Here is a 288,358-nt window from a genome sequence, read left to right as displayed (position 1 = left end):
GTGTTTGCTAGTCCCCAAAAGCCATGACAGGGAAACTGACTTTCAGTACCTAAAGACACCTCTAAAAGATAAGGCTGAAGATCTGAATGTGCAAAATTACTTTTCATTCATTCTGTATTTCTGGACTTTCTCTTTAGAATGTGAATACTAGCATATGTGTGAATGTGAATGTACACAGCTAGTATGACTTACTTTGCAGTGACTTGTGCAAAGTAAAGCAGATGTTGGATTAGATTATTCTGTTATTATTACTGTTATTATTTCAGTTCTCTAATTAAAAAAAAAATCATCTGTGCAATGACTTTTGTTTGACATGCTGGAAGATCCAGCCCACTGTCTTCCATAGAACTGGATATACAAATAAATGTAGGCCTTTCCTTGGTATTATTACTAGATAACATTATTGTATCTGTCTTAAAAAGATTTTGTGTTTTTGTTCTGTACATCAAGAACTACTGGTTTTCAGGGATTTACCTGCTCAAGTAAATTTCCTGGTCCTTGAACTCATTCCTTGAAGTGAATGGCCAGTTTTGTTTGTTTACTTGATTGGGTTTATATTCATCTGTATATAATTATTTGTGTGCTAAATAGAATGCTAATAATCTTTTATACTAAGAAGAGTACTTCAAGTGGATGTCTAAGCAGAAAAGGTACAGGGGAAAAGTGCCTAGAAAGATGGTTAAAGTCTTTGTGTTGCCAACAGATGGGAGCAGGTATGGTGTTTTTGGAACGACTTACACAGCCTAGTTAGTTGATGTTTGCCATTAGGATGCATTTCTTTGGACAGTAGTTATTTGTATTTGACAGTCTGTCACCAAGCACCATCTGCCTGCATGGCTTCACCTTGCTGGATGGCCAGAGTGCTTTTCTAGCAGCTAGGTGCAGGTTTAAGCATGCCAGAGAAACACTAAATGCTACCATGGTTAAGTAGTTCCAATAGGATCTTTATTTCTTTACTGCTCTTTAATACCTTACTAATTTTGGAGATGTCATCATAGATTATGCAAACCTGTAGGAAAGATTTTGAAATCTTTGATCAGGACTAATCTGCAAGGGGAAAGATAGTTAAAACAGTTGCCAGTAGGTTCTGATTTCCTAAGACAGGTACTTGCTGGTTTCTGCCAAATGTGTGTGGCTTCTCTGAGGCCTGGAGGTGTAGAGAACTTGTGCATTCTGAGTCCACATTCTTAGTTCCAAATGTGGAAATTTATATTCCTCAGGACACAGGTATGTGCAGCTGTGTTCTGCGATTATACCCTAAGAGATGAAGTGTTAAATTCTGTAATAAAACTAAAGAGTAAATCTGCTGTATTCTGTGTGTTTTCAAAGCTGACTTCTTATTCCAGGGCCTAGTCATAGATGACAATGGCAAAACTAAGACTTAATCTAAAAGAGGACCTGAATACCACTGACAGGTTTTAGTCATGGCTTTTGTGAAGGCTTTCTTCATCTAGTAATAAGGATCATATGTTCTGTATCCTAAAAAAATAATCCTATGTGTGGTGTGTATTCACTAGATAAGATTCTACCACACAATCACATCAAAGGTAGACAGAGGAGCTTAAGAACATGTACTTCTAGAAACAGCTTTCATATAAGCCGTGACATTTTCTACAGATTCTAGAAACTGTCAAGTATTTCTTTGAATCTGGAGTGGTTCAAAGGACTGAAATAAGAGTGAAGCATTTTCAAATGGTACCAGTTAATCACAGGGTGATGACTTTTATTTTTTTTTTCAGTAGTTTTCAACAGAATTTAAAGACAGACACACAGAATCCCAAATGACTGCTTTACTAAAAGTGTGTTCCTCAGTGCATGACAAAATTTAGAGTTTTCTGCTTGTGAGCAATGAATATAACATGAGAGTGTAATGAGTATCTGCACAGGGAAGCTCAGGGGTTCTGTCTAGCCCAGTGTGCCAACTGACAGCAGTCAAAAACGTGTTTATGGAGAAGTAGCCCACCATGGCAAATGTTTCAATATTTGTTCAAAGCAGTCTCACAGTGCTCCAACTACCTGAGCCTGAAGTGGTTGAAAGGAAGGAAGAACTTTTCTGAGAAGCATTCTTAACATTCAGTGATCTTAAACATGATTCTCTTCATGAGTTTCCCCAGTGCAACCCTGAAACTTTTTCGATGCTTTACCTTCTGCAACATCTTTTGTCATGGATTTCCACAGTTTTAGCAATACATTGAACAGAAAAACTTAGCTCCTTTGCTTATTTAGAAGCTCCTTTCTAAGGTCTTAATATGATGTAAGATGATCATGCTATTTGAAGAAACAACAAACAAATCAATTTCCAAATGCCGTCAGTGATACAGATGTTTGTAAACCTTTATGACATCCTTTCTAAGTCCGGACTGGGGACTTGTGCTTACCTGTTGCCTGCATAGAAATGATTCTTAAGTCTTCTTTTGACAGGTTATCTTTTTCTGAGATGTTTCTGATTCTGCAGCACATTTTCTGAAGTACTGTGAGCATGGATTTAAAAGTGGCAGACAGGAGCTTTCTCTGTGCTGTCAGTTGATTTCCCCTAGTAACAGTATCAGGAATAACTACTATATTTCAAACATGGAAGCAGGGGCAGTTTCAAAGGAGTGCAATGATTTTGCACTGAGTCAGAGGTCATTGCTGAGGGCAACAACCATGTAATGTATTGTTGTATGCTTACTGCAAACATAGTTCCCCATGACCTGCTTTGCTCTTATGTACTGAGTCAAGTAGGTTTGATTCCAGGTTGCGTGTTGCTTGGAGAACAGAATTTGGTTCCCTTTATGCACCTGGACAGTCTATGTGATTTCTTTATTAAAATGCTTTGGAGGTGTAGGATGGAAGATGAAACCTAGAATTAAATGTCTTTGCTTTAATAAATACTCTGTTGTTGTCCAGTTGCAGTGGGAATGCAGACTAGTGCTATATCTGTATTTCTTGGTCTTATTTCAGTGGATTTATATCAATAACAAAATTTCATTCATACAATATTCCACTCAAAGTACAGTCCAGCTGAAAGTCAAATGTAAATGGATTCCAGACTTCTGATGTTTCAATAAGAATGTCTTTTGGAGTCCTTATTCACACCAACTTTAGAATGGAAAGCATTACAAAGAATTTCTGGGAGAAAAAACAAGCTGGTGAGTAATTACCTCATTTGAACTGGATTTAAATTGCAGTTTAAATAGTAATATGATAAATAGGGATGTAGGATTGAGGGGTTTTTGTTAGTTTGTTTTGGTTTTTTTTAATCAAGTCTTCTTTTGTCCTTATTCTACAGATGGGGAAAAAGAGAGTCATATTACCATTGTTTTGAGAAGTTCTAAATGCATTTTTAGCTGTACAGCCATCTACTGAAGACAGTAGGCAATTGTCTTTGTGTACCTGCAGGGATATGATTGTCTGTCACAGACCTGGTTTTCTTTTCGAATTTAATCACACAGGTGGCTAAGTCAAGCCTTGTTAAACCACTGTAAACCCTTATTAAACCACCATCATCAATGATTAATGCATCCTTGCTTAAGAGACCCCACAGTTCACCTCTCAAGTTTCTTTGATGTGAAACCTCATGCCAGTAGCTAAGATTGAGACCAAAAGCTTAGATATCATGCCAAGTATTTATCTTTTGAATAATAGCTGTTGTTCTTAAAATTGTGTTTGTTTGGGTTGGGTTTGTTGTTTTGTTATTTTGTATTGCTGGAAACAATATCAGTAGCCTGAGTATGTTGTCACAGAAAGTGCTGGTACTTTGTTACTGACTCATTTTTTGCTTCATTTCCCACCATTTATTGTGTTTGTCAGCTTTTCTGTTCAGACAATTTACTTCGGCCTTGTGAGATTGACATCGCTGGAACGCACAGCCTAATAGTGTTTGCAGGTGGTCAGAGATGTGCTAACAATGTTCCAGTGTCATGATTACTGGTCTTATTATTTGAGAACAAAAAGAACTGAGAGTTACTCAGTAAAATTCTGCATAACAAACATTTGTTCGTAAAACTAACCATGGTTCAGATGAGTGATGAGCGTTTCCCTTTGCACTGCTGCTTCACTAGAGAATTAGGGAAGCAGATTGCTATCCTGGAAAGAGCTTTGCATGAATTGAAGATTTTCTGGCCCTGGGGCTTGAAAGATGTCAAGTGTCATGTCCAATTCTCCCTCCAGTTAACAGTTAACATAATTGGTAGGGAAAACTGACTCTGTTTGGAATGAAAGGAAAAGAAAATGTATTGTATGCTGTTACACAGTTTTTGTGGGTTATTTTCTTCTTACATGCAAAACCAAACCAACCAATCAAAAAAGAATGTAGGGGGAAAGAGTGTCTCCTTTTTAATTTTGTTCCACTGAACAAATAGAAAAAAACACAGTAAGAAAAAAATTAGGAAAATATTGGGAAATAGGAAATGAGTAATGTATGAAAAGGCACATTTTTATTTTCAAGAAAGATGTGCATCAAAAGGAGTTTACTTGGGTGGTGTTTTTTTTTTTTGTTGGTTTTTTTTGGGGTTTTTTTTTTTTTTTGATAAGAAGAACAAAAGTATAAAAATACTTTTTGGTCAACTCCATCCATTTCTACCAAAGAGCCTACATGGAAGAAAGCTGTAATTCCCTAAAGGGAAATTCCTGAAATGACATTGAGCCTTTCTTGAAATATAGCAAAGGGGTTTGAGAGAAAAACATACTGTAGCTGTCTGTAGAGTGGTAGTTGTTCTGCAGTATTAAAAGATGTTTTGAAACATCGAGAGGAATGTCGTGTATTGGATTGTATGACAGCAGTGTACCAGTACAGTGTGTTCCTGATTCTTTATTTTGAATAACTCTATAAATATAATAATAAATCACCATTCTTCCCTGAGTTGTTAGTCATGCAATAGAAGTACGGTACTTTATTATTCTCTTTAATTTCCTTGGAAACTGTAGGAATATTGATAATTATCACCTTATTGAGTGACTGCTGTTGGGATGATGTAGAAAATATACTTGCCTAAATATTTTGTAGTGTTTCATACAAGTGGGAGGATATGTTGTACTGCCTCAAATCCATTTCCCTGTCAGAATTGAGAGCTGCAACCACTGCATTTCTGACAAGCAACCCGTTTGAATTTCTAGATGTCATTCACATCTTTAATTCCAGGATTCCAGGTTATTAGTGATATTCTGGAATGGTGAATCATACAAAATGGTTTCACCCAGCATTTAATAAAATATTTAATTTTAAACTTAAATATTATGGTAATTGAGATATGTATTTGTGAGATAGGGTCATTGGTGATATTAGGCACAAGATCCCTCTGTCTTTCTCCTTAACTGCGGGCAATCTATTGAAGCACCAACTTTCCTAAAGATTCCTTCACATTAACAGAACAAAAGATGTGAGTTTTGTGGCAGTTGAATTTTTCAAATATTTTTCTCTCTATTCAAAGAGTAAGAGGAGATTTAGAATCTCTTTAAATTAAGCACATGAGCCTGGTGAATGTTAAGGGCTGTTCAGTGTGAGGAAGAGACGGCTCCAGGGATACCTTAAAGCAGCCTCCCAGTACTTAATGGGGGCCTACAAGAGCTGGAGAGGGACTTTTTACAAGTGCATGGAATAAAAGGACAAGGGGTGGTGGCTATAAGCTGAAAGAGGGTAGGTTTGGATCAGGTATTGGGAGGAAATTCTTTACTGTGAGGGTGTTGAGGTGCTAGAACAGATTGCATGGCAAAGATGTGGATTTCCCATCACTGGGAGTGTTTGAGACCAGGCTGGATGAGATTTTGAGCAACCTGGTCTAGTGGATGATGTGCCTGCCCATGGCAGGGGTTTGGGACTGGATGCTCTTCAAGGTCTCTTTCAAGCCAAACCACGTTTCTATGATGTTTCTGGACTCAGCACTTGATTTACCTTCCTCAGTCCATAGGCTGCGTTTGTGCTTTCCATTTCCAAGTATATTATATTATCATATGGAAGAGAATATTTTTCCTTAAAATTATTTGTGAGTTTGATCTATGACATTATTAAAAAAAAAAAAAAAAACGAACGGCGACGACAAAACCTTCTCTTGTAGCACAATGCTGCCTCAGCATCTGCTTTTAGTGATGCGATTTAAATCCACTGACTTACTATTTCTCAATGGCAGCGAAAGAGCGGGAGGAAATCCTTGTCCTTGAGAGATGCTCTTCAGCAGTCTCAGCTCTGTTGCGGCGGTAGCGGCCGTGCCAGCGGCAGGCGGCGCTCCAGGATTTCCAGAGCCGCCGAGGAGCGCCGGACCCGCGGGGATGTGCGGCGGCTGCCCGACGGCAGGAATCGCCTGACGCCGTGTTTTCCAAAGCCAGCACCGTCACACTGTGTTTCCCTCTTCTGTCGAAGCCCGGAGTAAATGTCACCCCTTCCTCCGCATTGAATTCTAAGGAGGGCGACAGTAATTTGGGGACATTTAATATTGCATGTTCACTCTGGTCTGTGTAACCTTCTCTGGGAGAAATGTGGTTCAACAGTCCTGAAGAACTGGGATGTGTAAATAAATAGCATATCTCCCCTGCTATACATCTGTGTAAGTTATTGTGGTGGTTTTTGAAGTATATATATGACAGGATTTCAACATAACAGGTTTATACAGGTAGAAGATTTTCAGTCAAGTTCTATAAGTATTAAACTAACACACAAATGTCCAGAATATTTTTGTCTGTTAGGGTTAGCATAGCTATTCTCTGCAGCAGACTTTGTTCATAGCTCAGAGATCCTCAGGAAACATCACATTTTGTCATTGATGCAAACAACAATGCAAGGTTTATAAAAATCTGTAGATACATACTTTAATATCTGTGAAATATGTAAGTTATGTGAAAAGTTATTATTCCTATAATGGTAAGATTTTTATTTGATATATATATAGCAGCCACAGTGAATGGGAATTAAAATGGGGAAAAGGAAAATTCCAGAAAAGATTCCTGCAGATTTTATGGTGGTATTGCAATAACAAATTACAATAACCTAAGAAACATGGAAAAAAATTCATTAGTATGTGCATGTATTAGGGAAATACTTATGTCTTCAGTGTTAATATACAGGGTTTGATTAATCAAAAGAAAAAAAATAATGGTTTTTTTAATTTGTTTTTTTTTTAAGCATTGATAATTTAAAATACTCTTGGTGTAAAATAATGGAAAAAGTTCTCTAAAAATTGCTATTTCCATTTTATTACTGATGTGACTGGTAACAAACATATTTTGAACTAATCATTTAGCTGTGTAATGCTAAGTATGGTGTTTTCAGTAGTGAATCATTCACTCTGTTGCTTGAACACACATTGGTAATGTGTTTTCTTTTTGATTCTCATATTTTCTCAATGCCAAACTTACTTCATGGTAAAATATGCTCAAATTTGAACAGTAATAGGTTCACTCTAAACACCTGGCCCCAGGAACTGTTGCAGAGCATGGGATCAGAATCGGGAAATGTCACATCTTCAGCTCTTGAAATTGAACTATATTAAAACCTATCAGTCTTTCTCTGTAGAAAGCAAAATGAAACCAAAACAAATTGAGCTGAAAATCAATGAAATTGTTCCTGTATTAAACAAATCTTGAGAGTATACAATTTTTTTTCTCTTAAATCCTCATCTCACACTCCTTTTTCCAACAAACACCAAAAGATGGGCCAAAAGATACCTTTCTGTAAGGTTACAGAGAGATGGAGAAAGAAAACCCATCTGAGTTTAACAGGAGTTCTTTTACAAAGGTGTTTAAGTACTGGAGATTAAACCTGCTTTAATTTTTTTTTTTCTGGGACTACTTAAATTACTTTTAAGAAGTCTGGTGTTTGAAATGTTAGGCTACCAGTGTTTTCTTAAACTAAAGGCCATTAAAATTCCTCATAGAGTAACAAGATATGCTTTCACTCAAGCAGGAGATGTTACAAGGGAAGCAAAATGTCTTAATATTACTTCATCTGTAATCTTCCAGTGATTCATACTCTAAATTTGTTAAAGGGATCCTGAATTTAAATTCCGCTTTTAAAGAAGTGAATAGAAAGCAATAATAAAATTATGACACTTTTGTCTAATGACAGAGGAATTGAATCAACCTAGCAATTCTCTACTTGTGTATTAATAAATGATATTAATAATTTCCTGATTGATGTAGGGAAAAAATCAAGTCCTAGTCCTGATGTTGTCAGGTTGCCTGATATTTTAATTTTTTTTCCTTAAAGGTTGGCAAAAATTCTAAAATTTTAGCTGAAAGAGCAAACACAGCTGTAAGTGTATTTGAACAAAGTTTGAATCTACCCTTAGGGTTGAATGGGAATCCTGCTTTGCTTGCAAAACCTATCCTCTCCAGTGCCATCCAGCAAAGCAAAACATTGCCAGCAAAACATCGTGGCCCTTGCAGAGAAGTGTCCGTGTTAGCAGGAGCTCTTGCCGCCGGCAGTGCTGCAGAAAGTGATGCCAGTGACACACAAGCTGCTGACAGGCTGACACTGTGCATTAGTCTGTGGGCAAATGGTTCATGGTCAGACCACTGCACAAGTCACTCCAGCCACGTCCCATCCTTCAATGTGTGGGCTTGTACATGGAAGTGAAGGTATTTAATTAAGGATTATGTACCTGCCCACTGTTTTCTTAGGGTTGTTGAAAATTCAGATGCCTTCCTAAGTATAACTGATTAGGTTAAATGGAACTACTCTCTTGGAACTAGCAAAATGATGCCTTTCACTAATTTTTGCTGTTAGGTATTTGCTGCCAAGGTTGTCATCTTTGACCGTAATCTCAGACTCCCAAAATGATTCTAAATTTTAGTTCTTCCCTTTTTCTGTAAAGTCTTGATTCTTGACATCTATTCCAAAGCTATGGTCTCAGGATGAAAACTTGTCTTTACAAGTCTTCCCTCTCAAACTATTCTTGTACCTTAACTTTGCTTTCTCTCCTGGGAGCAAAAATTTACCAACTTACTAAGGACTTTTCTTCTCCCTTCCTTGAGCCTGTCTGGCATCAGAGTCCTTTATATGGTCCTTGGAAAACATTCTAAAGCCTCTCTTCCCTACTTATTATGGCTTTTGGACAAAACATGATGAAGATGAATAAAATATGTTGAAGTTTTGGCCTTAAACTGTTTACTTATAATGGAGTAATTATGTAGTTGAGCTCATGCTTTTGTAGAGATTGCTGTAGTGACCAATGCCTCTCTGTCTTGAGGGTGAACTGTAGAACATGTGAGACCCTCACTGATCTTCTTTTGTGAAAAATGGGTCAGCTTTCTCTAATACTTGAATGTGTATTTTGTGTGTGTTTTGAGAGACAGATAGACAGGAAGTGAATAAGTCAGGCATCTGTGTCCAAGAGAATGAGGGAGAAAATGATTATTTTTCAAAAAAATTTGTGGCTAGTTTCCCCAAATTAAAAAATGCCAAAAACATAAAGAAACCTCAGAAACTCAGTGAAAGCTGCTGGATTTCTTTGGTTGCTTGTTTTATCTCCATTGAATTGCTTTTAAGCAACATTTGCTCTTGAGATCTCTGGAGAGAGCCTTTAGGTTTTAACTACCTAGGCACATCAAGCAGCACCAACAGATGCAGTGGACTAAGATTAGTATTAATTCACAGGTGTAAATATTGTAAATGTTGGGACTAATAAGAAGCTATTACTATTTTAATTTCTTTAATACTCATTGTGTTTTACATGTGGCTGCTACAGTGCTTTTTTTATTTGTTATTTTCCAATCAACTTTTTCTAATTTTCTTTTAGAAATCCACAGTAAGTCAACTTATAGGCAAGCTGCAATACTTAATGCTGTGTCCAACCACCTTTTTTTTTATTGTATTCACCTTATTTACTTTCACTGTTCTTCAGAATAAAATACTTTAATTCAAATACAACATGTTTTTGTACTTGAATTACTCATTCACTAAATCCCTAGCTTAAGTTCAAATCATCAGGAAGTCTGTGTTAGTATGATTTCTGTATCCTTAAAGAAAAGACAAATGTGATCCTTATATATCCTTGTAATTTTAAATGAGAAACAAAGCTATATTTTTCTGTACTTACATCATTACTTTAAAGACTGAAGAAAAATAGGTTTACTGATCATATAGATAGGTAGGCTTGATGTGTGCCTAAGAGGTGAAAAAATCTTTAAAGTAAATAGAGAAGTTTTACTACTTCAAATATACAAAGATATTGAGGGTTCATGTTCTAGTTACTCAAATTTCGTAAATATGGAATTTTAGAACAAAAATTAGCAACATAGAGAAATCAGTAATTTTCAGCCTGGTTAAGAGAAATTATGACACTCTTTTGCTGTTTTACTACAATTCTACTGAGTTTCACTAACACTCAGTTCCCTCATATTCCCCTGCAATCTGTTTTATTCTTTGTGCCAGGTATGTGTGCTTTAATTGCTCTGGGAGGGGGTTTTAGTTTAAATAGCCTGCCCTCAGCCAAAAAGGAAATATGGTAATGTCTTTCACATGGGAAGAGTCACAGTCATAAATATAAATAACACTCAGGTGAGAAGATGAAAACAAGAAAAAGGTTTTCTCTCCCCACAGCCCCTTGTTTCTTCTCAATTAGGTGCTTGGGATCTTATTCAGCTGATGTTGCTCTTATCTCCTTGTTCATGGAGGGGAAAATGTGGAGAATTCCCCATCTTTGTGGTATGGCAGAACTAGGCTTCTGCTTTCCCTTGGTCTGATGATTTTGCCTTTTTGTGGTGGAATTCCAGCTAATGCTGCAATGCTTTCATGTTAGATGGAATGAAAAGAGGTATGTGATGGTCTTTTTGTTAATTCTTGTGGGTTTTATGTGTTTTTTTGTTCTTGTTCAAGCTGCAGTTCTAGAGGTAAATGGAAGTTTTACATCTGACTTTTTTTTCTTTTAAATAAAAGCATTTCAAATTCTTATAGCTGTAAAGGAAAACTTGAAAGGATTACTGCAATAAGCTGTACGGATTCTGTATTGTAGAGCTATTTTCCTAAGACTAATTAATAATGATGTTTTTATAAAATATGCTGGGAAATGCATCAAATTCACACAAAGGATCACAGAATATTCTGAATTGGAAGGGTCCCAGTCATGCAAACAACCCTTGAAACTGGGACATAGGCCTGAAACTTCAGGTTCAAGGATACATATTTCCTTGTTTCTGCTTTCTCACTGGCACCCAAGGAGTTGCCTTAACGAATGTCAAAACAGACTTCATCAAAGTTTATTTCTGTTCATTCTCCTAAGCAGTTTTGTTTGTTTACTGTCAATGTTTCTGAAACTCTCAGCTGCCTATTCTCTGCAACCTCGCACCATAAGTGGCACTACAAAACGCTGCCATCTGGATTTCAGAGAGCCTTTGTAACTGCTGAGTTACAAATCCTCTGCACTTCAGTGCTGCCCGGGTCAAGAATTTGGTTTCGCCTCCAGCAATGCTGGTTATAAACTGATTTTAAACTATAGGAAGCTAAATAATTTAAGGGAGTTGTCAAAAATATGAGAGCAGGGCTAATCCTTAAGTCTAGCTAAGACCAAATGCATGATAGAAGTGGTGCAAATGCTGTCTATGTCTTGACTGTTGCAAAGCCAGACAGTGCTGCTGTCCTTGGTGGTGTCCTAGATGAGGAGTTCAGCTGCACAGAACGAGGACAGTTTATGATTTTCAGTGTGATCCTGGGAGACAGAGGATGCCCAACAACTCATTCTTTAGTGCCTCTGAGCTCAGTGTCTGGTCCCCATATGTTTAGGAGATTTGGGCACTGGTTATTCAGTTTAAGAGAAGGGACTATAATTCTTTAACTGAATGGCTGCCCTGGCTTTTTATAAACTGCTGAAAACATTCATATCAGGAAAACAGTGAATCTGTTATGAATAAATGTAAAATGAACAGAAGGTGCTCAGACTATTTTAGCTAGTAATGATGAGAAATCAGTAAACACATGAATAAAGTGATTGCAGATCATCCTGTAGATGAGGTCGCAGAAATCCAGCTGACATGTTCCTGAAATGTTCCTTAATTATTATAGTTTCTTTCTGTTACACCAACTTTTTCTAACCAAGGGTAAATGTTTTTGTTAATGTCACTAATGGCCTTAGGTTTTAAATCCACATTTATGTAATATTTTCCCCTCTTTCTATCTAAAGGAAAAAAAAGTATGAATATTTGCCTTCTGTAGATAAAACTACAGAGGCGTTATTTTTTTGTGCCTTCATCCTCTAAAGGAGGGGGGTGGAAAGAATGAAATTGATTCCAAATACTCTGAAATGCTGCACCTGTTCTTACAAAAAGCTTCCTAAAATGAACTATTGTAGCTATAGCTTCTGTATATAGTTTTTCTCTCAGAAGAAAAAGATTAGGAGTCCTTTCATGTAATTTTGTTTTGTTTAGTTCTGTTCTCAAGGTTTTTGCTATTACTATGGGTGTTTTGATGCTTCAGAGGGAAAGTGATGTCATGCTGCTGTAATAAAATGTGTGATTTGACATTTCTTCCTTTGTGCCCCATGAGGCAGAAGAGAACAGAAAGAAAGTGCTTATTCCCATTTCATTGCACATAGGTGCACAGGAAAGGCAGGCAGCCATTGCTTCCTGCAAAGCAATCTGCTGCACCTTGCCCATCCAGGAATTCTCTCTGTATCCTCCTTGCAGGTTCTACTGATGGTACTTCTGCACAATGGCTCATAAACCTCCTGATTGTCTTTGCACACAATTCAATGCCTAGGGGCTGACCCTTATGTTCCAAAAATATTTCCTGCATGAATGATAATGTGAAGAGAACACCGTGACTACTTAATGTTTCCCTAGCACTTACATATACTTAAGTCTCTTAGAAAATTAACTCTGAGAAAGCTAACCAAAGCTTACTCAATAAAAAGATAACAAAAGGCATTACTCTTCTAAAATGGAGGAGATTGTATGGGTGGGAAGCAGTGTTGATTAATTCACTGCTTAAATAAGACTGAGAGCTGTGTTCCTTTTTTTTCTTTGTTGTTTTTTTCCACTAGGTTGATTATGGATATTTCTGAACTGATATTTAGTGAACTTTTAACATTTCTTGAGGTATTTAACCTGTCTTATAGCCTGGAGTCAGAGGTGCAGGTATCTGTTGCCTACATCTCTCTAGACCTTTATTGCCTTAGTGATTTGTAATGGGTCTCACTGAATAATGGGTGGTAGCTTGGGGATTTCATTCTGAAACTGATCTTGTGAACTACAGCTCAGAGTCCAGCTTGCTGAACTATTCATCTTTCTGAAGTAAGAGGGGAATACTGAGAATACAAGTACTGAAACAGTACTAAAACTAAAGGTCAATGTTTTAAAATTTCTACTCGAAAAAGAATATCTACCTGAGATTTCAGAGGTGGAAATGGTTGGTGTGTAGGGTGTGCATGGCCAAGCTTTTGTAGCTGGAAGGGCTACAAGGATGGCTTCTGTGGAAAGCTGCCAGAAGCTTCCTTCATGGAACAGCTCTGCAGACAAAGGTCAGTGGAGGAGAAGGTGCAGAAGGTGCTCCAGGCACTGAAGCTGAGATTCCTCTGCAGGCTGTGGTGCAGCTGTGCCCCTGCAACGTGTGGAGGTCAGTGGGAGTGCAGAGATCATCTGCAGCCCAGGGAGGAGCCCGTGCTAAAGCAGGTGGATGCCTGAGAGGAGGCTGTGACCCCAAGGGAAGGAAGCCCATGCTGGTCCAGGGTCCTGGCAGGGATCTGCAGACCAGTGGAGAGACAAGCCTGTACCTGAACAGGTTTTCTGGAGGGACTGGTGACCCCATGGGGGCCCCATGCTGAAGCAGCCTGTGCCTAAAGAAAGGTCTGCACCCCATGGAAAAGGGATCCATGTTGGAGCAGTTTGTGGGGAGCTGTTGCTGATGAGATGAACTCACATTGGAGCAGTTCATGGAGAACTGTCTCCCATGGGAGGGACCCTGTGCTGAAGCAGGGGAAAGACTCCTCTCCCTGAGCAGTGGGAAAAATGACATGGAATGGATTGACCATAGCCCCCATTCCCCATCTCCCTGCTCTGCTGGAGGTAGGAGGTAGAACTGGGAAGGAGCAGGGGGTGGGGCAGAAGGTGTTTTTAAGGGTTTATTTTACTTCTCATTATCCTGCTCTGATGTTGTCAGTACTAAATTCAGTTAATATCCCAAACTCAAGTCTGTGTTGCCTGTGATGGTTTTTGGTGGGTGATCATTCTTGGTCTTTAAGTCATGAATCTTTTGTTTTATTTTCTCTTCCATTCTGCTATGAAGAAGAGTGATAGACAGGCTTTGGTGGGTCTGGCAACCAGCCAGGGTCAGCTCCCTGTACTTGGGAAAGACCTTTAAGATCAGCAAATCCAGCTGGAAGACTAACTGCTTATCCAAGAGAATAAAGATGCTAGAAGTCACAAAATATTAGTGAGACTGGGATTGTCTGCCTATAGTTTATATTAAATTTTTCTCCTTCTTTCATCTAGTGTTATTTGTCACTGAGAAATAACTTGTAAAAACAGAAACAAATGTAATTTTTGCCAGGGTTTTCAGCAGGCTGCCACAAATTTTGTACAAAAGGAAAAAAAAAATAGCAGCTGTAACTAAAGCATGTGCAAGCAATTTGAGGCACTTTTTCAAGGCAAAGGAATGGTGTTTGGGTTCTTGAACACAAAATTCTCCTTTAGTATTAATGAAATTATTTAAGTTCCCTGAAGAGTTTGGCATTTAACTTGCCTGTTTTAATTCCTCAGGCCAATATGGGATATAGAAAAAAACTTTAAAATTCCCTGACTCTTTAGTGGAGCATCAAAGTATTATTACAAAAGTCAAAACTCAGACTTTTAATTTTATAATAGAAAAATAAGTGTTTCACTGAAAGCATTTGCAATAAGACAAACCAAAGTGAACAAAATATCCAAATCTAAAGAGGTAACAACTTGCAGAACCACTTTCAGGGAGCAAAAGGGAACAAAAAAATCTATTTGGCCACATGTAGCAGCTAGTGGTTTCAAAACACCATTTCTCTATTAGGCCACTTGCAAAAGTCTCACAAAGTAAGCACCTCTAAGAGTTGTGCTCCTCCAGCAACTCCCATGCCCTCTGCAGTGTAAGAGGAGAAACTTGTGTAGTTGTAACTCCAGTGTTGCACTCAGTGTAAATGGATGTTAACTGCCTAAGACAATGTGCTGGGGACTGTGACAGCTGGGCTCTGGGTGCTGCTTCTGTTTTTTTGAGGTTTTCTTAACTCATGTTTTGAGGGCTGCAACTGCAAGGAGCAAAATACAGATTGAGGAGCTGCAGAGAGTAACACAAAAAACTGCCACAACCATATTTACCAGCTTGTTGCATCTGTAATATTCATACTTCTACTATTCAGGAGTAAGGGTAGATGCATGTTAATGTATATCAAACTGAGATATTCACAGGGCTGTGAGAACTTTTCATTTACTATTATTAAAACTTTTCTGAATGTTCACAGAGAAATTTTACTAAGAACTGCTGCAAAAATTAATATTGGTTGCGATTTTCTTTTATATAAAAGTCTTGCAAGTCTGGAGAATTTCCAGGAAATGGGAAGATCTCATCAGCACTTAAACAAAATAGACAAAATAACCTCGGTAACTGGGCTGGTTGCCTGGACACCGCCACTAGACCAGATGATTGAGACTGATATGGGAGGCAATCAGACAGTAATGTTAGCACAGCTAATGCCAATCAGCATGGTGCTATGGAAAGCAGGCTGCCTGTTGTATTTTCTGTTGAGTTGGATTGGAGGTGCTAAGTGAGACAGTCTTTGCTTACATTCACGTGTGAAATGGAGCTTGTATGCTATGTGAATTTCTTCAAGCAACATATGTGCTGACAGCAGATATGAAACAGAATTATGCCAGTGTATATAAAAATAAGATGTGGAAGCATCCAGTGATGTGGATATTTTTTCAAATTAGAGTTTTCAAGTGGTACTTGTTCCTTTAATATTAATGGGTATTTTGTTGTGGAAGCATAAAGTCGTTGCTGGCTTAAAGGGGGCACGGAGAAAATGACAAAAGCTGGCCCTGTGTGCTCCTGAAATGGACTTGAAAGCAGTGAGGTTTTGGGATGCAGTGTATTAGCAATAATAATTACTTAAGAGTCTATTTTTGGAGACTCTAGACTTCTATTTTGTGCTACACTGAAATAGAAGTTTCCAGGTATACCTATAAGCACATTTATAAAAGCACCAGTGGCAGATATTTGATCAAAGTTTCTCCTTATAAAGACATCAATGTATTATTACTGCATGCAATGTGATTTTCATTTTCCCATTTGTACGGGCATGCAAGTCAGGGAACACCAGCATCAGTAAGAATATTTATGTTCATTAGACAGTAATTAGTAGGCAACTCTTAACTCACTCGCACCTTCTCTCTAGTACCCTTTGTGGGCTAACCCAAGCTGGATGCCCAGATTCCAGAGACCTTGTTTCCAGCAGGCACACAAATATCCCTGGGGCTTTATTTGCTTTGCACAGCTCCTTGCTGATGCTGGTGTGCGCTGGTCGCTGGTCCCCTTGTGCAGGTTGGGCTGAGCCTTGTGGCCTGATTTCTTCAGTCCTTGTAGATTCAATGGGACCATCAATCTCCAGAGCTTATCAGTCTTTGGGAGATGGTCCCACACTACCTTCCTGCAGAAGCCATGGAAACATGAGTTATTTGTTTTCCAGAGCCTTCAGCTGCACCATGTGTTTTGCCTCTTTCTGGAAACATAACACTATTTTTCAAGACATTTTTTATTGTGTTTAGAAAGACTCAAAACCAAGCACCTCTGCTGCCCAAAGCTTGACTGATGCTTTTCAGAAAAAAACCCTAAAAAAACTACAGTTTTGTTTTGATTTTTGCAAAACAACAACAAAAAATAATGTATGCTGCTGACAAATTGGAGATCTAATTTATATAGTTACAGGTAGGTACAAAAGCTTTCAGATATATTGAAGCCATAGTAGAGGCATTTTTCCATTTCAGAGAATGAACAAAAATAACTTTGGAGAAAGAAAAGCTGTGTGCTTACTGAAACTGTTGACTCATTCTTTAAAGGAAAGCATCTCTGTTATAAGTTACCTGTCAGTCTTTCCACTCTGTGGTTTGTTGGTGTGGGGATTTTTTTAATGTTTAAGTTTTGCTTCAGCTTCTCAGTCTCATCTCAAAATTGGGTTTTGAGTGGTTACTAGTTGTAGACTGCCAAATCATGATAATCTATCAAAAGCCATGTGGAAAAGGTTGGTAGTATCCTAAATGGGACTGCCTGAAACAAATCTCTTCAAATTCTATAGCAGCTGCTTCAAGCAGGAGCAGCTTCCTCAGTTCCTTGTGGACTGAATAAACCCACCCCAAAGGTGGTGTCATGACTGTTCATGAGGAGGTTAAACCCTTTTTTAGCAGTTTGAGTTACTTTGTTCTAAATGTATTGTCAAACACAGGGCACTGAAACCCTGGCCAGAAAGAGACCTGTAAGGAGATATCTATATATCTATATAGATAGATAATAGCACAGAGAAGCTACAGAAAACAAAATGTAAGGTCAAAACAAGAGCTGTAGAAATGCCCCTAGGGGAAAAAATTCAGAATGTCATTGGGGTAAGTGCTCTCTGGAAAGGTCCTTGGAGTAAGGAAAACTAAATCATACTATGCCTCTCTTCCTTGAATGTGGAAGAATTTGGACTAGGGTACTTTTTTTTTTTTTCTTTTTTTTTTTTTTTTTATGAATGCAGGAAATGACTACATAAATATCTTTTTGAGAGTGCTTGGAGGGAGGTAGGAATTATTTTCTGAAAACAATAGAAAGAAACTTCTGTACGGCTCTTAAATGGGTCAGATATGCCTGAGTTTTTTCAAAAATTGTGGAGAAAGGGTGAATGAGATTGTGTTACATATCTGAATTTATTCATTATATACTGTCCATAAACATCTTCAACTAAGCATTGATGTTTTAAGCTTTCATAGGGATCAGGGAAGTTTAATGATATATTTCTGAGATGTGGAACCATGCTATAAAAGCCATAAGAGTCAGCTTAAAATATAGACAGCTTGCAAAAATAAAGTGAACATCACAAGGCATGATTTAACCTAGCTTGAAAATCCTTGCTTTGTTATAGCTTAAAGAAGATGGCAAACTTTAAAGGTTAAAAACTGGATTTTACAGAAAATAATCTTTCCCTTGTAAAGCTGATGTGGAAAATTCTGGTATTAATTGTGGTTGGTTTAATGCATCTTTGGTTATTTATGATTACTGGTATTATTAGCATCTCCAGAAGTATTTGCACATGATATGGTATATAACAATAAGTTGCAGACACCAGTCTTCAGAGCAACGTGAAACCACTTGAACGCTTGTAAAGGTTACTGCAGCCTGGAGAAGTCGTGGTTGGAGAAAATGATCCCAGGGCCCTTTGTTGCCTTGAGAAAGGCTGTGCTTCATTTGCTGGGTCTGTCGCCTCTAAAGGAACTGTGGCCTTCAGATGGTAGCAAGAGCTGCTGCAGCATCAGTCACTGTCTCTTTCCACAGCCCTTCTGGCCTAGTCCTGCAGCCAGAGAGAGCACAAGCCATCCCAGAGCCAGCTACTGCTGTGACAGAATGACAGCTGCCAGTCACAACCAGGGGACAAATGGGAGCTGCTCCTTGAGAGCAGCGGTTCTCTGAGCACGAGAGACAAATTGGCAGGCAGGGTACAGAGCTGCCCTAATATGAAACTTCCTAGAAAATGGACTTATGTCACTTTTCTGAAATCAATCTCTAAAACAAATCAAAAAAATCCCAAATCACACAGCAAACACTCACTTACAGGCAAACCTCTGCCTTTATCAAATACAGTTACAAGATTGATTGTATTTTTTCTTCTGTTCCTTGTACAAAGTGCTCAACTTTAAGCCTCTGTTCTTTTTCCTGAACTTAACTGTAAACCTAAATGATGTTTTACTTCAGAAATGTGATACTAAGCTGAATAGGATCTTTCATAGAAACTGGTGAACAGGACCATATGTCTTCCTGCAGACAACTAAGTATTAGATGTTTAATTGAGAAAAATCCCCAGAATATCAACTGCATTTCCAAAAGCAATCTCTAAAACCCCTCAACATTTAGTATGAATGTTTTGTTTCCTTTTTGTGATTTTATTCTGATTTTTTTTTAAATAAAAATTTAAAAAGTGGCATAAAGAGTGGGACATTTTGAGGAAGTGATTCCTACCTAAATGACAGCGAGGCAAATTAAATACCTACAGGAGTTCTTGCAGCTCAGGTTTTACACAAATAGCAGAGGTCAAACTTGTTAGAAGGATAAATGTGAGAGCTCCATGGCAATCACTTGGTTATCACACAGTTATCACTTGTAGTGTCCAGGATGGATTTAACTGTTAAGTGTATGAAGGTAAGGCTCTGTTACCCGCTGTTATCCCACACTGGGGGGCATTAGTCATTCTGGGAAAAGTGAATGGCTTTAGATTTTGGATGAAATGAGGTGGGTGAAGGGACAGCTGTGGTTTGACCACAGCACGGAAGTGTTCGTGCACAGCATCAGGCAGGACCGATGAGTAGGGGTGAGGGAAAGGGCCAGATCTATATTCCTCAGTAAATCCATGTCTGCATAAAAGAAATTCTCTGAAATCCTGTGGACTGGAACTGCTGCCAACAGGCAAGAGCTGGTGATTAAAGAAAATAATCCTTGCCTTTTGATGGCTTGTTCAGAATTTGTGCGGAGGATGAAGCAGAGCATCAAGTGCACCTAAAAGGCAAAATAGATATTTTCTGTTGGCTGACATTTGTTCTTATTTTCTTTCATTAGAATGGCTTTCAACATCCATTTGCTCAGGATTTTATGTGACATTATGTGTGTGCTTCACATGTCTCTAAAAAGAGAGGTAACCTTTAAATCCATCACTTCTGCACAATATTAACTCAGCAATGTCCTCATGGGGGTAAAGGCTCTGGAACTTGTAAACGAAAGGGTTGTTGTTGAAATTCCATATGCTCTGACATAATTCCTTCTGTGTTGGAATGACATATGTTCCTAGCTTAAACCATGCTTTTCCAGTGGCTTAGAATGGCCTAGCTGATTTTAATAACTCATTGAACTGGGATCTGGATGTATAGCTAAAAAATTAGCAGTACAGTAGACTTTTCCAATTTTTCTTTCCTTTGGGAATGTGGCTATTTTCTACCATATTAGATGTTGCTGCTACCTTACCTGAGGTGACACATTCTGTGTTTAAAAAATGGTCATTAGGTATTGAAAGAATTATTAATTGTCATTGCTTTTGTGATATTTATAACCAGGGTGATTTTTGTCTGCTTTTTGCTCTTTGTAATTTGAAGGTAGTAGTGTGGGGTTATGGTTCTCAGGCTACTGCTCCCTATAGATGGTGAGAAATCACCACTGGTGGTACCCAATTCTACTAAAGAATGCTGCTTCTATTGCATTGTGCTGTGGTTCAGATCACTGAACCTCTGTTGAGATCCAGGCCAGCCAGAAAAGAAGCAGTCTCCATGATATTATGCTACAAGGCTTGGGAGGGACATGAGAGCATCTTTATTACCTGTCAACTGGCTTGGTAGGGAATCCACTCAAATTAGCAGATTGATTTTATGCAGAGGAAGATGGAAAAAAAAATCTGTGCTGACATCCTGTACCCCTCATGTGGGCTGAGTTGGCCCTACTGCACGTTTTGTTTTTCTGTATGGCTTTGGGAGTGTTTGTTGTTGTTGTTGTTTTGTTGTTTTGGTTTTTTTTATCATTTCCAGACAACAGTTTTGAATAGGATTTGGCTGTCTCCCAGCCCACACTGTGTGAGAACAGTGTGAAGAACACCCTACTTGCCATTTGAAAGATTTTTACTCTGTTCAGGAAATTTTTCAAGCGAAAAAGTTTCTCTGCAGTGACAATGCGTGAAACCCAAGGAAATGGTTGGCACAAACTGTCCAGGACTGTTCCTGCATCCTGTTGCTGGTGATCTGAGTCCTGCTGCATATCTCAGTACAAATTGCATTTCAATCTTTTTTCAGGCACTGCAGCATAAGCCTCAGCTGTCTCAGTAGGGGCTGATCCCTGAAAGGACTCTGCGTCCTAAGATCAGGGTCCTGGGGAGCCTATTTGTAGTCAGAGGCTTTCTGCAACAAAGGCAGCTGATCTTTGCAAATGTGCAGTAGGATTTCCCTCCCCCTGTCCCTCCTTTTGAGAATGATGATTCCCTACCATTAAAGGTGTTGCTTTCTGGTGTGCTTCAGAGGGCTAATGTTGATTTGCTTGGTTTTTGTGTTAGGTTTGTTTTGTTTGTTTTTTTTTTTTTCTTGGCTTTGTTTTTTAATTCCACCTCCCCAACCCCCAGCTGTTTTCTCAGTTTGGAAAATAAAGGAGTAGATGAATCATCATTTCAGCATTCCAATCTGTATTTTATCTGCAATTTTTACATCTCCCAATAAGCTGTAGGACTAAACTGTTGAGATTCCTAATAGGAAGACAAGACATTGGTATGACAAAGCAAATCAGTGGTGCTGTCTCTCATGGGGAAGGTTTCACTGACTCTAACTCCCAGAATAAGCATCAGTAATTTTATTGATACTGGCCATCAATAACTTAATTGGATTTAACTGCATACCAGTTAAATCCACTGCTATGTGCTTGCTGTTTTTCATAGGATGTCTTGTTCAAAACAGCATCATTAGCTGTACAAATTTAATTTATGTTAAAAGATATTTCAGCCTTGTGGGTTGTTGCCTACAGGAAATATCTGAGCAATTTTTTCCTTCTTTCTGTAAGAATGGAGTGGCAGTGTGTGTGCTAATAAATATTTAGAGTGTTTTTATTAAAAAAAGAACAAAAGAAACAGCATCCACAACCAAACACACTTTCCAACAGCATTCATTAGAATTTAATTGGAATTTTGTCAAGATGGATGTGGTTAAGCACTACATTGCACTAAAGGCAAGGGGGAGCTTGCAATGGACTGTGGAACTATACCAAGAATGGATTTGGCATGTTTTCCATGTATTTACTTGAGGCTGTTTGGGGCAAGGATATTCAAGAGTTAAAGGTGGGAGTTTAGACAGCATAATGGAGAGAAAAGTACATCTGTGGTCCTTGTGGTGCTTTACAGATTTCTTAGGTTCCATTTTGCATTTGTTTTCTGAATACACATGTAAATAGGGGAGTTCTTTTCTGGAAGCCTTTTATAGACAAGGAAAACCTTAGGACAGCTGTGAAGGGACTGCACATCACCCTGGAGCAGTCATTCTGTACCAAGAAGTGCACTGTAGAGGAAGTGGTCTCCTAAGACCATGAATCCATGGCAAAATTCTTTTGTCTTTAACCTTTGAAAGAAATAATGGTTCCCCACATAGCAACAATATGCTCAACATAGCAACAATATCAAAATTTTGATTTACATTCACAACTTTTATTCTAATCTGTAAAGCTGTGGGTGAAAGTGACCTAATGAAAGGCTGGAAGTGCTTAAACAAAACAGGTCTTGTTCTTGTCAAGCAGTATGGTTTCATAGTAGGGCACTTGGCTGCAATGCAGAAAAGTTTGGTTCCTTGCCATACTGCAATTCTGTGATTGGGAAATCTCTCCTTCCTGTATGCTTAGTTTATCTTTCTGAAAATTTGTAATGATCTCTCTTGTATGACCGTGAGCTTCACACCTTAAAATCTAGATAAAACAGGATATAATCTTCAGAAAACCTGCTTACAGGATTTCATGGAACAAGGGACTTTATGCATGACAGCCTGTTGCTTTGGAGACAGACAGATATGTTCTGTATCCTGCTCAGCTTCTTGATCTAGAAGAGTAAAATATTCTTATGGTTAAGAATCAATATTGTACATGTTTGAGAAAAACACCCTGATCTAAGGCTTGTGGGCTGTATGATTTGTCTAAAAATTTATTTTGAATGGTTTTAGACAGTTTCTTTTTTCCTTTTCTGGGACTCTACTTCTGATAGATGCCTTTTCTGATACCTCTTGAAGTTTGATTCCAAATAAGAAGTTAACCTTTCATTCCAGAGCATCATAAATCCTAATGTTTAGCAAGGCCACCTTCCCTCCTGTCTACGTAACCCTTAAAAGCCCTTGTTGTGCAAGTCCTTTTAACATTGCCTTTTAACATCTACTTATCTGAGGAGGTCTCAGGGACACCATTTGTTCCCCTTCTCCAGCTAAGCCACCTGCCATTCTCTTTTGAGACTCTCTTCTCTTACCTCATTATCTGGAGCCTTCCTGAACAAATGTTTAGCTAATGAGGCTCTGGCACTGCATAACAAAAAGGGGCTACTTAAGTATTTTTGAACAAATGTTCAGGTTTTAGTAACTCCACAAAAAAGCTAGTTTTCAGTGGAAACAAATTCATACCTTTTTGAGGAGGAGAGCAATAAAATTTGACACTAAAACAAGTAAAAGTCCTTTATGGCATTGCAGATAGCCTACAGAGCAGAATCCTACAACCATCTACTGTATGATTATTGATCATTTACTTTTGTGCTAGATGCTACTTGTGCCAGTAAACTTGTAAGCTTTTTAATCACATAAACATTGTCTGGATTAAATCTTGAAGAAGGGTAGCAGGAAGTTGATTCTTAGAGCTTGCCTTATTTCCTTAAAAGTAACAACTCATAAGGAAAAACTTGCAAAATTCAGGTTGTTCTCAGCTGAATTGCTCAGCTACCCTTTAGTAGAATAAAGTCTCTGAGTCATGGTTGTCCTTGGGATTGCACTCAGCAGCTGTGTGCATATGTAAGAGGTTGAGGAATTCCTCCTTCTTGAAAAGTCAAATCACTCAATTTTCTCATGAAACAAAATCAGTTCTGATAGTTTTAAATAAAATGCAATGAATGCACTCATACTGCAGTGGCAGCAGTGGTGTTGTACCCTCCCTTGTAGCCAGAATTGGAGGACACTCAAGATTAAGAGCAGATCAGCTTGGTTCACACATTTTTGTTGTCTAAGTCAGAACACAGGCCAAAATGCCAGTTTACTCAGATAAATGGGGATTAAACCCCCATATTCTCTTCCTGAATTTGACAAATATTCTATTCAAAATGAACTAGAGGGAGCTCAACACAGAAATACCATGTGTTTCAGGGCAGGAATATGTGCTGAACTAGAGAGAGCTTAGTCAATTTATCAGTTTAATTCTGTGAATTTTTTAAATGTTACATGAAAGGATATCAGAAGGCATCTCCACAGCACTGAATTTCTCTTCAACCAAATTATTCCTGAACTGGACTTGACAATTATTCTTGCAAACGCTCTGAATCAGCCATGTGCAGTTTTTGATGGATAAACTGTTTTCTAAAACAGGATGTCTATTCATAAGTATCCTAATTTTCAATCTAAACAGTTCTTTGCCAAGTACTAATGATTGTATAATGTTTTATCACAGCTGATTTTTTGTACTGATGTGACCATGACATTGAGATTGATCAAGTTGGTGATATTATAATTTTTTAAGCTTTTGTGAAGTTTGTGCTTTTCTTTCAAATGAATCAATTTTTCTCATTTTTCTGAGCTGTCAAAAACACTTGCAACCACAATTGGATCCTTTTTACGATACTAATTTTGTATTGCAGAAAACTACTGCTCTTTAATAAGGTCTAAGATTTACTGAAATGTAATCCTATTGTAGAATCACACAGAATCAAATATTAATCCTTCCTTGTTACATATTGCTTCCAAAAATATGCCACTGGAGTAAAGAGAAAGCCCCACTTTCTGAAAATGAACGGATTTGTGGAAGTTTAATACAGGCCAGAAATTCGATTTCAAATAAGCCACATCTCTTTACCCTGCTCCTTCTGGTAATAGTGGGACAAAGGTGTAGAGACTACTGGTTGAGATAGCAATTTACTGAAAGTAAAACAGCAATGGAGTAAAACCCACACACTCTGCCCCCTCTCTGCAACCAGGACAAGCTTGTAATACAGTTTCAGTCTTGCAGAGTGGCACAAAATCCCCTGAGGATGAACCAACATCCCTTTATGTGGTCAGAGTCACCTAAGCAAGTTTACTGTTATCTCAGTTTTGCATATTCTCTCATCTCCCCTGGTTTAATAATGATTAAAACTGTGTGTAAAGCTCTTCACACATCCTGTTATACATGGACAGACCCCTGTGAGGCAAAGCTACTTGGCATAGAAGATGAAAAAAAAAAAAAAAAGAAAAAAAATAGGAAATAGTAAATCAAGGCTCTGGGAAATGCATGTTCAATGGTGATGTAAAAATAACTATAAAGGGAATTATCAGAGTAAAGTCTATTTATAGGAAGTATGTGTCAGGAGCACAATGCACTGAATAGAAGAAGAAATCTTTGAGTTAGCAATGTGCACAGTGGCAGATATATATATAGCAGTCTTCTGTGCTCTACAGAGGTTTTGTGACTTTTTAAAAAGTGAATTTATTTTTTGAGAAAGTTAGTATAATAACACAATTAGAAATAAAATTCCTGTGGCTACCTGCAAACAGGGGAAAGTATGAAGAAATGTCATGTTCAGGTTTTCTCTGTTAGTACTTGTTAATCGTTTTTAAAAACACAGTGTGATGGATGAAATCTTGTGAGTTTTACACAATCATTTTACAATTCTAGCATTTCAGGGTGTCCATGGAGAATGCATTTGACCCAATGCCCTTCTATTTCCTTGGCTAATGCCCATGGCTTTGGAGGAGGAGCATCTTAGAGCATTTATATTGGTGACTGAAGAGAATTTTAAATTTGAAATTTGTGTGTAATGATAACAGTGTTGTGAAGCAAGCATCTAAACAAGCAAAAAGCTGTTAGAGGAATTGTGATGTCTCCAGTTTACCAGGTGTATTTTTGCTTTTGGAGGTATTGGAAACCTTAAAAAAAGCGAATATGATAGTAAGTGTCTCTCCTCTTCCTTCAAAGGCCCTAAAAATGAAAAGAGACAGAAGGGCAGAGTCACTACGTCCTGGAGGTATCCCATCCTGAAATGTTGTTACAAAAGACCAGGACTCAAAATATTTTGGCCCCTTGACAAAATGACTAGGAGTGATCAAATTGAGGTCTTGGAGTAGTGTATGGTCTGAATATTTCTGCTGGTTTGCTAAACTTCTTCAGACCCAAACCTGATGGCTGTCACCTGCTAGGAACTGGATTATTTCTGAGGCATTGTACTATGAAAGCAATTGGGTGAGAAAACCAAAGCTTTTCAATTTAAAAGAAGCCACAGAGCATTTTTCTTTCACAGTTCTCTCCTCTTACATGGACTGTATCTTTGGTCATATTTGAAATGAATTATTTTTTGGTTACAAAATAGAATCCATATTTTTTCCTTTCTTTCAGCCAGGTTATTTCTCATGTTTGTCTTTTTGCTGTGTTTGCTTTTAATTACTGTGGTTGCACGAATTAGTCTTAACATTATATTTTATTATTTCTATTGTGATAAACTAGTACAGAACATTGTAGATCAGTGTTCTGCTCTGCAATCAGTTTTTCAGTGAGTGGGTTTCAGCATCAGTGGTACATCTGTGCTCTAGAAGATGGTAGTGGAGTTGTTTTACAACAGTAATTGCCAGTGAAGTATGAGATTTACCTGTGAGAGCATCTGATAATACCTGGATCCAGATGCTCCTTTTCTGATTTATGCATCCTTCCCTTCAAAGATGAAGTTTCAGTGTCTGTAGTGCATGAACTGACACAGTGTGGGAAGCTCTTGATCCAAACAACCACCTTTGCTCAAATTATTAAGGAAACCGGTCTTTACCCTATGAGTGTGGCAGAGTAGAGGACCTTTTCTCTCTCTTAATTAGTCCAAATGTAGTATTAACCCAATATGTTCTTAAATTTTATGTTCAGGATATTCATCAGCTATTAAAGGAATAAAAAGGCTGGTTCTTTGTAACAAGTTCATCTGGAATGTTTACATTTCCATTGAGGAAAGTGGCTCCTGCACAAGCATTTCCAGACAATCAGGAAAGATTAGTAAGTAGGAGCATTAAGACAGCTGAAGAAAGAACAGCCTCTGAAAACCAGAGTAATAATTGAGAGCAGCTGAGCAAAGCTCAATTTCAAGTGTATTGGTGCCCAAGTCTTTTGAGATACCATTTGAAAGGGAGAAAATGCAGCTGAAGAGCTTTAAGTCAAGAGCTTGGGATTGTTAAGAGTCTAGGTTACTTGGGGGGCTGACAGTGGAGCCCAGAACAAGCCACTCAAACAGACTTTCCACAAATGCAAGGAAGGATTGGTCTCCTTGGTTCCTCTTCTATGAACCACAAATATCTAGAATTGAGAGGACAGTAGAGACGGGTACCTTAAAGTTGGATAATGTAATATGTATATTCTATGAATATGTAATACGTATATGTCACTGACATGTTTTATGAAAAATCCTTTCCTTAGGATTTTTCTCCTCCTGAGAAGTTGAGAGGCCTCAGGAACAAACTGTAAACAATTCTTATCTGCTGCTGTGGAATGCAACAGGGGAATCTGTGATTGGCCTCGTCAGGCTGTTTCCAATTATGGGCCAATCACAGATCACCTGTCCGGCCGGTCTCGGTCTGGGAGAAGACCTTTGTTATTCATTCCTTTCTATTCTTAGCTTAGCCTTGTAGTGAGATCCTTTCTTCTACTCTTTTAGTATAGTTTTAATATATTATCTATCATATAATAATAAATCAAGCCTTCTGATACATGGAGTCAACTTTCTCGTCTCTTCCCTCATTCTGGGACCCTTGTGGAAAATACCACACGTATATTCTATGAATAATGTAAAGTGTACATTCTATGCTGTAGCTATAAAATATGTAACATAAACTAGACATCTGGTAGAAATGGAACTGTGTGTCTGGCCTGAGACTGAAGTTGAATGTATGAAGTAAAGAAAATCTAGGGTTTCACATTAAGCAAACAACAAGAGAACAAAATATTGCAATGAAGAGGTGTCCATCTGTTGCACAGAATAATGTGTGGAGGCTGTAGGGAGAAAAGAGAACAATGTGGTTTTGCTAGACACTGGAATTCAGGATTCCTTTCATTCTGGTGCTTCCTCAGTTCCCTTTCACCTTCAGACTGCTTCCAAACATAAGTGATTCAATTAATTTTTCTGGAATTGGCACTGATCAGTTTTCTGCTTTCGAGGGAGGTCATTATATGAGTATAGAGGCTACACTTCAGTTGTCATAAGGGATACACAGGTTCCCAGGATTCCTTGTGTTTGCACAGTTGAGTGACTTGTGCAGGTATTGTGGAAACATGTTTTGAAGGGAATTTGCAGCTCAATGTCATGAGAGTTGACCAGGTAGTAAAACCTGACAAATGGAGCCTGAACAGGATAAGAGGATTTTCTATGAGTGAGAATAAAACCCAAACTGCCTGGAAATTGGAGACAAATATAAAGGAGTTTTTGAGAAACTGATGAAGATGAACTAAAGGAGAGAAGTATAGGAGGAGCAAGCTTCAGGTTAAGCTTATCACATAAAGTGCAGGTAAAGGGGTCACTACGAAGTAAGCAGGCATAAAGCTTGTCTGACACAATCAGAAGTAACACAAAAGCAACACAGAAAAAGGTATGAAAGGGAAAACAGGTCAATTTAATCATCAGGTACTTTTTACCACTGTCCAAATAGCAGGGAAATACCACTGCAGAATCCTTCCAAAGACATAATGTGGTATAGCTTATAGCAATGCTAAAATTTATTATTTGAGTACCATTGGTCGTATTTGAATTGTGAAGTCAAAAACTTTAAAAATGGTTAAGCATCAGTACTGCTATAGTGTTTATATAGTGTTTATATTGTCCTCCCACCCACAATGTCAGGTCAGATGTCAAGCAGGGCATTTGAAGTCACAAAAGGAAAAGCTTACATTTTTACCTTCTCTCAACCCTCTGTTTTCCTAAATGTTAAATGGTATTACAAAAGGAGTTTTTTGGTATCCATGTGGCAGAAAATTTAAGTCTTGGTCTTGGCAACATCCTTGATGAACTGAGTCTCCTGGAACAAAGAGCTCCATTTCTTGCTCATGTTAACTTTCCTTGTGTATCATTTCTATGAGCAATGCATCTATCTCATTAACTGGCCTCTTTCTGACTGGTGAATTTAGAGGAAATGCTGGATTGGCAGGATAGGGAACAAGTGAGACAGAGTGGTGGGTTGGAGCCTTGTGCCCTGCTGGTAACAAATGTTTTCTACTATGTGTTTTTGGCTGTTGTCTGTCCTATCCTTTGTTCTTCCTTTCAGGCCAATGAAGCAGAAATGAGAGAAAGAAATACATGTGCAGCTCAGAAAGTGACATTAAAAATAAAGAGGTTGAAATGAAATAATGTTGAAGTTATTTCCTTTTTTATTTGCTGAACTAATAACTTTTCTTGAGCAAAGTTACTTGAATAACCAATATAAAGGATAGACATGAACACTAAATTCAAACTCCCATAAAAAGCTGAAATGTTTAGTAACTGGAAAATATCTTTTGATTTACCTAGGATATTTTACTTCTATAAAATTCCTTGCCTTCTCTAGTTTCCATGGGTGCTGGATTGTTTCTCTCTTTTGTTTTTGTAGCAAACCTGACTTTTAAACTTCCATAAAGAGGAAATCAAAATTAATTCAAGCTTCCAGGCCTGATACTGTCCACTTGTTCTCATACAAGCACTATAATTTATACATATCAAAGCAGTTCAGCTCATAGGTGAAAAAAATCAGATTACAGTTGCAGAGTGTTTTATCACAATATAGCAAACTCATTTGATTGCCATACCTTTTGGTTTTGTTTTTTTTCTTAACACTTTTTGAAATTTAATTTTGGGTACCCTTTTTTTCCTTTCCCTTGAAGAGAATGTAATAGGTATTTGTCACCTTTTGATGCTGGCATTACAAAAACACAGACAATTGCATGTCTATCTCAGACCTCCAACTTCATCTGAATAAGACACATTGATTACACTAAAATATTTATCTGTTCCATGTAAAGCATGATAAACTCTCTGGGAAGCTGAACTGTAGGATATGGTATGAGACATCAGGAGCTCTCTGCTTCTTTGCTCTTAAACAGCTTTTCTCTTCCAGTACATTGCTAGTTGTGTATGGGAAATCTGCTTTAGGTGTTGGATGATGAAATCGCAGGTTCTCAGGCCAGTGAGGATTCATTTGTTGGCCACTTCACAAGGAAATGTGGATGTGTACATATAGATGAGTCAAATTAGGCTCCTAAACAACTCTTGATGTAAGGTGTGTACAATCAAAGCACAATGAATTTGCTGATCCAGCTTAAAGTGTTTCACATTTTTCTTTAATTTATAATGACTTTCAGGCAGACAGGAAACATGGTCATTTTGACTGGCAAAATTAACTGGGATTTTTCCTAACTGAGTAAGAAAAATTTCTAGTTGTGAATTTCAGTAGATTTTCTGTTTGGATCATATTAGATAGCATGTAGTGATAGCAAGGTAAAAGAATGTCTTAAATGGTTTATTAGTTTGGGGGTTAATTTTGGTTATTTAAAAGTGCACTTCAATCACCCTATTCTCTTTCCTGGTCCCTCAGAAACTGCACCTACTGTGGCCTTCAAACTCTGATGTAGACTGTGACAAAAAACAGATGAAGTTTGTTGGTATTTGTTTGGTTTTATTTTTTTTTTAAGTAGCCAGCTAAAAAGTACTGAGTTCTGACTAGAGTTGAGATCACAGCTTTCCCCATGGTGGGCCACACATACGTGGCCTTTATGGGATGGTTGCTGTCAGAGATGGGATGTTCCTGTAGTAGGAGCTGGATTCCAGCAGAGAACTGTAAAGGTTCCTCTGGAGGAAAATGTAAAGACACTGATGGTTCCCTGTGGGTGTTACACCATCCCACCAGTCAGTCAGTACCAGATCTCTCTTTCTGTGACTCTTGTAGGCTTTGCAGTGAGTGGGGAAAAATGAGATGGATGGGATAGGCACAGGCAGGAAAACTGTCTCCAGTGCCATCACACAGCATGCCTAGGTCTGCTGCTGACACACCAGACCTTGGGTCTCCAGAGTAAGGCTGCTTTGCTTTGCATTCTTGTTAGAGCCATACTTGAGCCTGAATATGGCTCAAATGCTTCTGATCTGACTTGGATAGAAGGGGATTAAATGGCATCCAGGCAAATGGGTTTGGTTTTAGGGCCACATGTCTGTGCACTTCAGTGTTTAAGCAGGTATTAGCTATGTATTCTTGCAAAGCCCTGAGATGGTGATGTACAATTTCCTAAATGTATCCAGTTTTGGAATGTCACAATATTCTGTGTGGTCTGTTCAACTCTATGTGTGCTGTGTGGGAGTGGTACAGATGGAGCTAGATAAAGATCTTGCTTTTTATTTTATGGGTTCTTCCATCTGAAACACACAACTTTATTTTTTTCTTCCTGTTTGTGTGAATTATTAAACTACTCTTAGAAAAATTTGTTGATTTTTGACTTATGACACGACAGAGTCGGTGTGTATGTGCATTTTTTGTTTCTTTTTTCCTTTCCTGAAATAAAAACCTGCTGTCAGAATTTTATATTCAGAAAAATAATTTAATATTTCCTAATAACATAAACATTTAGCCTCTTATTTTGTGAATTGTTATGCTGAATGTATCAAATTCTTTTTGGGGTAAATCTTATATTTCAATGTGCAATCAGACTTCAACACAGAGTAAATGTGTTCTGTTCTGATCTGTACTATGTGAGATTTTTGCCACTAAAGAAATCTTGTTCTGTGTATCTTTGGAGGGAATTAATATATTTTTGTTTTGTGAGAGTACACTGTCTTTAAAGTCTTTGCAGTTTTATTGCTAAAGTGTTTGCATAAAACTAATGTAAATAGCTCAACAGAATTTATATTTTGAAGCTGCTTCTAAGGTAGACATTGTATCCTTATTATTAATATTTTGCCTTGTTTTAAAAGGTTTCCTTTGCATTTTTTCCCTAAGAAGCATAAAATATTATTCTCATACTCTCAAAATACAAAAAAATCCCACCCCCTTCAGACCCTATCAATCTTCAGAGTTTTTTATTTTATTTTTAATGTATTTCTTTGAATGCTTCAGAGGATCAAGAATTAAGAATAGAAGTTTTCATTGCAAGGATTGTGAAGCTATCCAGCATTTTAACAAAGCAATTGTTAGTGCTTTGGAAAGGCTTTTCTTTAATCAGATATTTAATGCTGCAGCAATCAGAAATCAGGATAATAGTGAATCTTTAGCAGCTTGGAAAATTGGGATAATGGCTATTGTAGTGTGTAGCAGTGGTCCTTAACTGTCTGTCTAATGCAGCTAAACACCTATTGAGAGCAAAGGAAGATGTGTTTTTCCCCCATTTTGAAGAGTTTCCATCCTCTATTACTTTTTGATGTAATACATGACAAGAATTTACTTGTTATTGCAATGATTAATATCTTATCTCACTGTGATTGCTGAAATCTTTTCTATTTAATGGGGTAAAACCTAGAAGGGCTGTGAAAATCACCTTTTATGAATTAGGACCGTATACCCTTTTTCTTTTAATAACTACATATTGAATGTCCTCTTCAAACTGCTTAGCTATTTGAATTACAGGTTGCAGTCTGACCCTAGAATTTTTCCAGGGAAATTTGATAAAAGTGATTTCTACATTCTCTGATTTATGTAATATCTTTGTTTGTAACTTAAGAAGAAACAGAGTACAGCCAAACTTTTTTGCCTTCAGCAAGCACATTACAGAAGATCTTCATTGAAATTGTGTACTTTTGTCTGAAGTTTTGACTTTCTCTGGCTCTATGAATAGCCACAGAATTAAGATGCCTGTCGCCACGAGGGACAGAGTGAATACAGGTCTCTAAGTATTATTAACTGTACAGAAAGGAACAAATTAAAAACATGTTGTTGAAGGAGATATACCACAGAATATCTTATAACTAAATCAGGACAAGAATTTCTTCTGAGAGCAGAAAATTAATTTTCAAATGCTTAGTCTAAATAAAACATGAACTTTGGGGACCTAATTTAGATTTTTAACTAGTAGTAAGTAATGGAAAGATTACATTTAATGGAAAGACACATTTAATCGATTTCTGTTTCCAAATTTCCTTCAGTATTTTTAGTGCCTCATTTAAAAATGCTGTAAGTAAAAGTGGTGTTAGATTCACTTTTTATTTAGGCTAACAAAAATAACCAATGAAAAATCCCAGTTCTTTTTGGAACTGAAAATGAATGAGGGAATACACTACTTACAGACAAGACATTCCACTCTCTGCTACTGGGTTAAAGATCAACATAGACAAATCTTCCAGCAGTGAAAGTTGCTTATGGATCTCCTGCAAAAATTACAAATTACATGGCACTAGTTTGTTAAAAGGAAAAAGATCTAACTTATGCACTTAAATGACAGAAGAAAATTCAGTTTAATCTCTGCTACACTTTAAAGACCTGGGCATGATCTACACGTATCATATCATGTCTCCCTTTTCAACACTGGAGCAAGGAAAAAATCAGTGGAGAACTTCAGACCAATAACTAAGGAGGGATCTTTTTGCAAGTTTTTTACTTGCTTGTTACCCTTATTAGCACTAGAATAAGTGAAAAAGATCAGATGCCTTGTAAATGGGAGACAAATATTATCCCTACTGTGATCCTCCCCTATGGGAAAAATTGAGCTTCCTCTGTATGATGGCTTTTGGCTTTCAGCTGTCATGTGGGATATTGGTCTGCCAGAGCAACACTCTGGTAAAACTAACTGGATCCTGTTGGAACAAGAGCTGTAAAGATAACAACAGCAGAATTTTCATATGCTGAATTGATTAGATTCCCTGGCTGACAGTGGAAACTTGATTCAGTATTTAAGAAGACATCCATGTTTTAAATAAAAAGAGGGCTGGCTGATGATGAACCCTTTAAGTTTTGTGTAAAAGTTTTCTTTTTTCAAATGGAATATCACCTTTTCCTCAAATGAGACATTTGAGACATACTTTGCATGTTCAACAGAGGATTCAAGTAGCTAGGGAAGTACCTATCAAATCACTAATAATGTTATAGGGAAGGTCAAAACCAGTGATTCACATGCTGAACTTAAAAGAAAGCACCAAGATAGTAGGAATCTGTCTATTAATGCTGTCTGCATGAGCTTTTCAGTAATGGAAGCAGTAACTTCATCCTAAAACTTTGGCTGCAGGAACAAGAAGCCTGGTGCTTCTCCTTTGCCCAACCTTCTAGAATCTCAGACTGAACAGCTCTCCTGCCATAAAGTATGCACTAGATTGGGTGACTCTGTTAGGAAGAAGTGTGGAAAATGTCTTTATTACCTCTGGGGTGGGTTAGTAACTGTTACTCATGAGAACAAATACTTATATGCAGGGTGTATATTATTAGTGCATGTGTGCTGTAAACCACACACAGACAGTGGTGCAAAGGATCCTGTGAGTGGGCAGAATGGGTGTCTAAAGTGAGATTATCAGGTGCTCCCTCCTCAGTAAAGTACTGAGACACCTTCACAGCCAGAACATGCTGTCAAACCTCTGTAACTCCCTTTCCTGAGCCAGTTGCATGGCGTCTTGAGCAAGCCTATATGATGCTTCTCAAAGCATTGCAATCCTAAAAATCCACAGAAGGAAGGATATTTAGACTAATGCTTTTTAAAGGAATGTCAAGTAAAGAAAATAGTTGTTTCAGTCTGGATGGACTAAAGAAGAGATTACTGCTCTTTAATGTAAGGTCTCTGAATGTCAAGCTAGTAAACACGTTGTAAGATAACACCAGGACAGTTGGACAGCTGGGTTAGAGCCTGAATAAAAAAGACTTAACCTCTAGATTTGTGCTTAGCTGAATCTAAAAAAAGCCTTAAAAGAAGGAAAAAAAAAAAAAAAAAAAAGTCTTGCATTACTGTGCACATCAATTCTGTCCTTCTTTTGTGCAGATTTGATGGGCTGTAATTGTCTTCCTGGCATTCACAGTGAATCACATTAATTTTGCTTTTAACTCTTTTGAAATTCAATAGAAAAATATGCAAATGGTTCAGAAAGAAGCATGTAATTCAAAAGAGGTGTTATATGCTGGGGTGTTTTTTTTTTTTTTTTCCTAACTGAAAGAACAGAAGCTTCATTGTCTTTTCAGGACTCCTTTATTTATCTTGATAAATCAGGAGTCTGTTTCCTCCACAAAATCTGAAATTGATTTTTCCAGCTCCTGATTCTATTCTAGTGTTTCTAGCGTAGGAAGGAATAAGGGGTTCTTGTTGCTGTTATTATGTAATTGCATACATTCCTCCAAGACAAAATGGGTTGTTCCCTTATGGATTTTCTTAAAAATGAAACCACCACAGTGATATTAACTGATTTAGTCAGCAATGTAGAGATGAGAGCAACTCTGCCCTTAGAGTCTCTTTGTGAATAAACTTGCTACAGTAACTTTGAGATGTCATGGCTCCAGTGTGAGATCAAGTGCATCTTATGGAAGTGGGGTTTATGGAGAGTCACAGGCATAACATGAAGATTACAACCCCTGAGCAGTGGGATGGTTTAACAGTGCCCCCATAACTAACCACCAGGTACACCCTCAGATAATTTCTGACAATTTTTCTCACATATTGTCCCCCAGCAGTCCAGTACTCTCTGCTCAAATACTGATTCCAAACCCAAATGAAGAATTTCCCCCCTCTCCATTTTGAGCAGATTGGAATATGAATGAGAAAAGGAAGAGAAAAATACCATACCAAACAAACCAACTCACAAAACCTTGCCCTGTCTGTGGATATTAGCTTTGGAGGGATGGTGTGCATCTAGTCAAACTCTTATGTTTAGCTTGATGGCAATGCAAATATATATTTAAATCTCTTGCTTGCTGCTGACCTGCTGTGAGCAGGAGATCAGGCCGTGCAGAAAGGCATTGGCTTCTCACCCCATGTCTGCTTCTAGAAGTTACTCTGTACAGTAGCTGTATGGACACATTTGCTTTGATTTTCCAGCTTAATTCCAACGGCTGCCTTTGCCAGAATATCTTGTGAGCTGGAAAGAGAGAGCAGTCTTACTGCTCCCCACTTCCTGCCAGAGAGTGTCCCCCTGGAACACTTGTGAGTTTTTCTCTTATGAAATGAAGCGAGGAAGGACGGTAAAGATGCAGAAGAGCTGTAAATGGCTCTTGATGGTCATTTTAATATCTCAGCTTTGACCTAGGAGCAAGCTATTACCCATCAGCTGTACTGCACTGAGGACAAAATAGAAACAAGAGGTTACTGTGAAGAAAACACCTTGTGCCAACTCTCCGTCCTGTGGGAACTTCTGTTCCTAAAGCTTTGAGAAGAATGAAGCAATTAATGTCTGAGAGGCTAAAGTGGATATTGCTCATTAAGGTGTACTTCATGTGTATTTCTCCCGTTGTATTTGTGACTAACATTGGCCCCAGGGGCTACCTGAGGGGTAGTGCTGCTGCTTTAAGCACACTGCAGGGTAATGGCTGCTGTGGATGCCACAGGAAGCTCGTAATGAAGGGCAAGGTGGGCGCTGAGTGGGGGAAAGGAAGGAGATGTGGGACAAATTGGCAGTGTGCCTGCTAAATAGGGAGGGAAGCAACAGACATTTCTGCTCAGCAGGTGAACACAAATCCCCCAGACTGCATCACCTAGAGCCTTTTGTTTTAGCCCTGTTCCCACATTTTGAGTTGCTCTTACTTACGAGAAAGGTGTGTCTGGTGTGTTTGTGCTCTCGGGGATAGGTGGACCCTTCCGATAAAGTCTGCAAGCGAGGGGCGTGTGGGAAATACTGAAAAATTACTGATGCCTCTAAAAGGTTTTTAGCCTTAATGCTCTTTCAGGCTGCTTCTGCTCACACCTGAGGCTCTGGGTTTGGTTGTAGAAAAGGCCTAAGTGTTGGCTTTCTCACCCATTCTCTGAAGATATACAGGAATAATAGGAGGGGTGCAGTTCAGTTTACAGTTCATATGTAAACTGAACTGTCTCAAATTTAGAAACTATTTAAAAGTATTTCATGCTGTGAAGGGAATAGAGGCAATATATTACTCCACTGACAAAATTATTTCTGTTTTATTTGGGGAGTGGACAGTGAGGAGCAATACAAGGTTGACATCTCTCCAACTTAGCATTCAAAACGAAACACTCCTGCTTAAATTTGTTTTTTTGTGTGAGAAACCTTTGCTGTTTGTGCTGGAGTTTTAAATTTACAGTGTATCACTACCTTCAGCCTTTCATGCTAACTACAAATATGTTAGTTTAAGCTTACTGTTGTGTCTTCACCCGTTTGCATAAATACTTTGAAAAAATAGATTCATTGGCTTGCATCATATGGTGGCTTGTTGCTTCCTGCTTTCTGCATGCTGCACCTATGCACAGGTGTATTTTCAAGTACATTAGTCTGAAAACTTAGATCCTGCAATTTTTCCATAGCTGAGATTGAAATTTAATGTTTGATACTTCAAGGGATTTTGGTTTTGTTTTGTTATATTTTTTAAAAAGAACACTGATAAAACCCAGGTGTATACAACAGCTACAGTGCATAAAACTCTTTGTAATGGGCAGTTATGTTCAGACTCTTGCAGATGGTATTTCTCAATGGAAAGGTTTCTGAATGCATTTCTAATTGTGACCAAGAAGAACAACAGCTTGAACTTTGATGTTGTAATTCAATGCATGCAAGAGTGCCAGGACAGCAAAACCAATTCTCAGGAATCCTCACAGCCATTTTCACACACATTTTTCTATCACAGCTATTAAAATGGAACAATAACAGCAAGGATGAATGAAAATTGCAAAATTTTATTAAAAATGTCAGTCAACTTCTACATTTGGCAACCTGGTTTGTTGCTGTCAGTGGCAAGTTTTTACACACCTGAACAGTTTGTGAAGCTGTACCATGGTTGCCTTTTCATGTAAGCAGTTGTAAAAACTGCAGATTAAGGTCACAGTTATTGTTTTGGTGAAGGCAAAGAAACCTTGAACGAGAGAAAGGAGGTGTTAGCTTTTACAAGGAAGTGAGGAGATGGGAAAGGATAGGAAAACTTCACAATCTGGGTTATTGTTTTCCAGAAGAGAAACATGTTTGTGGATGGGATTTAAAAGCAGGAAGTTCACACCTGATTTAAGTGAAAGAGTGGAGTCTTAACCATTAGGTTCCATCCTTTCTTGATGCATCCTTTTTTTCACTGGCTTTCCCTCTTTGCTCATTCTCATACAACCCTGTTTTCAATAGCCCATCTCAGGAAGGGATTTCCTTTAGCATTCTCCTTTATTAAAATAGAAATCTGAGTTTCTGGGTTTACATAAATTTATTGTCAGCCTCCAGGCTTGTCTTGCTGCACCTGTAGATCAAAATGATTTGCCATACACTACTAGCAGAGTGAGAATACTCTTGTGTTTCATTTTTCTTTCATTATCTGCTGCAATAAAATCTGATAAAGAAACTTTATCCTTTCCATGCGTAGTCATGGAAGTGAAGCAGGATTTATCCATTCTCCTGACATGGAGGAAAGTCAGAGAGAGAAGAATGAAAATGGAAAAATTGCTTTGGCCCCTTGCAGAAACAGAAATTTTATGTCACTCATGATTACATTCAAGCCTCTAGAAAAGGTACACTTGCTGAAGCTTGGGCATTCTGCAGTATAGCAACATCCAATGCAGATTTTTCTTCACTTTTGTTCCTTCCAAGTATATCACTCATATTTGGTCTCTGCTTTGTAAGCAGCATGAGTCAAGGCCACTGCCTATCTGTTGGAATTCTTCCAGTTTTACTGAAAATCTCTTTATCTGATGGTGTCTTCCCTGGGAGGAACATTAACTAAAAATAGCAAGAAAAATATATTCTAAACCTAAAACAATAAATAGGATTTATGTCTCTAAACAGAATGCAAATACATTTAACAGTGCATTGCACAGCAAAGCAAATACCCCACAAGAGCTAAAAGAAAAAACCTCTCTACAGTGTCAGTCTCATTTTTGCTGTGTTTCATCTGTGCTTGCTGGTTTTACTGGGTGTGTTGAACACAGGGTGCTGTTCCTTCTACTTTGAGTGCAGTGTTGGTTACCAGGAGGACTTGGAAAGCTCCTTTCCATTTTTCCTTCAAGGGCTCAAGGTTCCAAGTCTTCACACATACAAAATCCCCAGGTTGGTATAACTTAAGCCTAATTTTTACTACCTCCCTAGTTTTATTCGTATGACAGGGAAAGGCCTCTGCCCATCCAGAAAAAGTACTTACCAATGCCACAAGACACCTGTACCGTTTTTGTCCAGGTAATTCAGAGAAAGCTATTTGCCAGAAACTTCCAGGTGAATTTCCCTGTTTACAGTTGCAGGAGGTGACCTTTTCTCATTTATAGGATGTTTTTTTAAACAAATTGGACATTTCACTGTTATTGATTTTGCTATTTCAGTCATTCACACACAAAGTACAGAATTTTGGAGACTAGAGGTCATGGGCTCAGTGTCCCAGTGAGTTTTGTTGTGTTCTTTTTCCATTATTCTCCCCGTTATAGTAGGTGGAATTATAATCTGTAGGCTGTCCACCATCCCTATTGATTCTTAGTGAGTTTTAATATATTCTGAGTTAAGTTCTCCTCTGTAGGTGCTCTATACTGAATAAGTTGTTTCTGTACAAATTTAAAAAAAACCCCAAAAACAGCAAAACCTTTTCATTCTCCAGCAGTAATGTAACCAGAGGGTCAGCTGAGGAAGATTCCCTTGGACCCCCTCAGGGTGATTTTTCATCTTCATTAAAGGTCATGGGTTTGATTGCTTGAAGAACTGGGCTTAGGTTTCCTGCCTGACTTTCCCCCACCACTTTCCCTTTTCCAATGTTCTTTATTTGGCTGGATGCAGGAGGGAATATCTCTGAAATATCATGCCTGCTAAGTACAGAAGAAGGTCCTGTTTGGATATTTTACATGCATATTCATAGGTGTTTCTGAATGCATTAACATATGTTCCCTGCCCTCTGTGCATGTGTTCTTCTGTCCTGGGGCTCTCTTTGGTGGTCCCTGGTGGTTGGTGACCCCAAAGTCATACCTGATTGCCTGGTGAAGTGGTAAAAGCTGGCATAACTGGGCTGGTTGATTTCCAGTTCTTCCTACAGAAGGAATGTTGTGTGGCTCTGTGGGCCAGTGCTTTTTGAAGAAAAAGCATTGTATTAAACCACCAGGAGCCAGCAATTTTTCATCTGGCAACAGCTGAGGAGTGGAAAAAATATGTTCATAGAGGGAAGCTTAAAAAGATGGGCTGGATGTCCTTCATGTATTATCAGTCTGGAAGCCAATTGCTCCCCCTCAAACCCTATAACATCCCATGAGTGTGTTTCCTAAACCAGCCAAGTGAATTTAGGTGAATAAATCTCAGTTCTTGAGCAGCTGGATTTATAATGTGATCTTTCAGAGGAATATCTAGTCTAGTTTAAGAACACAGAGTTGTCTAAATGGATGACATGGCTCTTACACAATTCTGTTTTTCAGGGCAAGGAATGCAGAGTCAGATGCTGTGTTCAGGAGCACAGCATGGGTATAACAGACCTGTACACCTACACAGATCTGCACCACAGGTGTGACAGCCTTCTCCTAAAATGGCTGTAAGTCTTCCTGTTGTTCATCCAGCTCTAAATGCTCTTTGTCCCTGAAGAGGAAAGAGTTGTTTGTACTGTGAGATTTGATGTATCTAGCTGAGCCTTGGCATATAATTTACACACTGACATAATCCCTGCAGAGAAGGTGCTCTGAATTGTTTTCCTGGGATGCTTATCTTTCTGTAGTGACTGAGAGATGAGATGTGAAAAGAAAGGCAATCTTCCCTTATATTTTGTGGCAAAGACATTAATATATGCCCTTCTCTCTCCCACTAGCCATGCTGATGAATCTTTTATTCAAGCAAACTAATTTCCAGACCTGGAAAAAATATATGAGAAATCATGTGGTGATTTAAAAATGAAAAGAAAAATGTCATGGAGAACAGGCAAAATGCCATATGTGTTGGTTGCAGCAGTAAAGCCCATGGAGAGAGCAGTGGGGACTAGAATTAAACAGCTTTGAAAGCCATTTCACTACTGGTGTGTAAGCTGCAAGGTGGAGTGAGAGCCAATTCTCTTATCTCAACAGCATGAGCCTTGCAATCAAAGCTGTCTGGGTTTTTAGCTGTCACCTGGACTGGTTTAGTGTTCTCTCACAAAAACGTGTTTGGATTTGCCTCCATGGTTGCATCTGGAGATAAAGGTGCTTATGCACATCTCTGATAGCAGGCTTCTCTGCAGTGCTCAGATGTGCTTCCAAAGAAATCATCAGGAATGCTTTGCACTCAGGAAAGTACTTAATTTTTGTTTAGATCCCCACCTCCCACTTACTCGCCTCTACCAAGGCCACTGTTGATCTTTGAATCAAGAGGGATTTTTTAGCAGGACTTTTTGCCGGTATGATTGGAAAAAAATCCTGTTTGGTTCTAGAAATGGAAATCCAGGACCTGTAGATTTTTTTGAATATTTAAATATTTCAGTTACATTAGAAGAATTAAGTCTTTAATTGCTTTATTGATTGATATATGTGTGCTTTAGGAGAGGACATAGTATTTACCTCAACTTTTCCAGTGTTACTCTGGAATTTTGTGAAAAACAAAGAAAGAGCTGACTATCTCAGGAAAAAAAAAGTCTTCTCTCACTCTTTAATATAAGCCAACAATGGCTTCAGTAAAACTTTCTGATGCAGTTAATATAAAAATCACTGCTAAGTAATCCAGAGGACAGTCAAGCCCATTATAACACCAAGCTACAAATCCCCATGAGAACACTGATGTCAATGAACCTGTTGTTGATTTAAAATTTGGATAAGTTTAGTGACTTTGGGTAGCAGAGGCAGTGCCTGTCAGGATAAAAGCTAGGGTCCACTGTGGTGAAGTGGCAGCATTCAGATTTCAAATAGCTTCTTTCTGTTTGAGAAGAACCTATTTATTTTTTCCTCTGCTCAAGAAAGAGTTGCATGCCCTAAAATCTGGGCATTTTTGTTAAGATCACTGTTGTTTATAGGTACTATTTAAATTCTAAAAATCCTTGAGCTTAGTTCTATTAATCTGTCTTCCCACAGACTTTTTTCTTTCATGAGGTTGTTTGGGGCCATTTGAAAAACTATTTAAAATGCAACATGAGTAAGGTACTACCTCTATAATACCAAGGAAATGTCTTTAATTGCCTTTTAGATAAAAGCTAGAGGTCTTGATGTCATTTTTTCACAGGCATCTTATTAGCCTGTGTGACATGTGTGGGAAACTTCTGGCTTGTAACAGTCAATTTGTATTTGTTGAAAACAGTCATGTCAAACCAATCTAAGAAAAAAGAAACAGATGTTGAATATCTTTAGTAAAGCTTTCTTCTTGATATACACTATATTCCCACAAGCAAACTAGATTAGTACATTTAATTGTAACTAGTAAAAAAGAATTTCAGTAGTCATGGGACAAAAAGACAAACTGGATGAGTAAACAAAGTAGGATGCTTAAGGGATCCATCCTGTCAGAAATACAATTCAATGTTTTATCAGTATGATGACAAAACTGAGGATATTCCCTGGATTTTAACCTGAAGAATAACTGTGCAGTTAGGAGTTCACCAAAGATCTGGGAGGTAGTGGGGATCAGAACCTGAACAGAAGCTGATAGTGTCACACAACTATCAGAAGGAAAAAGGTAAAGAAAAGGGAAGAGTTGGAAAAAGTGTGAGATTCTGAACATTGGAATGTGGTGGCACGTTTTGGTTTAGAAGAGAATCATGGTGTATGATGATAATAAGAACTACTACGCTGAGTTTCATCCAGCACAATGCAATATAGGGATAGTCCAGAGCAGGAATCCTAGGAATGCACTGATTTCTTATCCTGTTTTTACAAAACTGAGGTTACTCAGTTAGAACTGACATTTTTCACTCACTCTTCACAGCTGTAAAACCAGAAAGATTACTTGAGATCACAGCAGCCTACAAAATAGTACAGTTAGGCTAAATAACACAGTAATTCAAAATAAATAGAACAATAATTCAAAATACTACAATCAAGAGGGTTCACTAATACCCACTTAGGCTTCAGCAGCTCCAGAGTTCTGGATTCTGTTGTTTTACTGAACTGAATGTTTAGGATAGAGAGTGTAAGTGACTCCACAACATTTACCCTCTGTTCACTATAGGCAGGTTTTAACTCCAATACCTGTTAACTAACGAGCACTGAAGGACTTTTTTCCCCTTTACCTGCTGTTCCTCCTTCCCTTAGGGGCTACTGCTTGTCATGAAAACATCCACACTTTTAACTGTGTCACCAAAAAAACAGTGACTTGCCTTAAAAACTCTGACTTTGAACATCAGGCATTTAGCACAGAGGAGCACTTGGGATATGGCAAAATAACTCATGCCAGTGAAAAATAGTAAAAGTTATTTGTGGCAACAGCCACTGGGGAATTCAGTGTTTGGGTCAAGAGAAGCCCAGCAGATGGGTCTGCCTGTCATGTGATGAGGGAAGTAAATGAAGTTAAACTTCCCAGTGCTCTGTGCTTGTGCCTCATCATTCCAATAGCCTGGATGAACCTCAGAGCTGCTTCTGATGTGAAACTGGAGGATTGGGCAGTCTACCAGCTGGATCAGGGAATCACTTTCACCAGGAACTATGACTTTCATTTGTTGCCAAAGAGCAATGAAATTCTTCTTTCCTAATGAGTGCCAGCAGCACTTGAACCTGCAGTGGGTAGCAAGTCCACAGGAGAGGATGTGCCAGGATTTTGCTGCTGCTCAGAAAGATGTGAATGATTAAAAAAATTTTTGTTGAGCAGCTTGCTTTCTTGTTTAGTAAACACCGAGCTAGCCAGGCTGAGCAGTACCACAGTTTACAGTTTAATTGGAGAGGAAACACCATGGGTGTGCTGTACCTGCACTAGGGGAAAGCAGCAGCTAGCAAAGAAGAACAGTTGAGGCAGAGAAAAAAATGCTGGAAAATCAAAATAAGGAAAAGAGATAGCAGGAGACTGGAAGATATTAAACTCAGAAATGAGCAGGATGTACTCCATGTTTTTCACCAGAGATTCTATGCCCAAGCTTTGTCTTGGCAACTTAAGTCTAGGTGGCACTGCATGAGATTCTTGCTTGATGCAGATAAATTAAAGCTGCTTTGCAATTTGGAGTATGTGAACTCTCTCAGCACCTTTGGATACTTCTGAGAGTGGAGATGATGAAAAGTGACAAACAGTCTTGAGCTCTCACCCCACCCCCTGAAGAAGGGAGCTTGGGCAGCCTTTTTCATGCTGATCTTACATGACTGCCCATCAATGCCCTCAGTTGTCAGGCATACAGAGCAGTTTAACCTGTCTCCCCAGCTGTAAAAAATGCAGGAAGCTGCACTCAGCTGTCCAGGGTCCAGGCACAGGCAATCTTATGGTGGCAGTGCCACATGAGCTAAAAATCTTGCTTTCTTTTGAAGCAGCAGTGACCACTGGAGAGAGACACCTGTTTTAATACTATCTGAAAACATGTTGTGAGGGTGACTTTGCTGGCTCTTTCAGCTCTCATTGCTGGAATTTCGTTATGAAGGAAGGGCATTATCTCCTTCATGTTAATGCAATCCATTCTGTCATTGTGTTTACATTCTGTCAGGGCTCCAAGTCTGAATTCTAAGATGGATGTTTTTCAAGGTGTCAGATGCATCTGGATCAAAAATTAGTTCCTTGCCTCTGTGTCTTAGCAAATTAAGAGAGAAGGTAAACATGCAAAGGCAAAATATTTTACTTTTAGATACTTTATGGTATGAATCTGAGTTGTTATGGGATTTGAGCACAATTTCATGTGCTTCCTTTCCAGACACACTCCCTCCTTCATTTGAGTATTTGAAGAATTGTGTGTCTGTATGTTTAAACCAGTTTTCAGCACCTGGGATCCCATATGGTTAAATTCTGTGCTATGTTGCTGTTAAAGCTGTCACAGTGTTTTGTGAACCAAGTATAAGTTCAGTCTGTAACTTTTACAATGGTGTCTGCCTTCTAGGATTTGCAAATTTTAATAATACTTCTTAAATTTTTCCTTTGCTCTTGGTGATGAGGAAAGTTTTATGAAGACAATTATTCTTCCATCTGTAGTTATATCATTCAACTTTGTTTTCTCTGTCCTGTGTTATTCCACCTATTACATTCAGCATCCCTGCTCCTGCTGGTACAAGCTGTTGTTCCGGTCTGTTCCAGACATTTAATCTGTGAATCTTGGTGTTTATTCTAAGTCTTCCTTTGCTACAGTGTCCCTTTCTGCCCTCCCAATCCTCCAGAATAATTCCTTTCACTTCCATATTTCTATCTTTCTGCTGCTGCAAAATAGATTGTGTTCCTGATACTATGATTTTTGTGAGTAACTTTATGCTTTTTATCAGGAACCCCAGCATGGTTCCTGCTGCTTGATTGGATGCCTGTGCTGACCTAGCACAACTTATTTCTCCCTCCTGCATTGCTATTTTTGTTTCTTGCCCTCTTGATCTTACAAAGTTTTGGGTTTGTTTTTTTTTTTTTGAATCAGCTAATGCTCATTCATATAATTTTCTTTACCTCATCCCTGTCTAATAAACCTGCTCCATTTGATTTGTTCTGCCATTTATTTGCCTCCTTTGGCTGTAAGAGAGTATATACAACTGTTTTACGTGGCCTTGTTTTCACTTTTTCTCAAATGGCTTTTGCAAATATGGCCAAGTGCAGCCATACTTTGGAGAAATAAAGCTATCCAGGAAAATTAGCTTCTACCCTTTCTGTGAAAACTGGAGCACTGCAATGGGCTCCTCAGGGAAGTGGTCACAACACCAGCCTGTCAAAGTTCAAGAAGCATTTGGACAACACTCTCTGGCACATGGTGTGATTCTTGGGAATGGTCCTGTGCAGGGAGAGGAGCTGGATTCAATGATCCTCATGGATCCCTTCCAGCTTAGCAAATTCTGTGATTCGTTGTGATTCTGCTACTGTAGCAGAAGGCACATTTTAAAGAAGTTTTGCTAATGTATGTCTTTCTCACTTGCCAGTATATTTGGAATTTGTGTACAATTCCTGTGAAAAATTATTCAAGTTTAATTATACACAGCTGTTTACAAAAAAAAAAAAAAAGGTGTTCTTTACCATATAAACAATTTTTTTTCCTCTAAAGGCATGCTTAATTGGCAGACCGGTGTTTCTGTCTTTTTTGCATGTACCTGACAGCTGCTTTTGACACCCTTCTTGCTTTCTCCTTAATGGGCTTCACAGGCTGCTGAACAATTTCCCATACTTAAGTATTCTGTATGACGTTTTTTTAAACTGCGTTTATCATATGAATTTATTTTTTACCCTTTTAATTTTTTCTCCTGTAAGAAATTGCTGGTTGAATGGAATCTCTCTTCTTTGGCTCCATCTTGCCAGAGGTTATTCTACTGAGACTGTCAATGGATATGCATGAAGCTGAATAGTCTGCAACAGCAAAGTGTGGCTGTAATCCTTTAGTGTCATTCTAGAGGCAATGAGGTCTTTCAGGGGTAAAAGAAGTTCACAGTTCAGGCTGTGGCTATATAATGTCTCATCCCTAGGATACGTTAAAAAATGACTTCTGTTTGAGTACAGATTTCGTGGCATGGAGAATAGTGTTGGCATGGGTGACAGCATCTCTTTGGATGACTGTATTTCCAATTTCCAGAGCTCTTCAGAAAAGCTCTGTTACTCTGAGTTTCTGCTACAGCAATTCTTGTTTTGCTTTGCTCCATCCAAAGGTAATTTTCTTTATTATCCAATAATTTCAGTAGTGATTTTCTACAGGGAAACTGTAAGATCAGCAGTGAGGTTGTTTTAATTGAATACAGGTCTATGAAACAAAACAAGGGTAAAGGCTGTGCAAGGAAAGGACTGTATGATGTAGCCTCTTGCAAATGGAGATGAGCATGGTTGGCACAGGCTACAATGTTTATGACGGGCAAACCTTATGTTTGCTATTAGATTTTTCTATTTTCAAGTGGTCTGTCGCATACATCTTCCATCTCGTTGTCTGTGTTAACCTGAAATGTAGATACCTTTGAGCCAAAATTTCCCACCAGATATTTCAGGCAAGAGTGTACAACATACTACCTGTGGGGACATGCCTGATTGTCATTCCCTGCCCAAGTTCTGTCAGGGATTTTCCTCAGCACTGCCTATTTGGTGGAAGATTATCCTTCATCGCTGAAGGTGGGACTGTTCCAGATATGGTGAAATAGCAATTAGGTATTTCCTGTTGTCTGTATTGTCATAAAAATCACAATGATCCTTTCCATCTGATGTTACAATGCTTTCTGAAACTAGAGTTTTACAAAATATGTTCTTCAAAATTATCATAACCTTGCCTAACTCATCTTTGCTATCTTTTGTCAGTGACGGACAGGCTCAAAACCAAATATAACTGAAGTTAAGCTCTCTTTCTTTAGAAGAATGAATGAATAAATAAAAGAATGGAAATTTATAGTATCTGGCAGTTTGACTTTAGAATCTCTGAGAGGGGTGTTTAAACACTTCCTTGCATAGTTATTTTATCACTGCTGACTACTATGTTTCTTAAATTACCTCTAAATATGTCTACAGCAGTGCAAAACCAGGCACATGCTTACAAAGCATTCCTTACACAACCCAAAGGAGAATGGGGAAGAGATCCAGGTCTGGGTTATCTAAAGAAGAAGGAAGAAGATTTTTTTATTGCAATACCCCAGAAAAGGACTACTAGAAGAATAAAATATTATATGAGAAAGTTTTAAAGATTTACATTGAACCTGGCTGCAATTTTAATATCCTGTTTTATCCAGATGAGCAGTCATATTGGCAGAGTACTATAGAGAGGAAAGATGTAAAAAAAAAAAAAAAGACTTAATAGCATGGGAGAGACTCATGTTTATGACAGCTTATGAAAGTTCTGTTCCTGTACCCAGTCAAAATAAGATTTCCGTGCTAAGTTGCCTGAGATACACTCACGTACAATATAAATCTGAGATGAAGAGTGCCATAAACATAGTACAAGTTTGGCTTCTGCAGGAGAGAAATTCTTCAATCTGTAATGCAAATCTCAAAAGCTGTATAATGAACATAAAGAGCAATACAAGAAAATCATATAACTTAAAATTGCTTTGGAGGAAATTATTTTTAGAATGGTGCAAGTAGGAACAATTTAAAATTACTGCAGAGTGCAAAAGATGCTTTTTCATAAGAGTTAAAATTGTGGAATGCTTACATCACAGTTTCTGAGAGGACACTAGAAAGAAAATCTGTCTAGTGATTCTCTGGAACAGAGATCTTGCCTTTCAGCAATCTTCTTGACCTCCATGGCAGAGATCTGAAGGGACTGATTACTTTAGGGTCACCCTATAACACCTAACTCAGTCTCAGACAACTGAGAAGAAACATACAATTTCCCATTAACAGAGTGTTAATGAATCAGTCTGTTTTATAGCATGCCCTCTAGTAGTTAGCCTGTGAGAGCTTTCCTAAGATAGTACATGTAAAAGTAGCCCTTTTTTTTTACAATGATCAGCTATAGTGTGCTTTGTTTTTCTATAAAGAATAGAAAAAATATTTATAGCAACTTATCACAATAATAATAATAATAATATTTCATTCAGTATTCCACATTCTTGCTACCAAGTTATAGGGTAGGATCTAACAGATACCTTGATCACAGTATGTCCTTTTCACCTAAAACCATGATATGGCTGCATCTTAGTTTTTGCTGTCACAACAGACAGCTTCCACTGCTGATGCATTGTCATCCCCAGCAACTGATTTTGGACATGAAGCTCCACTGGCAGAAGTGCTGGAAAGGGCAGTAACTCTGAGCCAAGCCAGCAGGCTCATAAGCCACTTCCATGAGACCGACCACAGGCATGTGTTCCACCAGAGCCCCCATCTAGCTGTACCAAAAGGATGACCTCATTTATGTTGGGAATCACAGAGGGAAGAGTGCTTGGAGTATTAAGCAGCAATAAAGACTGTTGATATTTCAACAGAGGAGCTGTTGAAGGAGACCAACAGTATGTGACAAGTACCCATAACAAATTCCTGGTTTTGAGGGAATAATTTTTGTCCTATGTTTTAGTAAGTAAGCTTTTGGCTTAGGTCCTGATGCAAGTTTTGCAGAGAGTAAAATCAGCAGCATTGACCCAGCTGCATAGAATTTTTTCTGGCTCAGTGAAGAAAGGGAGGATGCTGAGATATGGCAAATAGTCTCATGCCCTCCCATCGAGTGTACTAGAAGTGCTGTGAAGTGCTCAGGTATTACCACTAGGTGTTACTCTCTCAAAAAGGAGCAGACTGACTGTGTCTTTGGGTAAACCAAAAGAACATGTGGGAACCAAAGTTGACAAATTACTGCTGGAAACTTTCAGATTAAAAAAAGTAAATTCTAGCTTAACATATATAACTTGAAAATTAGTCATTTTCAGGATTTTCACTGCACTGTGATTTGGGAGACAACCAGACTGATAATTAAGGGAGAGATGCTATGTAGCTGTAGATGGGGATAGGAAGTAGACTTGACTGAAGTGAAGCAGCTCATGGGGCATGGAAATACCCTTACAGCATGCAGCTCTCAACCCTTTTGATCTAGGATGGACAGTTTTTGTGGCTGATACAAAAGGAAGTTTAATGATCTAATGGAGTTTTTAAGTGGTAAATAATAAAACTCAAGTGAAATCTAAAGACTGATACCTGAACAAAATATGTATTGGTGGCTCAAGAAAAAATTCTGAATACAGAACAACTCTTTTGGCAAATGCAAGGTTGTCTAAAGTTGCACTTTTTTTCTCTTTTCTCTGATGCGTACATGGGGAAGAACAGATTCATGGATAACTGGTTTGATGTGGCTGATATACTCCAGCTAGTTTTTATTGTGTTGTCTAAGCTCTACCAGTCTAGCTCAAATATTATAGTTCAAATATTTCACTTGTATGTGTGACCTAAAAGAAGCTCACACATTTTAAGCAAGTGCATTAAATTATTTTAGGGTGTTGACATTAGTAGTTTGTAATGTCTTTCCAACAATTTTCCTTTGGGCAAATTAATATTTTCTAACACTTTGCCCTCATCTGTACCAAAAATAAAAAGAACCAAGACCTAGAATATTTTGTCAAGAAGATCATGACCAAACCTATTTGACACCATTTGTGTTTGGGAACTGATATGTATAAACAAACATTGATTCCATGTCCGTGATCTGTTTGAAAGCTGGCTCAACATCTGTGACTGTTTGGCAGAGGGGAACAGAATGTACAGATTTTTAAAGCCTTGTAAACTGCTTTCATATTTATTTAATGATTGCTATTTCATTGCAATTAATAACCTGATAAAATTCTTTACCAGAGGTATGAGAGAAGTTAACAGACAAACACATCTGCTAGTCTTTTGGAGATCCAAAAAACTTTGTAAATGAGAATCAGACTTGGAACTCCTTTCAAGTTTATTTTCATCCAGAAATCTAGAGAGGATAGTAATGGGCTGAAAGGAAGCATGCTGTATTGCCATGAAATGTGCCCCAGAGGAGCCTTTACAATTGGTCTATCACCAGTTTCATTAGTCAAATGTTTTCACTGGAGAAATAATGGGAAGCTGGCTGTTTTCCTGGCAAGTGAATACCACCATCAATGATACTTCTATGCTTTAAAATATTCCATCTCACAAATGATAGTAATCATGTAGTCATAATCAGAATGGTGAAAGGCTCCTGAAAATACTGGTTAGAAATTCTTTGAGCAAGAAAGACATCAAATACATATATATATATATATATATACACATATATATTTTTCATTAAATAGCAGAAAAGTGAAATTTTGAAATGAAGAAAGATAATAATTGCCATTTTAAATGTTCAAGTGCTCTATTCAAGACATTTTTGTTCATGTTTGAGGTACATTACATTGCCTTTAAATCAGATATTCAAACTTTAATGTAATTAGAGGTTATCCTCAATAAATTCCATGGTATTAAAATGTTCTGCAAATGATAAGTAGATATCCCCACGCTGATATTAGAAGAACTTGAAACAGAGTGGTACAGTCACTCCACTGCTCTCATCCAGTTTGCAGATTCGGCTGGCAGCAGCTGGTGGAGCTGAGACTGCAGCTGGAATCATTAGCAGCATTTTGCAGTGTTCCATGGGTGGCTGCCTGCTCTGCCTGGGGGCAGGCTGAGATTCCCAGCAAGAAACACACAGCCCAGAGCTCCTACACTTCCCCGTGGAGCCTGCAGCAAGGTTGCTTTGTCTTTTCCAAGGCTAAACAGGCTGAACATGGCTGGATATTGGCTGAACATCAGATTCATGTCTTGGAATGGGGCACTTCCCAGGTGTACACAGCTGTGTTCTTGGGCAACTGAATTTACAAAAGTAGGGATTTAAACTTAGTTTCTCATTTAGCTTAGCTAGAACTATAGCAGCTGAAAAAAAAAAAAAAAACCCAAAACCTGAGAGGATAAAGACAGTTGGCAAATATTGAAAAGTACATAAAAAGGTAAAAAGAAGTTTTTGTGATTACATTTTATAAAAAGCCTTAACTTTGCTATAATATAATGGTATGCAACTTAGGTAGGTTGACAAATTAAGTAATGAAAATTGGAAAAGGACAAGATTTAGGTTGCATGTGAAGTCTCATGAGTATGCATCATGGCACAATACTTGCTCTCCATAACTTCTCTCTGTCTCTATAATTTCCAGAATATTCTGTAGTGGTTTTGAGCTTGAATCATTGAGCAAGCAGCAAAGAGTGAGTTCTTCTGGGTTTAATTTCTTTCACAGAACAAATTCAGGGAAAACTGAAAGTCTGCACTAGAACAAGTCCAGTATAAAAAGAACCTATTGAGAACACATACATAACAGCCTCTGTTGATCATATGTGAAGTTATTTTTCTAGAAAGCTTATAGTTGTAACTGCTTGAATCTGTTTAACTATTATGTGCATTGCCTCTGCTTTAAGTAATAAAAGTTTCACTCAGTTATGATAAAAAGCTTTCCAATCTGAGAAAGCCATAGAAACATGGCTTCCCAATCTTGTTCTGGAAAAGCACAGAGCTTGTTTTATGGTATTATCTTTAGTTAACAAATACATTTTATTTGAAACACAAACAAGGCTTTGAAAATTTTGGCACTGACACAAATTCTTATTAGATCAGTGAAGGAAAATGGGGGTGGATCCTATTACCAAATGATTGAATGGAACTTTTTCAGTAATGATAGCCTCACTATTTCAACCCTTGAGTAAATTTGCTAGTAGAAAATCTATTTAATCTGTCATTCCCTTCCACAATAAAATTTTTTAGTAGAAGACAAATGAATGTTTACTAGATATTTGCAGTCTATAATGAAGAAAAAAAATTAAAATTAAATTGGAATATTTTTATTTCAAAAGCACAAACAGTTGATGCTAGAAAGTAAAAGTCATCTTCCATGGCACACATCAATTTAGGTTTAATTAAAAGTAACAGCATCAATACCATCTTGATGCTTGTCAGAATATTGAAGAGTTGTAGGCAGATGCTGGCAATACAGCAGTAAGTATGAATCTTTCCCTGTTGTATCATTTAATTTTTTAATGAAGTCACACTGCTCATAGACTCTTCAGGTACGTTCAGGCCCACAGGGTATTGTTTACACACTGCACAGCATAAGCCAACCTGTTTTCCTAGGTGAAATCTATGCAAGTCTAAAAATAACTCTATGAACATATGTGCTACAGCATTTTGAGGTAACCTTTGTTTTCTCACAACTTAATGTAATAAATCAAAACCGTGCAGCCAAGCACATGCTGTTTCATCTCCCCTTGCACTGGCATACATCACCTCTCAGTGCAGGAAGGAAACTTCTGATTTTTATATCATATAAAATCTGTAGAAAGTACCTATGGTAGGGTTTAAAAAAGGAGTAGTATTTGCAAAGTACTGTAAATAGGAAATAGTATTTGTAAAATTTGTAAATACCTCTTATAATACCCACATGCTAACAAAAGGGATGGCTGACAGGAGACTAACTTTCTATCGAACTTTTTACAACTTTAAGGGCTCTATACTTAAAGATCACCTGCTGGGTGGTTGCTAACTGTTCATTATCTTGTGGTTTGTATTAAATGAGACCAAGGTCTGTTCACCACAAGTCTGTCTCAGAGAAACTTGAATAATACATGGGCCTTTCACATTCTTGTGGGTTTTCTTCATGGTCCAGTACTTAGCGACTGGAACCACTCTTATCATCCGAGGAATAAAGCAAATTGGCATTGAAGATGAAGAAACATTGCTCTATTTTGGTAAGTCTAACATGTTCTCTCTTCAGTGGGAAAAAGCTTGTCAGGTTATCACTCATGGTTATTAAATTGGCTCAAGCGTTTAAAATGTGAAAATAAATTGCTTGTGGAAAACAAGCTAAGCTTGTGACTCTGGAAAAACAAACAGCTGTTGTGCTTGACAATGAAGGGCTGTGGGTGCCAAAGGGAGGCTGCTGCTGATCAGCCTGACAGAAGGACTGAAGGGAAGCAGGGAAGGAAGCTGATAATAATGTCAGCAGTACTGAGAAACATTAAGGAGGCAAAAGGAAAGGCTGTGTAGGGAAGTGTAATGCATATGCAAAGACGAAGGCATCAGCCATGCCCTCAAAGGCCTGCATCTACCTAATTAATGAGTATTAACAGCTCTTAGAACAATAACAAGTAGTGCAGGAGGGGTCCTTTGGTTTTCTGGTTTGTGTGGCTTGTATTTTGACATGGTAGAATTAAGTAGCAAGATGGAGTTCTGGTGTTTAGTTGTTTCAGCAGGGTTTTGCCTTTTTTTTTGGAACTGCAGTAGGCTCATGCAATGTCCTTTCTGATGACACCACGCCTTTGTAATTTAAAAAATCTAAATCTGCAATCTAATATTTGTCTGCAGGTGAGTGACAGGGCAGCCAAGTAATTCAGATTTATACCTTTTAGCTGGTTTTCCTCAAACCAGCTGAATGAGATACTAAAAATGCTCTTAAATTTCTTGAAGACAGTTCCCAGTGTGGGTTTTTTTTCAAAAAAGATATTTTTATATTACCGTTACACATTTGAACTGGTGTTAGAAGCTTGCTTTATAGAAATGAAATACATGCAGCTAAAAATACATCAAATTCAGTTTCAGATAAAATAATTGCTGCCAGTCTATAATAAATTTAAATTAAGGCATGACTTAGATTCTTTGTAAAATCATCTGCTGGTAAATTAAAAGTTTGGATTATGATGTGTAGATCGAAATAATGATATAGAGTCTTTGGTAGAAGGCTGATTCAGCAGCTCATTGTGTAGGACTGACATTGTGCAGATATTTTTGGCTTGTCTTCTAGTTAAGTTCTTTATTCTTTTCCATTTTTCTCCACATTTGGTCTTCAAATATTCCTAATGTTTGTGGAATGTAGTCTTTCATAAGGTAGCAGCCTCAACCAGCATTGTGTGCTGGTTTTCTCTTCTTTAGGGTGGATTCTGAACTTGATGTATTCCCAGAAGTTGGAGTTCATTGCTAGTCTGAGTGATGAGGACAGTGCCATGAGTGCCAGCCAGAACAAAACATACCCATTTACTTCTGGTTTAATGGGTGCACAGAAAGCAGAAATATCATTGTGTGAGGCTGACTTTTAGCTTTAACTGAAGGGTGTCAGGAGATCAGTCTTTTGCCTCACCAAGAACTCTGGTTGAAGGCTTCAGCTTCTTCAAGAAAAGTAAAACACTCCACTGATCCTGGGACAATTTTTTTAGTAAGTCCTGGTCAGCGAGTAAATATTGAAGTTCATGATATAAAAAGGAAGGGAAGAAGGGGGGGAATCTTAGTTTTATTGCTCAGCTGTTGGGAAAAGAAGAGTTACTTGAAGGGAGATGAGAGCTAAGAACCCTTGTGTGACCTCCTGGACAGCACTGGTGCTGGTCACAGGTGAGGAAGACAGGCCATCACTGTGGGGAGTGCCAAAGCTGGCAGATTTTTTTGTCTCCCATCAGAAGGTCACAACGTAGTGGGGTGATGTATTACATACAAATGCCATATGGCACCTCCTGACAATACTGCTGTAGTTAAAAATAACACCTGAACACCACAAGACTACTGTGGATTTCAAGAATGTGGTTTTTTTTTCAATCTATCCTGTTAGCAAATTTTCCATTGCATTTGATCTGACTACATTCATTGAAAGGACAAGCTATACTTTTTAAAACATGTTTTGTAAAGTCACTAGACATTCTTGAATACAGTTGGTAAGTAAACAAACACATCTGTTTTGGACAGTCAGTACTCTCTTTACTGCAAATGATGTCAAGTGTAGAAAGAGACAAGGTATTCCACTCAGAGTATTTAATCCCTTTCAAGATAACTTTCTTAGGTTAGGCTTAAATGCAGCATGTAAATGCTAATGAAAGTAATTCTGCTGTTGTTGGCCATGAATAATTCAGATCTGAGTATCTGCTATGTGTAGTCTGCAAGTTCACAGAAGAATCTTATCTAAGTACTCTGACAGTCAATCTTTAGAAGCTTTAAGAAAGTGCTCAAGAACTGTAACTCAGCTGATTGCACTAACACATCTCAAAGAGATACATTTGTACTATAAAGATTATTAAGAAAAAGATAGTTATGTCTTATGAAGGTAGGTGTTTTCAAACCACAATTACATCCTGTAAAAAATTGTCATGCAAAAGTAGAGTCTTCTCTAAGTTTTGGTTGTCTTTGCCTCTGCTGAAACATATGCCTCTTTTGGATGTTTGGCATGTCTTGCAGCTATAAAAACAACTCGGCAATAAGTGGTCCTTTAACAATTATGTAAAAATATTTAGATGCAGCACAAATTGATTAAATATGTGTAATGATCCAAGACTTGGCTTGGCACACGAAGAATTGGTTGAGTGGAAACAGCAGTGAGGTGGTAGGGGCTGGACCTCTACTACTCTCCTAGGCAATGCTTTTCACCTTTCCTTTGTCCTCCTTTTGTCTGCTTGTCATTTTCTTCATGGCAGAGATGACCTAGATCACCTGCATGTGTGCTGTGGTACATGGCACTGCACACTGGGCCTTGGGACAGGGGACGTTTGAAATCATGTCCCTGCAATATGAAAGCATAGAGTGTGATGGTGATAATAAGGGTGCTAAGAGGAAATGGGTGTCATCGTGGTTCTCTGGCTTTTTTCTTACCTCTTGTAACAGTCATTTGTGTAATGTGATGACAAATAATTTGGCATGTGGCGTGAACATGGGTGGATGTGTTTCTAAGAGAAAGATGTAAAAGGGAAAGAAAACATATACAGAGGGTAGAGTAGGAAGTTATAAAAAAGAGAACGGATTCAAGTCTGTATTTCCCATGGAAGGAAAAATGACCATGAAGTTTTTAAGGAAATTGACTTCAAAAATTTTTAATATCTTGACTCCTTGTTAAAGATGGGAGAGTTGTCAGGGAAAGCAGTAGCAAGTTTGGCACAGAATTCGAAAAGCAACCAATGTTTTGTTTCACTTTTGTGACTAGCATCCTAAGCTTTATTTTGAAAGCAGCATTGCACGTGGCACACTTAAGAATGAGTGTTGTCATAATGACTTTTCTCAGAATGGGGAAGATGATTTTTGGGCAATTTCCAGACATTTAGAGGCCCTGTTCTCAAGGTGCCCCAGCAGTCTGGTTGGATGCTCCCTCAATCCCACTCTGCATTTCAGTCTTCTGCAGTTAACTCCACTATAGCAGAGTTCATCTTAAATGAAAGCCAAATGCATTTACTTTTCAAACAAATGAAAATCCTCAGTCTTTTTAAAAGGTATCAGACAATGCAAGTAGCTTCATGCAAGCCTGCATCTGGTTCTTGGAAGGATTTTCATGTTTGCTGTGTCTAAATACTGGGTTCACCTAGCTAATTTCAATGTCTCATTTTTTTATGTCACCCTAAAAAAAAATCTCTTTATGTATGAGGCCCAGGCTGTTTACTGGGTTCTGGTTTCTCTGTATCTGAATTTCTCTGAATAATTTCATAAGGTAGCAAAAGGGTAAGCAGAAGAGGAAAATCACAACTCAGTTTTTCAGCTTTTTTTCCTTTTTTTTTTTTTTTTTTTTTTAATTCACATGGTAGCCTGGATATGTTTCCTGAATGTTCCTCGTTATCACAGAATCAGCTAGGTTGGAAAAGATCTTTGAGATTAAAAAGTCCAACCTATGACCAAACACCATCCTGTAAATTAAATTTATGTAAATTATAACTAAGTGCTACATCCAGTCTTTTCCTAAACACTTTCAAACACAGTGACTTTACCACCTCCCTGGGCAGCCTATTGCAAACCCAGTTGTTCTTTCTGTGAAAAAAACCACACTCCTTCTACTGTGCCTTTATTGTTCATGTAATGATTTTATGTTTCTCTTGATAACTGGAATAGATTTTTCAGGAGCAGATTAAAGATAAGTAAAATTGTCAGAGGCAATATGCTTTGTTGTTCAGAGAGCTTAAGAGAAGTGGTAGACACTCAAATGAGAATTTCCTTATTCAGGAATTTCTGTGGAAGTGAGAGATGATAAATAGACTTGTTCCTTTTGAAAACCTCTCAAAAATGCTTCTGTACACAGTATTATTACAAACCACTGTTACAAGTCAATTTGCTAGTGATGCAAAAGTGGCTTTGGACATGACTTATTCCTCTGGGTAACATCTGCTATTCAAATAAATATTAGCATTTGGACATTAAAAATGTGGAGAAAGAAAAATGGAAACATGTGAAAGACATATAGAAATATAACAATATAATAAAACTGTGGTAAGGCTGTGGCAAGAGGGAGGGTACTAAAGAGAGGAAAAGTCATAGAAAAGATGGTTGTTATTTTTGTTCATTTGTTGAAGTTTATGTGCCTCTCAAGGGACATGACAGAAATGTGCAACTTCTTTGAACCTCAGCATTATCCCTCTAGAACAAAAGAAGCAAGGGTTTCTTGTGAAAATGAAAGTTGTTGTGTAAATAAAAGTCATGTGGATGTTGTTCAGATTGCAAATGACTCCAGTAATGCAGCATGGCCTTCAGGGACTGGCAGTCTGGAGGCTGTGAAGAGAGCACAGTGCTCACAACATCAGCCAGGAGAGGAGCAGAGGCTGGGAACTTGTGTTAGGAAGAGTAAAGGCTCATCCTAGAGCTATGATATGTGTGCAAGCCCTCTTCTGCAGTGTCAAAGAGAGGCTGTAAAGTGCTACCTGAATTTAACACTGTGCTTATGTCAGGCTGAAAAAGATTTTTCAGTGGTGGCTTTATAACTTTAATTAACTTGGTCTTCCTTTACAAACCCCCAAAAAGTTTGAAGTTACACTACAAATGTGATATCACCTGGTTTTGCACTGCATGTACTTATGCAAGTTTCTGCATATGCTTTCAGAACCATATACCTTGTGAAACAGGGTGCTGTCATATTATGAATTATTTGGTATTAAAAAAAATCCAAGTATCTAGATATCTATGACCCTGTTATGTACCCTTATTTTATTTCAGGGTTTCTTATCACTCTGTAGGTCTCTAACATTTCTTCCTGTTATCCATATATTGACAGAGACACTCATACATTTTTGTCCTAGGCACATACTTGGTGCATTTTGACTTTGTTTGCCTTTTTTAATTTTACCTGCTGCTTTCTGTGTGGCAGGGATTGGGTTACTAGCATTCAAAATTACATTCAGGAAATTGCCTGGAGAGCAGTAGAAAGATGTTGCATCCATTTTTTCTGTAATTGTGTAAGATAATAAGGCCACAGTTCTCACCTTGAGTGTCACCAGGAACTTGGGGATGGGCACTGGTGCAATTTTCATATGGAACATGTAATTCTTGAGCATTTGAATAGCTTGTGCAAGCTGTCAGGGGACTGTCTGTTGGTGTTGGTGCCAGCCTGTTGCTAAACAAATGCAGCATGTGCACTGGTACCAAGGTGGGCTGTGTGTAAGCTGGCGTGTGAAGTGTTGAGCAATGTTTGGGAGATGGTATGGGCTGTTTGGAGGGGATCTGTCCCGTGGATCCAGAGAGCTCCTGCCTGCTTCTGCTTTCCTTGCCAGACTGCTGGGTATCTCTCCCTGGCAAGTTGCTTTTCTTGTCTGTGCTGTTGCTGCTTTGGCAGTTTATGTATCTTCTTTACTAAAAAGGCAGATTTGGTGGTATGCATTGTCACAGACTATGCATTGTCATGGGATATGCACTATGCATTTGTGCCTTGCCATCACAAGGCACTGCTGCGACCTGTCAAAAATCCTAGAGAATTTTCAGCTGTCAAAGCCTTTTATAATTTCCTCAGAAGAATATTTTGCTGTGGCCGTTCTGTCCGTTCCTGTTTTGGGATTTTTGCCTGCTTCTTGAGATTCCCAGAAATTACCTGCTCTACTGCTATTATTTTTTAACTCACACATACAGACATACACACACCCACAGACCCATCCACCCACACACACAAACACATGCTTCTCCCAATTTTTTACTTATTGCTTCTCTTTGTTTTCTTTGTTCCTCTTCTCCTTGCAGAAATGTGCCTCGCTCCCTGCAGGTTCATTGCTGGTGCTTCTTACCTACTGCTGTGACTTTGCTTTTGAAGGATTATCACAAATCACTAAAAATCTTTTGGGTAGGAAGCAAATTAAAATGGCAGCCAAAGAACACTCAGGTTGTAAAAGTTATAAAGGTTATAAAGTCCTTTACATCCTGGACATTGGAGTACTCAGATCTGAATTGCAAGACTTGCTCTGTGGGCAAAGAAGCCATTGAGTCTGAGTCAACCTGATGGAAATTGATCCAGTTGTTAAGCTTCCTTAAGGAACCACAATTTGGGGGCTGTTTGTTTCCTTCTTGTGAAATGGGATGTGGAGTGAAATGAAGCTGAGGGAAGATAGGTAGGAAGAATAAGAAAGTAGAATGAAATTTCAGTTCCAGCTGGGCTGTCTGTTTTGATTTTGCTTTGAATTTTTTCTTCTTTTTTTCTTAGGTTGGCTTGACTTTTCAGACAGATTTTTTATCTAATCCAGGATTAGATAATTTAAATGTATTTGTAATTTAAATGTATTTTAGTTCTCATCAGCTGCAGAATTACATAGAAGACAAAAAAAAAGCCAAAACCAAAACATGCTTGAAATATGCCCTGAAAATGTAAATGCCGGGTTGGGGACTATCTCACTTTCAACAAGAAGAAATTAACTTTGAAATTTTTGCTGAACTGGAAGTTTGAAAATAGTTGCCTTCTAAGTAGATGTTCAGTGTTCTGCTTTCAGGCTTTCTACACCTGGCTTTAAAATGAATGGAAAGAAAAGGTTGAAACAGCAAGAAACTTGTCTTAACAGCACAGCTGTATGTTTGATACAGCACTGGAGTCTTAGAAGTCCTGCTTCCCTTGCTGGAAGCTGTTACTTAGTGATTTTACCTGAAGTGAAGCCTACCTCAGACAATTTTAGTTCAGTTATAATGACATTCACCAGCTATTCAAGTAACTGCTTTCTCCATGTGATGCTCGCTGGTTCCTTAGGGAGTTCAGGGACAGAGGTGAGAGAGGTGATTTTTTTATTGTTGTTGTGTGGGTCTGGCCAGGGTGGGATCTGATTCTTTCCTCAGCTGGTCATATACTCTGCTGTGACAGCTCAGGCTTCTCAGGGAACTGCACCTGATGACAAAAGTATTGTATAAATAGACGAGCAGAAAACTACCTGCAGGTTGGAAATTTGTGTTCCCATCCCTACAGCACATCACTTTGGAAATGAAAGAAGCAAAAGGCAAGGAGTTGTCAAAAGAAAGGGGATTGTTAATAACACACAAATATTAGAAATTAGAGAATCATGTGAAAAAGCTTTTTCTGGCAGCATGCTGATTGTGTATGTAGAGGAGAGAGAGATTGATTACATATTATGAGTCCTTAATTGGCAGACATCAGAGTGAAATATTGTCTTTGGTTCTGTAAAAAATGTCCCTCCCTAAACAATGGGTTAATAGAATTTCTCAGGTGTCCTCAAAAAGTTGCTGCTGAGAGAGTGAGCTGCTTCTCATCCTATAATAGATTAGAAATGCATGCTTCTGCTTGGACCAGAAGACAATAGGAAAGTGGTATCTGTGGTTTGCAGACTGGCTCTGCCTGCGGAGAGAGCGTGCCCGTCCTTGACCTTCACACACCCAGCCAGCTGAAAGCACTGGCAGAAAGAAAATGGTCTCTTCACAACAGATCAAGCAAGGAAGGGGGTAGGGGCTTTTCAGCATTCTATAGCAGTTACTAATGGAAAAAGAACAGCTTAAAATAATTTTCTGAAATGTTCAGATAGAATGAGCATAGCAAAGGAGGATACTTATTTGGAGAGGCAACATCAGTAAAGTACACCTTAGCAAGATACTTGAGATGTGGTGCTCCAAAGCTGGAGTTTCTGTTCAATGAGAAATATCAACAAGCTGGTGTTCTAGCTAAATCTGAAGCAAACAGGAGAGTTTTTAAAAGCTTTTCAAAATCATTTTTTATGAAATTATTTGAAATGGAATTATTTACTAGTGTGCATATGACATAGTTTCTAAAACTTCTAAACTGAGTTCTCAAAGTTGCTGAGATTAGAAATTAGGGTTTAGGGTTCCATAGTATACATGATCTAAATTTCCAGTGCACCCACAGTTAGGTATCACACAGGTGCACACCTCTGGTGTTGTGTGTAGCAGGGGCTACTCTAGAAAAGCAGACTTGGAAAGCCCAAGGACTATCAAGCTAATTCTTTGGGACCTGTCTTGGTTTTGTTAAATACCAGTGGCAACTTAGATATTTTTAGAAAAAATTTCAGGCTCAGTGATTCTAAATTTTCCAGTTAAATTTGTTTCACCTGAAAATTCCCAGTGGAGCAAGTGTGTTTGACAGACCTTCATCATTTATAAGCACATAAAATACATTGCTGTATGTGTATTTAAGTTATTACTCTACAGTTTTTGGCCCACTAGATTGAGTGGACACCTAATTCTGGTGGTTTTGAGAGTTGCATATGGTTGCTGTTGAGTCACATCAATGCCAATGCTAGTTCAGCCTTGCACCCTAAAGAAGAATAAGTAGAAAGCAGAAGAAAGATATCAGTTTTTCTCATTATGTGAAGCAGAAGCTCTGCTAGCTTTAATATGGTAGATAGGGATGTTCCATCTTTGATTAGCTGGAGAATGTACAGTAATTTTTTTTTATTTCTTATGGGCAACAACCAGCATGAAAGGGAAATATGCCCTGAAGGTACAAAAATGGAGTAACCAAACATCTAGAGAAGAAATAGAAAACCCACAGAAATGCTTTTATGAAAACACAGGCTAACAAACTGGAATGTAAATTAAGAACCTGTGTGGAAAAACAAAACAAGAACCTAAGATAAGAATACAATGTCTAGTGGGAAAAAGTCTTTCTGAGTAGTTGCAGTCTGATGTACTCTGAACAACCAGACACCTTTAGGCAGGTTCTAGGTTTCTGTTATTGCCTTCCTTGGGTCAGTAGCTGAAAACGAGGGCATCAGAATTTTGGTCTGATTTTTGTAATTGACATTAACAAGAGAAGACTTCAGCACTGAAAACTTAAGTCCTGAGGTTCCTCATTTACTTCAGACAGCTCTTGTATCCATTCCAGCTTCAGGATAATGCCACAGATTTCTGATAAACATCACATTTAAAAGCTTTTGCAATCCTCTTCCTGTATGTTGGTGATTCTTTCCCCTCCCTAGCAGTTGGTCTGTCTTTCATTCTTGTTTTGCCACTTTTTCTTATTAACTGTTTTCCAGCTGGCAGTGAATCATTATGTGCTGTGTTATCTACTTTCCACTGCTCTGAGGGTTTCTTTATTTATTAATAAGAACAATAGAAAACTGAAATGCATGTCCTTTACATAGTCATTATTTGCAAAGTACATTGTTCCAGGCCACCTCGCACCTCTGTCGTAAATAAAGCCTGTAACAGCCACTTAACCCACATACAATGAATATTAAAACCAGTGTTCATTTGGCACTGATTTAAAAATAATAGATTTAGACTCTGTGTGGATCAGCAGTTTTAATATTTGGCTGAATCTGAATAGGACAATGAATTCCTTTTATCTTGCAATTAAGCCATTTATTTTATACCAATGTTATTCACATGACAGAGTTTACACAAGATAAAACAAAACAAGCTCAGGAGCTCTCCCTGTGGAGACGGAAAAGGTTATTTCTAAGTCATCACATTCTGGTTTAAACCAAACAATAGTGGGAAAGTAGGAAATGAGAATGGATTCACATTAATATTAAGAATTAAGAGTTTGCTCTGGAAAGCTCAGGCTGTATGAGAGTCATAACCTGGCTGAGGAAATACAATAAAGCTGTAGTTAAGGAAAAAAAAAAAGATTAATTTCTTCCACTGGCATTTATGACTGAAAAAAACCCTTAAATGTTCTTCCACCCTGCAGAACTCAGCTTAGAGCTGGCAAGGGACCCTAGAAACATTAGGATCTTGTCATAAACTCTCTAGGCTAGACTTGGATGTGTCTGGAAAGTTCAGTGCTGTTATTTGTGAGAGAGAAAGAAAACTGGGAACTGTTTCACTGTTGGAAACTTTCACTTCTCAAATATAGTTTGGAGAACAAATGCCGCTAACAGTGGTAGGCAAAAAACCCATTGGAGAGACAACAGCTTGCAGATTTAACCACCAAATGGTCACTGAAAAAAACAAGAGGAAGGTCCTGTACCTAGGTCTATTTTGGACTTCTAACCGGGGCATTGCAGAAGGTAACCTTGGACCAACTGCCCACATGTAGAGAGTTTAAATTAAATGGAAAATAAAAGCCTGAAACAATATGCATATGATAATCTGAAAGTAGTTGAACCTAATTGCTTAAGGATATGAATGCTGAGGAAGCCCTGCTTTTCTTCAGATTAAAGATACAACAAAATACCTAAACTCCCTATTCCTAGAAAAAAAACCCCGTTGTTTTTTAGTGGCAGGTTCCAGTTTTAACATCTTCATCCACACAAGAATTTGTGTCTACATCGGCCTATTTGGCATCACCTGGCAAATCAGTCAAACATTGAATTATCCAACTGTCTTAACAATATGGAATTTGCCCAAATGTTAAAGTTGAAGTTTGGCTGTAAATAACTGTAAAAAACCTAATTGTTGCTGATGTGAAGAGAGCCTGTTCCCACTCCCAAAGCTGCCACCTTTTTCCTTACCTTGTTGAGTGTCTCAGTGGATATTAAGTCGTAGAAAGACTATGCTGCGAGGCATCATTGAAAAGAATTATTTCCTTTTTTCCCCCAAGTTTGTTTAATTTTTATTACAATGTTTCCCAAGTTATAGTTGATTTCTGGTATCAGATAGGGCCTGGGGTCTTCTGACTACTGCTTGCACAATGACTGGGGGAGAAGGCATTGAAGAAGTGAAAGCACAGGATGTAAAATGCCTCTCAAGGACTTGATTGCCTGTGGTTGCAAGGTTGACTGTAGCAGCAGTGTGGCTTGCACAGCTGTGCCTGCAGAGTCAGCAGATGTGTTGCATATTGCAGGAGCACACTGTCTGCCTTCTTGCCCCTGAAAATACTTGACTGAGGCAAACTTTATCCTCATGGCTCGGTGTTTTTCAGATGTGATTTTTATGTCTGATGGCAGGCTAAGGAAAGGGCTGCTGTGCTGCTCTTGCTAACCTGGGATTGCAGGTGCAATATGGACCTTATGCAAGGCCTTCAGAGACTTCCTTTTATTCTACCTTGCAGACACAAAGAGGCTAATTAATTATCAAACTGGCTGACATAATTCAAGCACCTGCTCTCAGAAACTTAATAAGTTCAGTTACAGAAACTGCTGCTGCTATACAGCCCTCACTGCAGACAACTCTCCCATATGTCTTGTTTGTAGGTACTCTATTTTTTACAGAGCATAGTCTTGGGAATCCTTTAGCATTTATACTTGGAAACATATTTTGCTCTCCTAGGGCTCTCTTTCCTGGTGCAGCTCACGCTGCTCCTCCACTGCTGGGCAGCCTGGCAGGCAGGGAGTGCCCCCCTGCCTGCTGCCTCCAGGCTGGGCAGAAGGACCCATGGAGGCAGCCAGCTGTTCTGCTCCTGCCTCCCTGCAAGCCATTGTGGGGCCTTGGATAAATTTTTCATGCTCCTTTTTCTCTTTGTGTAACTCCATTTTTATTTTTTGTTAGGTTGAAAGCTCTCTGAACTTTGTATTATCTCCATATACTGCGGCGAATGCAACGTCTAGACCCCTGAACTCTTTTAGGTGCTCCAGTTTCTACTGCACTGTGAATAATTGCTAAACTAAGCTCCATATGATGCCATTTATTTTCAAATACAATTTTCTTATTGAAGCAAAGGGTGACCAATGCTTCAAAAGGCTCTGTGCTGTGTTATGCCTCTGGTAAGGATATTGTCAAATGTCCCTGAGAGTTTTTACAATTTGCCCCTTTCATTTTTCTGCTAGTAAGTAGCTATATAGACACCAGCTTTTGATAACAGCTGGTTGCTCAAAGACTCTGCTCTCACCAACATTTGAAAGAGCACAACATTTACATATTGGTATGCACCAGGAATGGGCAGTTTATCACCTTGGATGCCCTATGCTTGTTACTGCTGAGAATTCAGTCCTGAAGGAGAATATTAAGGATTGCATTGGGTCTGGCTGAGGCAGAGGTCCTTTTTGCCTGTCCCAATTACCATCCTTTTCTCAAAACTCTAATGTTCCTGGGTTTCAGCCTCAAAAAGTCTAGTGAGGTGACCCTCTATGCCAAACATCCTCCAATGCTTCCCTATTTCTCCCCTCTGCATCTGGGCAGAGGAGGGAAAACATAATGAAGGGCTCATGGATTGAAATAAGGTCTGAGATCACTCAGCAAATACTGTAGGGGCAAAAGAGACTCAATTTTGGGATATTATTTGAATTTCTTACTATGAAAATCAGAGCAGTGTAATGACAAGTAAAAACAGACCTTAAAACATGTTTCTAAGTCTACCTCCTCCCCCTCAGCAGTGCAGGGAAGCAGGGTTATGGTCAGTTCTCCACACATTGTTCCTGCTGCTGCTCAGGGAAAGGAATCTTTCCTTTGCTCCAGCATTCCCTACTGGTGACAGCTCTCCTTGAACTTCTCCAAAGTGAGTCCATCTCACAAGCAATTCTCCATGGGTCATTTTTCCACAGGGTGCAGTACTTCAGGCACAGCTGGGCACAACCTGGGTCCCCCACAGGGTCACAAGTCCTACCAGGAAACCTGCTCCGGTGTGGGCTCCTCTGTCCTTGGGTCTGCAGGTCCCTGTCAAGAGCCTATTCCAGTGTGGGTGCTGCAGGTGGATCTCTGCATCCTGATGACGTCCATGGGCTGCAGGGATACAGCTGCTTCACCATGGTCTTCACCACAGGCTTCAGGGGAACCTCAGCTACGGTGCCTGGAGCACCACCATGACCTCGGTGTCTGCAGAGTTGTTCCTCTCACGTATCCTCACCCTGCTTTTCTTTGGCCACAATTACACCTATGCAAGAAATTTTTTTGTTCCTGCTTTTTAAATCTGTTATCACAGAGGTATTCCCACCATTTCTGGTTGGCCCAGCCTTGGCCAGTGGCAGGTCCATTCTGGAGCTGGCTGGCATTGGCTCAGCTGGACATGGAGGAAGCTTCTGGCAACTTCTCACAGGAGCCACACCTGCAGCCACTGCTACCAAAACCTGGCCATGCAAACCTAATACATGTGTAATGTTTTACAAAAGACCAAGCAGCAATTTTCATTTTTTAAAGAAAGCTTTTCATGTTGTTGGAGAAGTGGGAAATAAGGAATTTTTGCCTTCTCTGTGATAGTGGTACAAGTGCCAGTAACTGTTTTTATTATCTATATACACATTTATCAGAGATTCTGTGGCACAGTCTATAACACAAACTGGTAATTCTGTATGGGAAAAAATAAGCAGGTGATTGCATGTCTTTGAACACATTTAAGCTGCTTGACAATCATGACTCAGTAACATTTTAAAATGATGTTATCAGATAGTGCAACATTCAGAGAATGTGTGTGTAGCTGGCGTGGTTCCTGCCCATCCTGTGTCATGTCCTTGCCTCCCACAATTTCATTGCAAGCGAAGGCACAGAAGAGACTTTTGCTATTTACTCTTGCAAAATTTCAGACAACTGAGGGTGAGATGAAAAATATTTTCTATTAAGCGGATAATTTCCCTTTTCTATAAACAAGTAAAATGCAGGAAACCTGTTCATTCATTAGCATACTACAGGCTTTAAAATTCTGCTTAGAAGCTATTTGCATGGTTACTTAAATAATGTTGGCATTTTTCTAGTAAGAATACCAGCTGTAGTTCTGTGGATCAGTACTGTGTAGGGGTGGGGAAATGAAATCCGGCAGCGCTAGATATATGTGTTAAGCTAAAAAAAATCATGTAAGGAAAGTCAGGAAGTAAATGATTGACAATGCTGGCCTTTAAAAAGGTATAATTAGTCTGTAATATTGCTGCCTATTGAGGCTTGTGCTTCCAATTTGTCTCAGGGTGCTGCTGTTTTTGTCCTGTGCCTGACTGCAGAGTCAAGAGGGAACTGGCGCGTGGGATTTGATTGTTTGTGCATAGGGAGGTTAACACTGTGTGGGTTTTTTTTAATCTCCTCCTTCTTGGAGGAAGCCTTGATTTTTCTGAACAGGAAGCAAACTCTTTAAAGTGCCTCATGAAGGCAAAACACCTCCAAATATGTGGATTTTTAGTCACTACAGTTATTTTGTTTTGTATTAGGGTGAGCAGAAGAACAACATACTCTATTTGATTCCATGAAGAAGTCAGAGGTAGACTACACTAAAAGAAAAGGATCAGAATAGTTACTATGTAGGCTAGGACAGGGTGAATACATCCATATAACATTAACCACTATGTATGAGATGTGAAATTTAAGTGCAGATAAAGTGCACTTAAACATTTGTAAATTTGCATTGACTGTCCTAAAAATCCCGAGGATTTGTGGATGTTAAATGTGAAGGCCTATGAAATTTCAATTTTAAAAAAATTTCCCCAATATATTTGCACATTTTCCTGAGAAGTTGCTCTTTGATTTACTTAAAACTTCCACCATTGTTTTTTATGACCCTAGGGTTCCTCTGCACAAAGGACCCTGAGCCATCACAAGAGTTACAAAAATTGTTTGGCAACAGGCAAAACTGGAAAACTGCAGGTTTATGCAGATGTTCCTACAGCTGTCATTTATGAGAGTGTTAACTCTTGCAATTTGCATTTTGAGAGAAATCGATGTAACAGATCAAAGGCATTTGAAAAAGAGAACTAATTCAAATAGTTGCCTGAAGTTGTAGCTCTTTTAGGGACCCTCTCAGAGAACTTTACGTGTGTGAGGTTGATAACATAGCATCCAGGATAATAAAATTGGAAAACTGAGGAAATATTTCTCAGAAGCCTGTTGGTGGAAGCATTTATTGTATGTCATATTAATTCTGTTGATATTTTATTCTATAGTTAAATACATACTAGCCATTTACAATTGTAATGCATAATTTGTAAAATTCAGCATCATTGAAGAGAAAGATCTTCACTATTTTTTTTCCTACTTTTCCATTTCTTGGTCATGTATAAGACCTTTGGATTTACCACAGCAAAAATAAATCAGTGGGTTCCAGGAGATCTGTGGAGAACAAATTCAAGTGTTAATCTCCTGGAAATAAATGCACAGACTTAAAACACACCATCAAGACACAAATGTAAGGATCCATATAAAATCTTAAAATTTAAAGCAATTTGAAAGAGGAAGGAAACTGCTTTTCCTCTTGCACAGCTTTTGTGGTACCAAGTTGTGCCTGACATGAGTCTTTCAATTCTTAAACATTATTGACTTGCTTCTTTGAGAGATTTCCAAAGAAATTCTAGTAACAAGGTACATAGATAAAATTTTCTTTTCATGGTCCTGTTTCTCTAAATGAAAGGATCGGATTTGTGGCATTTCTTTGTGGTTTTGAAACCAGAAATTGTTGTTTCTTGTCATTGTTGTTGCCACTGTCAATGTATGATAACAGAAATGAAGAGACCCTGGGAAGAGAATTTTATAAAATACACAGGAGATCAGTGGTTGGTCTGGGAATGATGATGTGATTTTTATGCTCATCTTGAAAAGGGTGAAACCAATTTTGCATGTGGCATTATCTAACAAACCTGCAGCTGTGAATTATTTTTTACTAGTCTCTAATTATTTTGACAATTTTCAGATAATAAATGAGATGAGGTCAGATTTCTTGAGATAAGCTACTTGATTTTCTGAGTGAAGCAAGGACTCAGTACCATGTAGGCTGCTGGAACTGATGACAGATGGGTAAATTCCTGTTGCTGAGACAGGAGAGTGATCCAGAAAATCAAGCACCACCCTTTTCCTTATTTCTTACTCTACTGCTAAATTACCTGCTATGACCTCATTCTCTTAAGGCTGAAGTAAATTGTTAGAAGGTTTTTTCTAGAACATGGGAATGTGACTGTGCACTTTTTGTGGTAGTCCCAGCAGAAGAAAATATCTAAAGTGTGTCCCACTGAGAGGCATGTGAGAACCATGTGCTTTTAAGTAAAGGAAAGAAGATGCAGAAAACGTTGAGATGAGTTTGTTTCAACCCAAGGCTTCATTTGTGGAACACAGGATTTTTTACAAGCTACCAGGTAGGTTTTTGACACAGCGTGCTACAAAATTGCCTCACAAAGGGAAATGTATTGAAATCTCATGTGCAGATAACAGATGGACTAATTAGAGTAAGGTATTTGTGGTAGATGACTAGCCAGTGGTCAAAGCAAGGTTATCACAAGAGCTGGTTATGATTTGTGAAAAAATGATGAGTATTTGCAGAATTCATGATAAGCTGAGTTTCTTAAATTGTATCTAGTAGGTACCATGGGCACAAGACAAATAAATATCTGTAATGATCTATCTGAAACAGAAGACACATTTACTTCTTTGGTATTTCTATTTATTTGTTCTCCAGTGCACCTTTTTCAGGTTTTCCATTATTTTTCCCATTCCCAGTGAAAGCAACAACAGCATTGTGAGAATATAACAGTGTAGGAGATTTTGGTTAAAGTCCAGTGGTTTACTGCCTGAGTCCTGACAGAGACCAAATATGGTGTCCTGTTGCATGGCAGAGTTCAGTAACCATTTAAATTATTAGTGACAGAATTGGCAGATTCTTAATAGAAAAATTACCAAAAATGAAAGACATGGTTGATTTTGATGAAGTTAAAAGGAGAATATAAAACTGAATAAGGGAGAAAAAAAGATGGGAAAATAAATAGAGAGGGGAATAAAATACAGTTACTCCACAAAAGAAGAAACAGACAGTGATGGTAAATTCAAGAAAGGAAGGAAAAATAACACATTTAGGAAGTAAACTGATGCAGACTTAGAAGAACAGTCCATTAAAAAAAAAAGGTCTCATTTTTTAATTTTTGTAAAGCTTAGTGTAAAAAGGAATAAATTCAATTGTCTGAACTGGATGGTTGGATGTTAGGCTGTGGGATGCTTGCATTGATTTTCATACTGAAAGTCTTTTGAAGATGACATGTAAATATTACAGTGGTTGTTGCTTTAATCCAATATATCCTCAATAGCCACTTTGTGTGTAGAATTATTCTGTCCATGGTGTCTTGCTTGGATATTGGTCCATTTCAAAAGTCTAAGCTTTCACATTTGTCCCTAGGAATTTTCATTTCACCTTCAAAACTGAAATTTTTTGCACTGGTTGCAGATACTTTCTAACAAAAGCTGCTCAAGGAATGGTTTTCCTGGGAATTTCGTATTATGATGGTGTCAGGGAGTTTATAATAGTACAACCCTTCAAGACCTTCCTCTTTCTTTACTTGATTTTGGCCAGGTGTGCTGGTCTTGCCTGGGATTTTTAATTTGCTTCACACAGCTCTTCACAGCAGCTGGTATGGGGCTATGAATTGAATTTGTGCTGAAACAGAGTGACGAAAGGGTTTTGGTCCTGCTGAGCAAGGCTTACACAGAGCCAAGGCCTTTTCTGTTCCTCCCCTCACCCACCAGTGCAGGGTGCTCAGGAAGTTGGAGGGGATACAGCCAAGCCAGCTGACCCCAACTTACCCAAGGGACATTCCATACCATATGGTGCCACGCTGAGCATCCTAAAGCTGGGGCAAGAGGAGGGCAGGGAGGGACATTTGGAGTGATGGCATCGGTCTTCCCAAGTCACAGTTACGCACGACTGAGTCCGGCTCTCCTGGAGATGGGACCAGTGAATTCATTCCTTGTTTTGCTTTATTTGCAAGCACAGCTTTTGCTTTCCCTGTAAAACTGTCTTTATCTCAACCCATGAGTTTTATGGCTTTTACTTTTCCAATTTTGTTGCTTATTCTGACAGGAAGGAAATGAGTGAGTGGTAGCATGGGGCTGGGTGCTGGCTGGGGTTAAACCACAGCACCTGGAATGAAGGTGTTGTTCTTGCCTTGTCTGAAGTTCCTAGAGCTTTTCCTCGGAAGGCAGCACACTCACCTGTGTGATGCCCATCTTAAAGAATTTCTGAATTCTGGTATGTTCCTTGAAACTATACTAATACAAAGATTAGAGTGTTTGCCAGCTTTGTTTGGGATGTGCTCGACTGTTGCATAAACAAGGAACAACTTAGAACAGTGCTAATTCTACATAATTGCTGCACATGCCTTTTTCATTTTATTAAAGAATAAAATGTACAACACTAAAGCTAAGGATGTGTATGCAAAGAGGATTTTTGTGTTTTCACTGACCTTTTTAAACTTTCATACAAAACTGACACAAAAACTCCAGGACAAAACATCTGGTTTTAATCTCATTACACCAGTGTTTATACTGGAAAATAAAAAAAAAAACCCAAGCAATGCCAAAATCTTAATGCATATACATAATGGTTTATATGTCATAAAATGAGAAAGCAAATGCTTTCCCAATTTTTATGAGCAATGGAAATTGTTAAATGATATTGTGAAGTAGGCATGGTGTGTTTGTGCATTCTCAGGCAGTGACTGGAATACAGTAGGCAAAGGAATCAGGATTTGTGGACAGCTGTGCAGCATGTATCCATGCATCCTAAGGAACTGCACCTTGTGGTGAGGACAGGAGAGGACTGTGGCTCTAGGGTGCTGAGGTTAGGTGGAGCAGGCAGCCTCCCTCAGCCTTCTGCCCAGTGCTGAAGTGGGGTGGGTGAGAGCAGATGGCTAAAGGTGAACCAGGACTGTTTGCAGAAATATAATAGAACTGTACTTGCTACTGTATTTGCTACTATCCATTATTATTTTACTATTTTTTAAAATTTCTGGGATATTCTTCATTTAATCTGCACTTCTGTATTTAACCTTAAACTAAGTTAAATCTAGAATAGAGGGAAAGTAAGAAACCTTGGATACAAACACTGACACTGAGATGTAGACACACTGGCAAAATTCAGATAGCCCAAAATGAGGGATGATACTTCATCCCTAATTTGTACCAGTAGGAAAATGGCTGTGAGAGGATGTAGGTTGGGCACAGAGTATCAAATGGGGTTTGCATTCCCACACACAGCAAAATGTTAAAATATATTCCATCTTTGAAGTTTCTATTAAAAATCTCACCAACACAACCTCTTAAGGAAGTTAAACCTAAATCTGTGCTCTGTAAAAATTTTAATTTGATAACTACCAGTTTGCATGAATTATTAAATATAACTTAGTTTGCTTATCCATTTTAGGACATTTATTTTGGCTTCTAAGCATGTTTTTTTTTTTTTTTTTAGAAAGCTTGTTAAGGATATGTAAATTTGATACTTACTGCACATCTTTATATATAAAAATCAAAATTCCAATGCAAATGTGTAGCCTTGGTTGCACTGTAGCAATATGTTTCTAGTACGTTAAATATCAGAAAAAAAAATGTTGGGTGTGCATTAAGTCATATTCTAGATTAAATAATTCACCAAACCCATAGTATTTCTTTTTAAAAAAATTCTGACTAAAAATCAAAGCTAGTTTTTAGAGATGAAATGAAAAGATCAATTAATAAATAACTACTCTTAATTCTGTGATTCAGACTTACTTACAAAATTGTAATTTTCTCCTTTAATATTACTCAGTTTGCTCATTGGTTTTCATCCCTTTTAATATTCTTAACCAGATATAAAGCCCCTAAACAGGAATGTATTTTAAATGTTGACTTGGTCTTACAAATGACAATGCAATAGTAAGACACAAACCAAGAGTACTTAATGTTATCAGTATAACAACTCACTTTTTAAGTAGTGATAGCTTATTATAGGATTCAGCATTCCAGCTCTTTTATTTTTTTAAATAAAATAATACCTTAATTTATTTTTATTCCACCAGAATGAGTACATTCATTGCAAATTGCATGCACATAAAAGGGAAGCCATTTGTAAAGTACATGATACCTTAACAATAAATAGTATTTGATCTAATACACGATGGTAGTGCATTTCTTGTTAAAACTGCAAGCTTTTACCAAAATGAAACCAAACTCTTATTCTCTTTATAAATATTTTAAATAATTTTTAGGTACATGTTTCATACCAAGTATATAAAAATAGTATTTTTAGATAAATTAAGAGGTTTCATTTACATGACAAATAACGTGCAACATCTAAGCACTCTCTAGCAGCTCTATTTTGTTGATTGTCTAGATGACATGCAGCGAATGTCCTTTGCCTTCACAGAACTGACGAAAAGACCAGCAGGACCACGATCACCTGAAGCAAACAGTGCCATAGATATTGTTTGGGAACAACAGTCAGACACTCAGGGAAAACCTTTGCTTCGATGAACAAAAGCCACCAACGACAGTTCTTTGTGCTAGACTTCCAGCTGCTCTGACCCTCAGGGTCTTTGGACTATCACAAAAGTCTGTCAAACAGACAAGTTATATCTGTATTCAAAATGTTTTTTCAACATGCTTCTAGAATCTAGAAATTTATTGGTTTTCCTATAGTATGAACCATTGCCTTTTCTTACTCTCTATAAGTCTATGAGTTTCATGTTTGTAATTCTCCATGATCACCAAAATGGGGATCAAATAAAGCAGTCATGCAGTACTCTCTAAATTTAAAACTGGCAGCTGTGGAACATGCTTTGAGTACCACTTCACTGTTCCTCATACATCTATGGCTTGGCAGTCTTTATCTTTAACATCCCTTGTGCTTGTCACAATGTCTATTGGGAAATCTGGGGTCTGTGCAGAAGTTACTCTGGCTGTTCCTTCCAGGTCCCATGATCCTGGCAGGTTCTCAAGGCTCAGTGAACTGATTGCTCCTTGGCTAAAGCTCCCTTCCTCTGATCTGCTGGGCAGCACTAGGTGCAGTGATGTCTCTGATGAAGAGCATACTGAAGGAGAAAGGGTTGCTGAAATAGACTGAAGAGGAGTCAGGGTAGTGTCTGAATGGGGAGAGGTGCATCTTAAAAATTGCAGATTGTCTTTCTGAATTACCTGATACTGGGAAGGGGAATTTTGAAGGCCTGTTGTATAATAAAGTTCACCATCCATAGAATTTTGCAAGTTGGATTCAGTCCTTTGGGGACTGCTGCCTACAGAAGACAGGTCTGTATTCCAAATGTCACATAGTGTATTTCCACGACAAAGTTGTGCTTTGGTGCAAGTGAAGTTTCCAGCTTGCATGTGTGAGCAAGGTTGATGTGTAGTCCAAGCCACTCGAGGCTGCAGACTGTCCAGGGTGGGACTTCGAGATAGGCTGTGCACAGCACAGAATCCTGGAGGCTTCTGGGATGTGAGCAGGTTTTCCAGAAGGTGCATCACATTCTTCATATCCTTGCGTAACTGTGAGACTTCTTGACTTAAAGATGTCATCTGTTGTGAAAGGGAAAAATATCACAGTATTTATTCATGCACCATGCCTAAAATTTGTACGCACATCCCTCTTTTCTTTCTAGCAACAGCAGCTCTCATCTTTGGCACAGTGTCTCTACACTACAGAGATGCATTTTGCCAGTGTATAGGTGGGGAATAGTCCTTTCAGCTACTTTAATTCATCTGATTTCAAATTATTCTCTGTATATAAAAAACAGTTATAGGGTCAGAACTGAGATGATTTCCAGATGCAGTATGACATCAATATTTTCTTGATCAATTGTTAAATATATGAAACCATAAAACTTTCTTATTAAACAATTTCATGCTGATGAATTACATAAAAATTAGATCTTGCAAAGTCTTGCTTAGAAATACGTGTGAAGTATACTGCTGTCTTCATAGCAAAATAAAAGAAATCCATACTCTAAGTTGTTGGATGCAAATAGTAGTTAAATTAAAATCTTGTGGACTACTCCTAAAAAAAAGGAGGAAAAACCTGAAAACTCTAAAACCCACTTGCTACCTCCAATTATTTAAAAAATGTAAGACTGTGGAACAGTTTGTTTCCATGCACTTTTGTGTATGCTTGAGAGGTACTATGTATAACAGACATGAATCCATTGCGTAGATTTCTCTGGTGCATGTGCAAAAGAACGGATGAGATTTTTTTATTATATTTTTTAGTTTTATTTCTCTTAAATGCTGAAACTGCTGATATCATCTATTTGGTTCCATAAAGTACATGAAGTCTTTCCTCAACACTGCTGTTTTAGGTGGGGATCAGACTGGTAAGTTCTGAACTTGTGTTTTAAAGTCGACTGGCATCTGAACATTAATGGGAACATTTTTTGGGCATTTATAAGGATGTTCTGAGCAAATAAAAGTCTAGCTCAAACATAAAAGTAACCCACTCATCATTTCCAAGGGTGGAAAGCAAATTTGTCTCCATGATAGTTATCAACTAGTTACTTATTTAGGTCAAAGCACCATCATTATCATTAAAATAGAGTTTCTCATATTGATGTTGCTCTGTTGAAAAAAAGACATGACTGCACATTCATCTTCAAGCCACACGTCAAAAAGAAAATAGCTAATTCAGGGAGCCCTTCTTTGACCTCAGGTAGAAACACCACTGATTGGATGACCTACACAGACTAATTTTCATTGTTCTGTCTGGATAGTTCTGAAGAAATCTGCTGGAAATACATTTCAGGCTGAGTTTGATTGTGTTATTACAGACACAATAATTATAAAGAAATTCGGAGAAGAAAGTAGGAAGCTCCAATGCAGCTCCTATAGATCTATTTATTTTTCTCTGAGCTTAGAGGTCAAACCCAATATATTGTTTAATAACATTGTAATGATCACATTGCCTTTGGAGAGAGTCCTTAAAGGGAGGAGACTCTTGAGAGGCAGGTGACAGGATCTCTGTCTCTGCACTTCTCTTTCTTTCTGCCTTGTCTAATTGAATCATGGTAGATAGAAAATACCATGAGATCCTCTTCTGCCAGCAGAGATGAAGCTTTGAATGCCTGGTAACTTCAGTTAAGGTGAGAAATTAAAATATGCTGCCGAAGTGCTAGGTGAGCAGATTTGCCTTAGGGTCAGAGCAGCCAGTGAAGGTTCTTGGTACTGTCAGACTGTGAGAAAACAGTGAGATTTCTGGACAAATCAACTTCACGAGAACTCCTAGGTTCTCTTGGACCCTAGGAGATGATATTGTAAAATCTCCAGAAGCTTTTTTTGGGTAGGATGGGGCAAGACAAACTCACAGCTGTCTAGATTCACTGGTCATCAGTTATTTTTAGGTTCATCACTGGCCCCTACACCTCATGGATACAGCAATGATTTTCTGTGCATAGTTTGCCAAATTGAATCATCTTCTCAGGGCTTTCTACAGGTGTGCAAATAAAAATATTGACACTACCTCATGAGTATGTACCTTACCTAAACTATGCTGTGTGAAAATATCTGCAATTTTAAAATGTCTTGTTTGGTTTGATTCTCATTTTTGTTTTGTATTTCTCATCACTTATGAGCTTTTTAGAAGTTGAATCATCATTTAGCATGTTTCTTTTGCCAAATCATTAAGAAAATATAGCAAAAACAAATCCCAGCATCAGCACTTGTGGCAGCCCTGAATTTCTGTTCATTATAACTTGCTCTAGTACTCAGATACTCTATTTTTGACATATCAGCTAGCTCACAGGGTGTTTTTTTCTCACAAACTTACTCTTGCACCAACATAGGAATTTATCTAATAAACCCCTATACAGTAGGCTTTAATGGTTTCCAGTAGTATGATTGATAGTCAGAATAGTTATGCCAAACTTAATTCACCACTGTCAGTTAGTAAGATCTGTTTGGACCTATTCTGGATGTCAAAAAAATATAGCTTTCAGGATTTTACTATGACAAGATTACAAGATTAAACCTCCAGTATCTATATTGCTATTAATTATTATATGTCTCTATATTAATGTAGTTCTACACATGCATAGTATACCATTAGTGTTCCTACCAATGTTACACTGTTTATGCTATTATTTTTATACCCTAAAGAGAACCCTGAGCAGATGCAAATAAAAAGGTGTAACAGGGGAAAAAATGTTATCAGTACTATCAACAATTTCACAGTGCTTGAGAAAGTGCAGAAGAACAGGGATTAAAAGCCAAGGAATTTTAAGTCTATGAAAGAGAAATTGAAAGCAGTATGGTTTCTTCCTGAGGAAAAAGGGCTTATTCCTAGCATGCCAGTAAGGCTGCACTCTTTTCAGAAGCTCACTGATTATTGCTAGGCAAAACAGCTATGGTACAAATGGTTCCTGCTGTGCTAGGCAGACAGCTTTAAAATTATCTCTGAGATCCCAAATATACTTGAAATGCTGCCTTAACACTTCCTAGGACTTGAAAAAGGTACTGCGATGTTTCTGGATGTAGAAACTGGGTTTTATACAGATTTAGCTTCAAGTATCAAGAGAGACTGCTCAAACTGGTTGGAAGTGCCTTTTTAGTAGACTATGTATCAGGAAAGAATATATTCAAAATAAAGGTTAAAATAAAAATTTTAGTAGATGTATTTTGAAATTACTTTGACAGTTTCAGAAGAAAGAGTATTTTTCTTTACTACCAGTATTAAACTGTTCAGAAGTTTGAGTATTTTTTCCATGTAGTTAAGTAGGAATGGTGTGATGCTTGTTGCTCGTTTAAATGGCTAAGCAGATTTCTTTTTCTTCCTGTTATGTATTCCAATATCTATTTTTAAAAGACAAATTTTAAACTGGACTGCCTAGCTCTCCTCACTGTTCCTGGATAATTCTAAATGTCCTAGGGTGACTTTAATAATGAACCCTTTATTTAAATGGATAAAGTAAGACTTTTCTTCTGATTAGAAGCTGATTAGATTCTTATTTGTACATATTTTTCTCTCCCTGTGTTTATTCCCATTTGAAATTCAAACTTCAGACCCAGATATCTTCCTGCTTGGACTCTTTCTGTGCACCCAAAGAAGTGAAGATGAATATTGGCTTCTTGAGAAACGGAAGCTGTATTTTAGCAACGTGGAGGAGTTGCTTGGCTTGCACTGCATGTGGCAGCTTCTCTATTCCCTTGCTTGGTCTTTCATTGCTGCTTCTATTCTGGTTTTTCATTAAGTCAGGGAGATTTTCAGCTAGAATGAGTTGTCTTTGAAGCTCAGATTGACTATCTTCTGGTATTCTGTTTCTTACTGACTGCACTGTTGAATGAATGAAACAAGAATTGAGGAGAGACAGAGTCTTCATTGATCATCTATCAGCAGCTCTGTGGCCATTGGTGTTCTGGTGACAGATGTTTCTGATTTAATGGCTTTATAAACAAAGCTAGTTGCAGAAAGAAAAAAAAAAATCCAGTGCAGCTAATATGAGTTCGGATTAAATCTATAGGATTTGTGCAATGATATGATGATTCAGTTTCAGTGACATAAATCCAGGAATCAGGAAAGTTGTGAAATTGGCTTTACCATGTAAGAGTAGGAAATTTGGTCATTTGTCTGCTGACTCTCTAGCCAGCTCTTTGGTAGTTCCAGTGACCAGTGTGTCTGGGTAAATTAGGACACCAAGATACTCTAGTCCTTTATATTTCTCTCATTTATCCTTACGTGTTTAATAGCAATAGCTATTAAACACATAAGGATGAACGAGAGAAGTATAAAGGACTAGAGTATTTAAATATATTCAAGTTAAAGAGGATCCCATGAATCTCAGTATAGAAAAGGGGTTCCCAAACTGCAGTTTTAATAATAATTTGTGACTCTTCACTGGGAGTGAATCAGGTGGAAAGGAGAGGGGAGGTAGAGGGGTATGAGAGGAAAGTTGGTTAGAAGTATGGAGCACCTGTCCTACAAGGAAAGGCTAAGAGTATTGGGATTTTTCAGCCTGGAAAAGAGAAGGCTTTGAAATAACCTTCCAGTACCTAAAGGGAAGCTACAAGAAAGATGGAGAGGGATCATTTACAAGAAGATGTAGTGACAGGACAAGGGGTAATGGCTTCAAACTGAAAGGCAGTAGGTTCAGTTTGAATATTAGGAAGAAATTCTTTACAGTGAGTGTGGTGAGGCACTGGAACAGATTGCACAGGGAAGCTGTGGGTGCCCCATCCCTCAAGGTGTTCAAGGCCAGGCTGGATGGGTCTCTGAGCAACCTGGTCTAGGTGAAAAGTGTCCCTGCCCCTGGTAGAGGGGTGGGAACTGGATGCTCTTTATGGACCCTTCCAACCTGAACCATTTCATGATTCTATGATTGTTGGATGTGGACTCTGCCTTCAGATTGGCAAAGAATCAGGACAGTGTCAACATAATGGTGGCAATAAGAAAATCAAGTTTGGAAATTACTGCTTCAAGGAATTAAAAATTACCAGGGACAAACTGGCTGACTAGCCATTGATTGAGAGGAAATGGAGGATTGTGGAAATCCCAGGTGGCTGGGAGAGGAGAAGCTGGCAATACATACTGATGAAAGGAAACCTGAGGTAGTATATATGATATTGGGCAAAAATATTAAGCAGACAATTTCTATATCATCTAAATGAATAGTTAAAAGAGGACAGGCAGCATTATGGTTCTTAAGAATAAACCATGACAAAAGTATAATTCTCTTCTTTAACTGAAGAGCTGTTTTAAAATACAAGAAGAAACTTTAGACATAATATACATCTTGTCAGAAGACTTCTAAGATATCACTGTCCATCTGACATTCTTCTAGAACTACAAGAAAATGTGAAGGGGACATAATCACCATAAGCTGGATTCTTACGTGATTGGAATGGTTTATGACCAATAGCTACCTGTCATCCATGGACATTTTAAGATATTCTTTTCAGCACCTTATCCAGATCCATTTTTATTTAATGTTTATTTTGAATGTCTAAATGAAATTCATATTTACTTTTAAATATCAGTAATATGAAATTCAAGAAAGATAAATGTTAAACATTACATCTGTAAAGAAAATGTCAGAGGCATGAATATAATATTCTGCCTATGCAGAGTATTATAGAAAAATGACTATGGAGGTCTGCTGAATGACACTTTGTGGGCATTAATCATACTCCCAGGATGCACAAACAGCATATCTTCTTTAATTGAACTCTATAACGGGGTTTTCTTCACAAGGAATTATTAAGGCTGCTTGAAATTGTGTACTTTGTCAGTGACTTCCAAGATATAACAAAAGACATTTCAAAAGAAAATGACACCAGTGAAGAGCTTTTAGCAAATGTAATGGGCAAAGAAAGTCAAAAGAAATTTGGTCTTCTGAGATCTGCTGGAATAGCATGTTTCCAGAATAAATTGACTTTAGAAGGAGAACACCAATCAAATTTTTCTTATAATCTTCTAGGCAAAAAAGAAAAAGCTGTGAACTTATGAACATGCATACCCACAGGCATTCACATTTAGATGTTGGGAAAATAGGTGTTATGAGTACAGAAACATTTTGAAATGCCTGTTAGATATTAACTGGACAATTGTCATCATCCATCATGGTAATAATATTTTTTATTCAAATTCGAAGTCAGCTTTTGGTGTCCAGTTGATTTGTATAGTGCATGGCTATACTGCATACTCTTGGTTGATTCCTTTGTCTCAGGTACCTTTCCACCAAGGAAAAGTGCCAGGGACACCCTACAGCATATGGGACTTATGTCATGTATGTGCAGTGTGTTCTGGTTAAAAAAAATATAATCTAAGTTTCAGAGCATCAACTATTTTGTAACCTTCATCAGCCAATACCTATTAAACTAACATTAAAAGAAGAAAAAAGTTAGCTGGAAAGGCTTCTCTACAGCTATCAAAGTATGACAGTAGAGAGACAAAACAACATGTTTTCTTTTTTGGAAACATGAATGTCAGTGCTAAAAGAGAAGATGCATTTTTAAAAATCTCAGTAGGCAAAGTGAATTTAGTCTGCATCTATTGTTTAGAAAGCTTTTATTTTTTTATACAAATGATACTTGGTTTTATGTTTTTGCTTTAATGTGAAATTTACATGGCTAAAATCCAAAATGGGTAGATTATTTTTAATAGTTTTTATCATCTATAAATGTCATTAATTCACTTTTTGCCACATTTTTCTTGATTAAAAGATGTTTTACAAACCAAATAACTGGGATAGCCTTGCTGCAAAGTAATTTCTCTTGTGTGATGATAGAGTTATGAACTTGTTCAGAAGAACATGTATTTAATTACTCTAAGTCAAGCGAGTTCATTATATGAACTCTCAAGTTGCAAATTGAACTTTAACAATATATCCCCTATGTAAAACTAGAAGCCTGACTGGCTTCACCAAATTTCCTTTAGCAGCCTTGATTATCATTTGCATATATTTTTAACATTAAAAATGCATTTTTCTGTACTGAGAGGAGAATGGAATTGATTTTTGGCATCTGGAGTTGAAATATATTTTTAAAAAATATATGCTTAAAATTTATGATTTGGAAAAGAAACATATTAGTTTAGGATTGTTCCTTTTGTTAGATGAAAGTTAAATATCCCTGTGAATATATTTTCTCTGTTCTGCATAAGTGCCAGATGCTTATTTTAAGTACTTGCATTTAAAAAACCTAAAATTAAAAATAACTAAATTTCCACTAAGTGCTCCAATATGGAGCTAAATAGAAGGCAATTATCTAGCTCAAAACCTGACCCTATTCATATTTCCTCATGTTTGTTTGTTTTTCAGTTGAATGGGAGAAATGTGAGTGCTGTGTTCATTATACTGTTTTAGTACTGTAATTGTGGGATCTACTAATGTGGTAAAACATGAAATCAGCCCCCAGACTTCTGAAGCTGAAGGGAGGCTGCACTGAAGCTGGGTTGCATATGAGGAAACCAGGGGATATGACAAAGCAATCTGAGTTTGTCTTCATGCACTGTATGAGATGGCCTTTTTAGCTGAGCTCAAAATCAGGTAACCCTGTTTTTGAATGGAGAATGTGTACATGTAATTAGGGGGAGAAATGACAAAATATTGGGTATTTTTCTTATTTTAACTGATCTGATTTAAATAATTCAGGTTTGGGTTTTTCAAATTGAATCAAAGTAAATGTATTTTTCTGCTCTTTTCATACAGGGGCATTCAAATGATAGAGAGTTAAAAGCCTTATTGGATACAGGCAATGGAACAGTGCTAGGCAGGTGCTTTAATCTAAATGTCTTGTCCGTCTGTTTACCTCAGAAAATCTGCTTAGTGAGTTCCTATTTTTACTTTGTGGGCTCCTTAGTAGTTATCTATGAGTGCATCAGGTAAATGGTGCCTCTGAAAATATGATTGATGTTCAGATACACTCATTTGATCAGCCTTTACAGAAAAATGCATTGAAAAGACCAGGTCACAGGTAGAGATCTCTGCAAAGGAAGGACACAGTCTTGTAAGACAGAATACTCTTCCTGAATTCTTGCTCTGCTTGGTTTTGAGCAGGTCTTTGAATAAAGCTTTTCCCAGCTGAGCAAATGTACAATGCTGGTAAATATTCAGTAACCTAATCTTGAAACTATTGCTTAAATAACTGTGTTTTTACCAGAACAAGAACCTGAAGCACAGCTCTCACCTGCCATATACCGAAATTCGTGAACTATAATGAATATCATGCCAGCCTCAGTCAGTAATTTTTTTATTCTAAGAGGAAGGGACAAACATGGTAGGAGATAAAGCCATCCTATTCCATTTGACCTTACAATACTGAACTGGGAGGAAATTCCTGTACCAGTGTGAATGCTCAGTGAGCAGTGAAGCTAGGTGAGGAAGAGAAGAAGGTTGGCTGAGCAGCCAAACCACAGAGCTGTACAACAGCAATTAGGGGTGTGTTCAAGTTTGTCTCTCATCCACTGTGCTGACTCTGGAGATTACTCTCCTCAGAGGAAGTCTGTGCATCCATTACTACTAATGTTAACCAATCTGAGAAGTGAAACCAAGGCACTGACTTCTGTTACTCACTTAGGTAAATGGAATGGCCTTTGGATTATGTAGTGAATGCCATACACCTAAAATACTGCCAAGAAAGAACTCCGCTGTATTTCTAAACTAGGAATAGCTAATTTTGTAGATTTTTCTCTGGGGTAACATTTTGCTTTGCTTTGCTAACAAGAGACTGCATTGAAAGTCTGAATGGAAAGACACATGCCTTTTACCCCCATGAACAGCCAAAATGTTTCTAAGCTAACTAGTGAACTGTTGTAATACAATTGCCTTTCATGAAAGCAGTTATTTTTGCATTCATTCAGTATTTCTGTTCTCCACTGGAAAACGTATTAATGACAGTGTTTACTGCTGCTGGCTACTTGTGACCTATTTTGTAATATTTTCTTTACCAGGAGGAGACTGCATGTCTTTAATAGAGAGCTTTGTTTCTGACTCTGCTGGCATTTCAACTACTGCTAGTAGTCTGCTGCAGCATCAGTGCTAAGTTCCCATTACTGATCATCATCAAGTGATGGAGTGATGAAAGCATTTGGTCTAAAAATATTCTACACTTTATACAACAACAACAAAAAACTTCAAGCAGCAGCTACTGTGGATCAGCAAGGCTGCCCAGAAGCTCATTTGGGTAAGCACCAACTCCACACTATTACTTCAGAAACTCCAGCTGGGGCATGTTTGAGTACATGTAGAATATGCAATTAAGAAGCCTTTCAGTCAAGCAGTTTTTCCAATGTAAATTTTGATCCATGGGAGGACTTGGAGGATACCCATCCATCTCTGGGATCTGAGCCCAGAATATTACCTGTGAAATCTAAATCTAGTCCTACTGCCTGTGTTATGTTAATATGAACGAACAAGTGGCATAACATTTTGTTCAGATAGTATCACTAGGGCAAAATTAAAATTGCATGTGGAGAGAAATGACCTTGAACATGTGGAGGTTTTTCTTCTTTTTTTGATTAACATATTGCCCTGCTCCAAGATTTATTTATTTATCATTTTTCACCAGAAAAGCAATGAGAAGCCCAGAACTGTTCCAGTTGAACTGTTTGTTTAATCCACAAGATGCCTGCCTTGGAACATCTGTCACCATGATATATTTTCCAACTGCCTCTTGTGGATAGCCACATAATACATCCTCCTATTTTAAAAATGACTGTCCTCAAAAGGGATGAATCAATATTTGATATTTGATTTCAATATTTGAAACTTGTGTGTTTCAAAAGCATTACATAAGAAATATAATTTTCTATCATGATGGTGGTGCCAATGAACATCTCAAAGGTTTTTTTTGAATTCTTTGACCAAATCCTATAAAAACCCACAGTTTTTTACATGACCTGTAGTCAATGGGTCATGAGACTTTTGTCTGAACTCTACAGTTTGACATACAAATGAGACGATGCATCCATAGTAACTAACTAACCATGCATGCAGTCGTAGCTTAGGATATTTAAGGTATCTAATCAACTTAAGCTGGCTCAGGATGAAGGAAGTTTATAAGCCCAATACTTTGCAAGTGGGAAATAACACCTAGATTAAATGTACACAATAAAGAAGGAAAAATATAAAAAACCCTGGACATTTCTGGAAACCAAAGAGCTCAGGGAAGACGTGAAACTATGTGGTGGGACTTATTTAAATGTTTCCTCATGTGGAAGTATAAGGAATTGTCTCTAATCTTTTCACAGTGAAAGATGCAGTAGGGTGGGAACAGATTTTAGTCTTGCAGTACAACTGTGAACTTAGTCTGATGCTCTAATATTGTTAGCTAAAGTACTGCCAGGGCTGTGTCAATGAAACTATTTAGCCACAGAACATCTCCTAAGTGTTGGATTGGTAATTGATTACAGGGTTGAAGTTATTAAAAGGGAGGAAAGTGCCACTGAACACTATTGGCCCTGCATTCCTCAGGTCATACTGCTTGAGCAGGAAAGCATGAACTTCTCTTTCATATTAAGTAGAACACAGGTAAAGTGATTTGAATCATTTTATGTAAATTTGAACATGAATGGATTTGCATTTCTTTCAAGGAAATTCTGTAAAAGCACAACATGTATCAAGACAAGAAAATCTGGGAGAAGGAACTTGGGGAAATAATAAGAGGAATGAGCCAAATAGAGGCATACCCAGAAGAGACTAAATCCTAGGAAAATCAGATACACTTACCTCACTCTGGTTTTAGCCCTAGCATGTGACACAAACTTTAATGTAGGTTTCATGTAGAGAATTAACCTGAGAATGAGTTAAAAGCCCCAAACTGCCCTACATGTAGGAGCCTCATCCAGTTTTGTAAACTCATTTATGACACATTTGTCATATTCCTGAGTTTTCTCCAGCATTCCTTGAATAATTTTTAATATCCTTCAAACCCTACAAAATCTTGTTACCTCATTATTAAGCCTGCTGATCTGCTGTTTCGTCTCTTCTGCTTTGATAATGAGCACAGCAGCACCAATTTCAGCCTCTGAAAAGAATTCAAATTCATGTAAATGACAAGAATATAATCACTTAGAAATGATCATACTGTTCTTGCACTCAACCAATCCTTTAAATTTAAACCTGTTTTGCAGTTGTCTAGGATGAAAATTAAACCATGGGTTTAATGTTCATTTTATTAATTCCACTTCTTTCAGACAGTATAAAGTCCATACCACTTTCTTCCCTCTGGACTTGAAAGGAATGAAGAGGACAACCTGGTGCCATCCACAGCTCGACACTTCTTTAAAATCATAAATATGACTAAACTTCAATTATTATGTCCCTGCTTGGCTTTCAGAGAAACAAGACATGTCCTAGTTGCTCCCATAATAAAGCTACTTAGCTATGAGGAGCTGTTTACTTCTAAAAGAGTGTTGGAAACAGTCCCTCTGTCTCTTTATTTAAAATCCTTTTTTGCCCCCATCTTGACAAGTTCCATTGCTTTGTGATGATACTTCACCAACCTTTTCAGGCTGTAGACCTGAAACTCCTTGTAATTAAAGGTTTTCACTCTTTAAAAAATCTACATAGTTCCATACCCCTCTACTTCTCTAACTTTTTAAAAAAAATGTTAAGAGCCAGGTTTACATATGGCTCTTAATTAATTGGGTAGGTTTTTTGTTTGGTTGTTTTGTTTTTTTTTTCTTTTGCTTTCTTCTTATTTATGGCTTCTTTTTTTTTTTTTCAGTTTGGTGTTAGAATGTTTTTATATTCAGTTTTGTCCTTGTGTTTAGCACCTTCCATGACCAAGGGTTAGGGAGCGTGAGGCAGATTGTACAATTCTTCTGGTAAAGCATAATGCATGAAAAACTAGTTCCCTCCACAAACTGTTTTATCATGACTGTCTGTTAGCAGGAAAACAACAAATGACCTTTGGGACCTTGAATTTTTTTTTACAATTGTGGCACTGAAATGGTACTGAGAGTACAAATATATGTTTAATCCGTTTATGCCACTAGTGAGGATGAAAGAAATAAAGGGAAACAAAAGGAGTTATGAAAACTGTTTTCTCTAAAAAGTGATTTTCCCAGGCAATGCCCACCTCCAGTTGTAGGAGATAACCTGGATTCCTGCCTGTGCTGGTCAGAACTGAAGTCAAAGGTCTGGCTTTCTTCGTTATGGTTTCCATCCTCAATCCCATCGACAATTCTGTTGAGAAAAATTGGAGTAATGGAGCAGTTTAATAAATATCATGTCCATAATTATGTTGTAAAAATTACTCCCGAAGGGCACATTTTTAAACAATGGTAAATTTTTCACAATATTAAGTTTAGAGAAAAGCAGAACCTATTATACTGGCATAACTTCTTGTGAGACACTAAACATGAAAATTACTGATAATGAAAGGAATGTGAGGCCAAGAGTAATTAACTGTGGTTTCAAAATTTTCATGACTTTTACAGCATATTCTGAGTCCAATCCAAAACTTCATGGACTATATTTTGCTTTTCATATCTACAGTAATCTGTTGCTATTCTTTCTTTTGCATAATCTCAAAATGCTTCACTACACTCTTGTGAAGCTAAAATCTCCCTGCAGATAATCAGGCTCTTATATTAGGTTTACTTAGGCAGGGTGTAAGCCTGAACATAATATATTTATGAAAACCTCTCTGTAAACATCAGTCAAAAGTATCATTTTCATGCAAATAGTTATTCTAAATTTCTTTAAAATGAACTAGTTCAGGCAGGGATATCTTGTTTGCAGATTTCATATAGGAAGATGTGCAGACCAGTCTCCAGTGCCCCAGTTACATTAACAATGGTATTGAATCTGACTCTTAGAAAAGGTATTTTTGTCGGCTATTTCTACCCATGTATAGCAGTTATCTCTAATTTGTCGTGTCAAGAAAGGGAAAAAAAAAAGGAATTTTATACAGTAATCGATTTCTACATTCAAAGAATAAAAACCAGGTATTGGAGGAATCAATACATAGTATTAAAAAACTTATATATTATGAATATTTTCTGTTCTCAGCTAAAAATGATCTGTTCCCAGCTCAAATAAATTATGCTATAAAGAGAACTATATTAAAGTCAGGGAAAGAGAATCATACAATTGCCAGTTGACTGATATGAACCATCAATTACTTGTTTTGTCTTACAGCAGACAGATGAGTTAAATACTACTCTGGAAGGGCTGAGATAGAAAATTCTTAGCCTCTCAGTCACTGGGGATAAATTTGTGATGATGAACTTTTCATCTAATAAAGATATTTTCAGGAAAGCTTCTTGACTGGAAATGCCTGGAGAAAAAGAACAAACAACACAGAGATATCTGTGGTGTGTTGGGCTTGAAAGACCCATGTAACTCAGACCTCTCTATGCCTACCACGTGTTCTTGTCCTTTTTGGCTCTTCCTATGGATTCAGGTCTCCATGTCATGTCTGAGTGTTCATGATGCCAGTTGGATGTTACAAGACTTGACTCTAATCTTAATCAACCTCTGGTAGAAGAGGAGACTCAAATGTAGTGCCTGAGCAGCCCTGGCCTATAATGCTATCTGCAGCTGAAAACCAGAATGATTACTTTGTCTGAAATTTGCTATAAAACCTCTTTAATGTCATTTGGCCTCACTGCTTCAAAAGGCAAATTTTAAATACCAATATCACTTTTGTAGAGGTTTCTAATTATATAAAATGCTAACATTTTAACTGCCTTTAAAGCACACAGAAGAAAGCTTACTCAGATGTGACTTAGAATTTATAGATGCTACATTCTTTATAGTGTTTAAAGATTCAGACTAAAAGGAAATTATACTAGCACAAAAAACCTAGTTAGAAGTGCCAGGTTTCTATGTGGAAAATATATAATGTGCAATATGCTTATTCATATACAATTATCCAGCTGGGGAACTACATAACCTTGTAAATTGAAAACATGAGGGGACAAAGGTAACTGGTAACCCTCACCCCTCTCTGAATCAGCTATTGTACAGCCCTGAATTCTCTCCTAAAGACAGAAAACTGCACTCTTAGAAGCCAAAAAGTCAGAAAAGATTAATATGTGACCTCTTCTATCTAGCTTAGGGCTAGAGTGCACTCCTCCGTGTGGGTCTAAGGAGATTCAATTACATAAAACCTCCTCCTAGGGCTGCCTTTATTATCACTTACATTTCTTCCTTTTTGGTGCTTTTCCACTTCATAGGCAGAACCCCAAAAGCAATTGGGAAGACTGGGCTCTATTCTAGAAACTACAATTCTAGCTTCTGCTCCTTGCACAAAGAGCTCTTTAAAAATTTGACCCAGTCTCTGGGCTTTATTGCTTTCACTGTGGGGCACAAAGAAAGACACTGAAGCACCTGTAAAGAATTCTAAGTAGTTTCCCCTAGGAAATATCCACAGCAAAAGTTTCTTAAGAAATTTCTTATACACCTCAGAACAGCACAGACTGGATATTTCAACCAGAGTCTTGTCTTTCCCTTTGCCAACACCAAATGTAAATGAGAATTTTAATTAAGGTTTTATTTTCTCCTTAATGTTTACAAGGAAACACCTAAAGTTATTTTTTAAAGTGATATTATGTCAGTTTAAATATTTTAATAATATAAACTCCTTCTAGGAGATAACATGAAAATGTTTTGTCTGGAAAAAAAAAAAGGCAAAAAAACATACATCTTGTGCCAGTTTTCCAGCCTATTAACAGAATTAGTCTACAGTTATAAAATTATGAATGGAAGCAGGAAATAATATATGTAAACATACATTTTCATATTTCCTCTTGCAGCCTTGGCTGCCAATGTCTGGATGCATAAGTTCAGAGCAATAATGAGCAAGACTACATTTCAGCAGAAAATATAAGAAAGTAGTTTTTCCCTGAATTACCACTTATTTTGTGAATGATAATCACCTTTACTCATAGCTGACTGAACCAAATTCATATGAGATATAGAAAAACAAATGAGAAAGTATCACATAGTGCTATGGTTTTGTTGGCATAGTGGTGTTTTGTCAAAGGTTGGACTTGATCTTGGAGGTATTTTCAAACCTAAATGATTCTGTGATTTCTATGATTTTATGAAAAACTAAAATTGTTTTGTACCCTGGTACTACTTATAAAATATATGATTAGGGGGAAAGGGTTCTATATAATCTTCCATGTCATTTTTTTTATTTGCATGGCTAGGAACTTGTGCTTTGACAGAGTTAAACAAATATTGTTCAAGCTGTGGCTATCTCACATTTGCAATGGCAAGTTCCTGAAACTTCCACTCTGCCTCTAATGAATAAAGGAAGTGCATGAACGTGAAAACCACTTCAATTTATAGAAGACAAAGCTTGAACTGGAAGATGAACTAATGCATCTCCTTGTATGTATGCTTGTGATTTCTCTAAAGAACTAAAACTAGGATTGCACTGCAGCAATTTAGCAACCGGTTACATAAATCACTTGTAAGTAGTGTATAAATTAAAAAATGGAAATATTTTAAATAAACCGTCATGTGATGCATCTTTGTTTTAAAAGACACAGCAAAACAGATTTGCTAAACTCTGTATTTAATGTCTGTATAACTTCCATTATCAGATTTCTTGTCTCTAATGAAAAAAACCTCTAAATATTTTCCAAGATTGCTTGACAATTGTTTTCCATTATAGTTCTGCACTCCAGTAATTTTTTGTATTTTCTTGGCTATGCTATCATTTCATTCACTTGCTTTCTAAATTTTTCTACCTCTGATGGACTCAGAATGTTTCATAGTGCTATTGGGGAAATGAATATTATAGACAAAATGACACCATAAGGCCTGACTATTTAAATAGTAATTTTTGCAGTTGCTCACGGTTTTTACTGGCCTTTTTGTGGGTAAAAATACTTTAGTTTGCAATAAACTTCTAAAGCCATAACATTCTGCATAGTGTGCAATGGTTCCTGCAATAATGTGGGATGAACAGAAGTATAAACTATTAAAGAATAACTCTTAGAGTGACAAAATCATGGTATTTTTAATAGGAGTCACATGATGGATAGGAAATGACCATTCATAGCTATTTCCTTACCTTGGGCTCAGATCTGGTGGGCCGCTGGCAGTCAGTGCTGACAGGTACAATTTAAGGTTCTTTTCCTTCCTTCTGGAGTAGTAATGGATCTCTGTTTCATGTTTGGCTCGTGAGGGGTTTGAACTGCAAGCACGGATAGGGGAATGAAAGGGTACAGTTCCTGAGGCCAGCTGCTTCAAGTTTCTCCCTAGGTGGCTTTTGCTGCTTGCAGTCTTCTTCTGCTGAGAGCTATTTGTGCTTCGTGTATCAATAGGTGAAAGGGTGCTGCTTTCTTCTTCTCCCTCCTCTTCCTCATCTTCATCTTCCACAATTGAAGGGAGTCTCTTCTTTATATTTCCATTTCCCTTGAGCTCTGTCTAAAATAACAAATAACACATACTAGCGTAAAATTGAGAGCCTGATGTTGCAGAAACCTATTTTTTTGCTGTTCATTCTGGAATAAACCCAGACCTAACACAGCTTTCATTTCTCATTAGAAAGAGGTCTTTAGGAACTTATCTATAGCTTCAGCTATAGCTATATGTGCAGACACAAGAAAAATACAAACACATTAAGAAAGGTCACTTGTGACATGGTCAGCAAACCCACTGCAATATGTTTTGTTACCAAGAAAAGGTACATGACTAGCTCTTACAAGCCATTTTTCATACATACACTTGAGAATATTAATTTTGTTTAGCTGAGGCATTTTTTCTTGAATGTTATGCTACTAGAATCTTGGTGGTCCACAGAAGAGATAGAGGCTGGTAATTCAAATAATGCCACTTTTTCACACGGAACGTTTCATCACATATAAATGGGATTTACACCAGTTCAGCTCAAGCCCAATGATCTCTGTAGCCTTCTAAATTTTTGTAACTGAAGAAATTGCTGGGATGGTAGATAGACTTTTCAGTTCACTCCAAGTCCTGTTAATGCACCAATAGTGTGATGGTTTTGGCTTCAGAACTGAGTCATCAGAATGCAGAGCTATGGCTGGTTTTGAAAAAAAATGCAATTTAGATGCTTGATGTTGGAACCATAGAAATTTAGAGCCAACACAGACCTGTGTTCTGTATTTTATGTACTAATTAAAGTGCAACGTAGGAGATCAATGGTTTTTTTTGGTAGTAACAAAGTATGCTGATCATGAGTGCAGACATGTGCCAACATAGACAAGATCAGACCTTAACTCAGACATAGGTCCATTTACTCCAATGGTACAACTTTCTGTATTTGTGGTAGGTGAATGGCCCAAGGCAGACTCAGATTCCAGGTCAAATTAACAAACCAAATGCAACTTCATGGTTTCAAAGGGAGTTGTTGTTTGTAATTTTATTTTTTTTCCTACTGGCTAGTCCTCTTAATCAAGCTTGATTAAGGCACTGTTAGCTTTAGATAGAAAACCTCAGATGACCCTGCATAGTCAGATATCCCACATTCAGGCCAAGTCAGATTGGCTGGGCGGAAATACAGATTTGGGGAATTTATCCAAATATTCTAAGCCTGTATTAACATCTGTCTAAATGTTCTGCAGCAGGGTTTTAATTTTGTTACAACACACTTTCGTTGAATGTATGCTTTTCTCTTCATATGTGTTGACAGATTTAGTGAACCGGTATCTTTTAATTTGAGACATATAGAAAGAGGTGAGAATTCCAAGTTGTGACAGAAGACATGATGTTTTTATAAAATAGAAAAGCCTTGTTGTCAAGTGTAGTAGTCATTCAAAGGCTGTCATGATGATTAAATTGTACAGGACCTGGCACTGATACTGCCTATACTCTACAGAGAAGGAGTGTTACCCATATTCAGAACTTTGGCTTGGGTAGCCATGTATCTAAAATGTAGACCTATAGGAGGATATTCAAATTTAACACCTGGGGAAAAAAGATCATAAAATGGGCAGCAGCAGAACTATCTGCAGGATGCTATTTGAATTCTCATTCTGAAAAAACTGAAGTCTGTTTTCAAGAAGGAAAGGAAATAGTTTGTTCTGGTTATAGTTATGTGCATGTTCAAAGTGAAGCTTGGCATAATTAAAATGTGATCAACATACCTGGGATAGTGTAGGCTTGTTGGATAATTTTGATATTACCTGCAAAAAACAAACCAAAAAGGTAGGAAGTATGTACATCTGTAAAGTTTGGATTCCAACGGGATACAAACATCTAAACCAAAACATTTATGTCAATACAAGAAAAGACACTCATGATAGTAAATTAAATGGTGTATTAAATTAAATGGTGGTATAACACTGAACTAAGGATAATCCTTGCAAACAGGTGCTCTGAGAGTAAAAAAAAGTTGTTTCATCTCAAATAAAAAGCTAGCTAATGAAAAAAAAAATTACTTTAATAAAAAAGTAGATCAATACTCCAAACTTGCAAATAAATGTAGATGTATGAAAGCATGGCTGGTAGATTTCAGTGCTGGGTTGGTGGAAATGCAGGAACAAATGCTCTACTTTGGCCCTGATTAACTCTAGCTCCTGTGCCAGCCTAGCCTGTATATGAAGATGCACTAAGTATCTCCAACACCTCTGAGAAATTTCCAAAAGCAGTGGTGGGACTGAAGCAAGTAGGAGCAAGGTAGTCCTGAGGAAGAGGTGTCTAGCTTATTCAAGGCCATAAATATTTTCTTTTCTTGAATTACACAGAAAGTAAAACAAAAGAAAAGGAAAAATCAAAAATTATACAGCTTTAAGAGTAACTACTTCTAATAAAATCCACTGGAACTGATGAGTAATATCTGTTGTGAAAATTCTTCTGTTTATTTGAATGGCCACATCTTGACTGTGAGAAAGTCTCTGGCAGCCTATATGCTGTATTTATATGAATATTTCAGTCTGCCAGGTAAAATTTTGAGATTTTTTTTTTCAGCTTTCCCAAACCCACACATCAAGGCAAAAAGTGCTTAACCCATCAGTTAATTTATTTTTCCCCAAACATATGTAGAATTTAGGCATTTCTGAAGGTCATTTGAATGTCTCAGTTTGTTTGACAAATGTCTGCAGAACTCCTAAATATTCAAATTTTGGGCACAGATTTGAAAAAAAAAATTGTATGCAGTTTTATAATTTTTTATTTTGTTCCAGGTCTTTCAGGTTAACCTAAAAACTGTTTTGTAGTGAGGGTATTAGTAGTGGTATAACATACAGAAATAAAATACTGAATATTTAAATTTTTGTAAGCAGAAATCCTACTCCACAACAGCCAAGCCAGTAGCAGGTGTATCATTAAATGTAGAAATACTAATAACTGCCAAACAGAACAACTGCAATAACGAGGCTATGTAAACAAAATAACTGCCGTGTTCTTACTGAGTTAGAGTACTCGATGATATTAGCAGGGAATGAGATGTCAGATTCTGAAATCTCATAAGTGGCATTTTAATCTATGCCAACTGAAAAATCAGTATCTTCAAGATCCAGGATGAGAGAAAACTAGAAATGTGCTATAATATTAAAGTCAGAATTGGGGAGTACTACTGGCTTGCTTTGTACATATGTTTAAAATATTAGTTTAAAATTGTGCCCAGAATCTTGGGACATCAGTTTGCTTGGCTTCTAGGCACAGCAGGAATGTTAAATAGCAGCCTTAATTAAAATTCCAGGCAAATCCAAAATATCAGCAGCTTCACAAAAAACATCTCAGAAAGCATGCATTTTCCTGCTGAAGGCTTTAGAAGTGACTTGTCACTTGTAATTGGTAACGTGGGTGAAGATTTCTCTCACTTATTGTTTTAATGTTGCTGTTTTCCCTCCTGAATATTGTTAATCCTGACTGTACATCTTGAAAGCACAGACAAAGAAATCATTATGTGGGTTTTAAGCTGCATGACCAGTTGCCAGCACTGTGCCCTTGCTTCTGGACCTCCCTGCTGCTCCTCAGCACAGGAGCCAGAGCCACCCATCGATCCCTCTCTGCTCTGTATCGCCCTGCCTTGGTCACTGCAGCAGGGGGAAGCTGGCTGCACAGCAAATGGGGTTAGTGGCAGCACTTTTTTGCCTTGTGACCTTCCCAAGAGAAGGGTAAAGGAATTTTTGAAGGCAGGCTGCTTTTTGCAAGGAGGGGAGGGAGTGTTCTCAGGAGGCCGTGTAGCAGAAAAGAAGAGTTAAGTACAAACACAGAGCCCATGCTGTGAGAAGCTGCTGATCAGACTTCTCCTGCTCCCCCAAACTAGCTCCTTTAACCCACTGGGGACAATTTCAGTCTGAAAATATTGATATTTAAAAATAAACTACAGAATAATAAACTATGGACCTATAAGCTATCTTTCCTATAGCACAAAATCCACATTACAGAGCCTTGTAATTGCTTCTATATAAATACACAGCCACCATACTCATTGCCTGCCTTACACAAACAACTGGGGCCTGGGCTTCATGGCTTAGTAGCTCAAAGTTGGCAAAAGGAACTAATCTGTGCCCAGTGAGAATTCTCAAGGATTTTGCTTCTAAACTTGTTCCAGCACCTCCTCTCTGTCTCTCCCTCCAGTCTCAGAGAGAAAAGATGAAAAAGAACTCGGACAAAGCCAGTCAAAGTGCAGTAAATTAGAAGTCCTCATTATGCACATAGCTTTATCTTTGTAAAAATGTAGCATCAGAGTAAATAATTAGGAGGTGTTGCCCTAGATTCTAGGATGCTAAAACCTTTTATTTAGGGCAACATATTAGTGCTGTCTTCTATAAAATGGTCAATTTTTTCCTTACGCCAAGAGTTTGCCAAATACCTCATATGCCTTTTAAAAGAAGTACAGCTCTTAAAGGATAAGGGCTGCTGAAAGAAAAAAACACAGATATTCAACTTACTATGCATTGAGAAAAAACCAGAAAGATTGATTTTAGCATGAGTTATGTGAAATACAGTCAGAGAGTCTAACTAAAGCATGATTTCAGCCCTGGTTTCTTTTTATGTCTTGTGAAACCAGCTACTAAATTTAATTTTACAAGACAAAACAATAATGGATCATGTACCAAAAGCAGGCTCATATAAAATTCTTCCATGTATGGAATCACAAATCTAGAATCTTCCATTTTTTTAATATCTTATCACAGATTTTAAAAATTCAGTAATCCTCAACACTGTTTATTAGAAGCACAAAAAGAATATTTCTCCATCTGAAAACAATAGTGCTTTGCTCTTGGAAGCCGGTGATGTGAAAATTTTTTCAGTGTCAAGAGGCAGCAGTCATTTATAAAGAATCTCTACCAGGAACTGGGACCAACTCAGGTAATTAGCTGTACAGTGATTCAAGATGAATTTCAATGATAAAACCCCATAGAGAAAAATATAGAGACACAGCTAAAATGGAGGCTAATATATGATATGTCCAGTCAGTAAGTTTGCATGCTGGGGCTCAATAGAATGTGCCCAGTGTTTGCTGGTCTGATTCTTGTTGCCTTCACAAAAAGTAGGAATAAAAATAGAAGCATAATTTCACTTATTTTCTTGTAATCCTTGGTACTAAAACACATGAATAACTCTTTATATTGAGGAGTCAAAAGGATAAAATACATTTTCAGGAAAGGATTTGAAATCAAACTGGAGTATTAATGTTCTTAGTCAGCATTCAGACATGGGAAAAGCCCATTTAGGAGCACTGGCAGGGTGGGATAAAACCCCAAGAATGCATGCCAGATGTTCTATTCTCTGCAAATTTACTGTATGGTAATGGAAGAGTCACAAGTACACGACAAGTGATTATTGTACTGCTGCAAAACGTAATGCCTCACATGCACTCAGGCCTCAGCTTTCTGTAATTAGGAAATTTTTAATGAAACATCACAAGTCCTCTAAATCACAAAAGACTCAATCATTCACAAAGAGCTTGTTAGATATAATTGTTTTATACTGAGCAATTTGCCAACCCCACCCCCTTTGTGTTTTTTTCTTGTTTTGTTTTTCTTTTTAAGACTTTCTATTGTTCATTGTCTTGTTCCTGTATTTTCTCAGGGTTACTCTTATCCGTCTCCCTCACTTAATAGCCAGATAAAGAAAGAGTATTTTGTGGAAGCAGATGTTTTCAGCATTCTCTGATACTTCTGACAATACAGAGTACATTGAAATAGCAGCAGCAAAAGTTGAACAGCAGATCTGTCACAGGTGTTTTTTCCTAGGGAGACAGTAATTGTGAATTACCATGAGCTCTGCAATCTCCTGTTAAGTTGCTGTCTTGAGTGTTTTGTTTCTTTGTAATTAACTTGTGAAATTGGTACAAATGTTTCATAACTGGCTACTTGTGGTTAGCTTTGGATAGTTTTTAGTTTGTTTGGTTTTTTTTTTTTTTCCAATTTAATACTGTCTTGGTTGCAAAATTCTCACATGAGCTTTTATATTTGGTGTTAAAAGTTTACTTTTCATATATTTCTTTAAAACCTGAATGTTAACCTCATTGCATTCATTAACTTTTTTAAAATTATACTTAAATTGTTTCATTAGCAATACAGGATGTATTTCATTTCTTGTTAAAAAGATTATACAGAAAACAAAAACTAATATCTCTTTCACTTGTGCCAAATTAAGAATAAATAAATGGAAAACGTGGATGGTATAATTAGTAATTTTTACTTCTATATGCTTACGTCCCTTTTCCCCACCCCAAAACAGGAGAAGAAATTAGGGTCTCAACTGCTCTGAAAATTCATCTTTCACAGTAAAACTGTAGCACTGTAGCAGTAAGAATTAAAAAAAAGGGAAAAAAAAAAAAGAAAAAGAACAGTCTGTCAATAAGATGAAAAGAAAACAAAAGGAGGAATTGTTAAAACAGACAATAGACCTGGCACTGACTGTACTGTCTGGCAGGTTGTATTTTTGGAGAAGCTTTCAGATTACTGCAGAAAAAAAGATATAGTAGAGAAAGCTTGGTAATACTGCTACAGTTTGATTACAGTCAAGTGAAGACTTACATAATAGAAACTACAATAGAGGCTAATACATTCCAAAGCAATAAAACTTATATGCTTAACTTCAAGCAGCTCTAAGGTTTGAAACAGGCTCATAAATATTTGCATGATTGGCCCTGGACTGATATTCTGTTAGACTCCTCAATTTGAGGCTGTAGATACAGTGAAGAAGTTGTGTTTCTTGTGTTAGCTTTATCTTTAAATGAAACTTCATACTAGTATTTATGTAAATATGTATATATTCCTTCAGAGAGTCTCTTGAAAAGAATAGAGGGGGACAATGAAGTGGATATTGAAGAATAATCTCCAGTTTATTATTGCCAATTGCCTCTTTATACATATTCCCAACACTGGCCAGGTGTTTTGTTAGCACTCACAGCACAAATGAGTGGGATGAGTGCTAGCAAGTGCCTCCCTGAGGATTGCAGCATATCTCTGGAGAATTTTTAAGAAAATTGCTTGAATTCTTTGAATTAGCATGACATAAAAAGACAGACAGTAATAGAAATCCATTATCAGTTTTGGACAGTGGTGGAATGCACACGGAACATAGTGTGATTAGCAATGGAATCTATCTCTGAACACTTACTATCTATGCAGTGCTGTACTGTACATACAGTGTATAAAATATATGTATATATTTATTATTACAATCATGTTATTATTTACCACATCACTGAAAGTCTTCAGTAATGTGGTAAATAATAGCATAATTATAATAATAAAATGTAATACATGTATTGAGTATTAAATCTATTTTCGGGATAACTGTATTTGCACTTATTGGCAGGTTTTGTAGCTCTGGTTTTACTGGGTGAAAGTATATATAATTAAAAAGAAAAATATGCAGATATATTATTTTTGATATCAGCAAAGACTTTGCATTTTTACATAAATAATTTTTTCCTTTTACATGCTTTCATATCTTTGAGCAGAGGGGTGGGTCTAGATGACTTTCAGAGGTCCTTTCCAAGCTCTGCTATTTTACTGCTCTGTTAGGTTTCAAGAAAAGTTGCACTAAAAACATTACCAGCTCAAAATTGGGAACACACGCTTGTATCAATGTAAAATGCCAGTTTGATACACAACTTGCACAGATTATAGACAGTTTTCTCAAAGACTACAGTACATTTAGTTTTACACATTTCAGCGTGTATCCTGAGGCTATAAGGACTCAAAGTCATGTAGAAACTCCACCACATAAGCCACTGTGACATGAACATTAGATATCAAGGTAATCTATGCCCTCAGAACTAATGTTTTTATAGAAGACATTGTGATACTATAATTTCCCTAATTAATTAGTCCTATATTAGCCAGAATAATAAAAGGACAAGTTACTGTACAAGAGCTTCTAAATGTAAGGTCCCCAACGGATCAGTGCTTTATCAACACAAAATAAAAGGAATAATAATATAAAAAAAAATTAAAATGAATCCACTTTCCAAATTTATATCATTTAAAGTTTAGCTATTTTAGGATTAATTCTATTTTCCATTTTTTACAGTATAGAGACAAAGATATTAATATTGTAAAAGTAATATTATCATGTTCCCTAAGGCACACTGAGACATATTGGAAAAAAGTTATCCCCTAGCATTCCTGTCTAATTAAAATAGAAATATGGTTAGATTCCAAGGCAATACTCTGAAAGCCAGGAGCTTTTCCTGTCTAAAATTATGTTTGACACAGTGTTTTATACCCCCCCTCATACAACAGTCTAGAAACATCAATAAGCTGCTTTGCTAGCCTGGATTTTTTTTTCAATGTGTTAACCTCGGGTTAAGCTTTATAATCTGATGGAGAATGTAATAATCCCAGGAAGTGAAATGAACGGGAATGGAGAGTGCTCAAAAAGAATCAAAAGCTAAAATTAGAAGTAAAATTTCATCACTTATTAAAACATGTTAATTCTAGTTGCAATGAAATTTTTTTTGTATTTGTCAAAAAAGTGCTAAGGTCTACATGTGAAAATCTTTTAATAAATAATGTAAAGCTCATAATTCCTGTCTCTTAATCCATTCACAAAAGTAAAAGGGTTGGAATTTGGGGATGAGTCACATCTACCTGACATAGTCCCAGACTAATGTAAATAGGTTAATTTCCTCCCCTCCTCTTTGTCCTTTTCCATATCTTCTATGATTCACCCTTACAGTGAATTGGCACTTGTTTTAGGTGTAAAATGGGAAAGATTTATAAAAATACAGAAACAAATGAAAAAACTATTAATGGGAAAGATTTCATAATTGCTCAAATAAGTTGTGGTGGGATGAGTCTTCTAATTGGAAAATGACCAGAAATCAGAAGAATAAATTATTAGAGACAAAACCAGACAGTGTAGGTGTCTGTGTCATTATTTTCAAAAATATCAGAATAACTGAAGGTTACAGAAATTAAACAGGAGTTTATTAATGAAAAAATTTCTTCAGGTAAGGTAGTAGGAAAGGAGAAAAAAAAAGGCCAACCAGTCTGTCTTTTTTGAATTACATGTTTCCTTGTTGCCTTATTTCTCAGCAGCATATCATATTGAAGGATATATTAGAAACACAACAGTGAGGTGATTGTCTTGAGGGGTACCGGAGGGGAAGAGATGACTCAGAGGCACCACACATCAGGCTCACCAGTAACTGTTAGTAAAAAAGCTTTATGAGCTACCAGACTAGAAAAAAAGGCATCAGACCTGGCCTACACTATAGCTTCAGGTCAGCCTTGCTCCCACACTAAGTGAAGTTGTCAGGCTGAGGGTCTGGGGGAAGAACTGACTGCAACCTTGCACAGGGAGGAGGCTATTGCAGCAGATTTCCTTGTTTGAAACTAGCATCCAACTTAATAGCCAAAGATCCACCAAAACATACTTACTGTCATGAATACAAATAGGAGACCTGTGAAATTTCTTGCAAAGTGCTATTGGAAAGAGCTCATTCCCAAAATACATCTCATCCATTTAATATCAAAAATGAAGAGTAAAATGGGTGAATTAACTGCTCTGATTTTGTTTGTTTTTGCCAGTGCTCATGCCCCTGTACAGCTGCATGACTTGTTCCATGGGAATAAAGAAATTGAGCTGTGTAAATGACATTGTGCCAGTGCAGCTTTGTTCACCAATAGAGTAACTTTTTTTGTGAAGAGGAAGAAAGAGAGAGAGAAAGAGGGAAGACAGAAACAAAAATCCAGATCATCCCAGAAGTATAAATGAAAAATCTGAGTAGCTTGTAAGATGTGAGAGCCCTGAGTTATATTTGACAGCAACCCTAATTGGAGAGTAGTCCATGCACAGAGGCAGGCAAGAGACCTACTCCAATGAACATAACAGGAATCAAAGTTAATTATATGTTACCAGTTTTTAAAGTAGTTTAGTTTGTGACAGTATTAGGAGCACCTTCATTCCTACACTATAATCACTGAGAAGTTTATAGACTCCACTTCATATCAAGAGGTATAAAGGAAGAATTAATATATGGTGTCTTTGGGGCAGAAGCAGTGGCTGCTCAGCCATCAGTCACTTAGGACTTCTACCAGAACCACTGGAGCAAAGGGAACCATGTGCATTTGGAGTAAAAGGAAGACCATAAACAGTCGGGAGTTCACAGTTTAAAAATTATTTTAGTTGTTTGTTGGGTTTTGCTTTTTGAATAATCATACACATAAAGTACTAGACTTCAGTTGCTTTGGGTGATTTATTCAATTCTATATTCGACCTGTTGTAGTAATTGTATAGAAACACAAAACCTGACATTGATTGGTCTCTTATTCTGCAAGCTTTATACTTACTGACAATAAACACCAGTGAGTTACAAATACAATATTAATGATTCTCCACCAGACAAGCTACTAAAAAAGGTGGGTGCTTAATATGCTCTAAGCATATTTAAAAATTACAAGTTTTCCTCAAATTTATCTGGCCCTACTGTTTAAAAAGGACTGATTGACTTTTTTAAGGTAAACCACTTCATTTTACATAGCTGCTAGGTGGTGTGAAAAAAAATCTCCTCTATTAAAAAGTTGTTAGGAATAAATTGGTAAATGTTCTATGAAAATTACCTATTATTAAAAATATTTTGCAACCTGTGATTGTTGCGGTGTGCAGGATGAGCTGTGATCTAAGCTGGAGTAGAGGAATAGTGACTAAACATGGCAGTGCAGTAAGAACTAATTTGGAAATTCATTTTTTCAATGCATGACTTTTATTATAAACACACAGGTAATAGCCATGAAATAAGAATTTATTTTTAATTTTTTTTTTACTAGTGTGGCATTCACATTCTCTGAACAGAGACGTAATTCTCTCTCCTGGGTTTTTTTCCTGGAGAAGCACAGAGAGAAGAAGAGAAAAACAATTCTTAGCTTTACTTGCTGCTCCTGTTGTTTTGCACATGTGGAATGTGTTAGGAATATTCTTTACCTGAAGTGATTTGTCAATTGGTTTCTGCTAAGGATTGTTTTGTTTCCTTGGCCAGTTGGAAAAAGATGTGTCCTGACTGTCAGGAGACAGTCACCAGTTTTCTTTAGTATTCTTTGTAGTATAGTTATAGTATAGTATAATTCAATATAATATAGTTTAACAAAGCAAATATTCAGCCTTCTGAATCAATGGAGTCAGATGCCAATTATTCCCTGTGTTGGGGACACCCTGCTTCTTGATAAATAAGTAATTACATGACTGTTTCCATCAGGTTTTCTGATCTTATAAAACTTGCCAGAGTTAAAAACAACTTTTTAAAAAACCCACTTTTTTTTAATGTTTATAGAGTAACAAATATTTAAGTTTTTTGCTTCTTTAAAGTGAAATAATAATTTATATGCAGACAAGGCATTAAAACAATCAGAAATTTCACACTGCTTTCAATGCTGATTCATAATAGATAATCAAATATGTAATAGAAAGTGTTATTGCTATATTGGAAAGAAGCATTCATCAATTCAGATGACCTGTAGTAGAAATCTAGATCTAGAAAAAGCATAACTAAAATGCAAGAATGAATTCATGTCAAATATGTAACCTACTAGCTGTAAACCAAACAGTGGCAAGGAAGGATTTAATCTCAATTTTGTGCTTGCATTCAAAATATTTTTTGCTATTCATTTTCTGACTACAAGGGCAATGCCAACAGTTAAAACAAAGAAAGACAAAAGTCTTCAAATAAGCAGTTAAAATGACATGAATAGGAATTACTCATATGCTTTTAAAATACTTAAGGCTTAGCTGGGATGAACCAAAAAGCTCAGTATATTTTAGATTAGAATTTGTAGACATTTTTCTTCCCAAGCTGTGCGCTCTATTGTGTGCTCCAGAGCTTAGAGCTGTTTTCACCTTTACAAACACTTGATTTGGTCAGTTGTCAGATTTTTCCAATAGAAAATGAGGAGCATCCCTTGGAATTTCTTAGATATTGCTAATAACACCCTGAGCTTTATTATATTAAAAATTCCTCACAACTCAGTCATTAAAATTTAATAAATTCTTAACACCAGCCTCTTCAAAGAACAAGAATTAATCCCTCTTTGTCAGATAATGCCTTCCAGAGGGAAGATGTAAGCAGATTCTTTGGTTTTATTGCTTCTTGGTTGCTAGATTGCCTTTTAAAATGTATTTGTCTATTTATTTATTTTATTATCAAGGAGCCTGGCTAAGGTGCAGTAAGATTCCATGCAGGTAGATTCCTTCTACCACATTTTCATAAAACCTTGTCCTTCTGTTTCATTTACACTGTGATGCACTGACAGAATCAACCCTTCCTTGTGTTTCACAAACGGAGTGTTTTCATTTCAGAGAACAGCTGCTTCTTTGGGGAGAGGGGAAGGAAAGCTTTTGTAGGAGCCAGAACATTACTTTTAAGTCTACAAAAGGAAGAGTGGATTCTTTTTAGTTGCAAGTCCTATCTACAAACAGAGATTTTTGGCTCTTCAGGAATATAACCTCTTCCTTTTGAAAATGACTCACACAGATACTGCTTTTGTGAGACAAAGATTGTGCCTGCATGTGCCTTGTCTTCCTTTGGGACTTAATTATGGCTTGATGGTATAGGTGCCAGGGAGGCTTCTTGTTCTTTTTGTCAGTGTGACTCTAACCAGCCCTTTTTTTTTAATCTGAAAAATGTTTCTACACCGTAAATTCTTTTGCCTGTGCATAAGAAACAATCAGAAATGATAAACCCTCCCAAAGCCTACAAAGATATTGTCCAAACACTTATTCTGAGTTCTTCATAGGATATTCATAGGATAATTCAGAGTTATGAACAGCTGCTGATACTCTCTAAATGCATCAAATAACACATTTTCCAGGGCTGGTGGATAACAAAACAATTTCCAGTTTTTTTCATATTAATGTATGGGTATAAATGTAGCCACATATCTTTCAAGAACCTTCTTCTGAGTGCTCAGTTTTACCAAATGAGGTATGGGACATTCTCACTGCCTAATACATATGAAATCTGTAATTCATAGTGAAAAATTATACAGATAGGGTGAGGCACACATCAAGATCTGTGTCGCTCAGCAAACTATTTCCTTACTATGACAACATAGTCATAGACCTAGATAAATTGGTTGAAATGGCTGAATTGTTTTAATGTCAATTCCAGCTACCAGAAAAATTAGTATTTTCTAACTGTCCCTAATATTTGAATACATGTACAAACACAGTTACTGGTTTATTGATCAAAAGGGAGCAAAGAAGGCAAGGGCCAGAATATGCAAAAACAACAAAAAGTCTCTTCTCCTAGTTCATATCTTGCTATGATGAAAATGTAAAAAAAGATGGCAGAGCAGCACTGCCAGTGTGGCTGAACAAACATTAATGGTTTTAATAGTAAAACAATTAGTAATTTCTGGCTTAAGAGTTATCATGAGGAGTTATTAAAACTCTCTCTGATTTTGTGTCTGTTTTTCTACCTTTTACTCATTTAGAGACTGAAATAGTTGTCTGCTCCTATACTTGGAATCTGGGCTTTTCTCCCAAGATTGCTAAACAGCCCTTTCAATCAGTCTATAACCAGACAGCTACAGTTTCTACTCGTTACTGGGAGAGCTGGTTACAACTTCTTATTTTACTGGAAAGGGACACAACTGTGGAAGTCCTCGAGCCTTTTCCACAGTTGTACCTTACTTGGAGTTTAGTGCAGGTGAACCACATCATTAGATATCCTCTTAGACTTGCATATGAACAAGAAAACAAATTTAAAATATTTATTTTTTGTTTTTTGTGTAGTTAGGGAAAATATGTAATCTTCCAAGTATCCAATTTAGATGCTTCAGGAGAAGAACACTACAGATGACTTCTGACCCCTTTTTTGTCCACGTTCTTCTAATTCAGTTCAAATCTCTGATTCAATTTTAATCAGAACAATGAAGGTGGAAAGGGAATAGTGAATAACCAGGAATAAATTCTTGTTCATTCTCAGGTTTTTAATGCTGGCTTAAAGTTTTAATAAATCTTCAACCTACAGTAGATGTTGTGGACTTTGACTGAAAATGCAATAACATTTTAGGTCAAGGCTGAAAGACAGCTCACAAGTCATAGTGGGGAAATTCATGTTATTTCACCCTGCAGTTCACCTGACCCTAAATACTGCTGGTGATTAATTTTAAGTATTAATTTCACATTCAGCTACAGATTTACAGTCATTTAAAGCATCCAAGAAAAAGAGAGTCAGAAACAGACTTATTCAAATGAGTAGATCTACTGCTTAACTATGGAAAAGTTCTCCAAACCCAAAATCCCATAAAGCTGCGGAAATCACAGATACTCTCCAAAGTAAAATCTCCCTATATTAAGGAGAGGGAATTCAGATACAGTGGCCCAGCTGACAAGCTCTCCCATAACACCATTCCCAAGTCCTGTATTTAAAAAAAAACCCCAAAACTACAAAAAGAAGCAAGAAGTCATATTAACATAACCACAAACTGAAAACTTTTTTCTTACTTTTCTCAGAGTAACCATCAGATAATTCAAATTATTTCTGTTTGCAAGTATATTCCAGCTGAAGCAAAGACAGGGTATTTTCCTGCTGAAGCAAAGTGAGTGGTTGACCAGGCACACTTGCTACTGACATAGATATCTGTCCTCATTTTTTTTTTTATCTGTCCTCTTTTTTTTTGTGGTAGTACAATTTTTGGGTGCCTTATTTATACTCTTTATCTTTATTGGTAAGTAAAATGGTTGGAAAAAAAGTGAGATGTTCTATTGCAAGAGAAATAGTAGCTAAGGGGATAGTTAAGGAGAAGATTTAGGGAAAAGTGACACTCATCAGCTGTTTTGGATTCTGTTTATCTGCCTGTGAGACTGGATGCTATTCCATGTCAGGATATATTTTCCTTTAATTTTAAGGTAAGAGATAATACCATTAAAATATAGCATAGATTCAAAAATGTTCTAAATATTTTCTACTTTAAGGCAGAAAGGTTACTTGGGTATGTCCAACATTACTTTAAATCTCATCCTCCTCAGAGAGCCTGAGACACTCACCTTCAAGGCTGCTGTAGGCTTGCTCTCAGCAGTCTGCACATCACCCAGCTGACTTTAATTGGGAAGGGTTGTCCCTGAATTTATAAAACCTGAATGCAGCTGAGAGGGTGACCAACAGATTTGTCACCACTCAGAAAAGCACGAAGCAACACATTGAGGGGATCCACCAAGTTCCATGACAGAACTGTAGTGGGGAATGAAATAATCTTCAAACCCTACCTTTGCATGGAGTTTTACTCCTTTTCAGATCAAACATTCCTCCCTGAGGGAAAAGTGTTAAACAAACTGATCACCAGGCTCTCAGAACAGCTGTGTAGTCCCAGCTGCTGTTTTCAGCAGCAGGAAGCTTGGAGACATTTCAAGAGACAAACAAATGAGACACCCTGGTTATTTTAATCTCCAGGAGCACACACTTATATACGGGCTCCTTTCTGCTGCAATGGTTTAGTAGAGTGTTGCTGTGGAAACACTGGCACCTAATAGGAAGCTATGTAGAAAAACCAGCTCATATATCAAACTCATTGGGGTTTTGCACTGAAAACTACTGTGATGCACTCTTCCTTGGCATTATATTTGTCCCCTGTTTTGGGAGTATCCTAGTGAAAATTCATGTTTTTCCAATGTTACTTCTCTCTGTGTTAGCAGAAGAACAAAACAAATACCTGAACTGTTAAACATCAAATTGAAAGTTTGGCTATAACTGTCTTTGAGCATTCATGTGATAAAGTCAGAAAAAGAGAGATGTCATGAAAGTTTTTCACTATTAAAATCTGAGTATACATATTTTCTATATAATAATGAAATTAATCATATAATCAGTGAAAGTACTTTGGTGAACCCTTTCAGGAGTGCTTTATCTGGAATTTCCTCATTTTGTTTTTGCTTGGGGTTTTTGTTTGTTTTGCTTTATTTTTTTTACAAAAATAAAGTACTTGTTTAAGTGGAAAAACCCATTTTAATTGCAGTGTATGAGAAACAACTGTTTTTTATTTTCAGTGTGTGTGATGACATTCTTTACTAAAAGTGATAACCAATGGTGTACGAAATGAATGTTCATTAGGCTGGCACATGAGCTTCTATAAAGGGTATGGCTAAAACCCTTTATTTGGACACATAGCTTACATAACTATGAATTATTTTTAGACATAAACAAAAAATATTAAAAAACAAAGAATTTTGTCTCATGGATGATGTCATGGAAAATGAGAAGCAGAGAGGTTGTTCAATATTTATGATCTGAACAACTGATAAAAAGTTAATGTAGGTAATATCTGAATTATCAAACAAATGGAATCAGCAGTTCCTTTAACATAATTTGTGTATTAGGTCTTTACTGTGACAAAATTATGAGAAATTACTGAGGTGTGTGAAACACCTGAAGGATTACAACAACTGCAGAGACCTTTAAAGATACTTACATCACTTTCATGCCCTTCTCTTAGATTGTAAGTGAGATCATGCTGGATGTCTTCAACAAACTTGTGAGCATACTCTGGGTACAGGTCAAGCACTTCAAAGAGACCTTTGAGGATGATACATTGGAGGTCACAATACGTTAGAGCTTTAACATCTGCGTTTGTTTTAATAACTTGATCCCTAATGGATAGGTTTGCTCCAATTAAATCTCCTTTACCTGAAAGAGAATAAAAAAATAATTATCTTCAAAGTGTAAATTCTTTACTTTTTTGAATCATAAAGCTGCTTAATATAATTGCTATACCTGAACCTGAAATCCCATTGTTAATAACACCTTGTTTAATTAATAACGTGCAAAAGGATCATAGACTAATTTTTTTCCCCCCTTTTTGCAGGTGCAAACTTATACTCAATTAATTGGAGGTACAAAACCTAATTTCCAGACAGGCTGATTTAAGGGAGCAATAAATTAAATATGTATAAAATGAAGATTTACACCAGCGACTAATAACAGGTGCAATTCTTTTTCAAAAAAGATGTTGTCAGGTGTTTTTGTGCATGTCTTAGAATGTGCAGGTGTTAAGGTAGCATTATAACGTTTCTGTCAAGAAGAAAAAATTGCTTAAGAAAGAATTCTTGTGCTGATTGTTTTTTTCATTTATGGGCAAGACTGCCTTAGAAGACTGCCTGTATTAAAAACCTCAACTGACCATATGTTGAGAAGCACAAATATTTTATAGTTAAAAGCTTCCATAAATATCTGATCTGAGGTATAAATTCCAAAGTGCAGTCATTGAACCAGAGGTTTTTCCCCAAAAGTTAAAGCAGATGGTCTTTGTTAAAGACGTGGACAGTGTGGTGGAGTGCATTCTCAGCCAGCCATGGGCGATACCAGACTGGGGGAATTGGTTGATGATACTGAAGGACAAAGTTGCCATTTAGGAAGACACCAATGGAAGATAAAATGGCTGCTAGGATTATCATGAAGTTCAACAGAACCAATTGCCAAGTCCCATACCTGGAATGAAAACCCTCCCTAGAGCAGTATGGACTGGGAACTGACCAGCTGGGCAGCAGCTCTGCAGGAAAGGCCCTGAGGATCCCTGAGGACAAGCTCAGCCTGAGCCAACAATGTGTCCTTGTAGCAAAGGAGTTCAAGGACCTCCTGTGCAGCACGAGCCAGAGCGGAGCCAGCAAGTCCCAGGAAATGACTCTTTCCCTCTATATTTGTCATGCCTTATCTGGACCACTGTGTCCACTTTTGGGCTTCCCAACAGAAGACATAATATTGACATCCTAGAGTGAGTCAAAAAGAGGCTGTAAAGAATCAGGGACTAAGGAATATAATTTATGAGAAAAGGCTGAAAAAACAGGCTATTGCTCCATCTTACAAAGAAAAGGCAAAGGAAGGATATTATTACTGTCTTCAACAGCCCAGTAAAAAACTGTAGAGAAAACAGAGTTAAACTTCTCTTCAGAGTGCATGGGGCAATAGGATGTACAGGGCACAGTGTGTAATAAATTCTCACTGTAAACCCAGAAATGAAAGTCAAGGAATGGTGGAACAGCCTGCCCAAAGAGGCTGTGGAATTGTCAGCATACTTGGAGATGTTCAGAACTTGCCTGGACAAAGTCGATACGACTGAGATAAATTTGCCCTGTTTAAAGCAGGTTTAAGTTGGGTAGCTTCTGAAGGTCTGAAGATCCCTTCAATCTTACATTATTCTGTGATAAATAAATAATAATTTAAGATTGTCACATAGGAAAATCCATCCAGCATGTGATTCCACCTGTGTAATACGCCGGAAATGGTCAGCTTGCAGAGTAAGTTAAACTAACCAGTCAATCATCCCTGAACCTTAAATAAGATAGTTTCACATAATAATATATGATTTTTAGTACCTTAAAATAATTTTTTTCTTATTTATGTGGAGCTTGAACAACTTTCTCAAAAGTACATATCATAAACTCAAGGTCCCTACCTTGAGGGATTTTCTCTTATGCTAGGAATATACATACATTAATGTACTTTGGTGTCTCTCAAAAATCTCAGTTAGTATACATGAGAACTAGAATAATATTAGGTCAGTCTGGGAAAGAGAAATTTGATAGGTAAACATAGCATCTGTCTTTGCTCAAAACACCATGTACTGCTACATGAAAAAATACAGCATAAAGCTAAGCAGTTATACACTTTTACATTTTACTGTAAATATCAACAATTCCTTAGATTTCTTCCATTCTATTAAGCAAAGGGCTGTCAGTGTTAATTTATTGCTGGTTGTTTGGACATTTTGTATTGCTGGACAAGGGAAAGAATTTTTCAAATATACCAAAACTGATCCTTAAATATCTTAATTAGAAACTTTTTAGATATATGAACTGTATTAGTATCCATACCGCATAGACATTTTGGAAAAAATGTTAGATTGTTATTGGATTGAAGTTAAAATTTTGAAGTAATTTCAGGCTTAAAGATACTAAAATTGGTCTGCTAGTGCTAATATATGTTTATTTTTACCAATGAAAGTCATGGAGCAAAGGCTTTAGGTAGTAACCTGAAGTTTCATGTAGTATTAATGAAGTGATTAACTGATTCTACCTTGAATGTCAACATTTGTTACATAACAGAATAATTTCAGCTATTCTTAGTAGCTCTTTTCTTTTTTCTTTAATTGGATAACAAGCTTACATATACGTGTTTCTCACAGACACATCTGTTTTTCAATAAATCAGGGATATGTAGTCAAAGTTATAAATGTTCTCATTATGGATATTTTTCAAATAAATTATGTCTAATATTTTTAAGATATCAATGATATATGTTCAAACAGCACATAACTCTTATTAAAACATATTTTACCATACAATATATCCTAATCATCATTATTAGAGATAAAGTAATAGTCTCTAGAGGAAGCAAAGATGTATTTAATGAGAGCATTTCACTGAGTTGTTGCTGCATTGCTTGTTAGTGAGAATGGTTCAGTAAACAAAAACTAATCCACTAGAATTAGAATCAGGACAGAATTATAAAATATTCTGGGAACTGCAAGTAACTCAACATTGTCAGGGGAAAAAACTGCTGTCCTCAATTTACATGACATCAGCAACACAAATTCTCATAGGGACCTACATGTTTGATGCATTCACCTTCTGCTGGTGTTAATTAGGTTTAAATGATGAAGCTCCCATTCTCTGTAACAAAACATTATTTTTCTGTTATGTTTATGTTTTTTGCATTATGATTTCATTTACTTCTCTCAGAAATCCACTAATCTCTTTCTTGTTGTTTTGTCACCATTACGCAATGACGCTTTAATTAACACTTTCAGAAGAGCCTGAAGATGGAATCATTAATGAAAAATCATAGTTCCAATGGAGCTACCACTTGAACTTTTGCTGACTTTTAGCTCATGTCTTAAGTCATATTTTATACCTCTGATCTATGTGATCCAATGAAATCAAGAGATTGTTAAACTTCCTAAAAACAAACAAGAGATGGAGTGACGTGGACTGTCAATCTAATAGAATTAAAGAGTTCTGATTCAAATAGGACCTGTATATTCTAAAAAAGACCAATCACATGCATTCTAGTAAAATAAAGAAAATTCAATTACAGAAGACCAGAAGCTTCCATTATCAACAGTCTAGTGTAATCCCATGAAACAGGAAGGAAAGCAAAAAAGGAAATGTTCTTTTAAACTCTGTTTTATAAGAATATTAATAGTTATAAGAAAGAAAAATACATTTAAGTCTAAACAGATATTAAAATCATAATAAAATAATTCTATACTTTTAGAGTAAAATTTTATATTTTATTTTGCCAAAGAACTTCATAAACATTAACTGAGAGAGGTCTAATCATCCTTCAGCTGAAGATAAAGCGAATTTCTTCAGTAGAGCTTAAATTGAGACAAATCACTGAAATTTATAGGTAGAGATGCTTAAACCTCAATGAGTAAAAACAGCTATCTTACAAACAACAACTAAAAATTTATTAGAACAGACTTTCTGGCCTTTCTCAGTTCTAATATACTCAGATAACTGCAGACAGCATCAGTTAGCATGAAGCAGCTTGAGGGAGCAGAGCCAACAATGCTTGTTTTTCACCACATGGCTTTTCTGCAAGGGGTGTTCATAGGCAAGTGCCAAAGAATGGAAAAGTAGGCTCTTATTGCTTTCTTTGACTTGGGAGCATTAGTGGGAGCACTGCCTGGGCACTAATTTTCATGAAAGATTTAGGCACTGATGATCAATGTTCTCTGAGCTGTCAGTACCATCACCAAATACACCAGAAAGCAGCAAGCTGTGTCAAAAGCTTGCAGGTACCTGTTTACAGGACAAGAAGAGAGAATAGGTATAAGGAAACCAGAAGTGAAATATTGCATTCTTTCTCATCAGACAATTAGGACACACTAAGCCACCAGTTAATAGTGAAGGCTCTCCTGCACTGGGGGACAATTCTTCCTCTTGGAGTCTATGATTGTGAACGTACCAAGGATTGCCAGCACAGTGCTGTCCTTCAGGACTTCCATGGAACCTGAGCACACAAAGTAGATCGCTTGCAGGGCATCTCCCTGCCGCAGCAGGTACTCCCCAGGAGCACAGAAGGAGGTTTTGATGTGCAGAGACAGAGACCTGAGGCAACCACGACTGGCACACTCAAAAAGGGAAAGCTGCAAAATCTCCTTGTTCAAGTGCATGGTGATGTCTGAACGCAGCTCATCTGGGAAGTCTTTTAAAAGCTGTCCAAAAGAAGGAAAAAAAATGATGAAAAAGAGAAAATTTGTAGAATTATTTGTTTCCACTTTTGCAGAAGTGGCCTGATTTAGTGGTGCTGCATGTGTCATACTGTTGCAAATACTTCCCTTTGATTTTTTTCTTATCCCCTTGATGAGATGTGCTATTTTAAGAAATTTTAGCACGATAAATTCCAGGAAAAACATGAATAAATATATAACTTTTTACTATTAAAAAAATCCCCAAAAGCCTCACAAAAAAACCCCAAACAAACAAACAAACAAACAAACAAACAAAAACCACAAAACCCCCCCCAAAAAAAATCAGGAAAAATGGTCAACAATACTGTTTGCCCGAATTCCCTCTAATGCACAATTTAAGTTCATCCAAGTTGTTCTCTCTGATAGAACACAGTAGGCTGCTCAGGTATTCCATTGTATACAGTGACAGATGCAATGAAAACAGAGAATTCTATAAAATTCATCAATATGCAATATTACTTCTTCTATAATAAAACCACTGCAAGAGGAATTACTAAAAAACCCCTCTGCCTTGAATGTGTTTTTCTTGTAGTTATTTCCATTTTTTAATAATGTAACTGGACACGGGAGGAGGGGTGGGAAAGGAATGGAGACAAGTTGCACATTCAATGGAAGAACCTATAGCAACTAAAAGACCATGAGGTCTCACTTTTTCCTTCCAAGCTGCAGGCCCATAAATATAGGGGTTTTTGTAGTTTGAGGGGATGTGGCATCTAAACAGTGCAATCAGCCACTGCTTGACCAGGTGGGCTCAGACAAGGTGCTTTATCCATAGGGGGGAAATAATGAAAGACTGATGGTCTCTCCAGGAGCTGTGGTTGTAGTACAGCAGTCACTCACTTCCAGTGTGACTAAAGGTACAGAAAGTACAAAAGCTGAAGGAGATCATTAACCACATCTAGGAAAGCTTTGACATCTAAGTCATTTTTGTACCTTTGTAAATCTTACTAAGCTCCTTCTGTTGCTAAGATGCTGTTGAAAATCCCATTCTTTGTGCTGTGTACAACACAAAAAGAATTTATCAGGAAAAGAACCTTCCAAACCCCAAATCTTTCTGCTTATTTCCACATTATCTTTAGAGACCACTGAGTTTTATAACACAGATAACAAGAAAGCTAAAGGGAGTGCTCCATTCAAATAACACTCCAGCAGAGAGAAGCCATTATTTCTCCTGCAGTACAGTAACACATAACCTGGATAAGAAATTTAAAACAAGCAAGCACAGACACCACCAGAAATCTGTCTTTTGATTTCACTCTCAAGTTACACTGTGCAGTATTTAAAAAAAACAGTGATATAAATAATACAAAAATTCAACCTAAATAATTTGTTTACAGTATTGGAATAAATAAGATGAAGGAGGAAGGAAAGGGCATCAAAGTCCTTCATTTAAAAAGTCTCCATGTAGATATTTTGTTTACTGAAAGATAGAAATGCTCATTATAGCATTTCTGCTGGCATCATCTAAAAGGTTTCTGATGAATGCCTCTTCAGCATTTAAGAATCATAGAGGACTGAATTTTTCTACATTATTTGATGTTTTAAACCTGCTTTTTCAATTGTGTACCCTCTTCCTGGGATAACCCAGGTTTATTTTTAGGCATGGTTTTCTTTGCTATGTAACTTCACACAAAACACAGCATGACAAAAGAAAAATTACCCCCCTCCTTGCCTCAGAGTCATAGTTCATAGTCAAAACACTCAAACACAAATCCCCTCTCATTTGGTTACCTCATTGGAATCAATTCCATTATTGACAGACCACGTGGTTTGGAAATATTCAAGCATCCTTTGCTTTAGCTGCTGTGGCAGGTGATGGACCCGTATAAAGTCCTTCAAATCCTTGGTTCTGGTGTGATAAAGGGACCACCTGGAGTACATCCTCTGAATTATGGCAGTCACATTGCCAAACACCAAGGCATGCATCAGAGCTAGGAAGCATAGAAATCACATGCAATGAGGAGTGATTTGTTGATCAATACAACTTAACACAGAACATAAATAGCATCTTCACAGAGTGAAAATTTCCTGATTAAGAGATATAAGAAAGCTTTTGAATATAAAACTCCTTGAATAATGGTACATTAATACTGTGGTATTAATATGATTATTCATTTCTGGTGTTTGAGACACTAGGAGTCACCGTCATGGGACAGGGTAGAACAACAACTTATTCTATATAGCCAGGGTACCTAACAAAAGAATTAAGTCAAATTAAGTCCACAGTCTAAGATAAAAGAAAACCAGAACATAGAATTGTAGAACCATAAAATGGTTTGGGTTGGAAGGAACTTTAAAGATCATCTAGTTCCAATCACCCTGCCACGGGCAGGGATGCCTTTCACTAGACCAGGTTGCTCAAAGCTTCATCCAACCCAGCCTTGGACACAGCCATGGATGAGGCATCCACAGCTTCCCTGAGCAGCATCTTCCTCAGCCTCACCACCCTCATAGTAAAGAATTTCTCCCAATATCTAATCTAAACTTACTCTCAGTTTGAACCATTCCCACTTATGCCGTCACTACAGGTCTTTGCAAAAAGCACAGGAAGGAACACAAGTAGGCTCAGAAAATAATGAGATACTAATAATCAGTATGGAAACAAGACTCAAATGGTCAGTTGGAAACTACAGAGAATGTAATAGATTCCAGAGAACTCATATAAATAAGAGCAATCCCTAATGCAGACCATGTCTAGAGGATGAAGGTTGTAAATAACATTTAAAAGTGTATCATTTTCTGGGTGTGATATTTTAAAAAGTCAGAAAACAACCCCATTGTAAAGCAGAAATTCAGGCTAAAAGAAGCATTCAAAGAGACAACCTGATTTCTTATGTTGCTGACAGGATCAAACATGGTTAAAATTGTTCTGACATCCTGGAGTTTGTCTGCAGTTAGTGATTGGCTTGGGAATTAAAAGACCAGAAGCAAAACTGAAGAAATATTTACAAATAGATGTCATCAGGGTTTGTTTGTGCAGAAATGTGTTTGATTATTTGAGTTGGAAAAATCACAGCAAAATTGTCTGTCGTGTGATATTAATCTGATGTATAGAACATACACATCTACAAATTGTTGATTTAAAAAAAATTACTAAAAATCTTGATTATTTCTCTAAAGATACATCTGTGTTTATGGTGCTTGAAAGAAAGCAGACAAGCTGCTCAGAGTGACAAAGGAATTGGTTTATAAATGAGACAAACAAGTTGTTGACCTTGTATGTCACTTTACAGAAGTTCAGAGTGAGTGAGAAGAGACAAGGGAGAACAGGAGGAGGAAAGGATTCACTTTTAAATAGTAGAAATAGAAAATTCTGTAGTTTGGAGTGTTAGAAAACTTTTACAGGCTGAGAAAAATGCAAAGAAGCTAGTAACAATATCTATGTCCTTATTGTGAAGGGGGTGCAGAAAAATAGCTATTTTTCTGCTATTTCTACACTGCAGTGTAGAAATAACAGGGAAAAAAAAGTATTGTGGATGTAGTAAGAATACTAAGCCCAACTGGAAATTTATTTCTAAAAATAATCAGCTATTTCAGCTAGGTGTTGCTCATGATGGTGCAGTGAGTTTCTAAGTCATTAATGTCAGAAGCTAGAGCAACAGAATGTGAGGGACTAGTATAATACTAGATACAGGATATTTTATTAGAAATATGACAGCTAGGTCTGAAAAAATTCAGCCAGACACAGATAAATAGGTTAAAGAAATAGTGTAACCTCTTTAAGGATGCAATAATCAGTTTAAAAAGGGGGTGGGGATAAAGAGTTAGGTGGTGTATGAATGCAAATATAAGACTCACATGTGATCAAAGTCCCTCATCAGACTCCCAGGTTAGGAGCTGGACAGCATAGAGATCTCAGTGATGTTATTATAGGCACAAATATCATCTGGAATTTTAATATTATGGTAGAATCTGTCTTTGCCTATATATATTGGAAGGCAACTGCTTCTCATAATGACAAGCTATTCTTGGCTGTGACAGGCATTAAAATTCTTTATCAAATAATCATACACTTACCCTACTTTCTGTAAGAAACCTATTCCACCTCTGCCTAAACTCAAGTAGGACAAGTTCAAAACTTCTATGAACTGTATTTCACACAGTGGCCTTTATTTTAATAGATACTTTAAATTACATTTTGCTTAGGGAACAAAGGAACACCTCTGATCCCATATGGGACTGGAGTTACTAGAGTGGGCCTCCAATCTTTAAATACAAAAATACACATTATTTGCTGAAAGAACATGGAGAGTATGAGAGAGAATATGGTATGATCACCTACTGGAGGGCAGATCTGATCAATATTTTAGAGATGCTGGGTGTCCTAGGAATTCTGGTTACATTTTAATAGGTAAATTTTCTTTCCAACTTTAAGAAGACTTACTGTATTGCACAAGATCCTTTATCTTCAGGATATAACTTATTAAAAATTTAAATTTCAAATCTATGCAAAATAAAAATTTATGTGAAGAGGACAGTAATATGCAAAAAGTATTTTATATGCAATTTATTTGTTAAGTTTATGTTTTTTTTTCTGTCTTCAATTATTTGAAGGTTTAAGTAAATTTACTTCATTTTTTCAGTTTGTAGTGTCATACATTAAAGTGATACAGAAAAAACTACTGATAAACTAACTCACCTTATCCATTACACCTGAATTTCATTAACTAATGGCTTGGTCAAAAAGACTGAGAAACTGACACTAATTTTTCTCAGAACCTCACTTTCCATTAGGGAATTTTGAAATTAAATATCAGTCAAAAAGATACACTAAAGTAGGTTTTAAGAAATGATGAGGCATAATGTCCCTAAGCATACAGATTAATGCCTTATTCCTAACAGAGTTTTCTAAGGCATGCCCACCAATCTTCACAGTATCATTCTACCTCTTTCATCTTTCCTTGAGTTGCCTCAATAGTATCTAAAATATAATTCCTCAAGAAAATAGCTGCAGATTGGCCTGCTCTGCTTTTTTTACCAGGACATATCTTCTTCACTGGACCCCTGCAGTTATAAATCCATTCTCCTACCTGCTTGCCTTTAAGCAACTTCACCTTTTAGTTATCAGTTCCCTCTTACTCCACTCACCTGACTAGTTCTTCACAAGTTATTCAATGTACAAGCATATTACAAAAAATAAATGTGAAATTGTTATTATTGGGCTAAATAAATGTATAGGATACTTCTATATTCTACTCTATGAAAGCTCTGCCATATTAAGGTGGATTAAATATTCATCATTGCCTTATACAGACCTCTTGATTCTTTGATAGAAATGAAAACTCCTTCCTTCATTACAACACATTTTATGTAGTGAAAGCCCCAAAGAATAGACACCACAGTGTGTTTTAAAATTACAATTTTATGCAACCACCAAAAGAAATTAATGAACTGCTTGTGGTTTTGTGACATAGTGAAAACCAAAATTATTTCATTCTTGGATGATTCATTATATTATTGCCTCTCATTTTCAGGAATGAGGAAAATGAAAATAATTCATTGAAAAGTTCTTTTACCACTTAATGCTGCAAATATATAGCTTACTGGTAAATCGTAGTGCTCTCTTACTTTCAGGAGTCAAATTTCCAATTTCTTGGTGCCAGGAGAATTTATCATGCAAAGCGGCTTACTCCAACAATACAAGCAGGTAATCAACATAAATAAAAATGTTACTAAGAGCTCCAAATATGACCAAAAATTGCATTCTGATTCAATTCTGAATCAAATTTTTATCAATGATAATCGATTGGCTTTTTTAATAATTTTTTATGCCAGGGCTCACCTAACAGTCTCCTGGCTCTGTCCTGTCTCTCCTTCTGGTCTCGTCCTTCAGATAAGATACACACCAGCTCACAGACACTTTTCCTGTGGGCTGCCCACCTCCCGTCATTGCCATTCCCAGGGCTGCTCTGGGGATGGAGCTGCAGCTGGTGTGCACATCATACCTGGATGTCTGGAAAAGTGTCTGCCACAAATGACTGGAATCCCCAACACATGGCTGGGCCACTTCCAGTGTTAACACTTCCAGTGTTAATAATGTGAACTTTCATTTCAGTGGGCAACACCATCTTTCTTCACCATAAATGAACAAAGGTTAGAAATATATCTACCTGAGAGAGTTGATCTAGTGGAAACCAAACAAAGTTTTTTCCTTCTTTTACCATTTAAAATTAAATTTATTAAGCTTTCTGTTGTATTTTTTGGAGTTTCTTTTAAGAAACTTAGCAACATTTCAGCTTTTATTTGACTTTTTCCTTGTCCTTGAAAAGGTTTCAAATGACACTTAATTGTACCTACCCCCAATCAGCATTGTGCAAATGGAGAAGATCTTCTCAGCATCAGTATTGGCTGAAACATTTCCAAAGCCAACACTGGTGAGGCTGCTGAGTGTGAAATACAGGGCAGCTATATAGGCACTTCTGATTGATGGGCCTCCAAGTGTATTATTCTCATAATAAGGAGATTCAATTCGTTTTCCTAGCTCATGAAGCCAACCTGCAAAACAAAGCATAAGAAGAGTTACTTTTCAGTAATGCTGACACCACTGTGAAAACTTTACATTATATTAAAAAAAAAGTTTTAAAAGCCCCCCAAATCTACTTAAAAAACATTATACTCTTCACATAATTCCAAGAAAAAGAAGAACATCAAACTGCGGGAATTTATGCAGCACATTAAGTATTGTGTCTCTGGGATATTTATTTTTATGTGCAATTTTTTATGATAAGAATTGTATTTCTGCATTGAAATCAAGTGGTTTTGAATTGCATATTACAGGTCTAATTAAATAATTTATAAAAGCCATTAAGTCACTAAAAAGAAAAAAATCTTCACCTAATAGCACTGCAGCAACAATGCAACATCATTTGGTTCTTTCCATTAATTAATGCTTGGAAAGCTTTTTGACATTCTAAGACTAAATCATTATAATAGTAATTACATATTCAGAGCTTTTCACATGTTTCTTTTTACAGTAGAAAAGATTCAAAGAACTAAACATAACTTACAAACCAGAATTAATTTTCAAAACATGCTTCAGTAAGTATTTTCTAAATTGTTCATTAAATGCTTCCTTTCATTTTGATAATGGGTCTATGTGTGCCAAAGAAAGCAGAATTAGCTACTGCCTCAGATATTTGAAAAAAAACAACAAAACAACCCCAAAGCAACAATGCAGGAAAAAATATCCAGCTGGAAAACACAACCTGAATGAATTACATGAACACGATGCTTCACAAAAATCAAGACTGGGGAAAAAAGAAGGATAAAAATCTATTTGTGTGCCCAGTTTTGCCTGTTAAACAGCTTGCTTGGGAGACTGGGAATCTTCCTTGGGTATACAGGGAGAACTGCCAAAAGAAAATAATCCTGACAGAGAGAGTTTTATTTTTAGAAAAGTTCTTTAGTTCTTTGGGGGGGGGGGTCCCCCTTTTTTAAGCTGGGACCTGACAGACTGAATCACCTCCTGAAGATTATTCTCTCTCCACTTCAGTCAGCATCCATGAATTCAGTCAGAATCCATGGATTCATCCATTCGAAGAATCCAAATATGAACTGGGGGAAATCTCATTGCACAGAATGTCTGCAAATGACAGCTGTTCTGTCTAGGGGGTGGATGCAGAGTATCTGTCCCAGCACTTCCTATCAAGTTGGGAAGGAAGTCTGCAGGAATTTAGCACCTAGAGAAGATCTGCTGAACCATGGTTGCTCCCATGCTCGGCTCCAGGCTTTCTGGCATGCTGTCCTCCAGAGAAAGCTCATCCAGAAGAGCTGGGTAATGGCACAGCAAGGTCTGGCCATGACCCTGCTGATCCAGTCTGTGCAGGACAGGGAATTTGATCAAAAGCATAAATGAAAGCAATCTTCATTGCCATACAATGGCAGTACTGAGTAGGATGTTTTACCTCATCAACAGACAGGAAAGCCTAAGAAAATCTCCTTGATTTTGCCTTGGTAGACAGTATTGATCAAGTGGGGATATTTTATATTTGTGGCTCCCAATTATTTACAATGAAAGTAGAGCAAAATGGGAAAAAGAAAAAAAGAAGTCTAGCTGAGTCAATACAAGTACTCTGTGCACTACTTTTTTTCTGAGATTACACCACATTTCCCCAACAGTAGCATGGTCCTTTGTATGGCAGATTTATTTCCTATATTTCTATAGTAGGGAATGTAACCACACACATTAAAGAGTAAAGAATAAAAACCTAAGAAAATCTCTGGCAGAGAGGGGACAAAGTTAAAAAAGCTCTATCTAAACCTAGTATAAAGCAATACAATCATAAAGTTCAAGATCAACTCAAGATTGTTTCAACTGCAAAACTGAAATAAGTTATTTTAAAGAACTGTAACAGATATGCCTTTTAAGAGACAATCTCCTGCCTCAGAGTGTTCTAAAATCCACCAATTCTCAGCCTGTGTATTTCCATTTTTCTCACTTTTTGTGCATTTCCAGAGCTACCCAGGAAAAGTGGATGACTGCATTCTTTAACTGAGAGATTTATGTGAGTTGGTTTCTGCTTCACAACTCACTTTATGTTCAAGGTTTTCATCCAACCCTACTGAAACATCATTGCTCCTGAAGGATTCATACTGCTAGTAAAAGTAAGGTACAAAGATATGTGTCTATATTGTAAAATGTCAATCAATCAATCAGTAGAAGTCTCTATCATATTTCTACAATAATTCTACTACCAAAATGCCAATATAATAATTTTACAATTTCCAGCAAACACTTCTGGCCAATATGCCAGTATTTGAGATGAGTTTAGTATCCAGTGTCTAGTAATGTGGTAAATCCCCTCAGTAGGATATATGGCTTATCACTGGGCTAAAACAGCAGCAGTCAGCAATGATTAGCATTTCTCAATGATTGCTAAAGTAATGCCCACAATGTAAAGAAAACTATGAAGTAAATTTATGTAGATATTTAGACTTGGAATAGAAAATGTATGTCTGAAAGGGAAAACCCCAAAAATATATTTTTCTGGCTTGTAGATAAGACCATGTTTACAGCTTCTCATTTGTTTTGGCTGGCAGAGATTATCCTAATCAGGAACTTCTGAAAAACTTATATAAAGTGGTGTTCCAGCCAGAGTACATAAAATGCTGCAATACATTCCAGATCAATTGTACTTCTCATATTTGTTGATAGCACTACATTTTTTTTTTCCAGTTTCAGGGTAGAGGCAAGATCCAGTTGGGTGTAAAATACTTTCATCAGCCAATGGAAATAGTCATGAGGTAGCATCACTGACTAATGCCTTTTTCTCTTCAGTTCCTGTAGGCAACAGCTCTCAGCAGATTCTCTGGCAAGCTTGAGTAATTAATTTCTGCCCTCGGGGAAGAAGAGAAAAATAAATATACCTTGCAGTCCGAGGGAGCTTCCTAGAATCTAGCATTATGAATCTTGTCTGGTTCAGAATTAGCATTGTCTAGGCACAGCTCTCTGACTTTGAAAACATTTTAAAGCACCAATTAGCATAATTAAGAGGAAGGCCTTTCAAAGGGAAAAAGAGCACTTAAGTAATCAAGTCCCATTGGAAAAGTCAATAGGAATTGGATATCTAGCTCCATTAGGCTACTTTGAAAATTGCTGTAAGAATCTGTATTGAGTTTCATTTACTTATATCTGGGAAGTGCTCAAGTATCAGCAGAAGCCTAAAAAAAGCTTTTAAACCTTCATAGATGACATAGTTTTTAACTGGATGTAAATCACATTATTTCATTTGCTAGACATCCAGAAAATCAGTCCTTCCCCTGGCCGGGTGCTTTCTCTGCCTTGGGTATGTACAATTCTCCCTGTAATTTGCAGCTTCATTCTATACTACCACTTAGATTCTTCTTTTATGCCAGACACTTAACATACCAAAATACTGTCTGGTACTTCAAAAACTTAGAAATTAGTTGCATTTTCTAATGCATTAATTAACAATAGCACTTATTTTAAAAACTAGAACAGTATTTTCTTTTCCAGTTAGAAGAAGGCCCAAAGTCTCTGGTTTATTCTGCACTACAGTGTCAAGAAGAGTAAAAAGGTGTGGATAAGGAGTGCCTCTGAGACCATCCCTCAATGTCTGGAAGCAATAGCAGTGATGATGCTGAAAGAGAAAAGCATGAGACAAAGGCCAAGCTTCTCTCAGCTCTGATTCCACATCAAATTTAGAGATTTCAAGTATTCCTGTGGGAAATATGAAGGTAGAAAAGCCTATCTGCTCTCACATAACCACATATTTTTGATGTTTAAACAGTATTTCAACCTTATTCAGGGCCAGACAATACTTGGCCCTTTCATGCTAGTGAGGAGAGAGAGCAAGCAATACTAGGCTGATAGCAGAAAAAGAGAATATGTAGTGAGAAATGCTGGAATTAACTAAAGGACACTGTGGATTGTATTTAGTGAGGATTATATTTAAGGAGTATGTCTGAGACTGAGTTTTGTTTTTCTGATTCAACTGAAAAGAAATAACAATAGAAAAATGTCCTGAACTGGAGCACATGCAGCCTCCTGATATAAATAGATTTTAAGTCTCAATACAGAAGTCACTATCCTGTGACTACTAATGTGTGTTGCAGTGAGGAGTTTAGTGCCATTAAGGAGAAGATAAAAACTGTACAAGAGAAATTAGATCCTTCATCACTGGAATGCATTTTTAAATTAAAATCACCATGTAGCCTGAGAGCTGTGCTGGTTCCTACTGCAGTAGTCCCTGATCACTGCTGATAGCTCCTAATTTCAGATCTAGAGCTGTAGGCTTGCACAGCAAAGCACACCACCCTTTCATCACTTAGCAGCACCCTCTGATCTGCAAATAAACATCTGTTATTTCCATTTTAAATGGGGGTAAATGGTTCATGTTTCCATTGATCTCAATGAATCAAGATTCTCAGTTGTATCCATCTCTATATTTCTTTGTATTAACCTCCACACAATAAACCTTAAGGCAGAACAGTTGTGAAGAGAGACCAAGTAGGTGAATTTCCTTCTTTTTAGGTAAAAGCACCTGGGATTAGAGTTTCTTTGATATTAGAGGTCCAAATCACTTCCCTCAACTGTCTGTGTGGTTTCTTCAGAATGTGTCATAGCTGAAGTTCATTTGAAGAGGGGAGGCCAGAGCTAATATTGTATTTGAGATGAGATTTTTCAGAACAGCATAATGAATACATTTTACCATATCAAACCCTAATTATCATTCATTAGACATTAAAACAGCAGCTCCATTTTTAAGACTGCTTCCAAAGAATTTTGCACAATTACTCCCTAGATGTTGCTGACTGATATAATACATTCAGAATCTAAAGGTGTATAAGAGGATGAAATCACTTTACTTCTTCTTGTGTGTATGACAGTATTATTGAATAATCATTGCCTCTGTTCTCATGGTGATTACTCAGGCTCTTCACAAGAGCTTCAAAGATTTTTTTATCCCTGTCTAGCCAAAATGTTTTTGACATGTGCCACTTTTCTCTGCTAAAACATTTGTAGTTTTTCCCCAGACTCTTAGCAGACCAAACAGCACCATTCCTACTATTTCACCCTGTGGAATATTGCTGTTACTCTTTCATTGTCACAAAACCTGACCATTTGTTTACAGGTTTGATTTATAGTGGAGCTTGGCCTGTCATGTTAGGGGAGGCTCCCAGGTACCAGAGCAGATGGTTTTAGGATTAAAGAACCCCAGAGATGACAAGAGCAATCATACCACTGCTTCTGGAGGACAGTAAATGTGCCAGATCTTACTGGACTGGGTCAATAAGAAGAACAGGAATCAGGCTTTTTTTCCACACAAATTAGGAAAAAACAAAAAAATATTTCATAAACCTTTCCCCTTCCCTCCCCCCACCTGCCCCCCCCCCAAAAAAAAAAAAAAACCCCACCAAACAAGACACACTCCTGAACATGTGACACAGCTGCAGGCTCTGAGAGTGTGAAAACACAGCTCCAGCTGTGCTTAAATGCGCAGAATTGCACACTAGTAAAATACAGGACATGAATTTAAAAATAAGACAATAAATAAGTGTTGTCTGTGTAAGAGGAAACCAGAAGTGTGTCAATATGATAGGTCAACAAGTACAGAGTACAAAGGAACAGCTCTGGCCAAGAGGATTATATTTGAAGAACATTAGCTGAGATAAAAATAACTTAAGATAAGTTAAAACTAATTAGCAATGTATGAAATTTAAACTAGAGTGATTTCGATATTATTATAACAGACATAATCATAATAGCTGAAGGACAATCAGAAACAATTAGCATTATTCTAGTTCCCTTGATCTTTATTTTGCTAACACACTTTCCTGCAAAGAGTGGACACCTAAAATGAGAAAGAAAACAAATATGATAAAGACATTAACATATTTCTCAAGTGAGACTGCTTAAAAATGTTAGTCTCAAAATAATTTATTATAAATCCCTCTTATTTTAGCTTTGAAAAATATGGTCCTTATCAGAGTATATTCTTTATTGTGATGAATTTAATGATATTTTCCTTAAACTAGAAAGACATAACATGGCTATGAATGACACTGGTAGTGTTACAGGAATAAAAGAACACCTACTGCAGTATTCAAATTTTGTGGAAGGAAATTTTTGACATGATATGGCAAAGACACAGGTTTAACTGGGCCTATATGAAATATAATTTTATCTCAACTGCCTGTGAATGAAGTCCTTGTGGTAGAGGTGCTCTCAAGACTGCCCTGTGTGACCCTGGGAGCAGAGCCCAGGTACCAGCTGTGCTGACTTGGAACTGCCAGGTGTGCAGGAAGGATGGGAATTAGTGCTTTGGATCAATGCAAGGCAGGACTATCTGCCCTCCACACATCAGAGCATTGCCTTTCTTTACCTTTGAAACCCATTATCTGTCTACTTTTAAATCTAGTTTATGTCTATTTTAGTATTTCCCCCCATTTTTCTATGTTAAGGTCATAATCCCTGGAAAATTTCTGGTGCATTGGTTGCATCAGCTAACCCAGGTAGTGAAGGGCTATGCTAAATTTGTACAAGCAGAGTATACTTAACCTCTGGTTGAGTAGATTTTCAAGTGCCAAAATGTGAGGCATGTGGATATTACTTTGATGGAAACTACACAAGATTTTCTACAGACATATACAGAAGTTTATATAAATTTACTTGATGAATGTGGACGTTACAGACAATAAGAAAGAAAAGCAAACACCTCAAAACCCCCTTTAATATGTAATCAAGAAGAAGAAAAACAACCCTTTTTCATTAAGTTCTCTATGCCTCTTTCTATTCAGCAGATAAAATCTTCAGAGGGGAGAGGACATTTTCTAAGAAGATTTCATGCTTCAGATCTCAGATGTTCACCTCTTTAAAGTCTAATCCATAAAAAAAAAATAGAGTCTTCTTTCATGTAAGTGCTATATATATATACATCATTTAAACATCCCTGTGAAAATATTAACAGAATATTTTTGGGGAGCTTGCAAACAATGAAAATGACAAAAATGGAATATTTTTAAATTACAAGTAAAATAGCTGAGAATTTCAAAGCCACATCATTCTCAGAAACAAACCATGATGAGACATCTCTCCAAAATTTTAGATCCACCAGTAGCAACTTTGAGGATCCTTGTCATATAGGAATTCAGGTGAACACTAGGAATGGATAGATTCAATAAATATGCCATTTGATTTCCATTGCAGAGGAACTGGATAGAATTTTTATTATATCTCTTCCCAAATTACCACATGAAGAGAGAGATGGTCATGAGCCAAAATCCAAGGAACGAACACACTCCTAATAAAGCTGACAATTCAGACCCTTGCATCTACATTTTTTTTAAATTTTTTTCTTTTTAATGGATGAAATTAAAAAATCAGGGTTTGAGCAGATGAAATTTTAATCTTCTGCCAGACTTTGGGAATTTTACCACTGATTTTTGAGCATCTGCAGCATCATCCAGAGAAAGTTTTAACTTGGACATAAGGCAGTCAGAAGAGAAAAACAATGATAAATATTAAAGGTCCCTGTATTGCTCATGAGGCTTGGACATTCAAGATTCACAAACCTCTGCAGTCAAAGGCAGGTAGGTGACATGAATGCCCTCATATCTGGTTCCTTTTGAATGCCTGCCTTATCCTTTGCAGGTGCAATAATCTGGAGGACACTGTATCATCCCCAAGATCCTTATGGAATTTTTCTACCATCTAGAGGTGTACATTGAGAAGGATGTTTTTTAAATACTTTCAAAACCCATAGAGCTTTCCAAACTTCCCCTGAACTCCTTGTTGTGTTCGAGCATTTTTAGATACAAGCTTAACCTCTGGCAGGTCTACCAAAAGTTAATTTGAGTTGAAAGGTGAATTCTTCTATAAGGCTAATGAATGCTCTTTGTAAATAAATTGGTTGTTGCATTCCTACTTGAATGTGCACTTAGAAGATAGCATGAAAAAAAGTTGCATTTTGCTGAGCTTTAACTCATCTAACTTGACAAAGTCATAACAAGATATTGACCCATTGTTTTCCTCGAAAATGAAACTTTCATGGTGAAATAAATACTCAATGAATTAATCAGTTTCAGTGGGAAGAGGAGCTCAATCAAGGAATTAAAACAGGAAAAAAAAAATCTAAGATCTAATTGCAATGTTCCTTATAACAAGAAAAACACAGCTGAGCCCACAGAAGTGCTGAAAAACCTGAAAATTAGGCTTTAATTATCTGATAAAATTCAACTCTAAATTGCAAATATCACTACTTTGAATTAAAATATAACATTTCTCTTTTCTCTTGGTAAAATTGCTGCCACCTTCAAGATATGCACAAAACTTCCTTGTAGGAAGTCATTTCTTGTCATTACCAAGGTGTGGTCTGTTAAATAATTTACATTTTCGTTCTGGGAAGCCATAAGGGCAAGGAGAGGTACCTCCTATGGGAAGCTTGCAATCCACCCAAGTGGAGGCACCATAAGAATTATAATGCAAAAGGCCTCTGGTTAATCACTCCTGGGCATGTTCATGTCTTAAAAATAGTAGAGCAAAAGTCCCAATATTAAATATTTGCAATGATAGCATTTTATTAGAAAGCAATATTGGAAAACTATGTTTTAAAATATTTAGTTAGCAACAAGTTAAAAGAGTTTGGCATATCTTCCACCTGATGCAAAATGCTACATAAACACTCTACAAAGCGCAGTCCACATGAATTATCAACAGCTTGACACATTTCAAGCCCTGCACATTTCTAGCCAGAATCTAACTATAGTTGATGCATTAAATCTTAAAATTTCTAAATTGTTGTCCTATCTTCTTTCGTCTGCAAAATAAAGTTTTGCACTTTTACTTTTTCTCCTACTGTGAGAAATCCTTGAGGAAGAGCCCAGATAAAGTTTCCCAGATCAGAGCCCTAGATGCTTCTTTGGCAGATAATTCATGTGAATTAGATGTTTACATTTCTTCTCCACCATGTGGCAAAATATTATCTTTCTGGAGAAGTTACTTCATGCCTACAAGTAGAGTTTATTCTGGTGAAAGAAGAAAGAAAAGAGAGGTACTGGGGGCAGAGCTTCAAGACAGTCTCCAAAAGGCAGCCAGTGCTCTGCAGGAACACAGAGGTTATCACCTCCATGAGGCTCTGGGTGAGTTGTCCCTCACCCCTACACTGCATTGCTGCAGATTGCATCTCTGGGACATGCAGCTGGTATTCTGTGGAGGGCTAAACAAATCAGACAGATCTGTTCCTCACATTTATGAGGAAGACTCCAACATATCTCCGTGCCAGTCTCACAGCATAATGTAATAGAGATTCTCCTTACAGCAGAGATACATTTATTCCAAGGCAGAGACCTGTCTCTATTACCTACAAGAGCTATGTATAAGGATTTTAAGAGCTGACTCAGCAGACCTGAAAGGAACACATTCCTCATTTTATGACAGCTCTCTAAACATTTAGATTTGCTGTTGCAAAGAAGCTCCAGCGTGCATGGTCAGTGCACCTGCATTCCTGCAGAACTAGGTCATGACTTCCTTCAGCCTCATTTATCAAAGAGTCATTTAGAAAAGGAATGTTCTTGAAACTCTTCTCTGTGATAAGCTGGTACAGCTCTTCTCAACAGTAATTTGTTAGATGACTGTGTTTAAAAACGTGGGAGATTTAAATCCCTCTTACTTTTGCAAGTCAGCTGTTTACTCTCTCTTCCCCACACCACTGAATCACAGAATCAACTAGATTGGAAAAGACCTTTGGACCATCAGGTCCAAAAAAAAGACAAGATGGGGAAATTTTTAATATCAACTTTCTGCAATAGTAGAAGACAATACATGCAAAGCACTTAATATAGCTAACTATTTCTATTAAAAGCTTTATATTTTTTTACTAGGAATAGTTTTACAAACAGCTCCAATGCTATTAACATCTTTGGAGTGAAGAAAAACACCTTTTCATTTTTTGAAAATTATCTTGCTTTCTTCTCCCCAGTATATTTTCCTAGGGTTCTTATGCTAAAAAAAATTAGTAGCATAAGTAAATTAATTACTTTTTTTGTTAAATAGATTAATGTTAATTTAATTTTTAGATTACAGGTAAACCATACAAGTCTAAATGCATAGGTAATTTGAGAAATAAAATTGTAAGGCCATATTCAGAAGTATGTAAATTATGTGATAACATCTTCTTTAAGGAAATACTCACAGTGTCACTGCAGAAAGAGTTTCAGTATTTAACATTACTGCTCCTTAGGCAATCTGGCTGTTACTGTCCTTTCCCAGGCTATTAAATGCCTTGCAGCTAAGTTTGGAATTAGACACGTTTGTGCTGGTGGTCCATTCAGTGCAAAGAGCACGTCCATCTATGCCCTCTTTGCTTCCCTGTGCTCCATCAGTCTGTACCCATCTGTTAGTGCTTTTCTGATCTTATATTTAGACTGCAATATCCTCTTGGGCAAGAGCAGCCTTTTTATCCTGTGTTAATTCAGCAATGGAGACAAGAGGGCCTTGACCCATAAGTAGCACCCCAGGTGTTCCTGCAATAATATTGATGCTAATGAGGGGTTTTTTTATGGTGTCAGCTAAAGAGTTAGAAACCTGTTTTGCAGCTTTATGTGTTTAGAGTCCAAATCATGCCCAAAAGGTTTTGAGCTACTACAGGCAGGCTATTAATATCTTTTTAAAGAAATAAGCACTCTCCTCCATAGGCAACAGAGATGGCTTTAAAATGAAATACTTATTATCAAAATATGCCAAAGTCTCCCACACAACACAGCCCTGCAGAATGTAAGTTTTAAAGTTGCTAGCAAAGCTTTCTAAGTGTGTGAAGCATGGCATAGTGCATAAACTAATCTCACCTCTACCCAGCTGTTCTCACCTGCTCAGATCTCACCATTAGAGAAATACAAAATAAAGTCTTTCCATTCTTAAGACTATTTCTTAGTCATAAGAGTTAATATATTAAAGTTCTGACTCAGAATCTGCAAATAAATTCTCATGGAGGCAATGACAGTGGTAATCTATATCTTAAAATCTTTGTTAAAAAAAATATTGTTTATTTGCAAGAGCAAGATATCAAGAGGGCTATATTTTTTTAGAAAAGCAGTGTCACTTGCTACATATATTTTATATTATCATTCTGTCTAACTGTCAGCAGTCTGCAAGAGTAGAGCTGTTTACTTCCAGACTCTGCTTTTTAAATCTGAGTAATGCCAGAAGTGGACACTGGCAGTGGTACTTCCCCTCTCCTGCCATCTTTCCCACTCCAGAAATCAAGCACCTACTACCTGCTCATATGCAGTCTCCCAGTTTGGCAAAACAGGAGCAGAAGCCTCAGCACAGAAACTGTTTCCTTCTGTAGGTCTAACTGCAAATGAAAAGTTAATTGCAGAATTGCAACACAACCATGCTAATTTCCATCTGAATGGCCTGCGTGATCACACAGGAGATGGTAATGACAGTATGGAGTTCAGTTTGGGTCAGCACAGACTGCTGCAGCCTACATGGCATCCATTTCTCCTTGTCTTCTTTATTGCTGACATCCATGCTGGTTAGATAACCTAACCCTTGCTACAATCCTCTCCTTGCTTGCTCCATAGATTTTACAGCATTGTCTAAACATTTTCCTTTGTGTTCTTATCTAAGGAGCCACTGTGTTGTACAGGGACCTGCCTCTGACAGGCAGCCCTATTATAAATGGCATTAGCACTTTATTTGCTCTTGTTTTGTCTTAGTTTTTTTATTCCTTGATTCTAGAGCATAAGTAACATTTTTCAATGATTTTTTTATTATGCGCCACTTGAATCAAGGAAGTTTAGATCCAAACATATTTGGCTTTTGTGAGGGGAATAACAACAGGGGATCTGTTACTCTGGATTCTATCTAAAGATAATAAAAAAACCCTTAAGAATTTGCAGTGTAATATGGGCTTGATGTAAAGAAAGAGTAAAAAAGTAAAGAAGAAAGGTGGTGTCTTAATGGAAAAGTACGCTGCATTTTTAAAGCTGATGCAGTTCTGAAATAATACATTTGTTTCTGCAGACATGACAGGTCTTTTTGAAGAGTGTGACATAAGGGAATCCTAAGCATTAGCATTTTTATCTCCAGCTCTCTTAAACCTGACAGTGAAAAACAATTTAAAATAATTAGGTATAATTACTTTTACAGAATGTGTCTTGTGAAAAACTTTACGTGCTGCAGAATTCATTGACGTACTCTCACAGCTTATCATTGGCTTCTTTGACTGAAAGTAAGTACTAGGTAACTTTAAGCACTGTCACCTTAAAGGACAAAAGGAACTGAAATATTTTTCAGAGTATAGGAAAATGGAAGAGAGTCTGGAAAGGAAAGACTCTTGAATAATTTCTTCATTTCTGTTCAGAAATGATTTTCTATTCTGGCAGCAGAAACCCCTTCTTTTATCAAGCACCTGCTCTGGTAAGGGGCAGGGAAAAAGGATAAATAAATAGAAAATAGGAATATATGCAAAGGACATCTCTACATTAAAAATTTAAGGCATTCTTGTGCCACAAAAGAAAAGAAGTCTTTATGGGATGTCTTTGGAATGCAACATGGAATTCTAGCACCCTAGGATCTCTACCTATGTGATGGGAATGAGCCAGTCCCATCACCTATTGAAGCAGCTGCTGGGAAGATTTCAAAATACATAGCAAAGGCTTTGTGGGTTTTAACAGGATTGAAAAGCCAAGCCACGACCTTTACAACAGAAGTAGAAATTTCCAAGTCCTAATAGAACTTCTTTTAACACCAATGTGTAAGAGACACTAATGTTTTAGCAAATTGCACAAAGTTCTCAGAGGAGGGTTGTGTACCCCTAGTACACCTACCTAGCTGAGGTTTTCAGGACTTGGATGGAGTAAACCTGGTTTGACCTGATTTACTGCATGTGATAGTCCTGGTTCAACTATCTAACTGGTTTAAATAAACCCTAGAGGTTCTCTGCAGCCAAGAGAGCTACAGTTCCAAGTATAGCTAAGGGTTAAAGACTCTGATGTAACTTCAAATTGATTGAACAGAGCTTCTATGCTCAATATTTTCAACTTGCAATTAATTATACTCTCTGGTGTTCCCATTACAGGAGCCATGCGGAAAGATCGTGGCGTTATTTTACCTCTTGGGACTATCCCCTCTTCTGGGCTGTTTACTTGGCAGATTTTTCCCCTACATGTGGCACTGAGAATTTCTGTCCTGGTTGCAGAAATTGGTCCAGATACAGCTTTTCCACTGAGATAGAAACTGCTTTGTAGAATTAATAAATGATACCCAGGTAATCTGTGGTTCAATGCAGCAGGACACTTTGTCAAATCTCAGGGGCTTCGTCTGCATGCAAGATTTTTACCTTTGACTTAAAAACTGTCCAAAAATTTTCTTACTAGCTAAAAAATCTTGGAAATGTATTAATAATGATGTCAAAAATTCATACTCCATTTAATAATCATGCCTGCTTTTTTCTGGGCTACAAATCCAATAGGGTATCTCAGTCCTGGGCTATTTGGTGATTGCTTAAAATGGTTCAATCAGAAGGCAAAGTACGGTGTGTAAAGGAAAACACAGTTTAATCAAGGGACTGAGCCTATAGGAAAGAACAGCAGGGAAGACTTACTAAGGCCAAGAGCAGCTAAAATACAAATTGATGTTAATCTAAATGCAAAGGGAATGCTTCAGTTCAGCTCAATAAGTGATATTTTAGCTTCACACACCTGCACCTCAAAAACACTGGTTTGGGTTTACAAATAGAAAGTGAATAATTTCCACAAACTTAATTTCTATGAATATTTTAAAATATAAATTTGTAAGCCATTCCAAAAGCTTAATTTGTAAGTGTAGGTCTTTACCATGTGCAGACAGGTTTCCACACATACTTCTCACATAGGTTCTGGTGATTACAGTTTTGAATGTGAAATTGCCTTGCAGCATGTAAATTTCTCTCTGTCCAATCTAACCGACTGACAGAAACAGAAAATACTATCTGCCTCTGTTTTTATTGTACTAAAAATAATGAATAGCCATGTTTATCTGCAAATAGGATTTCTTCAAAAGCCAGATGAACTTTCTCTCATTTCTACCATATTCAAAAGTCTAAATCAATTAGAGAAAAAAAAAAGTTTTCCTTCATTAATATTTCACACCAGAAGCTTTTCCAAATATATATATATATATATATATATATATATGGCCTCACATATAGCACTTTACTTAAAGAAATATTTTCACCATTCAGGTAAGAAATCCAGCAGATTATTTTAAATAAAGATTTTTTGGTCGTTTTGAAATACATAGTACATTAATTCTAATTTCTTCATGATTGTAATGATTTTATCTGTATTTGTTCTAACAAGGCTAGATATTGTGAACCTCAAAGAATTCATGGAAAATTTATGCATTGGTTGTACAATAAAAGCGTTACTTTCCCAGAGGACTAAAACTTTTAAGGATTAAAACCGGCAATAAAATTATTTAAAAGCATTCCAATGTCAGATATTCTCCTGGGATTAAAATTTTCTGTTTGAACTGCTTTAGAGTGTTTCATCACTATGTAATGCTTCAGAATTTTGGTATATCCTTGCCTTTTTCAAAGTCTGTGCAATGTAATAAGTACTGTTTGTAGTCATTCTTAAGATGAGTACTCTGAAAAGTTTCATAGCTTCAAAGTGATCATCTTGTTTTGGTTGTCTACTTTATTCCTATTTATTATTTCTGTGTGACACTCCAGGGGCTAATTATTTTCTATAATGCTGCAAGCAACCACCCAAACTAGCTGGCTGAGTCTCACAGATATTGATACCCCAAATACTTCACAAGAGTAGTAACCATCAACCATTTCCTTCAAACATTAATTAGCAGTGAATTTTCAACCCTGTTTCCTACAAAAAAACAAAAAAAAACAAAAAAAAACCCCAAACCAACAACAACAACAACAAAAAACCCAACAAAAAAGCTAGGCAGGTGAGTATACAGATATTTCTATTCCACACAATAATGGAGCTTCAATACAGGTACCCCAGGTCAAGGGAGCATTAAAATTGATTTTACTAAATTGAAGATACTAGCACTCATGCATGACATAAGTGTATTTTAAAAACTCTTTTTCTTAAAGATGCATGTTCAAAACCAGAAAGGACCATAGTTCTGGAGGAATAGGTTCTGTTGTTACTAATGACTAAAAATGAAGAAAACCCATAATTGAGAACATAATGAAGCAGACTGGAAAAGAAATTTAAAGTCAAACATTCAGGTAGAGAGATGACAGACTGAAGTGAACAATTGATCACTGGGAGTGAATGAGCTAGCACTATAATATTTTATGCACTATAATATCTGTGCAGTGCTGAGCAGAGTAGTCAGCATGATGTTCTTTCTTGTTCTGCACAAGGATTCATAAATCTACACCTGTCACTTCTAACCTGATGGATGTGTGTTTGGAGCAGTGAAACCAGACCAATATTTTACAGTAGAACACAGCTCTCTTGGCTGAGATCCTTGGAAATTTACAAGTACTCTTTCTGGCAGTGGGGAGAATTCACTTAGTTCTTACAGTGCCACAAAACAAACTGAACTGATGTTCCCACTAAAGCAGACCAGAGAATGCTGGGCACCTGTGCTGAGCCTTGCCATCTGCCAGACAGCAGGAGAGCAGGGGCCAGCTGCAGCCTTTCCCAAGACTCCAGTTGGAGCTCATTAGAACTAGCTCTTCACAAGCTGAACATTTGTTGAAATTACTGGAAGCTGTTTTGATGTAGGTCCAGGCTCAAACCCCAGAAGGCAGGTCTGGAATACAGAAGTAGGTACCTGCATGCACCAAACATTCCCATCATCTGGGTCCAAACCCTCTTCATTCCTTACTGCTACACTTTTAACATGTGGCTTCTGTTAGCTGATTTTTCTGACAGCCCCACTACCTGGAGATTTGTGATCACACAAAATCTCAGTTTTCATTCTTTTTTTTCGGAACTAAGTTCCTGGTGGCCAATGTTGCTAAGAATGTCTTGCAAACATGAGTCTCAGAGGGTTCAAAAGCAGACTGATAATCACACATTTTTAAAAATATCAGTATTTTTCGTATTTTTAAAATGTTTTTTGAATGCTTAGATTTAGTAAAAAGTGCTCATGTCACATTCAAGTTTTTAATCCTTTAGAAGAAGGAAATGTTGTACAGGGACAAGTCTGGAATGATCTAAGATTGTTAATAGTGAAGATAATTCATATACAAAAAAGAAAAATAAACACTAACTCTATCTCAACTTTCATACCAAGTCTTCTGTCATGTCTATCCATTTAAGTAATTTTGCTTTGCAAAAATACATTCATATTTACCTGCTTCTGCAGTACATTCCGAGACTTACTATAATATGAAAACACGAGGAGCTAATCGTTAATTATTGCTTTGACAAATTACATGTTGTATTGATCAATGGAAAAAATGGCACTGATTTTTCCCATATGATTTCTACTGTTATTTCCCTAATGGTTATGCTGGGTCTAAGAACACCAAAAACATGTTAGTTCACTAATATACAATATTTGTGGAAGAACTAGCAGATGCACACATACCTAAAAATAGTCTTTATTCTGAAAAGAGGATAGCCTGAGTTTTAACCTGAATAAATATACCAATGCCACAAGTATCTATTGTCAAGGATAAACTTAAGCCTGTACCTTCAGAATTCCTGGTAAAATTGCTCAGAACCTTGTGAAAACTAAAACCAGCTGCCTCTGGTTTCTTAGCATAAACTAGGTAAAACCTTCCTGGCACTAAAACTTCCCAGGCTGTTGAAACTCAAGAGAATTACAGGTAAATGTCTCTCTTAGTGGATATTCCAGCTTGATGCTGACTTACAAAATTCTGACAAGAGTGAAGCTACCTGGGGACCACAAAGGATTTGGGCAGAATTTAGGAACCTGAACTCAAGGTTTTAACCTAAAGTTTGCATCTAGGATGTAGGACACCTGCATTTTGGAAAATCCATTTCAGCCAACTTCTGCATTGGGCCAGAAGCACGACAATCTTTACATGATTTAGATACTTGGAGATTCTCTCCTCTCTGCATCAGGTGGAGATCTTTCAGTCACCTTGTCCCTGCACCTAAATTTACTGAAGAACTCAGTGGGAAAGGTAGTTTTTTGAATTCAGGCCGTTCACTTCAGTCCAACATGGGACATATAACACCTGAGTGAAAGGCGCAGTCTTACTTTCAAAATTTCCCAATGGCACCACTCGGGTGCTGAGCACCTTTTTCTGTACCTTCCCACTGACAGCTAATTGTGGGTATTCACTGGGAGTCAGCATCTAAGTCCTTTTAAAGGCTCTGACTGCAAGAGTGTGATAAACAAAGTGTGTGGGGGAAGTTTTATATTGCAGAGTATGTGGTCCAAGCACAATCGAGTTCTTATTTTTAAAAGTGCTGTACATTAAAAAACGAATAGAAAATGAGTAAAAACCTGAGATGAAAATTGAGTTATTCAACTGAAATAAAGATAAATTAAATAGCTGAAGAACAATGCTCTTTAAAGGACTGATTTTAAAGCTTATTAAAAAAATTATTAACTATAAAAAACACAGGTTATTTTTTTGCTGTATTTCTCATTGATAACAACCCCATCCATTGCCAGAATGTTGTGTTACTGTAGGAATAATAAAAAGTTGCAGTTAAATTTCTGGTGGACAGGAAGGAATGTTTTCTTGAGACAGTGGCACAAATTATACTTGACAGTTTTGATTATCTAAGGGAGCCAGCATCCTGACTCTTGGCCCTCTCCTAATCTCCTTGCTACACTCAAGACAGCTGGATTTCAACAGCTCACATGGTTCTCACAGAATGAATGGCTTCAGCCACAGGAAATATTTTCAAAATTATCTCTTTCCTCTTGAGTCAGGTAGAAAAATCATTCTCTCATGTTTAATAATACCTTTAAAGGGTATAGTATACAGCTCAGTATATACTAATACAAAACAGCAATCAGCAAATAAAGAGTCCATGCCAATTAAACTACAGAAATGGGAACCAATGGAACCGGAGTGTTAGGATCAGCCAGGAACCTAAGCACAGTCTAGCCTCTACTCTGTGTCAGCTAACAGAAAATTTACCTTTTTATAGGTTGGTGGGGATGGTGCCATGTCCCCTGAGACATCTGTTTCACCAATGAAAATAAATGACGGGAACAAGGTGAAATGTAGCAGAGAGGGACCTAAAAATGCTAAAAAGGGAAAGCAGGACAAGAACTGTACCACTGTCTCCAGTGGGTAGGAATGATGTGTCTAAGAGTGGTGGTTTTATCAGGTATTAGAGTCAAAGTGGTGCACATGGAACAACGCTTTCCTAAGATGGGACAACTTGCTGAGGTAGAGGTTTCCAACATCTATAAGCAGTGCCCATGGTGTGTATCTTTCAAATAATGTAATCAGTTAAATCTAGCAGTACTAGAGCTAAGCAAGAGATCCAGTTTTTACCGTTCTGTCCCAATGCCCTCACATCAGGACAGTTCATCAGTAATAAACCCAGACACTTTGTCTTTTTCACTGTACAACCACGTGGCTAAATTTGTGAATACAACCATGTTTTTAAATTGTTTGCCATGGGAATGTTGCCTGAATAAGGACAAAAAGTGAAATAAAGGCTTACAATTAGGTCCAGGAAGAACAAAGCAAATGCCATTTTCTGTTCTGGGTGTTTTCATAGGAGCAATGTTATCACTCCCATTGCCCCAATTCAAATGCAAATTAAGCACCACAGTTGTTTAAATTAGCTAGAGAAATGGATACACAGAAGGAAATGCTGCTAGATCTGGGCCATGGTGCATATCTGATGGCACAGCAAGGTTCAAAGTGTTGTGTTAACAGTACTGCAGCTTTAAAATGTTTGCTTTAAGTGTTAGCAAACTTCAGTCTTGAAATCTGTGCTACAGGTTGTCTGAGGAAGCACTAAACGGACTAAGTAAAAGCTGATAGCTTTTTTCTCCCTCTGCCTCTACCCCCTCAAAATAGCAGCAAACATAAAAAGCAAATGAATCTTCTTTTCGTTCCAGGCACAATTTTCCTTTCTTAGAATAAACCCATCCCCATATTTCAGCTATTCCATACATTGCAGCATCCTTACTCATGGTGCCATACTGTTTTCAAGTGATGTGAAACATTCCTGAGACATTCCAGTGAAGAATGTAAAATAGAATTTCCAAGGAAGAGACACATTTCCTTTAATTAAAAAAAAAAAAAAAGTATAGGAATTATAATATTTGTATAGCATTTTTAAATGTTTGACATTAGAAAGCCTCTCAGAAGCTGAAATAAACTCTGTGTATGATGCATTGATGTAAACTCGAGTCTCCAGTTCTAGTATTGATATATAGAAATTAAAAGTTAAAAAATTAAAACCTGCAAGTATAAGATATGATCTTATTCTACTGCATTGCCTGAAGTAAGAAACCTCTTTGACATGCTCTTCAAAACAGCACAAATTTTTCAGCTGAGGTCTTGCTTTAGGAGAACAGAATATCCTCAGTGCTTTACAGTAATACTACCTTAATTATACTCCTAGCAAGATTTCTCCTGTGTGCATTATTTGCTTATGATTTATTATAATTTCCAGACCTCATTTTACTTTGCTTAATCACTCATACTCTAAATTACAACTACTATTCTCCCCTCAAAATATCCCCAGTGTGGATGCTATGAGGTGTAGTGAACTTGTCATTTGAAGTTTTCTTAAATGACAAAGAAAGGCTGGCTACATATAATCACCAGAACAGCAAAAGATACTCAGAGGACCAAGACTTAATTTCATTGTGTTTCATCAGCAAGTGATTTGCATGTGGAGAGCAGCAGAATTTGTACTGATTGAAAAAATTAAATAATCTAAATTTTTGTGCTCATATATGTGACACATAAGCTTAACCAGAAATTCTGTCAATGCTGGAGTGGTCCTTGCAAAACAACAGTTTCATGACAGATATCTGGAATTTTCTGAGCTCTTTTCTTTCAACCAGTATCTAATATTTTAACATTTTAAAACCTTAACATTTTAAAACCATTTCATTTTAAAAAAACCCACCAAACAAACAAAAAACCATCCAAACAAATCCCCAAAGCTATAAATTATTTAACTTAGCTCTAGAACTAATATCTGTAAGAGCATTACAGGAGTCATTGCAGTATAATTTTTATTATAAATTTATAGCCTCTAAATATTTTAGAGACCATCCATGAAGGTGGTGGAACAGCCTTCCAGGCAAAAATGCAAACTCATACCTTTAGGAAAGAAAAACCCTAAAAGAATGCCCGACAGAAAAGCCCGACAGAAAAGCCCTTTTTCCATGTAGAAGGTGAAAGCCTGGAAGCACAAACCACTAAGTGCTTTAGCCCATCCAGTGTGGAAAGGCACTACCTACAGATGTCCAGGGAATGTCCCTGACTGTGGCAGGCTGGGGTAAGTGGATGGTGAGGGGCTGTTAAGGAGCAGTTCCAGCCTGGGAAGCCCATGGGAAGATTGTGATAACCCGGATAGAACCCCCTGCACCGAGACACAAATGGGACTTCTGGGAAATGTCTCTGTTTCAGTTAAACTGGGATTGGTTCTAGGGAGGTTGTTGGGACATTTGGTTTTTACTGCTGTCACCCAAGAAAGGACAAAACTAATGGGTGAAGGTTAATGCTTTCATAGTAATAAATGCCAAGAGCCCCAGGGTATATGAGGAGAGTTTTCTGAAGGTGGCCTTGCCTCAGGGAAAAAGGAGCATGGGGAGCATGGCCAACAGCCCTACCCAGGGAGCAAGGCTGCAGCCCACCATCATCATTTGGACTGCAATGAATGCTTTGAAAGCAGCTATTGTTTGTGGCCTACATAAGCTGACAAAGTGCCTTCAGAGCTGCTTCCCACCAGAGACATTATTATCATTATTATTATTATCTGGATTTGTTTCTCTGTTTGTGGTATTTGACCAATTTTTGCACAGTGGGCTTTCTTTGTATATTCTCCCCTAGAGCTGCAGTCTTTTTTGTCAGAAGTTTGCTCTCTATAAAGAGTTCAGCAGCAGGGCACAGACCTGGTTTATAAATGAAAAGACAAATCAACAATCAACTTAGAAGAATAAGAAGACTCCACAAATCTTAAAGTAACCTATTGAAAAACTAGAAACACATATTTCCTGAACTTTCTCCTTTCTTCTTTTTTTCCTCCTGACCCAGCATCCTCGCTTCTCTGAGGTTAAACATTTTATATGATTGTTATTTTTCCCTCAGAGTTATCCTAATTAAGTGATGTTTAGACAGATTATAATGGGACTAAGAAAAACCAAACAAATTAAAGGAGATAAAAATAGGGCAATCTGCAGTTTGAATGCATATCACTGAGCCTTTGGTCACCGGTGTTTGCATTATTTTCCCCACCCCAAATGTTTTTTGTCTTGGGAAACTGTCTCACCTTTACATAAATTTTGTTTATGGAAGATGATTCATTACAAAAAATGAAAATCTTGACTTCTGAAGAGTTAACGTGGAACACTCAGGTCAGAATGAAGGCTGGGGTAGAAACTAAAGATTGGATGAAGATTGAGCATTCCATTAACAAACACCTCATCTGCTCTACAAAAATCTAGGCCTGCAGATCCTCTAGGCAGTAATTTCAGAGAGAGTTTTTAACTTAAAGACATTTCAGGGCCTATCTGTTTCAATGCATAAGAAGAAATAATCTGCACACTTGAGGGAATGTTTTGGTTGATGAATTTTCCTAATTTGCGAAACCAGGATGAGTTGTCTAATCTATTCTTCTAGGCAGTCTGTCTCGTAGTTTCCTACACAGTTCCTGAATTTTCCGAACTTTGAATCACTCTTAAAAATCTAAAATAATTTTGTATTTTTTCCAACTGATTTTTTTTAACCCTCTTCTTCAGATTGATCAGAAATTTAGAGAGTGACAGTCTCTTCCTTTTCTCTGCAAACAGCACTAAATAATGGTATAAGATTGAATAAAACCTGAAATTCTGAGTGATTTATACACGTATTTTTATATATTTACCCTCATTTATGGATATATACACGTGCGTGCGTATATCCATGCGGGAAGGAAGAACTTACCGATGTCCCAAGTAAGGGGGTTGTTCTGCTCCATCTCCCTTTTCCCTATGACATACCAGATGCAGGCCATCCAGTGAGCAAGCAAGGCAAACATGGACATGAGGAGCGTGAGGACGATTGTGCTGTGCTGGGAGTAGCGATCCAGCTTCTGCAGGAGGCGCAGCAGGCGCAGGAGCCGCACGGTTTTCAGAAGGTGGACGAGGGAAACCTGGGAGAAGGGGGAGAGAAAACCACTTGTCAGCACCCAAACAGCTTGGCAGCAGCTTACTTCTATCACACAGTCCTCTTGTTTCAAGGCAGGAAATTCTAAAGCTCTATGAAATGTTGCCCACTCTTCATTCAGCTGCACAGCTGACTAGGCTAAATCTTAAGACACCCGAGAACAACAAAGATGCTTTAAAAAAAAAAAAGTGTGAAATTTTCATGTGTAAATACACAATTACTATTTCTGATATAAACCAAACAAACTTGAAATACTAGATTTTTCATGTTATCTTTTTTTCATGCAGTCTTCTTTCAGATTTAGCTTAAAAATCTGTGTCTGTGAAAAATTGATTCTTCCCAGCTCTAGAAGAGAAAGACAATTGCCAAACTGACCAAAGATCATTTGATTGCAATATGAAACCACAAAAGAAGTATCTTCAAGCACACAATGATTTTCAGCTTTAGCTAACAGCAGACCTAATTTAACTGTGTACGAGATGAAACCAGCCTATAATTTAGCATGGAAGAAGCAATACCAAGTAGCAGATATTTTGCAGAACAATAAAGCAGAGAAGTTAGAGAAGGCTCAGATTTCTTCTTGAGATTTAACCCTGTGTTCAGGGACCTGGGCAGTAGTCCAAAAAAGCTTTCATTAAAACTTCTAATACTGCTTCCCAAATTCCTTAACTAAAATATTATTACCTTTCAAGTGTATGTGGCAAAAGCAGCGCCTAATCTGCTCAGCACCCTAAGTATACATCAGTTTATAAAGTATATGGCTTTGGCTTTAGAGGAGTTCCAGCATAAAGCAGTCTCTGGATGACCCAAACCCTTCCAAAGCATCCTGCAACCTACATCCATACCATATTGTGCACAGCCCACAGCTTTTCAGGGAATGTACTTGGCTTATGCTTCAGCTGCTGGGCAAAGTTAGCAAAAAAATATACAGGTTAGGATACAAGCAGTTTTAATGTATTTGTCTAAGATTAAATAGCCATAATTTTTGTTAACTGTAATCTTTTTTTTTTCTTCATTAATGAAACAGTAGGATTAAGGCCTCCTTGATACAGGATGCCCACATCAGTTGGAAAAGTAATATCAGACTTGACGTGTCTTGCCACAGCACTCCCAGAGCACAGTAAAGAGCTCTCCCAAAAGCAAGCCTAAAAAACACAGCTCAATAAATATCCTTTTGCTTTTGCTAATCCAGAATACCCTGATGCTCAGCCTTTCTGTTACCAAAGCTAATAATCTGAAATCTAAATTTTATTGGCATGGATTCACCAACAGCTAGATCTAGGTGACTGACATATTTTGTAACATCAGGTGCTTTTGATTTTTTCAAAGATTTAACAACTCATTGATTATATTCCACTCTCAGGAATTAAGCATTTGAGAAACCTGTAAAGAAGAAAATAAAGAATCTACAAGCACTATGTTTTTCTGTCACTACAGTTTTGGTAGTGCATAAGTACTTCTCCCATGAACCACTTCAAAGGGCAATATTTGCAGCCTATTATTTAATGTGTTTTTTTTTTTTGTCCTCAGGAACCTTTACATTTTTTTCATGTACATAGAAAGGAAAAAAGAAAATCAACAAAAAATATGGCATTTTTCAAAAAACATTGTTAAAATAAGGTCTGACATTTGAGCGCACAAATATTTACAAGGTTGTTTCTTGCATTTCATTTCTATGTCATTCTCCATCTACAGTGTCAGAGAATTAGTTATGTCTGTGACCTTAAGCCCAAGAATATCTGCAAATCTAGGGCAGAAGGCTGCAAAATATTTAAAGTAATTGCCAGGTTTATAGTATTACAATCATATAGGTTTAATTTATAGTTATTCTTTAACTGCCATGAAACTGTACCAACCGCCACTGTTTCAGTGGTAATTCATTCCACAAAGTTTCCTTTTCTTATCTCTCATCAGCTTGTTTGAACCAAACATGGTTCTGTTGCACTTATAACATAAATGGGTCCCTATTCATGACTGACTCTTCAAGGTGTAGCAGTAACATACAAATATTTGTATAATGTCTTTTTATATAATGATTGTGTATGTGCTATGGCCTACACGTTGGAGCCTTCATCTTCCCATGGGAGCCTACATTGTAAAACACCACAATTAAATAATGATAGCTTTGGAGAAATTATTTCATTATTTTTTTAAGATTCCTACAAACAAGAAATTGCAAAAGGACTGTTATAATTCTATATGTGCCCTGCCAGTTATCAGTCTTCCCTAAATTCTGACCATTTTCGTTAAGCTACAGATATAAAGACATGAATCATATATCATAATATGCTTTTTAATGTGGAAGCAGGTTTCATTTTAAGGCCTAAGAACTGCCCTATTTCAAAATCATTTCTTCATAAAATTGAACACAGATGTAATTAATCATGTATTATTACTCCGAATTTTCTCATTAGTCATGCCAAATGCTCCTCTGGTATTGTGCCCAATATGTCATTGGAAGATCTAAAATGCCATCAGGCAGCTTCTTTTTCTATGCCACAAATTTAGGAAGACAAAATAAGGAGTCAGCTCTCATACTTGTGCCTGCATAGATTTTTCTTTGTCCACAGATATAAAATCATCAAAATTTTCCGTTTTCTTAATCATTTTAGACTAGCTGGGTTAACCTTTTTCTGTCAAAAGGACAAGGACAGAATTTTATCTGAGACTAACACGAACTCAATCAGCATAGTCCTGAGAAGTACTGACAAAAAATAAAGTTGCTACAAACCAATGATGAATTAAAAAATAAAGTTGTAATAAAAAATAAAGCTGAAATAAAGCTGCAACAAACCAAGTTCTCTGCTTGGAAGAGTCATCTCCTACACAAAAAATGAATTAATGAAGAAACAGGATACATTTTAAGAAATGACTGGTGGGAGAGATTTTTAATCATTTTTTGTCCACCTGGTTACTTGCTATTCCTCAAAAATGACACTCTTGCCCTACAACCCTCAATAGCTACTCAAAAAAGAGCAATTCAATCATTATAACTAGGGCTTAATGGCCTGGTTTTTATGGCAATATTTGAAACCATATTTTCCAAATTAAGGGAACCTTTATGTTAGATGAACACAAGGGTGGAAGGAGCTGGGGTCTCGGCACACACTGAGGATAGGCAGGATTGTGCCAGTGGTCTCACATCCCCAAAGAGTCCCTGATTTTAACTCTAGGGCAGAATCCAGGTAAGGTGTAAAGGCAGTAGAGCCAACTCATACAGCTTAACTTACAAAATATATACAAAACCAGCTAACGACTCCACAGCATTTACATGCACTCTGGCTCCATCAATCTCCAGCTGGGGGGGTGACATATCTGTGCCATACATACACAGGTATGTATGGCACTATACCTATGGCTGGCAGAATTTAGGGCCTCCCTAAAGGTTTGGCCCTTGTGCCGGGGCCTGAGCAGCAAAGGGGTGAGATGCTCCCTGATGCCCCTTCTCACCGTTCTGCTGAGGCAACATCTGAAAGTCGATGAAGTGAAAATCTGAGAACAGACACGAGGAAATGGCTTATTAAATCGTGAAGTCTGAAAACAGCGTAGCGTGATTAACACCTCCCCCCCCATTCTGAGACAGTTGATAAGTCATTGTTATCTTGAGGTTTATATTAACAGTTGCCAAGTCTTGTCACAACAGGAGATATGATACAGTAAGGCTCTGTGTTCCCATCAAGGAATCATACAGAGGTCTCATTAAGGGAAAAAGCTTAAAAGTACGACAGGAGATGTGTACTAATCATATTATGGCAGCATTTTTAATAATGTGACACTTTAATTGTAAAAAATAATCATTGGATAGTTCTTTCTTTTCCAGAATTAAGTACAGAAATCTTATCAGTCTTTCCATTGGGAACAAAAATTTGTTTTCAGGTTTTTTAATTTTTTCTTTGACTTAAAAAGTAAACATGGTTAACTTAATGAAAATTAATAATAGAAATTAAGCCAACATTATTATGCTGGCTGTTTGGTTGGAGTGTAAGGGTTAAACTGAGATAGTAATGTATTGAAATGAGAGATTACCCATTTCTTATAAGGAAACTGTCAACAATGTGAAACTATCAGGTTCTAAAAAACATCTGCACTAGCATCAGATTGATGGTTCTTTATGTAATAAATGACATGAAAAGGGAGTTCATTGAAGGAAATGAAATTAAATTATAAAATCAAGCATGACACCTTTTATGGGACCCTTCCTGACTAGTGTTTTTCTATGTTTGTTGGGTTTTTTTGGTATGTGTTTATCCTATCATCTCCTGTACTAGTCTGCAACTCACTTTTAATAAAATTGAGATTAAGTGCATCTGTTTATGAAAGATCAAAATAATGGGAATTAGAAAGTGGTCAGCTGATAACCTTAGTCTTTTAGGACAAAAATCCACAAAATTAAGAAACGTCTGTTGATATTTTTTTCAAAATCTAAACCTTTTGATTCAGAGGGGCAGGAGGTGTTTGCATTTTTGGGGGGGGGATTGTTTGCTTGTTTGTTTATTGCAATTTATCTTTGTAGATCCCTACTCTACAAAATCCAGTAGGGCTAGCAGAATAAAAACCTTTGTTTTAGCATAAGTAAGCCAATGCAAATGTAATCCATCATGATTGTGACATCACCTAATTTTAGAACAAATATTTTTGAAGCAGATTAAGCTTTTTGTCATTACATTCCTAAAAAAAAAAAAAAGGATGAATTGAAACCAAAGTGACAATTGTAAGCAATACGTGTTAGAACATACAAAAAATTAGTAGTCATGCTGTAATTTTTTGCATGAAAATTCTCACAAATAAAGAGAAAGAGGATTCCTGGCTAAATAAACATGTTGACCCTGACAGTGACTTATTTTACCACAGTAAAAATGTGTGAGTCTTGAAAAATTAAGGACTGAATTTTTACACCATAAGAGAGCAAAAGTCATAGCAAACTGTATTTGAGTAATTAGACATGAAGTTAACAAAGATGCAACCGTTTACAAAGCAAAGATAATTGAAATAAAAAGTTGGTACATCCAGGGTGAAAATACACCACAAAGCTGTAAAAGACACCTAAGTATTTTAGTTAATTCAGTTGCAGCCTCCAGATCTGTTGAAAAAAACCCCACATCAACAAACCCCTTCTTGAAAAAAGAGAGCAGTTAAGAAGACAGGTTAGTACTTACCACAGTGACGTTGAAAGCATAAAGAAGATCAAAAGGAAGTGCAGCAATTAAGTCAATGATAAACCACGTAGTCACATAGTGGATACAAATAGATCTTGCTTCAAATATCACTTGGCCAGACTTGCTGACATACGTTGTTCGGAAATTTAAAATAATATCTGCTTGACAAAGAATGAACAGAATCAGAGACAGTGATTTCTTAATTCCTGGGCACAACACCAGGAATACAGAATATTGCTGATTGGTTTTCTTCTACATTATAAATGCCAGGTGAATAATCTAATACAAAACCAAAAAAAAACCCCATGGTAGTAAGAGATGTACCTACACAGCGTTAAACCAATGAATGCATTATTCTTCTCAAGGATTAAACAAAATGTCTAAAACATTTATCACTCACTTTTTAAAAGGGGGGTTGAATTAAAAAAACAACATCTACACGTTGCTCTTTAAACTGTACAAATATTGGTATTTTTCTAAATGAAAAAAATAAGGGTATTATTTTGTTAATAAAATTTTCTTACATTTTTTGAAAAAAAATCATCAATTATTTTATTTAAAAGATGTGTTTTAAGCTCTTTTAATGATAACTACTTAGCACAGATGACAAATGTCATCCTCAAGGATAACCATTTTTTTATCAGCTGAAAAATGCTGAACACACTCGAACAAAAGGTTTTTTGGGCTATGGTGAAGATCACAAAAGTGATATGAATTGCCTGGTGACTTGTGTATTTTGCATGTTCCCATCTAACATTCCAGGATGAGTGTCTTTCAGTATGAGATGTACTTTTGACGGGTCTTGCCAAAACACATTAGCACTTAAAAAATCCCTCCAGGTCTTGACAACAAAGTCTCAATTATTTTCATGTCCTACAAGACAAAGACTATAATCTGTCCTCAAGCTATGCACCCTGTTTCTACTAACATTAGTGAGAACCACTCACAAAACTTTTACACAGTCAGAAGAGAATGCAGCCAACCATTAAGGCTGGTGTTTTACAGCAAGATAGCTTTAGGGGGAAAAAAGAGATTGATCTGCATTTCTCCCTAGAAGTTCTTTAGGTAGGCTACACTAGAACTGCATAAAGTATGACCTTTTCTTCAAGCCTGTTACCCACAATATTCAAGGAAACAGGAAACTATCTTTTTCCTCCCTTCTGGGGACAAAAGACAAGAGAGGTTCAGCACACAGAGAAAATCATGTTGGATCACTCCTTGGGGGTATCAGAAAAGATTCATTCAAGATAAACTTTGATCAAATCCCAAGTTCTAATGTTCTGGGTCTGAAGAATAATAATTTGCCAGGTTTCACTAGCAGAAAATTTTTATGCTGTCTTCTGCAGCTGGAAGCTAGACAGCCTGCTATGAACACTTGTCATAGTGGTTAATCTGTACTTTGCTAGTAATAAACCTATTCTATTTCTAACAATTTGACCTTGGCTTCTACCTCCCTTTGAACCAGTAGAGTCAATTAATGAAATTTCTAAATTAATGAAATCTTCTAGGAATTTCCCAGTTTTTTGGCACAGAATCATTTGATTCTGCATTTTTTTTATTTTAGGATTTAATGCAAAACCCAAAGTAACACAAAGTGACCTAAACACACATTGGCAGGTGTCTGGTTCATGGACTGAGGTGTTGCAGATTATAATTGGTTCATGGTTTAAGAATGTTTTCCTTCAAGCAGGTCCTCAGGCTGAAGAGAACATATAAGTGAAATCAGAGATATAATAATTTTAGATTACCTCATTAAGTAGTCTCAGCTGTCCCTGCACTCTTAATGCTGCAAAAATGTTATGAAATTTTCAATAATACAACCAAGATGGGAATATAGCATAATTTCACATGGTTCATAATGAGCAAGGCAGTGAGTTTAACTCCACAGATGCTTTTTATAGACAGTTTGGTTACTAGCCACATTTCCAGATCAGTATGGCAACACCAGGCACATGCAGAACACCTTCATGAAGATTTGTTTCATAGCAATAAGAAAGATAAAGATATTTGCATCACTAGTATTTTGAAACTGCTCATTCTCATTTGTGTCACAAACTCCAAAGTGTAGTTTTTAAAGTCAGAAAAAGTATTTGCTTATTTATTGCCCATTAGTGTCTGTGAAACCACTAAAGCTTTAACAGAAAAGGAGATAAATTCTTGCTTTAAATTTAATACATCCAGTACACCAAAGGCTTATCAATGTGCATATGCAATTCACTGTTCAAAATTGAGGAGATTAGAGGTTTTCTGCACTGCACCCTTTTCTGCCATCCTATCAAAGCATTTTAGGGCAACAGCCCCAGAAAATAGCTATATTAAAAAAAAAAAAAAAAAAAGAAAAGAAAAGAAAAAAAAAGAAAATAGGAAATGTTAAGTGCTTCTTTCTGCATCCAGCTTATTAGATAAAAGTCCAGAGTGTGGGAAGTAAGAGTGGCCCATCTTGTATTTCTTAACAACTTTCTGAGCTATACTTGGGTGTAAACAGTTTCTTCATCTGAGCAATTTTATTTACAGCTTAACTGCTGTGCTAAAGTACTTACTGAGAAATCTGTAAGGGAAAACACAAGAAAAGAACTCCTGAGGCAAGAAACTTTTAAGAGTACAACAAAATCTTTAAAACAAGGTTAGAAATGACCATTTCTTCTGAGAGATTGTATTATTTCTAGGAATTACATATTCCACAATTTTGGGGGGGATTTCTGTTAAGAAAGTGAATATTTTTTTAATTAATATTTTCTTATCATTAATAATTTCTTTACTAATGTAAAAATAGAAAACTGTAATGCATTATTTAATATTTTAGAGATTGTTTGTTAATCATATTGTGCAGCAGCTTCTACAAACTGTTGACAATTGAAAGAACAATCTGAAATTCAATCTAAGCATCAATAATGTAAAGCTTTGGAGATTCCAGATAACTCAAGGGATTCAAAACTAATGGTTTTCTGTAGTGCTGAGTTTGTTCCAAATGCTCTCAGATGAGGTGAGTTTTAATCATTTCCTACAACGTGAAGGGCAACAATTTTAAGTTTACACCTGTAAACAAGGCAGGAGAGACATTTAATCTCTTAGCTGATTCTTAAATCTTATATGAAGTGACCGTAATATATTTGGATAATTGGGTTAAAATTTTTCTACAAGAGATACATCTGAATATCTTTAAGTATGCTTAAAGATATTCACATAGGTATTCAAGGGTATTCACACTATCTTTAAGTATGTTCCAACAAAAACTTCAGCCTGTGCAAACTTCATATTTAAAGCTGTGTTTGATTGTTTCAAGCTGGGACAAAGACTGCAATCTCTCTTCTGCTTTAGTACCTCTCACCAAACATTAATAACAAAGATTTTTACTAAAGGAAAAAAACCTGAATTTATTTTATTTCAATATTTTTTTTACTGTGAGATAGGAAAGGATCACTTTAACTGGTCTTGTGAGCCACACATGTCATGTGCTCAGGATAGCAAAACAGAGCATTTAAATAATGTCTCTGACATGAAAAATATCATTACAAAGTTGCCTAAAACTAAAGCAGGAGGAACAGTGGAAAATATCAAACTGCTTCTCTCATTTCACCTATCTTCAAGCACAGGCATATCTAAAATATCATATTTTTCTTGATGTAGAGAGGGAAAAAAGAGTTAAATATCTTCATTAGGAAAAAAATGAGTTCTTATTTTGTTATAGAATTCAATTTCAGTTCAAATTTGACAGAAAAAAAGTCAGGATTCAAGCAAATTAAAACTCAATATAAAGTCTAGACAATCCTATTAACTTTAAGAAAGGTCCTCAAATAATGTTTAACCACATGGCCTTTTCCACAAGCCTTATACTGTGGTTAACACAGACACATGTTGTGTTAACAAACACCAATGTGACTTAAGCCAGCCATGATCTCCTCCTTCCCCACTCATTTCTGCACACACTGCTGTGTGTGAACCTTGAGCAAAGAGTGTCAGCCTTCCAAGCAGAGAGGGGCTTTTTTGTCTGTTGAACACTAAGGTAAACTTGGCCTGAAAGCACCCAACAGGGAGGACCCAAGATCTCCAATTTCAAGAGGCTTGGAACTAGGAATCACATCACCCTTGCACACTGTGTAGGAAAATGGGCTTCTGTTCCACACACCCTCTGATCACAGATCCCTGCTGATGCAATTACTTCCTACTTTTTGAGTCCTGCTCCTCTCAGCCCCCTTTCTCTCTACCCTGCAGACTGCTCACATTTCCCTACTAACCCAACACAACACAACACCTGAAGCCCCTTTAGGCACTAAGTCCTTAAGATGCATGCAGAGATAATAAACAGTGAATTTGTGAAACCATGACTGTGATTTTTCTCCTGGCTGGATCCCATGGCTAATTAGCTCCATCTACATGGATTCTCTCAGCCTGTTATTTCCACTACTGGTGGACACACATCCTTTAAAAAAAAAAAAATCTTGTAATAACTATGATATGTCTAAAACTCATGCAAAGGTACACTGAAAGATTATAGAAAATACATTTTTATAAAAAACCCCCCAGCTTTTACAGCCATGAAATGAATTTAAAATTGTAATCTATATACAGTTGCAGTTCCTAATTTATTTATATATTTTGCTCCCATTAAGCTCTTACACATTACACACACCAGAACACAGGGACCATTATCCCCCAAATGTCTTCCAAGTTTGTAATTATCACGTCTACATGAGTCTGTGAGATTTTCATTCCAAATCATGATAAATTCCCATAACATTCCAATAACATGTTATAACTGGAAAGCTCTAAACAATTACTTTGCTTATTTGAGTGTTCTAATGGCTTCTACTCACCTATTGGTGACAAGCTTCCAGTGTGAAATCCACACACTAGCAATGCTCAATTCCTAAGAAAGGGCAACTTATTTCATAGCTGGGCATATAAGAGCTGGGAAATCTAAGCAAGCTCATAAGGTTTTGAAATTGGTGACCTCTCTTGGATTAAAGCTCTGCATGGGATGCTACATCCTTGACTAATTCTAGATTTCTACTATGCCACACATTCACACACAGACACATTTATGCAGGGAATAGTAGGAAAACACCAGTTGAGGCTGGTGTTCAACAAAAGGAAAAAAAAATGTTACAAAGGGAAAAAAAAAAGTTAAAAAATTGAGGTTCTACTTAGGGTGTAATGCAGATTATTTTCCTAAATGATATAAATGGAACAAAAGCCACAAACTGAGAGTCAGCAAGCTAACCTATTAATCATTAAGATGCTTTCCCCTTGTAAAATTCCAAAAGTGCAATATGTGTTTTGTGGAATCTCAACTTCTAATCCCTGTTAAAAAAATTAGTTATCTGGAGGCCAGCTGAGCCACTTTACCCATAAACAGGATTATTTTACCTGAGGCAGCTGATTTCCCTGTGACAACATTTTTTTCTCTCTTTAGTCTTGATTGTTTAAAAAGAAATCCTGCTGGGATTAAACATGTGATCAAGCTATAGAAGAATACCATTTCAGGATTAGGTGGGTGATTCAACAACTGCCCATGACATAGTCTTAAATTTCAGAAAATGCAATGTAATATACCTCAGTTGAACTGTTTTCCACAGGGAGCTAAATGAGATTAAAAACCCTGTGCCTTTAGGGCAAGGGGCATACATATAAGCAGTAGATTGTTTATATGATTTGTTAGACTGCAGTCATTCAAACCTGTATTGAAAACAGGATGATTTAGGTATGTTAAGCCCACTGATTTTCAGAGAGAGTTTTCTACATTATCTCCCTCTTCTAGATGGTACAACTGACTTGTCTCTAATTTCTTGTATTTTTTTTTCACTTTCCTTTATGCGATTTTTACATTGATTGTCCTCAGCTAGTAATACTTTCCCCAAAGTGCAGGCTCTTTCAGACTGTTTTAGCTAATTTTATTTAATGATCCAAGGATAATGATATTAGTATCTGGCCAGAGACCTTTTAGGAAAGTTTACAGGAAATGTTTTCGCCATACTGTTTGAAGAACAATTTATCTGTCCCTATATAAACTCTTATTTTTTTTATTCTACAGCTGAGATAAGCATTCCTAGTAAATTTCTTAAGAACAATTTATTCAATTGGAAGTGTGATTTTTCAGTTCTGCATCTTCCAGACATTTATAACCACAATTAGCTTGACGATTTTCTTTCAGAGGTTGACATGATCAGGTGAGGGAGCTGGAATTGGGTTTATGTAGGAAAAGAAAGTAAGGCTTATACCATTGTGCAAGAACTTGAGCCATAATGAAATCAAATAAAGCTTACAAGAAAAAAAAAGCACAGCAAAAGTTAAGTGCCAAAATCTAAGTACTAAAATGTAGAAATTTTATGTAATAAATATATTAAATATAATAAAATACATACTATATAAATAATATAATCAAAATTATGTCTATTAAAAGCCTATTGCAGCTGGTGGAGGATCAGTATTTTTTTCTTCTTTTTTTAGTTATATAACGGTAATATCAAACAGTGAACAGATATTAAGTAACAATCAATGTAAACTACAGAAAATTTGTGATGAAAACCCAGACCTGTTTGAGTAAGAGAAAGAAATCACTGGTGCCCATGATGAAGGAAAATACAGTTTTAGGAAAGAAACGCTAATAGAGAACTTGAGTTCCTGTGTAAATAGTAAGCATAATGATAAATGGTTTCATGTCATAACAAGAGAAGCTAGTAATAATCTCACAGAAAATCCAGAAGTATTCAATACATACTTCTTATCTAATTTTGGAACGAAGCAGCAAAGCAAGGTTGTGTCATATCAGATGTTGAATTACAATCCAGTGTGCCCAAAATAAGAGTCAGGAGGTAGCAATGTCACTTCTGCAGGTTGATGGAAAAACCTCCAAAAATAGAAATATGTGGTTTACAAGCCATAAGTAAATAAAGTAATGGATTCTTTAAGGTCTTTGCAGAAGAGTTGATGTCCTTCAGGAAAACATGCTTTATACATGGGTTTTCTTCCATTAATATCACTAAAAATGTTGTTTAATACATGGGTTAAATATGACATCTTCTATTTAAGACTCAACTAGATGGCGAAAATTTCTAGCTCTTGTCAGAATCTTTGAGAACTGAAAGAGAACTGAAACAAAACTAGGTATAACCGAAGTCTCAGGTGTATTGTGTTGATGAGAAGGAAGAAGCTGGACCAAGTTATATACTGCTGGAACATAAAGAAATTAAGTATCCCAAGATATGATGTCTAGATCCTAATGGACTTGATATCTAAAATGGAATATCAAGACCCATCACTGTACTACCGGGATGGTATTTTATTAAGTAGAAAAATTTGTTCTTTTCCACTCCTTAAACAAACAAACAAAAAAATAATCTCATTGAGGAGCATTATCATTCAAGAAAATTATGGAAAAGGATTAGAATTAGCCCTTAATCAACTGTACATTTAAAAATGTAAAATATGGTTATCAAGTATACCTCTCCCTCCTATTTTCCTTTGGGTGCAACCCCAAATATAATTTTCTCCTGGTCACTACCACTTGTGCAATATTGTGCAAACAACCCCATTTAGTTTGTGTGGGCAGTCACAGAGTCTGGAAAACACATTTAAGAGACACATTACACTTCCATTGAAAGCAGCTCTTTTTTAGAAGTCTTGTGGCTTTAGCTGGATGACTAGAGATCAGATGAACAGCAGGAACATAGATAAAAGCTACAAATTCTTAAAATCTTTACCACAATTCACATGATATTATGCAACATGATGGACTTCTGAGTAAGAGATTTCTGCTAGCATGGAGTAACTATAATTCAGAGTTTTTGCTCTTAAAGTCATGATTGAATACACTGAGCTGTTTTACCAGGCAAACTTCTCCAGTGAGAAGAGTTTATTTCCCATTTGACACCAAGTTGCTTATCACTGCACAGTACATGAGGAGTGGTACAGTCCCTGTCCTAAGGCAGTGCTATGATGTATCTTCTAAGCCTTGATTCATTCAAGTTTGTCAAGTAAACAACATTTTCAGTGATATTAATGGAAGAAAATTCATTTTTGGGTGTGATGGATCATAGCAGAACTGACTCCCAAAATTCATCTGCAACTGACAGTCTGATTTGCTCTTCCTCACTATTTGTTCTTACAGTGGAAAGTAATGTGATATTGAAGTTACACCCAAATGGAAATACTGTTTTTCTTGGGTAAACTACCCATTAGTATATACAAAAAAAGAAATCTGAAGGCATCTTCTGAGTGGGTATTTTTATAACAAAAGTCACTCCTTCCAGAAGGACGTGGTCAGTGATAATGCACTAACATGATATGTTCTATCAAACTCAATACTTTGGCTGCTGTAGACAGGAATGACCAGTACCACAATGTCAAGAGAGGGGGGTCATTTGTTTTACCTGCTTCTTTGATTTTTAGCCTTTGGGGTTTGTCCTTTTTAGTTGCTTTCTCTGACTATGAGGGTGCCTAACTGTGATTAGCTAATATCAGTCCCATAGTAGGTGACACACCAGAAAAGCATCACATATAATGACCATTAAACTGGAAAGACTTTTTTCTTATATACTATGCTGTATCTTTTGAAAACAGACTCAATCCCCGAATATATTGAATAGCTAAAATATGTCTTATTGACTTTTCTACAAAGAAAGACCTTGGAGTCTTAAAAGAAAAGCAAAGAATATGAAATATTTCTGGAAAATGAACTATTAGCTCTGCTTTGAAAAGAAGCTAGTAGATGTGATTGCAGAAGGTTGAAAATTTCTACATGGGCAATTTTCTAAATAGAACCTGCAGAAATATGGCAGAAAGAAGTAATTCCAAAGAGTGGAGAAACATCAATCATATGATATAGCTTTTCACTATATTCAACTTATGCGAAGAGGACATAGGTGTTGGGTATTTCATGAACAGATTTTACTTCACACAAATGTTGCAGCAAACAAAGTAAAGATCAAATCAGTAAAATATTTAGTGGGCAGTGGCATAACTGCTTCATTCATTTCCAATTTTTGACCAGTTCCAAGGGAAAACCTGAAATATTTTTCTCAGAACTTACCCCATGCAGTTTGACAGCAATTCACATAGATAATAGCCATAAATCATACAAAAAAAAAAAAGGGGAAAAAAAGACCACATGCTAATTCACAAAAAGTGTGGTAAACTATTAAGCATCAAATAAATTCCATGGAAATGACCTAGATTAGATTACCTAGAAAAGATTAAAAGACTTTAATCTTATTGAAAAATACAATTTTGTATTATCACTGTATTATAGGATAGTAAATGAAAAATACAACTTTTATCTGATTGTAGCTCTAATAAGGAGGAGTTAGTAGAGGAAATACAAGTTAAATTTTCAGTGTTACTCCATTACCATAACACTTATCTGCATCTACCTGAAGTAACAGAAATACTTCCATGAAATAATCACTTGTGGCTTACACTTTTCTCCTTTAGGTCGAGGTTGTTGTTTTTGGGCTTGGAAACAGGATCTTTTGCACAGACAAGCATCTCTTCTCCTTCCAAGTATCCAAGGAAGGTTATTGGAAAGATTTTTAATATTACAGCTCTCTTGCCCACCTGAGTTTGATGCTTTGAGGGAGAATCTTTAAGAAAATTCTACTGCTTTTCAGCATAAATATTTTGCACTGTTTTTTCACAGTAGTAGGCAATTCATAGAGCATGAGCATTTTCTTATGACCTTCTCTTTCAAATATTAGGTGTATCAACAACGTGACTCTATCTGTTTACATGCTCTGACCATATGCATTCACAGAGGAGACCTTTTGTTGCTTAGAAATAAATTCTCAGAGATAATTTCAAACCACTCCCATGGTCCTTTCCTGAATTTTAGACTATTACAACCTGAAACCACACCTTCAAAATTTCAAGACACTGCCATTTCCTTTCAAAATGCAAAGTTTACTTAGACGTGTCCCTCAGAGAGAGAAATTGTTTTAAATATCCTTCTGTGCACTTGCAAAGACAGGAAGTGATAATCATTATAATAATGAACAAGAAGATGAAAGAAAAAGGAAAACAAGCTTTCAATTTTAAAACAATCTAATAAAATTTATGGCTTTTAATACTTTCTCATCTTATTCCAATGAATTTAATTCAACATTTTATTTTCAGTACAGTTTGTATGTTTGAATTACTGCGTAAGTCATGAATGATTATATTCATTTCTACAAGGTTTATACCATAGTTTTAAGTCTCTACATATTAAACATGTTAGATTCAAGGACTTCATATGATTTAAAACAGTTTTTGAAAGATTTTGAGTCATTTACATTTGTGATAGATAGTAATGGCCACACAAGTTCCCTTAGTCTACAGTGTCATGACACACAAATCAAAAATTATATATACTGCTTTAAAAAAACATAAATTGCTGCTAAAACACTTTGTTAAATAATATTTGGTGGGACAGAGAGAAATATACATACAAATAGAGGAAATCTTAGTGTAAATCAAGTACAATTTTTTCTCTTGAAAGTGTAAACCATAGATCAAGTCTTGAGATGCCAATGTGTGTGTGGAGAGTGGAGGAAGGGATAGATGTAGGTTTTTTCCCCCACAGGTGGCCAAGCAGTATATTGCAGGCAATCACTTAACACAACTCTCCAGTCTGTTCATTAAAAGTATCATTTTATAGCCATAATTACTATCCAGTGTTTGTCTTCCACTAAAAACTAAATGATCCGAGATAGAAAACTGAGCTCTTCTCTCTATAGTTGTTTCTGGCCACCTTAGATACAATATACTCAAACCCTCTTGATGTTATTCAGCAAATAATGCATTACCATTACCCAGAAAGCCTGTGCATATTTTCACTGAACCATTGCACTGATCTCAACTCCTTTTGAAGGCCTCCTAGTCAAATAGTCCTGTGAGTAGACAATAAAGTACTGATAATTTTTCAGATATTATTGCTTTCTTCAATCAAGATGTTCAATAAATTTTTAAAAAACCAAAATGGATAAAGAAAGGCAATATCTGAAAACTGTTGCAGAAATTAAAACCTCTGCACTGGATAGTTATGGAAGAGTAAAATTAAACAATTGGGAGGGTATTATTAATGAAATTAAATTAACTTGGTGAGATGTTCTCCTGCCTTTTTTTATTCAAGAAGACAGAAAACTTTAAAAATATTATTGAAAAGTAACCAAGATCCATTGTGCTTTTTAGAATATTGATATTCAGGCTCCCAGACATACCTATCCAGAAATGAAGGACACAGCTACTGTCTATGCAAATACAGGAGCATAAACTTTGAAGAAAATAGTGCAATAAAGCAGGTAATAGCCCTCACCAGATAAAACACTTAGGCTATTTTTAATACATTTTTAAAAGACATTAAGGCTAACAAGCTTTTTTTCATGCACCTCTTTATGGTTTTTGAATACATAAGACTAAAAATTCTAAAACTAAACTAATTCTACTTTATCTTTTGTTAGAGGAAGCAAAAGATTTATTTACAGGAGGATGTTTGAGAAAGTTTGCACGCATAACAAAGGGAAACAGACAATGGAAGTACACTCAAATACAACATCACACAAGTTATCACAGGAAACATCAAGTGAAAAATTTAGTTTCATATGAGAAACCCTAATTATGTTTTCCCTTCATCTTCTTCCCTGACAATGTCACAAAATGGGCTGTTATTATTATCTTCTGTCTGTGTTTTAGAGAATTTTAAAGGCTAAAGCAGTTACACCTCTAGCTAGATGCTTTTCTCATAAATAATTAAATTCATAGCAATGCTCTTACTTGTAAGCACCACAAGTCAGAAGAATGTTTTTATATGCATTTTTATCATGCTTAAGCATAGGTTGACACACATCACAGAATCACTGATTAAAGTGAGTTGGAAGGAACCCTTCAGGATCATCAGGACCAGTTCCTGGCCATCCACAGGACCATCCCCAGGAGTCATACCATAGACCTGAGAATATAGTCAGTCTTGTATAACACAGCTAAAAACAAAGACCTTGCCAAGTCCAAATGACTGCTTATGCAAACCATGCTCATAAAAGGAACATTGCTCCATGTTCCCAGAAATATGAATAAAATCAAAGCATATAGACTCTATTTCTTCAATCCATGACTATTTTGTGATACCTCAATCCATGGCTACAAAGCTGTAATACAACTGAAGATCCTATATCAGACAGCTCTCCCCACTGCATTTCTGAGGCAGCAGCATCATAAGAAGAATTTCTCTCAACATTTCTCATTGACTTTTCTCAGAGCACAGAGATCATCCATCAAAGATGTGCTTGTCAGAGCCACAATGCAACAAATGCCTGGAAACTTATGCTTAAATTTAAGTATGTTGTCAATCTTACTACTTTCAATACAGTTATACATGTTCTGAGACACATGAATTCAACACTTTAACAGACAAGGGACTCTTGAGAGATGATCATAAACACACTATTTTCTTTAAATTCACTGCAGGGATTTAGATGCAGTATGACAATGTCCTGAAAATACTCCATAAACCTTTCCTCAGAGCTGAAGATTTAAATCAGATAATAACTCTAGAAAAAGAAAGTTATTCTGGGGAAAATTGAGCCGTTATTCAAACTCTGGGGGAAGACAATCGGTATCCCACTCTACAGTGGTTGTGGTTACCAGTAACAGGATTAGTCAAGGTCTCTTCTAGTGCTCCATGCACATTTCTTTGAATACATTTAGTTACAGTCAGTGTGTGATTTCCTGGACTACAGACCTAAAAATCTAACTAGAAAATATGAAGCAAAAAAATCTCCTTTGTTTTATTTTTCTTACTTAGCCATTCTATTAATCATAGATGTGTCTTTGCTTGACTTACTGATATAGACTCCATATTTCCAGAAAAATACATAACCAGAAAAGTAACACTGAGCAGTTCACCATCTTTCATGTTTCAAATGAATACTATATCAGATGAATCAGTTAAAGATTATACTCTCTGGTACTTATATTAAAATAAACACATTTATAACACAAACCAGTTATTTACACCATTATCAAAATGTTGTAGCCTTGAGTCTACTCTATTAATAAGTCACCCAGGTACATCAATGGGTTTATTTGATTTAGTATTTTTAATGTAACATTAATTTATGACTGATTAGAGTCATAACCTTACTCATTTTACACAAGGCATCAAGGATGATCCTTGATGATCTGCATTGCAGAATGCAAGTTTCTTACTGCAGCGCTTGAGAATCTTTGATGTGAGTTTTTTGCACTAATGTGAAAAAGTCCAACAAGATCTAATAGTAAACATAAAATGTACATTTAGACCTTAAATCTAATGACAAAACAATGACCAAAAGAGGAAACAAATATTTATTCATCATAACATCTGATTCTTCCATCAGCCATATCACCTACCAGTCTTACTGTCTACAATAAAGCTGACAGAGAAAAGGAATAAACCTTTCAAAAATTTTATAAGAAAAACTTCTGAGTTATTTATAAGTGTTTATGGTGTTTCAATTTTCATTACTTCTAGAGAAGATTGTAATGTTGCTTTTAATGTTTGAGCTAAGCTGTATTTTTTCACAAAAAAAATAAGGGAGATTAAAATGGAAAGAAGCTTCAAACCTGAAAATTTTTTTTTTTTGTTCTCTTTCTGTCTTAGGTTGAAGATACAAGATGTGAACCAGGGGCGTGAGTTCCATTGCCATCTGTCAGAACCAGGTGACGCAGATTTTTTTTTAATCTCTACCACAACTAATCCCCCCCTGCCTCCATGCTGTTAATGGGCCATTGACTCTCACGGCATGACAGATAAAATTACATCATCCCACTGTGAAATGCTCCGCCCAGAGGGAGGAGCCAAGCATTCTTACGTGGATATAGTGTGAGATTTAGAACACCACAGTCAGCCTTTTCCACTCAGTTCCCAGAGGAAGAGCAGGCCCATCTACACCCCATGGACCTTCAGAGGAAAACTACAGCCTTCTACAGGATCACTGCTTCCACAGAACCACACCTGTCTCTCCAGCATGACTGCAGCCACCATTTAATGGCACTGCTGTCAACAACCTGACCAACAGGGTGTCAGGTCATATTCTAACTCTGTCAGTGTTGTTTTGTATTACTGCATTTTAATTTTTATTTTTCCTTATAAAGAACTGTTATTTCTACTCTCATATTTTTACCTGTGAGCCCCTTAATTTCAAAATTACAATTTGGAGGGAGGGGGTTTACATTTCCCATTTCAAGAGAGGCTCCTGCCTTCATTAGCAGACACCTGTCTTTTCAAAAGACACTTTCTCAGAACCCATCTGAAACCTTTTCATGTTCAAGAAAGACATCCCCAACTTGGCTTATTTCTTAAAAATGATAGCTTCTCCACCTGCAAGTAGCAACAGATCTGAGCTCTGGTTTGTCAGTGTGACAGAACTGAGTGATACTATAACAGTAAAATCTTGGGGAAAAATCTGTTTGACTCTATTCAGGGATTCTTTTCAATCTTCAGAAGAAAATTGATAAAATATGCTACCAAAAAAAATGACATTGCTTTGGTACAAAGCCATTATTACATATGACCTCGCCTCCTTTTTGATTGTTAAGAGATATAAGAATTAAATGGATCACAGAAATAAAAAGTTTAGAGAATGGATCAGATGACAGACTCAAACTTCTCAAATTCTATCCCAGTTATCAGTATAGCATATTGATATTGTACATGTGTGTTATTGCAGTAAGAGTTTAAATCTTACATTGATATTAAAAAAAATCTATTCAGTTTGTTGTCCATGACTCTTCTAAGTGTGAAATAAAGAAATTACCCCATAGATTGAGAACAAAACTGTAGCAATTCTAGGGCACATCCCTATACTGGGAAGGTTTGAGGCATCCCCAGGGTAAAACAAGGGGTTTCAATCTTCCTTGAAATCAAAAGTCCCTTTACAGTAACAGCAGAAATACCCAAATCCATTTAAAGTTAAAAAAAAAAAGAAAAAGAAAAAAAAGGGTGATCTAAAGTTCAGGTAAAATATCAAGCCATACAGCTAAAATTGATTTTCTTTCAAGTCATGAAAGGGATGATTATTTCCTTTTCTAAAATATTATCAATTCTGTGCAAATCTTAAATGCCAGAAAAGAGATCCCAAACAAATCTTACCAATGATAAAGAGAATTTCCACTGCAATGTCACTGACAGTTGTGCTTCGAGTTGTAGACAGCTCATCATGGCCAATAAAGGAAACATTGTAAGGTACAGTCACAGCAACATAAAACGTTGCCAGTAAAATAAGCCAGTCCCAGCCAGCTTTAAAAGTGCTAAAATGCAGCAATATGAATTTGGATTTTTTTGCATCTGAAACTTTGTATTCTGGAAATGCTGGTTTGTCTACGAAAACATTCTGAAAAAGAGAGAAAAAAAAATTAAATGAGGCAAAACAATTATTTGATTACACAGAAGCCTTTCTTGCAATGGAGCTCTTAGGTAGTTGATGTTTTTGTAAAAAAATCATAATAACATATGCAGGCAGGAACAAATATTACTTTTTTTCCTAACCTAGACCTCACATTAATTTATACAGATGTTCATGGAATAACTTTTGTGAATGTTGAGGCAGGAAGAAGACTAATAAGTTATAGATTAAATGGAGTAAGAGGGGACTGCATCTGGCACACTGTTCCTTCCTCTCTTGAGCTAATTCTCACTGCAGAGCAATATTATTCTGCTGGACAGATAGGTGAGAGCTTTGCATACACAAAGACACAGAACTGTAAATAGGAACATATGGAAAGAAGTAACTGGCATTGGAGAAAAACATCCTGTACACAGAGCTGTGAGGAGGTTCTTTCAGACTATCTCTAGCCTGGTCCTAGGGACTGAACAGCTCCAGTACTTGGAGCACCTCTCCTGGTTTAGTTTCATCTGCAGGAATCCAGTTCATGTGAATGAAAGCACAATCACAATTAGTAGGAATAACTTTTTTTTATTCTTTAAAATTGTACTCCCGATCTAAATTAAAATAATAATCTACCATAATATACCTCCAGAACTGACTGCCTTTCTCACTAGACTAGCTTTGTCTTGAATCTGTGTCTTACCACTGTTTTATGCAATCAAGATTTCAGTGTTAAGGTGTAAATATTCTTAGTTTTCAGCTTTCATAGCTTTAACAAAAAACACCTATCCTCCCCAAAAAGCTGCATGAGGGACATGACCTGTCTTGCATTATTTACAGACAAAATTCTTGCTCGCTGTTACTGTGCTCCTGGTTAATGCTGTTCCAGTAACAAAGAGCCTCCCAAACCAATCTTGTGCATTCAGCAAGCAAAGATTACTTCTGATCTTGAAGTTATTCACTATGAAATTAAAAAGACAAAGCCTGCGTAACCATGGACTTAACTACACCTGCCTTGTCTGTCACAGCCTTTCACTTTGTGTTTCCTTTGAAATACTGATGTCATTGCCTTCTCTGTTCTTGGTTCTTATTCATGAATGTAAGCAGCTGAATTCTCACTGTTCTTTAATCATGGAAAGGAAAGCATTCCTTATATTATTTCCAACCCATAGCTCCAAAAATCTATGTACTAGTAAATTAGTCCCAGAATAAATGTTTTAGCATGGTAAAATAACATCTGCTCTAGCATTTTGACAGTACAGGTAAGGCATCAAACGCCATTTAAGAGTCATGTTCATAAAAAATATTATCATATTACTATGCAATGCAAATATCTCTGGAAGACGTGGTAATATTTTGTAGGGCTTTTTTTTTATTGTTATGCTTCTTCAATATTAAACACTTGTAACTTAAAAAAATTAACAATTTTTCAATATTTAATCCTTTTTCAACGTCTAAGATTTAAATTCAATGGAAGTGGCTGTATGCCCTATGACATATATAGCAGTTGTGTACTTTCATGTCCTTAATCTATACCAAGAATTTCTGCTTTTAATTTGTACTGCACAAAGCAGGAGAGTTATTTTTTCTCATTAACATTTCTTTAGAAGTCATTCTGTTGCTATTTTTTTGGTTTGTCTATGGCTTGATTTAGTGTTAGCAACGTTCACAGCATGTTTTGTGAACTTATTATTTATAGTTACTGGGGAATAAAGAAATAATTTGAAGATAGAAACATTACTACTTTAGATAGGAAATTAAAAGATGAATATCACAGGATAAAGTTGGAGAAATTCACATGAAAACTTGCCTAAATGAAGTGTGACCTTTTAGAGCTTAACAACTTTAAGAGTTTCAGCTAGAGAAAGACCTCGAGTCTCTTCTTTTTTTTTTTTTTTTTTTTTTAATAGCAATAATTGAGATAAAATAGTTGAGATGGCAAGATAAATTGGAACCTAAAATTCTGAGAACCTTTGGAATCTAAGTTCTGAAAAATTTCATAATGTGGGTTTCATGGCATTAAATGTTTGTTTACAGCATGATTAAGTGTACTATCTTGCTATATGGTAGCAAACACCACAGGAGGGAGAAATATGCTTCAGTGAGAAACATTCTAATCCTTGTTGCTGTAAAATTGTGATCAGGATATAACTCAAGTACTCCCTGACCTTTATTTTTTTTTTTAAACTTTAATTTTTTTTTTAAAGTTTGTGTGCAAAGGCTATTTTTTTTTTTTTTTTTGCTTGGGGGGATGTAGGGGAAGAAAAGAATTTCACCTACATTATTAATTTTTAATTTGTTCTTCTCTCTTCTTTGTAGATGTCCAGAGATGTGATAAAGGACAGCTCTACTCCGCCTGCGTGCCGACTCAAAATGTGATCCTGCTCTTCCTCTTCCTTTCCATTTTTCTGCGGAACACAAGTGAGAATGCATTAAAGATCAGGAAATAACACTTTAACCTTTGGGACCCGAACTACTGGCATTTCAGACATTGGTAGAAATGTAAATATTATGCACACCTTCTCTTTTGTTTAATCTTTTGCAGCAAAGAAACAAGCCCTCCCTCTCTGGAAGGGCAAATAAAAACCACTGTAAAGTTTTAATTGTCAAATGCCTTCACAAAACTCGGAAGCAAGTAATTGCAACACTTGATTTCATAAAAAAGATAAATGTGCTTTCTATTGTTTCAGACCAGAGGGAAGAATGTCTAGAAGTAACCACTGAAAATATCCTGGAGGTGATCCTACTCTCTCACTTCACAGAAAGAGAAAAAAAATCCCTTGTAATTTTAAAAAACTGAGCCTGACTTGTACTAGGCTTCCATTATGTCAGAATATGCTAATTTGTAAGCTTGCTCATTAGTAATATCCAATTCTTACATTCATGTGTTTAAATTCTTTTTCCCATCACATGGCCACTGGCAAAATTGTGTGACATATTCCTTGGTGACACGAAACCCATTAAGAGTAAAGACTGAACATTATTTTGGAAAGGTTTGTGGTTTTTACCTCCATTCAAATGTCTGTAATTGTCAATCATGGGAACAAATTTTGTTCTTGCTTATAAAGCAGTAAATTCAAAGTAATTCCAGTCACTCTGATGGAATTACAGTGAATTGATGCCAGAGTAAATGAAAGCAGACTTTTTGTGATGTGTCAGGATTTAGAAAAAAGAAATTATGGGACTAAAGGAAGAAGCCGTCTGTCAAGGAGATTTAATTAAAGTCAATTGAATGCATACAAATTAAGGGGAAAAAATTAACAAAACAAAACTAATTAGCAGAGCCAGAATTTAGAAGCAAGCAAAATAGCTACATCTTGAAACCTGCCTAGAAAAGCAAGAACGATTTTGCATTATAGGAGACTGATGTATTTTTGGCTTAACAGCACCAAACCATACATAACAAAATGTGTAGGTGGAAAAATTTTCCAAACTTCTCAGTAAAGAAGTTTTGTGTAATTCATGCAAAAGCACTCTCTAGTTGAGGATTTTTTTTTTTTTTAACTTGTCAGTAAAGAGAAGAGGGGAAAAGAAAAGTAAAAAAACAAGAAGGGAAAATCTCTGTACTGCAAAGCCAAATCGCTACTCAAAAGTTGAAGGGGGCAGATGGAGAAGCCTCAGACTTTTCCATCTCCAACACACATTAGTATCAGCTACAATGAAGAAAGCTAGAACAAAAAAGCATTATTTCAGAAAAGACCCAAATAAATCAGTGTTGTTTTTTTAAAAAATAAACTCTCAATCATCAAACCACTTACACTCAAACTAAATTTTGAGTCTCCTTAAATTCTGGGTACGAACAAACTGCTAAGCTGTGGTAGCCTGGTTTTGTCATATGAATTTGAAATTCTCTTTAAAACTATTTACAGTCCTCCTTTTTCTCTTTCTCAACCTAAGCTGCCATGTTGTACGGGGCCACTCAGTTCACTCTACTGTGTACAAAACAAGTCAACAAAACAAGCTTCAGATCTGCTAGGAGGCAGGCTGGGAAAACACTTTTTTGACCTTCTGGCCAGCAATCTTTTTAGATGCTTTCGCTACAGGCTTCATCCTCACGCTGTACCCTATCTAACACCTGTCCTTGTCCTAAGCCTCTAGAGCCTGAGGCAGTCCATGCTGGCAGATGGCAGATAGAACAGCCTTGGTGATGTGATCTGTTGTGAGACCCAGACTGGGCTGGGCTCAGAAGGCAAGCCTGGTACTTTCAGGTGGAATTTCCTTGAGTACTTCAACATCCCCAGCAATACAGGGCCTTCCAGCCTGGAAGTGGATCTCCCTACCTCTGGTCAGCCTTGGAAGTGTTCTCTTTACTTTGGCTAGATCACCCATGCCATTTTAAATTATTCTTTAAATGTATCCTTTCAGTAGCTGTGGGCAGAACAACATGCAGCTTTCAAGCCATGGATACACAATTGCCTGGTACAATGGTGTCATACTGCCTTCAGGTTTTTTCTCTATAACTCCTAAAGCTCAGATATGCCTTTCTGTCTTATGCTGAGCACTGAGCTGAAAGCTGTCCATAATTCCATCTCTTTCCAGAATGTCATGAGACTATGGAAACAGGCAACATACACATATTCAGTTATGCTGAATATGTGTATGTTGACTTTTCCCCCATATATTTACTGACACAGAGTTTCACTTTCTATCCACTCTTTAAATGAGGACACTTTCCTTGTAAGGTTTTAAATTTATGTACCAGCAGCCTGATAATTTTCGGCTTTACACAGATTCCCTCTCTCCTACCTAGGTTCTGCATACCAGTCACTAAGGATGTTGTACTCACAAACCTGCTCAGGCTGTGGGACTTTATCTGGCACTTAGAATCATACCAGTTGCATGTTTCCACAGCAAGTGGCTTCCATCACATGCTGATTACACTATCTGCAAAGGGTTAATGCTACCTCTGTGTTAATATTGGGAGTCACTCAACTCCTAGATACAGAAAAGTGTGCATCAATAAGGAAAACATTACATTCATTATGGAGTAGTAATTTTCTTACTAACCAGAATTGGCAAAAAAGGTTTTATGGTTGATATTAGAAGTGAAACAAAATTAATTTATTGTAAAGATAAGATGCCATCAGAGCACAGGTCAGTAGCTTATAAATAAGTGAATGACATTTGTGAATTCTCCTGCTTTCTGGTCTCCCAAGGCCTTCAGAAAAGGAATCATTCCTGAGCCTTGGCAAACTACATTGCTCAGGTGTGCATCTACATGTGTGTGATTATTTTCTGTAACTTCCCTCTTTTCTTGTCATACTCAGTTCACAGCTCACTATTCTGGAAGAGACAGCTCATTTTTTATAAACTTCCATCTGTTTCTCTCTGGTTCTTCAAAAATTTAGGTACCTGACAGACTTGATTTTTTATTTTTTTCCATGGCTGATCTTAGAAAAAAAAAGATCCAAGAATAAAATCAAGCATAAGCAGAATGTCGCTTTAATACAACTGGCTTTTTTGCCCCATGCTTAAGTCAAAAGGACTTCTCATCTCCCCCAAAACAGTGAGAAATATTGTCCTAGAAAAATCCCAGATTTTGGGGTCTATAAAAAGGATGCTTGCAATTTAGTCTTATTTACCCTTTCTCAGAAAAGTGGTAATAATTTTTTTAACTCTTTCTGCTGTCTTCTGGTTGTTCTTCTTTCAAGTGAACATAGATATAGTGCCACAACCACCAGACATGACAATTACACAATATTTTCTAAGAAAAGAAAAGAACAGAACACTTCTTTGCTAAGCTTAACATTAGCCTCCTAACAGCTTAAGATTTCTTACAATCTTGTGAGGGAAGGTTGCAGCAAAAGAAAGCACATCCAGACACAAATGTCTTTGTAACTCTTGTCTTTTCTTGTGTTTTTATAAGAACATGAGGCTTCAATCATCCATTTAAGGTTTACAGAAAGAGGAGGCATAGCTCTTTTCTTGTCCCTTTGGAAAAAAACAAAAGATCCACTTCTTAGGTATAAATCAGAAATATAAACCCTGACAGCTTCTGACAAGCTTTCATAGGTATATTCTGCCCTAGCAATGCAGAAGAACTGGAAAGTCAGCTTTACTGGCTAAATTGTCACCAAATGTGTGTCTGCTCTCCTTCTAAGCTGCTCATTGAATCCTAGAATAATTTAGGTTGGAAAGATCCTTAGGATCATCGATTCACAATCACTAATTGTGAACTCCACCACTAAACCATGTCCCCAGGTGCCACTCTGATGCATCTTTCATATATTTTCAGGTGTGGTGACTCAACCACTTCCCTAGGCAGCCTGTTCCAAGCTTGATAACACTTTTGGTGAAGAATTATTTCCTAAAATCAGAATAGTCAGAGCATAGGATTAAATAGAGTCCAGAATTCTTTATGATTTATGATGATCTCATTCTCCAGGTACAGTCCGACACATTTATAGAATCATGGAATGGTTTGGGTTGGAAAAGACCTTAAACTTCCTGCCATGGGCAGGGACACCTCCTACTAGACCTGGTTGCTGGAAGCCCCATCAACCTGGCCTTGGACACTTCCAGGAATAGAACATTCACTACTTCTCATCTTCCAGTTCTCAGCTGTCCCAGTGCCTCCCCACTCTCTTAGTGAAGACTGAGTGCCTCCCCACTCTCTTAGTGAACCCTGATATGACCCAGAAGCACCACGGTCACTCCATAGCAGACAACCTGTGGCATGAGAGAGACTATGAAATGTGTCTTTTTCCAAACACCAAAATGAACTAACCTGCTTTGGCCAGAAAATTTGCACCTTATTTCCAAAAAAGTCTCAGCCTTGGTAGTTTTTCCTCATTCTTCAGAGCATTTGTTTGTATCCTTTCAAAATAACTGCTCTCACTTTTCTTATTCGTGCCTTAATTAAAACAACTACCTACAGTTCCCTCTGGTGTGACACATACCAAACATACTCTTGTATGGAAACATCTCCCAGTCTGATCCTGGGTCATTACCCATGATTTTGTACTGAAAATTTTCAATGCAGGTGTGCATGGACACAAAATAGAAAATTAAGATCTAGCATTTCATTCATACCCAAGAGATAAAGTCCAAGAGATTTGCCTGTGTTTACCTAAAACATAGGGAATGAATAAAAAGCAACCTGCAGCTCTCAAATTTAACCCCAAACACAGTATCCTGGTAGAATGTGAATGAAATAGAGAGAGATGAAATAGAGAGAGATGATGTAAAGTAGCCTGGGAAACAGGCTACTTTAGTTATGGAAACACATGCACAACTGAGTAACTTTATTCAGAGATGATATTTCTACCAACAACCAGTGTGACAGAGTTATCCTAAAGGCTGTGCAGCTGCAGACCCGGATCTCTAAGCAGGATTTCTGCAGTACAGTAGCCAAGGAAAGACAAGTTCACCACTAGGGACAGGACTGTGGCTCTTTACTGCTTTTCAATATTTTCACAAGAATTTAAGCTCCATGCTATATTCCAGTTATATTCCAGCCTAAACTACTTGATTGCCTTGCTGTCCTGTTTGCTTGGCAGGTGGGGTTGTTAGGCTTTGGGTAAGACTGATTCAGGCACATTGACTCTTCCTTTCAAAGAGTGTAAATGTGACCATCCCAAGTCATGGTCTGTAACCCTGACTGGACAAAAGTAGGAAAGGTAGTATAGATATAGATCTCTTTAAACACTTTGCATGAAGAGTCCTGAAGAAAAAACAGTGAGTTCCAGATTTACATGGACTCTATGGTGGATGTCCGCTGTGAAAATTCTAAAATTTAAGTTTATTTATCAGTGTGGTGCATACCTTTATAAATATATTCCATAAAATAATGAGATTGCTTCATTTAAGCTATTTTGAGAGCTAAGCCAGGAGTATGAGGAATAAAAAGATAAAATTTTTATTTTACTAGCATTTTACTCAAAGGACTAGGTAAGTTGGCATAGCAGATAAGAATTTCTCATTTATTTCATTGTTTACAAAATTAAAGTCAATCATGAGATGAAACAACAAGTAATGCCAACTCCTACCTAAGAAAATTTATCATAGAAATAACATAATTTTGAGTGTGTAAACTAAGCTAGATTTGAACAATAACACCAACAACAGAGTAGAACAGGACAAGTGGATTCCATTGCTAAAAGGTATCCAGATACAGACAGACTTGAAATCCATGATGCTGCTCCATGCACACACTGGAAGGAACAATGTGAAAATGCATAGTAACCAGGTTACTGCTGTGATTTTTAATGCTGGTTTGACCCTTCCCTGCTCAAGACACAGTGGTATATTGTTGTACCTGTGTGATCTCTCTTGCTGCTCTATTCTGAAATCAGGCAGGGAAATAAACATCCCCCATTACCTTTCCTGTGTATATCTTTATGCTGTCACAACCACACAGCCCAGTCACAAAGAGATATATTTTTATCCGGAATATCTTACAAGTACTGAATTGTTCCCTTTTGAACCTGGGTTCAGTGAATGATTTGTTAAAGAATTTGTCCATCATTTATTCATCTTACAACACTATTTATAAAAGGCTTCCTGTAAGAAATGCAATAAAGTTCTTTTTGTCCTTTTAATACATGTCTTGAGAAACCCTCATCACTTGCATGACAACAGAAAGTGTGAACTTTCAAGGTCCCCATGAATAACCCATGTGCAATAAAATATATACAATGATGTCTACAGGAAACACAATGGTTTAAAAACATATCCAGTATCATTGACACAAACACATTTCATAGGCAGTCCTCAAGGAAAGCAAACCACCAAGGAAATTCTAAAGGAGACAACTGGGGTAAAGAAACTCTGAATGAGCACAAAAAAACCTCTCAAACCAGATTGTATGGAAAGATGGTTTAATTTTTTCTAGGCTTTTAAAAAATCTACAAAATTTTTCAGCGATTATTCAGGGAACAGCACACCAGCAGTTGCCAATAAGTAGAAAACTGATAAAAGCCTTCTTTGGTGTTAATGACAGAATAAAAGCATCACCATGGGCAAGAGGCTGCAGGAGTTCTTTTGGTTGTGTGACATTTTCACTGTCAACAACAACCACCAATTCACAAAGCTCTGCTGTATGGTGGATCCAGGCTAGCCTCTAGCTGCTTTTTTAATTCTGTTAACTGATAAATTGATTCAATAAGATGTACCTAACACATATACCAGCTATACCCTGTAAACATTATTATAGGACATTTTTTTAAAGGGGCAAATTTTATACAGAATCAACAGTATGATGATCATAATTTTAGTATTATTCCTTCAGAGAAAATTCACTTTGAACAGAAAGAGAAAAGAAGCAATTTTATACATTACTATTAATGTTTTTATGAATTAGGAAGACCTTCAAACAGCTTATGAGATAAAAATCCTAAACCACATTTTAGTCTGCTGATTCTTCCACTATGAAGGAAAAAAACGGTGTGAGGAAAGAGACACTCAAAGCCAAAATAAAGGTTCTTTCTCCTCTTCCATTTTGGTGGTAGTATACAACTAAATAAATAAACAAATTTTCCTTTTTAGATGGATGTATTTGCGTCTATCTTATAAATATCATAAAAAGAATTAGGAAAAAAAATTTCCAAAAAACATACCTTTCTTCAACTGATTCCAACAGGCTGAGTTCCAGCAGAAGAACTCTGAAAGCGAGTTAAGTTAAACTATTTTCTCATTTATTAATACTACTACTACTGCCAAATGTTACAGAACTTTTGTAATGAAGTAAAATATTCCAAGTGAAAAATAGATATTTCTTAATTGTGTAAAAATAGTTTATTTACCAGCTTTCTTCTGTTACTACTCTGGAACTGTCTCACAAATTGGAAATTTGTCATTTTTATTATGTCATCAAACTTGAGACATGTCTATTGATTCAACTCAAGTGAGTGGTCATATGCTGTTCTTACAGAATAAAATGTAGCATTGAATTTACAGCTGGATCATCACTCACTTCCAGCTGTTTTTAAAATGAATGTTTTTTCCAGGAATAATTTGCATGTCCCCCAGCAAATTCCCACAAAGCTCATGAGACACTGATATGCCCATATATCATTATAAACAAAAATGTAACTGTAAGAATAAAGAGAATATTTGAAATATTTTTCACGAACCCCCAGAACTGAAATAATGCCAACTATTTAAGTCACCAAGAAACTTTCAGCAAGTGTTAATATCTCTTCCACTGCAAGTGTGTAGTATTTAAGGACATAATGTCATGAAACCTGAGGGTTTTCTTTTTTCCTTTAATTCCATAAAACTTAAAAACATAATTTATCTATTGAAATTTTTTCCTCCTTTTTTATATTTGGAAAAGATTATCATAATTTTAAAGTCATTAATTGAAAATTTTTAAAAATAATTTGCACAGATGATGATGTTAAAGTACACCTTGCTCACTCAAATGAAAATAGTAATATATGTACCTGAAAATTTGCTATTTGCAATGAAAGCATGTCTTTTGAGAATGAAGACCTGTGTTCTTAATAGATTTATGTAAAATATAGAACCAATAAGTCCCCCATAAAAATATTTAGTGATCCATGGAACTTGCCCTGAGTTAAAACAGCAGGGGGAGGGGGAATAGCTTCTTTAAAAAACAGTTTTTAAACTTAAGAAATATATAAGTTCAAACTCCTATGATGTCTGTGTATATGTTCCATGTGGTCATTTAAAGACCCAGAAAGTATCTCTGGTTATCCCTCAAGGAATGATATGCTCAGACTCAGAGTGACTGGCCCTAAGCCCAACCTGTTTTACAATTATAAGTACACAATTTAGGATGGATGGTTGTAAATCCATCTGTTCTACAGCTGTGCAAAGCTCATCTGTAAGAGATCTTACCTGTTCTGTCTTTACAGGACTTCAGAACTGCTCTGAGGAGCTGCAGCATGAACTACATGCCCTATAACTCTAATCACAGTTAAATTTTGCAAATGGCCCAAGGCCTTCTAAATGTGTTTCTGAACACAAAGTACACATGAAATATGTGTTCTAGTCCTCATGGCTCCTTAATAAAATGTAAGATTCCAGGCTGTTTCTAGGCCAGTAAAAGTCTTTAGAGATATTTCTCTCTTTTCAGACTTTTTTTCCCCACAGAAATAAGAAAGATTGTAAATTATATAGGAAGACTGTAAACTGTCTGACTTGTTAAAAAATCACCTACCCCACACACACACACAACATTGAAAAATGCTTCAGCAACATATGTACTGTAGATATTCCCTCTTTCTTTTGTGCTTTCTCTTGTCTGTCTTACATGGCTGAGTTTTCAAACTTTAAAGGGAATGTCTGAAGATACTTTTCAACAATCTGCCAGCAAAATGAAAAATAAAACAAAACAGAAACCCAGAGAAACAACTTCTCCCTTCTGCCCCACCTTGATAACCTTGTTTTCTAAGGAAAATCTGGAAGCAATGGCATAAATTTATCTAGGAACTGGTGAGTATGTACTTTTTGGTTGCTGATGTATATATTCTCTCAACCTTCCAGAATATCCCAGAATGGTCTGCTGCTCTGCATTTGCTCAAGAATCAGACTTTGCTTGTTTTTTTTCTCATTTTCCTTCTACATATATCACAAAGGACACTTTTCCCTCAGCTCCAGAACATGCCCTGTGCCTCTCTGAGGGCTGCTGGAATGGAACTGCCACTTGCATTTAGCACTCAGTGGAAGGCTTAAGCAAGAGCTACAAAGATTGATGTGTCTCTAAAGATTCAAGGCTCAAATAAAACTTATTTGCTTGGATAAGAAGGTGAAAAGGTGAGAGGGAGAGCATCTACATGCTCACAAATGCCAAAAGGAACAGGGAGAGAAAGGCAGCTCTTATTTTGTCCCCTAATTATTTAAACTATAGTCCTCAGAGCAGGAGGGAAAGAGTTTTTCTTTAATGATGGCAGAAGAGTTTCAGACCCTTCTTACTCTGAGGGTGAGCCAGGAGCAAAGTTATTCTAGGGGGGATGTAACTGAGTCATTGCAGAATAAAAGCTTCTTCAATGCATTCTTCCTTTGGGCAGCAGGAATACCGGGCTTAAACTCTGCTTCTATTCCACCTCCTCCCTTGATAGAACTGCATGGTGCCCATGCATCCTGAAACAATTTTAACTGCTTTGGTTATTGTAAGTCTAGGTGACTGTATGGTGATCTTCCCCATCCCAACATACTGCCTCCTGACAGGTACAAGAAGCTTTAAAATGAAAACATTGTCTCCTGAATATTCACTGCAGTAGCTTGAGCAATCATGAAGGAGCTGAGACAGTAATTAAGCAGAATAAATCAAAGTGCACATTGCAGACTTTCTTACAAGAGACCAGTGCTGCTCCAAATAGACATTTTCAACATAAAAAATCTGGAATGTAAAATGTTTGCCACATGGTATTTCACTTCTGGCACACTGAAAAGAACAACTCCTCCCTCCAACAAATGATGCATAATCAAAATAAATCTGTCTCCTCAGAAATTCATATGGACCTAAGGATTACTAAGAAGCCAGAAAAAGCCAGACAGTTGAACCATAACATGCATCTTAGTTTAATCTGTTGTGGCAGAAGGTGTAGTCCAACTTTTAATTCACATTATTTCAAGAGTGAAGGCAGCTTTACCAACAGGCAGACCAACCTAAAACAAGAAATTCTGTTTAAGAAAAAACTTTGGTTTTGCTTTGTGAAGAGTCAAACACTGGAACAGGCTGCCCAGATAAGTTGTGGAGTTTCCATCCTTCATGCAATTGAGCACATATCTGCATTTGTTCCTGGGCAATCCATTTAATCTGACCCTGCTTGAGAAGGGGACACTGGACCAGATAATCTTCAGAGATTCCCACCTCAAATATTGTGTGATTCTGTGGTTACTATATATTATACACATTTTTATAATAGTTCTGGAATAAAGTTGAGAAAATCTGTCCTAAAATAATTAATGTTTTTTTTTGCTAAAAAAAACCCAAAGCAAAACAAAAGTAAATAGATTACCAATAAATTTGTGAGTTAAGTCAAATTAATCAGAGGAATTTAAGCAGTGACTATAGCAGTGGAACCCTGCATCTATGTAATCTAAATTATTCCATGTTAGCACACAGATTAGAGGTCTAAAAATAGTCACAGAATAATTTAATTTCTTATTTTCCTACCTGGATTCCTGTGTTTCCACTAAATTCCTGTGTATGTTCTAGTGTCATATGCAGAAATGAAAAGGCACTGACCCAGCCATGCCACACTGGAGTCCAGATTTGGAGAATAGACTTTTCAGTTTAATCACTTTTCCTCCTAAAGGGCAATGGAACTTCAAACCAGTTTACCAAAAAGTAGCTCATTGTAAGATAGGATGCTAAAATAAACTCCCATAAATCCACTTATAAAACAGTTTATTAAAATAAAAAAGCAGACAAACTTTTTCCTGTATATTGAAAAGACCAACAATTTCCTTAAAATGCACAGTTTAAGGAAGAAAAGGTGGTGAGTTGCTTTTCCCAACACCAAAATGATTACAGATATTATTAAGCAGCTGGAAAGCAGAGCACATTTCTACAGTAAACTTACAGGTAGGGCAAACATGTATTGTTGAAGGCAAATTGGCAATACTGAAAAACTGAATCCTTTAAGGATATTGTCAAATTGACTTGAAAACCAAACCCAAACCAAACCAAAGAAGTGTGAAAGTTGCTGACTGTCACAGGAGTTCTTAAAGACTGTCAAACTTCTCAGGCATGTGTTTTTCCATTTTTCTTATGTGAAAGTCTTAGAAAAAAGTCTGCTTTTTCCATTGGTTGATGGGGCTCTTTTCACTGGAAACTTTTATAGAGAGAAGAGAAGCAGGAAAAAACCCTGTTAAATTTGTATTTAGAATGACACATTCAAAGGAAAAGGTCACAGACGACATCTGACATTTGGGCTGGGTAAAGGAAAATAAGGTAAAAAAGTGGACTTTTGCAAGGCACATTGGCACAAAGGACCAGCTAAAGTTGTGTGAACTGATGAGATAAAATTGATAAGAAAATGTCTGCAGAAAATCAGACAGAATTGGCTCCTGAGATTTGCAAAAGTAAATACACAATGCCCAAGAAGAAAGAGGCCATAAAATCAGAAGATAAAGTTCAGGAAGGTGTCATTGTAAAAGTACAAGGAGAACAAGATTTTACAGAAGAAACGGGTGGTATCAAAAGTTGGAAAGACCTGAGGAAGCAGGAGTCTGGAGAAGGCTTTTGGAGGCATAGCCAGTGAGAGTGTGCTACCATAAATTGCTGGTGGGATATCAAAGGGGAAGATTTAAGAGAAAAAGGAACATGAAAGAATTTTGTTAGATAAGTTTTCTAAGGAGTTTAGAAATTAAAGTGAGATGGAATATAACTATTAATGACCCATACAAATTATAAAAGTCAGCTCTGTGTAGAAAACAGCAGAGAAAGACTGAAACAGAAACATTGCTAAAGGGGCCTTGCATGGGCAGAATAGTTTCACACCAAGAATATTTTTATCGCGGTTATCCTTCCATACACAGTCTAACCTCCAGAGATATGCTAAAAAGGCAATAGAAAACTAGGCATGATGGCAATTACCTTGTAGCAATAGCTCAGTTTCAACTGCAGGTTTAAAAATTATTTGATTCTGGAAAAGACAAATTCAGTAATCCTTGAAAAAGTATATCAATCTCTGAACATTAAAAAGGTTTTTTCATACATCCAAACAAAACAGCAACTCAAGAATTTGTTAGTACAAGGTGCATCATACATTCCTGATAGTAGCTGTGGTCTGAGTAAAGAAGCACCAATTACCTCTAGAAGTTAAACATTCTGAAATTTCAGGTACTGAATGAGTTGCAAAGACTGTCCTGGGAATTCTTTTCTGAAAATAATGAGATGATATTCACCCCTGGAGGATTAGTAAATCACTCTGCAGAGGAAGAATTTTAATGTTATTAAAAAAGACCTGGTATACCTCTGCATTTATTTTTACATAGTCAGGTGGGTATACACAAAATTAAAATTCTGAATTTAAAAAGAAAAATTGAATAAATGGTTAAATCCTGTTTGTTATCTCACTCTAGTTAATAAAATGCTATAATTGTCAAAGCCCCACACTAAGTGCTACTTTCTGCTTCCATGATGCTAATAACATAAAATTATTGTCATGGTTTTGAAATTAGTGTGAGGGGATGGTACAACCAAGTTTCAGGATGATGCTCCAAAAAATACATCATGGAAGAAAGCCAAGTGTTGATATTCATTCTTGTGGCAATTGAATGGGCATTTGCTGGTGTGGCTCTGCACAAGTGCATCCCTGTGCCAGCACTCAGCAGAGTTGTATTAATTTGTAAATGTGCTACAGGAAACAGGAGTTAAAATCTGCTTAGGTTTATAATTTGATATGAAACCACGTCAAAGACCATCTTAATCCATCCTAAAATAAGCATGCAGCTACGAAATGCTCATCAGATAAACAATAGCTGTCATTTTGCAAGTAATCAGCAGCATACCTATTTCAAGTCATCCCTGGCATACTTAATGTGATTTTTCACTGAGTTTATCCTGAAAATTTGCATTACTTGTAAGTAAATCATAAGCCTTTAGACCACAGATGTTCTGACCATCTCTCTCCTACATGGTTCCATGTATCCGGTTTTAAAATATTAATTTCCTAAAACTTTTATAAGAGTAAGGCTTTCTGAGGCTTAAGGAAGAAAAAGGTAATTTTTTTTTTTTTTAAATTTTTTTTTTTTTACTTCAAGAGGTAGCAATTGGTTGAAATTGAGTGTAAGGAAAAGCAGTAAAATGTACTTGTGTACTACTTCAAAACCATTTTTCAGTCCTCCAGGCTTGAAATTTTCAAATATATTCAGTGCAAAAAGTGAAGGATGCAAAATTCCTCCCCCCCAAACCTTCTAATACTCAGAACTTGAAAATTAAGTAAAAGGTGAAATCATTTGTCCAAACACACAAAAGAGGCAGACACTGTAAGCATAAGTGGTAATTTATAAGTATCAATCAGCACAAGAGAGCATAAAAATTCATAGAAGAATACTGAATCACTCTCCTCTGTAAGTAAAATATAACCTTTTTTTTTGATAAATGAACATTTAAAATGTGAAATGTTTAATAAGAATTGTTCCCCTACTTTAGAAATCCACATGGAGTAAATGTGTTCCAAGGGCCATAACTATGTTGTTTTTGCAGAGACCAATGGCTATCATGGGGTGAAAAATTTCAATAGATCCCAGAGTAGTTCTAGCTTGGAAAATTCAACACCAATAGCATTTTAAAGAATTTTGAGACCCACTCTTGGTGTCTACAGATAAACTCTTTCTAAGCAGTTCCTTAGAGACTGAAAACTTACAAAACTACAGTGTTGGTTCACTGTACCTTTACAAAATGCAGATCTGGAATAAGTTCATTGCCTTTGATGCACAACTCAGTGCTCACTGCATAGCCTTCATTCCCCTACACTAGCTTTGTTTTGTGTTAGCAATGTTTAGCAAACCTTAATTACACTATACAGTCAAAATTATTTTATGGCAGTTGGGAAGGAGCCGTTACCATAAGACAATCTTCCAAATTCATACAACAGAATCTTTGCAATGTTTCCTTTCAGAAGCAAATAAAAGTGAGGAATTATTTCTTATACTATTGGACAATTCTGATGACATAATTAGTCTTATAACTTCAAGTGTAATGAAAATGAGATGACTCAAGAAAATATATGTTTATCAATAGGCAAAGTAATTTCTAAAGCTGTTTTAAATTTTGCTTATTAGAAAACATGAAAAAACACATTAATTTACTCTCAGCCATGCTGAAATCAGATTCATAGATGGAACTTTTGAAAAGGCCCAAAGCTTCTCCCAAAATACTAAAATATACTTCTGTTAATCCAGAAAGTAAATACATTAAATCACGGTACATAAAAACAATTTTAATTTTTAGGACAAAATACTCTGTCTCCTTAGTTTCATGTTTACAGAACCTGTAGCAGTATGTAAATAACTAAAAATCCAAACAGAGTATTTATCATTTCATGATATACGTTAATTTCTTCTTTGGAAAAAAACTAGGAGGTCTCTATATTGAATAGTGTATGTGTGAGAGATTGCTCATGCAGGTGCAATTCTTAAAAACATATAAATGTTGGTTCTTATCAATGTTTTTGCAATTGTCACAAACCTTCTTTTTTGTCTTCTGCGGCAATCTTCACTTTTGTGTCTGTTATGTCTTTGAAAGAGGCCAGAAAGAGTACCACATCTCCTTTTTCATTCTTTATAGGAACAATATCCAGTAAGCACCAGAATGAAGACCCTGTAAGGATAGAGAATGAATTTAATTCAAACAGCTGTCTTTTAGCAGAGAGAGGGGGGAAAAAAAGTGAACTGCTTATTTAGGAGGTCAATGGTCAGGGAATCACAGATGTTCAGCTCACGTAAATCACTTTGCATTACTGCTTGAAGCTCTGTAATACTGCTTTCTCCAGACACAAGACATTAATTTAAATGCAAAATTTATCTACAGGGATCATTAATAGAGTTTAATGAAGCTGTTTACTCCTCTGAAACCATGCTTTCTTTTGAACTCTCCACTGATGTTGCTTATTTCCTGGAATAGCTTTCACTTTGGTAACTTGGCATCTGAAGCATTCATGTCTGCTATAGAATCAGTCTACCTTAATCATCTGACTTGATACTCATTAAAACCTCTTGACAGAAAACCTGATAGTCAGAGCATTATTTCACTAATTCAAAGATATTTAAATTAATCAGATATCAGACTTAGAATAGAAACAAACTCGTTGCACAGACAGTGAGATATATCATACCACACATCATCTCTAAAATTAATATCAGCTATCTTCTTTACTTTCATAATGTTCAAACTTTTAAGACTGAAATTGGACAAAACTGAGTTTGACAATATTCTTAATTCTTGTGAACATTTCTTTGTCCACAGCTGCTAAATAAAGCAATTTATAATAAATTCTTACTGTTTGCTTCACATGTCCTGTTTGCAAGACATGTTGTTCAATTCCAATGACATAATTCATAGGTTTTATATCAACACCACTTGGAAGAAGGAAATATTTAATGCCCAGATGCAAGCATCCTAGATCCCACTCCCATCCATTCTGGGGTAACTCAGCCCAGCACCAGACTTTTGTCTCTTTCAGGTGTTAGGTATCAATGCAAACTACTACCACCCACCAACTGTCCACCAATATTATTTGTAAAAGATATAAGTACTACTAGAGAGTTTAAAATTTATTTTTGTACATCATTAAACTTCCACAATCTGCTGCTTCACAAGGTACTATTTTAAGCATTCATTTACAAAAAAAGTCTACTAAAATTCAGAAAAAGAAACAGGACTGGTTCCCTGGACCACTGCTGCCCCAGCTGACTCCTGCCAAATGATCAGCTGAGCTTTGGAGGGCTCCTTGGGGACAGCCAGCAGAGTAGCCACTTCCTGCTGTGCTGTCTTCTGAAGTTTCCAGTTTTGAAAAAGAACTGGGCACAGGAAGATCACAGCTAAGTTTTATAATTTAGATTTTCAAGTGGAAGTTCCCTGGCTGCCTTTTGAACTCTGTAGATGAGCATGATAGGTGAAAGAGCAGCTTTTCTTTTGAAGAACCACAGGAGTTAAAGGTGAAAAAAATTGCTTCAAAGGAAATTCATCTGGCCCTCTGTGCCCAGATCAACCTTTCCAAGTGTCACACAGGCACCTTTGAGACTAAGATTACTAGCTCAACAATCTGGCAGCACTTCCACTTAAGGTATTTAAAGAAGGGACATGGAGATATTGGAACAGGAGAAAAGAAAACTGGCGGACAGAAAAACCTGTGTAAAGAAGCAGACTGGCTTTGTATTGGGTTTAAATAATCTTATTTGAAGACAAAGCAAGGAAAGTTTCCTTCTTAAAAGAAGATAAAACATGTCAGAATCAGAAGCAAGGCATTTCTATTTTTCTTTCTCCCACTTTGATTCTCCATTCTCCTTTTTTTTTTTTCCAGATTTGCCTCTATTAAAAATTCTGGGAAAGACTGTTCAGTAGCATTACTGTCAAAAATGTTTTAGAGAGTCACGCTGTCCCAATCTGAAGTAGTCCATTCAAGGAAGAGAAGCATTAAGAAACTTTACTGCTTAAAAATAGAAACATAAATCTTTACAAAATACCATCATAACTTTTAAACTGGACAAACTCCTACTGGCAAAATTACTTTCTACCCAGCTGTATTCTACCAGTAGTTTCAGTGGTCAAGAATTCTCTCTCAACTCCTCTTGTAAACACCACCAAGAGGGCAAATGGTCTTTTAAGATGTTTCTGTCCCCTCCAGAAGTGGAAGTATATCTTGCTCTTTTCAATTGTTACATGTCATTTCCACACACACACATTAGCCATTAAGGCCTGAAAAAAAGGTGCAGACACCAGAAATTTCAAACAAACCTAACTCAGTTACAATAATATTGTCTGAAATGGTAATTTTTACATTTAAGAGAGTTATTACGACGTGGTTAATCATTAGAGACAAATCTATTTAATATTTAACGGTTTGATGCATTGGTTCTTTTGTATAATCAAAATGAATTTGAATTCTTTAGAGGTATGTCACTGAACACTGACCACTGAAATTGTTCCACATCCTGTCATCACTTAGTTTCTCTCAATCGTATTTTCTTTTGTTTTCTTTTCTCATTCTCCTTCTCTGTAAATATATCTGAAAATATTCTGACAAAGCAAAGCAAACATCTATAAGATATGGCATGTCCCACTAAAGAAAACACATATCCAATACATGCACAGGCTACTTCTCTTCTGAAGAATTCCAGGCTAATACCCTGTGTGGTGGGCTGTCAGTTCTGGCTGTATTTATTTATACAATGAATCTTTAGAAGTTCTAAATTTGAGTTGGTGGGTTTGGTGGTTTTTTTCTGTGTTTTAATTTTATTTGCTTTTCTGCCTTTTCTCTGAAAGGAGCAAATGAATATGAAGTTGTTTTTAGACTGGGTGAGATGATCTGTTTTAGGTCAGGACTAGGTCAATACAAGGTTGCATTCTGCCAAGAACAGAAGAGCTCTGGCTCTTTCACTATTGAGGAGCATCCTTGGAAAAATAAGCTGCAATGCAATCTGTTACATAGCTTTTACTGAAAGCCAGCATCACATAATTCTACAAACCAAAAGCAGAACTTTCTCCACATCAAAAAAAGTAGTGCCCTATTTTGTTACGGTTCTTTTGAATGCGCTTGTCTGTGAGACAGAAATTCCTTCCCTGCTTCAGATGATGCATACAAAGGTTTTCTGTATTGTCAAGAGTCACCTATCAAAGAAATTTCTTTTGGAGGTTTATTTATATACAGACTATTGCTTCAAGCCACCACTCTTGGAGAAAGAGTCTAATCTTTCTCTTGCATTATGAAGGGTCAAAATATATTTTAATATCCTCAAGGCTTATATAAACACATCACAGGGAAGGAGAAAAGAAACCAAATGAAGCATAATCTTATCACAAGGCAATTTGGCTATAGTCCACCTTTTAGATATACAAAAAAAGAGAGTGCTTTATGGTCACTCTCTCAACCCCCCTTTCTACCTTTCCTCGTTTTGACAGCTAGAAGTCTATCCTCAGACTGAAATCAAAACAAGGGTCAACAGACCACAGCATTTAAAAGGGAGATTTTATACAAAACCCTGTCATTAAAATGCCAGTAGCCTTCAAAACCAAGCACTCCTTTCACTAGAAAATAAAGCCTGCTTGAACCATGGGACAGACTGAGACCATTAGCTCTGTTGATAAGCTGTGTGCACTCACCGTATGATAAAAGGTAATCTGTAGTGATGCCCACCCCAGACAGAGCCCAATGAAATACTCAGACACAAATATCTTTGGTGGTTATTTGGGAATTGCAGAGGTTTCATAATAGAGATATGATGTGGGATGATTATTTTTTCGTAATTCTTTAACAAAATAAATAAACTCTATACCTATCTTGTTAGAATTTTACTTCATACTTTTCCAGCAAGTATATATATCTAAGAAATACCTGGAATGAGTGCTACTCATCCCAAGCTATGCTACTCATCCCAAGGGCTTCCTTTTGCCCTTGACAGTCTGGGAGTAGCTTTGTCCAGGAAGAACAGCTTAAGGCTTCCTTTTACTTTTTGACTGGTGTGGTTATATCCACTTCCAGACCCTCAATTCCTCAGGACTTTTCTTGCCACACTGCTTTCCAGAGGGATGCTGAGCCACTTTATGTTGTCCCTTCCATCATCAGGGGTCAGAAATAAGAAACACACAAATTTCTGTGATCTATCTCCCCTTCTCTGTGGCACAAGGAAGAGGGGTCAAGCTCTTTTGAGAAGCTCTGAATCTGCACATAACACATCAAATTAACCAAATGCAATGGTTCCTAGACTAAGAGCCCAAGTATCTGAAGAAAAAAAGAAAATGTAAACGGTTTGCATACTAGATATAAAAGTCTTGTGGCACAAAACAATAGTTTTTCAAGAAATAATTATATATATGCATAAGAAGGCAGAATTAGGCTTCACAAACCATCATAAATCTGGAATATTTCCTTTTGTTTAAGTAGGTGACTTAGTAAACTAAATGCTCTGTAAGGAGATGCAAATCAAGCCTTAAAGGAAATTATTAAAACACATCACCCTATTTCCAGGGATTTATGTAGAAGACAAAGATAAAAATATTTTCACGTAGATAGCTGTAATAACTTGTCAACAAGATTGATGCTAATTACTCAGCATTACAATCCTCAGTGTCTCATTGGTGGTTACTAATTATTAGCAAAATATACCTGCCTCATAACACCAGAGATATTTGAGCCTGATCATTTCCACTTTTCCACCACAGAAAGTGTGCACTTCAAGACTGGCAGGCTGGGATGCCAAAGACTTTTTCTGAGGAAACCAAACTCTCTCTTTCATCAGCTTACCCAAAAATTTCCAGCCCCACTGGTAACACATCATTTTGAAATTTAAGTGCTTTTGACAAGATGTCAACATTATGTTGAGGAGAGCGAAGTGCAAAGAAAACAATGCTTAAAAAATTGCAACTGGACTGAACAGGAAAGGAAACGAGCTACAAGAAAAAAATTGCTATACATTCAAGTACTTTCTCTTTTGTAAATATCATGACTTTGACAATGATCAATTAGTACAGCTAATGCAACGTTCTGCTGCTTTAAGCAAATTATCACCTCATTCTTCTCCATTATCCCTGCAAAAATCAAGTTTACAAGTTAGCAAAATCTAGAATTTCTTTTTCTTGAATTCTGCTACTGAAGGTGCCAACTTGTCTGCTATCCCTAGAGACATTCTTTGGTCATAAAAAACTGGAAAATTAGGAACTCATGTGGGCTATGATGAAACTGACTTACATGGAAACAGGTGATTGTTTTCATACAAGTGGCAAAGAAGACTCAAGAACTTGCTTCCCCTACTTCTGTGTGACCACCAGATCAGACTTGTATCCTGAAAGTCTCCTTACAAGTTTTAATAGTCAATGTAAACCTATTCCAAAATGGATTTTTTAATCCATTAATGCATCCAGAATGGATCCATTCCAAAATTTATTTACATCTCAAAGCAGAATACAGTTGTGTCCCAAGAATTTGGTAGGTGAAAGAAGATTGTAAGATACTGTAATAACAAAGCAAAAATTTTATTTCAGTATGAATAAGTAGGGAATTATTAACCCTGTGGAGCTGATTTAAAACTTGTTATAAATAGCTCCCCAATCCTCTATATAACTATGGAGTACCATGTGCAATTATTCAAATCTATTACATCTCATCAGAGATACACAAATCCATTCCTCCCTGTCTTCCCAGCCTTTTCTGTGCCCAGCTTCAACCTATCCTCTGTCTCATCCGCTGCCAGGTAATCCAGGGCCTCGTGTGTCTTATACTGCTCAGCATATCCAACTTTCTCTGCCATGATGGAGAGATGAAAAGAGGGAAAAGATGCCCTAAGAGAAGGCCCTTTTCAACACAGCAATCTGCAATCCTTGCCTCTCCTGCAAACTGCCAATGTTAAGCAGGGAGAGGCTTAATTCACAACCCCAAAGTTTCTGTTTGTCACTTTTTGGACACAGACTGTCAGTGTTAAGGCAGCTCCTAGTTTGAGTGTGTGTCTTTTCCAGCCTTAGAGGAACAGTCTCTGCATGCAACAGCTAGCACAGTCTGCAGTGAATGTTTTATACAAACTGATTTATGAGCTCCAGCACATCTACATTTCAGCTTTGTTTACTCAGCTTTCTGGTCTTTCTTTGTACTGCTCCACTATCTTCCCTAATTAATAAAACCATTTCAAAATCCTCTAGTTACCCTGAGTTTCCTTGAACAAAAGCAGAGCACTAAGCAATGCCTTTTAATGCCATGTGAGATACATTATCCTTAAATGTACCACTTTCTTTTTGTCTGCCCTAATTTCCTTTTTGTATCTCCATCCAGATTAGTAAAGAAAACGACATTTAGGGAAATAAGCACTTCCCTGATGTAATACATTTACTGGGTTGCAGTTATGACAATTAGCAAAACATACAGAATTATCTAAAAACTAAGTTTAAGTCAGTGAGATGCATTCTGTTTAAATGCAAAAAGCTTCAGGGCAGACTGATAAATATTATCAGTCTGCAACTTACTTTCCCTCCCCTTCCAATGATAATTACTTTGTCATAGTTATATTAGTACAGGGCATTCAGCATTTGTCAACTAACTCCTGGGAAAATACTAATTGAGACAATATACTTATATAAACAAATATACAACCCAACCAAACAAAATCAAGAGAAAAAACAAAATAGAGTTTCTTCAATATCTTTATACAGACTGCTTCAGAAATAGTCAGGCTCGATCCTTCCTCATCAGTTTAGTCTTTACTTCATTGTTTTAACTCAAGCAATTTCCAAATAAGCCAAATTTTCTTTCCATTGAATAATGAAATTTTGAAATCTATTGTTAAAACTGTGTTTATAACCCATGATCCTTATTCCTTTTGGACTTTCAGAATCAACATGTAGATACAAACACAGCAGTAAATATGATTTCTCAGCTAACTGAGGGATGCACTTCTGAAAAGAAGGCAAGAAATTTTTTTAAAACAGGATGATCTCTCATATACAATTATGTATTTCTGCATATATATTTGCATACATATTTATATATATATGAATAAAATGTATTTATTATTCAAAAATTTTATATTTTCATATCTGAAGGAGTTAAAGCACACATTCTCCTAAACATAGCTATGTTTTCAAATTACATTCTTTTGCTTTTAAGCTCATTATGTTATAATCTGAAAAGAGAGACTTCAAAGATGATGTGAAATTTACTACTATCAAAAAACCCAGCAATCTCCCAACAGACCATTACACCTATGAAAAAAAAAATCACATTTTAGGTTTCAAAAAACAAGTGATAATTATATAAACTAAAATATCTGCAAAATACTTTTGTGATTCTCACTTTGGTGTCTCTGGCAGTGGCAGCCCCTAGAAAAAGAAGTCTGGCATCTGCAGAATGGGAGATCTCCCAGCACTGGAGGAGGTGCTGGCTGCAACCTTGTGCTTATTCATAAAGTTTTCTAAAGGCATGACGTGAAAAAAAAGGGGATTCTACTGGTTACTCATCCACTTACACTGAAAGGCTACATTTAAAAAATGATCAAGTTCTTGATCTATTTTACACTGCTTTTCTCACAGGGTTAGGTCAGAAAATATTTTGCTTTATAATCCTTGTCTTATCTGTTCATATTATTCAGAAGTTTTCAGCAAGTTTAGAGATTTTCTGTTGAGGCTGTGATTTAAGAACTTGAACCTGTACTTCATAGGCAGTCTGTGGGCACCTTTCTGGAAGGAGGGGGCTACAGCTGGGGCCTGAGATGGAGCTGAGTCATGGATCTGAACTGATAATCCCACCCTGTCAGGTCGGAGGGTTTTGTACATAAGGGTTTGGAAACACACACTGAGCAATTATGTAACATGGTAGAGAGGATTAATCTTCCCTATTCACCGCTTCAGTCCATGTGAGCACATGCTGTAAACAATCTCTGAGCCTGTCCAATGAAATTATAGCAACCCCACCAGCTGAAAAGCAGCAGGTTTTAACCTTCTAGTTATTTATATGCTATATATATTTTTATATAAATATATATAGCATATTTATATATTTTATATTTATATTTCATATGCTCTATGAAATCAAACTGCTTTTGCAATTCCCTACCCAAATCAGTGGCAGGGTTCATAGACAGTGCTAACATGAGCTTCCTACCACCTTCCAAAAAAACCAAGGAGCCAAAGCAAGAACCCATCATGGTGGTCAGCCCAGGAGGTGGCAAATAGTCTGCATCATAATCCAGAAGGTGGATTTAGGGATCAGGGATGAAATAAGGAAATGCCAGCCAAAGAGAGGCATATGGTCAGCTGGAGAAATGACACTTTGAACTTCCTTTATCCAAAGAACAGCCTAACTCATGGTGAAGCACAGGTACACAAGTCAGCTTTTAGCCAAAGCTTGATTTAAATCTCATAAAAAAATAAAAGATAGCAGACTCTGTGTGGCCATAAAATGGTGAGAAAAAATTCAAAGAGAAAGGTGACCAGTCTGATGCGCTATGAACATCCTACTCCCAAAATTAATACCAATATCTCTTACTAAAAATGATGGATGTATAAAAAGTAGCACAGTGAAATGTCTTTTAAAAACTTTTAAAAAAAGCATCCAGCAGTACCAACAGCCATTCATGCCAGGTGCAGCTGGAAGCCCAGGGTACCTGTGTGGAAACACTAATTGCATCTGTTAGCAGTGGAGGGCATGAAGTTGTAGCAATATATCAAGGAACAGGAAAATTTCACACAGATTTATTTACATATCAATGTGGTTCTAGAAGAACAAGTCTTTTCTCAGTGCATTATGCTTTTAATACATCATGTTGCTGCTGAAAGAAACTATTAGCTAATATCACCCTGAATGCATCAGAACAAAGTATCAGCACTGTCAGTGAGCTGCAGTCTTGTTGATGTCTCATTAAATTCTAGAAAAAGATCTCAGATGGTTTAGACCACATTATACACAGGGGATTTTGCTGCCATTTTTTTCTTTTGCCTTGTAACTGAAATTCATCCCTTTGTTTTGTCTTCTTTCAGGCTTTTTGCTGACCACTTCACCCAAGCCTCTGTAAAGTTTCAGCCAGGGCACTACAGAGGAGCACAAGCCTGCTCTGTCTTCCTCTTCTGCTGCAGAAGCTGGGACTGTCTCTAAAACATCAAAAAATTTCAGAGCTACACATTACCTTTCATCAGAAGCCATGGGTCAAGCAAATGAAGGGTTTGGAGAGGAAAGGAGACAAAAATTTCCTATTCTGTGAAACAGAGGAAAATAAGGACATGTCTTCTGTCTATATTCTATACTGCTTTTTAGAAAAGAAGACTTCCTAAAAATCAGTGAAATTTCCTAATAATTAATGAGATATATGAAAGGGGGAAATGAAAAAGAACAAGAAAAAAAAAGAAAAAAAAAAGAAAGAAAAAAAGAGAAAAGAGGAAAGAGAAAAGGAAAGAAGAAAAAAATTTCTTTATAAAGTTACAAATTATTTTTTATGGCTCAGGTAATTGCAATTAGATATTACCTTCAGATTAATCTTCCTGTGTTTCTGCTTTTTTTTAAATTTTCCTCCTCCTGTATTTTGTACTACAATTTAGCAAATGTGAGCAAGCCAACCACAAAAGCTTTTTAGCTTTCTTATTTTTAGATTAGGTTTTCAAGGCAGAGAAGCAGTGGAGCAGCAGTGAGGCCACATTGCTACAAACTGCTCTGTCAAGCAACTTGTCAAGTGGCTTCCTCTTCATTAGTAACTAGAAAATTGTCACTAAAAAATAGTAGAAAGTATTCGCAAAAAATTGAGGTCTCTGTACAGAAATTTTTTGCAGTCAGAACATTCTAATAAATGCTTCTCTACTTATTGCTATGCTTAACTTCCAAAAGACAGGAATTTGTTAAAGAAGGCAGATACTTTCTGTAGAAAAGATTAAGGAAAATACAATTTTCATTCATTTAAACAGAAATTAATTTCTCTTCAATTTCTTCATAATTAATTAATTCTTCTAAAATTTTAAACAACATTGAACTCTTTATCTAAAAAATAAAGCTTTTCTGTTTTCTTAACACAAGGAATGCATTAAATATAGATGATGTTGTGTAGCCTTTGCTGTTCTCTAGCCACAGTTTTCAATCACAAATATGGCAAAGGCAATGGATAATGTCTCATGGCCTGAGCCTTATTTCATCTACCTGTGGCTGTCATTTCTGACTTCAAACAGAATTTTGCCTGATGAATCCAGGAGCTCTGGAACAAGGTCTGACTTTCACTCTTTCACTATTGATTCTCTGCCCATCTGAAACACCTCAATCCCAGCCTCCCAGATATGGATACAGCCTTACCAAAACACATATTCTCATGCAGTGATGAGAAGAGGTAAAACACTTTGATTTAATCTTACTGACTCGTAAAAAATGAAGAAATAAATACAGAAATGGAATACATTGTATCTTCCTGACCATACAATTTACTTACCAAACCTTTAGGGACCAAGAACATGCCTAAGACATAACCCAGAAAATGTTTAAACCAGTGTACACATGGAAGCTGACAAAATGTTCCTTGAGTCCTGGTTGACTGTCACAGACAAAGCAAACTCTGCTCGCACCAAAGTCCTGAGGAAATTTGTAAAGACAGTGCCAGCAACACTCCCTTGCTTCAGTCCTCCTACAGTGGGGATTTTTAACTATGCACAAAGGCTTGTGCAAACAGCCCTTTTTCTGGGGTGCCCAGATAGGATGGTCACCACAGTGGAGCCTCTCAAAAGTCCATAAATCACAAGGGGCCGCTGCTGATTATATTGTGTTTCACACAACTTAGACATACACAGAAAGAGGCTGATTTCCTTTCAATGAAGGAAGGCTGTGGAATCATTGCATGTTTTAAAAGGCTGTGTGTAAGCACAGACCTCTTTTTCAACTCTACAAACCTAATTTTGAGACAAAGGAAATAAATCTGATGGGGTCATAGGGGACCCAAGCTGTGACCTTCTCAGCAAGTGAAGATGGAGAGCTTAGACTGGACTAAGTCACTGATTATAGGGCTTATTGTAGCTTTATTTTAGGCTGTAATAGAAAAGGAAAAGATCCACACAGCTGCTTAATTGTACTTCAGTTTGAGGGAACGTGAAGATCACATTTAACTACCTGTACTCACTATTGACAAATGTGAGAAGAGGTCTGAGAAGGAGAAAAAGAAAGGTTTATTTAAATATAGCTCCTCAGCATAGTGTCCAACTGCTTTTAGAGTGTTCTAAACAAGAGATCCAGGAGTGAGCATTTTTCTCACAACTCACTTGAATTCCAAAAGGTGAATTTGCATTTCTGTTATCATAATTGACAACTTAATTTGTTGCAGATGTTTTAAAGAAAATGTAGAAATAGTAACAGAAAAAAAAAAGTTAAAAAATCAGCTCCTAAGAAATATAATTTAAAAACTTTCTGAAGAAGGCAACAATCATAAAATTCCTTGTCTTTTAATAGTCTCCTTTTTGATTGTCTTCAAGCAACTAATATAGCTCTGTCAAAGAAAAAGCAAGAAACTTTCTGAGGAACCAAAATAAATACTGAAACTATGATGAAAAGTATATTTTGAGTTGAATTTTCAAAAGACATCTCTCTCCGAAACTGCTTTATCTGCTGCCATGGTTCTAATATTACTCTGTTACTAGCATGGCAGAAAATGTTCAGGATGAGGAGTTACAACCAGCTTATCCCATTCTAAGAATTCATTAAAATTCCCAAATGAGAACACACATAGAAAAATTTCTTATCCACTTCTTGTGGTTTCAGGAGGATTGGTTAGAGCACAACTACTTAAGATCATTCTTCTCTTGAAATCCAAACCCAAATGACAAAGAATGAAATACTGTGGCTCATCCAACACAGACAGATAACCCACTTTACTCAGATTCCTGCCCAACCTCTTGCACACCACTCCTGCTGCAGTATCAGCTCAGAGCAGTCTGGAATTTCCATTAAATTGCATGTGGATTGGTGGGGTTACTTTCATTATAGCAATCATTCCTTTAATTAACAATTACTGAGCAGAGGTGCTATGAGAATTCTTTAATGATGGTTAAATAACTGTGAAACGTTCATATTCAAGCTTAATAAATTCAGATCAAAGCTGCTTGTTTAGAATGAACAGTCTAATTTAATGATAAGAACTGAATCAGCTTTGAAATAAGTTTAAATCAAATTTAAAATATTGAAAAATGTGACAATTAAGGAATAGATGTATGTTCAGTTTTGCAACCTTGAAAGTCTGCCCTAAAAAACAGGACACATATGATTTACATTTTAGACCAAATCCAGAAGACCAAACCAAGAGAAAGTTATTGTATTCATACATCCATGTCCCTCAGAGTAATTTTTTAGCATAATGTTGCACTAACTATTAAGATTTCAAGGAGAATTCTGTGAGCTCAGAATTACCCCTGAGGCTTGGAAGTGCTCGTTTGGTCTTGTAGTGAGGCCAACAAAGCAAGGCTGTGCTAAGTAGCAGACTAAAGGCAGGTGGGGGTTCCCCTCTGACACCTTGAAGCCCTGGCAGGACACTGAAATGTAGCCCTGTGATAACTAGGCATTGCTAGCTACTTGTTTCCCACTGACCAATGTTCCTGGCATTATACCAGCCCAAGAATCAACGATTTTCCATATTGATATACTGGAACGTATCCATACAATCATTTTGGGGATATTATTCCCAAAGTTCTTATATCTAGATATATTTTAAAAACCTCTTTCTGGACAAAAAAAGCCAAAGTTGAATAAGCTTAACAGCTTCAGGAGTTCAAATTTTCCTCCAAGAAAACCCCAAACCCAACCCAAAAGCAAAAACATTTAGCTAAAACGGCTGATTTGCCAAATTTGGAGCCTACACTTTGCAGCTCTGTTGAAAAACCAAGATTATTTTTTAAGATAAATTCAGCTTTTATACAAGATACTCTCATGTAATTTTAATACCTATTAATTTCTGTTACCCAGTGGTACAGAAACACATGGAAATGAAAAATATAATGGGCAGTCAGGGAAATTTATTCTTATTCAGAGAATGTACTGGGGAAGCTTCCAGCCAAATTATGCAGAGGGATGCATGTAGGATGCATAGTGGGAATTCTTTTAACCTCAACAATTTCTCTTTATCTGTTTATCTGTGATTCAGCTACTTCTCTGATAATTGACCTGCAATCTCTTTCTGCCTGTGTTAATCATACCTATTACAGCTTTGAAGCACCCCTTCAAAATGTAAAGGAATCACAATTTATCATTCAGGAGAAAGATAATGAAATGAATGACTTAGCTTTACTTCTTTAATTTAAATACCTTGAAATATCTTCTTATCATGTCCAGTTATGACTATAGAATACTGGAAAAAAGCAGCTCTTATCTTTCCAGTTTAGAACAATTTTTCCCTATATTTGGACATGTTTTATAACTTGGAACTATATTTGCATAACCTTCCCGAAACTATTTCAGGAAACTGTGTGAGTCTCTTCTATATGCTAAAAACTAAAACCAAACACACTCACACACGCCCAAGTGTCCTCAAAAAGTCAAGACAAGGAAACATTTAGCAGGATCTTCCAGATTAACTTCAAACTTTTATACTATGAAGAGTAGCAATCAGGAACACAAGCCAACTAAGGAAAATTCTTCCTTTTATTTTATTAGTGAAACTGAAGTTGCCTTCTCCCAGCATTCCAAATCGCTTTGTTGTCATTATACAGTAATCACTTTTAGAAAATAAGTTTTTAAAGCATAATATTAGTGCTATTGTATTTGAAAGGAAATTATTTCATTTATAAAGACAGAAGAAGCAAAAATCTATGAGGAAAATGTGGTCTAGACATATGCCTGTAAACTCTAGTCATATAATAAAAGAGAAGGTGATACTCAACACCCATGGATCCACTGAGTCCGTGGACTACTCTGGCTTCTGTTATCGAGGTTGAAATCCTGTCATTATCTCAAACTTAGTGTCACCTGTTTGAAGATCACATGAATGTGGCAATAGAAATATATGGAATGAGTACACTGATATAAATCAAAGGACCTGGGAAGTGTGCATCATGGGCTGCTGTCTTCTGTGCCTCATACATCTTGACTATGAAATTTTCCTTGTAAATGCCTTGCCATTAGAGTCAAAACTGCTGGTGCAACTAAAAATTTCCTTTAGTATATGGGGCTGCTTAATGCCTGGAAATTTTCTTTATATGACAATACATACTTGAATATAATTTTTTCACTTTTTGAGAGTTGTTATTATTTTGTTATGTATAATAGCTGTTGAGAAGAAATCGTTTGGCTCATTCAGACATTCGAGCATTTTACTGATGGCATTGAAAAATTTACATTGCTTTTTTTGTGGTGAATATGAGTATTTTCATTCCAGCTTCAGCAATAAGAGGTGAAAACTTCAGTATAAGAAAAAGCAGAAAAAAGAGTGTCGTACTGACTGCAAAAAGTCTCACAATGTAGTTTAGAACCCTGAATTTAATCTGTGCAGCTTTGTAACATATTTATATAAAATCAATAACACCAATATAAACATGGTCTCAGTTGTACCTTATTGTCATTATTCAAATCTCTTCTCATAGCCTTGATGATAGACAACTAAATTATTACTTATAAATGAACATTATGTATTATATGCATTTATGCCAAATTTCTTTCTTTATGACTAACAGGAAAGAAAGACTTACCATTCTTCTTATAGAACATGATTTCTCCTTTAAATTCTATCTTTTCCTCCAATGATTTCTCAATTTGAAGAATCATCTGCTCATTTGTTTCAGCACCAAGTAAGAATTTACAGCTGCAGCTCTTCTGCATGACTTCAGTCCGTGCAAATCCAGCAAGCTCGCAGAAGCCATCAGAGCAGTAAACAATGGGGAATCCCTTAGCCACCTGAGCATTTGCAAGGATAAAGTTACTATCTGCAGAAGAACACAAAAGTAAAACATGAATTAAGGTCTAAATTCTGCACTGCTTGACACAGTACTTTCTGTAACATCATAAGAAGGCACAACTGGACAGATATTGTAAAGCAAAGTCTCAATTGCCTGCAAACAAGGATATAACTTCTGGTTTCAGACTAGCATTCTGAAATTAAGTTAAAGATCTAGTCCACAGATCATATACAGTAGTTCTTCATGGCTTTGTACAGTTTGCTCATTGTTTCCTCAAGGAATACTTTATGGTAGTTGCCTCTGAGATAGAAGCCAGCACACTGAAGCAACCACTTGACCAAGGACTGGTGAAAAATATCAAAATTTTGGAGAAATTTCAAATGCTATGCTGCCACTCAGACTACTCTACAGTCTGAACAGACACAGCTACATCATGAAAAATCCAAAAATCTCAATGAGATAATGCTGACCTATGTCAGCAAATTAATTTATTCTACATAATTTTGGCAAGGGAATCCTTAAAAACACAGTTGAGTGACACACCAGGCAACATGGAATTAAGGACATTCTAAACTACAAGGAATTATTTGTCCTTTATGGGGGGTGGGATTGATTTTGTTTTGGTTTTTTGGTTGGTTGTTTTGTTTTGTTTTTTGTTCATTTGTTTGCTTTATGTTTTCTTTGTTTTTGAGGAAAAAAGATTACATTCAAAATCAGTCACCTGTCATTTGGAGCCCCACCATACTTCTCCCATATGAAACAGGCACATCAAAGATTCACCATTCTGTTATATTTAATGCTCTTTATATTTTTTCAGTGTGTTCAAGCTGCAGCTATGGTGTATGATACATTCAAGAGTAGAATATTGACATGGACATTAATCAACCAAATGTGGTGTCCTAATTTGAATTCAAATCTTTGGCAAATCTAACAGTTGAACCGCTTGGCAGCCTAATAGCTCATTCCAACGCCTCTCTGAAATGGTTTTGAAGGCTTTGCACCTCAGAACTTCATTTTCAGGCTCTGAAATGTTTTTGAAGGCTTTGCACCTCAGAACTTCATCTTCAGGCCACATCAACAACTCTGATCCTTTACAGCATTTTCAGTTATCAGGGAGACCCTTTCCAGATAAATATGAACCTCTCATACAAGTGTTTTGCCTGTGTGTCCTTACCTTGAAGTGAAAAAAAAAATGTTTTATGGGCAGAATCTGCCTACATTTCACATGGAGGGAGGAAAGACTATTTTTTTACCCATTGCTTGTTAAGTAATGTTTACCTTCCAGCTTGCTAGCAGGAGCTTAGGAGAAGTCTAGTCCCAAGACTGATGCCTCTCATTTTTCAGACTTATGTGCAAGTGAATTCATGTGTATGTATTAAGGGGAAATACTATTAACTAATCCATAATCCCTTGATAAATATTCATAAATTTAAAGAAAGAGAAATGAATTATTTTAATGGAAAACTCAGGTTGATATACCTAATACCCATACAGGGATATATTATTTATGACTGGGAAGGGAGGAACAGAATCCATACACTAAAATAGAGGAAAAATAAGTCTGTTTTTCAATGTTAACTGTCACAAGAGTTCTACATTTGTGAAATCCCCAAAACCAGCTATGTTACCCTTTAATTACTCAAGGGATAAAACACTATGTCTTATACTGCTTTCTGTATTTTAAAGACAATGGAGGTCTATTAAATGACAAATTTTCTCTCAAGATTTTCCTTCAGTCACCCACATTTTGTACAAATTTAAATAAATTCTTTCAGTAAATGATTGTTATGTTAAAATAGTCTTTTCCCATTTACCAAGTAATGTGTTTTTAAAATGCATTCTGGTTCAGTGCAGTGCTTGACTTGGCCTGTCATTTTTATTTGCCTAACTGGGGAATAAGTATCATTACCATTCATGCACTAACATGCTGCTGCCCCTGTCAACACAAAACTAAATCCCCACACTGCCAAAAGAAATAAAATCAAAGGCTTGCAGTGCATAATGAAAGTGTGACAGTGCAAGACCAGCAGATCATTCATACCAAATATATTTTTAGCTGGCAAATTAATTTACTTCTCTGTTTCTTGTTGTTTATGATGCAATTATGTGATGCAAAGACTGCGGTGGGGTTTTGTTTTTCTTTTTAATTCTAATTGTTGAGAGTTGTATGGAGCAGAATCTGGAACATCAAAAGGACACAAAAGGTGGAGAGGATGTGCAGTAGAGAATGAATGTCATTATGAAGAGCAATACACTGGAGCTTACCAAGCATACCATGCTTTTATGAAAAATATAAAGTGGCCAAAGTCTATTTTCCCTTTCACCAAAATGAATCTGGAATAATTGTGGTTGCTTTAACATTCATGGAATAAACTGGTTTACTTATAAATGCCAATCCAGTACTAGCTAGAATAACAGCCAGTCTTTCTCTTAATATCAGCAGGTGTCTGATAAGGCTTGTAAGCCCAATTTTACTGAACTTTTTGGAGTTCAACAGCAAAGCATCAGGAAAATGCAATCAGAATTATATTTGCTTCTCTTATTGAGCATGCACCTATAATCCCAAACTAAGGGACATATCTAAATAATTTGTTGAAAAAATTCTTGTCATAATGAAAAGGACCAAGGGATATTATGCCCAGTAACTGCATGTATCATCCAATTATTCAGCAACATTTTTAAAGTGATTAATATTTACCCATTGCATAAAGAAAATTAAAAAAAGCCCAACAAACCTATACCTTAAAATATTCTGGTTAAAAGTCTGTTTAGATCTGTAATTTATTTCTATGTCTTCAAATCTTTAATATACCTTGGTATTACTTGTGTATGTAGAACATTATAAAATATTTCAAAAAACAAGTATTGAGGGTTAAATTTCTATCATTCAGTCTCTGTTGTGACACAAATAAATCCAGTACGTAATTTCATTATCTTCAATGATAACTACTAGCTGGATTTTAACATCTAGAGTAAAATAAATGACATTTTCTTTAGAATAATTCATTAGAAACTTATGGACTGGAAAACAACATATTTTATTATTTTTGAACTGGCAGAAGGAAAGCTGGAATGAGTGATACTAACCTGTTAGTCTGTGTATATTGGTCTAAGTTTGTGTGTAGATTGCAACACTTCCATTATAATACAGAAGTTGTTGAATTCCATACTATGCTTTCAGCACTTTGGCTGGATTATTAAGTTATTTTGTTGATCAGGAGACAATATTAGATTACTGGTGATTTCTTTTTAATTTTATTTTTAGATGAGAAATACATCCAAGCAAAATACTTGATCTATTGAGAAAGATGTAATCCTGAGCTTTGGAGCAACAGAGTAGAGCTGTTGAAAATCTGAAAATCTGAAAATCTGTGTAAGAAAGAGCAGATTTGGAGTATAAATCTGGTGCAGGTAGCTCAGTTTGCCAGCTGCTCACTGAGATGCAAATTGAGCTTCGAGTGGGAGCCCGAGATAAGAGACCATGAGCTGCCAACCCTTTGATTAGCAAAGGGTGCAAAGATGGGTGGATGGACTCTGGGAGACACAGCAGGAGCAGAGGACTCAGGAGAAAGGGAAACTTGTGTGAGGAGAGCCTGTGACGGTATAAAATCCCTGGGTTTCCTTTGCTGAGAGTCCTCCTTGGAGGCATCAGCTGAGGCTATTTTTGTGCTGCTGTGCCATGAGCAAATGGCTTTATGGAAAGAGTCTCCTGAGCTCTGCTCTGGGAGAGCTGGGGTGGATCTGGGAGGGAAACCTGGTCTGACTGAGTGTGGGTGGGAAGGGAGTCATGCTGGCACCTGTCGTGTCACTGGAGCCACCTCCAGGGAAGGGGCCTTGGTGCCAGCAGTGGAAGTCTGAGCTGGGAGTGAGACTGCCAGGGAGTCCAGAGAATGGGCAAAGTGGATGCTTTCTGAACCACTCGACCCTAAGTTTCAGCTCAGAAATTAAGTGGTGTAAGTCTCTGCAAAATAAATTTTAAAAAAATGAAATTGGATATTTGTATATTAGCTTTGCATAAAAATTCTTGATTGTTTGTCCAAGCCTGCAAGAGTTGTGTAAATAATGATTTAAAAGGGCTCCTGCTAACATAGGAAAAGAAGCTTAAACACAAAATGTCCAACATTCATGAGGTTTTCCTTTAGCATCAAGTCAGCAGAGATGGATGAATATGAGACTCAACCCCGGCTTGCCAGTACAATTCAAAAGCAGATTATTTTCAGTTGTGATTCTTTTACTTGGAGCTCATTTTCCATGAAGATCAAGTTACTTTTTCACATGAAAGTTTGAAGGAAGACTATTAGGAGCTTGCATGCCTGCCTTCATTTCAGAAGTAGAATATATTGGAGAGGATAGGACCTTGATCAATGGAAGACTCATGTGGTTTTCAGAAATCTCTGCCAGAAACACAGCATAAAGCCAGAGACAATCAAGTAAGACAAACCAGAACCATGACAACTGTACCTTCAATCACAGCCTTAGACAATGTTGCCTGTTTCAATGCTGTGATACCCAAAAATCAAATCTGGAAATTTTGATCTCATGCCATCTGATACAGAGAATCTTATTCAGCAAGCATCCCATGCTAGAGTTTTAGAATTGAGATAATTAAAGAAAAAGGCTTTATGCAATGCTCTTCCTCCTAATTAATGCCCACAATTTATGTGTTTGTAATGACACTGTGTTACATTTATACTCTGCACTCCTTTCATGAATCCTACTGTCACATCCAGCAAAAAATGACAAAAGGATTTTTGCTTTAATACTGTGGCTATGTCTGCTGTAAATCTCATCATTGTGCTTCCCCAGTTCTTTTCACAAATCTTTTCAATCAAAGTCCAGAAGTTTTCATGAGGAGAACACCTGACTTGTGCAACTGAGAAAAGCCAACAAGCATTCTAATTTTCAAAGTTAAATTATTTAAGAATTAAAGAGGAAGAAAAAATTCCTACAAAAGAAAAAATCTTTAGCAATTGAAGAAGCTGCATTAAATAAGCAAGTGACTCACACAGTTACCCTACATCTTGTAGAGCAATCCACAAGTTTTCTAGATGAAAGGATGTACTACACTTACATTTGATTCCACAGTTTGTACACAGGCAACTTAACAAGGGAAATCTCATTCCAGGTTCATGCAAATTACCGTGACGGAGAACACAGCCACATTAACAGTTAAGATTACTGATTAATTGAATGATTAAAGCAGTGCATGAAAACATTTAGCTTTATGTCAGCACATTTAGATGCAAGTGAATTTAATTAGAGCTCAAAATCGTTCGCCAGCTAGTGTCCTTTAAATCTGATTGAGACCAAGATGATTTTTATAATGCATACACTTCCAGACATTAAAAGTCCTTTTGAAAAATCTCAGTACAGTTGACTGGGTCACTAATGTGAGGCAAAGATTTATCTAGATCTAAATCAGAAAAAAAGCTGATTATACTGATATTTTCTCTGACTCTTCTCTAAAAAAAAAAAAAAAATATACACCAATGAATTTATAGTAGTACAGTAAGAGGAAAAACTATTGCATTATAAAGCACAAGTATGGACTGACGAACAAAAGACATACCTTTGTAACTCACTGTAACCTTTATAATTGATTTAATTGGCCTATTCATTTCATTACAAGGATTCATAAAATTGGATAACAGCTGCAAATTTAGAGTTCTGAACCAGTATTTGAAGTACCCAGGCCTATAGACTCAGCTAAAGGGGTGATCTTCCATAGTTCCCATTTGATCTGAACTAGCAGGAATAATTTACAGCAAGTAGTAAAGTTCTGAATTCAGCAGCTGAGAAATAAACCTTACACTTTGTGTTTACAAAATAATATTTAGTCTGACAGTGAAAATGCTTTACTAGATACAGTATTTATAGCTACAAGAGGTAATCTGCAATGCAGTTCAGCATGGAGATATCTAAGCAAAATTTGGGCATCTGGTTGCTAAATAATTTCCCAGTCCTATTGATAAACCAAAGATCATAAGCCACTTAAGAGACTTGGTATTTAACGATGTCCAACCCAGCTTTCTTTGCCATTAGTGCCTCAGGTCAATACTGGAATAATGACTGCAGCTTTCTGCATGACCAGTAAAATTACCTGCTCCTGTAAGAAAGCAGACCAAAAAGCCAGACTGCATCAGAGAGAAACAAAGTGAGAAACAAAAGCAGTAGTGAACCTCGTGGTGAAATGGGCTTCTGGCACCTTAGCAAGGGAAAAAAAAATCATTTGTTCCTCCGTTAGAAATCTTTGTGCATGCTCCTATTGCTTTTCCAATCTCAGTATCCTTTGAATCTATCTAAATTCTAAGACTGAGAAGGACTTTGTTGAAATAGTAGTACTGCTGTGGCTGCTCATTTGTCATCAGAGAGCACCTTTCAAATAAACAAGCAGTGCAATTGTAAAAGGTGGACTAGAGTAAAGGAGAAAAACTTTCAGTAGAGTTGACTTTCAAATTTTTCAAAATTAAACTCCACTAGTAGAAGCAAATAGCTACATCTTTTCATCAGAAGGAAATATTAATTAGTCTAAAAAAACACTTTGCTTTTGATTTTATATTAACCTGGAATTACAAACTTACATATGTCAGCTGAATCAAGGTTGCAACAAAATATTTATTTTCCCACTCTTAAGCTTTTGGATATTAATAATTTTTTTTTCAGAAAAAAACTATTACATTATATTTGATGAATTTTATTTGTCTTATTGATTGTGCAGTGACTACCAGTGCATGGTGCAGATGTAACTAAAAATGCTATATTGCAGCTGTCAAATATTTACATGCCAGCTTCATAGGCATTGAAGTGTTGCAAGTAAAACAGCACATGGCACTGGGGAAAAAAATCAGAAAAAAGAAGACATTACCAATCAAGAGACACTGCAACTCATGAGTCACCAGCATGTTGTGACAATGTGCATTGTCATCCAGAAGTTACTTGCTGGGTGCTTGTTTTTCTGACAGAACTGAAGCCTATATCCCTCATGAGGGAGTTCAGCTGCTGCTCAGTGCATTCTGTGAGTGCCCACTGCACAGCAGGGTGCACAGGTTCACATTTCCAAGGGAATCATGTTTTGTAATTTCTCCAATAAAATACATGGAAATTTTAAGTTCATCCACTAGGCTGAAGAACCATTTGTTTAGCCCAGCTATATTTGATTTGCTGTTTGTTTTGTTTTCCCAACTGTTCCATTGATTTAAGATTCACCTGGAACTTAGAAATGGAATTGCTATAAATCAAATTAACACATAGGGTTTCTCATAAGCTCAAATCACGTAGCCCAATGATTTAAGAGCCTGGGACCATGACTTGCTTTCAAATGTTCAACTGAGAAAAAGGTTTGCAGACAACACTCTTCCTGAATAGAAATATTTTCAAAGACAAGGGCCACATCATCAACAAATATTTACTAATGTGATCCTGTCTGTACCTTCCTTTGTCACTTGTCTGAAGTAGAAAAGAAATAAGGAGTTGAAAGCTGTTTTGCTGACAGCTGTATTAAGCACTATGCCACCTACTCACAACTGGTGCTTGGTTTACACACATACTAAATTTTCACCATTTCATAATATTTTGTGGGCTTAGTATCCTGCACTTGCCTTTACTACGCACATGCCTGATGAACCTATTTATAATGCTATTGCAGTGGATAACCCTTTGATATTTGCACTCAATGTATGCACTGCTACTGACAGTGCAAAGTATGAACAGCCATATGTTACAGATTCTGCTGAGAGCTAGTGGAAGAATACAGGGAAAAACATTTACCTGGCATTATTCTTGCATAACTGAGAGGAAGAGCATAAGCTAGACATTTTGAAACCAGTGTGAAATGGCTTTGAAAGATCATGTTCCTGGCTCTTTGAAATCTAATGCTCCTTTCTTCTTATGAGACCGTGTTAATTATGGATGGTTGCTCAGGGGCTTGGAAAATATCTTGATACCATCTATACTGGAAACAAGAAACTAAATTTCTTTATAATGTGATGATGTGGTGTTCAAGGAAATTTTCACCTTATCACTTGAAGTGGATATGGTCTAGAAGACTCAAAGTATCTGGAACTTTTTGAGGTAAAGGACCACATATATGAACACACAGCAAAATTGCCAGGGATTTGAAATTAGTTTTGAGATTTTATGGAAATTTGTTTCCCCTTTAAAGTGATCATGTTAAAAAAAAGTGTGGCTTCTATAAGTCCTATATAAAAGAATGTTATCAATAAGGACATACAGCAAATCTTTTCAACACAGAAATATAAAAAGATATTAGTGCAAAGAAAGTGGAAAATCTTTATGGTCCTTCCACTTGCTTCTACCATGTGTGGCCAGAAGGTACTTACTGTCCACATGCTGAGCAAAGGGAAGTTTCAGCCATCATTCCCAAAAATGAAGGAGGAGAAATTCCACTTGCAGCCCTGGAATTGACCATCGAAGAAGAAAACCAAGCTGTCCCCTGTGGAGAGACTCCACTGAGTTGTGAATCATAACCATACTAACTCTCCTCTGCTGACAGTGGGGCATTTTCTGCCAAGGTTCCTCTCCTGAACAAAATTATGTATCCTCAGAATAAAACCAGACCCATATCTGGGTTTTAAATTGAAGGCAGAGGGGACAGTGGTCATCCTTCCTCAGCACCATCTGCCTAATGCAGCACTTGGGCTCCACCGAGGGTGATGCAGGATCCTCAATTTTGCATATAATTTTCATTTTCACCGGCAAGATACCCAAATGACAATGACAAAACCACTATCTGTTCAGATACCACACATTGCTACTATATCCTTTGAATAAGAAACTTTTTTCCATTTTATACAAGTGCATATATACTAACCTGAAGGTGTTACTCAAAGAGGCTGAAAGCTGATTTTCATGTATACTAGACCTTATACATAAATTCTGGGCTTTTCACTGTCACTTTTATAATCCCCTATGACTCCCATGACAATTTCATGACAGCTAGTGGTGAGTTTTACTTATTGATTTTCCCTTATAAATATTGTAGTTCAATATTAAGGTGTCAGAACTTTTAGAGTAACTGTTCTGAACCTTTGTAGTTTATATGCTCATCTCTCAATCCCTGAAATTAAAGGATAATCTTGAGTTAATTTTAATGGGGAGAAAAAGCACACTCCCTTGTGCCTCTTCCAGTGAAATGAGTTCTTTGTAAACAGCAAGGATTTCTGCACACAATTTTCTCAGAGTAGGAACACTAATCTGAAATAATGCCATGGAAAAGAAAGCCTGTTCCAAGAATGCTCTTCTGAAAAATTGACGCAAGTCATATTAAAAATGCTTCATAAAATGATGACCAGTGTCCAGGAAATGCCATTTCCAGAGGGCAGAGTTGTATACAGCTCTATCTGCCATAATAAAGAATTACACAGTATATCCCAAACTCACCCTTTCTGAATAAAAATATCCTAAGAATTTCAATATGGGGATCACTTACAATGTCTTGAGCAAAATCTGTAAAAACCCCAATATTTAGAGGGTGGAAAATGATGAGAGGGAGGTTACAGGTGAAAATGTAATTCAGTTATCATGTTGAAAAAAAAACTAATCACCATGTAGTGGATTTCTCAACTAAGAATGAGCTCATAAAAAATCCAGGGGAAAAATGCTAAAAAAATGTGGAAGGATGAGTTTTATTGTAGAATAAACAAGTAGAATAACTTTAATGGAAAAGCAGATGTGGTAAGTAGACATGGGCTATTATTTTTTATAATAAAGTTTCTATGGACCTCCTGGAGGGCTGGCATAGTTTATATCAGGAATACCTGAGCTTGGACCTCCTGGTTTAGGCAAGATATACAAATAATTATGGAAGAAGCTGCTTAGGGAACCAGAAAGGCTTGATTTGAACAGTGCTATAGAATGGTTTTCTGGAGAATAATCCAGATTTTGGCTGAAATGAATGTGATCTGAAGATACAAAACATCTGGTACTTTTTTGCAATAAAGCAGTACATATATAAATACACAGTGGAATTGTCAGGGTTTTGATTACCTTTAAAAGAGAAAAAAAAAACTTTGGACTAAGTATACAGGATATACATTTCTTTCTACTTCTATAAGTATACATTTCTTTCTCAATGAAAGAAATCAGGTCCAGGAAGAGATTGCTATAAAAAAATCCACGGAACGAACCTCTAGAGACTTAAACAGTGCAGATAAGAGAAGAAATACACCAAAATAATGACAGGACTGGAGACATATGTACCCAAATCTAGACCTTTTTGTGTCTGCTCGCTTTGTTCTTTTTCTAGTTCTGTTTTACAGGAAATAAATTGACTAAGTATCACAGAACCAGCTTTGGTATTTCTAAAGCAAAAGTTTTATTCTGCCACGGAACAAAACCAATGCCCCTTCCCACCTCTTTTCCCCCAAGTGCTACCTAAACATAAAAAACCCTAAACCTCACTTCAGACAGAGACTCTCAGGAGAACACTAGGCCAGTGCTCAATAATTAATCTAAGTCCCAAACCTCCAAAATCCCAGGAAAATGTTACCTATTAACTGTACTGCAGTGAATCAGTATCATTAGGGAACCAGGTAATGTTTCTGAGAATTCTATCAGTCAAAGCATACAGATTCCCCTAGAGTTTTTAATTAAATTCTTCTAACTGGTCCAATATATTTTAAAGTAAAAAAACCCCAGTTGCTGGTGCTGTACTTTCTAGACAAAAGCAACATAACTTTTTTGTTCCCCAGGAAAAAAGTATAGAATGCTTCAGTCTAATTACAGTGTTGTTATGGGAGGTACTTCAAAGTCTTGATTAGTTTTTCTGGAGCCCAATAGGAAAAAAGTGATGAGAAGTTTCTTTACAAATGGCAGCAGGTGCTTGTATCTAGTTGCAAAGTTTTCATGCTAGAGAGAATAATCTTTTTGATTCTGAGAGTTTGGAAATAATTTGTAGAAAGCCAGATATTTATATCTTTATCTCATCAAGTAAAAGTGGCACTGACTGAAAACACCAAAAGTAGAAGAAACCTATAAATTACAACGTGATTATACTTCCACATTTCCTATGCAATCTGATGATATAAATGTGGAAATTCATTGCTGCTCTAAATACTGTTTTGAAAGTAAAAACAAAATTAATTCAGAGACTAAAAATTAGTTGGAGAATTTAACCAACAGCATCATATACACCAGCAAAAATGCTATTTGCAAACCAGATTGTGGCCAAACCACCAAAGTCATGTAAAACCTTTCCTTTAACCTCAGTATGGAGGTCAGGAGTTTCAACTCCACTGGAATGGTAGGAAGTGACAGCTTCAAGGCAGAACTCAGAATAAGGATTTATTTATCATATGTGGAGGGTGTGGTGACCAAAATCTTTCAGGTCTGGCATCATCTTAAAGCAGAGGAAGTGGGTAACATCAACATTAAGCCAGGATAGAAATCAGAGCACTTCTGTACTACATTTACACAGCCAGGCTCTAAATCTTGAGTAAATGCACCTGACTGTGCTCATGTCTTTCCTTCTTGCAAATAAAGGTCAAAGAACATCTGCAGCTGAGGTACTCTAGAACTAATTTCTTAATTTGAAATTGCTCTGAGTAAAGAGAAAAAAAGGTACATATTTTGTTGCTGGTTTTGGTAGTTTTCTTTTTATACTAATTGAATAAGGTGCACGAAGTAGGAGTCTGAACTAGAGGATTGTGTCCTGATGAAGGAAAATTATTCCATTTCAGAGAACTCCATATCTGTAGATATAAGTAAATAGGGTAATTATACACACTGGGCAAAGCAGCATAAATTAACTTTAGGTTACAATAGCAATAATGAAAACTATGGGCAAAACTTCACAAAATCTACAATTCTTGGTCAAAAATAACAAACAAAAGGTATGAAGCATGACCTTTACGCTCAAATAACCTCACTCAAGAATAGAAAACATGACACAGTGGATTTGCATCAGAAAGAGGAACAAGTGTTTTGTGGTGTCTTTGGCACTGTAGCCTTGGCAATGCTATGGCTTTGTGACCTCTATGTGCATTATTGAGGCAGTTTTCAGCCTCTGTGGTAGTATTTTACTTTTATTCTCCACATACCAAAGTTGGCATATCACACTTCTCCCTGCCTTGCACCTTCATGGCTGAACAGTGGTGGCCTCTCACAGTAAGCACATAACACTGGTTTAAGAATGACCCCTCCATTCCCACTGCCTCCTTATCTCACTTCACAAGATATCAGACAGACCTGAAACACGTGCACATGCAGGTAATGATTCTTGTATCAATCTATGTATCAATAAATGTTAACCTGCAAAATGTGCATACCCAAACTTAACAAGTAATAAATACAATACACTGCTGGCGAATTCATCAACTGGCACTGATGCCTCATTTAGTGATAACAACCAGTGGTGAAGAGAGGGAGGGAGGGTTAAACAAGGCTCTGATAAAAGTGAATAGCAATAGAGAAAAACCAGGTGAAAAATCATCTACCTCACTGCCAACCACTGCGCTAGAGATCTGCCCAGAGCTCTTCAATGAATACTGTCACTGTTTTCCAAGGTGGCTACTGAATGGTTTTCCTTTTCCCCTTTTCCCATTGCATTCCCTATCCTTTGTCGGGGTTAGTAACTAATTGCACTTTGTTAGATGTTTATATTCTAGGCTGCTTTATGAGCATACCCACACAAAAATTTAAAAAGTCCTCTAAGCTGCTTTAATCATGAACCAAAATTTAAATTAGAATACACTAAAGAAGGGAACACAGAGAGAAAAACTTAAAAATAGGGAAAAAAAATTGATTAAAAAATGGAGGTAAAATCAGGAAATTATGTTAGTGACATAATTGGCCTGCCAATTCCAGAGGACACTGTGGGATACAGATGTCTGCACAGGTCAGATTGTTAACCTCTTGGCTTCACTTCCTCACTCCATTTCATTAAAGATATTTCAAAGAGAAAAGTGCATAAGCAGTGAGTTTTAGATATAATTAAGATATTCTTATTATTGAAGCCATCATAAGAGGTGCTTTTTAACAATAATACCTTGAAGTTTATTTTTCACTATATAAAAATATGTGATTGATTACAATTCTTCAAAATTAATTGGAATACTGTCACAGGATTAAGTTTTGGGCCTGTCCCAGAGTAGTATTTCCCCATGTTTCTAGCCCACCAACTAATTAATTATATTTCAAAGGGTTCTTCAGAAGCAGGAAGTGAATTATGTGTTTCTCTGCAAGTACTACTAACTAGCTTTTACTTAACATCTAAATTTGCTTTTAAAAATACCTTGTCCATATAATCTCTACATTGTAAGAGCATGACTTCAAAAAAATATTCAAACCCATCCATGTATTTTAAACTAAGACTAAAATGAAATAAATATCTAATCAAAGTTTCAAGTAAATGAATTTTTTATGATGTAAAATAGCTTTATTAAAAAAAAATAAGAAGAAACCAAAGGTAATAAGGATAAGCTCTTTTTTTACCAATTCATGCATCATGGTAATGAAAATATAAAACAGCACACAGGGAAAAAATCAATTAAGAAAAGAAATAAAGAAAACCATTTCCCAAAGCTTTTGTTCTTTTCAGGATATAGCCTCAATAATGCATTAACCAACATTTTTGCAGCAGGCAAGAAAAGTAAATATGCTTGGAGCTCTGGAAAGTAGTACACTGGTGACATTTCAGGAAAGGATTTTCAGTTTGGCATTTTATCCCCACATTTTAATGAATGAGCAAATTGGTAATGTATAAATGGCATTTAGAAGACCAAATTCCATGCCACAGACACTAAATTTCATTTTCCAGAGGCACTCTCAGCAGTTCCTTTCAGCTGTAGATGTCATCCAGGCCTTCTGCTTTAAACAATGGTCAAACTTTTTTCTCATCTCTTTACCCACCTGCTCTGGCCTCCACTGCCACTGCAATTCCCAGAACTGTCACTATTTCTTTGGGTGGTTTGAATTCCTAGGAAAGGGGCTTTATGTTGATTATTATGGTATCTGCCTGACTGGATTTAGGAGGCAGGAAATAACGAGAGTGGGACAGAGATAGCATTTGCCTCAAACTTGAATTAAGCAAGGAACTGAGAATCACACGTTCTTGAGCTTCAATCTGTGGTACTAAAAGGTTATAACACAAAGGTTGGTCACGTGGACCTTTGCAGCATTTAGCAACTAATCTCCTTCCTGAACAGCTTTCTCTTCCATTTTGGCTTCCCCAGAGAAGAATGAATAGCCTCATTCAGAGTCTGTGTCCCTTGATCTTATCCCAGCCCTCAAGAGATACAACTGAACCAGATTATTCTATCAGCTATATGCCCACAGTAGAAAACTGAGTAACCCAAAAATCTTTTGTACATATTTTAGCTTCCACAAGGAGTGAAGGAAACTGTGAAATTTACATTTAACATCTTCCTTTGTAAAAAGAGGCAACATTAAGGATTTCACTTTACAAGTATATACCACGTTCCAACATTTTAAATTAATCCCAGTGACATTCACATTTTTCAATATATTTGTATGCAATTATTTGAATATTTAATTTCTGATTATTAGTTTCTCCATTTCTTACTGACATGCCTGACATTTTCAGGTACTGCTCTTAATTATGCTGAAGAAGAGGGCGCTGATGGTGATTGACCCAGTCCTGTTCAGCTGTTGAAACTAAAGAGTAAGTAAGTTTTCACTTTCTGTAAGTCAAACCAAACTAGAAGAGAGAAGTGGCCCATTTATTTTATTTCACTTCCAAACCCAGCATGAGTTATTTCTAAAAAAACTTAGAGAAAAATTAAAATCCATATCTAGCCAAACACTTCTGTTGCTTGGACATGTAAGCAACATTTGTATTGATCATGACATCCTATTTTTGTAACTGAGGTGTTTCATTTCCGAAAGGATTTTTTCTCTGCAAAGTCACAACTAAACAGAGACCACATTCATAACCAGATTAATATGCAATCTATTAAATTTTTCAGGAACAAGATAATTCACAAGAAGCCTGTTTCTCAGCTGTGAGACAGATGTGCCCCACTGATGTTCCACTGCATCCAGCACCCCATCTCAGAACACAAAATTACTGATGGTTGCCTGGCACCATCAGTGATGCTTTCACCCAGACAATGTTTGTTTTGAAAAGGAAATGCAGTGCTTGCAAGCTCTCTGCTTTGCATTTGTGTTTCCTGGAGCTGATTTCAAATTTCAGGAATATTTGTAAGGGATAAAAAAGTCCTAAGGAGGCCCTTCATAATAGAGTTATAGCAAGTGAGTTATAGGCATTACTTAATTATTATCTGTGAAACAAAAATTTGGGTTTCTTTAATGTAATTTATAATAGAATCATGGAATTGTTTAGATTGGAAAAGGCCCTAGGAATATCAGGTGTATGGATATGCAGCTCCTAGCCCCTGACTTCATAACTGCAGTCCACTATTAAAAGAGCATCTTCCTAACTCCTTTCCTTATCCATGGTACTTAAAATCCTTTTCTTTCTCTATTGCAGTTTTCCTTACATGCCGCCCTCATGATTTCCCCAGTTCCTCCCTTTTTTCTTGAGGTCCCTGTTTCAAGGTGAGCAAACCAAGTCAAGCTTCTCAGATGCTGAGAGCCAAACAAATGGCTCAAAATATTTTTTGTGGCATCTGATTGTTTCTTCTGCAGGCCAGTTCTACAAACCTAATATTTTTTCATTCACCCAGTAAGTTCCCAAGATCATTTTCTGGGGAAACAGAACTGACAGACAATAATACAGCACACATCTTGTTTTCTTGGAATCAAGGCAAAGAGAAGTGTTTGCATTATGATATTAATTTTAATACTCAGAATTGTAAGATGATGTAATGGTACTGCATAATGAAAATTATGAAAATCAATATCTTTTCCTTGATACAGATTTAGATCAATTCAGATTCAGTAAAGTCATTGATAAAGAGTATGCTTACTTTTGTTTGGAATTGTTAAAATACACTGGTTTTGCTCATCCCAAGGTGTTACCTTTAGGTCACTGCTGTACTATATTTTGCACAATGTAAAGGCCCAGTGTCTATACTTTAGTAATTTTACTGGGCAGAAGAGCTCAAATCAAATGTGACTCTCCCTCTTTCAATCACTGGGCTTTTTAGCCAGTGACTTTTTAACGAAATACTCCACTGTTTTTTCATTGTTGTTTGGTTTTGGGTGTTTTTTCTTGTTTGTTTGCTTTGGTTTGGTTTTTTATTTTTTTATTATGAAGGTTTCAACCTGATTCTTTCTTTGGGTTGTTAAATCTGTTCAAAAATAAATATCTGTTCAATATTAAATTGATCATAGTTCAAAGACACCATATCCATAACTAAAAAGTAGTAGCCAGAATAGAAACTCTCAAGCTTGCTATTGACTGGATATGTAAAATTTAGTTACAATCCATCATAAGATTCATGCAGGAGCTGTGGGAGCACTAAAGTCCCCTTTATTTCCCATTATTATTATTTCTCCCTCATTTTTTTCTTTTTATTGACTTTAATTCCAAATGTATCCAAAAGCTGTCTCATATCATCTTTGTTTTCTGTCACAATACACATTAAAAAAGGTTATTCTTGTAAATGTGATATTAGCAACTCAAGGTTAAATTCTATACTTTTGCTTCCAGCAGTTATTCTCCATTTAATAGACTCTGAATCTGTCTGAAAATACTCATCTGAATGGATCCTGATAAAAGCTTGTTCAAGTACAACCTCTTTGGTTTCCCTTGATGTCTCTTTGGAGTCATGAGTGTGCAGACCAAAATCATGTTATCAAAAAAAGAATAAAGCAAATCTGCTGATGACACCAAGCTGTGCAGCTGGCATACCTGAAGAGTGGGATGCCATCCAGAGAGAGCTGGACTGGCTCAAGAAGTGGGTTCTGGGAATCACATGAGATTTGACAGGACCAAGAGCAAGGCACTGCACCTGGGTCAGGATGACACTCAATACCAACACAGGCTGGGCCATGAACAGATTGAGAGCAGAAGGACTTGGGGTGCTGCTGGATGAAAGGACATGACCCAGGAGGGTGCACTTACAGCCCAGAAAGCCAATTGTATCCCGGGCCAGCAGGGCTAGGCAGGTGATTCTCACCCTCTCCTCTGGTGAGACCCCACCTGGAGCCCTGTATCCAGCTCTGGGGTCCCCAGCACAGGAAGGACATCAACCTGTTGAGCAAAGCTACCAAGATGATTAGAGGGATGGAACGCCTCTCCTAGAAGTAAAGGTTGAAAGAATTGGGATTGTTCAACCTAGAAAAAGAAGGATCCAAGGTGACCTAATTGTGGCCTTCCAGTACTTGTAGGGAGCCCACAGAAAGATGGAGAGAGAGTTTTTTACTAGGGCATGTAGTGACAGGACAAGTGGGACTGGCTTCAAACTGGAAGAATGCAGGTTTCCATTAGACATTAGAAGGAAATTCTTTACTATGGGGGTGGTGAGATACTGGAACAGTTTGCCAAGTTGTAGTGCCTCAATCCTGGATGTGCTTCAAGACCAGGTTGGATGGGACTCTGAGAACCTGATCTAATGAAAAGTGACCCTGCCCATGGCAAAGGGGTTAAAATTAATTAACTTTAAGGTCCCCTCCAACCTGAGCCATACTATGATCCTATGATTCCATGGTTCTTTGTACTGCTTGAAATGTACTTTAATGCTTAATATAAAGGTAAAAAGCAAGGTGGGAGGGGAGAACTAAACAAAAACTCTTTCCTGATAAGCACCATAATTTCCTCTCCTTGATTCCCTAAAAAAACCAGGTCATATTGAGAAGGAATTAATGCCATTTTTATCTATGTATGTTTTTTCCACATTCAAATCTTCATCTTCAGAGATACATATATTTAAAATCACATTCTCCATGCTCTCAGTCACTCTGGTACATCTCCAGGGCAGCTCATTTAACAGTAATAAATTTATCTTATTCTAGAAGAGATGGAAATCTGGAAACTTGGATTAAGTTTCAGTACTTTTGAAAGACATTTCATTTGAATCCAGCACTTTTACCCTGGCAGCTGGCAAATTAGATTCTGATTTCAATAATATTCATTTGCATTTTTTGCAAAATATTTTCTCTGCATACTGAAGGAGAGACAATGATTTTAGGATCACAATCTAGCAATTAACTAATTTTATTGAATTGCAATATTGTTCTAAGAGAACCACTGAAACAGCAACTAAGGCAATAATCATTTTAGGTTGCTGTTTTACTGTTAATAAATAGAATTTGTTTCTAAACTTCCACATTCTCTCTTTTATAAACTGTTTTGTTCCACTTTACAACAGATGTTACATTATTTAGTCTCCTGCTATTTTTAGCTTGATGTTTTTTCATTTTTTTAATCATTTCTCCCTGCAAAACAAGGGTGCCAAACAGCATTCAGCTGTCAATCTGAAAATATGGGACAAGCCTGAAGCATGTATCGATAGGTTTTTCATCTTTATCTGTTAAAGAGAGAAATTACAATAGTATCAAAAGGACTAATTGCTTGGTAAGTTAATACACTTAGAATATTTATAAACTATGAAAGAAAAGCAACATCAATAGCATCTCTCTAAAAGCATGTTAATAAACTGTTCAAAAGATTTTTCATAGAAAAGACATTCCAAAGAGAACAAAAGTATTATGCAAATTTTGAAATTTAATTTATAATATGATTTTTCCAATCATTAATGCACAGAGAATTATGTAAAGTTTAGAATGGAGTTTTTGTGTCTTCTGAGATCTCCCCTGCAATTGCATACTGAGTATCTGCTCCCATGATTCAATCCCTTTAAAATACCCATTTTTTTCACTATAAGAATTATAACAAATTCAGCATTTTCCCGACACCAGATCAGAAGTTAATTCAAGATTCATTCATGTCACAGCTCTGCAATATCCCATCCATCTGCAAATAACTAATAGCAGAAATATGAAAAGATTTCAGAGACCAAAACCATACCTTCATTACTACTTTTAAAAGAAAAGAGAACTTTTAATGGATTTTGTTATGTGAGCTGCCTCTGTATGGAACTGCTGTCTGAGCTGATCCTGCTCCAGCATACAGGGCTTGCTGGAGGAAACTGTTGTTTAATACTTATTCTACAAGTTTGAGTATTAAAGATTATTTTGCAATTTTAGCAACCTACCTTTCACCAGAAATAAAACAAAACTGAATAAACATGAAATTCAAAACCAATCAAAACACAGAAACAATTATAGTAGATTTGTGCATGAGAATCAGTGCCCAGGCAGAATTATATAAAAATGGATTTCAGTCTTCCCCAAAAAACCCCACCCAAGTGGATCCATATGAATTATTATACTGGGGATAGGGATAGTTCAGGGTTTTTTGTTGCATGGGATAGACTTATACTTCTGGTTTCCTTCTCATGTTTATTTTACTTCTCTGATTTTTAGTATCTTCCCTTTCACCTCCCTAATTTTTCTCATTTATATTTTTCTGACTAATTTAACTAGCTCAGTACAAGCCATTTCTAGTCCCACATTCCCAGTCACATGATTACGGAAAAAGGATGCAAAGGTGCTGCCTGCAACTGAGATCAAAGACTGAAGATGTGAGTTAATTTTTGTCTATTATTTTTGAGCTTGGAAATTAATTGTTTGTGACCTATTTTTGCAGCCAGTTATAATGTGCAATATAACAGTTTCAGAGAGCAAGGGGTTGGTAACCTTCCTGACAGCCAACTTTTTAATCCACTAATATACCTCAACAGATCTGTGGTATAGACCCAGGACACATGGCAGCTTTCCTTGCCAATACTTCCTTCTTCACTGACTTGCAAAAAGATTGTCACCTTGAAGAGATTCATCAAGACTGGGAAAAGCAGACTGAAGTTTATAACTGCTTTTAAGCTGAGACACTGTGCTCAGCCTCAAGATTAAATGCACAATATCTAGAATAAATGAAGTTGGCTTAAACTGAAGAAGTGTACTTATATTTCTTCAAGCACATAGACAGAAATAAGTATTAATTAAGCAGTCATTGTGTCACTTGCAACAACTACTTACCAATTATTTAACAATATTTTCCAAGTCAGCTAATAAAAGCTTAAAATCATAGAACTGTTTTGGTTGGAAAAGACCTCTAAATTTGAGTTCAACCATTAACCCATTACTGCCAAATCCACTACAAAACCAAGTCCTTGAGAGCCACTTCTACATGTCTTTTAAATAGCTCCGGGGACAGTAACTCCCCAATTTCTCTGTGCAGCCCATTCAAATGCTTGCCAATCCTTTTGGTGAAGACATTTTTCCCGATAACCGATCTAAATGTCCCTTGTTGCAACTTGAGTCCCTTTCTGGTTGTTCTGGTTGCTGTTCTTCTTATCTGGGAGAGGACTGTGACCCCCCCACCTGGCTGCAACCTCCTTTCAGGCAGCTGTAGAGAGTAATAAGGTCCCCCCACAGCCTCTTTTTCTCCAGGCTAAACAGCCTCAGCTGCCTCAGTCCAGATCCTTCTTGGCCTTCCTTGGACACACTCTTGGCATATGTAGGAGTGCAACAATAATTTGAAGTAAAACAAGTGGTATAAACAGAAATATCAATAAACTGAGTCTGACAAGACAGCATATTTCTAAGTGAGCAGACTTCCCATTATGGATAAAGAGCTGTAGCAGGCAAACAGGACTTCCCTACTCTACGACTGACATTTGATTTGTTCTGGATTTCACTCTATGAGTGAATGAAATCAGGGTATTTCCATCAACTAAGCATACACTATTATGTATTCTACCCTGCCAGTTCCAATTTAAAAGCAATGTTCATGGAGGGGCTGCATTTATTAAGCGTGCTTTGAAAGTGGTCTCTAGATACAGTGATTCAAGTTTATTACACTGTAGGAGCATAAACTTGAGTGGCAACATGAGGCATACCTAGAAGAGTCACTGCAGTATTTGTCAATTATAACTTCAGCAAGCTTGCAACAAGATTTAGACTTCAAACTCACAGCCCCATGGAACTGAGTACCCTGAGAACTGAGAACCAATTTCATCAGAAATGCTGTAGTCTGGAAATTCAGATTTTGTTCAACTTGAGGTGCCTCCTCTTCCTAGTAGAAAAGGAGATTTGCATGCATCTTTGTCCTTGCTGCCTTCCTTCTTTTTTACCAGGAATCAGAAATTAAGAGGACTGGACACTTATCCAGCATGCAAGATTTGATTCCAAATGGGTTGAATCTGTAAATACCTGGATTATTGAATTACATATTCAATTTCTGTCTCTCAGTCCTTTCTACCCCTCATGAAAGATAACATTCACTGAGTCAGAGAGGGACTGAGCTGACCACAGTCACCAATATCCCAGGATATTACATATTTTGGGTTTTAGCCACCCCTAATTTCTTTCTCCAGAAATTTTTTCTAATACTAATAGATTGACTGAATTTTTTTAAGAGTACATGAGAAAAATCTTCCTTCTTTTTAAGAAGATGGACAGCACCATAGTTTCAAATGTACTATTAATTGGAACAAAGGAAATTTTTAGCCATCTTTCTTTTAAATTACTCCTTCTGTGACATGGCTGCCATTGTAGACTCCTATTTCTCCTTCACAGGTCTGACACCATAAAATCTATTGCAAGATCTAAGTCAGAAACAGCAAATACTTAAGAGTTTATTGGTTTTGGTTTTTTTTTTTTTTTTGCAATTCTCATATTCTAAAATAAGTATTATAAACAGAGACTTCAGGATTCTATGCCCTTGCCACCCACATTACAGAATGTTCTGACATATTTGTGTAGCAGAGTCTTTGGAGGTTTTTTTTTCACCAGAGGTACCTAGACAATACACATACAGGAAAGAAAGACCAGCCACATACAGGAAAGAAAAGGTAGACTGTATATATTCACTGTACTTTTTTAAAAAGTCTGCTCCTTAAACCTTGATGAAGTCTCCCCTGACTAGATATACTTCGAGTCTGAACTAGACATCTAGTCTAGTAAAGACATCTAGAGGGATGATGGCTGTTTCCTGATCACCATTCATCTGTTTTAATGTAGGTGTCACAGCGAGGTCAAATGAGTCATGCCCTGAATTTGTCTATTTCTATCCCATAGCTATAAAGGGAGAAGATGGCTTTGGCTTAAGCTGGATATCTAAATAAGAGAAGCAACATATTTAATATAGTCCAAAAAGTCATGGAAAAGCAGAGGTCACCTCGCTTTTGTTATTCTACTACTCTTTTTTAGAAGGTAAACCATGAAAATCTGGATAACAAATTTAAATTCAATCCTTTGAAAGGTTAAGCTCTATTTTGTGCCTTCTTTTGCTTACAGAAAACACCTGCACAAATATTTCAGGATTCCTCTACTCCATTATAAATGCAAAAGTGGTTCAAACATGCTCTGACTTGAGGTCCCTTGTGACTTTGTCCTGGAACAAGCCTTCAATGCAGTCTACAGAGAAGCACCAGCTAATATGCATGGTCAAGTTTGCTGGTTCATAGTAATTTCCTGATATGTTTGGAGAGGAAAATGCCAGTCTGGCCTGGATACCTTCCTCTTTTCCAGGAGACTCCACACTGGCATAGCACACAGCTTCACATCTCCAAGGGAGCACACAAATAATCTACAAGTCAGGTTTTTTTCTTGAGCAAGAACCAGCAGCCTAACCTTACCCAGCACAGTCCCACACTTCTACGTGCAGTTATTCTCATGAGTCATCTTGTATGATTCATGTTGTTTATAAATAGGGGCAGAAATTCTGAATGTGCCCTTGTGTAAAACTGCAGAACAGGTCCTACATAACATGTTTTCTTACAGGCAGTATGAGGCCTGACAAGGCAATGGAATCCATTTTTGCTAAATATGGCCTTGTTTGCTATGTACTGTGATTTATCTGGAACATGTTCTCTGAAAATAAGTTAATTTCAAAGATTGACTTTAAAGAACCTAGGGCTTTGGTGTATCAATCAGCTAGATATGGCAAAAAGTAGACAGGAGGACAAAGAAAATATGCCTTAAATTTGTTTAGCATCACACATTCCACCAGTAACACTAGTTCAGGTGTGTGCTGTGGCTTCCCACTGTCACCTACAGCATGCAATAAACTTCAGGTTGTGCTCACTGACAATATCCTGGCTTTCCCAACAGTCTAGAGAGTATATTGGCTATTGAGAACACACTTGAAACACATTTACTTTTCTGTCCTCAAATATTTTAAACACACAAGGCTATTTGTGAGATACACCAGCATCCTCAATTGAGACCTGTCTTCTCTGGCAGAAACTCTCTACACCTACAAGCCAAAGAGGAGGGAGAGCTTGGATGAATCATACTCTTCAAACAGTTAGCTCAGGACATTATGCACCATCCTCTGAAACCTCTCACTTTTCACTAATGACTGAACATTACACCTTTCAGGAATTTTAGTAAAATAAATTACATCTTAAAATACTAATGAAGAGTAAAACTTGCTGTCTCACTGAAATATAGGCAGGGTTTTTTAAGGTGTTTTTTTTTTTTTGCTTGCTTTGGGTTTGGTTTTGTTGGATTTTTTTAACCTAGAACAAAAAAAAATTAACTGAGAATGAAAAAACAGTGAATTAATCATTTGTACACATTTTCTTAGAGATGATATTTTACATCCATAAAATTAATATTGGAAATTTTCAAGGCAGTTCTAGTAGCTTGTGATATTATACGGAAAGATTGCAATGAAATAAAAATCTAAAATCTTACTTATAATAAGTTACTCTTCTTTTAATGTCATCATGAGTAGAGATTTATAGGGAGGAAATTAATTCCACACTTGCTGACAATTCTTTTTTCAATGTAAGAGTACAATAACAATGACGATTTCAGTGAAAGACTATAAAGAATCCTCTAAAATGAAATGAAATGCCAGTGTAAGTTATATTACTGTTCAAAAATGAAAAGGAAATTAAAGGAAATAAAATCCATGTAAAGCTCATTATTAAGATTTACAGGCATATCTGCATATATGTTCCATTTCTGTTTTCCTGGTTCTATATCACAAAGCATAAGTTTACCATCAACCTAAGGAATATACATACACAACCTGAACAGAAAGCTTCTACCTCAGCCCTCTGATTGGGGGCTGCACCCTTTCACAGGTTTGTTATAGCCTGTGTTGTTTAACAATGTCATTTTTTAAATCAACTGGATTAGAAGGACTTCAATGTTAAAAGAAAACCACTGAGAAGACATTTCCTGGTTTATGACTGAGCCTAATTGTAAACAGCTTTCAAAAATTAATTTCTCAACTAAAATATTTATGGAAGATCATCACCTGTTCATGTTTGAATAAGATTATCTTCCTGTTTACTAAACATGCAGTCTACAGCAAGATGCCAGATTTTGGCTGCTGCTAGCCAGGCAAGTTTTCCTCTCTTGATTCTCAAGCAAATATTAACAGGGTCAGTACCAATAGGCTACAGGTTCCAACCCCAAACAGAAAAGGTGTTTGAAGGGAGCATAAAGTGGGAGATTGCAGCTATGTGATGTTAATTTTCAGCAGGCATTGAAAAGTTCACATAAACATCCTTTAAACTGCTTTAGTTTACATCATGACCACAACAGCAGCACTTTCAGAATGAAAAGGTTGCATATGGCTTTTAAATTGTGATTGCTCCATCTTCAGAATTAAACAACTCCCAGTGAAACAGACAAAAAATTGTGATAATTTATCTTCCTTAATTATCTGCAAAAGGTTCTGTCCCTGAATATGTCTGGTATCTTCAGCTCTGTTTCTGGTTTATGTTTACTTTGAATATGTTCTTACACCATTGTAGTAATTTCATATAATTTCTGCTGACTTGAAAGGCCAATGCATTACTCATAGAAAAAGGCATTGCTATCTCTTTTTCCCCACAAGCACATCAAAAATAGAGACCTTCTAGGAAATAGTCTAAGATGCTCAATAAAAAGTATTCTACCTTCAACAACCAGAAAAAAACCCAGTCCAAGAATCTGTAGTGTCCTACCTGCCCCTGATGAACTTGATCAAGAGTAACCCAACAGAAGCTGAAGTGGACCACAGCAGCAACAGAGAAAAGGAGAGCAGGTACCTCAGCATCCTGCTGTAACATCCTGACTCATTAATGGGTCACACCAGCCTTGAGCTCCTTCCCTCTGTCTGGATGCAATAGAATAATTCTTCCTGGTGCTGTTTTCCTCTGACAGGTCTGGGATAGATCTGCGTTTGCAGACTCACATAATTTTCTTAGCATGCATTGTTTCAAAATAAGGAAGATCCACTATAAATAACACACTGAAAATTAATTGTAACAGTGTAAATTATCTTGGAAAGTCAGCAGCATCCTGTAAAATTCTCCAGTCTATGGCAATAGAGATTTGCATATGGAGAACAATAATTTCAGATAAAAATGAAACATCACTAGAAAAATAAAAGAAAGTTTAAGGTGTTTTTTTAACACCACTTGATTTTTTTTTTCCAGTTCTTTGCCCAGTAAGTAAACTCAGAGTGTATTTAAGATGATGCCGCATTGAATGTGTCCAGTGGGAACTGGGCCATAAGCTTCAACGGGACAATACCACATGCTATCCTTTTAAATTAAGACATTTACAATGAAGTTGATTATGAGAGAAGTCTGCATGTATCTTTCCTGAAACAATCTCCTTGGTCCTGAACTATGATAGTAGCCACAAGATCCAAGTAAAGTTCAGACAAGTAGCAGCACCTATGTGGCACCACAGAGCAACCCCTAAATGCATGGGGACTTGATCTTGAAAAGAAAAATGTCAAAAAAGTATAATGAAAAAGTAACTTAGTAAAAACTCTAATGCATTCAATTGTATATGCTCAGCCATTTTATTTCTTATCCTTATGTTTCAAGAAAAAACAGATTTAAATGAGTGAAAGATTTTATTTAGCATTATATTTTCCTGCAAAACTCTACAAGATAATCAGGAAAACAGTAAGTACACATAAAGGGACAAATCAAAACCAAAATAATTCTATTTCCTTCAACTCAGTGAAGCCATGATACAATTCATGTAAAAGCAGATGTAGATAAGATTCTGTAAACAAGTACCTACAGACCTGTGTTCCATTTCCTTGGCCGAAAATGGTCTGCAAACAAGAGCAGCAGCATTAAAATCTAATGCCAAAACTGAACATGGAACTTGTCAGGTGCTAAGAACTCAGAAGCATCCTGCAGAGTTTTCCACTCTATGGCTCATGAGGTAAGAAAAAGGGGTGGTCATGTGCTCATTTTATATAAATACAGAATTCTTAACAGCAAATGTTATACCACTTACATGAAATGCTGAATGCATAATAACATTGAAGAAGATTTCTATTTATTTTTATAAAGGTCGTTTATTCTGCTCCTGAATTATTTTTAGAGACAGTTTTGGTGAATGCAGCCAAACTGGCAAACCAAGACAGGAAGAGCATCCACTGTTCCATTCTGGTATTTATGGCCAAATATTTTTTGTGATAATAAACATAAGTGATTTCAACTTTTTTTAATACTGTTTATTTTTTCTTCCTATTGCTTAAACTACAAATTTCACAGGGGCATGCCAGTCCCCTTTAAATATGCTTGGATTGTATTTACCACAACAGCTCTTTCTCATTTATTGTGCTGCACTACTGAAATATATAGCTTGTATTTCTGTCCTGGAGACTCATTTGAAGAGATAGCTGTGTCATAGCTTCCTGAGTCTCCTATTTCAGAATATCAATATAATTTTATTTCTCTTAAGAGCTGGGAAAAAAACTCTAACAATAATTATACTTTTGGAAATGCCTATCTAGTCACAAAATATCTCCTAGTAAGTGTTATTACTTACAAGCAAATAAAAGAAATATTTCATTGAAATGTATTATAGTTTCATATTTATGAATTGACTTGCCTGCATAGCTACTACTTATTTTAAAATAGGTCAATTTTATGTAATGTTCTTCAAGTATGAGAAAACCTTACTTGCTGCTAGTTTGATAGATGAAAATTCCAAACTCTCATTCAAAGTATCCTAATGAAATGCCATCTTTTTTGAAGAAGAATTAGAAAAATCTTAACTGTCTAGAGACAGAAAGCAATTTAGCAAATGTATAAATCACAGTTTATACCAAGGGTGATAGTGAGTATTTTAACCTAGTGATTCCAAATTCAATACTTTTCCAAAACTACTTTTTGGCTCATTGTAATACACATTAATATCTCATGTGTATAGACAGAAGAGATTTTGTCATCTACTTTAAACAAAAGTTTTGCTTCTAATATTTGTAGTTGTTAAATCTGACATTGACTTTCATACTTCTATTTTCATTTTTACCCTCCTGACAAAAAGACAGACCCATTTGTATACTGGATTTGCATAAAACCTCCTTATTCTTCGTTCCTAAAGGGTGTGATTCTCTCTATCCCTGTGCCTCTTAACTTGATATTATCAAACATGACACAGCCACAAGTCAATACTCAGCAGTTAAACACAGTCCCTTACCTTATTCTTTGTCACCTGATCAATATTATCAAAAGCCAAAATGGAAAGAAGAAAAAAAAAAAGTCCTTTAGCTGTGCAGTTTATTAATGTATTTATTTAATTTGAAAGTTATTTTACTTCAAACAACTACAAAAGATATCTCAAACTTTGTCTATTTAATCTTACAAGCTCTATAAAGAAGCAGTAACAGAGGAAGAAATGTGTGAGTTTGACAGACACCAGTAGATTAAACTGAATGTTTTCCTTAGTGAATTTTTGCTTATGAAAGAGGTGTGGATTCAGAAGAAATCTCATTTTATACCTTCAAGGAGAGAACCTCAAAGATATGACTTGATATTTCTCTTGCAAGTCTTTTGCCTAAATCCAGACCAAATTCTATTGCATATGGTCAAAAATACATTACTAATAAGTGAAGCACAGCAAAAGGTTTGCCTGGAATGAACAAATTAATGAAAGATCTAATTAGGCAGCAATTTCCTGCAGATTTCTTCCCTCATGAACTGGAACATTTTTCTGACTGGAACAGGACTGGAATGTTCAGTTAGCATGATCCAATCCCATTCTCCATGAACACATACATCAGGATTGTGCTCACATTTATCTCCCATATATATTTCCTCAAATACACAGAGGAATAAATACAAAATGCTTACATCAAGTTGCATATTCGATCAGCTGTGCTACTGGAGTGTTGCCCTTGGTTCACAGCCTAATCCTGTCTGTGATAAGTGGTTTGTAACAGGCTGAATCACCAGCCACAGGAGTTTTTAGAAGTAGCGTAATCTTGAACAGTCAAGCTATTCACTTTTCTTTTAGGAAGTCAGCACCACTTTCCCAAATAGGTATCCTTACAGAAAGATGTTAGGGAAAGGATTTACACTTAAAATGTGCAGTAGATCTGTTGCTGTTGGGCTTTGTGTCTTTCTTTTCAAACCTCTCTGAGACCATTTGCATTCACTTGATCACAGTCATCCATAGCAGTTCAGAGTTCAAAGCCTTTTTGTAAAATGCATATTCTCCTGATCAACAGCTTAAATTGATCAGTCTGTCAACACTTAAACTTTCTTAAAAATATTTCATTGCAGCAAAGCCCCCACTTGTAAATATTTCACTGGAAAGTACTTTACTACGTGTAACTAAATTACATGTAGGTGAGAGGCAGAAACTTGTTTTCTAAACATTTCTCCTCCTTACAATGGGGAAAACCTTCCATCATCTCTAATCCATGTAATATTTTTTCATCTGCATGATGAAAGAAATCCATCAAACTCACTTACAATTTTTAAATTTTTTTTCAAAGAAAAGCATACTCTCCAAGTCAAACCCAAGACATTTTTATATAACATGAAAATATTTCAAGGGATTTTTCTTCCTTTTCAATACACCGTTAGCATCTTATTGCAAAAGTTCCATACCTTCTTGGTGATTTCTCATGGGCAGCTCCTCACAGCTCTGACTCCTTCACAGCCAACAAACTCCATCTCTCCTCAACCACCTAACCCACTCTTTTGTAGCACTCTTCTTACAGCTGCAACTCCTCAGGTGTGAGACTGCCTTCTGCACTACTTTTATTTTCTTACATTCTATCCTTCCACAATATACTAAATCTTTCAAGAGACTAGTTAATAAGAAATGTTATAATTATGGATTTCTCAAAGGGTTCACTAGATTCAAAGGTATTTTTAAAAATGGATATATAAAGAGGAAACAGTAAGGATAAAATCTTACAAATACACCTTTTAAAGACTGGTAGCAAAGTTTACATCTACAAGACCCTTCATTCTTTGTATGGCTATTGTTTTGTCTCTTGTTTGTATAGCATTTCATTATGTTAAACTAACTAGTCAATGCCAAAAAAAAAAAAGAAAAGGCAAAAAAGACATGGCAGGAGAGCTGTAATGGAATGATTATTAAAGCTTTCAGAACTGGAAAGGCAATGCTTAAGTCTACAGAACTTCTGAAAGGACCTCTATAAACTGTTATGAATAAAAAAGGGTTACCCATTTTTTTAAAGGTTTTGGAATTAGAAGTTAAGCCAGTTCTGGCAGGGAAGAGTTCTTAGCTTCTTGTTGTAATCACCTGTTAAGAGTCGGTCCTTAACTCCCTATTGTTGAGAATTCCCCTTTTTGTCACTACCACAATTCCTGCTGCCAGGAGGATGGCATCCAGCCTGGACGGTGAAAGGAGGGGACATTGGAGTTGACCTGCAAATAACCTCGGACCCAGAATGCAATGAGAGAGCTCCCTCCCACCAAACCTAGCAAGGGACCCCTAAAAACAACGAGCCAACACAGAATTGAGAGACTGGGGTGATGTCTGGATGTGAGGAACAGAGCCCAGAGTCTGCTGGGACACTTTTTGCCTCTCACCCTAGCCCAAAATATGTTGGCTGGACAGAGGACCTCAAATGTCAAACTGGATAATCAGGAATTCCAGGTGCTCTGGGGAGGACAGAACCCCCAACTCTGCCCACGGACCGGTGGTCAAAGCTGCACTTATCCTCCTCCTCTGTGCCACTCCTGGGAGCAGTGGTGGTGTGAGCGTGGACCCGTCAGACCTCCCCACCTGAGCTGATCACTTTTAAAAAAGGCATTAAAAAGGAGAAAGGTCTCCTGCCCTGTTTATTTCATAAATGAAACCCAGGTCAGCCTTGCCCGTTGCTCTGTTCGGAACACAAGATCTCCTAGTGACAGACCCCGTCACAACCACATGTTATCTGACACTATGATGAAAGTTTCATCAAAAATAATGTTTAGCATGTCTATTCACTGTCTCATATCTCATCTGCTAGGAAAGACTATCCCCAAGAGCAAACATTAATCAATTTTAATTCTTTTTCTTCACCGGTTCTCATGGCACTCTAGGAGATGTAGTAACTCAAATCTATCTATCTGTTCAGTGTTCCTTGCACCAGCAAAACATATTTTTCATATTAAACTAAGTAATGTTTTTGTGCCTCAGAAGCAGCTCTGCAAGAATTGGCTGATGATGTTGTTGGTTGAAGGAAGAAGTGTACAGATTTTCAGATATATATATTTATATATATTTAATCTTGTGTGCTTTAGAAAGATGACAAATATGGGAACTTAGCAACTTCTGCTAAATAAAATCTACCAAAATCCTTTGTACACAATTCAGTTATCTTTTAAAACTTCCTAAATTTCAGCTAAAATGTAAACCCTGTAGTTTTTTAAAAAATCTCAGAATAACACCTTAGAAAGTCTAAATCCAGTGCCTTATCTCAAAATCTGAAGGCACCACACTGGTATTACTTTAGGCACCTTGTGATGCTGTTCTGTGCTTTTACCAAGGCAGTTTCCAGTAGCTCTTGTCTCTCCTTGCCAGCAGGTGTATGACCATTTCAGTTGCTGCTCATTTCCCCTGCTTATGCCAGGAGCACATGGTTTAACATTTGAAGAGAAGCAGAGACTGATGCCACTGCCAACAAGAAATTAAATGACATCTGAACAGGCTAAATCCTGCTGGTAATAGCAGACAGATTTCCCATTTTCTTCAATGGAACTGTGAATATCTGTCTAGTACTTTGCTTTGTCTAGTACTTGCATTCATTATACTTGTAACCATAGCTGCATGTGCTGTAAACATAAGAATATGTGTAGAGATGTTTACTTAGAGACACAAAATCTTGTTTGCATGAACATCTTTCATGCCAGTTTGCAGATTTAAGCACTTTACTCAGTACTCATAGAGAATTTTAAAACAAATTTTATTCTAATACTGTGTAAACAAGTTCCACTGAAAAATAATTAAGTTATACTAAAGTAAAACTGACATGAAAGATTCACCAAAGCATGTAATTCGTAATGTATTTTTCCATTGTTCCTCCTTCATCTTTTGCATCTACATCATTGCTGACAGTCTGCTGTTCAGCATAATAGATATGTCAGTCCTTATTCCTACCTTTTTTTGAGTCAGTAATTTTAGGACAGGTATAGAAGAATCTGTTCCTTAAATTTAGATTGTGTGCTTCTCTGAAAAAAAATCTGGGATGAAATGGAGAAGGATCTAAAGGTGGTAATAAAGGCAATGGAAAAAACTTAGTTTCTGCATCAGAATGTCTACATTATGTAAAACAATTTTTTCCCTTTTTACACAGCATTTTAATCAGCTGAAAAAGACACAACTAGCTTTGTTTTGCCCAATAGAATAATTTTCAGCATTACTATTTTAATTCTGAGCGTGTCTTCAAGTTAAAAAAACAAGCAAAAAAAGTGCTAAGTTTTTTAAATACCATGTGGAGTCTAAATAGGAAGAGTTCAGATGACTGCATCATTCTATAGCCAGATTCTTCTCTGTGATGATACATCCCTTGGAGGGAAAATGAGTAATTCCCTTATTTATCATTTTTAAATGTTTGTGTAACCAATATGTCTTTCATTTCACATTTTCAGCTTTCTTTAAAGAAAGCTCTTAAAAGTTTAGCTCACTATGCTAGGACTACTTTCCTCAGAAACAGTTTCTTAAATGCAGTTTTCAGTTACTAGTGATCATAATGACAGGTCACAGATTCATAACCTTTCTGCTCAAAACTGGAAAAGACAGAATGAAATATTTATGTACTTTCCTGGGACTTACAAACGTGATATGGAAAAGCAATATCAAGTTCATAGATTAATATTTACCCATACATCATTCCTGGGACCACAACACTGCAGTTTTAGGCAACGTATTATAGTAATAAAATTAATACTGTATTCCATCTATTTTATGATCACTTTACATAGATCTTGTCAGATAATCAGGATGATTATTTTAATTTACACTGAATATGCAAAAAGATCTGGCAACTACTACATTTGAAGTGTTCTGTGTTGTAATTAGAGCAGGGTGAAAACCACAACAAATTTACTTTAATTACTTCCTCAGACTTAAAAATCAATGGGCCATATTTTGCATTTTTCCTTCTACACCAAATAGGTCTGAGAACTTAGTAAGTGCTCCTTCCAGTATATAAAACCTGGTTTCCAACCCCTCTTGTCTTTGTGATTTAGGGAAGGAAATAGAGAATGGGAAAGAAAGAAGAGTCAACCCCTTTCTTTTTTTCCCCTCAGCTACAGCTGGTGATGTATGATGGAGAAAGGAGTTCTCAAGGCTTCAGTTGCTCCTTACTGTTTTTCTTGAACCACCTGCCTGCCTCTGCTGAAGAAGAGCAGCACTAGAAAAACAGCTGCTTTTCTTCCTCCAGGATTCTACTGGGAATAACGGGAGAGACAACAATGGGTAGAAATCGAGCCCCACATCCTCATAATTTCTGTCTTAGGGTATATCTAACCTGAAAATGACTCCAACTGAAAGTAAAGGAGTTCTTAGTTGCATGAGGTAGTAAGCATAGTCATTTCAAGATGATCAGTACTGAGTTTCTGGCTTCCTCTTTGAATTTGTCTTCACCGGGTGAAACCACAATCCCATGTCTCTGTTGCCATATATTTCTCCTGAGTATTCCTCACCACCTCTCTACAAAGTAGGCAGAAATTATATTAATCCATGTTGGCTGATTTTTGCACAAAAACATATCAAGAACACTAATAATATCCATTACACTGCCTGCACTGTGAAGACACTAATCACCCCCGAGAGAATACAAACATTGTAAATCAACATGGCTGTTTGTGAAATAATCATTAGACCATGGCTGAAGGGAATGATTGCAGGCTCTGGCCCTGTTGTTATTATTAGTGAAGCTGGAATTAATTTAAAACCATTCTCCAGCAGAGTTAGCTTGCTGGGATTGTACATGAAATGCAGACTTGACCTGAAGAGCAGGTTTTGTCCTTTTCTATAGAAATGCCATGCGTGCTTCAAGCTGAAGCTGAAATTGCAACCAGCAGTGTGCTGAGATAGTTCCTTTCACCACATATTGACAGGGAAAGCTCTGTGAAGAAGCTTTAAAGAGCTAGCTTGAGTGCTGAGGTAAATGATGTGCAGTGGCTAGTGTAGAACTCAAAAATCAAAACTGTATGGAAAGGAAATGAAAGAAAAAAAAAAAAAACTGAAAAACCAAATTAAAATAATTTAAAGCAGACTTGGTTCCAAAAAGAGAAAATTTCATATATTCAGAGAAAAAAGAAAATCAAAATTAGACAGACTAGAAAAGAAAATTATAATAATCCTTATCGGCACTTAGAATCCATTTAAAGCTACAAATTTATGACCACTATTAATGATTATATTTCTTAAAGTCTGTTTTCACAAGCTTTTCACCTCCTTCTAAAGAGTGCATACCAAATCAGAATATTTTGACAGATTAACATTTATTAAATATGGGTTTAAAAGTGGGTTTATAAAATATAATCTAATCCAAGTTATTTATTCATAAGTACACATGTTCATTTTGTAAACAAATCTTTGAAGCTACATCTAAATGAAACAAATAATCATATATCATGGATTAAAACCAATCATAATATCTTTTCCTGTTTGAGGAGTCTTTTGTCATTTAGGACTCTAGTTTCATATCTATTTAACAAATCTGAAGCAGAAAACAACCATTGTGTTATTGATTTATCTCCACTTTGACAGAGTTTCTTAAACTTTATATAATTACTTGCATTTATTCTAATCTGTCTACCATCCATGTAGCTCTCGCAGAAATGCTAAAACATCATGCTGGGCTGCTGTGTTGACAGCAGGTTGCCTCCAATTTCCACCTGTTACACTGCATTAAAATACATAAGAGAGTATTAAATACAGTGGCAACACTTCTTAGGGTGGGGATGTTATTCCATCATTACTGAGGCACACTGCAGTGCAGAAGGTAACCCTAGGATGCAGCATATGCCAGGAAACTGGTTCTGACGTGTTCTGTAACTGAAACTAAGCCTAACAAAAACTAAACTACAAACAAGAATGTAAGTTAAGTAACAAGTGCTCCCTGAACCATGTTTTCATAAATTTGAGCTAATACCACTTACTGGTTGAATTCTGTGGTTGGTTTCATCCCAGAGACTCTGACTGAAAGGGGAAAAATTGTTCAAAATATTTTGATAGCATATAAGATCACTACAGTTCTGGAAGCTTTTTCACAAATGCTCCAAAATTCTTTTTTTGTTTAGTTTTTAGACTCTATTAGGCTCCCCAAATTAAAAAATCTAGTATTTACACAGGCTCATTTCTAGTATTTCATATAAATTTCTTTATACAAAAGGAAGCTATGAAATGTACATATATACTTACACATACATACACAATAAATACCTAATCATCAAATTGTGATTGTGGTCAAAGAAACACAAACCCTAACTGAGGAACACTCAAGGTTATTGAATTAAATATGGAAAAGGGAAAAAGTTGTGGAAAAGTTTAAAAAAGAAAGATCAGACAGGTATATTAAGAAGACCATCTATTTTTTCAGGTAAAAAATAGAGACCTCATGGCCACAAAAGTATTATCTGTAATTTTCTTGATGAAATAAAGGGATGTATTGCCTATATTATATAGTTCCACAATTCAAAAAAAAAAAAAAAACCGACCAAAAAAAAAAACCAAAAACAAATGTGAAAAAGCTGAGTAGACATAATCTAGTAAACCAAAAGCTTGAGTCACAATCAGAAGAAAAAAGCCTATCACTTAATATAGTGTCCTTCCTTTTCACTCAAGCAGAAACTAAAGAAAACAAAGTAAAGGGAAAAGAGAAAAATAAAGACTCTAGATTTTGACATACATTTCCTCTCAAGTTTCTGTTTCAGTCCTTTCTTAAATCAGGGTTTTGGCAAGTAATTTAAGCAAAAGAATGTGATTTATCGTCCCAAAGATGTCCCCTTCCCCTTGGGATCTGACATATACAGAAACCTATTCTTAATCTCCCTACAGAGAGGACTGGAAGATACTTTGTGTCATGATAAAGCATAAAGAACAAAAAGAAAAACAACTTTGTGAGAGAAGTCAGTGTGATAACAAGGCCACTTATCAAAGGAACCAAATTGCGGAGCAGAATTTCAAACCAGCCACTGGGACGCAGAACACAGGCAAAGGATTTGTCCTCGGACAAAATAATCAGAGCCCCACTATATTTTTTTTTTTTCTAAAAATGTATGATTTCACTGTGCTTTTCAGTGCAATCAATCCCAGATGAGCTTTCCCCCCCACCCTGATTTTGCACGCATAGCACTGTCTGGTAGACAAATACTGTTCTGTTCAGGAGCCACATGTACATCTGGGTATTTTTTTGCTGCAACTTTTAGAAACACTGAGAAGGGTAATTTCACTTTTTGCTGGTTCTTGTTACCACTTTCAGCATTTGAAAACTATTAATAAACAGAATATCTTTGTAGCATTTTTTTCTATGCTATAATTAATCTAAATGGATAATCTGATTGTACAAGTAGAAGGTGCCTAGTGATGCTTCACTTTTCAAAAGCACATCTGACCTACCCCTTCTAAATCACACATGAAAAATGAAGAGGAATGATCCTGTAGTGATAAACAACTGGAGCATTTGGAGCCCTGCATGTCATGATCATAGTTTTACTCAGTATTATACCAGAAGTTAGACATGACATCATTTCCTGGTAACTGAAATTGATTAAATAAAAGTGTAATATATGCCTACTTAATGACTTGCATAATGCAAGATATTTAAACATTTCTTGTTCTCTACTAAAATCAGTTATCTCCATGTCATTTAATGGAGCTGGAAGACCCTAAGACATAATAATATGTGATATTTAGGGAAACTTAACTTACAACTCTATTTATAATAAATTGCTCATGTATTTTTGCCTCTGCCTCTAGTTTTAAATTGTGTATTTTTTCAAAGCAAAAATGCAAGTATGAAGATAAACTATTAAAATTATCAAAGGGTTTTCAGGGAGAAAGAGCTACAGTCTACAGAATTTCAGAAGTGAATAGAACATATCATCGCTGGAAGAGATAACGGGGAAAGGAATGGTTTTCATCAAGAAATTCTACACATAAAATATGGTTAGGAAATCATAGTTAATTAAAAAGAAATACTCCAGATTCAAATTCACACACACAAGAAAGAAAATTATTTTCTACGATAAATCAATAACAGTGATTTATTTAAGTGGGGGAAAAATGATGTTGCATTTTTAATCATTAGTTGAGAAGAATTATTTTGATTATACTTTTGCATTTTGCTATGTTTATCATCTGATCATAAAACATCCAAAAAAGTTTTCATAGACTATTTCACAGAGCACCATTACTTAACATCATGATTTTCAGAAGTGGGGTGTATATCAGCTTTTTTCCTCAGTTGATTTACTATAGTGTAATAATATTCTCACCTAGCACTGCAATAGCTTAAAAGAAAATTATAATCTGTATTCACAACTAACAGTGTCTTCAAACACTCTTTTTTCTGTGTATTAACCATTCACTTCATCTCCTTACTACATCAGTGTTAAGCAGTTACAATTTGAGAAGAAATTTTGCAAATTTTTGTTGCATATATTTATCAGTGTTTCAAAAGGTTGCCTTAGAAGTTATGCTTGCTCATTCTTGTCACAGCCATACATTATTTATTAAATCTCTGTATAATGATAGATTATTTATACTTTGATATTTATGGCACATCCTGATCTGAAAGTCTGTATGAAAATGTTCAAGAAACAGCACAAACTGTAGCATATAATATGAAAACCTGTTATTAAAAATGGATGGCAAACAAGACTTATATTGTTGTTTTTTAAAGAAATTCATATTTTCCCCTATTGTCTTTCAAATAAAAACCTGATTTAAGGTTCACCATTCATCCTTTATTATATATAGTTTTTGGCTCCACATCGGCATAAGAATTTTTTAAATACTTCAGTCTGATCAGTAAGCTATTGCTGAGCTATAGTGTCCTGTAAATGCTTTTCCTTTCTCTGAGGGTTTAAAGGTTAAGATTTAAATAAATGTGAACTCCTGGAATTTATCCCCATGAAATAATTATTTACTTTACAATTCAGAAGGTATTTTTCTTGCTAAGATTACCTAAGACCTTGTTTTCATAAATTTCAAAGACTATTTTTGGTGAAATCTTAAAGAATATATTAAGATAAATTACCACTACTTCCATGATTTATAGACAAAAAGTTAAAGAGTGGGCCTGAAAAACTCATAGAGCACAGAAAAGAAGCCAACACTAAGCCCGGGCCTGTGATAAAGTCAGGAGTCAACAGGGTTGAGTACATTTCTTTATGAGCCAGTAGACAATTAAGTTCCTCCTAAACAAGAGTAGTGGATGTGATAACAGAACAACAGCTGGAGTAACAGCCAGCTGTGCAGCTGGAAAGGATAGAGGAGAGCATTTGTGATCATGCTCTCCCCTGCACATGTATAAACAGTCTCTATGGGAAAGCAAAAAAGGCTTTATAAGAATGTAAAAATACACTGAACAGTATGAAATAGATGTAAAAAAACAAACGAAAAAACCCAAAACAACAAACCCAAACCAAACCGAGACTTTCAGAAGTCGAGGAAAGGAAGAAAATAGAAATTTGAGGAACAGGATTTCTAATAGGTCCATGATAGTAGGATTTCTCTGCAAGAAGTCCCTGAAAGAGTAATATTTATCTGCGTTTTTGACTTAAGATTCAGCAGTCTTTAATGAATAGGATCTCTGCTCTTCCAGCTATTAAGTTCTCTGATCTGTCCCATCTATGCATCACTCTGACTCCTAGAAAGTGGGTGTGGAGCGTTCACACACAGAAAAGAGGAGAATGTAAGTACTATAACTTTTAAATTACTTTATAAAGTACTATAACTTTAAAGTGAAAATGAAGTACCCAGAAGAAAGAAAAAAAATAAAACGAAGGAAAAGCCTTTCTAATTTGTTTCTTATTGTGATGTTTTCAAAAAAATTACATTGCGTTAAGAAAGAATGGATGATTGCAATGAAAAAATTTACAAGAAAACAAAAAGAGAGTATTTGAGGCACAAAATTATAAGGAGTAATAGCAACATTATATATTAAATTTGACAAAAACATGGAAAGAAACCCTTGTCTACAACATATTTCAGTTTCAATTAATTTGGCAATGATACCTGGAGAACACGAAACTACACAGATACTATAAATCTTTTTAAAACAAAACTGACATCATAACTGAAAACCCCAAAGTTAGGGTTAAGCTGGAGTTAAACAAACAAAGTTATGGTGTCAGTATTGCTCTGTGGGTGACATTTCACAGCAGCAGCTGGAACTTAGCACAACCCTACTGCTCTGCCAAACAGGGATGGGACTTCCATGGAATTGGCCACTCACCACAAAGGAGGTTTAAGTGGGAAAGTGAGACCAGAGTAAAAATAATTTTTTTTTAAAGTCTAATTGATATATTTTTTTAAAAGATATCAATTTAAAGCAGTAACCAAAGATAAAATAATAACAGTGTTAATGGATTTGGGAAATTAATTATTTCTTAGTAATTAAGGAATGATAGCCAATATTTGCAGATCATTGCACATCTTCAAGATGTTTTAAAAGCATTAAATATTCTTCAGAACTCCCTTGCAAGCTTGGTGTACAAGAAGTCTCATTTCAAGGGTGGAAGAAAATTGATTTAGGGAATTTTGTTATTTACTCAGCCTTGTAAGTGCCTCAAGAGCCAGAAGGAAGTTATAACTTAAATAATCCAAAATGCTACCTTTCTAGTCAACTCTAGAACTATCAGATATCTTAATTTCCCCTCAGATTTGCTCTAGTATGACACTCAGTCTTCCTGCTTGGAAAGAATTTGATTTCCTGTATTTTTGTGCAGTATACTCCCATGGACTTCTGAAAGAGCAAGATAAAAAGCATGACCATGGGAAATCCAGAAACAGTGGGCAAAGCCTTTGCTGAGGGACAGAGCACCAATGCATGCATTGTGTGGATCACCACTTTCAGAAAACTGCAGAAGTGCCGTCTACTGTGCATGTTACTGTGGTCTCACTGGATCTGGCACGTTGCTACAGGGCATCATGCACAGTGCCAGCGATGCTTCCTGCCATTCCAGACCAGGAATGAACCAGGTCTCCATGCCCACTCTACCTGTCTCACAGGCTGCATGGAATTAGCAGGGCACTCTGGTTGGTGCAACGCATCCAGCAAATGTGAAACACTGCAGATACCATACAGGGATCACACATACAGGTTTTATCTATGTTACAGGACATACAGGAGACCTAGTCTTAGAATCATAGAATTATTAGGGTCCAAAAGGACCTTAAAGTTCCAACCCCACTGTTATGAGCTATTCAAACCACACCTCATTTTTAATGCAAACTCCTTAACAAGAGGCAATGATGTATGCTAGTTTGAGTTCAAGTAACAATTATGTCACAAAGCACAGACTTCAAGTACTTCCTATGTACTCGCTGCCTGTGTATTTTCCCATTATGCAATGAAACACCTTGTACAGCTCCAAGCAGTATCAAGAGAGATGAGGATAACATTCCCATGGAAAATATTCTATCTGTGAATGATCTGATCTGTGGAGTGACATTTTCAGCCCTCTTTATTTTTTGAAGTCTGGGCTTGCAAGTTCCTGAGGAGCAGTGAAGGAGAGCATACAGTGGCAAGCAGCCAGTATTTTTCCAGCCTGAGAGGGCTTACCCTGAAAAGGCTTATGGTTTGGTGGGTGCACAGAGCTCCTTCTGTTTACCGGGAAATAGTTTTTTCCCCTGATTATGACTATGAGAAGCATTGTTACAGGACTGCTCTGTTTCACAGTAATCTCCCCAAGGCTTATGGGATTATGAGCTAACAGGAGGTAAGTGGCAAACAACAACCCACTCACTCCTGACCCACCTCTGTTTCCTTTTCACTTAGTCTGGGCAGCTTCTCATGTTCATCTGTTTCTACATCCACTCTATTTACCTCTGCATTGAAAGCCAAGAGTTATACAGGGGTTTTAATTTGCAATTTAGCTTCATTAAAAACGAAAATTAAGTTCAGACCTAGAGTAAAATCAGAACAACTGTGTGAAATACCATTCCCAGTTTTAATTTGGCACACAGCTTTCAATACATTGCTCTGCAGATGTAACCTACTATTGATGATAAATATGGCCAGTAGACTTAAGTTCAATTATCAGTAATAACTTGGTTTGCCAGAAAGAAATTTTATATCTGAACTGGTTTTGAATTCAATCACTGCAGCAATTAGAACTTGCTGTAATATAGATATATATATTCAAATAATTTTTAATTAATTAATTTAAAATAATCAATATTCTTCAGTGATTGAACTTCATAACTGTTGCCTTTATGGCCATTTAAAGACAACGAAAAAAGAACACCAGTGGTCCCTTTCATCTTGTCAAATTTCAGGCATTTATTCTATACTTCTGTACTCTAATCAATGGAGAGAAGGACACTTTTCAGATGGTGAAAACACCATCTGGACCCGCCTGTCCCCTTCCTATGTCTGGCAATCTATTTAGTAAGTGTGTTCCTAATAAAGACACTGAAACATTTGGTCCTCCAGAAGTTTAAAATTTTAGTTAAAAATTGACTTCATTCCTTAGACTTATCTGAAAATTATATTTCCAAGAATGAAGTCACTTATAAAAAATAATGCACTGCAAGTTATATATAACATGCTGACTCATCAGATAAGGATGATTTTGTATAAAATAATTTTGTATCTGCATTTTGAGATCTGTCAGGGGAATTTGTTCCTTATTATCCCATTTCTACACATGGAAATATGAATGCAGGCCAAGGCAACCAAACTGGAGAGTTATTTTTCATTGTTAATGATAAAGATCTGGCATTTTACAATCATTGATTCTGAAGGAATATATAAAAGTATTTCTGTTCTGCTGATTTTGTGTTATAAATGCATAACTTCATAACTCATCCTAACAGTGGATAAAACTACTTTAAAATACATAATGTCATAAAATCTTATAAATCTGTGGTTCAGTTCATATGGAAACTACTCTTATACAATCTTTACCATTGCATGCAACAACAGAGAACGTAGTAAGTACATGATGTTCAGACACTGCATGCCAGATAATGCTGTTATTTTAGGAAGAAATTGTTTTCATGGGGAAAACCACAAAAGACTGCATGAAAGATTCGGAGTATTGTGTAATGTGTGATTCATTGGCAATTACATTAGTGATTATTTTAGTATTTTAAAAAACCCAAACAAACAGCAACCAGATTTTGATTCTAATAACAAAACCAGCTAAGTTCATACTCCACCAGTACATTTTTGGGCAAAACCAAAACTGTATTCAGCAATATTAGAGATGTTAAACAACTGAATATATACTCAAATAATGGTTCAATTGTCAGAAAATACATTATGTAAATATTAAGGCTGCTACCAATATCATGCATATTTAAAAATATATTCTTCATACACAGATGGGTTAAATTTGTGGCTATAAGTTTGGGTCTTTTCTCAAGTGTCAGAACTCTCTCCAGCTGCTTAATTTTGTGTGCTAATACATGATTTAGCTGGAACAGTGTAAAAATGAATGTTGTTAGAAAACTCATTTTAGTGTCATTTATTTCTAAATTGTTTCAGGCAAATAAATTATTCCCCTTAGGCAGTAGTTTCTATTGATTAAATTAGTTCAAGTCCATCTGCATGGGAAAAAATGCAAGAAAGGAAGCTAGGTGGCTCTGCCTCTGACCACTCTCTCACTTTCTGCATCAGTTCTCTTAAGAGGTGTGCTTCTCAGGGTGTTATGTAAGATCCTTCCATAAAAGCAGAAAAAGGCAACTCTCAAATATAATTGGTTTCACTATTTCCAGATATGAGAGATTTCAGAGGAGCTATTATGAGATTCTTTATAAGTTTTAAGCAGTTATGAAGGGGAGTTACACAGTCTATTTCAGACCTCTAATTAGAGTGCATCCAAGAAGCACTAAAGATTAAGAATGTAAGATTCCCTCTGCAGACAAAAGAAAGAAAAGCACTTTCCTGTACTCCATTCTGCAAATAACTTGAACCAGTTCAGCAAAGAAAAATAGTGCCACATTCACCATACCTTTCAGAGGTATTCAGTGCTAAAAAAGCCTCCTGTCTAAAATAACAAGAAGGACAAATAGCATATATGACTATTTTCTGAGCATTTCAACTGATTTATTTTCTCCCTCACAGCAATAGACTCAGAATTAATGCATCACATTTATTTCAGGTTACTGAAGCCAAAAAAGCCTTAAATTGGAAAGCTTCAAAGCAGAATCAGTTAGGTGTCTATTTCAGAGTGTTCTAAGGGTGATATTTGAACTACAATGGATTGCCCATGCTTGCTGAATCTCTCAAGGAAGTTTTAATGTACTGCTACCTCTTGTAATAAACAGGACTTAAATAATTGTGTTTCCCATACACCTCAGATCCTTCTCCCATCTCTTCTTTTTTCAACACTAAATCCCCTGCCTATTTTCAGCAATATTTATCAGGAAAGAAGAGATACAATAAGTTTTATAAAACAGCCAGGAGAAAAATGACGCCTGCCCCAATTTCACAAAATTTCAGTGTCAGCTTGACTGTACTGGGTTACAGAATATTCATATAGCAGCTCAACTGCAAGGGTAAACAAGGATTCTTTGGCACACAGAATCATTTTTTACCCCTTTCATATATTTGCAAGAGCTGAAGAAATTTTTATCTCTGACTCTTAAGCAAATATTAAATGTTAGAATTTCAGCACTTTGTGAAATTAGGAAAAAAATTATTAATTAAAAACAAAGAGAAAAGGATTATCCAAAGAAATTTTCCAGTTGCCCATTTGAATTGGTACCATTTTCACTGCATACTAAAGGTGACCAGTCCAGGGCTAGGGGCTGAAGGTTTTCATTTCTCATCACTGTTTTTATATTTCAGCTGCAGAGAGAAACTTGGGCTTGTTCTGTTGTTCACACAAAACAGTTTGGAACCTGTGTATTATTTATGGAAATAAAACCTCCCAGTACTTTTACAGTTAGTCTGGTGAATGAGGAAGCAACTAAACGTCCCCACACTTCAAGGACAACTCTCTCACACTTGGCAAAAGAAATTTTCCAACTGATCTGAGCTGGGTCAAGAGCTGTCTTGGGAGAAAGTCAGGTTGGGTCACTGGTGTCCAGCTGGAATGGAAGGAATCAGAAAAGATACTACATTGAAGAAGCAGCTAAGTGCACTCGGTTGAAGTGCTGGGAGGTTCTGGTCTTGATAATTTTGAAAGCAGGAAAACACACTGTGACACTTTAGAGTATTCACAGTAGCTCTATTTTTACGTTCAGTAGATTGAAATCAAATTCAGCTGTCCCTCAGAAAATGCAGTTAATACCAGTAAAAGCCACTCTGTTTTTGATGCTTCCCAAAATGTGGTAGAACACAATATTGTAATCCTGAAGTTCTGAAATAAAAATATATCAATGTGATAAAATACATAAATTTATTATTGTCACATTTTCACCAATTCAAGTTTTTTTGGGTTCCTCTTGTAGTTTTAGGCTTTTTTTTTCATTTTAAGCATTTATGTAATTTTCTTTCTGATTTTGGTCTGAAAGCTACGTCATTAGAACAACTTTTTGGAAAGTAGAGTACATTTTTAGAGGAACATTTTTTTCCTCCTGGACATTTAAAACCACATTTATCTGAAAAGTTTTTGTCTTGCTGACTGAGCGTTAATGTTCTGAAAGATATGCATTGCAAGTAAAGATAGGATTGCTCTTTATAGACGTGCTGTTTCATCATGGTGTAGGTTGTTACAAATCTCCTGTCATGAAAAACCCTCTTCATTTCTTCAAAGCCTGTGATTGAGACCATTATAAGATTAGAAAAAGCGAGATGTTTTCTGTTTCTAATGCAAGATGAGTTTCTGTGGCCTAGACTATCTCGTTCCATGCTTTGCTCCTTCCTGTTTGTCATCAGTACAGTCTAAGCCAAGTTTAACATTTCCAGCTAGTCTGGCCTTGTCAGGATGTCATTTTATAAGGGTCATTCTGGAAGCAGAGGGATGGAAATATGCTTCTCATGTGCAACAATCTATTCATATAAAGGAACTAAGCTGGAAGGATGAAGGGTGTAAAACATGTCCCTTTCATGGCAAGAATAGGATAGATAAAGTGCAAGGGTGGTTCTTAGTGGTGAAAGACCGGTATCTGCAGCTCTCATGGTAATTTACACTTCTGAAAATAAGATACAGCCTTCACTTTTTTTACTTCTCTATTTTTCTTCTGCTGTAGCTATTATGTTCTCTAGCACCATATTTTAACAACAGAAATACCTAGATGCTACAAGATATTTTGAAATTATTTTGGTCATCATGACATTTCTTGAGTAACAAAATGTGAAAGGTTACTGAAAATTGCTTCCAAAGCTTAAAACTTGAAAAAATTTCAGGATTGATCCAAAATTTCAGATAATTAAAAACTGAAGATTTTTTTTTTTGCCTTGAGAAATATGTTTTGGTTTGTTTTCTCTAATTACACCACATGTTTGATTTTAAGTGCAAGTATAAATTTCATGTGGAAACTATTGAGGATTTAACAAGTGTACAAACATATCCCTTAGTGAGGAGCAGCAGTGCTACCAGAAAGAAATTAAATTTCTGTAGAAAATTTGATTTATTTCTAGGGACTATTTTACTTTCTTGATAATACAGTGAACAGCTCTTGACTCTTGCCTCATGATCCCAGCAGACAGGTCTGTGACCATCAGACAGTGCTGTAATTTAGACCCTTTCCTGTCAGGGGTCCTCACTGTTTATGTAGCTCTGACCCTTGATTTGTTATTCAAGGACTTATCTGGAAAAACGTTCCCAGAACAGGAGAAGTATTGGTGCTCCCCTGCAGCACAACAGCAAGCCCTGCAGTTGGACTGAGCCTGGCTGAAAGACATATTCAAATTTTCATCACCAGCCCCAGAGATATTCTGCATCACGTGGCCCAAGATGGCATTATGTTATGTGCCAAAGAAAACACTGACCTGTCAAAAAGGAAGGATTCCAATTTTTTTCAAACTGTTGGAACACTCACTGCATTATTTTGCTGGCACAAACTTTGCTTGCCAAGCCTGAAAAACCTATCAGGAAGCACCTGCTTTCAAAAGCATTCTGTTATTACAATTAGTTTATTGTGCCATTCACAAATCCTTCCTGGAAGTCATGAATTAGCCATGATAAATGAGCACCAAAACATTCAAGTGCTGTGCAAACTGCTACAATACTTTAAGCATTAAAACAGATGAAATAAAATCACTGTTCTCAGCACAGCAATATGTTAAAATTTATTAGCTAGAAGAAGAGCTACTATCAAACTAAGAAAAACTGTAACAAGGATTCTTTCTCATTTACTTCACTTTAGAAAAATTGTTCATTGAATAAATAGTTATGTACATCTTAATTAAATACAAACAATCAATTTTATAGACTTCTGAGAATAAAAAGGGCTAGAAGCCAATGCCTGCATTCTATAAATGTAAAAAACTTCCTTCTTCATTCTTGCTTTTCTTAGAAAGTCATACCATTAAACAGAATATGTAAAGTTGGCAGAAGATGTCTCATAACCTTTAATAGAGCACCTGGAAGCATTATTTTCAATGACAGTTCATATAAACTGACATATCAACTATATCAGCCTGGGGAAAAACCTAATAATATTCTCCCAATTAATTCTAACCTCTTAGCTTTACTCATAATTATTTCACTCAGCTCCTAAAACTCAGCTTATTAAGATCCATCCATCACGGTGTGGGTCACACAGTATTTCTACTGCTGGGCTTTCTGGCCTGTCTTCCTTGTGAGAGGAAGTGAGAGGACCTTGCCTACACTGAACTCATAAAAAAGAAACTGGTTTTTAAATGAAGAATAAAGTAAAACTGCAAAATAATTGCTATAATTCCAGATTATTCATTTATTAAATGACTTTTTTATTTCCCTGAACTTAGTCTGCTGCTTCCCTGGAAGAGACACTCCTCATGTTTATCACTTGTGAGAGTGCCAGTTGAACTATTTACCTGTACTTCACATCTGACTTATTGATGCATGAGGTGGCTGGTTTTATCTCCACCTTTTTCTTTGAGCAATCATACCTATTTATATACATTTATTGCTTCAGTAATTTCATATATTCCAGATGAGATTGATACATTGTGTCAGGTTGTGATTGTTTATGTTTAAAAAGCATACCCACAAAAAACCCCAGCTGAAATTAGCAACATTACAATCATTCACTACAAAAGACACAAACAGAAGGTCTGTAGCTCCCCTGACACTTTAGGCAATCATTCCCAGGAGACATATATCAGCAGAAAAATTAATCAATGAAGTGTTGATCCTAACTGAAGAATTATTTCTTCTGTAATTAAAGCAGGTTATCATCAGCCTATATGTTTCTCTATTTAAAAGCTTATTTGAAATACTAAGTGTTGAAATGTCCAGATAGATAATTGCTTTTCTGAAGATACTGTTGGCATCAAAAGGAAGCACATTTTTGATACATAACTGTCTTATTTAATCAGAACAAAAGCAGGGGGGGAGAACTTCAATTCAGATAGCTCCAACTGGATGCAGGCAGCAAAGTCTCTGCATTTCTCCAAGACTTACTGTCCCACTACCTAATTTGATGATTTGCACTGGTTGCAATTGGAACCAAAATCCCAAATCCCCATCTGGATCCTGCTCACAGCAGTACGAGCACAGTTCAACACCTGCCTGCCTTATTTATATAAGAATCATGACTGATGTGTTTAAATGTCTGCAGCAATTTCCACCTGTCCATCCTGACTGTTGTTGATCACTGCCTCTGCTGCAGGGATCGATCAGCAGCCTGGGGAAGCATTTGGTTCATTCCAGAGCAATGCCTGCTGCTCACTCAGCAAGCCCATCAGTCAATCCATCTCTGCTTCTTCACAGCTGCTCCCTCCTTTTTCCTTTCTTGGCCAAACATCACTTGTACACTTTACCACCCAGGACTATCCCTTACCTCTAAAAATCAATCACCACTGCAGTTCATTCTGTAAGTAAACTTAAAAAAAAAAAATAATCAATTTTGTGTTTAAGGTTGCCTATAATCTGGGTTTTTTAAAGGTTCCTAAAGGATAAGGTAACTGCTTTTTCAAAACTCAGACATATCTTATGGCTACTCTTTACATGTACAAAAATTTGTTAATTAATAATGAACTGTAATTGCTAATGAATTTGAAGAAAACAAAAAACTATTCAGACCTGAAAATAGCAAGATGTTACGGGGAACTGAAAAGAGTTGCATGCAAACCTCCACCCTATCAGAAGAAAATCTGGAAGTATGCTTTAACCTGTAAGTGTGTAAAGGATGACTCCTGCCTGTGGTCCCACACTGCACTGCAGTGAGTTCCCATGGCTGATGTGTGTGGCCAAGCCTCCCACCCCTTTCCTTGGGGAAAGCGCTCAGTGCAGTACAATGGAAGAGCATCCCCTGCCTAATTCCAGGCAGGAAGACCAAGCAACAGATCCATGGACCAGGTCTTGCTCTAACCACTGTCAAGTGGATGCTCTGCAAGGCATGTCAGCAGAGTCACTCTCCTGGGGAAGTCTCGTACAGCAACTAAAAAAAGTCCCAAATAAACCAACAACCAATACAAATATTCCTGTAAACATACAAAGAGGTAGCAAAGACAGCCAGGATTTCTAATGCATCCTGGTTTCTGTTTCCAGTGAAGAAGCAACTCTTGAGCATGACTAAGAAGATAACTTAGTCATAGTTCTGCTTCAAAGAGGGCCATTAAAACCATGTTTTAAAAATCACAAAGACTAATTTACAGTAAGACCTTGAAAGGCCCCCAAAATATAGTGCATAACCACACTATTCTCTCACCTTTTTCCTCCATGCTGTCACCCAATTATTACAGCACTGAAGCAGACACAACTTACAGCTATATATATTCCCCTGTAAATCAGTGATCCTGTTAATTTTCCTTAATCTTGGCAAATGCGTAGCTCAAGACCTTTCATTAATATTTATTAACCATTCTTTCCTACATTCAACTTTTAATTATTTAAATCACTAACATATAATTCTGTAACTACATGTTTTATGAGGTGCATTCTTCTTCCCACTGTTCTGGAAGTGAAAAAAAAAAATAAAATGTTAAGTCCAAATTTCAAACCTCAAGATCTTTCAGTGCAATAAAGAAACAATCCAGTTTAATAAATGCAGGGAATATCTTATCCTCTCACAAACAGAATTCATACAGTAAAAAGATGTGGATTAAAATACCATGTATTTTGATTTCAACCATTAAAAAACATACAAAAAATAGAGAAAACAGGTTGCCAATGATACACTGTGATTGTTATTGACTTTTGAAGGTTTTTTACTCTCCAAGGAAACCTTTTGATCTTCCACAAAGAAGATTGTTTTTTCTGCAAAAGTATTTTCCTCTAAAACAATATAGTTTCCCTACTGTTTTTCATATCAGTATAATTTCTAAATTAAATTGTGAGAAATTCTTAACTAAAATGTAAGAAAAGACAGAACTTATGCAAAAACGACGGAACTTATGCAAAAACACACTCATCACTTGTCCAGGAGTTTTCTGACATTTAGAGGGAAAAAATTTTTAAAAAAGATCAAGCTATTTGTCCAAGGCCAATTTTCTCATTCTAAGCATCAAATTAATGACACAAGGACCTCTCTTTCATACCTTTGGAGTAAGATGCCTAGTCACATATCATAACTAGCTATTGAGTGAGATGGAAGGCAAAAAGAAAAGGCCACCAAAAAAAGCTGTAACAATGCATTTCAGGTCTATTCAGCTCAGAATGAATCCTTCTTTATTTCTATAAGTTTAAAAAAGAGAAAAAAGCAAAATAATCCTAGACTCCTAGTCATCAGAAGTAAGGCCTGAGGAGAAAGTGAATTGAGTGCTGGCACACTGGAGGCTGTTTTCTCTTCAAAAGATCAACAGGGAAGACAACATATTTCTCCATAACACAATTGTCTTCAGCTGTCTCTGAAATGATTGACAGGCAGCATTAAGCTTTAGGGATGCTCAGACGATATTTAATGTCAAGTTCAACTTTGAATGCGCTCGTATTTTAAGAACAACACCTGTTCCAAAGGCTTTGAATACTACTATCAGTCCCAGAAAACAGAAGGAGCCAGAAGCTCTTGGCAAGATAAAGTCCAAAAGAAGATTTTTTTTTTACTGTTAAGGAAAAGTCTCTCCTCTCTGAGATTTGAAAATGTTGTGTTTGTTTCTTATCTTGTTGTGCCTCCCCTTCCCCCACCCCCTTCCCTTGCCACCCTTTCTTTCTTCTTTATTTCTTATTTATTTATTTTTAGATTGAGTGGGCAAGAAAAAAAATTACTCTGTGAGCAGGTCAGTCCTTACCTGCTTTTTTTCTTTCAGTCACTTTAACACAAGATGAGCTTGCTTGTGATAATGCAAAACTGTTGTAAAAACTGCCTTTTTTAACTCTTTCCAGGGTGAAGCGTATGTAATATACGTACCTTGGTTTTCTTTCAAAAATTCATTTCCTCAGACTAGTACTAGGAGCAGTGAATGCTCTGTAAGCTCGTATCTTGCCTAATTTATTTTAATATATTCATGTACATCTATTTGTTTACACTCCTACATGTGCTTGAGGCAATGTTTTTTGTTGCATTTTTACTCTTTAGAGCCCTGAAAAATACACTGAGCACCTTTCCTTTACATCTAAAAAGACTGGGAATGCTTATAAAATTGCTACCAGCACAAATAAAATAGAAATTGATAAAATAGAAACTGAATGTACAAATGTAATGGTAAAAATAAAAGAAATCTCTTTCCAGGATAAATCTATTTACTCATTGAAATGTGTAGACAGAGAAAAAAGTAATATATGTTTGGGGAAGTGAATAAAGGGACATTTACAGAAACTCTCCAGTGGGAATTGAGATAATCATCTATGATTTAGAAACACTAAAAAATTTCTTCTATATACACAAAGTTCATTCAAATATATATAACTTCAAATATACAGGTTTGATTTGATCACTGCACTGTGTATCAGGTTTCTACCCAAAAACAATACAGAAGATAATATTCTTTTGTTACTCAGGAAAAAAAACCCCTTTATTTAATGAATATTTTCACTCTTAAATTTCAAATGTGTGCCTTGAATTCAAATACAGGGTTTATTTCTGAAGTAGTGATTTGTGCTATTACTCCAACTTTATATTTAAAATACTAATCTAAGATTAGTGTAATTACTGAATTATATAGCCTCTGAATGGAGGAACTACAGAACTGTCATCCTGTCTTATTTCTGTCTAGCAAAAAATAAGAGAACATCACCCAAGAATTTGAATACATCAGTATTTTTCCTAGCAATAACATGGCCTCTGAATAAAATAGACAGTAATGACCATTTTTCATGGTTTTAAAGTGATTGCACATTAAAAATAATGCCCAAGTACATTTTTGTTTGCTTGAATCAGATCCTTAGAACTGAAAAATTAAGCAAAACATGGTCTTAAGATGCCTTGAAACACTTCCAATTCCATCTTTCAGGTCCAATTTTAGCTCAAGCTAGAATCAGAAGTTACTCTAACTGCTGAAAGTGAAGAAAAACAGATAAACTGACCTGAAATTATGAAGTTCTACACCCCCAAACCTCGTGCTAAAAGAAGAGCAAAAGATTTTCCAGCTAGCTGCTGAATCTAGCCACTTGTTCACTTCCAGCAAAGAGCAACGATACAAAACAGGTTCCAACATCCAATCCCTGGTTTATATTAAAAATCCTATTTGCCTTTTTTAGTAATGGAGCTACAGAAAGGTGCAGTGCTGGTCACATCTTACAGAGAAAGGTTGAGAGAGGAAAGGTCTGCTTTTTGAGGGGGGGGCTCTGAGCTGATAACAGGCAATATTGTTTCTGGTGTTGACTGTATTTTTTTCCAGTGACAAATAATTAATTCACGACACCACATTATTTACTTGTTCAAGGATATGAGTATGCGCACTAAACAATTCTGCATTAACATAGGAACAAGAATAGAAGTATCTTTGGAAGTTTCCCTCTGGCCAACTCACCCCATCTCTATGACAAAGAACTTGACCAGCTTCCCTGCTTTTATTCCTTCAGAGGGACAGTTTGACAGATTTCCACTGTCACTGCTTTGAAGTCTCTTTAACTTTGATTGGTGCTTATCATAGTTTGAATCATCTTTCCTTGGTCACAGGATTTTACAGAATCTCAGAATCAACTCAGTTGGAAAATACCTCTGAGATGATCAAGTCCAACCTAGGACTGAACACCACAATGTTTACACCAAGTGCCCTATCCAGTATTTCCTTGCACACCTGCAAGGACAGTGGAGAATTTCTTTCTAAAGCCCAACCTAAGCCTCCCCTGGGACAGCTTGAGACTGTGTCCTCTTATCCTGTCACTGGTTGCCTGGAAGAAGAGACCAATCCCCACCTGGCTGCAGCCTCCTTTCAGGCTGTTGTAGAGAATGACAAGGTCTCCCCTGAGCCTCCTTTCCTCCAGGCTAAACAAGTCCAGCTCCCTCAGCTGCTCCTCATGGAACATTCTCTCCAGACCCTTCACCAGCTTCATTGTCCTGCTCTGTACCCACCCCAGCACCTCAAAGTCCAGAACTGGACACTGTGTTTAAGGTGCAGCCTCACCAGTGCCATGTCTGAGGTTATGATCACTGCCCTGGTCCTGCTGCCCCCACAATTCCTAAGACAGGCCAGGATGCCAGTGGCCTTCTTGGCCACGTGGGCACACACTGGCTCATGTTCAGCCATCTATCACCCAGCACCCGAAGGGACTTTCCTGCTGGGCAGCTTTCCAGCCACTCTGCTCCCAGTCTGTAATTGAAGCATATTTTGTCTTTGTCAGGTGGAACATTCTGATCCTGGAGTCTGATGAAAAGCTTCCTCCTCCTGGAAATTCAGTTGTTGCTTCCCTACATCTGACACTGCTGCAATTCCTTGAGCCTGTTTGAGGGAGAACCCCCAGGCAACCAAGAAGCATTTTTCTGCTTTTGAAGTTTCTGTGATACTATTAAGCAGCACATTGAATGGTGTAGAGAGGATTGGATTCACCCTGAATGAGAGAGAATTTGACAGCAAAGTTGCAGAAAGTGTTAGTTCATTGGTTCAACTTAGCAGACATCACCAGTTTGTTTGTGAGACAGAAAAGCAAGTGCTGGGGGTAGCTGGGAAAGAGTGGGGGAGGAATCTGACCCTGCAATCTGGAAGGAGCACTGCATACAAAGGCTTTCAGATCTGCACCAACTGACAATGATGCAAAAGAGACAACCTGGTTCTACCCACAGTGCCAGCAGAAGTATGCTGACATCACATTTGGTATGCTTAAATCTGTATGTTCTCATCAGGTGCTTTTCAATCCCACTTCAAGGGTAACTAAAACAATCAGAAATCTGATTCCGTTTTATCAGAAAGGAAAAAATAACAAACCGTTATGAAAATTGCTGTTTAGGTGCAATGATCCTTTTGTTAGTACTTGAGCATGATTTAAATTGGTAAATATATTTGAAAGTAAAAGTTGTTCAGCAAATAGAGAATTAACAAATTATCATCATTGACACTGAGCAAGAAGAAATTTACTCAGTTTGATTTTCAGGTTAGATGGATAGTGTAAAATTGTCAATAAGAATGTGAAATACACACTTATTTTGGAATCTGATCACATATGACAGACAGGAGATAATTATAGAACTTCAGCTGTCATTTCATAGTATAACCATACACAAAATTGTTGTTCTTTTTAAAATACAAATTAATAAGGCTATTTGCTGAATCTCTGTCAACTTTACTTCCTGAGAAAGTCTCACAAATTTTCAGAAACCACTACTTTGGTGTGTATTTAATCTATTTAAATAAATAAATAGTGCATGCCAAATATTTATGTATGCGTGTATATATATATATATATATATATATATATATATATATATATATATATATATATATATATATATATATATATGAAAGCAATAGAACATAATTTCTTACCATGCAACCATTTCTGAATGCTTTGTCTAATCCAAATAGGGTTAAGAAGAAACAATATGCAAATTTTCCATTCAAAAGCTTGAGGTGTAATCACTCACTTTAGACATTCGGTTTCATGATATTTGGTGGAGGGGTTAATTATGGGTTTATAGTTGAAATATTTTCACACTTGAAAGTGCTATTTTGTCTTGAAAATATAAAAAGCAAAACAAAACTAAACCAACCAAAATCCCAAAATCCCACACCAGTCATTTGGAATTGCTTATGCTTGTTTTCCACATATGCAATTAGCACATTGTTTAGAGAGGGGGCAAAAAGTCTTTGTGTGACTTTTTGGGTGACTTGGATGTTTACATTTTGGATGGAGAGGGAAACTTTGTGAGAAACCATTAAATTAAATTAAGATTTCAGGACAACAAAAGATATTGAGTTGGAAGAAGATGTCAGTATAACAGCACACAGGCAGAGCCAAGAGTTCTTTGCCATGGAAATCCAGAGAAGCAAACCCTTAATGCTGCTCTTCCACATGTGCAACACAGGTAATGGGAAATTTGCAGGAGACTTCTGCAATCTCCTGCACAGCTAATAGTAACTCCAAAATTAACCTAACTGCTTTCTTTAGCACATATTATTGGTTTTATATGTAAAGAATACTGATGTGTAACATACTGAAAAAAAAAAAATCTACTTGGAAAATTCTGAGCAGCTGAAGCACCTGCCAAGAACTTTTTTTATACATTTTTTGAGATATGCAGTATTTCATAGTGTGATTTATAACTGCTAATTAGGCATAAGTCACTGCAATAGTATAGTTTAAAAAGTTCTGTCAATGAAATTTTGCAAATTCCGTGCAAAGTAAAGCATATTTTCTAATATTATCTGGAATCCCTTCTTGCACTTTTGCCCGGAATTAGAATTATCCCTCTTCTGGATTAAAGATGCATTGGTGGATTAGTCTATCACTGATGACAACATAATATATCCTTCCCAGAGGCTTAAACTGAAAAGAGGTCTGTTAACTACAGACTGTATTAAAACAAAAAAAAAAACAACAAAAAAAAAAAAAAAAAAAAAAAGAAAAAGAAAAAGAAAAAAGAAAAAAAAGAAAAAAGGAAAAAAGAAAAAAGAAAAAAACTAAAAAAAAAAGACATTGGACATGAAACAGTATTTTAACATTTAAATATTAGCATATGGGAGGTCAAAGTCTCAGTACTATGTAATACCCTTTCCACAGACTATATCACCCATAAAACTAGTAAGGCATGGGACTGATTCCTGCAAGGATTAGCCATAGGTACTAATTCTAGCTTTAGCCACCTGAGCAAACTCAGGAATACCAGCCACACAGGCAATTTAAATGAAAAATAAATCGGTTTTAATTTTTCTTCTTGATAGTCAGATATGTACACATATTTTGAAAAATTGTGTTTTTTTATTTGAATTTTTTTGGCCAGTTAAAGAAGTATTAATTTTATATTTAAATTTAGCATTTCCAAAGCAACAAAGCAGGTGAGCTGCTTCTGAACTGAAATAATTTCTATTTCTGAAAATTCGTTTCAGATGACATGAAGCTGATTCATCACTTTAACGCTCTAAAGGAGATGTTACATTATTCTGTATTTTAAGAGACATGCCAGCAGATTTCCACGGAATAGTATCTTCCTGCAAAGTTTTTCTAGGTGTAAAAACATGTAGTACATAAAACATCTTTCTGTGTGAACGTCCTGGAATATTTCACATGCCAATAATCGAACAATGACATTTTCTAGAATACACCTGTTTAATATTTCAGCCAGATTCTGGAAAACTAACTAAAAAGACATATTTCAATGACTCTAATAAGTAGATAATGTGCTGTACTTTCTGGTGAACTTAAACACCTAATTACATTCTTTTTCAATTATATCCCAGGAAAAAGTAGATGAGCTGTTAGCATTACATTTCAATGTAAGACACTGAGGTCTGTTTTTTGTCCAAGAAAAGGTCAGTCCTTCACTTCATGAAAGTCAGCAAAATCATAGGCTTAAAAAGGTAGCTCAATATTGGTGTAGAATCCAGCTAAGGAAAGAGCTGTCTACCACACTTGCCTGTTGGTGTCACTGAGAAGATGGGGATTAGACATTTTTCTGGTGTTTTATTTAATAAGAGACCTGGATGTCATCACTAACGTTGCTTGCTAAATTGAATCTTTGAAGAACAGTATAGAATACATGAAGTGTTTGCGTGTACAGCTCACAGGCTGTGTGCTCCATCCTTTGAAAGGAAACCATTGTGAAGGGGGAGGGTCCTGAGCACAAAGAAGGGAAGGATTGCTTTTCTGGCAAATGCCAGTATCAGCAACAAAACTCTAATAAGAGCCACATGCTTCAATATGCAGTAAATAATACCCATACACACTGTAGAAATAAAAGATTGGAGAATGGGGAGAAAAGACTTTGAGTTCTGTAGTCAAAGGTATTTAAAGGTACATCTAAGTGGTCTTACAAGAGATTGCTTTATAGCGAAGTATCAGTTACACACAACCCTGGATCATAATTATCTGTGTATCCTCAGACTCGCAGAGCAGTTATAATGCAGTTTTGTGCTTCTCTGCAATTGATCTCCGTGACTGCATCATTTTCTTGACATTTTACAACTTGCTGATTCAGTAATCACAGTTCAGCTGTCTTAATAACAAGGTAATTGAACCGTAGAGAGAATGTCAATAATCAAGAAGATACCAAACCAATTAGATAGCAATGTTTTCAGTCAAGAAACAGCTAACAGCAACTCAAATCTGAGTTTGGTTATTCTCCTCTATCGATGTCTAGATTTCTGAAAAGGGAATTAAAGGGAAAGCAGTCCATTTTGGCCGAAATCCGCTATCTCCCTGCTCCTTTTACTATGCACCAACCCCGTTCAAGAAGAAACAAAAGTCAAGATACAGGCGGGTCCTCCCGCACGGCCGGAGGGGGAGCACGCCAGCCGTGCCGGCGGAGGCAGCGCCGGGCCGGGGGAGCTGCCAGGACGGGGGAGCCGTGCGCGGCGGGGAGCGGAGCGGAGCTCGGGCCGGGACCCGCCCGGGCCGGACCTGTCCGTGGTCCTGCAGCCGGGCCGCGGCCGCTGCCAGCGCCACCGCCGAAGGGCCCTTGTCCCTGCCCGCCTGCCTGCCGCCACCAACGCCCTGCAACAGCTGCTGCCGCTGCTGAGCCCGACTCACAGAAATTTAGCTTTTGGGGAGATTTCGAGCCCCCTCAAGGATGGGGGTACTTAACAAAATAGATTCCCCAAAACTCCTACCAAAGCCCTGCCCAGGCTCTGAGCGTGCCTTTCCCTGTTGGTCTCTCGGCTGCCGGGGCGCGGGGGAAGCCCCAGTCCAGCGCGCAACTTTCCCGTAGGGAGCCGGGCTTCAGCTCCCTCCAAGCCCCCACGCAGGGCATCGAAGGCGGAGGGGACCTGGCCTCCTCCTCGCCTGCAAAGCTGGAGAAGCCAGGCAGGAGAGGGAGGCTGGGAGCTCCCTCTCCTCGTCTTCCTCATTGCCGGCTTCTGGTACAGGGGAACCCCCGGGGGGCGGAGGGAAGAGGAAGCTCCCACCGTACGCGCGATGCCCCCCGTGCATCCCCTTCTCCGGGAGTCCGGAGCCCCAGCCCGGACTCACGTGTGCCGTCAAACCGGGTGGCGATGGTATCGAGGAAGGTGTTCTGGGGTGCCAGTAATCCCTTCATAACCGGCATTTTTCCAGCGCTGTGCGAGGTTCCCCATCAAAGTTTGTCTACGAGGGTGGCTCGAGAAGAAAGTGCAGAGGGCGCCCGGGGGAAGGCAGGGAGGGAGGAGGCGGAGGGATAGGGAGGAGAAGGAGGATGGGGATGCCGCCGCGCCGCCTCCGGCGCCGGGAGCCCCCCGCTCGTCAGCCCCGGCCCCGCACGGCGCTCCCGCCCCGGGAGCCGCGCTCAGGTGCGGGGCCGTGCCCCCGGCCGGCAGCGCCCGCTCCCCCTCCCCGCACCCCTCCCGAGGCGAGGGGGAGGGGGGCGCCTGGGAAGAGCCGCCGTGAGGAAGGACGGGCTGGAGGAGAGCAGGGAGCTGGGGAAGAGCCACCTTTATCCACCTGTAGCGGAGCCGGGTGGGGCGGGGCAGCGCAGGGACCGGCGGCCCCCGGGGGCGGCGGAGCCTCCTCCGCCTCCGGCAGCCTCAAACATTTCGGCTCCAGAACCCGAGAAGGGTCCTAGGCATCTCAGCTCAGAGGGACCCTGTTTTATGAGTGACGATATCGCACGGCAAAGCACAGGCTCTTACTTTGCTGCAAGAAGAAACACCCTTGGTAGATAGCAAATGCTTCTGGAGATGCTCACTGGAGAGTGAGACTGGGAGATGGATAATTCTCCACCAGTTGTGTGGCCTCAGACATTATTTGCATGGTTAGCCTATTTAATTTAAGGAATAGGCATTTTTCTTTGATTGTTAGTACATCCTATAACATTCTTTCTACATTCTTCCCTGCAAAATTCTTGAAATATTTTTTTCTTCTGCCAGTCAAATACAGAATTAATACATATCCTAGCCCAGAAAGTCTATTGTGTAAATTCCAATAAGTAAATACGAAACAATAGTAATAATAAGTGGCAATCCACATTCAGATGAGTAACCTGCTCAGACTGGTACCATGGCTCTTTAAATGCTGCCAGACAACTCTCCATAGTACAGTCATTTCACTTACTGTAGCAGCAATGGCAAAGCTTTCCCATGTTCTTTCAGGATTAAAAGACCCTAGAGAAAAGAAGTGGGAGTACACTCCCTAATCTACGAAGTCACTGTGCAGAGGAAGCCTGTTGGGTTCTTGCTATTTTACAGTACTGCTATTTGTATTTTTTGCTATCCCTGTTTATTTAGGATTCTCTCTTTCTCCAGATGGTTAGAAGACTTTGATTCCCCCTTTTTAGCATAAGCAGCACAGAGAGGTTACAAAAGAGAAAAAATGGTCTTCCTTTACAACAGATAATGAAACACAAAACCTCTCCAGAACCTCAGAAAATGCTGATACACAGGGTTTCTAGCACATTATAAAGCCTACCCATGGTAAGCTCACCTTGGCTCTGGAGAATGCAGCAGTATTTTGCTGAGATCATGAATCTGTCCAGTTGCCCTCGTACTAGAAGCCTTTCACAAACTAGTTGATATAGAGCTGCCAGGTCAGTTTCCAGAAGTAGCACATGAACTGAGAGACTGCCTGTACAGTACTTTGGGAGTCTTCAAGATCTCAAAGTACTATCAGTTTCTTGCTACCAGATAATCCTCAAATTCATGTCAGCCTTGTCCTTAACATATATAAGCAGCAGCCTTGTCCTTAAAGTATACAATTTTTAATATCAGCAATTTTTAATTTTTATTATTATTCTCATATCTTCCAGTTCAATATAAGCAGAGTCACAAAATTAATTTCTATTTATAGTTTTCCATTTAGCCTCTCTGGCTAGTTGAGTTTGATGGTACATGTACTCACTAGTGAAAAAATAAAAATCTTATTTCAATACCTGGAAAACGGAAAAGCATGATCAGTTTTTCACTTCTGCCAAAGAGCTCAGCAACAGAGGTTGTTAAGATAAATCCGAAGCTTTGAAACCTGACAAAAGGCTTGCCTATGTTGTAGCCTGTGGTGCTGCAATTGTGTTTCAGTTTGCATTTTTTTTCCACGGCCTGCCCAAACACCATTTAAGTAGGGATGCAGCAAAAGAGAAAGGAATGCATTCTTAGTCCTAGTACAGGTGTCCTGCAGTCAGGAGAAGCAAACCCATATATAAATTGAAACATATAAATGTATTTCTCAGTTTTGGTCATCACAAAAGGCAAAAGAGACAAGGGGAGTAAGTTGCCTGATAAGTCTGCAAGGCCATAAATGGCCACACCAAGTCTGAGCTCTAATCGTAGTGTTTTTGAGGGCTGTATGACATAACAGCTTCAGTAAGTTTAGAGCTTTATTGAGAGCTCCTGGAAACTTCTTAATCATGAGACAAAAAAGTTTTAATAAAGCCTTAGGACTTGGACAAAGAATGCCAAACTTTTATGCAAACACACAACTCAGAAAGGATGGATAAGTGCCAGAGGAGTTACATGGTATATTCCATGTTGATAGGGGTGAACAGAAATTTATTATTGAAATTCACCACTAGCCAGGGGGATGTGATAGCAATGGCAGTGCAAGGAAATTCTGCTGATGCACAAGAGGGAAGGAGACCAAATGATGCTGAAAGCTTCTTCATCCCTGAGAACTTCAGGAAAGAGGAAGTTTGCTGTTCTTTACAAGTATTCACAATCATGCCATACTGTTAAAAATTGCTTGTGGAAATGGCTACACACTATGAACAGTTAGTAACAATTAAGCTCCTAAAAGTTTTGTGTTTGTGTTTAATGTATCAGAAAGCAACAACCCAAATGTCTTTGCAGTAGAGCTAATAAAATATATTACAAAAATAATGTACATAAAAAGGCTCAAACGACAAAAGATGAGAAATTGAATCACAGTATCCTGTTTTGCACTTGTATTTAGCAAATTCTAGAGACTTTTACTTATAAGAGTAATCCTCCTTAATAGAAAGTGGAACTCCAGAGACCTTACTGCAAAACACAGTAAACTCCTAAAGTTGCTCAAAGCAGACAAATTTAACAGGCTGAAATTTTGGTAGGCAAAGAAGAAGTAGTTAAGAAAAGCAGACAAGGGCTGAGCATATGTAAAAGGGAGGTAAAAGGAGAAGCTGAAAGTTTGCAGTCAAGTCCTGGAAGGTTTTTTTTTGCTTCAAATGAAAAGCAAAGGTACTCTGAATAGTCACAGACATATATATATATGTGTATATATATATATATATATATATACACATATGTATATATACACACACATATACATATACATATTTACACACACACAAAAAAAAAAATATATATATATATACACACACACACACAAACATATATATAATGCTTAAGGAAAATTAAAGTAAAACCTGGCTGATTTTTATCTTGTTTCAAAAAACCAGCTTTCAATTTTGCTATTTCAATTTCTAATATCAGGAATATCTGGACATAGTGCCTAATATAATACTTATTTTTGCTGGCAAGGACAGGTAAGCAAGAGTTGGAATCTAACTTCATTTTTTGTGCATAGGTCTATATCCAATTTACTTAAATAGCCCACTCCCCATATCCTTTTCTTTTTCACTGTGGAGCATTTTGCTGAATTTAAAAGCATAAGAATATGTAAAAAATTTATGGATAAGAGTTACAGATAAACAGTACCAAAGATGAGAAATTAAGTACTGATAGCACTGCTGCTACTCTTCAGGATGCAATTAGCATCCAGAGGTTACAAATGAAGGTTACTCTGGGGCTTAGAGTTTAGACTAGAAGGACTACCTAAGAAAATGAGGTTTGCCACTTCAAATTACTCGACTTTATATAAATAAAATCTCAGCCTTACATTTCCCCCTACTTATCCACAGCTACTTGGGCACTCAACATAGCACATTACATTGTGAGGTATGCTATAATCTATATTATTGCTTATTACCCAGAAATGTGGGCATGGGCAGAGTTTTGCACAAAATATAAGCAAGGAGCAGCATGTTGTAGCATTTTTGCTCATAACTTTTCTTCATTTATGTTTTAAGCAACAGAACTTTTTCCAAATCTTGTTTATAATATTTCACAGTACCATTAATTACCTCATGAAGCAAGAAGTAAGGAGTTGCTTCCCTGGCATAACCATTTGACCTCAACTTACCTGCTACAATTATGAAAATGAACGCAGATAGTGAAAATCAAATTAACGAGGACTTGCCTGCAGCTTACTTTTGTGCTTGAAATTGCCACCCACTTATTTGTGTGTTAACCTTGGCATCCAGTGGAAAAAAAAAAAAGAAATTATGAAAAAAAGCCTGAAAATACTAGGAAATGTCAAAGAATGGCAACCTGCTGTTCATCTGCAATGAACGGGCTAATTTAGTCTGAAGTAGTGCGTGTTGAGAATATTATCCTGATAAATGATTGTTGTCACTTCAAGAAATGCTGGCCCTTGCCTTTTGTGGTGCACAAGCCAACAAGAGAACTTTTCAAGAATAGAGTTGAATAATTAAAAATCTGACAAACAAGGGACAGTTTGGGTTGAAGCATAAATGCAAAGCCAGCACCTCTGGCTCAGGAGGAGGCCAAGTTCCTACAAACCAGATGAAGTTGCAAGCAAACAGGAGAATCCATACATGATGGTACTTTGAATGAAGTTAAAGATTTAAAGCTCACTTTTCCTCTGCCACTGGAGACCCATGAAACATTTTGGCAAAAGCCTCATTTCCTTTTAGTACTGGTGTTAAAGGGTGCAAACCTGATGTTCAGAGAAAGACCTCTCACCAATGTACTGAAAAATCACTGTGGTGGATTTATAATAATACTGATATCACCATTGTATCAGGCTGCCATTTATGCTTTTGTTTTCTTTTGAAATATATAGGTAATCATGCATAAGGTTTCATTCCATTATACATATTGCTCAGCTAAGTAGATTAATGATTTATACAATATTGCTTTGTTTTTTTTATGGTTAAAAAGCTCTTCATACATTCATAGACCCAGGTTTCGTGTGTCCATTGGATTCATAATGATAGAAGATGCTTTCTCTTGTTTTTTACCAAGTAGAAAATGAATTAAAATCTAAAAGTAGATCTGTTGTCAAACCAAAAATAAAAGGTGAATACACTATCAGATCTCAAAATGAATAACACTATAAAATTTCTGTTTTCCACTTTCCTGTCTGTAAAATCAGAATCATAATTTTCACCTCTGAGGATTGTGTGGATATGGTTAATGTCCACAAAACATCAAAATTTCACAAAAACTTTTGATAAAGCTAGAAACAAATTAGCAGCTGTTATTGAAGAGATTGGATAGCATTCAGAAAGTTATGGAACCACATTTCAAACAACAAGGAATTAAGAAGACACTCAATTGCTCTAACATTAATTGAGCACCATCATGTGGGGAAAAACTCATTGGAAAAAATTACTGCATAAAGGAGAAATGTACCTCTATGCACAAAATTAGCATCTAAAGCTCAATAAACAATATCTGTTTTCAGTAGAGTTTGGTTTTCATCAGAAAACAAAACCAAATCACCCAGGAAACTAAAGCCAAAGCCCTCAAAAATAATACTACTTATATTAAATAAAAAGTAAAATAAAATCGCTACACTATGATTCTGGAGATGAACCTTATAGTTTACTAAAAAGGAACAGAATTTTCTTCTTAAAATTGTTGCAGTAAAATAAAGATAAAAAGAAAGTTAAATTCAGAATAGACTGAGGTATTGTAATGGCTTATTTTGTATTTCCTGGGTATGAACCTTTCACCCTCACTGTGGCATTAGAGGAAATGCTAATGTTAAAGGATGTTGTAGATTATTCCACATCTCAAAAAATGTGGCCAATTCAGTTCACCTGTTAATAAGGAGTGTTAATTTTCTTCCAAATTCTCTCTTTTAAAAAGGAATGAATTCACTTACTGAATATCAAAATAGCTGTTGACAATATTATTTATAGTAATATCAGAACTTCACTTTTTTATGACCTGGGGTTTAAAATAATTTCAATATAAAATGCAATCCATTACCATTTATCTGCTTGGATTCAAAGAGTATGGTACCAGAATTATTTGCAAAGCAAGATTATGCTCAGAGAAAACAAAGGAGAACTCAGTCCAAAAGTTTAAGAGGTGATACTGATTGTATAGGAGACACAGAAGGATGCTTTGAATACAGAATGATCAAAAGCACAGCTCTAGATATGGGATTTTCTCTTAAGCCCTAAACATCATCTTCCTGCCTGCAGGTGTAAAAAGTGATTCCTCCCATGGATCCCTCCAAGTTAATTAGAAATTGTGCTACCATGCTTCCACACAGATATCCCCTGAACACTGGGAAATAGCTATCTAAATTTCATGATCACATTCTAAATACCATTATTGAAAAGCAGCTCCAAAGACAGAACAAATCCCTTCATAAGTGCACCTATTTTAAAATCCTTAACCAAGATCAGTCTAAACAATTTCTTCTGTTCCATCCCCGGTATTTTTTGAGCACAATTTATATTGTTCTTAAGCCTCTTCAACATCACCAAAATAACCAACATGACTCAACCATATTTTGCCTGACTTGCACCAGAGTAATAGAGAGGAGGCTGAGACACGCCAGCTGGTTTGACTTTATTAATTTTTCTGACCTGCAGAGCACCACAGACAGTGCTGAAAGAATTAAGCAGTTCAGCTATGCTGCTCCTTAGCACTGCTGTGGTGCTGATGTGGATTAAGATTTTGGTGATCATCCATGAAGTGACAAGAGAGCAGGAAGTGAGAGCAACATTGCTTGTTATAAATCATTGCAAGTCATGGAAGTCTACCAAGACACAGAACACTCAAAAGGAAACAGAATAGTACTTCACTAGATGTCATCTTCAGATTTATCAGTGCAATTGCCTTGACAGAGGATTCATTAATAAAAAAGACTGGGTGGCAAAACTAGGTCTTATTCCTTTTTTTCTCTTAGATTTTACTGCATTTTAAAAAGTGAAAATCTAGTATTAAAATATAAGATTAATGTTTAAAACAAGTTAAAAGCATTGGAAAATTCCAAGCTCATAACATACAAGTATTTTTAATCACTTCATATCATAAAGACACAGAAATTAGTGCTATGATGTCTGTACTTGAAGTAGACCTTTATATTAATATATAAATTAGACCTGACATCTAATTTATCTACCAAAAACATCCTCCTAGAGAAAAAGAGGTGAAAATTCTCTGATATTTAAGGGTTTTGATGGTAAATATAAATACCACTCAATTATATGGCTTGTTTGGGTGTTAACAGTAATAGCACATTTTCTCTAAGGTGCAATTGGCAAGCTTTGCAGAAGTCAACAGCAATAACTTGAAGTCAGATATTAAGTTTCGCTTTAGAAAGCTCCCAACGGAATAAATGGAAGTTCTCCCCATTACATAAGGATAATCAGCATATTTTTAGTACCTTTCATAATATTGCAACAATAACTGGATGATGTGAACTTAATTCTTTTAGCATTGTTTTACACAGAAATAATTCAGGAGCAATACTTATGGCAGGTCAAATGTACCTTCTACTTTATTACATAGAGTAAGTGACCTTAACTGACATGTACTTTAAAGCTATCTTGAGGTGTTTAATCTTTGCCATAGAAGATTGTAAAAACATTGTTCACAGAGACAAAAAAGGGTATTAAATGTAGAATTAAAATATCATGAGCAATAGCTTAAGAGAATTCCCAAATTTTTAGAGAAAAATGTGTTTAACTCTAAAATATATTCCTATAGTTCCAAAATACCTGTCAATAAAGTGTGAGTGCACTTTAAAAACCCCAGGGTGATTTATCAGTATAAGTACAGACTCATCAAGATTAAATGCTTTGCCAAGAGTTAGTTGAAGCAATAATAAATTTGTCAGACCGCTGAATGAATACCTTCTCCTAATTGAAGAAAGACTGAGGGGGACAAGGGAAAAAAAGGAGTACTGATTTAAAAAGTATTTGAAGTGGGTTAGAGTTTTTTCAAGAATCCTTGCATCAACTATACTAGATAAAATTAACTGAGATACTCAATACATACATCTTTCCAAAAAGAGGAGAAAAGCACCATTTCCCACAGATTTTAGATAAAACCTTTGTTAACTACAGTTCAGGTTACATGACTTTTCAATTATAACAGTGGTAACTGAATTTTCTTCCACTTAAGTCAATTGCATGACTGTTTAAAAATAAATTGAAAACCCCTCAAACACAAGAAATCCACCATAATTCTTTGTTTTGCAGTAAGTATCACTTCTACATAACAAATTCTCCAGAAGACAACAGTTAAACAGCAAGTAATTAAGAAACAGGAGTCTAACTTGATCCATCAAGGCTGCAACAGATCAGCCTTAATACTGATTGATTTGCTTTTTAATCTTCTCCAACTCATCAACTTCTTTTCCATCCTAATAAGAGTTTCATTAGCTGTTCTCCTCATGAGGCCATTTAAACAGAAGAACCAGTAGATACTTCAGTAGTCAGAAGTAATGTTTCTCTACCTAGAAGATACTACAAATCTTCACAAATAAATCATACAAACTACCCTGCTTTCACCCTTATAAGAAAAACATATCTTACTCCCTTATTTTGGAGACATTTTCATAAATGTGTCTTGGCTGAATGTGTACTTTGAGTTAGACATTTGCAAAGAGGAACATCGCAGAAGGACAGAGCTAGAGGAAGAAGATTGCAGGAAAGAATTTTCACTGTTCAGAGAAAAACAATCTCAATGGCTAAGGCAAAGAATTGGCAAAGCAATCCTATGGAAGGCACTTTAGAAAACGTCTAATAGTGAAAGTTACCGTGTTTGGCACAGGACTGAGCTTTGGACTAACTCTGTTGTGCAACACTCATGACAAGAGGCAAAACAAGGTTTAAGTAGGAGGAGATGAAATCAAGGGAGAGGAGAGTGGGCAGCACACCAGGTCTAAGAATGAACAGGAAGTTTCAAGCAATGCTTAATGGTGGAGAGGCCAGGAAAAAAAAAGAAAGAAAAGGAAAAACAATACAGCATTTTTGCCTGTGAGTGAAACAGTTGTGAGAATGTGGAAAACACGATTAAGGGGAGTTTTATTCTGCAATCACATCCATCTAGTTTTTATGTGCTCTTCTTCCAGCAAACCTCCAACAGGGCAGAAACAGGTTATTTTTGGACTTTGTCTGAAGAAATGAGTCTTGAACTTCAATCAGCTTCAAAATACACTGCAAAATAGTTCGTGTGACACTTTGAACCTGAAGAATTTTTTTTTTAATGTAGATTTTGATCTGTGCCAATTTTTTTTCAATATTTCAAAGATTTTGGGATTTCAGATGTGTCAATCCTCTATTAGCTTACCTTCTATACAAAATATTCCTTATACTTTTATATGATCCATCTATAAGCAGTGCTCTGATACCACAACAGATCCAAGCAAGTAAAGCCTCAGGTGTACAGAGCTCTCTGCAAAGGAAAATTAGTATGACATAATAGGTAGGTGTAAGGATTAGACTGAGGATCATATTACAGGATTAGGACACATATGCATGCAATGGATTTTGTAGGAAATTACCAGCCTTGCATTAGATGCAGCCTCAGAGTCCTATTTATAATATAATCTACTCCCTAGTCAGGTTGAATTAATATCCTTATCCTTTTTGCATAGACTAGTTGGAATATTCTTGGTACAATTTTCAAGACTAATCTTTTATCTAGGATGGCATTTGCTGTTACAGTGCAGTTTAAAGCTCAGTACGGAATTTGTGTCAGCACTTTTTGTCCCATGAAGAGCTGAAATTAAAACATTAAAGTAGATAATGTAGCCATGGTCCAGAAAAAAGCTCACAGCTTCTTCTAAGCTCATAATAACAGAACAATATAAAATCCATGGGCACTTTCTAAGTATTGTTTTGAGATTTCTCAGACATGGAAAAAGTTTCCCAGGTGTTCTTCTGCAGCACATTTATTTTCCAAGGAATAACATCTTATTATGCTCCTTGTACTAAAAACCTCTTTAGATTAAGGTTTAAATTAATTTGTTTCGTATTAAGGAACAGAAACTTGTGATCATGTTCAAGTATTTGAGCTAGTGTCCAACAGCAGAGGTGGGAATTATACTATCTAGTTATTTAGTGGGATCAAATAATGTGGAATCAAATTCAAGGTGAGCTGAAACATTCAGTTTGGAATTCAAGATTTGGACAGAATCCCTTTTTCCACCTTTTGGTGTCATTTTTTCTACTTAAGTTGTTCTACCAGGCTATTGACAGGAAACAACAATCAAAAGCCTCACAAAAATAAGCATCACAAACTTAAGTGAATTAATATATGAACATTATGAACTGGCCTTTGTGTATATTTCCACCCCCTGATCATCTGTCAGAGGATGGACACAGAAAATTAAGGGAGCCTCTATCAAATTTGTTTGAAGCTATATATATACACACAGGTAAACATGTAGATGCAGTTTATGGTGTTATCTCATTGGTATTAGCTTACAATTTTGCTAAGTAAATTTAGCACTACTAAAATATGCATACCAAATAAACTTCTAGGCTCCTGAAATCTAAACAGCTGGTTTTTTCATTAGAAATTTAGGTCAGATATTTACTAGACAGGTTAAGAAACAGATATTATCTATGCTCTGTTAATGGTTAGAAAGATACATTTACAGCTGGAACATTCTAGAGTTTACTGCCCTGGGCAGAGAATCATCACTCACAGTAGTTTTAGTTTGTTATAACCTTTTAGCAGTTGAGATAAGCACGTTGCTATTTTTTTCCTTAATTGTTGAAACATATAGCCTTTGTTTATATTTTATGATAAACTCTGTGCAGAATAAACACTTGAACAACTTGTAAAGAACTGAAATGTGATCATAACTATTGCAGAAACCAGGGTTTAGGAGGTTTGTTTCAGTTACAAGACAAAAGGAATTAATATGATAAATAATAAGGAAACAGTCCATGAAAATGCCTGCTGGAAAATACAAGGATTGTAGGGGTGTAACTGATATAACATATGGTAAACAAGAAAAACAAGCACTTGGCAATCAAAAGGCCATAGCAGGTTATTAGATAAGTAAAAGGAGAGTCCTATTGCCTTTTTCTATCATTTTAATTTAGTATTTTTCTTGTACAGAACTGAGAAAAACAGAAAGCAAAGTCTAAATTGTCACCCAATCACTGCCAGCCTGCCTTTGGAATGAATTCTCTCCTCTTTGACAAGACACACAAAGTTTATGAATTTATACAGTGGTTCTCAGATTTATTGTAATGACTTTTGACCAATCCTGTTGTTTTCCACAAACATTTAATTTCAAAGCTATGAATGTGTCTTCCAAATTTTGAATATTTGCATATTTGAGTACACTTCCAGATTTTGGAATGAATATTCTGCGTTTGTCATAGCTGCTAAATATTGATGTCCTTCTCTTAAAAGTTCATCTCATTCAATTTCACATAGCAAAAGCTTATTCTAACACCTCTGATATTTGGGCCTCTTATCCTACCTAAAATAGCACAAAATGCAAGATTGCATTTGGATTTTCACATTCTTTAAACCAAAACAGGGACAACCATTGCATTTCACATTAAGTAATACTACATTTTCTTACTCTGAAGAAGACATGAAATAACTTTTGCAATTTACTTTTTGTTTATCTTTGGAATATTTGTATCTTTACTAAAGTATCTTGTTACTAATAGGTGGGAATTACAAGAATTACAGTAGAGAATCTTCTCATATCTCGGTTGAGATTGCAATATCATATTGACTAAAATAAAGGGCAAGGATCAGCTTCAGCCTGTTCAAACTTCAATTAAGGTCAAGTAAAACACTGCGTTCAAGGTACTAACAAATAAAGATCAAATTTTTAAAGGTTTTTAGGTGATTAAACAGGAAGGTGGGAAAGGTAGAGGATGTACAAAAATGCTTATTTGCTTTGTGTAATTTTGCCTCCTGAGGATCGCTTGGTTTTTTCTGGAAGTCCCAATAGAGGCATGAGAAGTTGTTCTCACTTTCTCCTCCTCTGTGCATGAAGCAAATTATTTATATCCATCAGGACTCCCATTCTCCTTCTCCCCAGTCTTAATATATCTCTATAATCATTCCCTCACCTTTGCTTATCCAGCACATTTTGATAAATCTGAGTGAGGCAGGCTGCTCCAAGAACCATCATCCCAGGCAGTGCTGGACACATCACAGAGAGCAGAGGGGAGAGATTAGGGGCAGGAACCACTTCAGCCATGCAGCAGCAGCTGCTGAAGGAGGATCCAGTGACACCCTGAACACTTTGGAAATCTGTATGGCCCCTGCACCATTCATGATCTGGGCCCTCATTCTCCAGTGTAGTTACATCACTAAAAGAGCAGCCTTACCACAAGAAGCATGAAGCAATTTTAATGAGCATATATGAAGCCCACAAAAGATTCTGGAAAAAAATTACCTTAAAAATGTGCTTTGAAATATTAATTTGGACCAGCTGCTTCCTCAGGTGAGAATACAAGCTAACAACCTGCTGATTGATAACCAGTTCCATCATTCATGTGATTTTGGGTTATAGAAATGTGTTAGAAGAGGTTGGATATTATTTTCACAGCTACATGTGCCTCCATTTCTATAGTTTAATTGGGCAATATGCTACTATGAATATTATAACTAGCAGATATTTGTTCAATTTAATATTTTTCCTAACCACAGGTTGAATTATGGGAAAGGAGCTTGTATGAGCATTTTTTGGCCCACTTCAATTCAGCAGTATACATAACTGCTGCAAATATTTTGAATACAACTTGTACTCAAGTAAGTGCATGCTTTTTTTCTATACTTACTGTTCTGAAAAAGAACTTTGAATCAATGCTCTAGTACTGTAAGCACAAGCTTAATGTTCACCAGAGCTAATCCAGCAAAACACTTAAAACATATACTAATATAGGACTGGTAATATGCTTAACATTAATCTCTCTTTACTGGAATGCCCTTAGCACTTGCTGCAGTGTATTTTGTAAGATAAGCATACTCAAGTATTAAACTCTCCACATGCATTTTTCCAGGACTGTGGTCAATGTTTGCCTCCAGCCACAGCATGACCTGATTACTTATATGTTTTAAAGCTCCTGAATAGACAGAAAGCCTAGATCTCTGCTGGTGTGATTATACTGATGGCACTGGAGATACAACACAGCTTCCAGTCCTTGGCTCTAAACACTATACAACATACATGTTTTGTGACTTCCCACTGGATCTATTGCTTTCACTGCAGGTGTCAGGGACCCAGATCAGATGAACATTTAAACAAAAAAACCCTAAACATTGAAATAATACCCAGTCATGATTAGTTAATTCACTTGGCTGTATTTGATATGGCTTTAAAAACTATGTTTTAGATGTACACAGAATTACTTTTATCAAAGAAGGATCTTTTTTAGCAGTTTCACTTAGATTTTTTTAAGTCAACAATCCATTCTCTTTCCTTAAAAACCTTAAGAAAGCGTTTCAACAACTGTTCTGTAACATTTGAAATTGGAATAAGATAAACACAATATTTCCATCTATGGTCTAAACATAAAATTGACACTAAAACTGGGGGGTGCTTCTCCCTTATATGCTTTGCACATGTGTTGTCTCACAGCAACTCACTCTAGATTTCCTTCATTAGTATTCTCACTTTTTAAACAGCCTACACATACTGAAATTCCCATGTCCCATTTCTAACTATCTGCCTATTTTGTAATTAGATTAAGGATGGTAAATTAGTAAGAGCTAAACATAAGCAGGCAGATATTATTTTATTTGAGGAGTGCCATTCCCATTCACCAAACACTGTTTTTAACATTAGCAAGGCTTCATCTGCAATACAGGTCTGCATGTAACTCAGTGCTATTGTTTATTATTAAATGGGCAACTGCTATATTTCACAGATAGATCAGTAATGAAGCAGGCTCTAGAGACAGCAATACCCAAGGTGCATTGGCCCAAGACCCATCATATTATTATAATATTTTCCTTTCAGAAATATAAATACTGAGATGAAAGTGTGTGCCATAAGAATTCTTTCATAAACCTGTCTCTCCACAGCCCACGTTCAGGTGGTTACATAAGTACATGAATGATGTTAAGCAAATGAGTTATTATAATGAAGTTAAATACACAATTCACATCAAACTAACGTTTAAACACCTTTTAATGTCTTTGTACATTTTCATGGAACATTTAACAAGGCTTAAATCTTCTACCACTTATTAAAACAGAGCTGCTCTCTTATGCAAAATCTAAGTGATCAGCTTAAAGAGAAAAGATTTGACAATAAATGAAATATTTTTTTTGTTGAGCATCCACGTGATTTTGAATATTACAAAAGCTGCTTATTTGCATCACAAGGGCCAGATACACAAAAACATTTAAGCACTGAGTATTCTTCCTTTTCAGCATGATACAATTATCATATTAGAAAGAGAATGAGCAGCTGTTAGGTAAATCTGTCCTGGCCAAAATCCACACAGGTAAACGCATGCTAAAACAAAAAGGTACCCCACCCAGTTCAGGACACTGAGTGTCAAATGTTACCCTCTCCTGGTAGTTCCCATTCAAACTGGAGTGAGCCCTGGCATTTCAAAGAATGTTCTCAGGGATACCTCAGCAATCTATATTTAAATTGTGCTGAAGGTGTAGTTCTATACACAAAATCCGCAGGGTGGGGGGAAGGGGACTGGGAGGAAAGAAAAGGAAGTTAGGAACCTTTTTGGAGGCTGCTAAAGCAGTTCTGACGACCTTTTTTGAGTCTGAAAAGAGAATAGCTAATCCAAGTCAAAGGGATTCTGGTGAAGCATATTAAGATCTCACAAAACCAGTTACTGATTGATTTCCCTGTCATTCACCTCCCAAGACTCTTACCATCCCAAATTTCATTCTGCATTATCACTTAGAGCCATCACTGACTCTTTTCCTTTCAAAACTTTGTTTTAGATTTTTTCCATTAAACACATCTGAGTTATATTTTTTCACTAGCTTCTACCTAAGCACATAATCTGACACTGTGGTATGTGATATTGGGTGAGATAACTTAAGGATAGTCTATCAATACCAGCAATTAATTTCCTTCCTTTCATTGCTTTGAACAGCAGTTCAATCTAATTTTCAGGATTAATTATTTTCACTTCCCACTGGTACTGCAGACAGAACACAATGAGCATCTGAGAAAGCTGAAACCAATCCAGCTTCTCATAAAAGCCTTTAATAATTTGATTTTGCTCACCTCTCCTGATTTAAAACATCTGCTTCAAGTCTTGCAAAACAAATTCCAAATTCAATTTCAACTAAGACTTTCACTGCATGGTACTAGCAAGCTTCCAGTATATAGTGCTCACATCAGAGCTCATACACATTCCTGTTTATTTTAAGCCAAAAAAATGTTCCCTCAGTAATACTGCACACGAGTAGAAATAGAAAAGAAATTCTAGGAACTTTCTAGACTCAGTGACAACACATGCTAGGAAGTCTACAGTTCACTCTAATCTTAAAGAAGGATGCCACCTACTGCTAAACAGCCTGAATTAAAAATTAGAGAAACCAGTTTCCTGTGACATAAAGCAATCAGGACTAATGTTTCATGATTCTGCTGCAAAAGTCCAGTTCTCAGAAAAGAGAATCACAATCAGCTTACCATGTAAAAATTGGTGCTCTACTGCTGGAGTAAGCAGAGTTCTTTGCAGTTAATTGAAAGAGCACATGCACTCAAAAGGTAAGGTTGTACTTATGGAAAGTAGCATTACTTTGTGACATAAATTTAGTTTTTGCCTGCCAAGTTTGTTGTCCAGTTCACTGAAGTTAGCAGAGTTTTCTTTGCCTCAAAAGCTCTGGATTGGTTGCTCAGTGGGCAACTCGGTGATTCTTGCTTTGATATCTAAGAGTTTGTTACAGTTTGGAGGAAAATAGGGAAAAGTATGTAAGAAATAAAAGTAATCTATCTACTCAGCATAGGCAGTTTACTTTAAGCTTTAAATCTGGCTAGCAACATATCTAGAAATGTAAATAAATGTTTTCAATGTTCCAACCTGCAGAGTATTCTGTAAGTCTTTGCCTTCCCTCATATAATCTAAGAAAAAAATTCCATTACTACTACAAACAACAAACAAACAAACAAACAGAAAAGCAGCCTAAAGCAAACAAAACCATCGTAACAAGTTCCTTCTTTGTGCTCCTCACTTCCCTGGAAGAGTTTCCACCTCCTTACTTTTGGCAGTGGAATTTGTTTAGTAGCTGCTCAACGAATCAAATCAGCAAATTCTTCTAGATTCAGAGGAAACTTCAAGTATCCAATTCCTTTTCCAGCCTGTATGTTTCCTCTGATTCAGGTTATACTGTAGCCCTGCCAAAATCTGTGTCAGCACAATGTGTGGGACAAGGCTCCCAGCACAAGGTCTGGTGACAGATTTCCAAAGCCACCTCTGCTGCCAGAGGCAGTGCACAGTGCAGCTTCTTAAAGTTGTCCTCTGCTCACAAAATGAAATTAAACAGACATTTCAATCACATTTTAATTACATGTGACCAATTCAGGAAAGAGCCACAGCAACTGGACAAATGCTTTATATTTTTTACACAAGAGGGAAGTGTTGAACAAAGAACACAAATAGGGCAGACACCCTTCACGACCATTTGTGGTTCTGCATGCAACTCCTCAGTGCAGCATCTTCATTTTCCAGAGATGATGATTTGTAACAGAAAATATGCTGATTTAGAGGCTACAGAATGAAATAATAGATTTTCCAAGGGTGTTGAGACCATTTTGAGTTTCCTGCACACCTTAAGGCCAGCAGGAAAGTACTTTGCCGCCACTCTCAACTAATTTTTAACTAGGTTTGTACTACCTCTGTAACAGAATCAGACTTATTTTATTTGAATTAAAATACCACAGCCAGAAAATAATAGATCTTGAAAAAATGGCTTCAATCCATCTGGAAGTCCTACCACTCACTGCACAAACTAACTTATGAGATACAACAGGATGAAGTTTTATCAATGTAACATATATTAACATAACCAGCTTGTTTTGTGTGATTAATCAAGACCTTAAAAGAAGAATGCAAAGCCTCTTTTAGGGGAAGAAAGGCCCCAAATTACAGCCTGGCTATAATACCAAGTGCTTCCTAGCCATCCAACAGCTTGGTTCAGAAAATCCAAACAATGTCTTATCTCCTACACTATATATATATAAGAAGCATATTAAGCATCTGTCATAATCTTTCATATATTCCATACATGAATCACCAGGTAATCACACAAGTTTCAGATGTGTGTAGCCAGTTGTGTAAGGATCAAGCTGTACTGCAGTGTCCAAGCATTCCACAACTTGTAAATGCAGCAACAGACACGGAGTCACTCACTTTGAAATTACTAGCTCTCTAAGGAACCAAGACAGGACCATGACTAGTCTAGCATCTAATCATCTACCCACCAAACCCCCAATCTCCCAGGTCATTTAGAAAAGTTTTTGTTTCAGGTGTGTAATTGCAATAATTAAACTTTATATTTTTGGATCTTTTCAGAATGACTTTAGCCTTCAGAGATCAAGAGGGAACACTTGCATAATTCGCTCTCTTACTCAGACACAGCCTGCTCATTTTTGTGTGGGATGGGGCTGGCCATATGTGTCTCCTCAGAATCTACTCAAAAATGTGACTTCTGATGATATTATCAAGTAAACACCTTTATAAGCACATGCATAAAGGGACCAGAAGAGACCTACAGGAAAAAATAGTATGAAACTGTTCAGTGGAACAACTTCACCTCTCTGATGTGTGACAGCAGGAGTTGGCCCAAAACTCAGCACAGGCCTCCTGTGCTTCACCCATTTTTGTGGGTAGTTGTGTATATTGGTTTTGAGTGGCCTGGTTTTTGGCAATGGGGAGGCTACAGGGTGGCTGCCTCCTGTGAGAAGCTGCTAGAAGTTTCTTCCATGTACAGCAGAGGCAATTGCTGGTGGCTCCAAAGCTGGGCAGGCTGCTGGCCAAGGCTGGAACAATTAGAAATGGTGGTAATGCCTCTGTGATAAAAGATTTGAGGAAAAAATCAAAACAAAAGTTGTGGTGCAGTTTCAATTGTGACTAGAGAAGAGCAGAGTGAGAACTCTGCAAACACCAAGGTCAGTGGAGAAGGAGGCGCTGGAGGTGCTGCAGGGGTGGGGGCCGAAAGTATTTTTAAGGGCTTGTTTCACTTCTCATTATCTTGCTCTGATTTTGTTAGTAATAAATTAATTTCATATCTCTGAGTTGAGCCTGGTTTGCCTGTGATGATATTTGATGAGTGATTGCTCCTGGTTCTTATCTCAGCTCATGAACCTTTGTCAGTTTTTCTCTCCTCTGTCCAGCTGCAGTGGGGAGTGAGTGAATGGCTTTCCTGGGTGCCTGGCATTTGGCCAGTATCAAACCACAACATTATGTTAACCAAGGGGTGAGATTACGAGTGGGAGAATTCTGAATATTGACTGTCAGATTGAAGACTGAGAGAAGAAGCCTAGTAAGAACCTTAATCTCACAATCCTAATTAGTGAACTTGACAGCAATTATGACAATTAATTGATGCATTCACTTTCAATGGACATTATGAATAATTTCCAGGAAAGCCTCTGGAATCTGATTTTCTGTGGGGAAAACTCAAATCTTTAATACTTTGCCTCATTACCTCCAAAACAATTTTGTCTCTTAAAACCTATTCTGTTTCAAATGTGAAAATTTTAGGTTTATCTATTGTTAGACGTATTTCCTGGCAAAATTAGGTATTTTGAACAGTGAAATATTCTACAAAATTTTTTCTAGGGCTTAAAAGAAGATCTTCAACATTGTTGCTCTTCAGAGACAGGATATTTCACTAGTAGTTATACTTTGGATCCTTCATTCAAAACCTTCTTTGAAGGAGAACTCAGAGGACGTTTTTAGGTGGCTATTTAATAATTTCTTCCCTGTTTTATTTTCTTTCACATCCACCAACCTTAACTTTTACTTAGCATGGCCTTTCACACATCCTACAAACAAAAAGAATGGGCCCAAACCAGAAATTCATATTTGGACTTAACCTCTAGAAACAGCATTCCAGCACTTGAAGAAATATTTTGCCCCACTTCAGGCATAGGGTTAACTCTCTTCAAAGGTACAGCAGTGTTGATTTTTAAATCAGAGGAACAGGTGTTTTAACAGTTCTGTTGTTGTATCCTTCTTTGCACAAGCCTTATTTATTAATCAAGAACTGACAAATTTTATTTCACATGTGAGCACAAAACCAAGACAGTAACAGAAACAGGCTGTTCAGAGGACAAAGTCTCAAGCTATGTCAGGGAAGGTATAGGTAGGATATTAGGAAAAAATTTTTCACCAAAAGAATCATAAAGTACTGGAATGCTCTTCCCAGGGAGGTGGTAGAATCGCCATCTCTGGGTGTGTTTAAAAAAAGACTGGGCATGGCACTTGGGGCTATAGTGTAGTTGAGGTGTTAGGGTGCAGGTTGGACTCGATGATCTTAGAGGTCTCTTCCAACCTCATTATTCTGTGATATTCAAGTATCCCACTCAGAAATCCTGGGTTACAAACTGCACCTCTCAACTAATAGATTCCCATTGCACACACCTAAAATATTTTCTCAGATAATTTGTCGTGACACTTCTGGTTTAAGCAGGGTTAATGAGGTCCAGGAAAAAAACAACCACACTCGAATTCTTATTATAACACTTCTGTGGGTGTTCTTTCAGCCTCTTTTCCCCCTCGGCTCCCCCCGCTCCCTCCGGGATTTGGCACGGAGCGCTCCCGCGCTGCGACTGGCGTGGCACGGCCGCCCCCTGGCGGTCGCCTGCCCGCACTGCGCTCCAGCGCTGCCGGCTCCTTGTGACAGCGCAAGGGAGGCAGCGATACTGCAGCGTCATCTGGCCTTTCCAACATCATTCCTGCCAGCTTCATCCGGCTCCAGGAGTTTAGACAGGGGGCTGTCTTCCTCCTCTTCTTTGCTATGTGAATGATGAGGGAGTCATAGAAAAGAAATGGCTTGACTTTAGGTGGGAGTAACGGGAATGGTGACAAGACAATAACAAAAGTGATCCTGTGCTTTGCTGTTACACCTCCCACGAGTTCCTAATGGCAGAGGCCAAATTATACAAATGTATTAACTGGTGAAGTCTGAGAGCTCAGAAAGGTTTGTTGTGCATCTATCTTTGCGCAACAACTGTATGTAATATAAGTGAGGTGAAGCAGGATCCAGCAGGGCTTGCTTTTGATCTTTACAGGATACTACATAAAATTGGGGTTGCATGTTTTGGAAAACTGAGAATGAGAAAAAGAAACAGACATAAGATATTTTCTCTCTCTCTCTTTTTTTTTTTTTTTTTTTTGAGATGGTTTAGTAGTTTATAGAAAAATAAAGCAGTTTAAACGTGTACGATAACTGGGTGTCTGTGTGAGTATCAGAAACCAGAGCCATGAACTCTCAGGAGCAAGCCTAATCTTCTGATTAGCAGTGAAGTCTCATTGGAGCCCTGTCCCTAGAATACCTAAACCTTCACCCTCAAAACTGCACACAATTAATTGAGCTCTCTCTGCCAGCATCCCACAGGCAGTATGGGAGTAATCTGACATATTTCTCTGTCATTTCCTACTGCCCAATGAAGCCAAATACACTACATTAACCTTTAGTTACTTCTATTTTGTCTTTACCTAAAATATTCCCTTACAAGTCTTTCTCCTCTGCAACCCACATTTTTTTTCCTGTCTCACAATATTTCGTGTACTATGCAAGCCCACTGGCCCACATTTCCTTCTCCACTAATGGTGTTGGTCTTGAATGCTCCAATTCCAGCTTCTCCAGCATTTCCAAATTTTAATTCTGCATTTACACGCTATTGTAAAATACATTCCAAACAAAACTATTTGCTTGAAAATTGACCCCTTTAATCATTATTACAAAGGCAGGTCCAACAGTGAGGCCAGAAAACTGCAATTGGCATGTTTGTGCAGCAGTTGGAAATAACAGATTTTATTTATCACTTAGTATCTGACAACTTCAGAATGAAGCAAAAATATCATAGGAAAGCAGCAGGATCCCATTTATGTTATCAATAATCTCTTTTTTTAATTACTTGTGCTTTTTTCCATATTAGACTATGTTTTCCTTGGAACAAGAGTGTTAGTCATCTAAGTAGTTTTGAAATACTTGGACATCCAGATAAGAATATTTTTGTGTGCATAGAAAAACAGCAGATGATAATGAAAATAAAAGGTAACAGGTTACTGACTTGTGGTGAGCTCAAATTTGTGGGCCCATGTTTTCGATTTAGATTAATGAGTACCATGAAGAATTATATAAGCTTTATAATTACTGTGGGGGCTTTTTGGCAGACTGTTAGACTTAGCAATTCTTTTTTAAGCCCTGATACTTCATTCATTGTGGAATTTTGTCTCCTGTAATATTAATTATTAGTCTTTCAGTGTAGAGACTCTGCTCTTGGAAAAGGCTACATCATTTTGGATGTATACTTACAAACCCTACCAACTAAGGAAACACACTGCAAACAGTGCTCACATTTTTAGAGCACAAAGTAGCTCTTTCAAACTCAGCCCTGCTAGTGGAGTGTTTATTATGGCCACTTTAGCATTGATTTTAAGCATGAGTCCAACCTTATGCTTGAGCTCATACTTGTCTGATACAAGTTATGTGCTCATAAGCCCAGACTGTGGTGAGGAACACATCCTGTTTCCATGGCACCAGTCAGCACAGGTCCAAGCAGGCATTTGCCTGTTGTGAAGAGCAGCACACAGGAACAGTGGTACCTTCTCACTCCACATCCCCCATGCCAGCTCCAAAAGTGTCCATACATGACTGAGGAGGGAGAAACAGGCCCAGAAACAAGGCACCATTGTGGTGGCAAATGTGGTATTTTCCACAAGGGTCCCAGGATGAGGGAAGAGATGAGAAAGTTGACTCCATGTATCAGAAGGCTTGATTTATTATTATATGATAGATAATATATTAAAACTATACTAAAAGAATAGAGGAAAGGATTTCACTACAAGGCTAAGCTAAGAATAGAAAAGGAATGAATAACAAAGTCTTGTCTCTGACCGAGACAGTCTGGACAGGTGAACTGTGATTGGCTCTTAATTGGAAACAGCCTGATGAGGCCAATCACAGACCTCCCCTGTTGCATTCCACAGCAGCAGATAAGAATTGTTTACAGTTTGTTCCTGAGGCCTCTCAGCTTCTCAGGAAGAGAAAAATCCTAAGGAAAGGATTTTTCATAAAACATGTCGGTGACAGACAAAGACAAAGTTTCTCTGCCTTCTCAATAGAAGCACGTGCCATCAGGTTTTTGCAAAACGTCACTCCACAATTCCCAAAAAACCCCTCATTTCCTCTCAAACCACGACATTGTGCCACCAAGACCTGGCCACCTGTGGGTGCAGGTCCCAGGGCAAGCCACACTTCTGCCATTCTTGTGCCTGTGCTGTGGCAGGTGGTCAGACTGGTTTGCCAAAATGGACTTGCTCAACATGTGCCTGAAAAGGGTGGGAACTACCAAAGACAGCTTTCCGGAACATGTACAACATAAAACCACAAGGTTGTGAAGTATTAAAAAATACTTTTAAATGCACAAAAAGTTTATGAAATGCATACAGAAGAAGTGCTTACCCTGGCAGCAGTGGTTAACTAGGCTCAGTAGGAATTAGTGAGGGTAGAAGCAAGAAGAAAAACTACACTTGTGCTGGAGCACATTGTAAAATGAGGCTTTGCAGATCCAAAGAACAAACAGAAAACTGCTGTTGTTTACTTCTGTTAAAGGCTTATCAGACTTCAACTTTCCCTTTACTGCTGAAAACCTGCAGCACAGCTTTGGCACACCTAAAATACCATGCATATGTGTGGGAAAAGTCTGTGTGCATTTTTCATTCTAGGGAGATAAAATATCAGTAGTGGCATGTGGTCTGATAGGAATCATATTGTTCACGCCTGGAAGGTGTTCAGAAACAGGTGCAGTGTGAAAATAAATATCTTTTTTCCTAATTTTATTGCTAAGGTAAAAAAGTAAACTTCACTGTTATTTTGAAAACACAGGATTTTTTTTAAACTTCAGCAACCCAGCAAATCCCCAAAGTGGTGGGGATTTTTTCCTCCATCCTGACCCTGTCAAGCTTAGAATTTGATTCAAATAAGAGAAATCTAACACAAAACTTGCTACCTGGAATCTCTTTGAAAAACACACTGTAAAGCAAAAGGGAGAATTTAATCTCTGTAGCTACTCCAGTAAAAAACTGATCTACCCTTCCATACCTCAGTGGTACAGCAGTCTTTAGTGGTTGTTTTCATCCCTATCCACCTTTAGCACACAGCATATATGTACCTAAATATTTAGTTCCTACTTCAATCACATCTACATAGATATTTTAAAAAGAAATCTTACTGCATTGTTAAGCTGAAAGGTTAGCTCCCAGGATAAGAATAACAAATATTCATCGTGCAGTAAGAGTCCCTGCAAGAGTTGTGAATGATTTAGAGTTAAGCCGTGCCAGTGCGCTGTATCACCTTCTTTTTCCCAACTGCTATCTAAAGGAGTTTGGAAGAACTGTCTTGAAAACAAGAAATTTTTTTTCACAAAACTGAAGTAAAAGCACCAGAGGAATCAATATAAATTGCACCAACAAAAATTAGTTTTCAATCCAAATCCAACAGTTCCTGAAAAGTGTTTTGATTTAGCTTCTAGTAGCACGCACACACAAAAACATCCTTGTGCTGCATTATAACAATCAAATCAAGCACTTATTGCTGTAGCCTGATAAACTGACAAAAGTTGTGCTCACCTTTATTTCCCTTCCTGTTGTTAAAGTATTTAAAGCTGCTGCCTGCCTGCCACCATGATGCTCTCTGCACACTCCCACACAGATCTGCACTTGATGGAAGTCAGTCCTGCTGCACCAAGGCCAATGGAGCCATGCTGACAGGCTCCACTGGGAAGCCATCCCCTCTGTTACATGGTGACCACAAGCAAGAAACCTGTGCAAGCACATTCTCAGGCCTATCTTGGACTCAAAAGACTTCAGTTCCCAAAGGTCAATCAGATAATGGAAGTGGTGGTGTGGCTTTGCCTGAACTGAAGTTTTCTGAAAAACAGATTTCTGCTACTTCATACTTTCTCAAAATTGAATTTTACTTCATTCTTAAGATTTTTCTAAAGGCTGACATAACCACAATATGCAGAGTGAAGAAGCATAAAATATTGTAAACGTAAAGAAAGGATCATTAACAAGCATAATTTCTGAGCTAAATTCCATCTAGGAGCACGTTGAGCTTTTAAGTAGTACTTAGTATTACTTAACACATTTTTAAACATCTCAACACAAACTGTAAATGCAGCCTGAATGTTTTCCATAGAGAAGAGACTTGCTACTGCATGATAGCCAATTTAAGTGTGTGTCTGTGGGTTTTTTTCCTTTCATTAAGTGGCAATTCAGCTCTTCATCTTTTCCGATTTTCTTTACTCACTTTCAAGCAATTACTGCTGGGGGCTCTGATGTTAATGAGTTATACACAGCATATTTAGAAATGAAATACGCTTTTAGAGTATGAAGTTCAGTTAATGGAAGCATCAACCTGAATAGATGTAAAAGCCAGACATCTTTGATATCAGTGCTTGATTGATTTTATAAGTCAGGTGTTCACATGAATAAGTAACCCTTACTTAGCTCAAGGAGCATTTTGACAGGAAATTTGCACTGATGAGCTATAAAGGCAGCCTTTTTATAAGACTCTACTTTGCATTGTCCCTCGTATTTTGGATCTTGTTTGCTTTCTCTCTTTAGTAATCTAAATCCTTATCAACATTGCAGATCTCTATATTATCATAAAAGCTGTCATTCAGCTACTTATAAAAATCCCTACAAATTAAGAAACATGAAAGTACTGATGTGAAAAGCACAGCCCTGCTTCTGCAAATATTTTATTTTTTGTATAAAGGGCTCTTTATTGTATTTTCTTAACTTTTGCAGCAGAATAAAGCTTCTAAGTGTTGACCAAGTTTCTTTTTCCATGGAGTTCAAAACAGTTGACATTTAAAATAATGTAATTTTTAAATACTCTTCCATCTATTGTTTATTCATGTTGACAAAAAACTTTAGAAAATTTCAATAATAAAATCCAGGAGGTATTTTAAGTACTATAATGCTTAAGAGGATAGAAACCTAATCTGTCTCACTAACCACAGAAGTTGTCAGGCTTTTAACCACATATAGACAGTTAACCAGCTTCATTTTCTTTTGCTTAAACTACACCCCTAATCTGAAATGCAATTGATTATATTAGACTAATAATACAGAGTTGACCTACCAGGAATTGTTATTTTGCTCCTAGTGAATATTCATGCATCACATGAAAGAGACACCTAGGTCTGCTTCAAATATACAACCACAGAGACCAAATATGAAAAGGGAAACCCCAAAACTACATTTTATTATTAAGCTCTTTCTTCTATTGCAAGTAGAAAAAATTCTAGTCTTCACTGAAAACTTCTAGCAAGTTCTTCTTCTCTGCAACACCCCACCACCTCTTCACCCAAGGACCTTTAGAAGAAACATTATCCAAAAAACTCACATGATCATAGCTATGCTCTATAATTTTTAGGCAAAACCAGAAAATTTATGGAAAGAGAAAATAAAACAACAAGATACATTCATTTGCTAATCACAACAGTTATATAAATAATGGAAGAACTTACCCATGGAAGTTGCAGACTTTCTACACCTTAGTAGCTTTACCCTAGCATAAACCACAACAAACAATATAGAAAAACAGAGACCAGGATAGTTACCTAGATCATTAACCACCCTAGAATAAGAGCACAATTATTCCATTTACATCCTTTTACAGAAACAATTTAACATATTGAAGGATTCAGTGTGTTTCCAGGTGATGAATGGTGTGGTTTCATTAAGGTTATGCTAGACCAGAATCACCTGAGGAAATGATGAGACCTGTGCTAATTTCCAGGTGGCTCACATTAATAGAATCCTTCTGGCTTGAAAATCTGTTAATCTATCACAATGTGCATTGCAAAGACAATCTTCTATGCAGCCATCAGGTGTCACTCTGTGCAATCAAACACTAAAAATGAAAATTAAATCTCTTCCTCTTAGGTTTCAGCTTACAGTTGCTCTTTAAACAATAAATAAACAAATAAAGAAAGAAAGAATTAGAGCCTAGCTCTTGTGAAGGGCAAAGAAAGGTTTCTTATATATTACCATGAACACTTGAATTCTGCCTGACTTCTAGTAAAGGTGAGTTATACAGCCAAAGACTGGTTCATTGTCAGAGGCAGCAAAGTGGGCCTGAATTTCTAGATTATAGCTTTGCCTTTGAGCTTATTTATTCTAATTTACCATGTGTGATTCAGTAAATCAGGTTTCAGAGCATTACAAAATAGAGTAGAAACACCACAGCCACAATATGAAGACCAAAACTAGAATATGCTTTTCATATTGATATTTGTCCAAACCACTGTGGAATTATGTCTTCCAGGCAGGCATCATCCCTAGACTAGGTATCACCAACTCTCCAACACTGCTCCACTGTTATGCTAAATGTGATTTTTTTTTCTCCCTCACATCGAATATCAACATAGTTAACCCTAACTTTGGTTACTGTAGTGTAAACGCTGAAGTAATCCTGCAATTCACAGACCTAAATCTGTTACCACACAACTGCAGCTGTAAAGCGTGTACAGATCCTGGGTAAGGCAAAGTGAAAAGCAATATTTGATCTAGTTCAATGGCAGAGCATCCAAGAATTTGTAGATAACCAACTAGGATTTCTGCAGCTGTGTCATAAAGACCAGAAAATGACTTCAAGTGCTCATGCCATTTCAACTCCATCTCATGAAACAAAGAAAGGTTTGTCTGCAAGATGCAAATTAAAAATGCTTCAAATATTACTTTGGCAATAATATTATCTATTAGTTATTGAGGTACACTGCTCAATTCCAAGGGGTTTAATTTTCTGGTTTTGCATTTTCAACCAATAAATTCTACCTGAAAGTTTCAGATAAGCAGCTGAAACTTCACACACTGGCTCTGGTATGGAAACCATCACACCCAGTCCAGCTCTCATGCTTCTCTGTGTTTTCAGCAGTTCTGGACCAAAAAGCACAGTTAGTGGCAGGCCCTATCCACTCTTCACCTGTCAACAGCCCCATTGCACCTCTGTCCTTCTGCAGCTTCAGATGATCAATAATCTGCAAGACTTTTCTTGGCAGAAAAATGGATAAAAGGCAAATAAGGATAAATTTTCAGAGCATGGGCACAGGGAAATCTGAATTGAAATATATCCTCTGATATATTGCTGCATAGGCATCCCTCATCATATATCCTATATGGTGAGGGATGCCTATGCAGTATCTGCTGTGCAACCCTAACATGGGGGAACAAAAGGGCAGCTGAGCATTACAAAGAGGGATTGCTCTCCATCTGCACTGCCTAGCAGCAGCAGCAGCACCTGATGCAGTCTCTAGAGCAGCAACATTGCCACAATTCACCACTGCAAATCAGGGTGAGATGCTGGCACATCTGGGTCTAGTGGAGCTCTGACTTCAGCAAGACCAGAATTCAGCCCAGGTTCTTGTTTCCTCGAGAGACAGGAAAGTGTGCTCACAGATATGAAGTAGAGACATTTATACTACCACAAGCTGTAGTTTGTATTTTTATTTTCAAGGCAGAGTCTTATGGAGACCTATTGGATGCTCATGCATTATTAATTTCCTTCAGCTATAAAAATATAAAATGGAGCATACAATAACATGTTGTTTATTGCTTGTGCCGGTATGAGGCTCCGAAGCTCGGATCTCCTGCCAGACACTTACAAGCAGAACTGTTCCACTTCATGCTGATGACACTGCTCCATCAAACAGCACTAACCAAATTGCCCAGGGCCTTCCAAACAAACTGTTAAACTGCATTATCAAAAAATAGTCCAATAATACTGCCTGCCTTAGTCTTGTATTGAAAGTGTGGCTTGGAAAGCCTCCAGATATGTAACAAAAATATAATAGGTTCTGCAGATTTGCTTCTGAAATTCCAGCCATTTTACATCACTGTCCTTCAATGAATGACAGCTGATAGCTATCACAATATTTAGAGGTTTATAAAGAAAAATGTTCCACTTTAAAGGTAGCAATGTGTTTGCATCAAATTTTAACATGCTTAATGACAAAGATTCCTGCTTATCTGGAAAAGTTGCTAATACAGGTCTGCTGGTTTCTCTCAACATTTCACAATAATTAAAAACATCATTTCATTCCAAAGAACAAACACATTTTGGTTCTCTCAGTTCTGTACCACAGAAAAACTAGATTTTGTACTATCAGAAGGTCACCTTCGTACCATTAATTTCTGGGCATGTTTGATTTTCTTTCAAGCACGCACTTCAGTCAACACCACTGAATTAGTAAAGCTGCCCTCATGTACCTGTTTTTTTCAGTGAGGGAAAAAGAGAGAGACTTTCTTTTAGTTAATTGAACATCTTCCTTTTGGTACTCGTCAGTCTTGTCCATGTCTTCTGCTTCTTCCTACAACTTCACAGTGTTTTCAGCATGAAGGAGGAGCAGCTGGTAGGACCATGTTATCAGAAGCAGGCAGCTTTCAGACTGGGGAAAGGATCCAGAAGCATCATCAGTTGTATGTTCTCCTAGAAACTAGGAGATGTTCAGTGTTGTCCATGTTGTCTTCTCAAGGATCACCGATCCCCTTCGAAAACAGCAGAAGGTTATGAGCCTTTCTGTAATAGTAATTTCCCACTTGGAGTGAGTGGCAAGCTTTTGTGCTGATGATATCCTTCTTTCCCACAATCTGTGTATCCAGTTGCTAGCAGATCCTCTGAGGTATACAGCTGGCCAACTCTGTATTGGCAAATTGTGTCATGTATCAGGAACAGATCTGTGTGAAACAAAACTGTAGCTGCTGAACACCTGACATGAACACTCTTGGTGATTTTTCCAATACACTTTGCGGAGTGCAGCCTCCACTTCAGTTTCATCTCCAAGTTTGAACCATTTCAAAATGCAAAATATGTCATGGCAATGGGGATTACTGGGTCATTCACTGCAAAAACATGCTCCTGACCTCAAGAAAAATGCCTTTGGAAGCTTCTTCATGCTTTAGCCACCAAAATTCTAAGAGTTCCTAAGAGACAAACTGATGTCTCAAAAATTGAATAAAAACGGTTTCTTTCAGAATCACCAATGTCAGAAGACTTCCCAGGCCTGAACTGACTTGAGTATATCTAACATTCAGTTTAGGGGTCTTTTTTTGGCCGTGGTCAGTAAAGTAAATAAAACCAGCAATATTTAGACTGTAGAAGTGGCTTATATGATAAAAAGTACTGGAAGGTGTATTTTTTACCTTTTTATTTTCACCTTTTTTCCTCAGTGAATTTGATGAATACAATAGAAGAAGCAGCAACAGAGAGGTCTAGATAGGTCCTAGCACATGTCGGCACTGTGAGTAAGCTTCTGCAGGTAGTTTTGCCAATGTCCCTTGATGGCTGTTTGCAGAGGTTCAGTTCTTCTAGGGAGGGACACTGTGCAGAGGCTGCCACCTAAGCTATTGTGGTGTCATAGAGTGGGTGTATGAGAGGGGCTGGGAGCCATGTCCTGGAGCAGATAGTGATGTATAGACCACCAGTTTTAACACAGGAAAATTAGACCTTTATTCGTTTATTTACTTATTTAAGCTTGCAGGAAATAATTGTAATTATTAAAAAAAAAACAAAAAGCAAAAACAAAAGACCACCAAAACCATGGATAGTTGTTTGCCTTCTGAGTCATGGGCACCTGGGTGAAGCTCTAACCTGGAAACTCCACTAAAATATCTCCAGTACCTCAGACATTCTTAGGAAGCACATGTAGTAATTATCTTTGTTATGATTGCAGATCGATTTTTAAAAATTATCTATGCCTTTAGAGACCCTTTTATCTGAAAATAAGAACAACAAGCTGAGTAAATATGAGATTAAATAAAAAACTTAGCACCTCCTTTATTACCAATGTATCAGCAGCTCAGCAGAGTCATTGGGAAATGGAGAAGAAAAAAATATTAATTGCAGTATATTTTAAAACACATCTTATGTAGAATTAATTCCCTGGGTCACATCTAGATTCATTTTGAGTATTCTAAAAATGTCACGTGTTTTCTATTTACAGGCCAATATGATTATACTCCTACAGAGTGCAATGAGGTTTCACTAATTTTAAATGACCAACAAGGAGATTCTCTTTCTATCATTAGATGTGAAATACAAAAACCAAATAATACAATGTGCCTTCTTATAGTGACAAATAATTTCCCCTTTCAAGGAAATGTGTCCAAAAGATATTGAAAATGAAACGGTTTCTTCTTCTCATTTGATAGACATAGACATAGGTAAAGGCTAACTAAGAATGTCCTACATTACAATTCCATGAAGCTCCTGTTTCCCACACACATACACTGTCTCATAGACTAGAGATCAGCCAATGCAATTACACATTTCTCTGGACCAACTCAATCCAGCAATATGCACAGAATTACAATACTGTTACAAAGGTAAATATTTATGGTGAAATTTTATTTTCACTCTGGTTAGTATTTTTCCTCATTCCTCAATCTTCCTTAACAAAAAAACTCATACATTTTCTTTAGCATCTGTACCACTCTAGGAGGTGATTTAGCTGATATTAGAAAAGTCACATAGTAAGAAATAAATGCACCAAGAAAATATAAGATACAAATTTGTTTGCTATTTGTACATGCTTTAAATGTTTATATACAGACAAAAATGTATATGAGGAATTATGTGTAAACAATTAAAAAGCAGAAGAAAAGTTGAATTAGCATTTTTTTGTAATTGTGAGTATATGATTAATCATCCAGCTTAATAGCATAAATAACAATATATAACAGGCATTGTTTCAGAACAGTCAAACAAAAAATAATCCAAACAAGTCCCCTGTATTCATGGGGACAATTCTTTTATGACAACATCACAAGAAAAGGTTGTAATTATTGCAAAAATAAAGCAGACAATCTATTAACATAATCTGAATAAAATCCTTCCACTGTTAAATGCAGACACTAAGTGCTAATATAATACTTTATTAATTAACAAAGTATTTATCCACTGGGAAATGAGGATAAAAGACCGTACACTTTGTCAGACTGCAGAAAAATGTGTTAGCTCTTCATAAGAAATGCATAAAACACAAACAAAAGAATTAGTATTTCTTTAAACCAATTACATTTAATCTCAGAAGAAAGAATGAATAAATCTGCTCCTTTACATAACTGTGATATACCACCAAAATTATGGAGATCTGAGTCCTTATAAATTTCAAGGCTAGTATCCAGCTATTCTCTTGAACTGTTAAAAGTATTAGTATACCACGTGAAATTTTAAGTCACAGGATTTTTTTAGGAGGATGAGGAATAGTTTTATAAATGCAATACTTCATTCAATGGAGTTAGCTTTAGGGTAGATGAAAGATATGTGCTTTCTAAATGAACAATCTTTGTCCCACAGCACAGTCATATTGGCCAGACACCTTTATACAGTACATCCTTACATTTGTCATATGCTCTGGAATTCTTACTTTTCCTTCACTTAAATTTTGCAACTGTTTTTTTGTCAGATAATCATGCCGCAACTAATTATAAACAACTTCTTACCCCTTTCCAGTAAAAAACAAGGAAACCACCAAGAACAGTGCAAAAAAATAGGTCTTCCAAATTAAAAAGAATTTGCAGATCAAAGCAAACACAAAGAAACATCTTACTCAGAAGAGAAAATATTTTACATTAAGCAAGGAAAATTAAAATAGTAAGGATAGAAGGTATTGCTCAACAGAAGAAAATGCTCATTGAGACCTGATAAGTACATAGAATAAAATGGTCTAAAATTACCAGCACATGACTAAAAATTTCTAACTTGACGACTTACCAATGCAACTGATTTTCAAAAATTTTGAAAAGTTTTGACTCCCATAGGACATAACTCAACCATCATATTTTCTGCTGTTAATTCTGAACCTGAACATTAAGATGCTTCCTAGTGACTTTAAATATCAATTTCCATCCTTGAATTCACAGGAAAGCTTTGAAGACTTGCAAATACAGAATTCTCAAAAAAGCTGAATCACTTCCTACGCACCTTTGTCCAAGGTCTTGCATTATCCCAGGAATAATTGGGGAACACTGAAGTCTTTTCCTATGCAAGCAGCCACAGCATCATTTCAGTTTTCCTGAAGCCTTTTATTGACACTGCATTATCTTGCATTTATATATATCACATTCTTTTCGTAACAAATGCAAGTCAATTACCACTAGATTATCCTTTGAAATTGTTTTTTTAAAAGGAGTTGTAAAACTAATAAAAAAATTCTGTTCTAGTGTAAAAACCATCAAATGGTTATTTGAAGTGCTTATTAATATTTTCTGTTAGGAGTTCTAGTTATGATCTTTGCCCTTCCAGACTTTTTGTGGACTTGAGTCTCAGAGAGACTGCATCTCCCTCATTGAAATGAAACATCATAGGATTGTATTGTAAAGTGCAAAGTCTGCTCACAACACAAATACTTCAGAGCATAACTTCATCATCAATTTATGAACTTTGGAGTGTTAAAAAAGTCTGGATGTGGACACCACTCCATCCTGAGTGTGTACTGTGAGAAAACCTTATTCCTCCCTTCAAGGCAGTCCTTTCTACCTGATGGGGTGTTATGAATACCACTTACTGTTATAAGATGCAAAGCATTCATAATCAATAAGAGAGAGCTAATTTTTTTACTATTCAGAAAAAATATAATTTTCCCTTTATTGGATAATATTCAAAAAACAAAAGGACAAAAATAAGACACAGTCAGATAGGAAAGATAAAATTGTTGATGCAATGAGTAAATGCTTTTTTTTACATCAACATTCCAGTACACTAATCAAAGCTTACTTTTACAAGGGCTCATAAAACTAACATATAAAGCAGTGAATAACTCAAGTTTCTGAAACGGAATAACTTTCTATGAAATTCAAGATTGTCTGAAATTTCCTCTTCCTTGTATTCATAAAAATGCACATATTCAAAATGACTGATCTAGTAGACAACTTGATTTTTTTTGCTTATTGTTCATCTCTTGTTATTACTATTGCTCCATTTCACTATTGTTGCTCTTCACAAAGTTGCAGAATGTCTTGCTCAGAACCAGAATTAAAAGTCAGAAGTGCTTAACTGGTCTCTGCACTCACATACAAATCATTCTGTAGCAGCATCAATAAATTAAAAAAATACATTCTTGGAGGCTCAGATCTTATGGAATGATTTTCTTTACCTGAGGCCTTAATACAGAACAAAAAGTTCTGCCTATCAATGCTTGTTTTGTGTGGCACAGTCATGGAGTATGTGCTACTGTCTTTCTCCAAATGTCTTTGGGTTTTCAATATTCTTCTGATACACTCTTGTTACATATTTAATGTTGTTACAGGTGCAAAATTGTAATTTCAATCTTGAATGCTGTTGCACATGTGCCTCAAAAACACTGAAGGCCAAAACTCTATGCTGCTAACACAGATTGTGGGTCAACAACATTTTCCTTTGCTTGCTAATGCTTTATTGTCTCTTAGTATACATTGAAATAATAATGGTAATTTATGCAGATATTTTGTATGCATAGCAAATAATGAGAAACACCTGCAGAAATTTCCCTCCTTCTCTGAGTTCAGCAACTAATTATATTTTTAAATAATGGCTACCATTGAACACAATTATCCAAATCACTTTAAGTAATGGAATCTTTTAAAGGTGTTTTTGAAAATTTTCACACAGTTTTTAAACAGTCTTTTTATATAGCAGAGAGGAGACAAAGAACGTGGTAAGCAGCTTAGTAACCCAAAAATGTTTTGGCAGCTACAAATCATACTGTGCCTTTTCTTCTGCAGCTAATACTTTGCTGGTTTAAAGAAAGGCTAGGATTTCCCCAATACTTTCCCATCCTGATTAACATTCATGGGTGCTATAAAGAAAACTACAGGGAAAAGTAAAATACTGAGCCACCCCAGTTAAAGCTACTGACTCAGCAGACCTCGCCTTTCCAAAGCTGAGATTTGAAAGCAGAAGCAGAGATGGAAAATGGCAATCTTATGAATAAGGAATGAGAGTTTAATTTAAGGAAAAGAGTAGACCCAAGGTCTCTGAAGACTGAGGTAACATCCACTCATTTGAGAGATACTCATGTCTTCGTACCTGGCACGTTGAGCATTCCTTCCAAGCCCCTAAGCAAATAGGACAAAGGTGCCGTTCTCCTGCTATATTCTGCATTGCAAGTAAATAAATGAAAAAGTGTCAAAGAAAATCACAAGACAACTACAGCAATCAGTTCATCTCATGGAATTTATTCTTTATATCTGCTCGTAAAGGAGGGAAATGGATCAGTTTTATTTCAGCATCTCTTTCTCCTGTTTCTACTTCCAGGCTTTCCTGAATGATATAACAAAGTACAAAACTGTTTTAAGTACATATGAAACTAAAAAATATAAATACACCAAAGCAATAAATGAAAGCAAAAGATTACCTGAAATCTCTCTAGCATTTTCTGCCTTATATTCAGATGCTTAACTTAGAGTTTCCTTCATTTCCCTGCACCTGGATAGGTATGTAACTGTAATTGTCATATTATTCCCACCAGACCCTACACCAGACATCTCAGCAGTGAGTTAAAACCAATTTTTTCAACCCCAAAGATGACAGATCAATATTAACTCAAAGTCAGGATGCTCAGCTATGGAAAAATAAGCACACAGATGAAAGCTGAGTTGGTCTAAACAGGATAGGGAGAGCCCTGTTCAGTCAAAGTTGCAGATTCACTGTTTCTATGGGGTAGAGGAGATTACTATGGAAAAGTGAACCCTACAGCCACAGGTCTTAATCCAATCCATTGTAGAGACACAAGAGCAGCTCAGTTTTCTAAGGTACTGCTGCTCCTGTTGGTGATCTGTGACCTGGGTCTACTTTGCTTCGAGGCTTGGTAGCCAGTCCCTGACTGTACAGGTCACACTTGGCTGCTGATGTCCTTTGACTCCAGCATTGATGGATTTATGTTTTCTGTTGCAAGTTCAGCTTATCCTTCAATGACATTGCATTGCACATGAAAAATCTCACCTGACAAAATACACAGATTACCGACATCCAGTATACAAAAGCTGAGGAAATCAGAGCAACACCCTAAATTTGAAATGTATCAGGCAAGTGCTGAATTTTAGAGCTCATTGGGGTAACTCCAACTTGGTCACTTGGATAAGATCATGCCTACACAAGGCATGGCTGCATCAGATTTGCAGTTCATCTTTTTCATTTTCTGTTGCTAGTGGAAACAGACATCTTCTGTTGCTCCTTGAAGTGGACAGGGATGACAAAAATTACCATTGCAGCCTCAAAGAAGCCTATTTATCTCTAATATTACAGGTGCATAGCATAGTGAAATGGGGCAATTAGGGATAAAAAGGAGGGAAATTAGAATTCAGTTCTATGTGTGATACTTCTGTGTGAAATGAGCTGTTATTCTAACTCGTCTCCCTGAAGCCAGGCATCCACATCATATAAATGTGTGAACGGATACTTAGAGCTCACCTTCTGAAAAGAAGCCAAGAATTAACTTCTAATTTTGAGTTAATCAGAACAAGAATAAAGCAGTTTGGAAAAGCATTGACACACCTTCTTACGTGTTTTATAGACAAACAGTAGAAATTATTCCTCAAGCCTTTATATCAATATCTTCTGCCTGCACACAGCCCTGTGATGTGATTTTCAGAATCATGTCTTTTTCACCATTATTTTCTTATTTTGTACATGCAATATATTTTTACAAACATTACATAGATTCAGAAATGACATTATATTACAAATGTCAAACGCATTTGAGTGGCTGATTTTAAAATTGTGTCCATTTCTTCCATTTTGAAATTCACATTAAATGAACTTCTTCTTCTCCCTGCATATTTCTTACACTTCGGTAAATTAACAAAAATATTTTCACATATGCTGCAAAAGAATCCCCCCTTACAAACAGTTCATTTTGACAGCTGTGTTGGATTTAAAAAAAAAAATTCCAAAACATTTTAAGATGCTAGAATAAATCAGTAGAAAAATAATTTCTGTTTCCATCTTAATTCTAAAAATTTCATTATGTCTTTTGCAATTCTGAAATTAAGAGTAATTTTTAAGTAATTTTTTGAATTTAAGAGTAATTTTTGTTAACATCTGCAAGAATATCTTGTACCAAGATAAATTTGGAATCTAAGGAGTAGCATATCCTGGTTGTATTGATATAAGTCAAATACTGAAAATTGTATCCAAGAAAAATGTCACTCGTCATCTGTCCTCAACCTTTTGTATATGCATTTGCTAAACTGATTGATCAAACTATGCTTCTGAAAGAGGCATAACTCAGGGATTTTGAAAGACATCTCTGCAAAAGTGCAGTTCCAAGCTAGTCTTGATTTCCAAAATAAAGCAGGATAATGTTAACATTCAAAGCCCAAATGGATCTGCAGAGGATTAAAAGGCATTTCGTTAGGAGATGTAAATACAGAAAATGTATTTGAAAATGAACTGGCAAATTCTCTTCTGTTTTCTGTGTGATGTCCCATGTGATACTTAACTGGAAAGGGAAAAAGCAACCTAATGTTACAGAAGCAGGCAGCAGAAGAATTAAATAACACCAACTTAAGGAAAAGTAGATAACTTTTTCCTGAAATATTGGTGTGAGACGGAAGGTGTTGTGGGAAGAGAATTCTCACATTCTGGCAGATTACTGGGATTACTCTACATTTCTAAATTTCAAAAGGAGGTCAAGGCTTTACTATCTTGTAGGATCAAACCCAATCTCAAGATCTCAAGGACTGATCTTAAATATAACTACAAAATATATGATCCATTATAATCTCATTTCACCAAGTTATTTACACTAACTTGTACTTTATTGAGATGAAATGCTAAGTTTTTCTGTTTTGGTGAGGACTGAATAAACAATGCATAATATTATTATAAACTTCCAGATAAGTATTCTCCCAGTTAAAATACCTTGTAGAAAATTAAAAAAAAAAAAAAAAAAAAAAGAAAGAAAAAAAAAAAGTGCATTCCTTTGCAAAGTGTAAGAAAGACCTTGCATTCCCACCTGCCTGTGCCATAGACTAGGGTAATGGTGAGTGTTGTGGGGACCATTTCTCCTCCATTCCGTAAGCAAATATCTTGTGTTTGGTGCATGAAAGAAATAAAATATTTGGTTTTTTTAAATGCTGCCACTCTCCAGCCACATTTTGCAAACTGTGGTAGCTCCCAACGTCCATGAGAGGGAACTATTGTTTAACAGTTGAAGATTCAGATCCCCGGTTCAGTGCATTCAGCGCAATTTCCCTCTGCTTATCTGAACCCTGCCAAATGGGATGTTCAGACCATAAAAGGACAATCCCCATCCTCATTAGAATGCTATTTTTGAAAGCTAGACTGTTTTAACTTTTAACAAGAAGGGTACTAAAGAAGGTGCTACTAATGGGATTTGGTGTGCTATGCAGATGGAACCAAGTGACAGGCGCCCAATACCAGAAACCAGAGACATGAGAGCAATAGACATCACAACAAGAACACATTTACTACATTCAGTGCTTTCTGGAGAAAAAGAAAACTTTTCCCAGGGATATATTAATTTTAAAAAGTGTCACGGTAAAACAAAAAGAATAGCTTGGTATTCATCAGATTTCTGCTTGACAAGTAAAAATAATGATCCATAACTGGTACAATGAAAACATATACTATGAAGTACTCGTTTTTACAGTCTCCCAGGCCATTTCAACTGGCCAAATCCAGAATGCTGCACCAGAAGATACAGATAGAGTGGACTCTTGGAGATTACACAGTCTTCTCCTATCTGCTTAGCAGCTACAGTGGCAAAACTACAAAACAAAGTAGAAAATATATGCCTCTTTAGGGTTTGGCAGTTTTGTGTGGGTTTTTTAAAAATTTTTTGGAGCTAAGGAGAAGACAAATGTGTTCATTCATCTTGACAGTCTCCTGATTTATTAGAGCATTGACATCCATTCTCTTTGTACAAT

The 288,358-nt window shown here is 36.8% G+C and overlaps 1 protein-coding gene across 1 annotated transcript; it reads right to left on the bottom strand.

The window, feature by feature from the left end:
• Positions 1-73,919: 73,919 nt before the first annotated feature.
• KCNH8 (potassium voltage-gated channel subfamily H member 8) lies at positions 73,920-250,342 on the bottom strand. The gene is made up of 16 exons (XM_009086107.4): positions 250,267-250,342; positions 193,121-193,354; positions 178,472-178,603; positions 163,642-163,769; positions 161,127-161,367; positions 146,027-146,184; positions 140,649-140,856; positions 118,414-118,611; positions 113,848-114,047; positions 111,831-112,080; positions 107,335-107,549; positions 92,605-92,643; positions 90,567-90,922; positions 86,613-86,719; positions 85,480-85,556; positions 73,920-74,630 (listed from the first exon to the last, which is right to left on the bottom strand). The coding sequence occupies exons 1-16, from the start codon at positions 250,340-250,342 to the stop codon at positions 73,920-73,922; spliced, it is 3,330 nt and encodes a 1,109-aa protein (XP_009084355.1).
• Positions 250,343-288,358: the final 38,016 nt, after the last annotated feature.

This window comes from Serinus canaria, chromosome 2 (assembly GCF_022539315.1).
Source record: "Serinus canaria isolate serCan28SL12 chromosome 2, serCan2020, whole genome shotgun sequence".
In the NCBI taxonomy this organism is placed as follows: domain Eukaryota; kingdom Metazoa; phylum Chordata; class Aves; order Passeriformes; family Fringillidae; genus Serinus; species Serinus canaria.
The sequence above is the reverse complement of the archived record's forward strand: the minus strand, read 5'-3'. Positions and strand labels throughout refer to the sequence as shown.

Coding starts and splice junctions, on each gene's coding strand:
- KCNH8 (XM_009086107.4), bottom strand. CDS start 250,342: ATGCCGGTTATGAAGGGATTACTGGCACCCCAGAACACCTTCCTCGAT. Junction 163,770..178,471: donor CGCAGAAGACAAAAAAGAAG/GTTTGTGACAAT, acceptor TGTGTTCCGCAG/AAAAATGGAAAGGAAGAGGA. Junction 161,368..163,641: donor ACAAATTAAAAATTAATAAT/GTAGGTGAAATT, acceptor TCTCTTTTTCAG/AATGTTTTCGTAGACAAACC.